The 288,358-nt window shown below is 43.3% G+C and overlaps 1 protein-coding gene and 1 pseudogene across 18 annotated transcripts; both read right to left on the bottom strand.

Moving 5' to 3' along the window:
- Positions 1–69,844: 69,844 nt before the first annotated feature.
- Positions 69,845–203,622, bottom strand: LYPLAL1 (lysophospholipase like 1). 18 transcript variants are annotated; one of them, XM_045184434.3, is made up of 8 exons: positions 203,619–203,622; positions 136,755–136,864; positions 133,074–133,173; positions 123,348–123,517; positions 118,718–118,833; positions 107,952–108,055; positions 86,433–86,597; positions 70,549–70,924 (listed from the first exon to the last, which is right to left on the bottom strand). In XM_045184434.3, the coding sequence occupies exons 2-8, from the start codon at positions 136,846–136,848 to the stop codon at positions 70,672–70,674; spliced, it is 1,002 nt and encodes a 333-aa protein (XP_045040369.2). In that variant the 5' UTR covers positions 136,849–136,864; positions 203,619–203,622; the 3' UTR covers positions 70,549–70,671. The 18 variants fall into 18 exon arrangements, with proteins under 18 accessions (XP_045040372.2, XP_045040376.2, XP_045040369.2 ...); XM_045184437.3 differs by lacking the exons at positions 70,549–70,924; positions 203,619–203,622 and adding an exon at positions 69,845–70,278 and having other exon boundaries at positions 136,755–136,885; XM_045184441.3 differs by lacking the exons at positions 136,755–136,864; positions 203,619–203,622 and adding an exon at positions 136,396–136,746 and having other exon boundaries at positions 70,178–70,924.
- LOC112318786 (large ribosomal subunit protein eL29 pseudogene) lies at positions 162,220–162,815 on the bottom strand (annotated as a pseudogene).
- Positions 203,623–288,358: the final 84,736 nt, after the last annotated feature.

The raw sequence follows: 288,358 nt of genomic DNA, 5'->3' as shown, positions 1-288,358 counted from the left end.
CATGTTGAGGCACCCCCTCTTTTCATTCCCTCTGAGCAGGGAATTTGCTTCCTAGAGCCAACTACCTTTCCAAACATTCCCATCGATCCTTAACACTGTCCTCCAGGTCCAGCCACCGTTCTGCACATATGACAGACTCTCGCCACCACTTGTGTGTTCATACGTTTTCCTTCCAATGGGGTATTATTTCCCCCTATCACTTCTGAAAGTCCTACCTATCACCTATGTTTCATCTCAACCTCAGTCTTCTCTGAGAATTCTTGAAGCTTCCCCTTCTGGGAAGCCACTTTTTTCTCCTCTGAACTCCGATAGGACTGGTTGTTTATACTGTGCATTATATATTGACTATTTATAAAAACACTTCCTTGGCTTGGTAATTACCTTTTCCTTCATCGTGAAAACAGCATTCGGTCTTCAAGTCAGGATGTGTCTTTCTTCTTTCACAGTGTGTCTCAGAGACTTCAACACAATCTCTCAGTGAGCTTTCCAAAAGCACCCACAGCCAGCTTCCAAATGGCTATTTAAGAGGGATTCGAGCATCAGCCCAAAGTCCTTTTTTGCCACATAACCTACATCTTGGGGTTGAGTCTAGGCTACCTGTCTAAGATGCAATAGTCAGTCTGACACATTTCGTTGACTCTCAACATCAAAGCCAGTTTGCTCATTCCTCTCCAGCAAACTCCAAGGTCACAAACACAGCCACGGTTGTGTGGGAGAGACAACTGCACTCTGTGTACCTAAGGACTCCGTCTCCCCTGGAATAACAGATGTGAACGCTTGGCAGATATATTTCTCCACTCAGTTGTTTTCCCCAAATTAATGAAGTCAACTCCAAAGGTGAATCTCCCTCTGTAGAGATGGATGCATACGCTTTTTCCTTCACATTTTCCCGAGTAAAAACAAAACTCTCATATTTACACAGCAACTAGGTACACTAACACACCTATTCACAAATTCATTTAGATTGCATGTTTACTACTTACTGCTTTAAATTTATTGTTATTGCTTAAACCATACCTGCTGTTTATTGAGTGCAGTATCCCAGAGAATGTTATGATATTTTACATATACGGTCTCTAAACTTTATAACCCCCTAGAACACACACCATTACGTACTTATTCAAAAGCCATTTCTAACCCACCTTTCCCTGCTGTTAGAACCCAAAGTTCGTTTGGAGAGGAAATGGGGCTGATCGTCAATCACCATCCTCTGAACCATCGTAAGGACCTAGTCGGTTTCTTGCTTGTCCACCCTCCCTTGCAGCCAGATGTGGCTGCGTAACAGTTCTGCCTGAGAAGACGACAGCAGAGACCTGCTCAGCTCTTCTGCAAAGGGTCTTGATCCACTGATAATTGGCAACAAACCCTTGCTGCCTCCTCTTGTCTTTCCGACTGCTTTGCATGGACTGGGCTATCTGGAACGACAGAGGCCTCTTTCCAGCTGCCAGGTAGCCTCACTGAGGAGAGAGCAAAGTGACTGCAGAATTGTCAGCTATCATTCCCCTGAATTCATATGCAATCCATCGGCCTCCCGACTCGGTTGTATTTGAGATGCCTCTTCAAGAGTCATTCAGGTTTTCTGTTACTTGCAGCTAAAAGCAACCCCCCCCCCGATTCACCTTGTAAGCTAAAGGTCATTACCCCCTTTCACTGATAAGAAAGCAGGGGCTCAAAGAAAGTTGTCTAATAGTAGATGGTAGGTTTTTAAAAAATTTAAGCTCTAGACTTATACATTTACTATGTTCTTGATATTGTTCCAATGACTAGGGGTAGGCAAAGAAGACACAGTCGCTACCAGGGAGATGGCACAATCTAGGCTCAACATGGGGAGTCATCAGAAACAATAACAAAAAAATTGTTTTCAATTTGATTTTCCCTCTTCACATCTGGTCCACCTCAAAATATCAGACTGGTCATTTTGGCTCGGTTTTTAAAAGAGCACAATTTCTGTGAAGAAAAGAAACTTCAAGTATTTCTAAACTAAGAGAGTCTGATTAGAAAACAAAACGATGCAAGCGCCTGTAGTTGCTCCGTTTACGAACCTAGTTAGTGACACGTAGTCCACCCAGAATTAACGAGAGCCGTGGGGTTGTTTGACTTTGGTGGGTCCGTACCTGAACCGCAGAGATAAACTTGCTTCAACTCCGGTGTGATATGTTTTTCTAGGCATTAGTGCCAAGCATGCTGGCTCAAATATCTGTCTCAGTTTGAAAGCTTTGCTTTCTTGAGCAGGAGACAAACTGCCACTTTAATTTTTTTTTTTAGCAGCAAATTAAAATCAGTTCAGAGCGCCTGGCCCCATCGCAGAGAAAATGGTTCGCGCAGTAACAACTCATCCCCCCTTTAAAAGGCAGACTTGTGCCCGATGTCTAAATGCCGCTACCCACTTTTAAGAAAATGGAGTTCTCAAATCTCAAGCTTATTGGGTTACGGCTGGCACCTGATGCTGGGGTTACTCACAGAGCTGGTTAATGTCAGCAGCCACAGGGCTGTCAGGAAAAGTACGCAGAAGGGACCCTTTTATTAGAAGTACACTTGCGAGGGATTCCAGCTCTTAGCTCTTCAACTCCATGGATCGGATGCCTCTGACTAGCTCAAATGTGACCTTGCTGAGTGCGTCCATAGTAGGGGGTGATCAGAAAGGATTGAGGCAGGTGACCCACCATGAGGGACGACCCAGGGCAGCTCTGACCCTCCTCCAAGGTGCAGTAATGACCTGGCCTCAGAGGCCTTTGATGCTGCTGCCTTTGCGCACTGGATATGAGCTTTCCTCTCAGCCATTTCCTCTGCACTTGGGAAGCACAGCGTGAAGCCCACTATTAGAAACAAGGTTTATTGCCACCTTGCAAACATTTATTGGGTCATACCTAAAACATGGTGTCAAGTTATAGTAATGGGCTGTTCCGGGAACCTGTTTGAGCATTTTAGTGTTTCAGAAAGTGGTCCTCTGGGGATTCTTGTGTTTCAGAAATGAAAAGTAGTAGAGACTATATATGTGTACACACACACACACACACACACACACACACACACACACACACACACACACACACCCTCTTCTCTGATTCCTTGGTAGGGATGTACCATTTTTCTTTCAAGAGGACCATCTATTCCTAAGATAGATCATTCTTGGACTTTTCAAGTCATGTACCTCAGAGGGCAAATATCCAGATTTGCCATTTGCCTGGAGATATTATTCATCTGTATTTGTACTAGGTCATGACACACAAGTTAATCCCCAAGGTAATTTATTTGACATTACTATCTATTCAGTCAAACTCAAGCTTCCCTATTTCACAAAGAGATAGTTTAATGTGAATTCGATGCTGATTTTTTAAATGTTGTGAGAGGGGAAGAAAATTTAGCTGAACCATTATCACGGGAATGTTCCCCGAGCCGTCTAACTCTGGCTGAGCCTCTGTCCCGCCCCACACTGCCTCTGGAGGACGCTTTCTAGAGGAGGATTGCTAGGAAGTCTTTGTTGATCGAATAGATAATGATTAAACAGATTAATAAAATAGAGGGTGAAAACATTGTTTATCTATGTACCTGCTTCCTGTTTGACATTAAAAGACTTTACCAATTGACATGCTGTTGTTCTTGATCAACTATTTGTAAAGCACGTTAGCAGATGATGTGATGAGAAAGACGCAAAGGACTTGTCCCCTAATGTGAAGAGGACTCAATCAAGTTAGGGGAAAAATGACCAAGCTGGTGAAGGGAATGCCAGCCCAGTCCTTTTACCATGTGCCAGCCCCTTCTCAACTACTCACAGCCTCTCCATTAGAGACTGGTCCCTGTCCCACTGCCCTGCTTACACCTGCCATCCTCCCCCCACCCCCAGACTGGACCCACTGGGGCCCCATCTACCTCCCTTTCCTCTTCCTTTCTTCCTCTCCTGCTTTACCTTCCCGATCCCAGATTCTCAGTCATCCTTTAGATCCCGACACCCAGCTTTGGCGTTGAGGTCCATTTTTTGTGTGGACGTGTGTGTTTCCGTAGTGCCGTATACTAATCTTTATTCAGGATCAACACATTGTGAAACTCCAGGGAAGATTGCCATTATTATTATGTGCATTATTATTCTATACCCTGAGAAAAAACAAGTGACTGTCCGAAGAGACCAAAATACATAGAGATGATGAGGAATAAGACAATGCTTTCCTTATTTACAAAATGACATCATCGAAAGGTCTAGATTACTTGCAACCCCCCCCCCATACACCCAAAGGGATTACTTGTTAGAACACTAGTTCTAACTAGATAATTGATATCCCAACTACAGTACTATGCACTGAACTGTGCCCCCTACAATGTTCATATGTTGAAGTCCTAACCCCCAATTGTGATGGTATTTGGAGATGGGAACTTTGATGCATAAGTAGGTTTAGCTGAGGTCGTCAGGGTGGGGTCCTCAACATGCGATCGGTGCCCTTACAAGAAGACACAGGGAGAAGTGGACATCTGTCATCCAGAAAGACAGCTCTCACTGGAAACTGGCCCTGCTGGTGTCTTCTTGGACTTCCAGCCTCCAGAACTTGTGAGGAAGTAAACTTCTGTTGTTTAAGCCACTCAGTCTGTGGTTCTTTGGTATGGCAGCCCTAGCTAAGACATACAGCTAAACAGAGCCCATGAAATGTAGTTCCTGGTAGACAGAAGATTATATTTTTATACGAGTGACCGAAAGCTTGTACTTCCCAGGGGGAAAATCTTAGATTGAGGTTCTTAAATTTCAGACAATAGAAACAAAGGTATTAATTCAACAGTCTCCTAACATCTTTTTGCTCCAGTCTGGCTCCCTTCAACTATTCTCCATGCACTGCACTCAGAGGTATGTGTTAAAAGGTAAATGTGGACCCTATATATTACTCTTCTACTTATCCCCCACCCCACAGTTGGTCCTAAAGCTAGCCTGCTATTACTGCACTTGATTCATTGTCAATAATCTCTCTTTCCTCTAGGCCTTTGCATACACGGTTTCCTCCTTTTGTAATCCCCAGTCTCCTGCTCCTCCCTCTCCCCTGCACTTTTTAATAACTGAATTCTACTCAGCCTCCTGAATTCAATCTGTACATCACATCCTTGGGAAACCTCCCCTAGTTTCCTCCAAGCTAGGATCATGTCTGTCCCCTGTGGTTCTAATTCATTATAAACACCCCCTTTGCATCCCTATGCTGTGACTGCTTACTTGTCTGACTCTGGTCCTCTATTATAATCTCTTGGTGAGGACTCTTCTCTTCAGTATACCTAGAGCTTAACCCAATAATTGGCATGTGTGTGCACTTAGGTTTTTATTGAGAAAATGGTTAAATGAGTCACTTACTTTGTGGGTCTTTCTGACTAGTATTCTCAGTGTGACTCATGGTCACAACCTCAAGGTTGGTCCCCACGGCTGAGATCTGTGTCTCTCCAGTTTGCCTGACCCTATGTTTCAATCCCTGCCTTTGTTACTCCTGACCCTTAAGTCCCAGTTATTCTCTGGCTTTCAGATACAAGCCCAGTGTGAGGACCTGTTTACTCAGATGTAAGAGTTTGAAGTAGGAAAGAAACGGATTCCAAGGAACATCGCTGGTCCTTCTGATTTTATCCTTCGTTCCCAGGACAGGAGAACCCTCCTCTTAAGTTTTATTCTCTCTCCATTTTTCTTCTTTCCTCTTATCGTAGTTAGATGAGATTAATATGAATTATCTGCCGAGATTAATATGAAACCAGAAAACATCTCTTTTTAACACTTCTTAATCTTACCAAAGGATGCATACAATAAAAGTACAAATATTGGTACTTTAGCCTTTTCTATTGGTTCCGGAGAGTGGTTCTCTTTAGATGGTGCTGTGACAGTTAGTCTAGCTTTTTTTCAAAACCACATTAGTAGAAACTGACTGAAAAGCAGCCTCCTCATCCAAGATTGATGGACCCATTGACCATAATGTTTCTGAAATTTTATAATGTTATGTTTGATGTGAAGGCTTCGCTTAGGGGAAAATGCACTTTTTAAAACTGATCTTATTTAGACAAACTAGTTCTAGCTTCAAGTGTGGTACTCTAAAAACAAAACAGAACATTCAATTTTTATTTAAGATGGTGGGCAGTTTGCTTTCTTTTTGTCTGGGATCTGATTCAAGTGCCTCGTTTCAGCTTATTACAGAATTAACTAAAGTAAAGCTCAAAGGAAAAATTTTAAAGATGATTTTTTATAGCAATGACATCATTATATGAAATGTTGGCATTTCATATTTTCCAAACAGAAACTTGGAAATAACAGAATTCAAGTTAAATTTTAAAAGTTGAAACGAATCCAATTCTGTATTTTTCTTTCCATTTTTTTTCTAACCAAGCTTTTTATTGCCAGCTTTTACTTTGCATAATAATATATGATGAATTGTCCAGGAAAGACCCAGTGGGTACATTTCTTTTAGAAATAAGCCTCCCTGTGTAGATAGGGGCCACGTTCTAGGGCCCTTATGCTCATACGATCATGTGAGATTTTCCTTATTGCTGAACAATTGACCACCCCGGGCACTCGTCAAATATGTAAATTCATGGAGGCACCAGAAAATTGAGAACAAATCACTCTATTCAAATACACCCCTATTTCTAGAGAAGCAATACCAACTCAAATCATAGATCCTACTGGCAGTAGTACTCGCCCCCTTTTCTAGGCACACAAAAAGCTACATATGAAATGTTTTAGTGCTTATTTATTTAATTACTCTGAATCACTACACACATGGGCTAGAACTGCAGACTTTAAAATATTTTGCTTGCATGTCCTCTAAACGAATTTTGAAAAACCATGAACCCTCTTGTACACTTTTGTTTGATATACACAATATTTCATTGTAATTTGAAAGAATTGCCAAAGATATAATTCTCTCTGTAAATATTACTATTATAAAATAATTCTGTAAAATTTATGGCAAGCTGAATATATTTTCATTAATAAATATCATATATAGGAAAGGAAATAGTTACTGGAAATGCATATCATTATAGATATATTGGGATTCCCCTCGCTCAGTAATTTAATGGATATGGGGATGAATATGATTTACTGTCAGAAGGAGGCAGGGTCAAGTGGAAATTAATAATGAAAATAACAGAGCGCACTGGGCCACTAAAAAGTGAGGGGCTAATAAAAGATTTTGATTTTTAAGAGCATTAATAAATGAATCCATAAAGTACTCTTATTAAGATATGCCAATCCTAATGTACAGTAGAGATAAATAAACAGATCAAAAGTTGATAAGTAAGAGAAATTTTGGAAAAAATTAATGAAAATGTTTCTCTTATGACTGAATAAAAGGTTTAAAAAGATAAAGATGAAATGTTAACTGTAATATATATCTATCTTCTATTTCAAATCATAATGTTTATCTGTAAGAAATAATTATGAAACTTTTTATCTCCTTAAAATAATGCAAAATATGCAGCTAGACTTGAAATGAATGAAAGTGTTCACTCAGCTCTTTCTTTTTATTGGAAATGAGGAAAATGAAGAGAGGGAGTGTTTTGTGGTAAAGTGTAATTTCCCAGCATGCCTTTCATGAATCTTGACCATTCAAATCCTAAGAGAGACAAATACATAGATAGGTAGGTAGCTAGGTAGGTGGGTAGATAAAGACACAGAGCTTTGCCTTGAGTTTGCTGCCTGGCTGGCAGCAGGTGTAGCAGCCTGAGTATTTCTTTCTGATATTTGATTTGCCTCCCCCAAGTCTCTCCATCTGGGAGATGCATTCTTTGGCAGTACGTTGTGGAATTGAAAAGGGAGATTTTTAAACAAAAGTTAACATTATGTGATCGTAATATAGAACTCTACAAATATTCTAAATTCAGAATATTTCAACAAGGGCTCAAGTAACCCCAGTTCTTGAGCTCAGGCTTTGTCCTTAGCGGACATGTAGTTGAGACAAGACAGACACGAGCCTCTGATACGCGTTTCTGGTGCGTCACTGAAGGAGGTCTGTGAAACCCAAATACTTCATGACGTCCCTGCTTTGCTGCCCCAGAGAGTTTTACTCCTCAATGCAGTGTACCATGACGTGAGTCGGGGAGGACAAGAATGACACTTTTCTCTGCTACACAAGGAAAATGGTTCTGCAAGGGGTCCTGGGAATAAGAGAACCTGGCCGATGTGTACACAGGTAAATTCTCAGACGTCAGTTTTAAGGAGGAGTAAACACCAAGAATTTGAGGATCTAGAAATGTCTCCCTTACCACCGTCTATCACTGCATAACTCCTTGGAAAGTGTCTCTAGACCTCTAGGGTTAGAGAGTTTATGGTCCAGTTAGCTGGAAAGGTTAGAGGTAGGGCAGGGATCAGGGCTGAATTGATTTAATGCCAGGTTTTTCAGGGAACTAGCACCTGCAAACCTCAGTTCTCTCCTATTCTGGGGATGTGCCCAACCAACCTTCAGATGTGACTAACATAGTCTTAGAAGCAAAGGTGACTTGGTTCACATCCTGGGTATGCCTCCTGTTGGTTGTGTCCCCCTCACAAATTATGTAATTACCAACTACCTGCCTCCCCGTTTCTTTGTATGTAAATAGAGATGATTATAATAGTATCTACTTTATAGGGTGGTTGTAACAATTAAAGCACACCTGATGATACATAAGTGCTCGGAATGGTTAATAGTAGTATATTCAACCTCTTCCATCTTCTTTCATTCACCAAAAAGACAAGGAAGATACAATTTTATCTAAAATATTTGATATTCCATATCTTTTTCTTGAATTTTAAAAATTGCTTTTGCAATTTAGTTTTGTTTAGAGATCATAACTTGGTCCAGAACTTGACAGTTTTTATAACATAATCCACAATGTTAAGACATAAAATGACTCTGTAGACATTATCAGTTCAGTAGTGAATAACCCAAAGTTCTCCGAAAATGGCTTGGCTCATCAGAGTTTGGAGTTTGGCTCTTAGGTTAACAATTGTAAAGGGTTGTGCTGATGTTATGATTAAGACCTAAGACATATCATCTGTGAGACTTTAACTACTACAAATATATTTCCGCCTGGACCATGGAGAATTAATTTTAAAAATAACCATAGTAAAATTTATATTATATTTTCTAACAGTCTTATCCTAATAGACAGCTGAGTTTCAAATTTGAAAACATCTCCAATGTTTAAGATAAATTCTTCTGAATTGAATATATAATAAATTCTAAACTGATTTTTAAATGAAAAATTTAAAAATGAAAAATTAAAAAATTTTGTCAAAATTGAATTAAATTTAAATTAACATTTAAAAATTTAAAAATTCTAAATTTTGATTTTGAAGTCTTTTTTGAAATCTCAAACTTTCTAAGTAAGTAAAGTCTATTTGTTCCATGAGTATGAATTATTGAAATAATGATATGGCATTATAAAAATTACATTCTAGTTACTCTCCAAAGATATTGAGCAATTCTGTTTCTAAGTTTATTCAGGTCATTTGTTCTAAGCTTTATTATGGATTGAAAATAAGCAACTTCTTGGAAAATTTGTGTCCAAATTATTTTATTTTTATATGACTTTTGCAAGTACAACTGAGTCTGTGAAGCTAGAGAAGAGATGAATCAGATGGGGGACTTCATATTCTTTCAAGCAGAAGTGTGATAAGGGCAAGTTCATAGTGACTTGAAAATTCAGCTTCATTTATCTTCCATATATCTAGATGAAGATACAGCAGGATGAAAAAATAATTAGCAAAATTCCATATTTTCACTTGCATTTTAAAAGAATTATGGAGAAATTTGTTTCTCCTGGATAATTTCAAGAGAAGTCACATGGAGGAGGATAAGCATGAACCCTGCATCCAAGGACAGTGGGATGAGGCAGAGGAAAACCAGTTCACCCACCTCGTGCATGAGGAGAGTTAGAGCCAATCTAACATCTGTTGCATAAACTCTGGGAAGGTGCCCCTCCAAAGATCACCTACAATGTGACCACAGGAAGGCATGTTGAGAAATTGTATTAAAAATGTGAATTAATTTCTGCATGGCTTAAAGGGATTAACAATATTTTGCAGGTATTGTTTAGCTGGAGATACTAGTATATAATGCCATACCATTAAGATACTACAAGCCACATAATGAGTTGAAGGAAAATGATAACAAATTAGAGATGTTTTGACAAAAAGAATAATAGCAAGTAATAATGAACACATTCTTTATTTGATAGAAGAGAAATGTGTGTCCATATATCTCTGAAATCTAAATGTCCCCTAAGGGTGATCAGCATCTGAAGTGGCGTCAATGACATGCCACCCTTTTTAATTTATAGTGATACTGTCATTTATGATCTGATGTTCCAGAAGCCTTCCAGCAGACCAGTGGTGTAGTAGACAATTTTGGGGGTATTTTCCATGTTGGATGCCTGCCCCACAACCCACACATATACATGTGGACCCTGGAAACTATATCGATTCCACGAGACTGTATTTCCAGTCTTAGCTGTTTGGAATGGGAATCCTACCAGTCCTGAATACAGACACACTCCCCTTAGAGTCTGCAAATGAGATGTGTAGTAGTAGATTCTACTAGCCCTTTGGACTGAGAACAAACATATAAACTCCAGAATTATAAGACCTGTACCTTAGGCTTGGAGAGGAAAAGGAATAAGTCTACAGAGAAATATGGATGAAGCAGCAGTATGGAGAGAAGCAAAGCAAAATCAGAGGCTAAGACAGAAAGAGAATCCAAGAAAGAGTTTGCTTTGACACCTGGTGGCATTTGTATTGCCTTTTCAGTGCTTTCTCAGGCTCAAGTATACTCCCTGCCTTTGGGATCTGTGAGAAACATTGCATTCTGACAATAATTTTCTTACCTAATTGCATGGTCTTGTCAGGAGAACACTTGTCCATATGAGAAAATGTTGCACTTTTTTTTTTTTTCACTCAACCAATATTTCATGAATGCTTGCTACAGAGTACCACATTCTGTGTGGATTATGAACAAATAAACAAGGTAGACATTCCGTCTTATAATCCGAACGACAGAAATTAATTATGGTGATTAGTAGAGGAGGTACAACATTTCCTGTGGCCATAGTAATAACACCTGATTTAGCCTAATGGTATTGGAGAAGCCTACCATGAGGAAGTAATGTTGAGGCTGAGGTGGATGGGTGGAAAATATAGAAGTCACAAGCTTCCCCTCTGTGTGAATTAGAGCCCAGCCAAGCATGCTTCCCAATTATGAACACCAGATACTGCTGGGAAGGAAGCAGAGTAAATCATTCTCTCCTAACTCAAACTTTCTCAGGTTCCTCGTGCAGTTGGAAGAAGAAAAAACGAAAACGAAATGTGGAAATATCATTGAAAATGAATGTGAACCATTGATGTACTTCCCAACGCCCCTTCCAGAGAATCAGGACTCCATGCATCTAAGAATCTTTGTCAAACCCAGATGTTAAAGTAACAATTAAGGTGTTTAAGACAACTTAGTAAGAACAATTTGACCTCAGCAGAGTCATTATCTCTTTCTGTTGGATGAAAGGAAATTACAGAAAACGGAAGCTGGCCACATGGACTGTAGAGCAAGAACGAGATAGCTTTCCTCTTGGAGGGACCTGGCTTCAGCTTGATTAATCAGCTCATCAAATGTCCTTGTTTAATTTTTGTTTCCTTATCAACTCCAAGCAAGACCTTTCAGAGCACCCCATCTGTGTAAACAGTGCAGTTGTAGGTGAGGGGGGACAACTTCCTTTCTGTGCACCAGTCTGTGTTTAATTTCTTTTAATTGTGGACCAGCTAGAGGATATAGGCACATAATATTTCAACAGAAGGACACATTTTACAATGCTAGATTAATATTAATAATTAGCTAGCTAAGTGCAGGCAGAGAGCACGTCAGACAGACATAGCCGAGGGAAGGTCCCAAAGCTGGAAGGAATGCGAAAGGCTGTTATATTTGGACAGAGGAGCCGGAGGAGGGGAGTAGGAAGAGAGACCGGAGAGATAAGCAGTGTCCAGATTACACAGGGTTTAGGAGCTACAATAAGAATTTGTAAATTTATCATAAAAGCTGTCAGAAGTTTTCAGGCAGAGGGATGATATGATCAGAAATGCATTTTAAGACAATGAATTGGAGGGAGTGGATATAGGGATTTTTGTTAGAAAGTGATTGCTTTAGTTTGTATGGGTTGGACCAGGCTACTCATGATGGTTAAAATAGAGAAAGGGGGAGGGGAGGATGGATTTGAAAGAGATTGAAGAGATAACACTTATTCGGTGATTCATGTTTTCCAAGAAGAGAGAAGAATTCAAAAAGGATGGTCACATTTGTAGGTTGGAAACACTGGGGAGGAAGCAAGTTTGGGTCAAGTTCACTTTTGTTCATGTTATTGAGCTTGAAGTTCTTGTAAGAAATCTCAAAGGAGGGGCCAAGAAGGCAGGTCTGGAACTCCAAAAGTGTATCCAGGTACAATTTTTAAATTAATGCTTACCATATGTAGGTGGTACTTGAAGCAATGGATATACTTGGGATTTCTTAAGATTTTACAAAGTCAGAGAGAGGAGGCCTGGGAGAGGTCCCAAGTGGCTCCAAGTATGAAAGGCCCAGTACAGGAGGAAGTTAATTAAAAAACCCAAAAAGAAACAACCAGGCATGGGAAAAAGAACCACCAGGAAGACTCTGGTTGTATGTCCAAAAATATTTTTGAGGCCAAATTTCTAAATAACTCTGGAAAACTTTTGAGGAAATCTCAGGTTTCTCTTTGAATTACAAGGAAATACATTGATTATGACAAAGGGACCACCAGCCATCCGCACAGCTGGGTTTGTGGAAGAGCTGTGCTGGAATACAGGTCTGCTTTCTCTTCGTGCCGAACTCTTTCTTCTGCACAATAATCTGATGCTATTCTTTCGTGGTTCTACTCAGAGCTTTGCCAGAGTCAGTGCAAGGGTGTAACACTTGGGAGAATAAACATGCTAAATAGCAGAGGAAGTAGGCTTCCCAATTCCCAGTTTACATTTGAGCTCTACAGGTGTATCCAGGAGCTCCTGCTAGCTCTGCTTTGTTGCCCAGTGGGAATGGGAGATGAAATTATTCCAATGCCTGGAGTCCACCTGGCCACTAGAGGGCTCCAACCACACAGGTGATGGTTTGTGTTCCAGTGAACCAGCGCCTACAACAGTCTGCTCCAAAGGCTATCTGTGAAACTAATGTATTTTTGTGCATTTCACTCATACAATAGAGTTAGTGTTAGAATCACCAACTGAGAAAAAAAAATAGATGAAGTGATTATATTTCCCTCTGCTTGGAGGTCTTTTCCCAACTGCATATAATTTACACAGGTTGGCAACCTACAAAATTCTTTGTTAGCAAATTATAGTGTACAATTACTTCTTAACTCTGTCTTTGTTTTTTTACCCTCTTGTTCCTGTGAACAATTTTATCCTTCTTTCTTTCTTTGTAAATCTTGAAAAGGAAAAAAGAAATTGAACCAAAACAGAATAGGGGAACTCTGATCTTTGCCACCCTTGTCCTACTGGTCTACCACAAACGCTCTCCTAAGTGATTCTTAATGTAACGTAAGTTATTCTCATGAAATGTAACGTGAAGTTATTTTCAGCCTCCCAAATCAGGAATCATGCTCTAACAGTGGAACACAATTTTTTAAAATGAGCTGTGTTGTCATCGCATATTGTCCCCAAATTCCTCCAGGACAGGCCAACCCTTGTGGAACGCACTAGACTGGAAACTTATCTACTTTCAGGCTCTTAAACAATTTTTTTGAGTGGCCTTGGGACATAGACTCAGGGACTGGAGGAACAGCAAGAGGCAGCCCATGAGTTTAACCTTTCTACTCTATCCCTAGGCTGAACCTGCTGGTTTAACATCCAGGGATTCCAGGCTCTGGAAATTTGATTACAGTTGTGTATCCCTCTGTGTTCTGAGAAAGGCAGGTTCCCTAGGCATAGAGTGAAATCAAAGCGCTTTTTCTGCTTTCTCTTCAAAGGGAGGTTGTTGGACTTTGGTGCCAGAGTGTTTAAAATCCCCCAGCAGATCTCTAGTGGGCACACTGCTACCAACGCAAAGCCTCCCTGACCTCAGCATCCTCAGAGAATTTAAGGGAAGAGCAAGCTCACCATTCAAGTTGGCAGCCACGTATGATGGCCACCAGGGGTGTCCAACCTGCGGCCAGTGAATGCGGCCCAACACAATACCGTAAATGTACTTAAAACCTTTTTTTTTTTGCTCATCAGTTTTCGATAGTGTTTGTGTATTTAATATGTGACCCAAGACAACTCTAATTTTTCCAGTGTGGCCCAGAGATGCCAAAAGGTGGGACACCCCCGTAGACAATCTAAAATAAGTAGAATCTCACTTGGACCTGATGTACAACCAGTAGTGTGTGGGTTAGAAAGTTACTACGTGGACTTTTTCCTCATCTCTTGGTGTTGAAAGAGTCACAATAGTTAAATTAAAATGTCATCTATTTTCTGGAAGAGCAATACATATTTCTGTCTGATGGGTTTCCTTTTTTCTTTCTTTTTTTTTTTGATCAATGACAGGTCACTTAGGGTCATTTAGGACTTTTTGTATGTCATTTCTGCACACGTTTTATGGTACCAAAACAAATCAGAAAATTCAAATGAATATATTGTAGGGTTTGAATTAATTCATGTTTATTAAGCTTGTTACTAAATGGGGTATTACGTGGTATTTGAAGCCATTTAAAAATTTGACAAAATGTGATCCAAATATTTTTTTTGACCGAAGATCATAATCAGACAGTTCACCTGATTTTCAGATTTTACTCTGTGCATTTTGCTTTGATCAATGGACACTTTTGATCTGAAAGATGGTTGAAATAAACTAGAATATACCAACAGAGGAATGAAATATCTTCTCCCAGAAGCCGCTGCACGGATGCCTCCCAAATGCTTCTTGATTGCCAACAGAAGCATTATTCTCTCAGTCTGAGGGACACCAACGAGAAGAATGCTCTGCGTAATCGAAACTTCACATGGCGGTCCATTGCTAATTACGGTACAAATGCAGAGGTTTAAACATTGGCCAGGGCGTCACCTCGCAACAGCTTCCTTTACCATTACAGTGTGGCCATTGGGGTAATGGGACTCTAAGGAAGATTTCTCTGCACTGCCCATCTCCTTTCTTTCTCGTACCTTTTCCATAAGTTAATCCTGAGCAAGTTTGGGAGTCGCTGGTAAGGATGAAGATGGATGTTTCCATTGGTAACACCGGGTCTCACTTCTTCATAGAGTTTTTGTTCATTTTCCAGTGAAATTTGTTCATGTAAGATAGGTAGGCTGTGAAGGAGAGGAAAAACAGTAGGAAAGAAGAGGGGAGAGTTGGCAGAGAAGAGGCAATGGGCGGTGTAACCCAAGAAGCCTTTCTACTTGAAGAAAATGCTGTAGCCTGAAACAGCAAATGAATCACATGTAAACAGGAATGACATAAATCATTTCTCCTCTTATTAATGTCCAAAGCCACAGGGTCTGTCTGCTGCTATATCTATTCTAAATCAAGCTCACATGGAATATTCCACTGGTTCCCTGTGCCAAAGAGTAAGAGAGAATCTCGCAATAAATACACATTGATTTGGTCAGGGGAATCTGTGCTACCACAAAATTGAAACAGATTGGGCAGTAATAAACTCTGGAGTTATGCCTTTTACAATTCTTTGTGTTTCCATTAAACATTATGCATGGGTCCGTATGTTAGTTCCAGTTTGATGTTATGGTGAACTAGTGACTGACTAGATGTGTTTGCCATGTGGGTTATAGGCATCTGCTGAATATCAGGGAATGCAGTCAAGTGATCTGCCGAGAACTCCACGAGAGATGTGTCCCGCGCATTTTTCTGACGTGAGGGCACCAGCTGAAGTGTACCGATCTTCAGCATCCCAGTGCTGATCTGAGCTGGGAGCGCCATAATCCGCCCAGGAGCCCCTGTGTCGTGAAGATGCAGCCACGCTTCTCATCTGTCGCAATGCCAGCACGAGTTCTTCTGTTCTGCTTCCAGAGCTTTGAAATCCCTGCTCACACTACCTGTGAATTTGAGTCTCTGTCTATCTCAGAACGTCAAGGGCTGGCTTGAGTTTGAGGTAAAGTACAAAGTGAGGAAGTATATGTTCTTTAAAGACAAGCGATACACTTTGGTGAGAGTAATTTGTAATTCAGAATTTTTCTAGACTAGGAATTGAGACTGAATTCACATGGGACCAAGGATTGAGTAGTTGTTGGTTTGTTGTTTGATTTGGTCAACGGTCCAGATAGTCTTTCTAGACAGAAAAAGTAGGAAATACGTATGCGATTCACCATTTCTACCAGTGTTTTTTACAATACTGTCAGGCAGATGCACTGTAATCTGACCTGCGCGGCAAAAATACCTCATGGAGGTAGGAGTCAGATAGGCATTTTTGTGGCACCTTTGTTTAGAGTTAGCCACGTTTTTGAGGGAAAAAAATCTATTTTTCCTTTTGCACGTGTCTGCTATTTCTCTGATTTGCAGCTGGGTATACACATCAAGTTATCTGATCATGTTTTAAAAATGAAGTTCAGTTGCATGTTTAGTCTTCTCTCTGGTTTACTTAAGCGTATGTGGAGTTAGGCGGTTGGCAGTTTTAAGGATATATATTCTTGTTTGTGCACCAGGGGACTTGGGTGTGGTCTGAACTGAGGATGAACTTCCCTCCCCGTGAGCCCGAGCTCAGCCAGGTGGAATGGCTGCCACCCGGAGGGAGTTCTTCATGGGCTGCAGCTCTCCAGCTCCTTCCCGGCCTATAGGGTCCTGCCTTCCCCGGGAAGGCAGCACGTGTCCTGTCGAGCCAGGTTCTCTGTCCAGCTAGGGCAGCCTTCTGCTAAATCAGGTCACACGCTTGCAGACTGCCCACCTTCCCCATGTGCCCCAGGGGATTCTTGTCAGACAGGCAAGGTGGAGACGAGATCTGCTTCCCTGTCCCAGAGAGAAGAGGGGCCACCCAGGACATGGCTGTCCAAGGCATGAGTCCTAGACCACAGCTCCTCCTGTTGTTCTGTATTGCCTGCCACCACAGGGAACAGTGACCTCATCATGGGTGGGCTCCATGAGTTAGTCTTTATTGCATCTCTAGCATCAGCACAGGGTCAAGGTTAAAGTGGAGCGTCAATACTAGTTGAATGAAAGGACATCTCTAATGCCAGGTTCAGACAGAATCTTCCTAGTCCTCCGTGAATAGCTTCATGGAGGCGCCCTCTTATTTCGGGCATGGCTAAGCCAAAACCGTATCATTAAGTCACTCCTTTTCTGGCCCAGGGCACAAAAGTGTCAGGAATGTGCAGGAACTGTTTTCTATTTTGTCCTCACTTAGGGGTGTGTATCTGACTCTGCTCTCGGGTGGGCAGAGAGACTGCACACGAGGCTACTCAACAGCCGAAATTGTGGTGAAGGAAACGAGCTGATGTGACCGATCACAGGCATTCACGTCTTAGTCTCCTACAGCTTACTTCCCTTTTGTTTTCTCTTTGATTTGGCTTCTGTTTCTGGTAATAAAGCAGAGGCTGGCGAACTATGGCCCTTGGGCCACATCTGACTGGTGACTGTTTTCTGTCAGTAAAGTTCTGTGGGAGTGTAGCCACTCCCATGTGATTTCTCCCTGCAGCAGCAAGGTTGGGTGGTTGTGATAGAGAGCCTGTATCCCCACCCACCCTACAGTATTCCTCATCTGGTCCTTTAGAGAAGAAGTCTGCCAACGCCTGATACACAGCAAATGTGGTGTCAAAATATGCCTTTTTTTTTTCCTTTTTTACTTTTTTGTCCTTTCCAAGGAAGGTTTCACAGCAAAATGTAATGCTGATGGATTAAAGACTCAGGCGGCCCCCGATCAAATCCTGGTTCTAGTTCTGGTGGTCTCTGTGACCTCGTACAGACATGGAGTGGCTCTCCGCTCAGACCTCCTCCAGGAGAACCGGCTGCAAGGAATGCAGTTGGTGCGCAGCCTCTAAGTGCCGCACCTTTGGGTCCAGCAGCGCGCTGTGCAGAAGCCACGCTCCCTCAGGCTGCTCCCAGCCCATAGCTGACTCTACATCACAGGGCTGATGGCACTGCCCCGTCCCTGCTTGACCCAAGAATCTCCCAGAGAGCGGGCTCACTTAGGGAAGACCCAGTGACCTGGCTGAATTTGGGCCAGAACTGGGTGTAGTCTGAGCTCTTCCTTCTCCATCCTTCCTTCCGTCTCTCCTGCCACAGTGCCCACCTGCATCACGGTTGGAAGATTCTCTGGCTCCTTTCTTTTTATTTTTCACAGGTATTTCCCCAATAAATCTCTTGCACTTCTAAACCTGTCTCAGTTCCTGCTTCTTGCAGGACCCAAACTGAAATATGATTTGACCCTCTGCGCTTTAATTTCTTCACTTATATATATATATATATATATATATAAAGGCTAGAAATGATAACTATGTCACAGAGCTTTTTCAAGGCTTAGGTGAATCATGTAGACAAAATTTGGGGCAGTTTTTGGCACTCTCCCACACATGCCCTCTGCTGCAGGCCCTTGGGGCAGCCACCAGCCAGTTGTAGCCAGGCTCCTCCTTGCTCATTCTTCACCATGTGGCGAATTGTCTCTAAATTCTGTGAGCAGGACATGTGCTCTCCCTCTCAGCTTCCTTCAAAAATGAGCGTGTCTTTTCAGAGAGTAACTATAGCACAGCAGCCCCTGGGAGAACCAACATGTGTGGAATGTTTTCTGACCCCAAGGACAAACACTCTCATTGACTGACTCTCAAAGAATTATGTGTCTCAGCAAACAGCAAATAGGTATTTATTGGGTCTTCTTATCACACACACACACACACACACACACATACATATATATATAGTTTGTTTTTGCATTAGAAGTAACATTATGGAGGGTGAAGAAGTCGTTTAAGACCAAAAATGCAGTCCTATTCTGGAACTCCTGACAGTAACCTGATGACACATTTCCTGAGTCCAGACAGAGACCCTCTGAGCCTACGATGAAAACCTCGCAGCTTCAGAGTGAAATCCCATGCCCCGTTTATAGTTAATCGCAGCAAAAGCTTCTTGAACAGCCAAAGGGTGACTGAACATCCCAGGCAAGTAAGGGACAGTTGCCTCTGTCCACACTGGGACAGTGTTCATCTGGTCTGAGATGGCAGAAATGGCTGGTCCAGGTGCCTCTGCAACCTCCAACTTCCCGTCCCTCATGCCCAGCTGGGAAGAGAATTCTTAGGTGATGCTTTGTTACCGTGCCCTTTGCCTCAGGTGCTGACCGGTCAGGTTGGGGCAGTGGCTTTGCTGAGAATTGACCAAAAGTGAAGTAGAGGTTAAAATAAGTCACCGAAACGCCCCTCCCCACATGTTCTGCGGAAATACTTATTTCATCCACTGCCACATGCTCTAGTCAGACAGACATACACACTCTGGATACTGGGATATTAAAATGAAATGTATTCTATGCAGCTAGTTGGCCTCCAAGCAAAACTGGAAATGGTTTGAATTAAGAATTGCGTTTCCCTTCCACAGATCAATATTGAATGGTGGGCATGCGTTTCTCCACACAGTAAGGTGATTCACTGGACATCGGTTTGTCAAAACTGCTTACTGCCTTTGTTTCAATTCAAAAGTTCTTTCAAAGTTTTAATTCAAAGCAGCTTGCCCAGCTTCACTTCCCCCTGCCTCCCCTCAGCCTTTATAACCCTCTGGTCCCTGTGGTCGGTTGAAAGGCCCTTGCAGTGCGTTCTTTAAATACTCCCACTGCGCCACCTCCAGCTCTCCTGGTGCCTGCTGGCCTGAGCTCTGGGAGCAGGGGCATCATCAACCGCCCCGGGAATCGGGGAGCTCCCAGGAACCTCCTCTCTGCCCCATGTCCTCTTTACCCTCACCCAGCCTCGCCCCTCCACCTCCATGGCCTGAAGAACAGTTCCTTATTTCTTGTCCTTCCTCACTCCACTCACTCATCACTTCTCTGGAGCAGGGTTGGGTTTTTTTTTTTTTTTTTTTTTTTAATCAGACTCTTCTAGAATGAATCAGAGACCTTATGTGGTCAGCAGACTATGACCAAACCCTGCTCACCCCCTGTTTTTGTGCAGGTAGTGTGAGTAGAGCACAGCTATCACCGTTGGTTTATGTATCGTTTACATCTGATTTCTTGCTCCTCAGCAGGGTTGAGGAGTGGAGACAGAGACCACGGGGTTAGAAAAAAACTGAAATATTGACTCACTGGCACTTTACACATAAAATGTTTGCCAACCTGTGGTCCATACCTTTTAGAAGTTGATGTTTTTCAGTTTGGAAACCTCGTATGCAGCAGTACACATTTGTCATGGAGACAAAGAGGTGAGAATTGGGGCCACTAAATTTTTTACTTTGCAGGTTTTTTGGGGTTTTTTAATGTAAAAAGGAAAATTACTACTTTAAAATACGATTCAGAAAGTGTTAATTTTTAATTTACAATTAATATTTCAGGAAGGCGGGTGTTGTATAGAGTCAGCTATATACTCATTAAAGGGGTAGCCTCTGGTTTTTATTTCTACAGGCAACTCTGCCTTTTCTATTAAATTAGGGATGTTGGAGGACATTTTAAAAAGTGTTCAAAAATACCTCTTTATTGTGGTAAAACACACGTGATATATAATGTATCCTTTTAACCATTTTTAAGTTTATAGTTTGGTGACATTAAGTACATTTACATTTTAGTGCAGCCCTCACCACCAAGCGTCTCTAGAACTTTCGTCATCTTTCAGAACTGACGTTCCACAGCCATTATACTCCGCATTGCCAGCTCTCTCAGCCCCGGCGACCGCCAGTCCACTTTTTGTCTTTATAAATTGGACTACGTCATGTAAGTGGAATCATGTCGTGTGTGTTCTTTTCTGTCTGGATTGTTTCAGTTAACATAGTATCTTCAAGGTTCATCCATGCTACAGCATGGGCTAGAGTTTCCTTCCTTTCTAAGGCTGAGTAGTATTCCATCGTATTCATATATGACATTTTCTTTATTCATTCATTTATTGATGAACATTGGGTTGCTTTCATCTTAAGAATTGTGAATAGTGCTTAAGAACATGGATATACAAATGTTTATTTGAGTCCCTTTGAATTCTTTTGAGTATTTATTCAGAAGTGGAATTGCTGGATCATATATTAGTCCTATTTTTGATTTTTGTGAGGAACTTGCATCATTTTCCATAGTAGCTGCATCATTCTACGTTCCCACCAGCATGTGCAAGAATCCTAATTTCTCCATGTCTTTGCCATCACATAGGTTTGTAGCTTTTCGAAAACAGCCGTCTTAGCAGTGTTCAGTGGTGTCTCATTGTGCTTTTGACGTGCATTTTCCTAATAATTAGTCACCTGGAGCACCTTTTCATGTGCTTATTGCCTATTTGTATATATTCTTTGGGGAAATATTTATTCAAGTCCTTTGCCCATTTTTAAATTGGGTTGTTTATTTTGTTGTTCTTGTTGAGTCGCAGGAGTTCTGTATATATTCTGAACAATAGCCCCTTATCAGATATACAATTTGCAAATATTCTCTCCCAAATATTCTGTGGGTAGGCTGTACCTTGTAGGTGCAGAAGCTTTTAATTTTGATGCAGTCAATTTATCTTTTTCTGGTGTTGTCCGGGCTTTTGGTGTCATGTCCAAGAAATCATTGCCAAGTCCAATATCATGAAGATTTTGCCCTGTTTTCCTCTAAGAGTTTTATAGTTTTAGCTCTTACCTTTAGGTCTTTGAACCACTTTGAGCTAATTTTTGCATATGGTATAAGGCAAGGGGTCTAACTTCATTCTTTTGCATGTGGATAACCAGTTTACCCAGCATAATTTTGGAAAAGATTATCCTTTCCTCACTGAATGGTCTTGGCACCCTTGAAAACATCTTTTGACCATATATGGGAGTGTTTATTTCTGAGTTCTCTGTTTGCTTCCCTTGGTCCAAACGGGCGTCTCTATGCCAGGACCACACTGTTTTTATTACTGTAGCTTGTAGTGTGCTTTAAAATCCAGAAGTGTGCAAACACCAGTTGGGTTCTTGTTTTTCCAGATTGCTTTAGCTATTCAGGGTCCCTTGAGGTTCCACATGAATTTTAAGAATTTTTCTAATTCTGTAAAAAATGTCATTGAGTTAAATGCACTTTTCTGACAGCCTATCTATGACATGAAGCCACATCGTCCCTCTCTCTCTGTGTATGACCTGAGCCCTTTCTTTTGTTCCGCTCCTCTCGTTTCACCAAAGACTTTTTTATTTGCCTACAGTGTGTTTCCTGTGCCCTGTCCCGTCTAATTTAGAGTGGCAGATGCCAGAGATAAGGTCAGCATCGCTGTCCTGGGCAGCCACTTCTCTTTCGGGTTGATAGCACCCTTTGGAATTGGCCTTCTCTGTGTGCAGAGAGCCTGTGTGCCTCAGACACCCAGATCTCTGTGCTACAGGGTGGCTCGTGAGAAACTCGCTCGCAGCTGATGTAAACATGGTCATATGGCTAATAATGCTTGTCTGTAGCTGGTAGGAACACAGCTGGAAAACATAAAGATTCAGCCTTTCTCTGCCAACTGGATTTTAATGACCAAACCACAGAGGTTTGGACTATTTAAATAAAATAGGACAAATGGAAGAAAGGTTCAATATCCCTACAAAAAAGAAAAAGAAAAAAAAAACATGTGATTTGTAATCTGCAGGACTGTAAAACCAATGTTGCATTTGAGAGGAAAAAAGTGGCAACATTTCTTGGATGTGCACAGCAGCACTCGTTGGCGTTTCAGTATTTGACCCAATAAACCATATTATTAAAAATCTGCAGGCAGAGATCTCTTCCTTTTTCCTTTTGGAGGTTTGGTTTGATTTGATTTTTTAGCTGTCTTCCAAAAGGAATTCCAAAGTCTTTTGACAATTTTATCATTTCTGACTTAAGCCCGTTGCAAATCTCTTTGAAACAACGAGGCCCAAGGGCGGTCCAGGCAGCTGCTTGAATTCCACGCAAATGTAAAAAGTCTCTTCCATTTTAAGTGCTATACTTTGCCGTAATAGAATCCAGATGCTTAAACCATTCAAAGATTACCTTTTACAGTGTGAACAGAAGCATGAATGTAAGTGTTATGTTAAAATGTAGTTAGGATCCAATTGTTACCAAGTTTTTGAGTGTATCTGAAGGAGAGTTGAGGCAAAGAAGCCCAGGGAGAAAGGAAGTAAAAAAATGGGCCTGGGAATGAATGTCTTATCACACACCATCACTGGTGAGAGTCATAATCAGATTAACAGCTGAAGGTATAGTAATTAACAGCAAAGAGACCAGGAGGCTCCTTCTGAGACTGATGTTACAACTCAGCCAGCAGGAGCCCTTACGAGGTGAAACTGAGCCCCCACAATTCAGTGCTCTGTCAGCTACTGTAACTTATCTTTGTTTCCTAATGTGGTGATGAGGGGGGGTTCCTGCTGTTTCTCACGTGTTGTATGTAGAGCACAGGTGAGCTCCCCAACTCGTGCCTCATGTCACCTGATTCATTGTTGGTGCGCTGGCACGCCCCTGATTTCATGTTCGTGTTTAGTGATGCTCTGCACCCACTGATGTGTATCAACACCAAATTCTCAACTCAGGAGAAGTGACTCAGTTTTTTCCGCGCTCAGAACGCCCAAATAGAGCAGTCCCTGGGACAGCAAATGTAAGTATTTGCATGGCACAACCATCCGATTGTTTTTGCCTACAGGACAATATTAGGGCACTGCTTGCGGATTCTCAGGGATCAGCCGGCAAATGGTTGAGCTGATTGCTTTTCTAGGGGAAAACAATGGGTAGGGAAATTTTTTTACCATTTTATATTTTCATCCAAGGACATTTATTACCCATCCACACTGTGTGGGAACTTGTTTTGGCTACTTCAGAACTGAGAGTTCATGCCGGAGACCAAAGGTGCGGGATCTTTCTGAAAGTCAAGGGAGGTGGCCTTCTGAGTGGAGAGGCTTCTGCTCAATGGGGTCACCTCTCCCGAGGACCTTGGTCTCCTCTTTTGGAAAGTGAGGGAGCTGGACGAGGTTTCTAAGTTCTCCTCTGCTTCTAATATTTTCCATTTCTGAAATCCTTAAATCAGGACAAACGTTCTGCATAGGAAGAGACTTTAAAAAAAAATTAATATGGTTGCACAGTTTCCCTGTGCTCGCATCTTTAAGTTGGCACTTTCGTTTAAAATGATTCACCCAGTGGGAATCCACAGCCTTCCTGAAGAGAGGAGACTGGATGCCACTTTGCCCAATTTGTGAGCGTCATGCTGCTTCCGGAGTTTTGGAACGCAGAGCTGGGATGTTAGGGCAGTAGGAAGTGCATCAGAATGGTTGGCAGGAAGGGGGCGGGAGGGAAATGTCCAAGTCACCTGCGTCAGGTCCCAGGAAAAAGAGAACCAGAGCTAGAGGGTCATCTTTCACGGCAGAATGGAGAGAATGGAGAGAATGGAGGGCTGCTGTGGACAGGGTGGGAGGGATGGGGACACAGAATTCTTCTCGTGTAGAAGGATGGGAATGTCCTCCAACTGTAGGAAGCTGGAGCATGGGACAGCTGGGTGGACTTTAACAAGAGTTGTCACGGACAACACACTTAGATCTCCTTTAATGTTCTTTAAGACCTTTGCTCCAGGAGCAAATTGCTGCTCTTAGCCTGCTCCCTGGAATGTGCCTCCTCCCAGGGCAGCCTCACTCAGTCACAGCAACAAAGCCTAACGTGCCATTGCGTTCGCCGGTCCTCTGTAGGAAATGCCCTTCCTGTTTCCGCCAGGCAGCAGGGGGCTTTTCCTACACGGACAGGTTTGAATGTTATTTCCTGGGAGTAGCTCTCATTGCACAGTTAGACCTCGGTCTAACCAGGGACATCCAACCCACAGCCCGTGGGCTGCATGTGGCCCAGGGTGGCTATGAATGAGGCCCAACACAAAATCACAAATGTACTTAAAACATGATGAGGTTTTTTTTGTTTTTGTTAGTGTTTGTGTATTTTATGTGTGGCACAGGACAACTCTTCTTCTTCCAGTGTGGCCCATAGATGCCAAAAGGTTGGGCACCCAAGCCCCTAAGCACTTTTTAAATGACCACAATGCCAATACCATATTTTGCCGTGTCTAATGCGCACTCGCGGTTTTGGCCAAGGCTTTCAGGAAAAAAATCTTTTGTTTTCATTTTTTATTGTCAATTTAATAATACCCATGTATAAAGCGTATTGTTAATTCTTCCCTCAGAAATGTGTGCCAAAAAGTACCCATTATATTTGGCAAAATATGGTACTTGTTAAAGCTTGGCACATTATATATGAAGATACATTTGTCTTCTTCCCACACCTTGGGTTGATTAGGTTCGTATCCCTAGCACCCTGAATATGCCTTGCACGTAGCATGGGACCAGGGCATACTGGACTGAACTGAGTAACGTCAGCAGATTCAGTCTGGTCTCAATCAACCCAAATACCCAAGTCTGTACCGAATGCTGGCCTTGACGCAAGAGCATTCGCACACAAGGTTTACAATATTTTATACAACTAGAATGTAGCGTGTTAGCGGAGCTCTAATTTTTTCCATTTTATGCATAAGGAGACGGAATGCTTCTGTGACAACTTATAAGTCTCAAGTAATCTTCTTTTATTGTCTCCATTTCATGCATGTCTGAGTCTGTTATTTGGAAAAGTTGTAGAAAAAAAACCCCAAAAGAATATTTCAAAATATTGTCCCATTTTATTTGGTTTTATTATTAAGGAGATTTGTGTGCCCACCCTCGTTCAAAGTTAAACGAGCCTGCTCAAATCCTTTTGGAGCTGAAGTGAAATATAAATAAAGAAGGAGGGAACACAGTCTCTGTTCTTGCTGAAGAAAAAATACGTGTCTGGTGCCAGGCCTGCGATGGCAAAATGAAGTGACTCACCAGGACAGTGGAGTTACGGCTGTGCGAAGTCGGCGTTGCCTTTAATGATGCAGATGCTTCAGGACTGTTACAGTTCGAATTCTACACATGATTGCTTCAATTCTGCTCTCTGCTTGGATGATTGAAAACTTCGTCTTTGGGCACAGCAGATGCTGTTGGTGGCCTAGCCAGCAGCCTTAATCCCAGTTCTTCTTGCTGACAGAATCTGCCAGCCTTCCACGTTTTCACTGGGGCACTCGCCCCTGTCCCTCGTGACTTAGGAGTGACGGTCTCCAGCCGAGAAGGAAAGTTAAATTGAATTTGCCAACAAAGATTGGCTTCAGCAGGGGTCAGCCATTGTCATGATGGCTCTGGAGACGCAGGGGAATGTTCTGGAAGGCACCCGGGAAAGGTTTCTTTTGCTCCTACGTTATAATAAAAACAGGAAAAGGAAGCAACTGTCTCTACGTATTGTACCGCCTGACATCGATGTTTGGGACAGCCAAAGAGTAAAGCTGGCCTGCTGGGGATGAGAGAACAACAGGGTGGGAAGAACCTCCAGCTTTGGTATTGTGCCTCTCACCACAGCACGCAGGTCCTGGGTCACACCGTCCCAGCATGAAATGCTAGGTGAGGTGAAGAATATACTTCATTGTCTGCGGCAGACAGGCTGTTATTTCTGTTATTTCTCATTATTTTCTGCCAAAGGCACTGATGTAGAAAGAAGGATATAGGAGAAGTAGAAAGACACAGTCATCACAGCTTATGATTTAGAGAGAAAAAATTCCAAAAGGAAGCGACTGAAGAAAAATTATAGTCATAGGCCAAGTAGAGGGTCTTAACTGTTTTTGTCCATCTGAACATTTTGTCAGATAAATGTTTTTCAATAAATAAAATGCACAGTCTCTCAAATATGTACTTTAAATGTTCCCCAGATTAAAAGTCCTAGAAGGGTACAGGATTAAAAGTGACATGTAGAAACCTTTTGCATGCAGCTAAGCTCTCCAAATCAGCATGGCTGATGGATGCAATCCCAGTGCCAATCCGTTCAATGGCTACAAAGCAAAAAGTACAAAGCAATCACCTCATGTTTCAAACAGTGTTCTAATACATTTAACTTAAAAAATAAACTGAATGTAATCATGTTGCTTTCCTGTATACATGCCACCAAAGTCATCACCAAGTGACAATCATTGTTATTTTATTTTCCCACTTTCTGGAAGTCAAGACGTTTACAAGCAAAGAAGGGTACTTTCTCTCCGTTTAACTGAGGGAGCCGTGGAGCTGAGTGCATGCTTGGCCCCCAGTATATGAGATGCCTCCTTCCCCGTTCATGAGGACCATCCACATAGCTCCCTTCCCTGGACCCTCCCTGTGGTGAGATTATACTTCCTGCCCCAGTGATGTCAAGCTTGATTTAGCCAATGGAATATGGGTGAGAGGGATTTGTACCACTTCCCGGCGGCAGCTTTAGAGCAAGTATCATGGTTCTACCTTCATTCTTTTTGCCCTGAGAGTCTGCTGTACCAGGTGGGAGTCCCTGCTTTAGCCTGGATCCTGAAACGATGACACATGGAATAGACGTCAGTCCACAGATGACAGGTGCCATGCACAAGAACTATACCTTTGTAGTTGCAAGTCAGATTTCAGGGTTATAACCCAAAGATAATGCACTGAAAAGTGATGCAAACAAGTTGATTTTTATGAAGAATCTTTGTGATTTCTCCACAATTATCCTGTTTTGTGTTTCCATGCAAATTGTGCCTAATTGCTAACTCTTTTTTTTTTTAATAATCAGATTTATTGTTTCTCAAACTGCGGCCCCTAGGAGACATTTATTTTGCAGTGTGTTTTGGTAGGATTTTCCTTCCCCGGGCTGGCAGCGAGTGAGTCATGCAGCTGGGATCTGGACTAAAGCAGGTACGAGTGAGTGGGGAGTTGTTTGCGTCGTTTGATCGATCACTGCCGCTGCAGAACATGGTGCGGGCTCAGCCTGAAGCCAGAACAGCGACAGGTGTGAGGCCTTTTCAGGTGGAGGATTCACTAACCAGAACTGAAATAAGGCCATATGAACAGTATCAAATATTCAGATTAAAATTTAAAGTGTACTCGGTCATCTTGATTTTTTTTTTTTTTTTTTTGTCAGCACACCCAGCCTTTTGATATTGCAGTTTAGAGTGATCATTGTGGATGGTCTTGATTACTTGGGCTGAAAGTCTGTGGCTTCACGGGGTCACAGCGGAGGCTCCCAGAGCTAACAATTTTCTGAGCATGGGGAGAAGTTCTTAAGTCAAAATTTCACTGCCATCCTGGGAGGCGCTGGCCTGATGTCCATTTATCATTGTCACATCTGTGCTTCTGACTTGACATCCCTGCTTTGATGACCAAACATGAAAGGAATTTGGGTTTTGTGGAATATTGTCAAGAAAGGCAACGAGGGGTCTGTTCTGGCAGCATCCTCAGGTCGAACCCTCGCGGAGGTTTCCAGGGAAGAGCTGTTAGTAATCAACATTGACAATCAAACGAAACCATCAACTCCTGGTGATCCAGGGCTGTTTACTCAAGTTCCAGGCAGCTTGGGTTCTCTCCTTCCTCTGGCTTGAAGCCTTTCCATACATCCTTTTGCTTTTCATTAACACTTCTCCCAGACAGCCAGAGCGTAGGTGCCCAGCTTTGTTAAGTGGCTTGGGCAATGAATTAGCATGGAGGATGCTAAATCATTGCAATTAGAAAATGATGAACTAATTTCATGTATGAAAGTGTGCTGATTGTTAAGAACTGGCTGAAAATCACTTACATGAGAGACCCAACCTTCCACCTTGCCCTGCTGATGATCTCTTTCTCATCCTTAGACAAGATCCCAGCATCTCCTTTCCCTGAATCCTGCCCAAACCCTCGGTCAGTGGATGTGTTCTTCTTCTGGGCTATCTGTCTCAGGACCCTGCACATGCCTTCATCAGACTTTCTCTACAAAATAAAAGTCAGCCAGATCCCTGATGGCAGACTGTTAGATTTTCCACCAAACCCAGGGAAAAGAATGCAAGCAGGTTGTTTAAACACGGTTTGAGTACAGAAGCACATAGTGTAACTAAATGATCCATCGTCTTACCTGTCAGTTGGTGGCAGTGGTTGTGCATCTTGAAGAGGCAACTTGACTCTTGGTGGGATCTGTAAACAAATGATACCCCGATTAGCTCAGGAACCTAAAATTAAAGACATTATACTTTATGCAACCTCAATACAAATTCGTATATGATTCCATCCAAATAGAGACTATTTGATTGTATTTGTTCATGAAAAAGAAAATACTTATTTTTCTGTAAAAGTGATCATTTTCTTTCTCTCCTTTAAATTCCAGTTTGCTTGTTTGCTAGTTTGTTCAGCAGATATCATGGAGCCCCTCCTCTGTGGGTGGCATATTGGGGTGTATGTGTGCTGGAGGAAAACACACTGAAACGCATTGCAAAGTCAGGATCGGGTGGCGGGTGGGACTCCAAGGACAGTGCAAACAAGATGGGGCCAGGAATGGTGGGGAAGCTGTGGTGACTTGAAAGGGATCAACCAGGGGAAGAAATCACATTTTAATTGATTCTTGAATGTTACAAAGAAGCTAGCTGTGGAAAGACAAGATCAAAGCCTAGAGTGCAAAGGTCAAAGGTTGAAAACAATGTATCAGGGAATGGAACTAAGTTCACCGGAATTAAGTTGCTTTTTTGGCTGCTGCAAACAATACTCAATCAGATCTAAACAAAAACGAGAGCATTTCATTATCGTACTCAAGAAGATACTGTTAGAGTTGAGTCATTTAGATGTTCAATGACATTACCAAGAGCCATTTCAACACGCAGTCTGTCATCTTTGGCTAGGTCTTCCCTGTGGTCACAAGATAAATCAATCTGGCCAGGCCTCAAATGTGGACACAGCAATGCTTAGCTGAAAAAGAGATTCTCTCTTCCCATTTGGTTCGTTTTAAGAGGGAGAACAGACCAAAACCCTTCATTACATTCCCCTGTGGTTCGTGGAGTAGAATCATATCAAATTTGAGGGTCTAAGCCAATTACTGGTCACAAGGCTGGAATGACTAGGAGTTTGGAGCTGTCGGGATTTCGCCCTAGACTAATGACATTTGATGTTCCCTTCCCTGAGTAGTAGCAGAAGAAAGAAAACGGAGTTCTGCTGACAAAGAAGGCAGGGTTAGGAAGGACAGCGTGGGCACGGTCACGTCGGCGTCTGCCCCAGCAGGTCAGTGCGGCTGGCGTCAGGTGAGTGAGAGAGAGAGCAGGTCAGCATCGGGCTGGGGAGGCCGGCAGGGGCAAGGTGGCATGTGGCCTCCGGGCCCTGGAGAGAAGAGTACGTTGCACTTGTCCTAAGTGAAACAGGAAGCCACTGGATGGGAAGAACAAGCTTGCAGTTTTAAAAGCTGCTGTACCGATGGGTACCGATTCGAACACAATGGGAGCCACATAGGCCACTCTTGCTTTTAAATAGCAGCTACCTGAACAGAGGCAAAGGACAGGGTGAACATAACTTTTCAAATACATTGCGTTTAATCTGTATCCCACAATGTTATCCCTGCTGCCGCGGTCAATGTAAACATGTATCAGTTGGGACAGCATGGATGGAGCGTGAGGGCTTTATCCTAAGTGAAGTAAGTCCGACCAAGACACACACTGTATGGTCTGGCTTAGATGTGGAGTCTAAGAAAAAAAGAAAGAAAAAGAAAGTCAAACTCTGAGAAACAGTAGAAAAGTGGTTGCCAGGGACTTGAGAGTGGGAGAAATTAGTAGAAGTTGGTAAAGGATAAAAACTTTCAGCTACAAGATGAAAAGGTCTGAGGATCTCATGTGAACTATAGTGACTGTAGTTGATATACTGTTTTACGTCACTGAAATGTGGAAAGAGAGTGGGAGTTGAATGTTCTCAGCAAAAATAACAGCAACTGATACATCTCTATGGAGACCAATGTGTTAGTAACCTAGGTGTTCGAGGGCAGGAATCCATTCTCAATGTGTATGTATATCAAGCCACCGTGATGCACAATTTAAATATCCTACAATTTTATATGTCAGTTATAGCTCAATAAAGCTGAAAAAACAAGGCAGGGAAGTTTTAAGTTAAATATATTACATGCTTGTTTGTATTGTCTTCCGAACCTGGGGAGTACTAGCCACAGGTCAAGTGCTCCAAAGCCACCTGTGGCCACTGTCCTGCAGAACGGGTGTAGACAGGGACCCAGAGGCAGGACGGAAGCAGGGAGCAGGAAACCCTGGAAGCCGGCCTGGGAACTGTCCCGGACTGTGGCGGCGCTGATGAATGCGGAGCGAAGTCGGTGACTCTGATGTATCTCTATAAAGGCGATTATGATTTCTGCCGCTCACTGGCTGTGTGATCTTGGACAAATAACCTCTTGACGACTAGGCTGCTCCTGTGTCAACTAGGAATAATATAGTGTTCCCCTCCTACAGCTGAGAGAATGGGATGAGATGATCCATGGAAAGCACTTATTGGAGTTTCTGGAACAGATTCAGCTCTTTAAATCACATGAAAGGGGTGAAAATGAAGAGCTCTGGGAGGCAGAGGACTTCTGAAGATAGCAGTGAAAGAAAGTCACTTTGAAACAGAGGCTCAAGGGTCATGTGGGCTTGAGATAGGTCCGATGCGACAGGAGCAGGTCCCCCAGAGGGAGGAACCGAGGTAGCAAATCTCAAGGCACGTGTAGGAAATGACAAGTAGTGAGATTTGGGCCGCAGGAAGGTTGGATACAAGGGAGCAATGAAAGATACAGCTGCAGAGTGATATGGTGGCCGATGTTTGCAGTCTTTGCTCCAAAGCTTAGCTTTATTGTGCGAGTGGTGAGAGCTTCTGTTTTAACCAAAAAAGTGACATTAAAATGGTTGGTTGGGAAGACCCACCAGTCCAGTAGTGATCAGGAGAGTTTAGACTCAGGAAAATGAATCAGGAGGCTATTGTGATTGAGCATGAGACGGGAAAGGAACGGACAGGCAGACGAATGCAAACGTATTCCAGAGAAGTACGCCAGGGCCACCTTGTTTTTTATTCCTCTGTCCAAACGTCTTAGTAGCCCTCCAGTTCTGCCTTGATGACACTAACTTTATTGTTTTCGATAGTCAGAGGCTGCACAGACTAACAAAACAAACATAGCTGATCCAAGTGTTAAATATGTGGGCAAAAGAAGATTTAAGAATTAAGGTTTATCCAGCCCTGTTGGGAAATCAGTTATCCATATAAGTGAATCTTCCAGGTTACTGACACTCTTCCGTGTGGACACTAAATACTTTCAATTTTAAATTTATTTTAGTTGTCTACATGTCTAGTTGAATATGTTGTGTAGCACTTGGCTGTTAAGTGAGTTGCATGGAAAATCTGTGTGTGGGTGTATGTGTGACTTATTGTAACAGAAAGAGCAAGGGACTTGGGTTAGAGTATACACACTATTTTCTTGCTCTGTGACCTTGGGCAAGTCAAAAAAGCTCTCCAAATCCTCTTCCTACTATAACATTCTATTAATCTATCCAAACAGGAGAGAGAGGAGTTTCAAGGGGATTAGCATTTCATTTTGATATCCCTACGGGCGTTACTGGTTTGAGAAAAATGGCCAAAATAGAGGGACAAAGCCTGCAGACTTATCTCTCTAAATGGAGGAGAGATTAACTGTTTTAGGAAGGTATGGTTTACTTCTCAGAAATACAAAAATTGACACCGAAAGACTGTGTTTGCCAAAATAAAAGGCTTTGAAAATCAACGATTCTCGCCAAGCTCAATCCCTCTGAAATTCCAGTTCTCTTTCGCCCTCACTGGTGTCATAAGTAATGTGGATGATAATTTTCCTTTAATGACACCTTTCTCCGGGAGCCACTGCGTGTTCCTATTGGAGAAGCATCCTTTGCTATTTCTAAGAAATAAGGCTTTACTGAGAAAGCTCCCTGGGCGTCTCAGACATCAAACCAACCCTTGGTGTGCACGTATTTTACAAGAATGCTGCTGAGTGTAAAGGTCCCCAAAGCCCGGATATAAACGCTCAGAAGAAAGTGCGTGGTTAAGCACATTCCTGCATTCTCTGGGCTCTCAACCCTGAGAAACTGCTTCAGATGTGCCCCCCCTGGAAGCCCGAAGATGCGCGCACTCTCTAACAAAGAAAGCAACTGGGACAGCTGGTTTAAAAGAAAGGTCGGCTTGAAAATTTCTCCCCAGTTAGGCTCTTGTAGGGGAAAGAAAAACACCTGATAACTCATACTCCCAGGACCTGGAAGAGGTCTAATGAGCGGGGTCATCTGTTCTGTTCTCCCCTGCATCTGCTCCAGTCTCCAGTCCTCCTGCAAAAGAAGAAGGGGCATTGGCAGCCCACCAGCCTGTTCTCTAAGTTAGAGATGGGAGGGCCGATAGCTGCAATGCTGTGCCAGAGGTGTCCAACATTTTGGCGTCTCTGGGCCACACTGGAGGAAGAAGACTTGTCTTGGGCTACCCATTAAATACATTGTGACACATAATCACAAAAAAACTCATAATGTTTTAAGTAAATTTACGACTTTGTGTTGGGCTGCATTCACAGCCCTCCTAGGCTGCATGTGGCCAGTGGGCCACAGGTTGGACACCCCCGCTACACAATGGGCCCTTTGCTAGTCGAGAGCTGTATGGAAGATTAGGAATCACACTGTACACGTAGGCATGTGCCTACACTGCAGACCCCCCGCCCCCCAGCCCCAATGAAGCGGGTCTGAGAGCAACATGTCCTTTTTTGAGTATTTTGTTGCCTGTGCCAAAGGAGAAAAGTTTGGATTTCGGTGGTTAAGGAGTCTTCATTACTAGAACACTTCTCTTCTCTCATGCACCCCCTTCATGTGTTTAAGCACCTGGAGTGTCTCTTCTATCCATGAAAGAACAAGGCAAGAAGCAGCTCATCCCCGGGAGAGAAGCTGCCCAGACGTGGCGATGGCAAAGGGGTGCTCATTCTTCACAGGAGCCCTCTCGTCTGGCCGTCTCCAGGAAGCTTTTATAAACAGGCTCATCATGATTTTACGTGAAGATAAAGGTCCGGTTTTATTAGAAGTGGTGTGAATTTGCACGGGAATTTGTATTTCCCTTTCGGATCCTGCAGTAGATAGCATGTGTGTGCATGTAAATGCATGCGTGTCCAGATGTGCATACAAAGCCTTGACTTTCTTTCCACTTCCGTTTATTTAATAAATACATTTGAGAGTTTCTTGCTCCCCGAGACTTTGTTGAGTGCTGGAATATGAGGAAGAATAAAAATAATGACGTCCCTCATGGAAGTTAAGTGTTCACATGCTTGGCCAGCCTGCATGAGCACGAGCTGCAGTAAATGCTTCGGAGGCAAACCCCTCCACACCATGCATCCGCAGAGAAAAATGGCAGACTCAGAAGAAACAATCTAGCCAAATTCTGCATGAAGAAAGCAGGGGTAACTAAAATGTATCACCAAGAAAGCCTCCTCACGTGAGTTTTCTAAAAGCTCACTGAGTTTGGAAGGGCTTTAGGTAAGCTCTCAAGGTTCCAAACTTGAACCTGGTATGGTCTGTAGTTCCCCTGTCACTATGGGAAGCTTGTCCCGGCTCCAGTCCGTGATCAGCTCTGTTCTCTTAGACTTTTGTACGTGTGAAGAGACAGGATGACCGTCCTGACCGGATTTTCCAGTTACTGTTTTGCGGCGTTGTGTCTGGATGTCATGGAAGTTCTCATCGCGACTTACAGATGTTGGGCAAACCGGGGTGGCTGGCCCTCGGGGGAAGGACATGCAAACGCAGCTGCTCGGTGTAGAAACTCACACACTGCCGCCGTACACCCGGAAGTCATGCCCAGCGCCAGTCCTGTGGCCTCTCCGTCACCAGCCCTTCTACGTCTTGTGTGTAAAGCCTGAAATAAAGCCGTCTTTGACTGCCAAGCTTCAGAAGCGATGGTTTTGATTCCAGGTGTGCCAGGCAGTAGAACATTTTGGGCTTGCGTTGGTGCTTTACAATCAGTTTATATGCCTTCCGTGACATTTTCACGACTTGTGTGTGTCTGTTTGTTTTCCCCGCGTAAGTACACAGGATGTTATTTGTTATGCACTTCGCGTCTATTTTGAGAAACTGGGTCATTAAATCCACATCCCACGTTTTCACAAATGACCTTCAAATATAAAATGAGGTGAGGGCAGTTATTTTTGAGAAGAAAGGAAAGCTTTGTGAAGGATCGTGCTGGGGGAGTTTCACAGTATCTGCGTCTGTTCTCTCCGTTGTTTACAAGAGAACTGCTCACCTGATCTCCAAAGTAGTGGTTTTTCATGCTCCAAAAGAGCTCAGTCTCCCCCCAAATTAGGCTGGTGTAGCACTGGGGATAGTCAGTGGCAGAAAAGTCCCTGTTGTAAGAAAATGCAGTTTGCTTGGTAGATCCTTTGAGAGTTTAAGACAATGGCTCTGACTGTCTTGGCTCAGTGGATTGAGCACCGGCCTGTGAACCAAAGGGTTCCAGTTCAATTCCCAGTCAGGGCACATGCCTGGGTGGTGGGCCAGGTCCCCAGTGGGAGGCACATGAGAGGCAACCACACATTGATGTTTCTCTCCCTCTCTTTCTCCTTCACTTCCCCTCTAAAAATAAATAAATAAAATTAAAAAAAAAAGAGTTTAAGACAATGGGGATGCTTGGAGCTACTCACTGTACTACCAAGCTAAGCAGAATGCTTTAACATGATCTGGTGCCGCCCACAGCATGGCTAGCAATTAGCCGGAAATGTCCATTGTAGCTTGGCAAATCTCTTTGTGATGTTAAAAGTGAGTTCAGTTGCTAAGAGGTTGTTTTGCTTTTTCACTTTCTTAAGTAGGAGGTAAGATTTCCCCAGCTGGAAAATCCCTCATTTTTGCTGACTTAGGTGGACTTCCTAATGTTTTCTGAGCCTTGGCTTTTGTTCCTTACCTTAGTTTGGTGCCACTGATGAATAGCCTTTATATAAAAAAAAAAAAAAAAAACCAAACCTCATTCTGTAACCACTGGGAAGGCCCAGCATGGTCACTCCTGGTTGGCAAGTTCAATAAGTAATCCCCTCTTACCAACCAGGGACAGGAGGGAGATGGCCCAGATGGACAATCATATCACATGAACGTGAAGGATGGGATTATGAAAGACCGTGTTCTCTTAATCACCTGAAACAAGCTACGTTATTAGCTACCACTTGCCAAGAAAGAGATAATCGGATACATTTTGCCTTTTTCTGGTAGGTTATTCCACTCCCTGCCTCTTCACATACACAGGTAGAATCAGTAAAAGACTGTTTTAAAAATTAAAACTATCAATAGCTGTCAAATATATGGATCGAAGTTGTACTTTCTGGTCTCCCAGGGACTGGGCCGGGGAGGTTCCCCTTGCTAGAAGGTTCCTGGGAGGACACCTGAGGGAAGGCGGGTATCAACAGGTCATAAAGCTGACTGAGTACATACTGTGTTCTAAGTGCTTTTCGTATTTCATCTATGTATCCTCGAAATGACCCCGTGGGTGTTGTAATTCCCAACGAATAGGTCAGGAGACTGTACCTCAAAGAGACGAGGTGACTGGGATAAGTTGGATTGGCTTTCCGTGGATCTTCCCTCCATCATGCTTCCTCTATACCGTGAGGCAGCTACAGCGCTTAGAATGCACAATCGTAGTAATGGAGGAATATTAGCAAAGTTATGAAACCTAAAATGCTCTCCCCAAGTAGAATTAGAAGTGTCACATCCCTGAAATCTACCAGGTTCCCCCGAAGTGGAATTTGGAGGTGCCCTGCCATCTGTAACACCACTTAAGGTCCCCTTGCCAATGGCACATTCATAGATGATGCTCCTGAGGTCTGTTTATTCAGTTCCCTAATTAACGGTTTGCTTAATCATCCTGATGGCTGTGCTGTTACAAAGAGTTCTCAGGACATCAGAACCACCCTCTGTTCTGTTTTAAAAGGCTCAGAATGACTTCGGGAGTAAAAGAGAACAGAGAAGCAGGATTGGCTTTTCTGCCGGGCTCAGCAACAATTTTGTGCTGGGTCTGTATTTCTCCATAAGAACATTAACCAGCACACAAATGGACAGGCTGGGGACAAACAGGGGGATTCTCTGTGAAACAGTGGAGTATTATCAGACACAAACCAGTAGCCTTATAGCCCCTGCTGTTTTAACACAGGACCAGTAATGAGATGGAGCCTCACCAGAGGGCTCAGTGATACTCTGCATAGAGGGACTTGTCTTTGACTATGTAGCCTCAATGGCTCCTCCTGTTATCCCCTTTCCTTGCGTCTGCATCACTTGTAGTGCTGGGTCAGAATAGACCTTCGCATACCAGTGACTAGCTCCTGGTAAGTTCTTTCAGCAGCTGGAGGGTGGCAGAAGGAAAGGTCTTGAGAGAAACTGTGCGTGCATGGGAGTCTGTCCACTACATTTGTCTGGTCTAATCTAATCACTGTCACCTGTGGTGTCCAGAAGCATCAACCTGGGGCGTTTGGTAAATCCCAGATACCAACAGAGATTGCTGACTGTGATATTCCAGATCACGCGCTAACAGATGTGCCAGGCAGACCCCGAGGGCCCTGAGCAGTAGGCACAGTAGAGGCTAAACAAGGCTCCGGATCTCTTTCCTTTCTACCTATACTTTGTTGTGACATTTCAGGGCAAAATTAATGAACACTTCGGAAGGCAGCCCCTGACCCACTGGGCTCTTCACCCTCTTGAAGAGGTGCTGCTGGCAGTCAGTTTCCACAGCAAATGCCGGAGGACGGGCCAGGCTCATCCCTTTCACCCCACTTAGCTGAGCTACAGATGTTATTCATATTCATCACGGGGTCCAGCCCTTTGACAAAAGCTACAGAGTTCCTTGGCTCAATAAAAATCATGTGTCATCGAGTTCCCTGGGTTAAGTGCATGCTACTTAGGAAAGCATTTTCCTTTGTCTGTTTGTGTGATGAGATGTTTGGAGACCTCCAACATCTGCGTGTCGGTTGCAGCCCATCTTTCCCTGTCCCACTGTGGCCAGATGCCCTGCTCTTGGCTCTCTGTCATTCTCCAAGGTGCTCACTCCTTCCGCTCAACTCTACACTTTGCTATCTTTTGGCAACTCCCAACTTTTCCTTGAGTCCAGTGGAATGTTGATATTCTGTACCCCAAGTGCAGAACGCTGGGAGCAAAGGGAGGAGGCACTGTAGCTTCACACGGTTTTATTATTTCCTGGCCTCGCTCAGGATCCCAAAGGCTGCAGATTGATTCCAAATGTGCCCTGCAGCCAATCCCATCATTACACGGATATTACGTCCTACAACCCAGCACTGTGGCTTCAGCATCTCCAGGCCTCGTGAGACCGTGTGTGGGTTGAGTTTTGACATTGAAAATAAAATAACAACCTTGTAGAACTGATTCAAAACATACACAGTGTGTCAGAGTGTGCATGTGGCTCTCAGCCTGTGGCTTTGTCAATTTGAGCAGAAAATATCAGCAGCTGATGCTACAAGAAGTTGCCTGAAAAATAGACACGTCTTTTTATTCCTCTACGGCAGCAGGTAGGAGCTGTCTCCACTCACAAAAATTAGTGTGCAGGCTCATCAGCTTATGTGTAAAAACTCTGCTATGAAAAGCTCTGCATTGCAGTATGGACTAGAACCTCATTCATACCGTAGTCTCGGGGGACGTGGCATGGGAGGCGTCACCGGCTAATGCAATGACCAATTTTATTCTTTTCCAAAGATCTAATTGTTGTGTAAATTAAATGGAGGGAAAAGTATTTCTAAGATCATGCTATCATTCCCCCTCCCCGTGTTATTTTCGAGATGAAAGCAGAACAAACCTACACAGTGAAAGGTTTGAATAAACACAATGAGAAGAATAAGATCATGTATGGAGGGCTTTCCCTAGATCTTCTATGGAAGTTTCCAAGATGCCAGGTTTGAAGTTCCTCAGATACACCTTATTGTCTTCCCAGTTTCTTGTCATGCTGCCTTCTCCTACACACACACACACACACGCACACACATTCTTGCTCAATGATGCTGTCATCTTTGGGGATCTAACTCTGACAATCACAGGATGAGCTCAGCTGCCCGGGTTTGTGCTTCATTACCATTGTGTTCACACCTCTCCTGTAGAATTTACACCATCATTATTACTCACGTGTCTCTTTTCTCCCTGTATTAAAAGGTTTGTGAAGCCAGGGACCACCCTAACATACAGCAAGTTCTCAGTAAATGCTGAAATGAATGAACTATAAAACTACAATGATTCTAAGACTATTTTTTGGGAAACTCTTTCAAGAGAACTAAGGGTCGATACCGGGGTCTCTTGAGGTCTATGACTTTGGTGAGTTCAGTCTTGGGGTAATGAGTCCAGCGGACCTCTTTTAAACTTTGTACAGCCTCAGAGAAGTTTATTGAACTTTTAAAACACCAGTGTTCTCATTTATAAAATATTATCTACCAAGTTGTCTTGAGGTTAAAATGAAATAATTCATATAAAGTACTGTAGCATTCATCAATAGCTGAGATGCTAATTGTACAGATCAGCCTTATTTTTACAGATGAAACTTTCATGCCATCAGCAGGGTATGCAAATTCGGCACAGTGACGATGTTTGTCTTTTTTTCATTCCCAGCCATTAGGGATGGTGCCGAGGAAAGAAGGGCCTGGCGTTTGGCAGGACCTTGATCATTATCTGTTGACTAAATGCACGAATTCAGGTTGATTTTTCAAGAGTAGTGACAGATCGCGCAGCTTCATGGACACTCGCTGGTTATTCTGGACATTTGTAAGAGAACTGGCTGGAGGTTTCACAAAATACCATAAACTGTGCAGGGACTGAAGCAGATGATTTTATTCCTTGAAGTTGCCGGCTTATTGATCCTATTAGTAGGCAAATCAGTACGCAGGAAGAATGAAATGGAGAATGTAGGAGATTTAAAAAAAAAAAAGAGGGCGAGAGGCATGTTCTTCCTTGAAAATCTTTCAGACCTGGAGGAAAACCATGTGTTCAAGTGACCCAGGGGAAGCAAAGGGATACCCTAAGTGACCCCCAGAGTCTCCTTTCAGCACTGACAAGCCATGAAGGGGATTCACTGGGCCACATGAATTGACCCCCAACCAGGCCTTGGCTGGCTGCTCTCCCCCCACTTGGGCCAATTGTCTCACCTCATCCACTATAGCAGCTCCTTGCAAACCCACGTGCCCCCTTTCTTCCACTGCTAGAGATTACCCCTGGCCCCCTGGCCCGTGGTCTAGAGGGGGTGGCTGGCACTGTGGGGGTGGGATGTGCCTGACTTGTACTTAAAAGCAGCAGCTGGGCAATACACAACACGAGAGCAGAGCCAAGTTTGTTTTAGGGACAGGCCTTCCATGTGGAATTTGACTTTCCCCTCTTTGCTGACTTGGCCAGTTTAACCGTGGTCACCGCTGATCACAGGAAGCACATATTTGCTGCAGAGTCTCCTGGGGGACCCACATGGCCCTCAGCTGAGCCATAATGCAGATTTCTTATTTTTTTCTTGTGGATAAGAGTAATTCTCTGCCAAAGGACATATTTTAGGATTTTCTTTTGGCTGCTCCTGGGGGGAATGTTAAAGGGCCTGGTGACTTTTTTTTTTTTTTTGTGCTATTCATGAAAAAGAAGTTGGACCCCTTTGTTAAAAAAAGGCGGGGGGACTGTGCTGAATGCACCAAATTATCCCGTCTCCTCTAGGGAATGTGGCTTCAAGGGGAACATTTAATCCATCACGTCTTGGTGGAGTGGCAGGGCATCTGAGAGGAGAGAGTAATGGGTTCTCTGAATCATTCTAGCCACACCTCTTGTTTAGAAAAAAATCAATTATGCTTTGCACATACTTTTCAGATCGCAACATCTATTGGCAGCCAGGCATCCTTTTTCACTGCGAATAAAAGGGAAAACAAAAACGGGCAGACTCCTAGAGGTGGGCATTTTTGTCAGCTCTGATGGGGAGCAAAGGTGGAATGCATGGCATGTTCTCAGGCCCAGGCCCTGGGGCCTGTGGGAGCCTCAGGATACATTCTCATTCTTCACAGATGCCCTTGACCAAGAGTGCCATGTCAAGGATGCTGACTTGAATCATCGTACCTGTATCAGATTTTATTTTGTTTATAAGAAAGGCCAAAAAGTGAGTTAAAGAAAAGTCTGGGCATACACATTTTCCAGAAACAGGGATGAGAGAAAGGAAAAAGTAGTAACAAAGTGAGAGGCCAGAGGGAAGGGAGATGAGGAAGCTCTATCATTAGGAGAGAGAAGTTTAAAATAATCCGTTCTTGATAATCAAACACAAAGAGAAGGAGACCGAATAAATAGCACCCGATTGGTTAACTACAAGAAGGTTATGGTTCTGTTGTGATTGTTGACTGGCTTAGGAAAAAAATGCATTGAACTAAATTGAAACAAATATGATGTGAGCATAAGGCATTTTTAAACAAAAAGTATTGCAAGTAGCCGTTATTGTACCCCGTCTGAACTTAATTTAAAATTTTGCTTCAGTAAGACAAATCTAGCAGAAAGGTAGCAAATGTCCCTTATGGAGAAATTGTCAAGGTTCAGATTTCAATCAACTTTTTATTGCAATGGCTTATGAATCCACTTAATTTAGATTTTGTTTTAAAATAAATTCGATCATTTTTTATTATAAATTCTACATAAATCTAAAGCAAACAGCTTGTCATTCATGCTCAGACCTATAAAAACAGGCTCTTGTAAGTTCACCTAATAGAAAAAAAAAAAGAAATGATAAGTGTATTCTTTAACAATGGTTCTTTGTGGACTTTGTTTTCATTAGATTTTTAATAATAAAAAGGCCACTTGGTTCAGGACAGAGGGGTATAATAAATGCAGCACATTAAAACAAAATAAAACATACATTACACAGCTGTCTAATACTGAATCTGACAATTTATCAAGTTGACCCAAAATAATAAACCTTGCTTTGAGGAAAAATAAAATAAAATTGAGCCCTTTTTGAAAAGAGAGTCATGTTGCTTTCGGGACATCCCACATCAATACCGTCTAAGGAGGAAGAACATTTGTAAAAGGTCAAAGTTGAAGGGATTTCTGAATGTGGGCATGTCTCAAGTATGTGTATTCTAGAGCTAGCATATATAATATGTTGTTAGAAGTAGTGGCATCTGGGAATGTGTATTCAAATGATTAACTTTATGCTTTCTGTGAAGAATTTGCGTCAGGGTGAAAAATATATCAGACAAGCTATCTGTCCATCTATCGTTAACAAGACAAGAACGAAAGGAGTAATAATAACAATAATAGCGATAGTAGGCTGTGTCTGGAATGCATACCACGCACATTGGTGGTCTGTAGGCCCTGCGAGGCGTATACAGCTCCTGTCTTAGGAATATCCCACGTGGATGGGTAGATTGGGCAGACACGTGCCCACCGAGCATAGTGAACAGCGCCCTACAGGTTCAGATAAAGGCTAAGTGGGTTCAGACAAGGGCTGCTGCAGTGCAGAGGAGGCCCTGGCATCTGGAGGGGGTAGAGACAGCTCTTCCAGGTAGCAGGTCAGATGCATAACTCATTACCCCATCCTGTTACAAACCAGAGTTTCCTAGTTTTCGTTCGCAAAGATGAAGGCAGACGGCTCAAGTACTAGTTGCAGTTTCACTGAAGACTTTCTGGCCAGTGGGACCTGGTGGCCCTCTTTGTGCCTTTACCTCAGCTTAATCACCCCCGTCTCCCAGAGTCTCTCTTCATGGAAGTAGGAAGCTCCTTAAAGTTACTGAAATGGATAGATTCTTAAAAAAAAAAATCAAAGGCTATTGACTCAACTCTAAGAGCAAGGAAAAATTTAGGTGAAGGGAAGAAATTGTGAACTTGAGTGGGGAGAACAGAGAAAAAGAACTGGAATATGAGTTGATGTCGCTTTCCCACACACCTACCATTGGCATCCCACCCTCTAAATCGGCTGGTTGTGTTCACCACTCTCATTGGGTATAAGCAGTGAGGGAAATTCGTATCGATTCATTTTTTAGGTGCCATTTTATTTTCATTTTTTGAAATAACCCTTTAATGTTTCAAGTACAGTTATGTACAATATTATGTTAGTTTCAGGTGTACGGCATAGTGGTTAGACATCTATATAACTTATGAAGTGATCCCCCCAATAAATGTAGTGCCCATCTGGCCCCATATATGGTTGTTACAATATCGTTGACTATATTCTGTATTCTTTATATCCCCGTGAGTATTCCATGATCTCCAATTTGTATACTTGTTAATCCCTTCATCTTTTCCACCCCCCCACCCCCCTTCGCTTCTGGCAACCATCAAAATCTCTGTATCTATGAGAACGCAAGCTTTCAGTGGTTTGATTCAACCCTGGAATATTGAATTGACCTATTAATGGGACTTTCATATAACTAGTGGAGCTACTAAACCTGTCACAGAGAGACTTAGCTGAACTGAGCATAATTATTTGCCATCACTTTTTTTATACCCAAAACCACAGTTATGACTCACAGGACATTCTGTGCAAATTGCTGTGAGCTTTCGCTTAATGCTTAATGTTCACTTCATGATATTGATTGGAGAAGTAGGATAAATAGTTACATGCTCTATTTTCAACACCTGTAATACTCACGATAGGTGGGTTAGGTTTCTCATGTGTACACTTTTGAGAATCCTAGAGAAAGAATCCTAGAATCCTGGGGACAGACGTGTTATAGCTGTAAATTCCTGCCCTGGAAAGGGAGAAAGTTGGTTGGCAAAATGAAAAGTCAAAGCAGAGGAAGCCCCACCGGTACACGGTGCAGAAATGCAGTGGGGGTTTGGGTTGGTCAAATTTCCCAAGCTAGCCTTTACATATTTGGATTAAGCAAAGTGCTTTGTATTCCTCCCTAATTTTTCAACCCTGATGTATTTGCAGGGATATTAGATCCATATGTTTCTAATTCATTTACTCCAGCTCATCAAATGTTCTTTTGTAAGACTAGTTTCTGCTCCGAGTTCTTCTAAACAGCCTTAGAAGGCCCCTAAACTAGAAATGGGTGGATGCCGTGGTACCCACTGCCAAACCTGAATTTTCTTGAACAGAGTGTTAAGCAGAAGAGCAGCATCTATTTTTAAACTTGGCAAACTTTAGATACCCTTCCGCTGCTGACTCAAACAGAATCAAAAACAGTTACCTATTATTTGTATAATTGTGGATGCTAAGATATTCTAGTTTTCTAAAAATCTATGGAAAAGGATTCAATTCCTACCAGTAATAACTAATAAAGTGACATTGCATTTTACTTTTTCCTAAAACTTTCTGATAGTTATTATCACCCTTGCTTCTCACCATAGTCCTATAGAAAAGGGAGCTACAGTCTTCTCCGTGGTATATGCGAAGGAACTGAGGCCCAGAGAAATTGTGTAAATTCCCCTACATCACATAGGGATGTTGTGGCAGAAGAGGACCTGGAACCCTGTCCTCCTGGCTCGAAATTCCTGTTTCTTTGGACAAATAGTGATGTTGATGTCTCTCCATGGCTCATGCAAGGTGACACAGTATGGCAGCCTGGGTGACCTGGTGTATGTAACTCAAAATGAGTGTCACTATGTGTCCTGTTAATGACAGGGCCAGACAAGATCTGAACCTCTTTTTCCAGGTACCTCTTACCTTCACGTGGGGTCCAGAAGCCTTTCCTCAATTAACTAACACACTAATTTATCTAATCCTTTCTTTTGGGTAATCCAGTTGTATGTTCTAGGCCTCAACGTTAACTAATACTCAGTTGTTAAAGAATAAACTAGCTCTTCCTTCTCCAAACCTACCCAAAAACAAGACATGAGTCTTTCCACTGTCACTGACATTCCCTGGGACAAAAATGCCATGGTCCCTAGAAAGGATGTTCAAAACGGCAAAATAATAAGGACCAAATAAGAATTCTGTTTTTGGGAGAAAGTCGCACAAAGGTCATGACCTCAATCCTCTATTGCTGCCGGACAAACACCCCCAAACGTAGTGCCTTGGAACAAAAACAAGTTTGTTAGTGCTCACGAGTCTGTGGATGGGGACTTCAGATGAGGCACAGTGGGGGTGGCTCCTCTCTGCTTCCCAACATCTGCTGGGGATGAAACATCCACTGAGATGGTCTTTTCACTCATGTCTATGGCAACTCACTAGGCTGGTTTGGACAGCCGGGAGCTGGCTGAGACAATTCAGCAGGGGTGATGGGTCAGGGTCCAGGCTCTGGCTGTTGGCTGGGTTCCTCAGCCCTCCTCTATGTAGCCTCCGCCTCGTCCCACAACCCCCTGCACCCACTCGGTCTTTCCATGTGGTGTCTCCAGCCACAGGTGCCCTGTCTACTCGAATGGCAGCTGGGCTCCAAGGAAGAGACCACCCTGGACAGGCACCATTTTCCGAACTGGCATAGCATCAGAGTCTTCCCCCTAAAGAAACCTATAAATCTTTACAAAGTCTTCTTTTTCCATATTGGTCAACCATTGGCTAGAAACACCACTGACAGCAACCGTCAACATCCTATGTCACGTTGCGTGAACTAAGAATTGGCATGCCGCATTGGAACCACCCAGGAAACCCTCAGACACGGTGAAATTCAAGTGAAAGATGGGGCGCGGCCTTCTTAGCTGAGGGAGTTGTGCCTCTCAAATGTGTAGCTGTGAATTCCATGAACGATGGCGGCAGGCTGGCTTGTGACATTAGTACGACTGACTGGACTGTTGGCCCCAATACCTCACCCCTTGCTGTGTCCAGCCCCCTGCCGCATGTATGACTTTGTAGTTCTCATTAGAAGCAGAATATATTTTCTCAGTTTTTAACTTCGGGCTCAACCAGTGAGCTTGATTTGGCCAATGAAACATGGGGAGAAGTGACAGCCGCCAGTTTTGAAACCAGGCCTTAAGAGGCATGTGTGCTTCTACTTGCCCCTCTCTATGCCTCTGCCGTTGCCTTGGAACCACATGTCCTGGCTGGTCCACCCTTCAGGTGATGAGGAACATGTGCAGCAGACCCAGCTCCAACCTGCCCCCTTGGCTTTTTCCCAGGGAAGGCCACCTTAGATCCGCTGACGCCCCAGCTGACCAGCAGATGTGTGGACGAGAGTAACCGTTGTTTAAGACACTGAGTTTCGGGTGTCTTTATATTGCAGCATTATTCTGGCAAGGATTGATGAAGACACATGGCAAGACTAAGTCACAAGAGGAAACTTTTCCCATGGCTTCAAGTCATGGTTGTCACAGTGAAACTTTGAAATCATAAATTTGGAGGAATCCAACCACCTAGCCAATGCTGAGACTTCTGTATTGCCACGTGGTCTCCAAATTCTGCTTGAGTAAATGAGTTTCCGGCTTGATGGTAAACTTGAAAGGATGCAAATTATAAGCTGAGAGGATGAAAATAGCTCTTCACGGATGTGCCGATGCGTATCTTTAGTTGATGGAAAGGAGCTGAGAACCCTTTACAGCAGTGATGCTGGCCTGACGCCTGCCGATTGCTAATGTGTGACTTTGAGCCGCTTTGGAAGCCAAGAGGTAGAAACAGAAACCGTGTGTTAGAAAAACCGTGCCTCGGAGCCAGCGAGAGCTCTGGTCATGCAGTGGTCTCGCACTTGGAATGGGCATCCGTGGTGACAGATGCTAATGCAAAGAATGGGGACATACAGCTGTTTTGCGACACACAGACATCTTGGTGGCCAAAACCAACAACTTCCTTTCCCCTCAACTGGTGAGTCTGCGAAAACATTTTGTTTTGTACAAAAGCAACTATCTCGTTGAATGTATTCAGACGTGTGGGTTCATAGATGCCCCTAGTTAGCGTGGCATGCAACCTCGTCACACACTGGTTGATATTTTTAATGTATCATATAAAAGCACCAATATCTACATGGAAGACAAAAGCCAGAAATAGGTTGAAATGTATCTTATGTTAGATGCGGAGCCATGAAAAGAGTTCACATTCTGATGCAGACTTTTGCACTAGAAGCCATTAGTATTTAGACAATTGATGTGAAAATTAGAGTGCCAGTCCTTTTTTTTTTTTTTTTTTTACACAGAACATGAATATTTTGCGAAGCTGGGTCTCTGTTCAGATTGCAAGTATTTTGTGCTGGTATAGCAGCATTAAATATATTGTCTGCAGTATCTCACCCTTACTCTATAGGTTATGTCAACATGAAATTCCTGAAAGTAATGTCAATGAAACATGAAATTAATTTTGTGTGGCTTACTAGCTTTTGCCAAAACAGCAGTCCTGTCTTTAAAGTGGTTACTTTAAATGCAGCTATGTTCTGTCTATGGAAAGTTTAATTTTTCTCTTAGGATTGGGTCCTTTTATTATTCCTCCTTACACAACTGAAGGAGATCAAACTCCACATGCTTTCGTGGCATTTTGTGCCCAAGAAATCTCTTAAGTCCATTCCCAAGCGGCAGTCTACAGTAAATTTTAACATTTATCTGCAGGTCTGTGACATAAATGGCAACTTAGTGCTTTTTATGAAGAGAGAAGAAAGGTCAAAAGATACTGTAATAAATCAGTAGTGGTGAGGATGAAGAGGAGATTACTGGAATGCTTTTGGGGGAGACAGTCTACCACTTGAACACCCAGTTCTATAATTTCCTGTCAAAACGTTTGAAGCCCAGGTTCTTCTCCAGTGCTACCATAGCTGACCGAGAGGGAGAAAACGGGACACCGAATGTCCCTTTGGCACCAATCCCTTCCTCCCATGAAGCATCATCAGAGTCATTGCGGGGAAGAGGCGACCCACTAGCTTCGAAACCAAGTCATGCCCTTGGAGAAATACACAATAAAAAGCCAAATAGGGACACCTGTTTAGAATGCTCCATCTACTCAAGAAGAAAAGTTGCTTAATGACATCATCATTTGCCCCCCCATCTAAAAATTTTTACATACCTACTTGATCAGTGACATCACCTTTAGGACCAGGGGGAAATGTTGAAGCCAGAAAGAAGAGGTTTCTCAGAAATCCTACTTGTCGTACATGCATTGTCATTGCTATGTACTTGACAACAATTAGGTCGCAGTGGGGACAGTCATATTTTATAATTCATGAATTGAGGAGTATTTATTAAGGATACCGTTGCTGGCATTATGCTAGGATTACTCATATTCAGCATTTTATCTCCTTGTCACGTCATTTAAGTACGTGTAGATAAGGAACTTTCTGGATTACAGCTGCTATGTGTGGAATGGGGACAGGTACCTCGATCTGTTTATTCAGTTACAGTAGGTCATAGTGATGGTCAGATAAAGAAATCGAGATGGACTAAGGAAATGTCGAACCATAGAAAGGGAAAAAGAAAAAGAAGAGAATAAAAAAAATGTTTACATTAATAAGTTTACCAAGTAACTTCTGCCCTGTTACGAAAAGGATTTAAGGTAACATACAAAAATGCACATGGTAGGAAGAAGTAAAATTAATTTATTAGTAACAAGAAAAAAATCTATTGCACGTCCGTTTAGAGAAGAAGATGCTTATTGGTGAACAAAAACTATATAACCTAGAAATGGTTTTGCAGTTCCAGTAAATTCCAGCTCTCAGACTTACGGTGGCCAAAAGAAGGAAATGACGAAGAATACTTTCGCTGTGGACAAACGATGACATTAGCATTAGGACCCCACGTGGGGTGCAGTTTTGGTTGAGGCTTCTGCCCCAAGTTAAAGGCTGGTGCTATTTATAAGGGTATGCATGTTATATCATAATTTATTTCTTCATCAAATATTTAAAAAAGGACTTGTGAGATGGTAGTTACAGTCTAATTGGTGACTCATTGGGTAAGAACAAAAAGAAATGAAAAGTGTTCATGAGGAGAACATGACAAGTCTCCCAGCAGACAGCAAAAGGGGTGAAGGTAATGCAGGTGCACAGAGAAAAGGACAGATTGAAACTCAGAACTGGAACGCAGGATAACTAGGTGCAGGCTGGGAGACTGTTATCAGCTAGAAAGAAAACCTTCTACCAGAGGTAGATCAGCTAGGATAGGAAGTCTAGCCAACAGAGTGAATGGCTTAGGGGAAATTCTTCCAGGCAGGTGAAAAAGTGTCCACAAAAGATTGGCTTGGTAAGAAGGATGTCTGCAAAGGAGAAACAAGAAGCAGTGTCGGCCCCTGTGGTGGGACCTGAGTAGGGTAGGAAGAATCCAAGGAGAAGAGATAGGCATCCTTAGCTGGTGGAGATAACACACTGGAAGAACTCACACTGGTCTAGGCGAAGCGAGGATGGGAATATAGGGGGAAAATACATGTCAAGCGTAAGCAAGACCTTTAGAATACCCATTTGCTCATAAGTACAGACCAAAGGAAGAACAGGGTAAAGAAAGCATAGGGTGTATTTTAAAAACCAATTTTCCCTATTCTTGTGAAATGAAGATAGCGGTCGTCAACAACAGAATAGTCTCTTTGTTTGGGAGTCCCAGACCCATTTATCACTCATTTATCAGCAAGTCTAGAGAAACTATTAATCAGACGAAACCCACAGTCAGCGCCCAGGGTACCACATTGCCTCCTGATGGGCTGAGCCCCTCCTCCACCCTCATGTGCTGCACCGCTTCCACGTCCCTCAGTTCACCTGCAGCCAGGCTGACTGCCTGGGCGAATAGGATCAATGAACTATTGATAACAGTGAGTTTTACCAGTTGCATTTTCTAACGCTTTTCTCTGCCTCTCAACTGGACCCCGCACCACCCAGGAACAGGGAGGGGAAGCTGCGAAGCGGGTCTAGGCCAGGCCAACCAATGGCCGCAGTTCAGCAGAAGGTGTTGGATTATGAAGAACTCATACTAGCATTTGCAGTGATTTCCTGACTGGGGTCATCTTAGCATCTTCTTCTGGCCTTGGTTCTCTTCTTACACAGTCTGGATGATTCTCCTCTGCTCTTCTTCCCCCAACGCCTCTTATGTTCACACGGGGGAGCCAGAGTGGTACCCAGAGGAGAGCAGCCTTGGAGTGGGAGGCTTCTAGGAGGCAAGGGACTTGCTTTCCCTTTGACACCGTTTTAAAGGCTCACTTTTCTTTTGCTTCTTTTCACTGTCAAAGTTGTAAGACCTTGAGAGTCTAAACTTCCTGGGCCTGGGCTAAAGGAAAGGGGCTGAAGAAGCCACTTAATCAGCTTTGACTCCACCAGGCCAGAGGAATTCTCCAGCTAAGATAGGACCTTAGGCTACGTGGCAGGAGCCCAAAGTCCCAGAAAGGAGTTGGGGACCATGTCTTATAGCCCTGACTGCTCCTGGGATTGCAATAGGTAATTGAAGGAGGATTTCAATACTCAGGGGCCCAGCAGTCTCTCTCCCTTCTGCCTGAGGGCATAATTAACAAGTCTTCGGTCCCTGCTGGTATAGTGTTTGTTGACTAGGGAATTTTCACTTTAACCTGAAGAAAACTTCACATGCCTATTTCTGTCTTTAACAAAGGTCTTTTCATTTTAAGTATCCTCCCCCAAAGAAAAACAAACTAAACTACTAAACTAAGCTAAACTCACATAGTAGGAATTTCAGGTCAGTAGGATTGAGATTTGGGAGCTAGAAACCTTTAAAATTCCCAAATTACATCATTTAGGTGCTTCTAACTTTACCTACCCCAAACCCCCAATCCCAAGGGATGTAGCCTTAGGATTGCGTCACTTCCTGCATTTCCGCCAAATTCTATAATCCCGAACTTCACACGAATTAGACCAAAGGGAGGGCAGTGACCACTGGGAGGCAACACCCCGCTAAAATTTCGGGTTAACAGTGGCTGCTACGTGAGCTGAGGAGATGGCTGATGGAATCCACTGAGAATTAAATTAGAATTCACTCTGTTTCTTGTAGGGGAAGGTGAGGTGAGAGGCGACGTGATGAAGGGAAAAATATGTATGCGGTCGCTTAATTGACTTGTACTCTTTTACAAGCTACAACCCATTGTTTTTATTCTTTTCATATGTTCCCGAACTCTCAGGAACTCTCAGAGGAACCGTGCCTTGTAAGTGCAAAACCATGGCGATACTGCACGGCTACTCCATTCTTATTCACCCTGCTATGATGCCCTTCAGGAGTCGTGAAGAGGGTGGTATTATTCTTAGCCTGAAAAATCCTCCATACATCAAGGGGAGGGGGCTTAGACCATGTCTCAAATTCTCTTCTTCAGGAGCTATGACTTAACAATGCTGTTGCAAAGGGTAAAAAATGTAGGGGTGGGGACAAGGGGTGAGTGAATCTATATGACAGATCTTGTACTACAAGTGTTTGTGGTTAACCGAGAAACACATTATGAGTCAAGCCTTTGGAAAGAGATGAGTAATTAAAGACAAATGCTATGACATAATCATTTACACGCAGCAGAGAGATTTTAGATTGAATCCGGCCTGACCCACTGCTCGGCAAGTGTTATCATGGATTGTTGACAAGCGTTCATTTATTTACTTTCTAATTTGGCCCATATGTTTTATCGAGAACAAAAAAATTTTGTATTTCCCATAGGAAATAGCCTGAATCCAGCAGTGGTTAATATGCTTGGTGTATTTGGAGACAGATCTCCTGCACGCACAAACCCAATGAACAGCACACCAGCTCGAGAACACCTCATTTGAAAAAAGCCAAGAGGCTTTGCCTTCAGCCCTGTGATAGGGACAAATCCCCTTATTTGGGGGAGTTCACTTCGTGTACCTCTAGATAACTCAGTAACACATAATTTTGCCACGATAACAAAATCATATTTACTGATGTTTTGCTTTGCAACTATTTCACCTACCACCCCCCCCCCCCCAAACACATGCTTTTTGACCTCATCCTGTATTTCCGTCACCATCTATATCAACTTGATGTCAAGAAACCCGTTTTTGCAGCAAAGGGGCAGAACTAGCCTCCCTCCTTTCGTAATCCTAGCGCTCTACTGTAAAACACGCCAAGTCACCCGAGGAGATGGCTTTGTGCTTTTACAAATGCCATTACATTTTAGCTGCGGCCTTTATTAAATGCAGAAAATAGGAGTGGGACAGGGGCAGGGATGGCAGAGAAGGGCTGAGTCTCTACCTTTTTCTGGGGGTGGGGGGCGGGTAGATGTGGAATTGTGAAGGCGAGGCAGGTTTTCTGCAGAAATCAAACAGTAGTAGGTTCTGTTTGGTGATCTGACCCAGTTCCTCTAGGCATCGTAGGACATTCTCTCAAAGAGCTGTAACATTTGTCTTAGGGAAAGAAGAAGAAACCATGGTAACTGTCATCCCACCCAGAGAGAAAGAAGCTTGGCATTCAGGGCCCTTCACCCCCAACGGCAGAGGAAGGATTAAGGACCAGACACTGGCTGGCATGCGTTCCCCTTGCAGGATCGTTGTTTTCTAGTAACAACCATACGGCTGCATTCTGTTCTCCTGCAGGGTGAGGACTGAATATGATCCCAGGGAAAGGCACACGTGGAGTTGGTGCTAAAGGCAGCGTGGCCTCGCTGGCCAGTGAGTGTGTTCAGGGGAGCGCTGCTGATTCGTCTAAACACGATAGAACTGAAGGATTCCGAGAGCCTGTGTGTGTGTGTGTGTGTGTGTGTGTATTCCTTCCCTCACATTGCAAACATAGTCTGCGAACACTGTTATATGGGAGTGGGGGAAACAACTGTAAGAATCTACTGGATTTTTCTCCAGATTGCTTTTTTTTTCCATTCTTTTTATTTTATTGTTGTTCAAGTATAGTTGTCTGCAGGTTTCTTATTATCATTGTTGCCTTTGCTCTCATCCTTTCTAAGTTGCCTCAGTTATTATTGAGGCTTATATCACATGTTGGTGAATGAACACTGTCCCCAGGGAACCACCATGGTCCCTGTCCATGCACAGGTTACTTTGGCACCTGCTTGGTTTGGAGCGCTAGTTACAGAGCCTGGAGTGAAGCAAGAGGACTCCAGAGAGAGGTGGGCAGGAATTTCAGGACCCCACATGTCACTGGCAGGTGCTGAGGTCTTTTCAACTTCCACCAACCACATGGGCCCAGTAAGATGGGAAGGGGCCACGTCACGGCTTGCCTGTCTACTTGGCTCCATGCCTTCCTCCCTCACCTCTCACACAGCCACCTCTTTGGACTTCTAGAGAAAGGAGGACTGTTGTCAGGCAGGCAGAATCGCACGTGCCTCTCTCCTGTTTTTTCTCCTCCCCGCCAAAGTCTTCTACCCTAGGTTTTTTTCAGCGCACCTCCAATTCCGTGGCTGACCTAACCTTAACCATGTGTTCTCACCGTGACTTTTCCCTGCCTATTGCTACGTTTCAAGAAAGGACAACCAGCCTTCTGTTTATACACTAAACCCTCCAGCTAGGTCAAGGTTGTCCAGCTACGTAGTTGTGCTTGCTTACGGGAACTGGTGAGTAAAACAAGGTCTGGATTTCACTAGTATCTTTGAACTTCAAGCCTTGCATTTCACACCAGGAGCCAATTTCATGCACAACGTTCCTATTTTAACACGTAGGATCAAAGGAAAATGCATTACTTAAATCAATGAGCATTTAGAACATAGTGTTAAAATCTAAAACTGAGGCTAACTTCGGATTTTCTCTTTTTCCTTTGCTGCAGTATTTATGCATTTGATTGTTGGTTTGAACATGCATTCATGCTCATAAAAGATCAGAAACAACAGATTTCAGAGCAACTGGCCTCTTCCTGACCCTGGAGCATCCCCAGAATTGTCCCCCACCACCGGGGGCAGCGCCAGCAATCTCAGTGGGTCCCCTCAATAGTCCCAACATAGAACCCCCTCCCCCCACCTCACAGGTCTGTGTTCGGGCTCCAAGGGGACTCTCCCTCCAGCCCCAAATGAGTGGCACTCCCTCCTCAGGGCTTGAATTCCAGCGTCCTGAGTTCTTTGCGCTTAAGGATCCACGCAGCCCTCCTCAGGTTTGAGTTCAGGTTCAAAGTAGCACCCTCTTCCCGTGTTTCTCCACGCCCTGCTTTCCACCATTACCTGCTGTGTGTTCCCTCCATGCCCCCCTCACACTTTTCATTCTCTAACGACCGTTTAACCAATTCCCTGTGTTACGTCTGCTGAAATATGGATTCTGTTTCCCTGATTGGACCCTGCCTGCAGGGGAGGGGAGAGAAGATAACTACTGTAAAGTCTTCCATCTGAAAAAGGACAGAATGGGGCATACCCTTGAGGGGCAACTGGTCCAAAGGACACACCATGTCCCCCTGGAAAGGAAACCAGGGCTTTCTGCACTGGCAGTGGAGTGAGCTCCTTGGCCAACCCACCTGTCATTCTTCCCATGTGCCCTCTGGGAGTACTGCTCTGTCCGTTTTCCCAGGGATGCACTGGGGGTTCTCAGCATCCTCTTGGTGAGTATTTGAGGACATGGTGGTTTCGTGAGGGAATGAGCAATCCCGGGACTGCCTTCACTGGCTTAATCTTTCTCTAAACACACAATTCCCCGGTGACTTTGGTTAAATTTCGATCTCCTTTGTTCACTCAATTCAAGGGCTAGTGAGCAAAACCAGAGCTGCTGTGGGTCATAGTCTTCGAGCCTGGAATTTGGCATGGACATGTCTCTGCCCCAGGCACGGCCCTCAGCCCTCTCGTGATTAGCGAGGCTTTGTGGAATGAATGCGGGGCTGCGATAACGCATCAGGGAAGACGAACACACAGTCCTCGCTTACGACAGTCTCACGGCTGTGTGTGGGGGGGTTTGATGGGACAACAGTGAGCAGCTTGGGCCTTTTCACTCAGAAGGTTCTGGTGGCAGTGTGAAGAAGGGTCGCACCGACATCTGGGTGGGGCGCTAGGGGGATGCGTCAGTCTTGCTGACACATAGGGGACTTCCTAGTAAAGTGGCACTTGGGCTTGACGGTAAGACAAGGTAAATGAGGAATGCTCTGGGTGATGGAAAACCTGGGAATTATGACGAGTTTCTATTGTTCTAGAGAACTGGGCAAAGGAAAGGGGGGAATCCACTTTTATTTATTTTTTAACTCAACAAAAACCTACTGGAGTCTACACATATCTGATTAGCCAAGCATTCCCTCTCTCTGCCAGGAAGTTCCCCATTTCTCTGAATTTGCTAGAACTCCGAAGGCTTCCACAGTCCCACCCGAACCTGGGGTCTGGTCAGTTTGTTACTGCTTTGCTTCTTGCGCCACTTGGTGACACCGTTGGCCATTGGACCCGCACAGTCCTCCAAGGATGATGATGGACCAGAGACCTGCTGCTGCGGGTCTCAGTGGTGGTGGTGGGGTTCACCCCTCAGAATCAGCCCCAGGGGGTGAGGGAGGCAGAGGCACAAAGCTCTTAATCTTTGGTCTTCGGGTATCACACAGAGCCACTCTCGGAGGTGAAACTGTGCCTGCTGCCTCGGGATATCAGGAATGAGCCACGCATCCACCCATCCTGCAGACCTGGGATTCCTCGTCTCTTCCCTTCTCGGAGGACTCACCCCTCCAGGGTCAGGCAGCCTTTCCTTTTCAGTCCTGGGAATGGATGAGTTCTTTTCCCTCCACCCTTCTCGGGACAATCAGAATAGCCGCATACTTGTTGAGGGCCACTGCACCTTTGCCAGGGTGTGTGTGCACGTGTGTGTGTGTGTGTGTGTCCCCTCTTTGGATGGAAGCACTACACTCAGTGCCTAAAGATTCTTCATTCTTCTCAAGATCATCACGGTGACTTCCCAGTATTACTTTCAGCAAAGCAAAAAAGGTAACATCCAAGCTAAATATTCAGCAGGACATTCCACTACAGAAACCTCACAGGGGCTGAGCGGAGTTGGTGGGAACAGACCGTGGAGTTGTTGGCGGGGGAGGGGAGGGGGTAGGAGAACAGGAGATAGTGAGATGCGTGGTAACGTAGGCACACAGGATGGACTTCGGCTCTGTGCTAAGCAGATCGGGCTTCTTTCAGAAGGCAGAAGAGAATCCATAGAGGATTTCAATGACATGACAATAGCTATTTGAATTTTAGAAAAGTTGTTCTGGCACTAGTGAGGAAAACTGATTTTAGAGGGCAAGCTTGGAAAAAATTAACAGTAAATTGGATCCTAATTTAATTTCTTTGGTATGAGGCTCCGTCCACTGAGCCTCTGGTTGTGTTGAAAACGTGTAAAAAGCATTTGCCCGTCATGAAGGGTCTTGCTGCGTTTTTGAGGTAGCCTTGTCCTTGTGGGCACTTTGGATGTAGCTTGACACCTAATTGCCTCTTGTAATGTAGCAATTTTTTCCCGTTTTATTATTATCATAAATTTTCTGAAAATATTTATCCGCCCATATTTGTTGTTAAATATTTTCTTCTGAAATGTAAGTTGGGATGGAAGTGATTTCATCGGCTATTAGGGCTCAGATTGCCCAGCCCTAAGCTTTTAAAGACAGAAACTATAACTTTAAATTTGTTTATTTCAAAATTTTTGTTCTGTCCTCATTTCTCTCTGACATTTTCCCGATATCTGCTAATAATTTTGTAACATTTGTCATTACCAGAACTCCCCACAGTTCGTATCTTGGAGCTGGAGACGGGCGAAGCCAGCTGTACTCGGGCTTTGGCGAGCATCTTGAACTATTTTTCAAATTGTGTTTAGGGTTCAAGGAAAACCAAAACATATTTTCATATTTTACCAGGAACTTTTTTTTTCTGCCTCAATTTTAAAATGATGTCTATTTTAAGGGAAATTTAATCCATATGTTACTAAATTCCTTACACTTACCTCATCAAAATTTGGTTCTATAACAGCTATTTGATGTGCAAAAAAGCCTTGGGAGTTACTTTATGGGATTTTTTAAGAGGAATTTTTTTTTTCTTTTAGAAACAGGAAGTCAAATTTGCTAGGTGAGGACTGACTAAAGCGTACCTTTTGCCAACTGCGAAATGCCTGATCAGCCAAATGACCTGAACTCCATACAAATTTTAACTTGTCGAAATTTATATGAATTCTGGCATTGTTAACATGAACACTTTTTCTTTGCTTTTGCACATTATCTGAACTATTCTTACAAGGTACTGATTTCTAAAATAATATCATCACCCTTTTAAAAAATCATTTGCAGTGTAATTTCAATGTGAGAACCTGATAATATTCAAAATTTCTCTATTTCTCATTTAGGCTGAGAGCTGCTTATGTTACCACCAATAAAGCTCAATGAGGTCTACCCCCTCAAAAAACACAGAACAAAACAAAAAATCAGAAGTCGTCAAAAAATCTAGTAACCTCTCTGCTACGCAGGGACTTCTCTTAAATCTCTTGTTGTTTAGCTAGCTTTCAGGGAGGCACTCGCATCAACATTGCCTATAGTATTTGTTAAAATTTATGAGTCCAAGACTTCTTCCCAGGCCTGCTGAGTGAAAATTTCTGCTTTAATGGATCAATAAAGATACATTAGGGCCAAGGCTGATAATCTATCATCAAATGAAATAGTGCTTGTGAAAACTCTCTGTAAACCAGAAGACGCTATAAAAATTTATTCTTTTGACTAATGTTTACACAAGGAAGCAGAGGAAACCAATGTTGCCGGGTGCTTGCTACGATCCAAGCCTCATACAAGCGCACTGTCCCACTTAAACGGCCCAGATCTCTACAGGGCAGGGGCTGTTTCAGCGTTGCTAATGGGCAGTGTGGCAAAGAGAATTCATGGCCTACTCGGTGTCTGTTCTTTCCTTCTTCTTGAGAAGAGTGTCCAGATATTTTCTGCCTTGGACATACACCCCCGAGATGTTTCCTAGCCTTCCTCCCTGGTCAGCCTGGCCCGGTTACATAGTCCGGGCCAACCTTACTGTGGCTGCTGGGACACCTGGTAGGGCTCCTAGAGACACTGGTTAAAGGAAGGCATTTTCTTCTGTGGTGGCCTTCCCCACTGAGCCCTTCCCCTTCTTGCTTGAATTTGGAAGTGGAGCAGCCACGTAGTGATTGCTTAGCAACCAACACGAGGATTGAAGCCACCCTACTTTAAGGAGGCCTTTGTCGCCAGAGAAGAATCAAAACCTTATTTGTTTGACAAAAAGCCCAACCCAATTCTAACGGATACACTGAATTAAGTCATTTGTCCTTGGTGACCTGCGTATTAGTTGCAGAGAGGGAAGATAAACTCCTTTCCATTTATCCAAAGTGCACGCTCTTTCCTTTATGATTTTTGTTCTGTTCGTCACCATTTTCCAAGGGTCAGAGTGCAAGGCCTGACACTAAGTGGCATAAAGGGCTGTGAGCATGCACAAGACAGGACAGCGACCTCTGCCTCCCACAGTGTACAGCCAGGCTGGCGGGAGGGAGCGTGGCCACAGTAACCTGCAAAACTGGATGGAAGAAGAGAGGCCGGAAGGGAAGCGAGAGACCAGTGATGTGGGACTGTGTGGTTATTATCATTTATAGTCACGTAAAGGACATCAGCAGAAGCTGTTGTTGCAGTGGTGGGATTTCAGGTTGGTATGCTTTATGTCCTGGCTTCCTTGAGGATGCCAAGTCAACCGGGAGAAGTTCCCTTCCCAACCCAACCTGGTCCCTCCGGTAAAAACTCCACCCAGCGCCACCTGAAGTCACAGGCTCTGTCTGCTCCAAAGCCTCAGGAGTGCTGGGAAAATGGAGAAGGTGCCAGAAAAAATGCTTTAGAAGACATGAGGTGGAGATACCCTGAGGCTTCTCCTTCATGACTGTTGTCTCGGAGATGTGCACAGGAGACATGCCACAGTGCCCCTTGCTTGGTGCCCAGTTTCTACTGGGCATGAACGGCCTGGGGCCCGCCTGCCTGTGGCCTTCCCAGAGTCTGCCCACAATGCAGTGAAGCTGCCCATTGTCAACAGCCTTCCCCAAGACTCCCCACTCCTCCACCTCCAAACATACCGAGCTCATTGTTTCATTTGGGGTTTCCTTCTGAGCTCAGAAGAAGGAAGGAGAGGCTGGGCTGGTTGGGGCAAAGGATGCTAAGGAGCAGGGAAAGGAATACTTGGGGCCCCCGGCAAATTTTCAAAGTGAAGATTGTCCATGCTGTTTTCCCACTCAACTCTCCTCCATGTCTTGGGTTTTTTCTACCGCTGAACAGCCCTTGCCACCGCCCCAGAAGCCCAGTGCCCTCCTCTTCCCTTGGCCACTGCAGTGGGCCCTCCTCTCGACTCCGCAAGGCACCAAACTGGGGAAGGTACCTTCCCCAAGTTTTCCAGTGAACCCACGTGAATTCTTGCTCTTTCCTCGGTCATCACAAGCATCTTTCTTTGTATTATAAGCAAAATGATTCGACTGAGTTGCACTAAAGTGAAAAAGAATGGATGATTCCACTGTAATCTTCCAGGAGATTTTCCTGGTTCACAAAATACATGTTTTAATATATAAAATTCACAATGTTTAACACAGGAGTTTTTTTTTTTAGAAAAAACAAACAAACTAAAAATAAGAAAGGGAAAATGCCAGGATCAGTCACAAGCAGGTGCTTCAAGATGTATTTGCTGGTTCATGTGTTTATTCAAACTCTTATCGTTGGCATCTAATGACCTGGAAGTTTAATAATGATGCATCTCTTTATGAGTCAGATCGACTTTATTAAAGCCTTTTGTCTTATTTAAAATATGTCTCGTCTACTCTGGTGCCCCCACAGTTGAAGGACTTCATGGCATAGTAGGGAAGGCAAGGTCACCTCATGTGTAAATGATACCCAAGGCCAGGATTGGTGTGTGTGTGTGTGTGTGTGTGTGTTGGGGGGGTGGGGGGACAAGGATGCTGACTTTGGAATGTGCCAGCTTCCCAGTCTCCATTTGGAACATGGTGCTACTATTGACCAGCGTTATTCTGGGAGAACAGACTGATCGCCCGTCTAGATCCTTGATTGCGGCAGCAAACACAGTCCACGTGTGTGCACGCTTTACCGTTTCTTCATGTGGAATTGCATCTCGCCTGGTTTTTACCCCTGGAGGTACCACCCAGTTTTGTGCCCAAACCTCTTCTCTTGGACATGCTTGGGGAAGAGACATCTTTAGCTGTTTTGTTTCATCAGTGTGTCTCTTTCTAATGTCTGCATAATTTTCTGCCTCAGGCTAAAAGTGTCATGCATGACACCTTGTATGTTTCCTATCCCAGCTAGAGAGCACTGTATGCAAGGAGGGCATGTTTGTGTCCAGAGCTCTGGATGGTCTGATCAATTGCTTGTGATACAAGTCAAATCTCACCACTTGGCATTCCCGGCCCTCTAATATTTTCCTTGGTAATCTCTCCTTAGAAGGCACGTACCTTGCATCTGTATATCAGAAATTCCGCCCCTTCCCATTCCTAATTTATGCAGCCAGAGTCCGTGCAAGAGCAAACCACAGTCCCCTCGGCGACATGGCTCGAGCCCGCTGCAGGTTGTGGGATGTGCCGAACCAGTGAGTCATGTCTGGGAACTCTTTGGCTGGCGTCCTCCTGTTCAAGGACAACTTTTTCTTCTCCCAAGTTCTCAGAGTGTTTCTCCTTTAGGAATAACATCTGACACTGGTATTTCTGAAACCTGCGGTGCTGTGTCAAGCCAAGCCCTGTCTCTGATAGGAAAAATGAAAGTCGGCTTTGCTCTTTATTCTTCTGACTGGTGCGTTGTACTGTGTGACCTGAGTAGACGAGGCCTTCATTCCCTTAGAGGTCAGTGTAGGTGATCAGCACCCCAAGGCCATGCTTGGTGTTTCACGACAATGCAGGGTCTGCTACTTGCTCTGTGTTCCACCTCCGTCACAGCGACTGCTCCTTGGGTTTCTGCCTCACTTAGTGTCACTACGCAATTTAGAATTTCATTATGTATGACTATCTTTTTGGACTCTTAGTTCCCAGTCTAAACTGCTAGTTTGCTCGTGCTTTATGCTCCCTCCGAATCCTGCACAGAGCACCTAATATCCCATACGGGTAACCCACCAGTCCTTCCCTGAATAGGCGCGTGACAGTGAAATAGTAGGAGGTGCTTTTGATGACATACCAGGCCTTACACATTCAAGTGAATGCTGTCGCTGGCCAGACTGCCCCCGGGGACGCTACCCATGTGTGCCCACGACGTGATCGATGCCCAGAGTAATTTTTCATTACCTTTCTCTGTGTGTGAGTCAGAATCTGTGACACCTCCTTAATGTTTGCTATTCAGCTCCTACTATCACCCACGACACTGTTGGTGTGGGCACCGCAGAGATGAAGCCACGATCCCTCTCCACGGACAGTTTGCATCCTTCTGCAGAAGACAGGGTGCGAATAGCTCTGATGCAAGGGCGAGTGTGTCGAGTACCCTGAGTGAGATACAAAGGCTTAGAGAAGATCAGAGAAGGCAAGGCAACTCGGAGCTAAGCCTGTAGGGTATTGTGTAGCTTTAGAGGCTGTAAATCCTTATTCTGTAATTGGTTTGGTCTTAAAAAACAACTCAAAGCTATTTGGCACCGTGTCGAGGGAATAAACAAGGTGACTATACTGGATAACTCCATTTTCTGAAATTGAGGCAGAGTCGTAAATCACATCCCTATGTTAAGAAGTGATGGTGAAGGCAACTATGTTTTCAAACAGAAGACAGTCGTGACCAAAGGAGCCAATCAGCTATCAAAAGGTGCCTATGGCGTTGGTCACATCTGCCTGGCCGCTCATCTCTGTGCCCCATCTGTACAACTGTCTCCTTAGTTGTGAAACCAGATAGGGCTTCTCAATGGAACTATGAAAACATCCTGAGGTTATGGATTTCCCTATGAGAGTTTTACTTGGACAAACATATGGCAATAAAATAGTGTTTGAGAATTTCTTGTACATGCTGCGCTCTGCGCACAGCAGGTCCGTGACAGCCACCACTGTCACTGGCTGATAGGAAACAACCAATCGCCAGCTGCCAATCACCTGCTGTTGCCTAAAAGTCCTGGGGATTCTAGGACCCCAGGCACAGCCCTGTTTCTCTGTCACTGTCTCTCCTGTCACCATATTTTATCTCCTTCAGAGTGTTCATGACCCTTAAATTATTTATTTGTTCACCTCTCTGAATTGGGTGCTTTTCCCACTAAAATATGAGACGACCCTGGAAGGCAAGGCATTATTCGCTCTCGTTTACAGTGAGAGCAGTGTCAGGTACATACTGGGCACTCAGTATGTTTTTGTGGAACACAAATGCTTGGTAAGGGTTCTCTTGATGGCTAAGGACCCGGGGCAGACCTAGGAAAGATGGTAAAATAGAAACTCAGGGCAGATCTAATGGAGCACTTTTCCTGGTTAAGCGTCGTGTGAGGCAGAGAACTTGGACTGAATGGACCGTGTTCTTTGCTGAACTCATGGTTTCTCTGGGGAAAGGAAGGAGGATGGCGTGGACTGCGTATACAGGGGGGAAATAAGACAGCGTACCATGAAAGATCTCAGAGATCTCAGCAAGTGGCAAACCGTTACCAGAAACCCATGTGATGCATGGGGCATTCAGAGGAAGTGCAGGACACCCATGAGCCGGATGACCTACGATCTTCAGAGGACAGAAAAACACCAGGTGAGAATAGAAGGAGGTAAATGAATGGGTTCCCCAGGGAAGACTCATGCTGGGAAAGGGCAGTGGACAGTGTGATTGGAGAGAAGGGGAAAGAGCCTCTAGTTGAAAGCCTACTGGGTGCCAGGCTCCAGACAATGCACTTCAGGTACGTTCCCATGCGTCTTCCACCACAATCCTGAGAGGCAAATAACAGTATCTCCGTAATATAGATGAAGAAACGGAGACTCTGAGGAGTAGGGGCACTTGCCTAGATTCCCAAATATTGTGACGTGGAGCAGGTTTGTCCCCAGATCACCCTGAGACCCACCTGCACCTTACCACCCACCAGAAGGAGCTCTGGTCTGTGGGAAATGGATGTGTGTGCGGGACGGTAAAAAATAAGGCTTCGATTACCTTGCTGTGAGAATATGCTAAAGGCCCTGGATGAGGTTCTGTATGATAAGACAAGACATTAAAAATTCTAACCCAGTGAAGTGACTTTTTGAAAGTGTTAACCTGGAATACTTAATGTGAATGGACTGAAGGAGAGAGGAACATAAGGCGGAGAGTGGAGAGTTAATGTAACATCTCTGAGCGGAGGTGAGTGCAGGTGAAGTAGGAGGGAACAGGATGGAGGGTGGACCTGAGCCAGGGGACGGGATGGAGGCAGGAGGACCGCACAACTGTTACACTGCTGGCCATTCTGTCTGCCATTCCCAGTACTCTTCTGTCTGCGTGTGGTGCCTTCTTCTGATTAGAGTCTCTATATCAACACACTCCCACACACGCACTCCCACTCCCCCCCACACACGCACACGCTCACAACACTACAGTCTTTGCTTCGCTTTTGGTTACCTGTATTTTATGGTTTTTTCTTCCAAAATAAACATAGATTATGGTAAAAAAAAATCTTTGAAAGGGAAAATTAGTTATTGGGCATTTTTGCAAAAAAATAAGTAAAGAAAGCCATTTATAATCCACCAAGAATAGCAAATAAGAGAGTGAAATTATATATCTTACAAAAAAAGAGTCCTGTTATATAAAAAGTGAGAAAGGTACCAAGAATTTTTTGGAAAGCTCTAAAACTTTATGGAACTTTACTGAACAGGGGTATGCTATCTTTCCTGGGGAGTAACTGAAGTTATGATAAAAGCTCGAGTATAAACTAGAAATAATAAAAATACCTGCCTCTCCGCACATCCCTGAAACACTACAGGATCAAGGGGCACAGGGATGTGAGACACCTTTAGATTTGTTCTTATTTTTTTTGGATATTTACTGAAGCATCTTTTGAAAGAAAGGAGCATAGTCTGAATGGAAGACATTTTTTTCTTCCTTACACCCTGTCAAGCCATCTTTCCTATGAAATCTGTGATCATTTTCACTGAGTACAGTTCTTGGCCAGCTGTGCTCTCTCGTACGTGTGTGTGTCAGATGTGACCCTCACCCCTCTGTACCATGCTCCTGGGGTTCTGTACCTGTTTTCCCAGACTACCTTGGATGGGTTGGGGAAGGATGTGTTTATTTATTTTTGTGTCCCTGGTGCCTTTGAATGAACAAGATGCTCAATGAATGAGGTTCATGGCTGCATAGATTTATATAATGTAAACCATGCCGTGAGATTTCATTGCTTAAGAAGCATGTTGAATTACTCTTGGGAAGACAACCCATTTTGACTTCTTGTATAAAAGCCAGTAAAATATGAATATTCTTGAAAAGAGGAAATAAACATCTTAACTAAATAAACTATCTTAAAGAAAATTTCTACCACTGGCTTATGCTCAGAGAAATTACAACCTTTTAGAGTAAAAAGAATCTTGTAAGTTCACAAAATTCCTTTTTTCCTTTCTTATTTTAGAAATCTCTTTCCCACCTGTTCATGGCTAATAAGTAAAAATATTTTTAAATGTTTAAATACAAGAATGGAAATTTCTTGTTAAAAACAACCATTATATTTACAGAATAATCATACTCCTTGAGGTGTATGTACTGAAAGATAAGAATAATTAACATTTTCTCTGCTGATTATATTTATATAATTACTAGAGGATAAAGATATATATTATAGTATATCCATGTGCTATATTCTGTATATTTTTATATGTAGTTCTTTTCCTTATAGCTGATATACCTTGATTATATAGTAATATTTTATAATTATTTCAACAAAAATTGAAATTGAAGTAAATGAAAATTTCAGGACAGATGATGGCTAGGGACAGATTTTCCCCATGGGCCATTCCGAGCCAGGGACCCATGCTGCACGTGGGGCTCCCGTCCCCCTGTGTCCCAACCCTGTTTAGGGTCCAGGAAGGCAGGGAAGCGCACTGCAGTGGGAAGGGACCCAACTTGATAGTCAGGTGTCCCTGGGCCGGAACCGCTTCCGCTCCACGATTTACAGGGCATGAGTCCTTGGACACGTCACTTCACCTTTCTGATTCCCACTTCCACCATCTGTCCACTGGGGATAGTGCCCCTCTGCCCCCAAACCTTCCAACCTGTCACCTTCAGTGAATATGACCAGGTATGCCCCCACTTCCCCACCCCTAAATCTCTTTCAAAACTATACAGAAATATCTTTGAATCCATGACTTCATATAGTGCCTTTTTAAAAAAACGCCTTCCTCTTTGGCTCCCCAAACCACATGTATGCAATAATGCACGGTGTGTATTACCGCATAGTGATACCCCGTAACAGCGTTTGCTCATCCTGGTAGGTGGACTCTCAAGCTGGCTGCCTCCAACAGGCTCTCTGTTGCAACACTTTATTCTTTTATAAGGGTGAATCCAGAGTACACTGAGTAATGCATAATAAAATTAGTTTGGGGAGAAAGGAACCAAGTTGAAAAGAAAAAAAAGAGAAAAAGGGACAGATAAGCACAGTAAAATAATCTCCAATGACTTCATTGTGAAGTAATGACTTTTACCAAATAACTGCATTGTAGTTTTATCTTTCCAACCAAGAGTGTGTTAATGCTCTAAAATTAAATCTCTTGTGAAAGTTATCTGGAATTTCTCAACCAGTTTTTAAAGGGGTTTTATTTTTTCATTGGAGGTCATGCCTCAAGAATTCGTAGGAATTCCGCCTGGAAACTAATCCTCATTGGAAACTGGCAGTCAAAGCTAATTTATATTACTCTTCCAGATAGAAATTCCTTCCGTCTTAGACGTGCATTTCACAAAAGATGATTATCACTCTGGAGAGAATACATCAGGGTAGAGAAGAGAAAGGATGACCTCGAAGACGTCTTTGCTGCCTCTGTGCAGCACCGGGTCTGCTGCTTCTTCAAACTCCCCCTTTACTCCTTTCTCTTGAAGTGTTTTGAGGCTTGTCAAAGCAGGAGGATGTCAGAGACATGCTTGATGAGAACTCTCAAAGTGGTGTTGCCTAATTTCCCTGCTGTGGGAGTTCGTGACACGTCCTGGGTGGTGGGAAAGAGGAGCGCAGAGGGAGGAAATATTGGGGGGGAGGCTTAGCCACTGGGTGAGGAGGGGGAAGGTGGTTTTATACGGCGGTATATTCTCATTCCCTCAGTGGCTAGAGGGATTGGTGGTTCCTAAATCAGACCCTACACCCTGGTTTTGGCTGTGTTTGTGTTTTCCTGCGCATGACACATTCAGGAGGGGGCATCCTTAATGGCAAAGCCTTCCCTGTTTTTAATGACAGACCCCAGCAGAAGCTGCAGATCCTCCTTTTACTAGCTCCCCCTCCATTAACAAGTGACTTAACCTCTCTTAGTCTCAGTCTCCAAATCTGTAAAACGGGCTTCACAGAGTTGTTAGGAGCCAACTAGATGTTATAGGTAAATCATCCAGTTCAGTGTTGGGTTAGGGCCCAAGAAAAGTGTGTTGGAAAAACAAGTGAGAAATAAATATTACCTTCCTTCTACCTTCCCCATCCCATCCAGATAACGGGATATTAATCCAATGTGGATAACTTGGAGCCCAGTCAAGGATAAAATCAATGACGTACAAAAACACTAGCAATCTCTTTTGCTAGCAATCTCTAGCAAAAATTGACACCACCAGGTATTTTTGAATACCAACTAAAAAAAAAAACACACACAAGAGATATGCCAAATCAGGATTCGTACAGCTAGAGAAGGCATTCTGAGGCCTACCCATTTCTCAAGACTAGGAACCTCTACCTAGGAAGCTAAGAATAACTTTTAAGGGCCATTTGTATTCATAGGATTTCAATCTGAGGTACTGCCGAAACCCTCCGTGGTCATCACAAACAAATGGCCTGCCTTTTCTAGCATCCCCGATGTCTGTAGTGAATGGGCCAGACCCACCCAACTCACAGCATTCAAGAGAACAAAACTGAACAGAGGAAGCATTTCAGTTACTAAGAATTCAATCACTCTTACTGAAATATTTTAGCAGTTGAACTGAATTCTGCTCACATCACAAATACAATTTGTACAATTCCAAAAAGCATATATTTGGGACGAGGCCATTGTTAAGCCTATGTGGTTTTTCAGTGGGTAGGTAATTCTTTAACAGCAGAAACAGAAGACAGATTTGCTTCCAATTGTGAGCTCATTGCTAAGGTCACAACTGAGAGCTCAAAGAGGAACAGAGTCCAAAATAAACATCAGTTTGGAGTATAAACCATTTCTCTCTGAGGGTGCCCAGGTTTCTGCGGAGGAATCCTGCCTCAAACAGGGAGAAATCTAACTCACTTTTCCCGGTTATTAGGGGGCATGTCCAGTGTCTGCCTGTTCACATCCATCCACTCCCGACCTCAAATCCATTTGTCTAAGACCCTGGCTTAAGAACCACATGACCCCAGAGTTCTCCTGACTCCTTGTACTTCAGTTACTCTAAAGGGGTAAAGAAAAGAAAGGAAAAAAAAGAAAGAAAAAAAGTTATAAACTATCTGTAGGAACACTCACTAACATGGTTGGCCAGAAAAACTCAGTAAGAGAGCCAAAAAGTTTAATTTGTTGTAACCTATGATTTCTCAGTAAATATTAACTAATGTTGGAAGTATGCATGGATTTACTTCCCTAGTCTGTTTGAACCTTTTAAATCATAATTTTTTAAAACAAAAAATTTAAGCGAGAACTTAAACAGTGACTCATAAAGGAAGGGTGTTTGGTTTGCTCCCCTCACCTCCTCCAAGCTACCCGTCTTCAGTCTTCAGAGTGAGGTTTTCCTTTCAGGGGCCTGTCCCCTTCACTTATGCGCCTGGTTGATGGATAATCCCCTCTGAGGTGTCTCCCAGACCCCTAGCACCCCTTTGGTTAAGTGCCCAAGCAAACCAACCACTGTGCGCTCACCTTCCTCAGCCCTTGCCCCAGCCGTGTCTGCCAGCTGGAGGCCTAATCACACCACGATTGAAGGCTGGACCATTTACCCAGGTGCAGACTCCCAGGGGCTCTGGGCGGAGTCATGACTGGGACAGGAACCAGAAACCTGCTCGCCTCCTCTCCACAAAATGCATCGTCCTGGCCCGGCCTGCAAGGGCCCAGTTGTTCTGTGAATGGCTGTCTGCGTGGACTGCATTCGTGGAAGGTATTGCTTTCTGATGGGTTCATTTATTTATTCACTTATTTTTAGAATGCCAGCTACCCCCTTCCTTATATCCCAGGGAGACAGAACTACTCTAGAGTTTAGAAAATTTTCAGCATGTCTGCATTCCTCTCTATCAGCTATTGCTTGAATACCAACTATATGCCAGTTGGGAAAGTGAAGGAAAGGGCACACTGGAAAAAGACAAAAACAAGTTTAAAGGCAAGAAAGGCCATGTGATGTCTTGCAGAAGATGAACAGGTGAATGGGGCTGGAGCTTAGCATGCATTCACTGGGGACTCGAAAGCTGGGGTACCTGGGGGTGGGTGCTGAAACAACCATTGCAGAGACCTTCCAAATGCCGTGGACTTCCAACTTAATTCCATTAAAAAAAAGAGCACGCAATGATATTTGTGATGTGGAATGATAGTGTTGGCTACACTTTGGAGAATAATTAAAGTGGGGGACAGACCAGTGGCAAAGAAGCCAGTAGAAAGGGCCTGGTCATGGTCGCATGGAGACCCTGAATTAAGGCAGCAGAGGGAGGCTGAAAAGAATGGGACATAGTAGAAAACTTAAGAGAGATGAAATCAACCCAACCTCATGACACCTCTCTGGAGCAGACATATTTTCCGGTGATGCATGTCCCTTAAACAAAAGGTTTCAAAGGTGGAGTTGGGAATCTCCTTCAGATACAGAATTAATAACTTTGGCAAGCCGTGTTTGCATCCACTTATCCAAAGGCATCTCTTCTCTACTTTAAACCTTAGGTTCTTAGCAACCTCTGGTGCCATATTTAAATGCAAGCTGCTTCCACGATGCTAATTTTATTCTGGATATACTGTGCACTAAAACACAATCGGTGTCGATACATGCCATCAGTTTGTGTGTTTGTACAAGCCCAGTGGCTTGGTCACAGTCAGTTACTGGTCGCTGGGTGAAATCAAGTAGGAAAGGCGTTACCCCAAACCCCTGCTGTGTGTTTTGTAACCAGCTCTCCGAAGACAAGTTCTTTCTGGCTTTCAGTCATAGGAAACAAGATGTTTTCTTTCAATGTGAATTTCCTGATTCCTATTTACATAAAGTAACAAAAAAATGTGACAGATGATAAAAAACAATGACCCCAACGATATGATCACACCAACATGCAGAATTGTGGGAGGGGAGAGCAATGGGGGGAGAGATTTTCCTTCAACTGTGAGCCAGCAATGTAATAACTGCAATGTTTGGAGAGTAGGATTGTTTTATTCGAATCTCTTTTATGTAATATCATAATCAACTCATTTTGGGGGAAACTACCCTGTATCTTCCCATTTTTACTGTCTCCCCCCCACCTCCTTTATTTTTTATTTTCAGATTTTGTTTAGTTTGTTCCAACCGGCAACGTCAAAACTGTGGAGAACAGCTGCTCTCCCTTCCGGCCCCGCGGCCAAGGCTGTGCTCAGCAGGGCCCGCAGCAGCCTGTCTCCTGCGGGCTGTCCACCCCAGACGCTGCAGGGCCGGAGACCGACAATTTTATATCCTGGGAAAGAAGTGGTCAGAGGCACTGCGCCTAGGTCTCCTCGTCACTCAGTGTACCATCTCGAAATTATTCGGAGCCCCAGCTTCAAGGTGGCAGAAATACTGAGAGTTCCACCCCACCCCCACCCCCACCCCTCCATGCAGTGGGATCACTAAGATATTAACAAGACAGTAACATCCGTGTCTTTGGGGTGCGGTCAGAGAAGCCTGGATGACTCCTAACCCAGGAGGCCGCCTCTGCTACCCCACCAGCCAGTCCAGGTCTGTCGTCCTTCTGTGGGTGCCCAGGCCCCCTTGCCTCTCTCTCTCTCAGCATCTCAGCACACCGACTGTAAGACACGTATTTCTGTATGGGCTTAGACGAGGAGCAGAGGGTGTGTGCTGCTCAGCGTCGCAGCCACCGCGTCTGGTCCAGTACACAGCACATCTCAGGCGCTCAGCAGCTGGAAGGGGGTTGAGAAAGCCCGAAGGACAGGCTGTGCTGGGGAAACGAAGTGGGCAGGGGGTATCGCTGCCTAAGTCAGGCCTGTGACTCCGAGGGAAGGGCACCCTGCAGGTTCACTGGGCACCAGCACAGGGGTGGTGCCAGAGCTGAACTCTTCTTCCTCAGCCCATGACTGGCTCCCAGGTGGGGGTGGGGTGATCTTGGCAGTTCCTGCTCACTGCCAGTCGGGGGTGCATCCCTGCTGAGCATCTGAGATTGCCAGAGGGCTGTTACCATGGCAGACGGAAAAGGCTTTGGTGGAAGACTTTAGGACAGACTCTGGGCTGGGGGCCACAGTGGAGATGCATGAGACCTCAGAGGTCCACACTCCCAGGAGAGGTGTGGCGGTTAGCAGGGAGGACACCGGACCCTATTAGCTCAGCCTGGGGACCGGCGAGCAGCACACAGGGCCATGTCAGCAGAGACAGGGTGTTGCTGCTGTACCCAAGGAGCACTGGGCAGGTTCCTGGGTCATGTGGCCCACACACACCGGGGCAGCATCTCAGGAAGGGCAAGGAGGGCAGGACACATGTGTTCTGCAGTGCCTGTGATGTGAGGCTGTTTCAATGATTGTATCAAACCGTAAACAGGCCTGGAAAAAAGAAACAAGCACACTTTGTTTTGTTTTGGCTTTAGCCTTCCACCCGGCTACCAGTGGGGAGAGCGTTTGGTGACAATGAAAACGTTTTGCCATCACATGAAGAAGTGACATTTTCTCTGCTTGGCAAATGGAATGTGAGGACATCTGGAACATGGCCACAGGTCATGCTCCTTTATAATCTAGGTATAGGAAAGGAAAGGATACAGCTGAGCTTGGGACCTACACAGAGATCTCTGGGGCTGGGGGAAGTGAGCTAAATGGGTGACACGTAACTTAATCACCACCACCTCCAGTGCCACCAAGGACTGGCACTCCTGGGGACGCCTGAATGTTCGGGGAATGGTGGGTTCACAACCAACCCACGGAACGTCGTAAGTGTTCTCACTATCCCGGGAGACAGACCCTCGGACAAGCCAAGAGAACAACATTCCCAGCTGGACGACGGACAGTGGGATGGACAGAGGACAGACAGCTCGCGCTGATTTTGACATGTCTGTCTGCTGCTTGCTTCTGGTGTCTCCAAGTCATCCCAGCAGACGAAGTACACATGTTCCTCCGTGTCTGAGAGGATCCAGAAGACCAAGACACAGAGTGGCCATATCCAGATTGGAGATCATTTGGTCTTCCTTTGGGTAAGCTACCGAGAATTATTAAATATGCAAAGATTACTTGAGTATTTTCCTTTTTTCGTATTTGCTCATTTTTTTTCTGACACCAAACACCATTGCATTAAATAATATATTAGGTACAATTATCTAGCACTTACTATAGGCAAAGTACTATTTTAAACACTTTATACAAGTTTACTTTTTTGATCAACAGCTGTATGGAGTAGGCGCCGTTAATTCCCCATATTGCAGATTAAAAAAAAAAAACGATGACGAAAAGGGATATTAAGAACGCGATGGAGGTTTTACAGTCAGTCAGTGGTGGATGCAGGGCTGGAAGTCGGGCCCTCTGCGGCCGCAGCCTGTGTGAGTACCTACCACGGGCACGCTGCTGTGCAGAGCGCACAGGTCACACGCAGGTGCAGTCACAGGCAGGACGTGAGCTCTAGAAACACACACTGGGAAAGGAGAAGCAAAGACTCTGTAGGAACGCCCTGGCCCAACAGGGACAGAGGCGTGCTCCGTCGTTAGCTTTTACTCACAGGCACGCTCCATTGTTGTTTATCTTTTTGGAACCTGACAAGACACCCTACCTGAGCACTCTGATGGATTCTAGCAAGAAAGCCAAGGTGACCTGTCATTTCTTCTAGGCAGACATCTCTCAACCTCCTGGCATGAGCGAGGCAGGGCTGAGCTCACCTGCGGCTCTTGCTGAGCCACAGGGCTACATAGGCATGGGGGTCCGGGGCCAGCCACAAGATGCTGTGTTGATGAGTAATAGGCAGGTGCCTTCTACAGTAGACGTGGGGTGGGGGGAGGGCATGTGGCTTTAGCTTCAGGGATTCGCTTTGATGTCAACCCAAGTTCGGCCCCTTACCCGTGCCATCTTGGGAATGTTTCTTTAACTTCCCTGAGCCATAGTTGCTTCATTTGTAAAGTGAGGATGACACAAGTTCTTATGGGCGTTAAGGAAAACAAGGCACTGGAAAGCGTTCGCCAATACCAGGAGCTCAAGGGCAGACAGACAGCTCCATCAGAATGTGGCCAAGAGGACTAACCTGGAAGCTTTACTTGAACCAGACTCTTCACTCAACACAATACTTCTGATCGTCCCTACAGTCCACAGCCGACCGGTGCATAGATTGTTATGCCTGTGATACACTGTTTTCTTGAACTGGCTTTTTTGCCATGTTTTCTCTGTTATTAAGCTGTAAGATCCTTAAGTACAAGGACTGTGAATTCTATTTCTTTTATAGTCTGTTCCCTTTGTACCTAATAAAATTTCTCCAGGGATCCTGTGATAAAAATGCACATATATGGCCCTTGACGATTTACAGTACTCTGTACTGTGCCTCACAATGTACAAAGCAAGTTCACGTGCATCATCACCTCATCTAATCTTGCCACACCTCTCCTGGGCCTTCTTGGTTCTCAGATCACTGTGATGGGGCTGCGGACAGAGGAAGTAATGCTCAGGTTTCAGCATTAAGCATGCACTCTGATACTTATCGAATTTTTCTTCGCCACCTCTTTCTTCTCTCTAACTCTGTGCCCTAGGAACGCAGCTCAATCACACACCCTCGGGTCCTGCACCTCCGAAAGAGGGTTCAAACAGCCAAAGAAAATCGAGAGCTGACACGTGCCAGCACAGCCCTGAACTCCTTCCCTCGAAGGAAAACAGCCTACGTTTGCCATCTGGATTCTTTAAGACCGGAACATTGACCCAATTCAAGCAAAATGGTGTCAAGGAGGGCGTGCCTAATGGCTCTTAATGACAAATGCAATATTTAAAATGCATATGCTGATTTTAAAGCTTGATTTTACTGAGATTCACAATAACTAATGTGAATGTAACTTTAAAAATCTTCTCTGGAAGCAACTGCACTGCCATTGCATAGTGTGGGGCAGCGATGGAACGAATTCTGAAAAAATATTCTGTAGACTGGCTAACTCCCTGTTAAAATAGTTAAATTATGTACATATAGGAGAGACTAGGAGGCCTGGGAAGAAAGTTCTCCTGGTTATTCTTCCTCATCTCTATCCCTGCATCCATGAGAAAGAGAGGGTTATCAGGATGCTCACACCGGAAACATCTCTAGAGAAAGTCCGAGGTAAGAAATGCAAACCTCACACCTGAGAGAGCAGAATGATGAGCTAGCTCCGCCGTTCAAGTGAAAAGTAAGAAAGCGTGTTTTTCCCTCATCTTTTCTCCTCCTCTCCCACTGTCTCTGGGCTTCAATGTCTTTGCACATTTATTAAATCAAGAAGGTAAATAGACATGGAGTGGAAGAAAACCCCTCCTGGGGAGTGTCCAAAAGCAGAGGTTGGGGGCCATGGAGATGAGGAGGGGCAGCCAGAACTGCCTGCACAGGGAGGAGCGGGCAAAGCGTCACGAGGCTGTGCCCAGAGGCTGTGAGCGGCTTCTGGCCGAAACAGAGGCTTTGTCTAGAATGGGTAGCATCATAATAAGCAACTTGTTAATGTGACTCCCATACTGTAAAAAAAAAAAAAAAAAAAAAAAAAGAGTGAAATAGTCACTGTCCCTCGTCCTCTTTCCTCCATCTGTCTACATCTCACGAAAACAGGCAAAGTTGTAGTTTGACAGGAAGAATAAAATACTGCTTCAAGTCTTGGAAAGGCAGGTATCTACTTGTCTACTTGTCTAAAGGAACTAATGAATTGTCATAAAGATTTCAGAGATAATACTTCTACGATAGTATCTTCTGTTTATGGAGTGACCAGTTCAAGTATTTTACTAAGTTTTACAAATATCTTTTTCAAGCACCAGAAAGCCTTATGTAATCGGTGATATCTACACACTTAACATGTGGAAATGAGGAAACTAACGAGGCTCGTGGAGGGTCCAGAAGGGATTCGGGCAGCAGTCTGAACTTCCCTAAAGTCCACCCACTCCACACTGCTGCAGGGAGTGATGGCAAGGACATGCGCTTACAAAGTTTTAAAAAATCGTTGGTGACTTTGCTTGGAAATCATCTGTCTCCTGCCACCTCATCTCAGGGACAGAAGTGAAGACGTTTGGTGTATTTGTAATCAGATTTTCCAGTATCTTGAACTCTCTTAAAGATGCAAGTCTGTTGGTAATTTCTTTTCTCTCATTTTTTTTTTGATGTGAATTTTAGAAATGTCTAGAAAGATTTGGGTGGCCTTTCTTACATCTCTGATGAAAATCTGACTTAGAAACTCTCCCATTGGAGGAAGTATAACTCTCACTCTGAAAAGTCTGCTTGACTTTGGTTTTCTCTACACAGTTGAAAATACTGTTTATGATAGGAGGCTAGGCTACAAGTAGACAAACATCCTATAAAGAAATTCAACCTGTCAAAACTGGCTGGTTAAATAAGCTTGGGCCCATTATCTGAATAACAAACCAGATCCGAACTTGGATGGCAAGCATCGGTTTTGTGGGTCTTCCAATGACCTCATTGTTATGATAAGTGAGTGCATCCGGTCGCCTCCCCCATCAGGAAAGTCCTACAGTTTCTGTGTCAGCTGACTCGGAAAACACACAAATGTCTCCCATGCAGGAACATTAGCAGGTTCTGGATTTTCTCCATCCGGCACCCCTTACAGCTCTATGTCAAAGCAACATCGTCTTGAAGTTGGCTCCTGACTGGAGAAATTGTCTGCCTTTCAGTTTCTCTGGGTACCAGATCCCTTACCTTACCGGGAGCCTCACCTCCTCCTATTCTTTCAGGGGATATGCAAGCTGAACCAGCACGTAGTCATATAGGAGCATCAGTACCACCATGCCATCCTCTCCCCACTAGGAAGCCCCTCCTTCTCTCTCTACTAGAGGAAACTGTTGCTGGATTCCAGGACCTTGGGGCAGGCAAATATGTACAAGCCCTTCACTCCCTTTGCAGGGCCATACTGAGAAAAGGCAGTCAAGTGGGAGCATTCCTGACACGGGGTTCCTGGAATGGCCCCAACCAGCCAGACCCCCTTCACAGGTGTGTCTCCTTTTCACGCCCTGAGTCAGGACTTCTCAACCTGGGTGTGATGTCTGACAATGTCTAGAGACATTTTTTTATTCTGTGAGCTTTTAAAAAAATGTATGTATTGATTTTTAGAGAGAAAGTGAGATCAATTTGTTGTTCCATTATTCATGCATTCATTGGTTGCCTCTTGTATGTGCCCTGACCAGGGATCATACCCACAACCTTGGTGTATTGGGGCAAAACTCTAACTGACTGAGCCACCTGGCCAGGGCTGGAGGCATTTTTGGTGTTCACAATTGTGGGGGCACTACTGGGATTTAGCGAGTAGAGGCTGGGGACACCAACAAACAGAACAGCCCCAATAAGGAATGATCTGGCCCCCAACATCGGTAGTGTTGAAAGCAAGCCCCGAGGCAAATAGAGAACTCGGTGGGGTATCATGTCTTTCCAAATCCATAGAGTATTTAGTAAGTGCTTTCTAAGTAGTGAAGATGGTGTTCAATATCAAGGGAGGAAAAAAGAAATTCCACTGAATTCAGAGAGGGAATAAGTATGGTTGGAGTAAAGGAGTTTGGCACCTATGGACTTGGGTACCAGAATCCCCAGGTTCAAACCCCAGCCCTGTCACTTATGAGCTGTGTGAACTTGGGCAATTCCATGGCATCATTTTCTCATCTGTAAAGTATCCCAAACAATAGAACAAACATTATGAACTTGTTGGGATGATTAAATGATTTATGATAGATAAAGATGCTTTGGACAGGTCTGCAACATAGTGAGCTCTCTCCCTTTCCTTTTCTCTCTTCCCACCAATGAAGATGACTAGGACACATTAGGAGTCCCTTGGACAAAAAGAAGCTGGGTCCCCTCCAAAGGGGGTGAGACCTGGCAGCGATGTGGCTCATGGAAAAGAGTCTAGGACCCCGTCACATTCTAGTTCTGACTTTGTTAGGAGCCTTGGCAGAGCGACTCACACAATCCAGGCCTCTCTTTCTCTTTGTGAAAAATGGGGGTGTCAGACCTGCCAAATCATAAAGGTCACCCAGAAGATAAAATGCGGTAATAGATGTGAAAACAATTTGAAAACTTATTATCACAGATTTGAACTTTTGGGCATAATATTTCATGTTATGTATTTCACATCTTCCTGCATTTCTACATCTCTAAAACTAAAAAAAAAAAAAAGAAGAAATTATTATCCATCTCCTTGAAAACAGTGAAACTGGAGAAGTTTAACTTATTTGAAGTCCCCAAATTTGTTCCTGGATGTAGGCCAGTGAATTGAATTAATTTTCAAAGCTTTGCCAGGGTATTTTTCAAAATGACAATGATAATTTTCTGGTTTTAAAAGATAAGGTCACATAAAATATATCAATTATTTAAGCTACTTTGTTAAGTGCCTTCAGGTGAGCTGTCATCTGAACATGAGTCATTTTAGAAAGTGACAGTCAAACCAGCTAAAAATAACATCAGACTCAGCAAGCGTGTGAGGCTCTGCTCTCTTTTTTCCAGTCTCTGAGCCTGAAATGTGGTGCTTCCCCTAAATCTCTTAGTTTTCCCTGGAATTGCTGATCGCAGGGTGACATCCTGGCCTGCACCCACTGTGCCTCTGCCCTCACTTCCTGTTCGTGTCCACTGTGTGGAAAGAGACCCAGGTTCAGACGAGCACAGTGATTTCTGAATCCACGCCCCCGCTCTCCCTTTCTCTGTCCCTCCCTGAAGCACACGCTGTTCTCTCTGATCTTCGATCAAGGGAACGTTGTGGCTACACTCCATTTACGACGCCGGGGTGTACTGACCAAAGTCAAAGATGAGCCTCAGCGCTAGGTGAAAGGAGCTGTCAGAATGCATCAGAATGGACATGTGTCCACCTCGTAAAGCTCTCAATAGAAATAGCAGAGAAAGGGAGCATGACCCCTTGTAAAATTAGTTGTCCCGATTGGGGATTACAGGGGATTAGGCAGGAGTAAGGTTTGTGCTGTGCTATGCTAGCCCCGTTCTGCCAGGTCAGAAGAGGCCCTGCCTCCAAGGGCCAGTGTGTCCTTCTGTGACGTGAGGGTTATTTTCCCCAGACCGCTGATACGAAGTTTGCCTGTCTGGTCATCACGGTTCACCTTCCCTTGGGAGCTGAGTAGGAACAGACGTGACCGTCATTGGCGTGATTTCACAAGCCCGTGATGATAAACTGGGTGTTGAAGTGATAAAAGTCATCCACCACCCAGTTCATCATCAGCACAGTAACTGGGGTGAGACCCCTCAGTTTCTACATCTGAACTCTTGTGATTCTCCTTGGGGAATGCTCCCATGTCCTGTATATGTCCTTTGGGGAATTGCCCCCAACCACACCCTGTCTTTACTTCTTTTGAAAATTGATTGGCCTGGGTGATATGTTAAGAGTAGGGCTGAATGGAACTTCCCATCCAATATACAACATGATCCCCACTCAAGGCAAAATCAATTTTCATTTGTCATTTCCCCCCAGAGCCCTTGAGGACTACATCATTGTATTTGCACAAATATGGTGATTTACGCATGGTCCCGCCCCCAGGGACAAGAAGCGGTGCCACAGGACCTAAGTTCACAGTGACCTCTCAGAATTTCCATGAAGGTCCTGGAAGGGTTTTTGCTTAATTTATCCTCTGGCTGACTCAATTCTACGTCTTAGACAATGGATGCTTTTATAAAGAAAATGTTCTTGGCTTGTAGTTTTTTTTTTTTTTTTTAGAGTCCACTGCAAATGTAAAAATTGATTTCCTTTGCTCCTTTTTTTTTATTCCAAATAATGCCGCGTGTACTGCCGCTGCCTCGGGAGCAGGAAGGCCGCAATTTACCAGATGTGAGGCTATTAGGGTTTCATTTCCTGAAGCAATGAATTAGCGACTCTTTTTCCCCCCCGTCACAGAAAATTGTCACCAAAATAGTCCAAGACACAATGGCAAGTTCAATTAATGTTCTGTTCCTTCAAGGGGGCCCAGCTGAAAGATGAATTGACTTGAGAGGCAAATTGGATAGGAAATTACCCAGCTCCAAAGGGCGGCTACAGTAAACATGATTTTGTTTTCTATGTTCCATATCATAAATGCTTCAAAAAGTTACATAAGGATTACTCATTTCTTCTGGCCAAGATGAGAGATCACTGGTGTTATCTTCAGTTTTGCTTGCTCTGTTTCTCTGGAAGAAAACATTCAAATTTCACCTCTAAAAAGTAGCAGCAGGAAGACCAAAGTCCAAGGGCAGAAAGTAATGTTCTAGTTGGAACAGTGTCTTGGGGACACAGAGCAGAGCTAGGGTCTGGAATCCTGAGCCTTAAGATGAGTTTACTATTTTAAATATTATTTTAATGTACATCCAATAGGTTATATTTAATTTTATATGAATACATTAATATGTTTAATAACTTAAAGAGAAGTATACAACTTTATCTACCTAGAACTCCCCTTATTTGATAGTATATTCTCTTTTTAAATTCACATATTTATTTATTTATTGTTCAAGACAGTATATTCTGGACTTACTCTGTGAGGGCCACATATTCTCTTTTACAATTTCTGGGTTTCCTTCACCCCTCTTCACCCCCTGGTGGGTGAGCGGCTGGTCCCGTGCACGGGCTGTGTGCTTCCCCTCACACGTATTCATGCGTGTTGTTTTTAGTGCCTGAAGCCACTGACTCTACCATCCCACTGCCTTATATTTTCATGCAAAATCCTTCCATTTCCAAGGTCTGGCTCCAATTCTAAACCCAAGTTCCTTCCCATTGCTTTTCAGCTAGTCCATCAGGAACACTTATAAAACTTATTCAGAATCACTCAGCAGACACAGAAAGGGGGAACCATGTGTGGCTCTGGCTCACAGAAACGAATCTGTTTGAGAAGCAAGAACAAAGAGAAGAATGCTTGGGAATACGCACCGTGAGTCCACAGTAAGAGTGTGAATACTGGAGGGATTTAGCTTGTTCATGTGGAACTGGAAAACACCCCCCACCCAGTCATTACTTATTTAATTCTATCACACACCCGTAAATTGAGTCTTCCTAAGTGACATCATCAGGTGCCTAAGAAAAACACAAATAAATCAACGTCAACACACTTTTATTTATTTGTTCAAAGTTTAGGGGGGAAATGACATCACAACATGGGCTCTGATTATGAATGAAGTGCATTGAAAAAGTCTTACCTCAAAGAGTGTGTGTTGGCAGCTCCACATGACGTCATATGATAGATACAAGAAGGATCTTATGTTGATATAAACTAATATTTTATTGCCGTTGTATCAAATACGTTAAGCCTCCTCTTAAGGACTTTAACAAATGTTTACCTTTTCTAGGCAATTACTTAACTTTCCAATTATCCAGAAAGTGAGCTCATGTGGAGGGCAAAATATACTAAATAATCTGAACATATGGCATTAAAAGCCAGAGAATTTTGGTTTTGGCCTGTTTGCTTGTTAATATTGAGTAGGGTGGTATAGACTTGACTTTGAGCATTTTGTGAATTACAAAGCTGCTCTTTTTATTTGAGACCAGCTGTGCACTTTGCTTTCAATTTCCATCCGTCCATACGTATGGATTTGACCACCAGTCATGAAACCCCAGCGACATGAGAAAAGGCGGAGCTGTACTGTTCTCACCCAGTTAGACCATCCAGAATGGCTTTTTGTCTGTCTGCCGTCATTGCTTGGAGAATGGGAATGCTTGCGGCTGGCAAGGCACTCTCCCTGGGATTCTACCACCACTCCAGGTAGAATTTTCACTTTTTAGAACAGGGCTAAAATAATCAGTGCCACTGATTATTGATCAGATTCCTTGATCAAGGTCAAGTCAGATACAGCCTCTTTCAGTGAGCGGTCCTCATTCATTAACCTATTTTTCAGAGATATCTAAGGATGTAGATAGAAGCTTTACTCAAAGATCTGCAGCCACAGCATCAGGGGAAATGATAGGACAAGTCTTCACTCATATTTAGTGCAGGGCCTAGGAGTCCAGGTACCAGGTTTGTGAGGTGAGATGCACTCCAGTCTCCTCGATCAATGAGGCATCTGCTGGGCATCTAAGCTCGTGGCCCTTGTTTCTCTCTGGGTGCTTTCAAGATGTTCTTGTTTGGTTTTCAACATTTTGACTCTGGTGTGTCTAGGTGAGGATCTTTTTATGTTTATGCTATTTGGAATCCATTGACCTTCTTAGATCTATTAATAAATATTTTGCATAAAGTTTTCAGCCATTATTTCTTCCAATATTTGTTTTGTCCCTTTCTCTCTTCTCCCACCGGGACTCCCCATTACATATAGATGTATATGCTTGGTGGTGGCCCCCCTGGGGCTCTGAGGCTTTGTCCAACTTAACTTCAGTGTTTTCCTTCTCTTCTTCAGATTGTATCAGTTGTACTGATTCATTTTCAAGTTCATTGATTCTTTCTTCATTCCTCTCAAGTCTGCTGTTCAGCCTATCTAGTGAAAATTTCATTTTGATTACTGTGTTTTTCAACTTTAGAATTTTCATCTGGTACTTTCTAATAGATTTGATTCCTTTACTGATCTTCCCCATAGATGGGGTCACTGTCAGCATATTCTCTGTTGGTTCTTTAGTATGTTCTTTGAGCATGTTTATAATAGATGCTTTGAAGTCTTCATCTGCTAAGTCCAACTCACAGAACCTCTCAGAGTCTGTTTCATTGACTGCTTTTTCTCCCCCAAGTATGGGGCACACTTCGCAGCCTTTTTGCATGTCTCATAACTTTTAATTGAAAACTGGACATTTTAGATAATATAACAACTCTGGTTCTAATATTTCTTTTTTCTCTCCTCCTTCTTACTGGTTTGTGTTCACTTCCTCTTTTTCCTATTTTATTTTTTAAAAATTAACTACCTTAGGCTTAATTGGCAAAACCTATCACACTTATAGTGTATGCCTACCGTCTCTGCTCAGATTTTCCTTATTCTTGCCTTTATTTTTTAACCTGGCTTCCTGGAGGTAACCCACGTGTCTGCATAGCTCTAGTGGTCAGCCGATGAGTGGTCACAGGCTGTGCTCACACACTTCAAGTCGATGAGGCTTCCACTCTGATAGTGGGCCAGGATTTGGCTTGGGGAGCACATTCCAAGTCTGGGCAGTTTCTAAGTTGGCCCCAGCTCCTACTTTCCTCCTCTCTTCTGCGGAGAGGAGACCCTCTCAGGTGTCCACCTCGTGAGCACAGAGGCTCGCAGCCACCCAGGGACATGAGTGTGTGTCTAGACTAACGGCTACCTCCTTAGTGAAGCTCTGCTTTTCCCAGCTCGAGGGATTGCTTTTGTCCAATTTGTTCAGCTTTACAGCGGTTTCAGGGAGAGAGGATTTGCTGATCTCTTTATTCCTCCAGATCTGAAGTTCTACCTCATTCCTGATGCAACAATCATGCTCTTTAAAAGAGATTTGAAAGCTTACCTTTTACCAGTGACACTGTGCATTGTTTCTGGGGGAAAAATGGTGGGATATCAGGCCAATATGAATCTTAACCTAAGCCTACTAAAGGGTGAGAGGGACTAGCATTTGTTTTATAAAATGTTGAAGATGAACATTAGCTGATCAATTCCAAATCCCTGCATTACCAGCACGGCCTTTTAATTGACAATACCTCTCAAATGCTCTTTAACGCACAGCTGGAGAGTTGAATAGAAAAAGGCTGTAATCTTTTACTCTTGTGGAGCTGGCCTCCTTGCTAGGAACGTTTAAAAATGCCTTAAAAATGCCTTCCGGCGAGAAACGCTCTAACAACCACGAGTCAGTGAGTGTGCCTTCGACCCTGTTCTGGCGGTGGGGTCAGCACAGGTTCGCTCGCAAGAGAAAAGCCCTCCTGGCCCCACTAGTTCTGAAGAGTCAACAGAGTCTGTATAAAACAGCATTTGAAGGTGCCTAGTAAGTGAACAAACCATGGCACCAAATACATACAAGACAGGGTGAGGTTTTTTTTTTTATTCTTTTGTTTCTTTTACTGTGGTACTGAGTGAAGCGTACACTTTGGTTTTACACTATTCTCCCATCTGGACTCTGTGAGTGACTAAGGGAGGTCTTTATGTTCCATTTGCCATCAGCATTATTTAACCTTGATATATCTTCTCAGTTGAACTGGAACCCTCAACCAGGCATTATAACCCATCTGAGTCATTAAAAAAAAAATCATGTATATCTTTGCTACTTCGAGGAGGTAATAGTTTGGTACCTTTTCTAGTTGTACATCTATTCTTATTCTTGAAAATAAAATGGCAAAGACATCAGAAAAGGATGCCTTCTAATATCAGAGAGATCTGCTGCTTCATACATGGAATGTTTATAATTATGATTTATGATATATATAATCAAGATGCCTTATAAAAAGTAAAAAACTCAGTTTATCAGCCGGAATGTTCATGAATAAAAAATTGAACGGGGTGGGGGATGTGCCCTAGTCACCCGTTAGGCTGACGATTTATAAAACGGACCCACCGTGCTGTAAAGTTAGCACAGATGGACTGGCCTCAGGTAAAGCAGTAAGAAAAGCCTTTTAAATGCGGCCACTGAACTGTTGCTGTATTGAAGCGTAGTTAAGATAGTAGTCAGATTTGGGGGCTGTATTCATTGCTTTTGAGTAAGAACCCTGAGGTGACCAGTGTTCTGTTATGTCGTCCATTACCACACTATTTCTACTACCTGTGAAGTCTGTGAGCTGAGTCATTTTAAAAGAATCAGTCGCCACGGTGAGACTTTTTTCCTTTGGCATGCCTTCATTCTGGGTTTTGCGATTCCTCTCAAGCGTTTTCGTATGCAGTGGCCGTAAAAGCAGCTCACAACATAAACTACATAGGTTAAAGCAGCTAGTGTGATTCCTGCTCTGTCCACTCCCCAGGGGCCTACACGGCAGCCCCTTCTCCTCGGCCTCCCTGGCCTCCCTTCAGCCCAGGAAACGAGAAATTTCTCAGCTTATACATGAGCCCATGCCCTCCAATTCCTTTTTTTTTTTTTTTAAAGGTTTATATTTATTTATTTTTAGAGAGGGGGAAGGGAGGGAGAAAGGGAGCGAGAGAAACATCGATGTGAGAGAGAAGCACTGATCGGCTGCCTCTCATTGCACCCTGACTGGGGACGGAACCTGCAACCCTGGCATGTGCCCTGACCGGGATCAGACCAGTGACCTCTTGTTTTGTGGGATGATGCCCAACCAACCGAGCCTCGCTGGTCAGGGCCATGCCAGCTGCTGATGTTCGCTCTTCTCTGCCAACCATCCCCAGCCCTCCCATTCGGGTAAGCTGTGTGGACACCTTCCCCTCCCAAGAAAACCCTGGAAGAGGCTGCCAGCCACAGCTTGTCCCCGGCTAGAGTTGGGGTGCAGTTTGACGGGCTATGTCACCTACTGACAATCAGCCAAAGGAAAGGAGCTTTAATTACAATGGAAGTAATTAGGTCGCGAATAAACAATTACTTCACAGGCAACCTGGGCCACATACACCGCTACTGAGGCCCACGGCACCCTGGGGGCCGTGCCATAAATCCTCTCACGCCCTGTGCACTTAGCATAGTGCCTGCCACAGGCTTGGCTGTGGATTTAATAAATATGGGGTTGATGAATGGCTGAATAAAGTGGATGGGTGACTAATGAAGCCTGCTTTCATGTGAAATTTTAACAGTTTTCTTGGAATAATGTAGAAAAACACCTGCCTTTTTATAGGAGTCTGGGCTAGAAATTTTTCAAAATCTTCTTCTGGTCTTTGTCAATGGAATTCTTTGTTTTTTATTTATTAGTTCACGTAACTTTTTTTTTTTTTTTTTTTTTTTACTCAAAGTGTGACAGTTATTTCGCGTTTCATTTAGAGTAAAGGTAAAAATACTTATAATAGCCTCTAGGAGCCAGCAGGAGCTTACTTTGTCCTTCCCTTCTTACCTGTCAGACTTCAACTTGACCCCTCTCTTGCTCCCTTCCTGCACCCACACTGACTTTCTTGGTACTTCTTAGATGCGCGGGCACATACTTGCCTCAGTTCTTTGTGCTACCTCTTCTGTCTGCCTGGTTCCTCTTCCCAGACACGCCCGTGGCCTATCCTTCCCCTCTTATAAATGTCACCTTCAGGGGAAGACAACCCTGACCACCCTATGCAATACCCACCCCTACTGGTTCCTGTGTTTTCCCTAAGCACCTACCGCCTCCTAACACAATGCATAGCTTGCTTATGCATCACGTTTCTGTCTGTCCCTTGTGACCCACCTCCACCCCCACACTAGAATGGAAGTTTCTTGAGGGTGGCTCTCTTACCCACGGCCATGCCTGTGACACTGCCAGGCACATAGCCGGTGCTTAGTAAACAGTTGTTAAGTGAATTACTGGTAATTAAGGGTTTTGGAGCAGTTACTATGTAAGGAGTTGGAGAACTTGTGTATTGTGTTTTAGTTGTTCCTAAACCTCGTTACACATGAAAAGCACAGGAATCCTTGTTAAGATAGATTCCTGGACCCTTCCATAGAAAATACAGTTGAAACAATGTAGACTCGGGCTCAGAAATACATGTGGGGACCCCAGATGACCTTGCTGGAGCCCCTGTTTGAGAGCCCCGCCTGACATTGTGGAAAGAACGGGGTTTTGTCATCATACCCATCTGGCTTCAAATCTCGTCTCTACAGATTCTTTACCAACTGGGTGATCTTCGGTCAATTACTTACTGACACTTCTTCTCTGGGAGCCTGTTTCCTCATCTGTAAGATGGGAACAGATAGCCAGTGAAGGAAGGACTGAAGGGAGGAATGGGTCAGAGACTTTCACAGGGATATTCTGTAAATGACGCCAATAAAGGGGGACGCACAAGGCCTGAAACGTAAGAGGCATTTCAGGGGTTAACACCCATTCAGTTTTCTAGCTAACAAATGAGCGGGGGCATGTCCCCTCTGCATTTCAGCTTGCTTGATTTGGCCAAGGCTGAGCTTACTGGGGCTTCATCCGGGCTTGAACTAGTTAATCTCTACTAGAAGCCGATAAGGGCTGGCTAAGACTGGCAGGTTATTTTGTTGTTGTTGTTGACCTTGTCCAGAAGTTCCGTGCCATTCGCTCTTTGGAAAGTGTCCTAAGGTGACGCGATGGGTACGTTGGGATACAAACCAGTAAGTGGTGTGTCGCCGGGGTATTACTGAGCGGTCGTGTTTGAAACGGCCCTGTGTGCTCTCCACTGTGCGGCCCTCCGGAAGGTTCGGGAAACACGAGGGGCGAATTCGGGCCCTGCTTTAGGGAGAAATGCCAGGGTTTAGGAATGCTCATAGGTTCACTGCCACACAAAAACGAGTTTTCCTGCAACTCTGAAGTTTATTTCCAAGGAATAATCGCGGAGGTATTTTCCAGTATTGAGTACGTCATCCATCAAGTTGCACTGGTTCTTCTGTGAATAACAGGGACCTTTTCCACAGGATGGCGCATCTCTCACACTTGTCCCAGACCTGGCCCGCAGTTGGTTTAACGGTCCGGCGATTCTTTGCAAATCGTTATTTGTCATTGTATAATGGGCCACGGTGTATCTGTTGCATCCTGACTTCACGTTTCCTCATGTATGACTCATCTGTTCAGAAAGTGCTTGCTGTAGGGGCGTGTACGGTGTCCCCTGTTTTAAGGGTTTCCTGAGACCAGGACCCCTGACTTCAGCATGAGAAGAAAGCAATGAGCCTTTACTGCTTGAGTGATTGGCACGCCACTTTTAAGCCATGTCATCAAGGAAAGGAACATTAAGCTAGAAAATTGCAGAAAGTGACATCTGTGCGCTGCAGGGCCACGCCTGTGCTGAGCCTGCCCTGCAGGCCTCCTTGCCGCTCTTGCCTCATTTATTGCCATTAACACTCTCACCGAGGAGCAAAACAAAGTAAAATTAGCAAAGTGAATCAAAACCTTCAAGATCAACTTTTAATACAAAGACAACCGGCTGCTCAAGAAAAAGTCTTGCTTAATATGCCCGCCCAAACCAACAATAAATTATATATTGTTTCAAAGGCTGTTGGCAAAGGAGCGCGTGTAAGGCACTGAAATCATAATTGGCACTACTGTTTTGGCCCTGTGACCAGTTCTACATCAGGGACTTATTTTCCAGTTTCTTCCTCTGGGTCGTTGCAATCATTTGCTCTAGTAGGACCTAAAGTGAATGGCATGCGCAGTAAACGTGCCCCCTCCCGGGGCTCACACAGGCGTTGTAAAACGCAAAGGCAAACAGTGGGAGGCAATGAAGTGATTCACATACTGACCTTTTAAAAACCAAATGCAAGAGGAGAACATCTAAAGGCCTGGGTTAGCCCAGAATCCCACCCACAGGACTCCAGACCCGAACACAGTGAGCTCAGCCTGGAGCCGCAGGGCAAAGCTGTCGGGTGAGGATGAATTCTACTTTGGAGAGTCTAGGAAGTGATTTTGCCCATGTTGATAAACATAATTAATCTTTGCCTTTGTGGTGCAAACTCAAGTTATACAAAAAGAACTAATTAATCAAAGGCCATTTATTTTTAGCTGCTGTTCATAAAGGACTTGAAAGAAAAGATGTATTTTCAACTGACCGGTAATTACGTCAGAAAGGAAAGGTGATGTGTTTAGATCTGCCTCTGTGCACCCACCTGGTGTTCTGAAAGGCCAGTTTCTCTCCTTTTCTCTGACACTGGTGCTGTAATGAGCATTCAGCTGTCAGCACGGCGCAGGCCTCTTGTCCTCGATAAGGGGTGACAGGGACCTGGGCACAGGCCCTTGAAAGGTTCTGGCTCTGGAGGTAAGTGTGACAGGGACTAAAAGAAAAGAAAAAATTGTGGGAGGCAACCGAACGAAATAAAGTAGCTGGCATGCATCAATGATTGTTTTCCCTTAAAAGTTAGACTAGGTGAAAATAATGAGTATGACTAAAACAAGTCTGGTTAATTAAACTAGTGCCTTTATAGCTTTTAAAGAATATTAACAATTGAAAGTTTACTCTAACTTAAATCTCAGAACTTGTTCCGTTACTACCCTCCCTGCCATCATTTTCTCCCTGAGTCAGTAGCTAGTATCCTATCCCACATTCTCCCTGAATCAGCTTCAGGAAATGAATCCCACTAATTTACTGTCACGGTCCTTGAACTGTTACTCCTGCACCAGATTCTCGCCAGCCACAGAGCCCCAAGTCCTCCCCGCTGGTATATAAGCCAGGGCAGACAAGCACCACCACGTGGGGACAAATCACAGACAGGACGGTGAGGGGCATAGATTTTAAAGCTGGACCCTAACTGAGGTACCTGTGCATTTGGGTCATTTCAGTGACGACACAAAAATGTAGTTAAATTCTTTGGAACCTTACTTGCTACATTACGTTGGGGTTTGAGGGCACCTAGGTTATTTTTCATATTTCTTCTCTGATAATTAAGACATTTAAAGCTATTCCTTTTCCTCTGAAAATAGTTACTACTGTCCCTCCTACTCAAGAGCCACATGACCACAAACTCAAGAAGCACGGGGAACACCAAGCAGGAAACGAGAGAAACCCACACCAGGGACATGATATCAAAGCTGCTGAAAACCAGACGCAAAGGGAGAAATCTGAACAGAGGTTGGGGGGAACATACATGTTATTTTTAAAGAAGACAATAAGATTGAAGATTGGCTTCTCGACAGCAATAACAGAATATGAGTCAAAGGGATGGCATCTTCAACGTGCTGAAAGAAAACGAAGGTCAACGAGGAATTCTGCATGCAGCATGTCTGTGCATGTGTGCACATATATGTATACATGTGTATGTGTTTATACATGTGTACACACATGTTCTTAAAGATAAAAGCAAAGTCAAGATGTGTTCAGACTATCTGCCATACTCCCCTTTCAAATAAGAAACGTAAAGAAATTGTCACCAGTTGACGAACTCAAAAGCAATTTAAAAAAAATAAAAAAGATCTTTAGGTAAAAGGAAAATTAGCCTGGATGGAAACACAGAAATGCAGATACAGAGCATCTGAACATGAAAATTAAGAACCTCGACCTGTTTGGCAAGCGAGAGTACTAAGGTACACACCTGATTTAAGTGCACCTGGGACATTTACGAAAATCAAGAAAATGCTGGGCCTGTGGGCGGGGCCTCAGGAAGTTTTAAGAGCTGAAATCTTGCAGCACAGCCTCTGACCACCATGGACTTGCAGTACAAAAAAAAAAAAAGAAAAAAAGAAAAAAGATAACCAGAAAATCTCCAAATGTTTGGAATATAATTAACTACGATGAAAATTGAAAAGAAATTTAAATTAAATGGTACCTAAAATATGACAACTTGTAGAACGAAGCTAAAGCCAGGCATAGAGGGGAGCATGTGGCCTTAAATACATATATTGAAAAGCAAAAAGACTTAAGTCAATAATTTCATATCTGTTTTAAAGAAATAGACAAATTTCAATGAATTAAACCCAAAGAAGATGGTAGAAAATAATAAAGGTTAGAGTAGCAATTAATGAGACATAAAGATAACTGTGCAATCAAAGAATCAACAAAGCCAAAAGCTGGTTATCTCAAAAGGAAAATTAGCAAGAACAACAAGGCTGATGAGAGAAAGAGAGAGAGTGCGTTTATATTAGCCTCCTGGTACAAGGGGTCATCACTGTATTTTGTGCAGATATTCAAACTGTAAGAGAAAATTATAAGCAATTATAAGCCAGTAAATCTGAAAACTGTAAATCATTTAAAATTGTCAATAAATGTTAAAATAAAATGTACACATGTCTTGAATAACACACCTTACTGACAGTAACACAAGAATAAAGAGATAATCAAAATAGTCCTTTTCCTATTAAGGAATTGAACTGGTTGTTAAGTCATCTCCCCACAAAGGAACCTCAGAGCCCAGATGGTTTCACTTGTGAATTCTCTCAACATTTAAGGAAGCAATAAAACCGATATTATGAAAACTCTCCTAGAGAATAGGAAAAAAGGAACACTTCCCAACTCATTTTATGATGCAATTAAACTTTGATAGAAAAACCTGATAAGAACATTACAAAAAGGAAAATTACAGGCAAATTTATCTTATGAAAGTAGAAGAAAAAATTTAAACAAAAGATTAGCAAACCAAACCCAGCGTTACATAAAAAGAATAGGACATCGTGACCAAGTGTGCTTTCAGATTCAGAACTCAGTCAATGCAATTTATCACATTAAGGGAAAAAGGAGAGGAAAATCACGTGGATTTTCTTTCATTTATATCATCTTTATAGATATGAAAACCAAAATACAATATCCATTAATGGTAGATACTTAGAATCTAGGAATAAAAGAGAACTTTCTTAATTTGGTGAAGGGTATCTACAGAATATATCTGTATCACATTTAGTTGTGGTTTATTGAAAGATTTGTCCTTGATATTGGGCATGGAGGCAGCATTGTCCCCTCTTGTCACTTCTACTCAATATCCTACTAGAGATCCTAATCAGTGCAATGAAGCAAGAAAAAGAAATGAAAGGCATCAGAATTGGAGAGAAAGAAATAAAATTGCAATATTTGGAGACAAAATGATTTTAAACACAGAAAACCCAAAGGATTTGCGGCCAAATTATTAGAATTATTAAGGGAACTTAGGAAGTTTGTCTCCTCCCAGATCGATAAAAACAAAATGTATTTCTATATACTAGCAATAAACAAATGGAATATTAAATTTAAAATCTATATTTACTACTGTTTTGAGAAAGCATATATCTGTGAACAGACAAAGGATGTACATGACCTCTACCTTAAAAACTAAAATCAAGCAAACAAAAAACATTATTGAGAGAAACGAGTTTCTGTCCACCAAAAGATGCTCTAGAGAAAAATGATAGGTCAGAGAATGGGAGAAAGTATCCGCCACCACTTTATTCAATGACAAACTCAGAATGTGTTCTTTGAAATTCTTGCAATTAGGTAGCAGAAGAAAAAAGGCAGTGGAAAATGGGTAAAAGTTATAGCAGACACTTTCCAAAGGAAAACATTCAAACATCTAACAAATGTGTGAACAGGTGCTCTGGGAAATGCTCACTGAAGCGCAGCCCACAGCACTGCACCCCCGCCAGAGAGGCTGAAACGGAAAATACAGGGAATATCCGGTGTGAGCAAGGACATGGAGCGGCTGGCACTTTCGTGCACATGTGTGTACCTTGGGGGGGAGTGTAAATTGGGAACTAATTTGACATTTTATTGTATAGCCAAATAGTAGCATGATCTATGACCCAGGGTTTTCACTGCTCGCCATTCCTACACATGTGTCAGGAGACACGCACAAGCATGTTCAAGTCAGTGGGGTCCGTGACGGCAAGACACACGCATGCATGCACGCCGCTGACCACTCCAGTGCCCATCAGCGTCAGAACGTGGACGCCGCGGTGCTTTAACGAGAATGCGTGGCCTTCGAGAACAGGGCCGGATGCTGGACGCGTTGATGATGTTACCTGACAGCAGAAGGAAACACAAGGCCAAAGCGCGACGGTCCCATTTCTGTAAGGGCTGGATACAGCGGAAACAAGCCACAGATCGTGCCTGCTAATGCTCTCTCGTGTGTGCGTGCGTGTGTGTGCGTGCGTGTGTAGTTTGTCTCTTAAAAAGGTGGAGAATGACAGAGTAACCCCCAGACCTCCTGATAACATTTCCTAGTTGTTTGCTTGGGAGTTGGCTTCTTTTTTAATTTTCATTTAAATGTCTTTGATATTCAGACGTAAAATGCCCCACACCAGCTTCTAGCCTTGTCTGTCTCATGATTTGTGGTGCCAGTTGCTGGCTTAGTAGCTTCTGATTGTTGAAAGCAGTGCAGAGAAGGCAGGTCTGGCCTCTCTTACATTAAGAAACCGCACCACCCACACCCATGTGCCGGAGCATTATGCAGCCCTGAAAGTGAACGTGTGTGTGTGTGTGTGTGTGTGTGTGTGTGTGTGTACAAACAGACTCATCCCAGGACGAGAGAGAGAGAGAGAGAGGGACTGATTTTGAGTGCTCTTCCTCATGTGTCACATAGCAGCACTACTGCCTGGAGTAACTCGTGAAGGGGTCCGTGTTGCTTTGTAAAAAGATACACATACACGTGTTTATGTGTGTGTGTGTGTGCATATAAGAGAAATCATCGTGTACCGAAGTGTTATTTCTAGATGGCAGGATCCATTTCCTTTGAGCTTGTCTGCGGTATCTCTAGGTTCTGTAGTGAAGACGGTGTAGTTTTCGTAAATAAGCGTGTTACTTTAAGGTGTCACGTTCATCACCGCAGTATTCCTCAGTATTGAGGAAGACAGCCATTTTCACTACAGTCTTTATGCCCTGAAGCAACCACACACTAGAACGTTTTACATGGAAAGCATTCTCTGTGAGAACCCACAGTGGCTGAAATAATGGTACCAGCAACCTCCAAATCCATAGGTCAGGGGGGCACAGTCTCAGCACTTGCCTAATTCAGAGTTCAGCAGCTTTAATTCCTGGTGTTTTTTCCAATGTATCTTCCTTTCCAGAATTGGAGGAGAACTGCAAAGTTAGGCCAGGAGAGTTCCCTAATTCTGACGACAGACGTTTTGGACGTAAAGAAAACGGGGTCCCTAGGTCAGCACCTGAACCTGGAGCCCCACCACGTTCACTTGCATTTTCCAACCCGCCACTCTCGCGTCAGGGAGGGCCAGATGCGGCACACAGATGCTTCTGCAAAAGTCCATAAAGCAGACCGCATCACCGGGTGTGTCAGAGCCCAGAGATTTATTACAAAGTGATACATTTTCAAAGAGCGGCACAGAGAGTCTTTAACACTGAGTTTGTCAGAGACCTTGCCGACATCAAACAGATGCTTTGCACTTGGAGCGCTGGCCTCTTAAACTTCAATGTTTCATATGTTAAGTGATTGGAAACTTGGGAGCCATGAAGTAATACTTTTCTCTGATTTGGAAAATTTGACTCTTTAACAATGAAACTTTAGATGCATATTAAGAAATACTTTGAGAAGTGGTATATAGTGTTTTCTTTATAGAGAGACTATCATTTGGTCCAGTAATATCACTCTTTCAAAGTTTCAAAAAAAATCTCTAAAATTGATTTCATCATGTTAACAAGAGGTTGGTTTTTTTTAACCCTCTCTACTCTTTTCCCCCTTTACTCACCTACATTTCTTGTTGGTTCCTTCTAAAAATCAAATAAGTACCACATGCCTGAGGCTTTAATAAAAGACTGCTAACGTGGGTCATTTGATTTTGGGCCTTAAGAAATAAATCTTATGCCAGGAGCCGGATTACTGTCATGCCATATTCTTGAATAAACATGGTGCCTCTCTGCTGAGGCGGTTGCCAGTGTTTATAATTTTGCATGCGTTTTAACCCAGATGCAATGAGCTGGTTATATTGAGCTTTCCTGGTTCCTGATCACATTATAAACCACGGAAAGCATGCACACTGGAAGAGGCAAAGCCTAGCTTTGGTTTATGACTCTACTCGACTTCTGGTCCAGCTAACTGTAACTACGCCTTCAGCAGGATCATAAGGGAGAGAGCTATTGCTTTTGGATTTAAGAAGTATGCGGTGCCCGACATTCCAAACGCACGGGAGGAGCCACCGGCCCACCCAACGTGATCTTAACCCTGCACCATAAAAAACGGAGCGCAAACTAGGACTTTCCCAAGCGAAGAAACTTACAAATCTCACTTGACAGATGTTCCTTTATAGGATTTTTACATTGCACTTTTTTATTTAACGAATAAAGCAAACCTTCTTTAGTTTGGATTCTATTACTCATTCTTCAAGGGAAAAGACTGAATGAAAAAGGATGAACATATATTGACTATAAGGTACTAAAATATTGTGGCCCATTACCTCAAAAGCCTGCTTTTGCTGGAGAAGGCATTACTACTAGTAACAGGAAGAAGGTATTCTTGAACACCTGTTGTATCGGGCACAATACTAGATGCTCTTTAAACGTCTCCTTTAACATTCAGCATTAAATGGGGGAGAGAGCAATTTATGCTCACGTTCACATCAGGACGGACCCAGAGTTCTAGCCCGGGTGTGACCCTCCTTACGTGCCTGGCCTTTCCCGTACATATTTTCTTTATTTTATAGAAAATATAAATTCAGGTTAAGTCGGCTCATATGTTAGGCATTTGTTTGTCCTAAAGGGAGGGAGCTCTCTGAGCTGGGGCCACAACACAGGGGCGTAGAGTGGAGAGCTGGTGTTCAGGGGGCAGTAAATAATAGCCTTTTCTTCTCCTCTCCTGTTCAGATCCATTTGAGAAATCAGACCCAGATGGAGATGAAAATGTCAGCGTTAATGCTGATAAAGAGAATTGGATAACGTGACTTTAGATCTGCTGATGACAGGGCCTTGCTTGTCCATTTCCAGCCTAGATCTCGGGCCAGCTGCCTCCAGGAACCTTCAGGATGAGGGGAGAGGATTCCTGCCTCTCATCGATCTGGGGCTGGCCCCCTCCAGGGCACCGGTTCCACTCAGAGGAGAACTAAGGACCACGCACACCATCTACCAGTCATATCACTGGACTCTCCTCGGGGAGCAAGTGAGAGATTGGGGCCGGCAGCCAGGACTGCTATGCTGGCAGAGGTTTCTTAGAGCACTCGGAGGCAAACCGAAAAGCAGTTCTCTCTCAACGATATCCAGCACTTTCTTTTCTTAACCATGGAACCTGGAATGAACTCACGCAGGATGAGCTGCTCCCCCGAACACATACACCGAGGAGGTTCCCCCGGGAGTGTCCAGCTCCAGTTCTCACGAAACGCCAGCCTCTCTCGTTTCTCCACTGCACTCCACCAGGGTGCAGTTCAGGTTTGTCACCAGAAGGCACAGAAATGGGTCCAATTTTATACTGATCAAGTTAGTGTCAAGCCCGGTTCTACCCTAGTATGCAAATTCTCTCCTTGCTCTATTTCCTGTTTGAAATCACAAGGCCTGTGGCTCCATTACCAGAGCGAATGTGTGAAACCCAGTGGCACCATGCGGAGCCGGCAGGTGCACACAGTGAGGCAACACAGAGATGTCTCAGATCCAATGAGTCCCTCGCATGACCAGAGCTGCAGGGCATGACGAAAGTGGAGACGTCCTTGCTCGAAGTTAAAACGCAGCAAACTGTGAGTTTGTCATCATCAAAATCTGAAACCGTGCTCCACAGTCCTCACTGCCACTCCAGTGCCTGGGCGGAGCTGAGACTCCTTCAGCAACTGCAGGTGAGAAAGGGGGACGTTCCTTTAGGACCCCCGAAGCCGAGCGGTGGAAAAGTCCTGAGATGCTCGTCTCCCTACCCTGAGTACGCAAAGGCTTCCCAAGTGTGCCTTGATTTCCTCTTTGGACCCTGTGATTCTGAAACCAATGCACACTGATGTTCTAAAGATCTAAACCTAAATGAATAAATGAATAAGTGAATGAAAAATGAATGAATGAGTGAACAATTATGTTCGCTATGAATGAGTTCATAGCAAACAGGCCCCAAAGACCTGCATCGTGGTTGCCACCGTGGCCTCTGCCTGTGGGGTTGCAGGAACAGGAGAAATCGACTCTCAGGGACATTATTTCCAGGTGGAGAACCGCCTTTGGCACATTTCTCACTGAGGGAGCTGCTGATGCTTCTGGGTCCCTCTCGTTAAGACTGACCCCCCGCTATGTGCTCCAAAACGCAGGGTCCCTCTGCCACTTTGGAATCACTTAATGTGTGTTGTGTCCATGGCGGGCCTGGGTGACCCCTCCAGGAGGTGGTCTCCCGTCAGACCGGTGTCTGCCCAGACCTGCTCTGTTGGTCGTGGTCCTGCTTGGCTTTCCTGCCTTCGTAGCTCTTCCCGGGAGTGTTGTTTCGAGTCACAGACAGTACCTGTGCCCCCCGCCCCCAGCCACAGTGTGCCATCACCGCGGCCACCTGATAAGTCGCGCTCAGTCTGCAAGGGAGGGCTTTCCGGTTGCACTGACTGACTCTGCCAGGGACTCTTAGATTCCAGGCCACATCACATCGTCTTTTGCCATTTGGAGGCATTGTTTGATGCATGTTTAACAGTCGTGGAGGTCCTGTGACCCCCCTTTTCCCATTTAAAAGTGTGTGCCTCAATGAGTCTCTTGTACACCTACCGATTGCCCTCTGAGTAGGGAAAAGTCCAGCGGGCACATAAAAATGAGCAAGTGAGCAGATTCAGTTACAGTGACCGAACTGAACGCCTGGAGGGACAATGCTGTAATTTGACTTTCCTCCAGGCCTGAGTGCAAAGAGTTAAAACATTATGATGGACTCTAGGAGCATACTTGAGGAACTGCCAAGACCTCCATTATAACCCTTTCATGTCAGGAGTTTATACTCTGTCACATTTGGTTTGGCCACGAGTTGGAATATAATACCAGATCTCTCTTCAAGTTTAGACCTTATCATTTTCCGACTATTATCTGTGCTAACACGAGAAAGCACACTCGCACACTGCAAGTCACACACACACATCTGTTCAAAAATCCTTTCTCTCTCTCCCGAGGTAGTGCTTCGCTCACCAAGAGAAGTTCGCTGCCCTCTTGGGCAGCTTCCTGAACTATCTTGCATTTCCAGTCTCGCCGTCTACTTCCTGAATCCCATCTTTTCGTCTGTTTAGTCATTTATTAATTCGGCAAACCAATTGCACACTCACTACGTCCAGGGAACTATACTGCAAGTACATGAGAGCCAGCAGGCAGCAGGGGCACCACGCAAGTCTCGGAACTCCTGTGTGTTTCATAATTTTCTAAGCTGTAACCTGGAAACAGCACATTTCCGGTCACTGCGCCTGATGCGTTGCAGACTCTGAACGAAGGCTCACTGTTACTATCTGACCGTCTCCCTGGTGAGGCCAGGGACAGACCTGTTAAGCCAGGCAAATCCAAAGGTCATTACAGCAATTTCTCCTGATGTACAAATTTCCTGGGACAGACCCTCCGCAGCTCACAACCCACACACATTTGAACACCTCGAGGGCGTCCGCTCCATGCTCAAGGCAACATCTGCTATAGACTTTTCTCTCTTTCCTGATGAATTCCTGGTTGGATTCATACAGACAGTGGCCAAAACACTTTTATCTGAATAATGGTGGTAAGGCTATACGTTCATCTTCATAGTCCAATCGCCTTATTTTGTATGAAGTTTATTTTTTAATGGCTCATAAAATTGTTAGATAGGATGTATATTGTTTTTTTTACCTGTGCTGGTACAGGTGGAATAGGGCCCTATTTTAGTTTATTATTTACTCCTTGATTTTCTGCGCTAGTCCCCACATGGTACAGCAGGTAGTACGTAGGAGGTCTGCAATAGTTCCAGACTCGCCTCAAAAGCTAAACAACTGCTTTACAGTTTGAGGTATTAGGGACAACTTTGCACATGGAGGACGGCATGTGACTTTCAGGAAACATTCCTCAGGCAAACCAAATGGTGCTCTCAAGGAACATTTACACAGAAAACTTACACGGAGACCTGTAACGTTTTTAGAAATCACCCCGCACTAGAAATCTCACATTCTGAACTCGAGGAAGCAAAGGCGGAGAGATGCGAGTGATTTGCCAAAAGCCATCCAAACAGTTAAAGGCCAGGCCAAGAAGCCCGGCCTATGGATTCTCATTCATAGATTTATTCATTCATTTTTCATTCACTTGCTATTTCATTCATTCAGTAAGTATATGTCGGGCAACTTTTACGTTCCAGGGATTGTGCTAGCTGCTTAGAGGTAAACAGGTAAAGCTCATCAGTCACTGTCAGGCAGTAAGGATCAAACAATAGATAACAGACAAAGAACTATGAGGGCTTATTCTGCGTCAGGGTCAGTTAGCTAAAGGGCTATAAGACTTTGGGAAACAAACTCATTTCAGACTTGGACCCTTATCATTTAAATTGAAAGCAGGTTTCACAGGATTTTATGTGATTTTTCTTAGGCCTGATCGCCCTGGGGAATCTCCCCTTTCCAGCAGAGGCCTGTACCACCCTCTGTCATTGTTTCAGGCTTAAGTCAGGCAGGGGAAGTAAAGCAGCCAAGAGATTAGGAGACTTCTTGCCGACAGAATGAGGACTCAGGCTATGTCAAAGCCGAGGGGTGAGGGTCCATCACCCCCTTTTTCTATAGCCCCCCAAGTCCTTCCCTGAGGGCCCCATCATGACCGTGCCTGTCTTAGGTCACCCATCCTTTGAGGAATCTTACCTGTCATTGGCTAACTGGTCATCCTCCTGGGGCCAAGCAGGGTGAAGTAAAGGGGGCAGAGGTGGCACCCCTGCTGGGGAGATAAGCTTTGTCTCCTTAGTGGCTTATGGTCCCAAGGTCTCTCACTCAGCCTTAGCCACGAGAGGTTACAGCTTCCCAAGCCAGGTAGGGCGGTTCCCAACACTGTGCTAGATGCTTAGAGGTAAGCCGGACAGTCCTGCCCTCATAGAGCACACACTGGGGCAGAGGCGCTGGGGACAGGGTTCCATCCAAGGAAATGTGAGTGAAATGGAAGTAAAAGTACAGGGTGCAGTGAGAACACTCGGGGGAAGCCCTGGCCAGTCTTGATGCTCCTGGAAAACTTCCGGGAGGAAGAGAAATATAAGATAAAACCTGAAAAAAGATGAAAACCAGGCAAAGGGAAGACAGAAGACATAGACAGGACTAGTGGAAAGTTTCTATTCACACTAGACCCAGCAGCAAGATACCTCCTATGACTCTTTACACAAAAGGGAGGCAGCACCGTCACTGTGCGATGATGCCGGGCTCCAGTGACCAACGCTGCCTACCCAGCATGGCTCACGCGGTCTGCGTTTCGTCCTGCCGAGGCAGAGGGCCACTCCCTCAGAATGTTCTCAACCCCAGTATGCGGGAGGGGGTTTCCTCGTGTGCGATTCAGCTGTGCTGACCTTTTTATGTTGCTTTAGCCATTGATTTCCTCTATCTTCAAAATACTCAGCAACACAGTACTTTCTATTCAGCATTCTCTATGAACCCAGTTTTGGGAGTGAAAACAGTAACAAAAAACCTGGAAAAATGCTTTCTCTTATATTCCATGAATCTTTCGCTGGTTGAAAAATTCATTAGAAGTTCAAAATTACTCAACCATAACTCAGCCCATTGTTCTGGGATTTCACGTTATCACAGAAGACTGGGGGAGCTCCCAGGTCTATGAAGAGTATTGTGACGGGGACTACAGGAGTGAGTGGGCCACTTTGTTAGAGATACATTCGGTGACGCTTCTCTGTTTACTAGGGCGTTGTCTCACCGATCAGTGCTCAGTGAAGCTTCTGACTGAATGAATGCCCGAAGCCGCAGGGCAACGTGTAAAATCAGCACGAGGCCTGAGACACACAACTCCAACGCTGCGGGGATTTGTAAGATGGCTCTTCATACAAAGTACAGGCATCGATCCTCGCTTTGAGATAATAGCGAATGCTCCAGTTGCTGAGACTGCCCATGCGGCGAATCTCAGGATCCCTCTATCTCATAAAATGTGTTGAACAAAACTGTGGTGTCTGTTGAAAACTTTGCCTCACCCCCCGCCCCCCCAGAAACCACATCTTCTCACGTCCAACACCCCCAGACAGTAAGAGCGGTCCCCTGCCTGAAAGAATCGTGTGCTCTTAAATGGACAGAATCCAGACACACGTGTGAGTGGATGACTTAAATCATCCCACATGGGATCCATAGAGTGCACATTTCACCGAAAAAAAATTTTTTTTTTAATGTCCATATGTTTGTTTGGCTGGAAATCAAGTTTCATTACATGCTCCTATTATTCCACTGTGTAACAATTTTATTTATAGGCCATTCACACAAGGACTAATTTCTTTGATAGAAAGGCTGCTAATGCTTATTTAAGTTCACTGTAATGAAAACAGTATTGCTGGAACTACAAATAAATGTCGAACCTGCAAGCTATGCCTATGGCCCTTTCCCTCATCATGAAACGTCACAATGTCACCCTATTCTTTGGGCTCCTCACACAAATGTGCCCAAAGGTAGACAGGAACTTCACGAAAGGCCGGCAATTCTTATGTAAAACGAGCATGGTGTGCTCACTCTCCGTGTGGCCCCGAGAAGTCTTCCTGATGCCTGACCGTGTCTGAATTTCAAACTCACACACAGAATGGACATGTCTTAGAAGAGTAGGCAGGAAGCAGGCAGTTCTAATTCTGAATGCCCCGAACGTGTGTGCAGACACAGTAGAAATGGCGAACTTGAGTTTCGGGCTACTACGCACAGCCATTTTTGGTCAGGTCACTCGCTCCAAGGCTGAACGTGACATAGGTTGTCTGAAACATTGAAAGCACACTGACGTCAAGTCAGACCCTGGCCTATTTTCCCACACCCACCCTTCGGTAATTAGGTTATGCTCTGTAAACAAAGGCTTGGCTGGACAGCCTCATTTTTTTCATTCAGCACGGTCTGGTAGTAATCAGAGATGCCTCGGTGTTAACATTAGAGCGTGCATGTTCTCAGCGAAAGCAGTTCTCCGTTTCAAGGTTGTCACCTTTGCATTTCAGATGTTTACATTTTTGCTTACAGATGTAGCTGTGAGCAAAGACATCAGTTCGTGTGTGATTCGATGGTGTGGTTATTTCAACTTCTGCAGAGTGTCTTGTCAGCCATCAGAACCACATGTTCAAAGTTAAGCCCTGATAATATTTTAATTAAATTAACGTTTTCTTTTTCCTCAGGACGTCTTGGTCAAAGTGGGTTATGATGTACACAAATGCGAGATCTCGTATTAGACAGAACTACCTAGAAAGCCAGGGTGAAAATGGATACTTTATAAAAATCATTTTGAGTGGCTTTGATCTTTGTTACATTATTTTCATCAAGTTCAAAGATAAAGAAATGAGTGACCTTAGGTATTTTCAAAAAAGACATAACTTTCATTGTACCTCCAAACTAGAGGCTGCGTGTACTTTATCCATTATCTGTTGGCGAATGTAACTTCTCTGAGAGACTCCACAATGTACACTCAGTAAATGTTCCCAAGTGATAAAAATACCAGCTCAGTAATCAAATGTCCCGTTCACATAGGAACCAAATCTATTTCAGAATGTCAGGATTTCCTCCCTTCTCAGAGGTGAGTCATACTCCACTGACATGCGCACCACGTTTTGGTTACCATTCATATTCATTCTTCATCGGGCACTGGAGTGGCTTCGCCTTTTCGCTGCTGTGGATAATGCTCCTATGAACGTGGATCTGCAGATGTCTCTCTGAGACCCTGCTTTCAATGTTCTTGGTCACAGGCCCAGAAGGGGAATCACTGGATCGAAAAGTAGTTCTATTTTTAATTTTCCGAGGAACTGTCGTCCTGTTTTCCACGGCAGCTGCACCGTGTTACGCGTACACCAAGTGTGCGGTTCCGGCCTCTCCACATCCTCGCCGACACTCGCTTCCTTTGTTTTGATAGTGCGGGGTCCCAGCGCTCGGTGTGGTTTGGACTTGCATTTCCCTAGTGACTAGTGGTACCGAGTATCTTTTCATATGCTCGTTGGCCACTTATATATCTTCTTTGGAGAAACGTGTCCTTAAATCTCTTGTGCGTTTTTTAATCTTTTCGTTGTCGTTGTTGCTGAGCTGAGTTCTTTCTGTGGCCTGGGTGGTAACCCCCCATCAGATGTGTGATTTGCAGATATGTCCTCCTGCCGTGGAAATAGGTTGCCGCTCACCATGGTGACTGTGTCCTTTGATGCACAGTAGTTTTTAATTTTGATAAAGTCCAGTTTACATTTACTTTTGTCGCCTGTGCTTTTGGTGTCATTTCAAGAAATCATTGCCAAGTGCAATGTTAGCAAGCTTTCCCTCTACGTCGTCTTCTAAGATTTTTATAGTTTAGCTCTTATGTTTAGGTATTTGATCCATTTGAGTTAGTTTTTGAATATGATGTAATGTAGGGTCCGACTTCATGTTAAACTGCTTTTAAAAAAATAGTGTGCGTGTTTAAATAGACTGTAGTGAGGCTATCTGAGCTTGGGCACTACTGCTGATTTACAGAAGAGTTAAGTCATCTGAAGTAAAGAACACCATGTTATTCCAAATCTACCCAATAAATACCTGCCTAACACTCACAGGCTGTAGGTGGCAGAGGTGATGCTTGTTTATTTACAAGGAAAGGTGTTTGTTTCGCAAACAAACACCTTATGCTAGCTAAGACTTAGTTAAGATTTAGAATTTCAAGAGTAAACTTGTCTCCTGAAAGCAGCCAGCCAGTTTGATGGAAAATGAACTGCAGTGGAACATGGAATTTTAATTACATGTATGCAGACAGATTCCACAGTGCCGTGAAAGTGCCGTACTAAGTATTCTCCATGTGTGCGTCATGGGGAACAGAGGGAAAAAATCTCTGTTTCTCAAAAAGCCTCATATTTAGTGAAAATAAGACAGTTAGTACCTGCCACACAAAAATAACTCCATATACATGCTGGTGGTTGTTGGGCATGGCCTCAACCCTATGAGAACATGCATGTAGGTGCCAAGAGATACTGATGTTCGCCATGTAAGGACAGCAAGCCAGGCTTGTGCAGAGATGCCAGAGAGTCCGCCAGGGAGTGGTGCAGGCAAAACATCGGCCTGATTGAACTTCCCCAGACAGGGCTTTCCAGTCTGGTTAAAAAATGAGGACCCTTTTTAGTGTTAAGTTTTCTAGTTTGGGTGGTATTGTTAAAAAAAATTAGGAAATAAAGGTATAATCATGAACATTTTCTATCGTGCACTAGTGACATTGGTCCTTTAAAAAATACACTCGCACATATGCGCACATGTGCAATGTATGTAATCCTGGCAATATACGTTCCATGCGTTATGTTATTATTAATATGCATGCTCATATGAGTATATTTGTATATTCAAGCGAATTTCTTCCTGACGGAACACACAAGTATTTTCCGTCCAGAGAAAGGCCAGGCAGAGACACCCTGGGCACCCACATGTCCGTGCTCACCCCCCATTTGAGAGTGAGGGACAGTTACCTCCGCGGCTCCTGACCACAGTGTGCGATGTTTTCCGTGTCCACTCCAACGTGATTCTACAGCCCTCCCCACATTCTTGTCATCTGGATCTCATCCCCTTGCACGCGAGACATTCGCCCACGTGGCCCTCCATCTGTGCAGAATCGTTCAGGGATCTTAAGGATGATTTACTTAAGATTCCAGGCATCTCAATGTACTGACAAGAGAGACTAATTTAAACGTAGAATTATATTTCTTTTGGGATGCTCTATACAAGTTCATGGTCATTGTTAGTGGTTTTTAAATATTTTCAAAGACTGATATAACTAAATTTTGACAAGTAATTTTTTAAAAGGGCCTCTAAAAATGACTTCTGCCTCAGAACAACGTCCACATGGGCGGGTGGCCGGGTGGGATTCTGTGAGTCTGGCATAAAGATGGACTTGAGACTGGCCCTGGCGTGGCTCTGGTGTGGAAGTCAGTTCTTCCTCTAGAACCGCCCCTGTGGAAACAAGGCCCCCCAGCACCCTATGAAGCTTCTTTGCACCAGTCCGTGGGGATTTAAACTCAACAAATATGGACCCCAGCTGAGCACTGAGATAACACTTCAGGCATTAAAAACCAACTGAGGGAATAAGGTTAAAGGAGACCCGGATAGAGACAGATGATTACATTTGGGGATTGGACACTTGGGGATGTCTGCTAAACTTCAGTTACAATTATACCCAAGATTTTTAATGACACGAGATTAGCTTTGTATCTATTTTACCTGTATTCTGCTTTTAGACATTATTGCAACATATGGTCAGGACCATACATTCCTAGCTAAACTCACTTTCTTTTGATCAGCGACTGACATTACTTAACCGATCAAATAGCAGCAAGAACGTGCTCGGCAGGTATTCAGTGGTTGAGAGTAAAAGTAACTCAGGTCTTCTATTTTTGTTTTCAAAATGGCCTCCATGCACACTGGTTTGTGATGGTCCCTGGGGCAAACTTGGAAACGTTAGGAGAGACACAGAGGGAAGTATTAACGAAAAGGAAAAATAGTCTGCTATAGGCTAAATGTGTGTGCCTCCCCCATCAAATTCGTATGTGAAAATCCTAGTGCCCCATGCGATGATAGAAAGAGTTAAAAATAAAAAAAAAAAGATGTTAATAAAAAGCCTATTAGCAAACCAAAAAAAAAAAAAAAAAGAGGTGAGGGTCTTTGGTGATTACATCACGATGAGGTGATTACGTCATCCAGGAGGAGCCCTCATGAATGGGGTTAGTGCCCTTCATAGAAGAGGCCCTGGAGAGATCCCTACCCACTTTCACCTTGTGAGGACATAGCCTGCAACCTAGCCGAGGATCTTCACCAGCAATGGACTATGCTGGCACCTTAACCTTGAACGTCCAGGCTCCAGAAATGTGAGAAATACATCTCCACCCAACCTGTGGTATTTTGTTATGACAGCCCAAAGGACCTGAGACAGAGTTTGTGTTTTCTATGTCACGCCGTTCAAAAGCACCGACACTGATAAAATGTCCTTTTAAAATAGACATTGAGGAGTAGGTTAGTATTTAAACATGTACTATTCTCCTTTAAGAAAACCATATCATGGAGAAAGAGTGATACAATAACATTCCCCCTTTACTTCTATAAAGTGTCAAAATCCAAGGATTATTTTTTAATGTCACTCTTCAACCGATTATTTTCCTTGCCAAGTCCTATACAATCTAAAAACATTCCTGTGGCACTTTTCCAAAGCCATTTGTACAGCAAAAGTTTCCATTTAAAGTATAAGTTGTTTTTTCTCAAGTAGGACACACTAAATTTAAGGAACAGTGATCATTCAATGTGCAAGACTGTAAAATGCTCAACACCACCACTGAGCAAAAGGAACAAAAGGGTGAAGAAATAGCACTGCAAATGTCAGTACTTAAAAGTAGGAAGAAACCCAAGTTCACTTCACAAACTAAGAAATATCAGCCAGTAAAAATATAATTTAGGTCAGAGTCAAAACATACCAGAAATCAACATCCAACTCCTGTTTTTGAAAGAGGAAAGCAGAGTCCCAGGAAGTAAGGAAGGTCATTCTGAACGATCTTCTCTTCTCTGGTTAGATTTATTTCCCCTGTTGAAGCACAGAGGTGTTCCTAGAATATAAGCTCCGTCGGGGCAGGGACTTTTGTCTGTGAATGCTCATCGAATTAGTAAATATATATTCTGTAATCTGGGTGGAATGGCAGCCCAGTGTAAGGATGTGAAGAAATTTAGAAAGAACAAATGTGGCTTTCTGTACATATCATTTGCCCAGCAGAAACAAAGAAGAGTTGGCAAGCATTTCGAACTAACTATATATTTTTAACAAAGAGAATGTTGACTGAGCATGCCTTCATCCTGGGGGAGAAGGAGCCAGGTGCCACAGTCCCAGCTACCCGGAGAACTAGGAGGGGAGGAGGAGACAGCCTGGAGACTTTGGGAGAGGCTGTGTCGCCTGGGAAAGGACAAGCAGGGGCGCCTTTCTCCTACCACGCCTCCTCTTTTCTTCTTACGCCGACTTCTGGGGTGTGAGAATGCATTGTTCCATCGTCTGGCAGCCATGTGGCGACCACAGGATGACAACCGTCAGGAAAAAGGCCAATATGTGGGGAATGGCAGGAGGAACGGGTAGAAAAGGCTGGGTCCGTAACGACAGCTTTGGACATCTATACCAAACCCGAGCACATTTCTCCGACTGTTCTGGGTGAGACAGTGACTGTTTACTGTGTAAGTCATAGCTGACCCAGACTTCCACAGCCCGAATCACTTCGCTCTGATCATTTCAGTTCTTAATGTGTTTCAGAAGAGTCAGAAGGCATTCTATTATGATACATTATCCTTCATTCAAGGTAGGACATCTATGAATTCAACTGACTAGGCACGAAGAAAGTAAAAGGCTAAAATCAGGCTGTGCCAACGATGGCAGGGATTGAAAAAAAAAGGGATAGACGCATAAGAAACGCATCAGAGATGGATTCAAGCAGAACTTGGGGACTAGTGTGGGAAGGTGAGGAGGAAGGGAAAAACAACAATAATTCTATTATTCCTTGTTTGCGGGGCTGGCAGCAAAGCTGCATTCTCAGCTCCAGGAAGAGGAGCATTAGGACCAGAGGCAGGATTGGGGGAAGGTGGTCCGGCTGCCTTCCCCTGGGACTGCCGTTCATGGGATGATATCGAGGAGGACACCTCTAGCAAGGACAACGGGACCTGGTGTTCAGAAAGAAGATGCGTTTCAGTTGCAATTATGTGAACTGGACACAGAGAGGGGAGTGTTTGATGATTTCCGTGGTGTAAAGAGCACCACGGTGGCCAATTTCAAGCCACCAGCTTGTAAAATTTCTGGAAATGTTACAGTTGGGAGTAGTAAAAGCTGACTCGAAAACAACTAAGAAGTAAAATAATTGCTATTATTGGAATTGGAGGTACGTGCATGAGCTCATCACATATATGCACAGGTTATATTGTGTATGTATGAATGTATATACAATGTAGACCATATAGAGAAAATACATAACCATTCATAAATATAGTTGTAAGTGTATGTATATATGTACACACATCCCCAGTTCTTTCCCCCAAGGGCCTGGGGGGAACAGCTGCACCCCAATAGCATGAGTCTACTTGATGTCCAGAGCTTGACTTCTGAATTTCGTGTCCCATTAAATTGGAACCAGCAGGCCTTGGAGAAATGACTGACACAGTGGTTAGGGCAAGAAAAGTACAAGATGATCCCAATACGTCTTTCTGGGCTGTAAAATAACGCAGTGTTCAGGGAGTGGAAGGAACATGAGACGGGACACAGGGCCAACTGAGCTTTCAACTGGCCGGTCGGTTCTGGGGCAACTTCAGTGTTCAAACAAAAAAAAAATGACATCATCATATTACAACCCACTGAATAGGAAGCCATGAGTTGATTCCGAGATACAAAAAACAAGTTAAAACTTTGATGAGGAATTAGATACTGCAATCGTCTTCCAATAGGGTTTCAGTCCCTTGCTCTCTCTTCTCCTTCCAGCACCCCTGTGATGTGAATGTTGGTGTGCTTGACGTCGGCCAAGAGGCCCCTTAAATTATCCTCTTTCCCCCCGCCCCCAATATCTTCATTTTGCTGTTCTGATTGGTTGTTTTCTGCGTCCTTTACTTCTAAATCGCTGATTTGACTGACCCTCTGCTTCATCTCTGCTACTGGTGGTTTCCTGTAATGTATTCTTTATTTTAGTTACAGTATTCTTCATTGTTGACTGCTTCTTTTTGTTTTCTATCTCCATTTTTATGTTTCCTTTGTCTCTGTTGAAGTTCTTGCTAAATTTCTCTACTCTTCCTCTTAGTTCATTGAGCATCCTTATAACCAGTGTTCTGAACTCTGCATCTGGTAGATTGTGTCTCCATTTTGTTTAGTTCCTTTTCCTGGAGTTCTGCTCTCTCCTTTCACTTGGGACAGGTTTCTTTCTCTCCTCATTTTGGCAGCCTCCCTGTGTTAGTTTTTATGTATTAGGCAGGGCCGCCACATCTCCCAGTCTTGATAGAGGGGCCTGATATAGTAGGTGTCCTGTGGAGCTCAGTGACAGTCTCCCTGGTCACCTGAGCCAGGTGCCCCAGGAGTGTCCCTTGTGAGAGGTGTGTATGCCCTCCTGCTATAGTTGCATCTCTGCTGCTGTTGGCACTTCAGTGGGAGGAACTGACCCTCAGGTTGATAGGTTGTGGGGACTGGCCATGTCTGCAGTGGAGAAACTGCTGTTCAGGACCTGACCTAATGAAGCAGAATTTGCTTCAGCAGGGTTCTGGTGCCCGCTGAGTCTGCCCCTTGAGTGTGCCATTGGTGCCCCATGGTGGTTGGATGGTGCTCTGGCATGGCCTGAGGCTGACCACAGGGTGTGCTGGTTCCGGAGCCTCTTGAGAGGTGCAGGCCAAGCTCAGCTGCTACCGGTGCCCTGTCTGGGGTCACCTGGTATGAACTATAAAGTGATCTGCAGATGATTTCCACTTGTGCTGGGCTTGAAGGTGCCTGGGAAGGGCCAAGCTGCAAAGTGAGCCCGGCTGCTCCTAGTGCTGGGCTTGGGCTGCTTAACAAGAGGTAGTGGGCACAGTCAGGCCAGATGCTGCTGGTTTGGGGTTTGTGAATTTGAGAGATTTTAGGAAAGTCCACAGCATGAGCCAGGATAGGCTGTTTGAATGGAAAAGCCACGGAAGTGGCTTGGATGAGTCAGCAAGTTGGGTGGGTGGGGTCTCACAGAATCACAGGGTGGGGTGAACAGCTTTAGGCAGGTGGATGGATGGAGACTCAGGTATAGCTCACACCTGAACCTGAAGGGGGAGGGCTCAGCAAAGGAATAATGGCTTCTGACAGCACTTCCGTGTGGGAGAAAGCTGCCTCTCTAGCCCTTGCTGCATAATTCAGTTCCTCCTCATATGTCCCTGGCAATTTTTGAGCTGGAGCTCAAGAGGAGTGAGTCTTCTAACGGGTAAGTCCATGTGTGGGCACTTCAGAGGGACACCTGGGACTCCAGCAGCCTCCTATCACTCAGCCACAATCCCTGCTGGTTTTCACAGCCAAAAGTTATGGAGATTTCTCTTCCTGGAACTGGAATCCTGGGCTGGGGGTCCTGGTGTGGGGCTAGGACCCCTCTGTCCTCAAAGGGACCTCTGAAGCTAGAATATCCCTTCTGATTTTTATCCACCGTATGTGGGTAAAACCCTGAGCCTCTGCCCCTCCAATCAGTCTGGACTTGGCTTCTGTATACCCTTAGTTGTGGACTTCTGTTCAGCTAGATTTTAGTGAGTTCTCAATGACGGCTGTTCTGCAGTTGAGTTGTAATTTGGATGTGGTCGTGGGCAGGGGTGAGTGCAGCATTTACCTACTCTGCCACCTTGACTGGAAGCTCACCAACACTTTTTAAAAGTTTTTTAAAATTAAATTGATTGGGCGAGGGTGGTCAATGACTTATGTAAATTTCAAGTGCTCAATTCTATATACACACTGTGTAAATCGCATTATGTGCTCACCACCCAAAGCCTGGTCTGCTCCTTCACCATGTATCTGACCCCCTTCCCCCACCCCCTTTGGTAGCTGCCCTTCTGTTTTCTGCGTGTGTGAGTTGCTTTCTGTTTTATATTCTACATGTGAGTGAAATCAGATGTTCTGTCCTTTTCCATCGGACTTATTTTGCTTAGCACGATGCTCTCAAGGTCCACCCATGTTGCTGCAAAGGGCGGTATCTCACCTTTTCTTGTGGCTGAGTAGGGTTCCAGGCTGTACACGCACCACTGCTTTGTCCAGTCCTCCACTGAAGGACATGCAGGTGGTTCCCATGTTTTGGCCACAATGCTGTAGTAGACACAGGGGTGCATATATGTTTATGAATAAGTGTTTTCGAGTGTTTCAGGTATATACCCAGGAATGGGATTGCTAGATCATATGGTGATGCTGTTCTTAATTTTTTGAGGAAACCCCATACTGTTTTCCACAGTGTGTGCACCAGTCTGCATTCCCACCAGCAGTGGACAAGGGTTCCTTTTTCTCCACAACCTCTCCAACACTTGTTATTCCATGTCTTGTTGATTAACAGCCATTCTAACAGGTGTGAGGTGGTATCTCATTGCGGTTTTGGTTTGTGTTTCCCTAACAGCTATATAATAGCTAGTGAAGTTGAGCATCTTTTCATGTATCTGCTGGCCATTTCCATGTCTGCGTAAAACATTTGTTTAGGTCCTCTACCCGCTTTTTAGTAGGATTGTTTGTTTGCTTGTTGTTAAGTTGTACAAGTTCTTTATATATTTTGGATATCAGCCCCTTATTGAAGGTTGTGTTTGCAATAGTCTCCCACTTGGTTGGTTGCCTTTTTGTTGGTTGCTTCTTTTGCTGTTGTTTGCCAACGTGTTGCCTGCAAAGTGTTGTCTTCGTAAAAATTAAAAACTCAGGGGGAACTAAGGGGAAAGAAAGGACCACATCCCTGGATTCTTATAAAATAAAATCAAAGGAACATCCAATGAAATCTAACAGTTAAAGAAGCCAGCAGAAAATGATAATTATGTTATCTTCCATTTATATAGAGACTGGCATTTCTATTGTGTGCCAATCACATACTAGGCACTGAAGATTTTATATCTATCTATCTATCTATCTATCTATCTGCCTCCCTCCCTTGTCCTTGAGTTCAGTATTTGGAGTGGGTGGGGGCCGAACACGTAAAGGAGAAAGACAGAGTCATGGAGATAGTGGGGTAGGGCACTGGGTCACTCAGACCTGTGTCTTGGATGTTAAGAGTCTGTCCATTGAAGGAGGCGGGGAGAGCATTCCAAGCAGAGGGAGTATCATGACAAAATCAGAGTTGTGAGGAAGTGTGGCCCGGCCAGGGGATTGGGAGCGTGTATGAGTCTGCTCATGTGCACCACACGTGGAGGGAACGAGGGGCAGAGCCGGAGCTGAAGTCACAGGCAGGGACTAAATTCTGAAGGGATTTACTCCTTGGTGAAAGAATTTTACTTTTCTCGAGAAGACAGTGAGCAGCCAGCAGGGGGCTGTTAGGAGGCGAAGAGGCCCCTGGCCCTGATGGCCAGCTGGAGAGTGAATGAGCCGGGCGGGAGGGACCAGAGGCAGGGAGAGCCATCCACAGGCACGATGGGACCACAGCTAAGGCCGAGAGGAGGAGGACGGCTTGGCGGGCAGAATGGAGACACGTCTCTGTGACGGAACATCGGAAGGACTTGTTGACTGATGTGACGGAAAATGAGAGGGGCAGAGAAGAGCAGGACACAGAGTACAGCGAAGACATTATCATGTTGGGGGAAATCACTTAAAACAGGTCCCACCAGGAGAAGCAGGCTCAGCAGCGGGAAACAGAAGCTGTAACACTCAACTGCGGTGCTGGGTTCTTCACATTTGATTTCCTAACACACCCGTCTCACCGGTGAGGGGACAGAAACGTGGACAGAGTGTATACATTTCGAACCTAAACCACACACTTGTTAAGTGGGAAGAGTGTGCACTGTTTTGACTATGTGACACGTGTGGCAGCAGCTGTGTGACGGCCAGGCGGGAAGACCCGGCTAGAAGTATGAGATACATGAGATACGGATATGGAACCAGAGTGAGGGTGTGGGGCCAGCGATCTGACCCACAGAAGTGGAAGCTCCCCTGGATGGAGAATTCAAAGCAAAACAAAGCAAAGCAGAGCAAAAGGAAAAAGGAGGAGCCTGCACATCAGGCGACTAACAGTGATGGAGCCATTGAAAGAGACAGCTCTCATCCAGAGAGCCTAGGAAAACCACACTGGAAGGCTCCAGTGTCCAGAATCGGGTTTAAGCAAAGTGTCAAGTCCTATAAAAATATCGAGTAAGATAAGGGCTGAAGCAGGCTACGGGATGCAGAAATTAAAACGGATAGAAATGATTAATGATGTTTGAAAACGCTGACATCCATCCCGTGACCTAAGAATTAGGCCTGCTATTGCACAGAAGCAGTGGGAGAGACCCCCGCATCCCCTTAGAAAACTGAACAAAGGCAGCATGACTCAGGCGGCTACAAAGGAAAGAAAAGAGCTCTGGATCCAAAACGTCTGCACATCAGTGAATTTTTAGCTGTGCTTTCTGAACGCCACCTGTAGGGCGCTGTGGCAGAGGGAAGGAGCGCCGGGAGGGAGAGTTTTGTGTGGGCCCTACTTACCGAGAGCCCTCAGTAGTTGCTCCTCTTCCTGAGGCTTCCGTTTCCATAAGTGTGAAATGGTGATCTCCGAATTCCCTCCAGCAATAAAAACATTTTGATTCTGCCCTGACCAGTGTGGCTCAGTTGGCTGGGCACAGTCCTGCAAAGCGAAGGGTCGCTGGTTCGATTCAACCCACGTGCGTGGGTTGTGGGTTCAGTCCTGTTGGTTGGGGCGTGTACGAGAGGCAACCGATTGATGTTTCCCTCTGACATTGGTGTTTCTCTCCCTCTCCTTCTCCCTCCCGCACACTCTCTCTAAAAATAAGTAAATAAAAAATAAAAACATTAAAAAAAAATTCTACAGCTGAACTAAGATGATGTTAACCAGCTGCCCTAAATCTTGCTTGACATTTCACAGGATAATTAAGAAACCTTAAAAAAAAAATTGCATTTCAGCTACTATTTGAAATCGATATATTTTTCATTTGCCATTTAAAAATCCTGTTTTTAGACTTGACTAGAGATTTACTGCTGTTGAAGTAAAATTTTTAAAGAGAACCATTTATTTGCTTCTTCTGCCAGTTTGCTGTGAACTTCAGTTTTAACACTTCTTTCTTGTTATGTGATAGAGAAACTGGCTTAGAGGTTCATGCCCAAGGGGAAGACTTCTGTCTCTCATGGATGCCCCCACCCAATTTTTCAATTACAATAATTTTACTGGCAAAAGAGAGCATAGCAGAAATGGCCAAAATTAATATGTCAAGTGTATCTCCAGTTTCAATTGGACAAGCCAACAACTGATTTGAAAAAATTGGGATGGGGAGAAAGAGGGAAACGACATAAAAACAGGGATTTGAAAGGTAGTGCTGTGCCCTGAAGACTAGGCAGTGACACAACAAAGCAAAACAAACAATTACAAATTAGTCACAAGAACACAGATGCCGCAACGAGCTATTTTGAAATCATTGTTAAAATGAATTTAAAATAGAATGCCAAAGCATCAAACTTTCTCATCACTTCTTTAAGAGAGAGAGAGAGAGAGAGAGAGAGAGAGAGAGAGAGAGAGAGAGAGAGAGAGATCCCAGAGGCTCTGAACTAAACTATTGGCAAAAACATGTCACTAACGGGCATTTTGCCCAAAATATGATTTCTTCAAAACAGGATGTCCACTATTCATCACGGAACTATGGACTCCATTCCCAAGATAAAAATCCTGTATGGCTTTCACAACCAACCCAAAATAAAAGGCCCAAACAAAGGCCCAAAGGTAATGCACACAATAACTGGAAGGTAGCCCCCAAATATGCTTTAAGATAATATTTTGCATTTTTGTGAATGTCTACTCAGCATTTCGAGAGAAACCTCACACTCCCATTCTAACGTTCTCAAGGACTAGAAAGGGCGAAGGCCTTGCAGGGTGAGTAACAGACTCTGAGGGGCGTGCGCAGGGAACGGTGTGAATGCGTGGGCCACACTGTATGGTCACCTGGGGAGTCCATGGTTTGCATCTCATTTCCCCTTCGTCAGGGGAAATTAGGGAGACAAGTGTATGTCCCCCTACAGTGGCCCCCGAGGGCCCAAATGGGGGCCATTTTGCTGTATAAAAATACCCTGTCCCCCTTGTACCCAACCCTTCTGGATGAAAAGGTACCAGCAGGGGACACCTGGAAAAATAGTGAAGTTACACGTCCTAGAAGAGGACAGATTATTTGTAAACGGAGGAAAAGCAACAATTCCGGAAGCTGAGGAGAGAACACCTGGGACTCCAGGAGCTCATGGGGAAGAGAGAGACCTTGAAGATCCCTCACTGTCTTTCCGAACGGTCCCTGGAGCCTTTCTCAAAACAGGGAACACCCTGCTGTGGTCCCCCCAAACTGTCCCGAGCACCCACAGTCACCTGCCTGCCGGGCCTGCCATCCCTCCACAGAGGATTCAAAATGGGATTGCCATTCTTTTTTTAAAAAAGATTTTACTTATTTAGAGAGAGAAGGGACGGGAAAGAGCAGGAGAGGAACACTGACTGATGTGCGAGAGAAACATCGATAGGTTGCCTCTCGCGCATGTACTGAACCAGAGACGGGCACATGCCCTGAATCACACCAGCGACCTCTCGCTTTGCAGAATGATGCCCAACCAGCTGAGCCCCGCTGGTCGGGGTGACTGCCATTCTTCTTAACCTTACTCAGAAGTCTCTGGCAACAGCAAAGGATGGCCCCAGCCCTGTACCAAACCCCTCCTCACACAGACAAAAGCCAGCTATCAACGTGTCCTCCCCAGCTAGCTTCCCCACCCCTATTCCCACAGTGGTCACTATTCATCCTGCGGTGTGGACAAACGGCACAGGCTGGGGTGACTTCCCGGGGCACCCTGTGTGAAAACAAGGACTGGACTCCACTGTGAAACTGAACCGGGAAACTCAAGGGCTTATGGGCTGGCAAGGAGGCCACACTGCACAGCATCACCTGTGCCTTTGACCGCTGTGGTCGCATTCAAAGGCCTAACAATTGTCAAGTAAGTGTTAACTTGTCTCCCTGGAAAACATGAGACTTTCACTTTCCTTAGGAGACTTTCAAGTGTTTTCGGAAAACCACCAACAGCTCATGTAGCTCTCAAATAACTGTGGTGATCCCTCCAAAATGAAGCTGCCCTGGGGACTTTGGGATAGCTTTCTGGGGAGATGATAACCAATTTTTTATTTATGAACAGCCTCAGGGCCAGGATTCCTACATGAGAATCACCTGATTAGGAAGGGTGGCATGGAATTGGCGCCCCTCTGCAGCTAACATGATAGGGGATACCTGTCTGTCCCTGGAAGCGTTCAGGTCCACTTCAAGGTCATGGCTGTTGTGGAGGATACATCATGCTGCCCTGCGTCCTCGCAGACCAAGGTGAAGCCCGTGTAACTGCTCAGACATGCTGCTTGGATTAATGCTTCAGACCAAGTGCGAAGGTCAATGTAGAGGACAGCTGGTCTACTAAGGTCCATCCTCAGGGGACGGGACCAGGACCCTGAGGGGCACAGCTGAGGTCAGAGCTGCAGGGGTGTCTTTCCAGGCTTGGAGTCCTGTTCACAGTCATCCTAATTCCACGCTGTATGAGACAAACTGAGCTGATCTGGTTGCAGCGACAAGGCTGGGTTCAGCGAGTGTGACAGAGATGACACACGCATGCTCTGCCTCTTACCCGCAGCGCAGGAATCTGCCGGGGCTACCCCTTCCCTTCCGAAGAGTCCACGTGTCTGTGCACACAGCACGTTGGTTCTCTGCAAACACAGTTCTCTCTCTTCACACATGAGCGTTCTCAGAGTTAAAGGCTGCTGAAGCAGCTCTCTCTGTGTATCCTATCTGCATTCTTGAAATGTTTGCATGCTTTGATATTTTCTTGAAATGTTTGTACGGCTTTGGTAAATCTGTTCTCTTATCGTAGATCAAGAAATCCCTTTTATATGATAAAGACTTTCTGTTTAAATATACACTGGCTAAATGCGATCTGGTTATTTTCTTTTACATACCAAAGCACCGTAAACTCGCAGCAGCCCCGCTGCTAGTCTGCTCCATGTTTTGTTCTCCATTCATTCTGTTAAATGTCAATTGAAATCCTCAACTTCCTATAAAGAATACATTTAATTTCCTCACCACTGATAATGATATTTCTTATTAGGTCTTTAGTGGAGGAAAAAATGCTATCAGTAAGTGTTTTACTTCACTTCAGAGATTACAAAAGTAATTGAAGTCATTATAAAAATTCAAACAGAAGCAATATAGAGTAAAAAAAAAAAATTCACTCTCTCCTCTCCTGCAAAATTCCAGTCTCCCCAACATATAAACATACATAATGTATTGATGCATGCTTTCTCCTTGTTGCCGTTTTTCCTCTCCCATGTACAAAAGCACCAAGGCTATTCCAAGTCCCTTGTTTCAGGAAAGAAATGTTTATGTGGGTAAAGCAACAAAAGGGTTTGGGATGAGACATGGGGACAATGGCCGCACGGTTTCCTGGGGAGGATCTGTTCCCGGCCTTAGCAAGGATGTTTCAGGCTTAAAGAGACCATACATACGGACAATAGGTGTCTTCAGATGCGTGAGCCAGACCTAGACGACACGGGAGGGCGTCCCCTAAATATACGGTCTTGTGCCAGGGGGCCCAGGTCGTGCACGATTTGGAAAGAGGTAGAGAGCTCCTGACAACCGAGAATGAATACACTATCGGCCCAATGGGGAGAGGGCCGGGGTCGGGTGCAAGATTATCATATAAAATATTTAGATATACGTCCTATACACAGATTAGCTTGTGGGGAAAGACTTGTAACTATGACCTGCACACACCCCTGTATCTCTGGCAAAACTATACTAGTAATACCTTAAATCTATTTAACTTTCCATTTTGTTAAAAGCTTTTACTATGCTATCTGACTTAATCCTCATACGAGAATGTCACCCGAGGGTGCACTGCAGCAGAGAATGAGATTTATCCAAAATACTCGATCATTTAGTGACAGCACAAGTACTCAAAACAAAGAATATGGATTCCCTCCCCTGGCCCTCTGTTTGGAATGCGCACTCTCAACACTCACAGGCCTGACACCCTTATCTGTGACATGTGTGTATGTTGCTCTTCGGCCAAATTGTAGCCATGAGGGCTTTAAACACGAGTGATCCATGTATACTCAAAACAAGTGCATTTAAAATGTCAGGAAGTTTGAAGGTCATTAAAAGCTTAAGATAATTAAAACACCGCACAGACTGATTTTTATTAGTTCAAATCTCAGTTTTCCTTTTTCTCCCTCCTCTCTGTTCCTCTCTCTCTCTGTCCCTCCCTCTCTAAATGTAAACTTTGTAACTTTAAATGAAAGAGGAACAAAGGGGCCCCTGCTTATGACCAAGATGGAATCACAGGGACCAGACTGGTTCTTGGACCTGAAACAGCTGGAGCACACCTGTGTCTTCCGACGTTGGATCTGGCGGCAGGGGACGGTGACCCCTTATGATGGAGAAACAAATGAGGTTGTGTGAGGCAGGTTTGGGCAGCGCAGGGAGGGGACCCGGCACAGAGGGAGAGAGAGCTGCAGACAGCCGGAGATCCGCAGTGCGACCCATCAGAGGTGCGAGCGCAGCACGAACCACCGGAGGGAGCAGAAGGCACAGCTACCGGGGGTCACAGACGGCCAAGGGACCTGCGAGTTGTCAGCCAAAGAGTGAAAGCTCACACTCCAGCTGAGTGTGGCCCTCAAGGGCAGGCTGCTTCACAGCCGGGCGGAACCAGCCCTGCAGCAAACACTGCTTCGCCCCACCTGAGAAGACAAAGGTATAAAGTCCTTAAAGTAAAGAAAGAAAGAAAATCCCCATCAACCTAGAATTCTATACAGCTTTCAGAGATAAAGGAAAGATAATCCCTGTTCAGACAGGCAAAAGGTGGCCACACTGAACAGCAGCAGAGACCTGCACTATATCATAAATGCACTTTTTCGGGCAGAAGGAAAATGGTACCATATGGAAATCTGAGACTATGTGAAGGAATGGAGAGCAATGGAAAAGGAAACTAAATATATGGGTAAATATAAGACACTGAAACGTGACTTTAAAAGAGTGACAACATTACAGGCCGTAGAGGATCTGATTTGAAGACCTTCTGCAACACTACAGGAATCGGGTCAGCGGACCCTCGGCACCAGGAGAGAGAATGACTCCAGGGAACACAGGGGTCCAGAATGTACCGCGCATGAGCGGGAACAACTGAACCGCCAACGCAAGGGCGGGTCGTGGAGAACCGAGAGCCTTTTCAACAAGTGGTGCTGGGATAACTGGTTGTGCAAAACATGCACCTTGATACTCTTAACATATACAGAAGTTGACTTGAAATTGCCAAAGACTAAATATGAGATCGGACACTACACAACCTGCAGTAGAAAAGACAGAAGAAAAACCTCAGTGACCGTGGCTTTCTTAAGACTTCTTAAATATGACATTAAGAAATTCTACGCAGCAGAGAGAAAGAAGGAGCTTATACCCTTTGCAATGGCACGGATGGAACTGGAGAGCATCACGCTAAGTGAAATAAGCCAGGCGGTGAGGGACAAATACCATATGATCTCACCTTTAACTGGAACATAATCAACAAAAGAAAAAAGCAAACAAAATATAACCAGAGACATTGAAATTAAGAACATTGTAACAATAGCCACAGGGGAGCGGGGACGGGATAGTGGGGAGAGGGGTCTATAGGAGCTACTATAAAGGACACAAGGACAAAATCAAGGGGGAGGGTAAAGGTGGGGGAGGGAGGTGGGACTGGCTGGGGTGGGGTGGAGGGATGGGGAGAAAATGCAGACAATTGTAACTGAATAAAAAATTAATTTTAAAAAAGAAATATGAATAAAAAATGAATAAACTGAGTTTCATCATATTAAAACCTCTTGAATTATACTGGTAAGAAAAAATGCAAGCCACAGACTAAAAAAAACCTGCAAAAAATCTAACGAAGGATTAGTACCCCCCACCTCCCCCCAAAATAGTATCTAGCAAACATAAAAACCCTTATAGTGCAATAAGACAAACAGCCTAATAAAAACGGGCAAAAGAACTGATTAGATATATCACATCATCAAAGAATGTACACAGGCCACAACCAGGCACATAAAACTGCTCAGTACAGCGAGTGTTTAGGAAAACACACAATGCCCCGCACCGCCCAGAACGGACAGGCCTGGAAACACGCGGTGCACGTGGGTGAGGCCCTGGGCGCATCTGGGACTCGCAGCCGAGGGTGGAGGAGCGGAGCAGCCATCTGGGATAACGGAAAGCGTGCTCCCCGAGGACTCCAGCTGTTGCTGGCGAGGCTTTGGGGAGGCCTTCCGTCTCTACCCCTGTCATCAAACACCAGTACCAGCTCCTCAGGCCGCTTATTTATCAAGCTCTGGTGATGAGCAAGTGAGAGCTTGTGAACTTTATAAACTTGGAGTATTAACGTTACTGTGTCAAAAACTACATAAACATGAGTATCTTTGGAGAGGTAATATAAAGAAAGCGGTAGGAAAGAGAAAATAATCATATTTTCTTGTTGTCCTTACTTAAACTATTTTGAACTATTTCTTAAAATTATTTAATTACTTAGGTCTACAAATATTTACAAATGTATGTGAAAATATACAGATGTTTGTCTAAATTAATGTTTACCTTGACAACACGCTACTACTGTCTATGGTGCTAAGAATTACAATAACAAGTAAGTCAGTAAACTGTTGATATTTCTTAACATTTTAATTGTCACCGATCACATTATACATTGGCAAAGTCACTCTTCTCAGACATTCCGTGGGTGTGAACAGGACCCCTGCTTTACTCACAGACCCTTCCCGTCTCTCCCGGGAGCTTTTTGAGAACCCAGGACCGGAGTCTTTCCAGCTCCCCGAGGCTGAGCTCATGCAAGAGCCCTGGGAAACTGTGGTAGTCCACGTGCACCCCCAGGGACTGCAACATGGTGCTCGTCTCCGCCCCCCACGAGGGGAGGACGAGCTCGTCGGCGGTCCCGTGACACTGGAACAGCTCAGGGAGCTTGCCCTCCCGCGTCTGAAGAGCCTGGAGAAGGGGACACGCAAGTGGGACGTTTGAGAGCGGTATTCGTGACAGTAGGGAGGGTGGGAAAACCCCAGTGTTACCGCTGAGTCCACATCTAAAGGGAACAAAGTGGTGGGGGTTGCTGCCCCCAGACACACTGGTGGGCCTGGCCGGGCGCAGCACCTTGCGGGCACTCAGGCCCCACTGGGCGTGACCTGCACTAACTCCACAGAGGACTCTGTCCAAAATGGTCTGGCATCTCCCAAAGAAACTGTGTCACTTGGGAAGACACACGCCTCTCACCCAGGGTGGAAGGAGGGAGGAACCCAGAGCGAGGAACAATCGGTGGGGTGGGGGGGCGGAGGGGGGATTACAGCCTCGTTCTCATTGCTGCACCTGCTGTTGCTACTGTCGGTAAGGAAGCTGCAACTCCGCGATAGGTCACATTCCCAAACGACACACGCTGTGACACTGCTGTCAGCACTGTGGCCCACGGTTCTGACTCTGTGCTTGACAGAAGCAACCTCAGCCATAACCGTGCACAGGCTTGACATGCATAAAGGATACACATACACCACACACTGTGGTCTTTATCCTTTCCCTGCGGCACCTTGCGTAACACTACCTCCGTACAGGACATTTCCTGCATGTTAATGACAAGCTGGGATAAACCACATGACTAATTTGGCCGTGAATGGTTATTACTTACCAATTTTGTTTTAGTTTCAGTGTGTGAATATTTCCTGTTTTTTTTTTTTTTTCCTGTTGTTCTTTTTTAAAAGCTCAAACTTACCTGGTAAACAGCAGAGGCTTTATTCAGAAAGCTGGAAAGTGCGAACACCCCCGCCACATCTCGATGATTTCTGTATGCCAAATGCATCGCCATGCACCCTCCCATAGAAAATCCTCCTAAAAGAAGCAAAATGCACCTCTCAGAAGAAGCAGAATACACAGAGCAATAATTCAGAACAAGGTATATGTATGCCAGTCCTCCATAAATATCTTTTTAAATATATGAAAACCTTCAAAGCAAAATAGCACCAATTCTGTCTACTTTAGAGCTCACGGAAAGAACGAGCTACGAGTAAATAACGCCGCCCCTCTGTGTCATCACTGGTAGATCTGTAATAAAAGGAGCTAGAATTGAACAAAGTCATCAATCACATTCATCAGGTGAAAGAACTGATGACTAAATGAGTCATAGTGTATGTTTTTAAATTTCTGATGTTCACGTACATTTTTTTGTACGTACGAGTTCTCACATGGCAATAGAACGAATAACATTAAGCCGAGCCCTTAGAGACCGTAAATTTGAATTCACTGCACCCTCCTTTATGGATGAAGGGAACTTAAGCCCCAGGGGGTTAGGTGACCCGCTGAAGACTGTGCCCCCAATTTCAGCTGTAAAGCTGGGACTTCGGAAATCAGGTTGCTTGCCACAGAGTTGAATGTACTCTCTACCATCTTCTGATATTTATTAAAACATAACATTTTATCTAGGGAAGGCAGGTCATATTATTTTGGCCCTGAGATCCAAATGTATGAGTAAAGATCACCAGCCTTGGGAATTTCAGATTTTAAGAAAGGGCCTAATATGTGAGTAATTACAGTGTATGATAAATACTACATCTGTGGTTTTCAGCGTATCGGAAGGAAATAACAGGGTCTCACCAGTAGCAGCGGCTCCCCAGGGAAGAGGACAACTTGAAAGGCTGTTTCAGAATGACCCCCAAACCACTCCCAGATGCAGATACAGCTAATTGGGGGTTCACAAATAAGCCTGGCAGGGGGGTAGGGAGCATAAATATCTTACAATTGCATGTGAACTTTGCATGTGTGCATCGATTCCCAAGCAAGTTAAAAGCCACGGGCATCATTACCCATGAGTCTGTGCGCTAATATGTCTTTGGTGTGCTCCATTAGGATACGAAGGGCTTACTGTAGAGAAGATTATTTCATTTCCAGTAAAACTGGACGGCTGAACAAGGAGATTTCCAGGGTTTCCGTCAAGTTTTGAAACCTGTTCTTTAACGCTTAATAATCACTTGTGAAAGTGAAAACAGCAAGGACTTCAAAATTTTCAGTTATTATTAATACAGAACTCTACTTTCAGTTTGGGTAAGACTCCGCATCTTTCAGAACAGACCGTTAGCCTTCCTTCATGTCCCCAGAATCGATCTTAGCAAATGCTCACTTCTACTTCCTTCACCTCTTCCAATCTGCCGACTTTTATAAAAGTCCAGGACATAAAGACAACATTCCCCAGACTACCAGGTTCACGTGAGCAGGGATTTTTTGCCTGGAACAGTGCCTGGCACATAGTAGGCGCTTAATAAATACGGAGTGAACAAGTGGACAAATGTCAACTGCAGTTCCATAAGGACATTTCTGCAGGGAGACGACTTTACGTCATCAGCCCGACAAGAACAACACGCAAAGAAAACACGCTCCCACACGGGGAGTATCGATGTGAACAAACACAACAGCATCCTGCAGGCACCCAACCCCTCGTTCATCTCTCCCAACTTACAAGGAAGAAAGACCTACTTGCTGAAATCTTACTACTTACAAATGTCAGTCCCTGACCCACTCGGACTCTCGGGAGGTAACCTGCCACTGCTCACCAGCTATCTTTGACAATGCAATCACCTCTAGTATAAGACACTACTATGAAAAGGCACTTTGTGTATTTTTTTTTCCCCAATAGAAAAGTTTAACACAAAGGACTAGTTATTTGAATTCAATTTCCATCTACATGTCTAAAATGCAATATAAAATATACAGTTCAATAAGTAAATACCAAATAGTAAACTCATTGTAGGTAATGGTTATAATGTATATTTATAGTTGCTGGCAAGGTATTAAAATGTCAAGAGTTAACATTTCAACATACATTTAAGATTAATGAGCTGAATAAAACATGTTAAAAAATAATAAACCCAGCTTTTATGAACTCCTTAAATAAAATAAAATAGAAACAATATATAAAAAACTATAGTGGGGAAAAAAAATAAGTTAATCTATCTGAAACAAAATGCAGAGGAAAAATACTTATATTTCAGGTTTACTCTCAATTGAACAGGATTTTAAAAATGTAATGAAGTCTGCCCTCCCTGCAAATTTCAACAACCCTTCCATTTAATTTATACAATTACCCTCCAGACTGAACTGTGATAAAGTCTCAAAGACTTGGGAATGCATATTTATTTGTATGTTTTCTCTCGGATAAAATGTACCGGATGAGCTGAACATTTATCATCTTCTGTGCGAGGCTGTGGGAAAAGCAGTTCCATTGCTTGAAAGTTCTGGTAGTTATCGAAGAGACATGAGCTGTTTAATTGATACATATATAAATTAAAAGAATGTCGAATGCTGTCACTCTTAAGTTTTAGCTCCAGGAAAGAACTGCAGAAGAGCCTTGTACAAGGTCGGAACAAGCGGCCCAGGAAATTCTGGTGGTTAGCTTACTCTTGGTAATTCCACTTATCCCTTCATTTTAATTTTTGGAAAAGACTGATATATAAGTATCACGTAAAGTGTTTCCACCATATGAACAGAAAGAAAGAAAATGAGTCATCTAAAATCTCACTACTTATACCTAACTTTGACATTTTTAAAAATTACTTTTCTGTGTAATACTGATTTGAAAGTCTTTCAAAAGATCACGAAACTCCAAAATTATAATTTTATTCATTGAACACACACTTACTAAATGCCTTCTATGTGTAGAGTATATACAGCATTTAATGGTTACATTATATTCATTCCTATCAACAGACCATAAATTCCTCAACCACTTTCCTCACGATGGTTGTTTAGGGCATCCATGTAAATTACTCAGGTATAACTCCAGAGGCACTCGCTTCTCGTGGCTTCCAAATTCTGGTAGGATGCTCATATGATCAAAATTCTTACAATCTGGTCATATTATTTGTCAGGTTCTATACATTCCAGATCCAAGTTAGACCTAAATTATATCCATTGTCTCTTAACAAATTATCACCACCTAGTGGCGGGAAAGGGAACCTCATTCTGTACAAAGTTCTTGACTGAGTCAATGGCTCTGGGTTCCAGTCCCAACCCTACCTTACATTAGCCAGCAATCTCTTTGATTTTTAGTTTCATCATACCTGAAATAACAGTAAGTTCCCCTTTTATCCATTACGAGGACCGAGAGAGAGATTATATACGAAAACAACCTGTATAACTTGAATACTACTACATATGAAACATGATATTTAATGGCAATTTAAAGCCTGTCAAATGTAATGTAAATGCCAACCGTTTTAGTAGTATTACTACCACATATACTTTCTAAGCACAACAGTACACATGAGAAAAATGGCATGTACCTTTTCTACTTTAATTTTTCACATTACCCAGAAACATACCAGAAGGAAAGGAAGCGTTTCGACACAGACATTAACAGACAGGCAGACCGTACTAAGACAGTTTTTACATTCTGCACGCTGGACACTCTCACTGTGTCAATCAAACCGGAACAGACAGGATAATGTATATTATAATGTATATTAATAGTCTCTGAATACAGGACTTGAACCCAGGTTTCCTTTATAACTACGTTGGCAACATTGAGAAAGTAATTTAAAGGCATCATTTCATGGCCTGTGCTTCCCCTTTGGGCTTACCCTTCGTGGAGCTGTGTTGGGCAGAGACATATAAAAGGAAACAAACAAACTTCTTACGTCTGATGTTCTTCATGGAGAGGGGGTTCTTAGTTTAGTTTACTTCATTATTAATACAACTCATTATATGTTAGTTATATTCCAAAATAAAATCCCTTCACTGAAATAAACGTTCTGTACCATACACATTTGAAACATCCAACCTCATTTCTGTACGTATTATCGAAATAGACATATTCTAGTTCATGTATTTGATGACTACAGAAAAAAAGGGTATTAAGTCGGATAAAAAGCTTACATAAAGGCACATTATATCCCCTTGGAAACAGAGATCGCTAAAGTCATTTAACAAAGGTTTATGAATATGTTATTCCTGTGATATGAACTCTGAAGACTTTACTGTTCATAAAGTCAATGTTACATTTTGACCGTGTACTTTATCTTCATCATGGCAACAGCAGTTTAAACATATTTCTAAAACTTAGGCTAATTAAAATAAATTGTTTTAAAAGTGGAAATGAATAATCTCTTACTTGGAAATGAAACATGGGGTTCTCAAATTGTTAACATTAAAATGAAAGTGAATTAAAATTTCATGAGCTATTGTTTATGATTCTAATATCTTTGAAACCCTTAGTATGTAAAGTTTGTTTGAAACCATGAACAAGTCAAATGACATACAGGTGCTTCTCACTAACACTCCAAGTACATGCAGTTCAACATACAGGATTCAACAAAGGTGGAAAAAGTTTAAATCACAGTATTTGAAGGTCTTACCTACTAATATCCTACTCTTCTTGATGCCACTTCTTACTTCGTCGTCGATCAACCCTGTGAGCACCTGACACATTGCATTGATCGAGTCCAGGTGTTCCGGGCAGTCGTTGGATATTTTGAATCTGTCAAACCACACATTGGAGATTCCTCCTTTCATAGGAGTATAGGGTCTATTAAAAAGAAAACAAAAAAAGAGAGTAATATTAAAATAGATGTTTTAATCTCTAAAACATTCGTGTTTTGAATGCATAATTTCAATTTCCTCCAAGTTCTGTGAATTAAAAAATTCCTATTAATAGCATCATCACACACACGGCATTAACTCACCTGTATGTACACCGACTCCATCAACATTACTAATGCCAGTACATCTTCACACTCACCATCTTCCAAAATTCGTAAGGTCTCCAGAAAATCCTCACAGAAAATGGGATTTTATGTGTATATATAGTATGTGTGTTTACATTTTTTCTGCTCAATTCTTAAAAAATGATGAATCATGTCTTTTCTAAAAATTTCTTTAATTTTTTCCCTTTAATGTAAGAACCAATTATTTTAGTATTTACAGCTAACTGAATAATGTTTGTCCATGCAAAAAATTCAGTACCTCAAGAGTGGAAAACAGTTCACCAACGTGCTTCTGAAAGTTGGCTAAATTTGCAGCAGTCAGGTGTGGACGGCGAGCTAACAACTGAAGGGCATTCAGATAGAGATAGATCCTCCGTAGAACGGGACTGGCTCAGTTGTTTTTTTAAAAGAAGGAGTGGGAACTATCTGGGGTCTGCTCGGGGACCTTGGAATGAGAGTCTAACGGGACACACGCAAGCCTGGAAGTACGCAGCACACATACCCTGTACAACTGGCGTTGTGTGGGGGTCTCAAGTTGGGTGCTTTGTTGGACTTACATTTTATGTGATGAGATGCTGTGAATCGGGTGTCTTGTTGAACAAGGTTAATCTTATAAGACACTTTCCTTTATGTAGGGGTGGGATGGTTACGATGTTAGTGGATCTTAACCCATTCACTGTATATTCATACTCTGGAGCGCTCTGTTAGAGTGCCAGAGGCACCTGCCGTGGTCTGAAACGGACGCAAACCTCTGATGACCCCAGAGGCAAGAGTTCCTCCTTCCGCCACTACTGGGCCCCACTTTGGAGCTAGCTGTACACTCTCACCCTCCGAAGTCACTAGAGGGCCAGAGACTCCAGGTGAGATTTGCCAGTGAAAAATCCAGGGGAACCTCAGCAAATCCAAAGAGCTGGGCATATTCAATTCTCCTGTTATCCACTCCATCAAAAGGGCCCCCAGTCCATGCAGACCTGCCCTTGGGAAGCATGCAAGCTTTGGGACCCACGGCTGGGACCGCAGTGAGCAGGAGAGCTCCGCCATGGTCCTTCTGCATCCACTGGAGCAGCCAGGAAATCAAGAGGAAGACATCTGGGAAGTTTCTCAGGCAAACTGAAGGAAATCTGGAAACAAGAACTCATCCACACCGGATCTTTTTTTTAATTTACTAAAATAGAACCATGTTATAAACATTACTTTGCAACGGGATTTCTAAAATTTGAATGTGTTATTTCGAATATCCCGTAAGGCAGTACATAAAACCCTAAGATTTCTCCTGGTTTATGAAGATACATATTTATGTGTGTGTATGTGTTGTTTTGATGCTTTTCACATAAATTTTATTTAGTTTTTGCACCATTCCTCCTCTCCACTCTCACTGCCCCCACATTACCCTTCACACTACTTAAATCATTTTTATGATCTAAAATATATCCTTAATGTTTTTAAATGTGCATTAAAACATGCATCTTTACAGGATATTTTTTGGAGCACTATTGCTTTTCAAAAGTTAAAATAGCCTATTTGTTTTTCTTATGCACCTTTTCTCTTTTAATGATACCTCCTGGAAATCCTTCCCCGACACAGTTCCAGCCCATCCTTTGTAACACCTTATGACAAAGATGGCCCAGGTTTAGGAAGCCCTTCCCTTACTAATGGGCATTGGCCTGGTCCTCTGGTTTCACCACTGAGAATTCTGCATTACACATATTTGTATGTGCTTTTACATACTGGAACTTTTATGCCTAGGAAGGAGTCCAAAAGCAGGACTGTTGGGTTGAAAGGTATAATTTTTATCTTAAAAGATGTTTTAAAGTGCCTTCCTTAATGGCTATAAAAAATTAACCTTTCAACAAGAAAAGGGCAAGAATATCCTTCTGCCCAGAACACTGCTACCAATTGTTGCTGAACACTCAGTGCGGGGTGGGCAGGTGTGCTGGTAAATCACCCATTGTGAAATGGGCAAACCTGTTGAAAGAGTCTTCAAAAACAATTCACTGAAGCCGAATGCAGCCTCTCACAACAATGCCAGCTGGTACACTGATACAGATGGGTTCCTAGAACACTCACTTGGCAGGGGAAGCCTGTACTACAAGGGGCCTACCCTCCAGAAGATAAATTCCGGATTTTTGGGGGTCACCCTTCATATGTGTGATGAATGGACTTCTCTCCAATGCATCTAGAATGGTGCTAGTTCTATACTATTCTTGGGAAAATCAAGAAAATAGTACTCCAATCATTTGTGCTTTGGGATTGAGGCGAAGAACACGAGTTGAGAAGGCTTTCCTTTTGTTGGTCTACTGACCTACCCACCTACACTGTGTGAGGCTGCACTGACACCTGGGTACTGTGCATCCCCTCTCTCTGCCATCGCCTCCACCAGGCTCTTCCTCGGCTTCGCCCTGCCTATTTTCAGGAATCCATTCTCCTTTTCTTATTCAAGAAATCATCAAATATTTAGTGAATTTTTAAATAATTCCAAATAATTGTCCTTAGAAGTCCCAGTGGGACTTTAACTAGCATGCAGCATTGTCTGGGAGTTGATGCTGGACGACACAGGTCTGAGGGGGGAGACACGCAGACAGCCCTCCCCGGGACCCGCCGCCTTCTGGTCCCCACCGAAGGCTTCCCCTGGGCCGTTCTCACGGGGCCCAGAAGATAAAGCCCTGCGCCAGCTCTTTCCTGGGACTCCAGGGGAGCCTCGATGCTCCCATTCCTGTAGGCCTTCTGACCTCAGAAGCTGCTTTGCCCAAGAGGTGAATAAATTGGAATCAGAGAGAGAGAGAGAGAGAGATGACAGCATTTCAAGCCTCTCACATCCCAGAATCCCTTTCTCAGGATTAACTTTCTTCAAGTACTCGGAGTAAGAAAGCAGGTACTTTCTGCCTAGTATTAATGTCCCTGTCAGACAACATGACATTCCAAACTGTATTCCATTTGTCACAAAACCTCAGTGATCTTCTGAATGAAAACCGAATATACCACTCACTTTAAAGCTGAATTCGACAGTTACTCTCCTGAATTATTTCTCTTTCCCATCATTTTATTCTGCTCTTTCTCTAAGTGTTTATTTGTCTGTCTAAGCACTTAAATAAGGATGATATCATAGGCTAAGATATGAATCATTCTGGGAACTCAGCCATTAATTGGAAAAAAATGACATTCACTTTCCTTTCCGTCTCTGACAGTACCTTACTCACTCGGAGATAGATGCTGCACTGAGGGGCGGCCCGGTGTCAGTGTTCCTAACACAGTTGCTCTTTGTTCTAATATCTAAGAAAATTGAAATTCTGTTCCAAAAAGGTAGTTGGGAAAATTTAATGACACAAGGAATAATTGAGAACTTTTCTGTTCTGAAAACATAATCTCTTAAGATGTTAGGCTAACGTTTAAATGAAGTGCAAAAGTAAGACAGTTTTTCAAACAGCTAACAAACTGGTGCATGTGTTAGCCTCATTTACCTTCTTTCTCCAACACATCACTTGATTGGCTGGTACAGAAGAACTCAGACACGACCGCAATGAATACATACGCTAGGCGAAGAACACCTGGTGGCTCCGAAACCAACCAACCAATCAAACCACTGCACACTGGTAAAGTATTAAGCTGAAATGAAATGCCCAGGGTTAAAAAAAGAGTTGACATTCAGCCTGATACCAAGTTGTGTTCTGATCTGTGTTCCCTGAAAGTCATAAAATCGAAGGTTGTTCATAACCTTTAAGATAATGTCACCTGGCTGTCTTCCCCTTTGACCTTGTTTGGTAGTGCTCCCTCAGTACTCACGTCCCCTCCTGCCTTCCTTCCAACAGGACAACCGCCTTACTGACCCAGGGGCTCTGCACCTGACACCCCCGCCCTCCCCTCCACCAGCCACGTTCCTGCATGGACAGCTCCCAGGGTCACTGCTGTCTCAGCTCAAGTTCACTTCCCCAGGGGATCCTTCCTTGTCGCTACAATTTAAAGCCTCCCTCCCTCCCACCCTGTGATGCACACACAGTCTCCCTATCCCATTATCCTGCTTAACTGCAGAATCTACCACGATTTCAGGTTAATATACTGAACTTCTCTCTCCCTGCTTCCGTGTGAGCCGCGGACTTCCCTCCCTCCCAGGGTGCCCCCGGGCTGGGAACAAGCATTCACAGAACGGCAGAGCTGGCCCCCATGTGTCACTTGGATAGTCTGTGTCTGCGTGAAATGACAACATCTAAAATTGTTTTACGTAGGCTTTAATTCTTCTAAAATCCACACTGTGATTTCTAGGAAAAGGTCAAATTTCTTTTTTGTTGCTTTTCCAAAAAAGAACGTTCCTAAGAAAACAAGTTTTCACGTACCAATAGGTATTTAAATAGGCACTTAAAATGCTTACCAAACAAGTAGAACTAGTTCTACACAACGGAGGTTTTTAGCAGTGAAGTGTGCCTGTAGCACAGATCTGCCGGTGCGGGGAAATGGGCCCCCACACTGTGCTTCAGATGGAAACCTTACACCATAGACTAAGTATGGATTCATTGTTTACTGCACCTGAGTCACAGCGTCTGGCCCTTTAGACACTTTGGGGGGACTTAATGAAAAATATAAACATGTACTTCACGTGAAAAAATAGTGAATGAAAAAGTAGAGGTACTATGCAAATCTTAATTACCTTTAGAATTTTTCAAAACACCAAGAGAAACTATATATCATCATATAAATTATTAATGGCTGTTATTATTTTTAAAATGGAAATTCTAATAGTAAACCCAAACCAAGAAAACTTCTAATTACAAATACAATTAAAGTATGTCATAGAAACGAAACCATTTATTGAGCACGTCAGTTAAAGAGTCCAAATTAACATAATGAAAAAAATGAAGCAATATTTTCCATTTAAATCAACGCAGCAAGCTAATTGCTGACTTTTGCTTAAAATGCCCCCAACTGAGCCGATTAAACATATCTATTAAATAAGGTTGAGGTAAAGGAATACCTTACAGCTAAAATGGCAGTTTACAATCTAATCAAAACATACTGATACGCTGTACAGACCACAACTGGGTGAGGGTATAGCCTGGTGCTCTCCTCTTACATTCTTTCAAACGCCTATGACTCGAAAGCAAAAATCGCAACCTTGTTTGCATTTTTAATGTTTGCAGACAAAATATATAGGACAAGTTTAACATAAAGAGGGGAGGATGAAGAATCCTGTATGGCTGTAAGGTTTCTACATTTTGTGTGAAGTGGTAAAAAACAAACAAACTAGGTAAAAAGTTTGATATATTTATCATATATATATATATATGACATATATACACAAGGTATATATATCTTGCAATTCCTAAAGCAATCAGGAATAAAATAATAAATTAAAAATGGAGTATTAAAAAATTCAAATAATCCCAAGAAGAAATGGAAAGAGAAAAAAGAAAAAAAAAGTAGATATATTCAAACATATCAAGTTACATTAAATGCAAATGGTCTAAATAAATCACTTAAAAGAAAGGGACTATTTAGGCTGGTTAAGGGGGAAAAAAGCACAAATAGATGTTGTCTGTAAGAATCCCATTTTAAGTACGATATAAATAGGCTAAAAGTAAAAAGAAGGAAAAATACACCCTAAGTAATGCTCATCAAAGAAAGCAGAGGAGGAAAAAGATGCGCTAGGGGAAGAGTGAACATGGGAAAGCAGGTGCATACGGTCTTGTTATTGAACAAAGTACGTGTGCAGGCATCACCACAAACAAGGTGACCATCCTACAAGATGAAAGCAGCTATTGACGAGGAAGACCAATAATCCCACGCAGGCGCGCACCTAGGGATGGCACTTAAAAACACAGAGAAAACCGTCAGAACTGAGGGAGGACACAGACGAATCTACGAGCGCAGTTGGAGATTTTAATACTCACTCGTCAAGACCTAATAGAACAACTTACAAAAAGAGTGACTATGCAAATACGAAATTTGAGCAATAGCATAACCACCTTTAACTACTGGCAGTCACAGAATTCCATACCCCAAAATGTACATGGTGTAGTCACCAAGACAGACCACGTCCAAGACCACGACACACCTGTGGCAGCATCAGAACTCTGAAAGGCAGAGTGCTTCCTCGGACAATGAAGAGATGCAAGACAAACCAAGACGAACCAAGACGAACCAAGACTCGCAATCTCTAGTCAACGGAGACCTGGTTTGTACTTAACAATGAAAATACTTTATTAGATCTCACAGTTATCTGTTACATATTACATGAAGTTTCTGATTACTCTGAGAGTCTGAGACATCTGAAATTCAAGCTTGGCCATGTCTGCATTTCTTGTAAAACGAAAGAAAAATAATTTCATAGTAATGTTGAAATACATTTTCTATTGTTAAAATATTAAACCAGTCTTGCTTACTACACTGTTCATAAAATCCCTCCAACATTTAGGAAATCCTAAGCCGGAAGTTCTGCAGCCATTGGCAGCCTTTGATCAATGACTCTTGGTTTCCGATACGGAAAAGGGCCAGCGAGACGCAGCAGAGCCATGGAAGGTGCACGCTGCTGAACGTTCCACATAAAATAATTCTGCTAGGTCAGTGCAGGGGTCTGGTGTTTCATTTGAAAGCATATTTTGCAAACTTACTTAATTTGTATGTTAGTAGCAAACTAACCGGCATTATTATCCTTGATTACATGTTTTATTTCACAGTTTTATTTGACGGGGCCTGATCAGGGATAGAGGCCTGACATGTAGCATTAGACCATATAGATCCTTCCTATAGTAAAAATACATATACACTCTTTCTGAATATTTCTGAAAAGCTCTTGAGTTTCAGAATAGGAAATTACAAATTATACTGAATTGTGAGGTCTTTATGTCTTCATTTTAGGACTCTTAGAACCAGTGAAAACAGGAAAGCAAAACTTTACAACTCCATGCTCACAAGAGTGAATTTGAGACTAGAAAGGCTTTTGAAGGGAAGTGGAATTTTGCTTTTAATGTTTCTGACCTAAGAGTAATTAAGTCTAAAAATAAAGGAAGCCCAGTACATAAAGCCCTGTTCTTAGGTGCAGTCCGACTTCTTTTTGTATTGATTCAAAGACAATAATGTCTTTCATACTTTAATTACCTCAGATATTTATTTTTCGAAAATGTAAACAGCTGACCACACTGCAACATTTTTTGCTGAAGGAGAAACAAGGCACTAATGGCATGTGTGGGAAAAAGGTGTAATTTAAAGCGGGGTTTCTCCAGCTAGGCACCCCGAGACTGGAGCTGGACAACTGTTTGCGGAGGGGCCGTCCCGCGAAGTGGAGGATGTTTAGCGGCATCCTTGGCCTCTGCCCGCTGGATGCCAGTAGCCTTTCACGCTGCCCTTCCTCCCAGTTGTGACAACGAAAAATGTTTCCTAACATGGCCAAATGTTCCCTGAGGACCATCATCTCTGCTTGAGAACGAATGGTTTAAATCATTTCATGAAAAAGAAAATCTTACAAGTTCCAGAACTGTTTCTCATGAGAAATTTAAGTCACAACGATATGATGCACCACAGGGGACCCCAACATACTATACTGGGAACTCCTCTTTCAGGGTTAATACTATGCTGGCTCTAGCCACATACAGCTACAGAGAAATAAGAAACGGGGCTAGTGCAACTGAAGAACTAAACTTTTAATTCATTAATTAATTAGCATTCAAATTCTCATGTGCCGTACATGTAAAATACACATCAGATTTCAAAGATCTGGAATGAACAAAAGAATGTAAAATAGCACTTTAATAAGTTTATATTGATTACATGTTGAAATGATAATATTTGGGATTGAATGGGTTAAAGAAAATATATTATTGGAGTTAATTTTACCTGTTTCTTTTTGCTTTTTTTTAATGTGATGTCAAGAACATTTCAATTTGCTTATGTAGCTCATATTACGTTTCATTGGTTAGCAAGGTCTAAAATGTTTGATGACCTGTCCAAAAAGCTGTTGACTAGGAAAATGCATACGACCAAAGAGTTACTATGAAATATTAGCAACCAGTATTAGTCCAGTGAAATGTTTCAATGATTTATTTTACTAAGTCACAAGAGCACCCACAAATGATATTGCACCTAGTGTGCACGGAGAATTCTGAGCTCTCCGAAGTGTCTCTGGCCTCCAGTTCGACATGCACTGGTCTGGAGTTCCTTTGGCTTTGGTGATGGCAGGAAATGCACCAGCTGAAAAGTACTGATTCCCAGAATCGTATTTCCAATGCTCTTCCACTCATTGTCATCCTACAGTCACGTCTGCATTCGGGCTGAAGTGGGCTTGTCCTTCCCTCCCCACGTTCTCCTTCCCAACTTCACTGCCCTAAAACCCACAGCAAAGAACAAGCTCTCCTGCCATTTTCAAAGACAGGCAGCTTCCAGCACAAATGTAACCCATTGGTCCTTGGCTCGCTTACCCGTACTATCCAACTGCTACACTCCTCTAGAATTATATTAAAATAACAACTTTTTTGAATCTTAAATCTTACAAGGAAAGTATCGTTTTATTGTTCTACCTCTTTCAAGTCTATCGACTGAGGTGAGTAAAATCTTAGTAGAGTGTATATAAAAGTCCTTGAAGATCTGTCTGCTTCTCCCGAATACTCAGTTAATAAAAAATAAAGCAGAGCATTTGCATAAGCATACAGTGTGTTTATAAGAATGACTCAAGAACAGATCATGGAAAATCAGGTTGGGTTGCATAGCTCAGCACACATTTTGCTCACACACACACACACACACACACACACACAAAGAATTTGTAAGCCCCACTTCAGAGCATGTGTTCAGAATAAAAGAGACTATGCAGATGCTAACTTAATAATTATAAAAAGCAGTTTGACTTCAAAACTATACTAATCTCATGATTGGGCATTTTGTTAAGTGTTCTTACAGGCTGTCTAATCAAAATATTTATTAACTAGCCAATTCCATATTCCTAAAAGCTTATTAATATTATTTCTAAAACCTTTTAAGTGTTGAAAGAATGCCACAAAACCTTTTTCCTGAGATTATAACTCTGGCTTAACTAAATTATGAGAAAGATTATGCTCGGTAAAGTCACCAGTCTCTCTTTGGGATGCAGGAGGGGAACAAGGCAGCTTGGAAAGGGAGCAACATGCAGGGCCAGAGGGGTAGGTCCCATAGGCCATGCGTGGGACAAAGGTTACGAGTTCTGGGGAATGTTTTACCAAGAGGAAGAAAATGCCTCACCTGGCAAAACTCGGCCCAACAGTGTAATTGCAAGGAAAAAAAAAAAGCCGGGGGTAAAAATACCCCGATTTAAAATATTTTAAATACAGAATTAAGCTTAAAGAACATCTAGCTGGTACATCTATTTATATGTTTTATGTCAAAGATTTACCCTGAGCACTGAGATCAATTAGTACTTACCTGGGAGGAGCTGTTGGATAAATGATTTTTATGTGCTGGAATGTTAAATCTTGATTTAAAACTTGCTTGATCCAGTTTCTCAATCCTTGTCCAGAGTCACCTGATGAACCACAAAATCTAGATTAACATAAAACATTTTGACAATACAGTGTATTTAAGAGCAGTCTATAAATTTCATGTCATACAGAGGATGGAACAAGGAATAAAAAAAACTCTCCATACTTATAAATAACTGCACAGAAACTGATTTTTCAATATGAAGTGATTGGGAACCAAGAGGGAGAAATAACTTTGATTATTTTACTCCTAACTTCACCATTGATCACTTTAAAGACCTTGTTTGTTTAAAGGAACAAATAAATGAAGTAAATCAATTTTTCTAAATAAAAATTCTATTTTTTTCTGATTTTAAAGTTATTTCTTACCTTTACTCTTAGAACTAGTATATTTCTAAAGTGCTTATACACTTTTGTAGTTGGAACAAAACAATTTTCTTGGTTAAAATAATAAAATCCTTCAAAAGGGATATTGAGCATGCTTTTATTTTTAACCTAAATAAAGTAGCATTTAATTTTGATAACATGTTTTCATGACCTCAAATAATGACTGTACATTCCAAGGCTGAAAAATCACCAAAATTCCTGCAGGAATTAGTGTATGTCTATTTCCATAATGGAAGGAAATATAGGTCCATCTTATGTTGTCCTGAAGAGGAAATTTTAAAGGTAACAGCTTTAATTTTTTAACCAATCAATTCAAAAAATATCAACTGAATATCTGTCGATGCGTTAGGCACTGTGCTCACTGCTGGAGAGTGAGGGGCAGAAGGGACCCCCACCACCACGGCGGACAGTGTAGTGAGAGAGACAGCCAGTCAGCAAATCATAAGCACGCACGTAAAAGACAAATGTAACCAGTGCAAAGAGGAGACGCCTGGTGCTGCCTGGGTCTATGTTTTCAGAGGTGACCCAGTCAAGGAGTTCGGGGCTAACTTCACTGGAATGGAAGCTCTGCAAGGCAAGGTTCATTTTGTGTTTTATCCATTGAGTTATTTGTTCACTTAATTCCTGGGCATCCAACAGACAGCTGCTGAGTGGTCTGCACTCGAATCTCCAGGATGGTGAGAGTGAGTACAGAAGGAAAGAGCATCTCAGATACAGCGTAAGGCAAACACTAAGACCCTTTATTGGAAGGGGCAGTATGGCATCTAAGACCTGAAAAGCAGAAAGTGAAAGAGCAGTGAGCACAAGATGAGGTTAGATGCTCTTTTCAAAGTAACTGCAGTAAAGAGTCTGGCTAGCCTTTGTCCCCAGTTCCTAAGAAAGAGGTAACTTCCAAACCCTCAGAATTTCCTGAGTGATTAGAGTATCTTTGTTATTCCTGGAAGGGCCGAAAACCACAGGATAGTCTCTGCTGAGGAGATGACTCAGGCAGGGAGCTGGTCAGCCAGGAAGACCAACCATGTGATTAGAAGTTTGGGGCTTTGAACCACATGATATCAGTCCGACCTCCAGGGAATAGAGGAGGCTGGTGGTTAGAGTTCTACCCCAAATCAATCATATCTATGTAGCAAAACCCAAATAAAAACCCTGCATAAAAAGCTCAGGTGAAATTCCTTTGGTGACAATATCCTTCTGAGTACTGTCATACCTCCATGCTAGGGGCTCATTCATCACTGCGGATGATGACAGAAGATTCTGGTTTAGAACCCTCTCGGGCTTTTCCCTCTGTGTCTCTTTTGGCTGGTTCTAATTTGTACCCTTACGCCATAATAAAACTGTCACAAGGGGAAAATGAGGCTTGAGAGACTGCAGGGACCTGACAAATGCTGAGAGCACCGAGATGCTACAGAGATATTTTTGTGGCAGGAAGGTGGCTTGCTTCTAAGGATCATGCTGGAGACTGTGAAAGGAGAACTGAAGGACAAAAGCAGATATGGGAGATCAGTTAGGAGGCTACTGCTAGGGTGACAGACCCTTAGACTAGGGGAACTGCAGGGGAATGCACGGAAATTGGTACTAGAGATAGTTAGGAGGAGGTCCATGGTGAAAGGTTTGTATCCACACACAAATAGGCAACTATTTCAGAGCTACACAGTTACAGGTTTTTACAATGTTGTAATGGGAAATTGAAAAGTGAGACAATAGTTAATTTAAGCAAAGTGGTCTAGGAAAGAAACATTTAGGGGTATTCCCTAAAGATACTGTAAAATAATTGTTAAAAGGAGTATGTGCTAGGGGATTTCTGGGTGCTTCCAAGTGAACACCCTTGGAGCTCTGAATAGTATTAGCAATAGTCACCTGGTAGAAAGCTTTGCGATGACCCTAAGATACCTCACCTTCTAAATATACTTCATCAGTTAGGTCTTTCCCTTCAAACATTGTTGGTCCTTTTCGATTTCCTAAGTGATACATCCTAGTTCAGTTTGTTTTTACCTTACCCCATCCAGAGCACTGACTGGGGACCCAGAAAGCTCTGAGTTCAAGTCCCAATTCCATCACCATTTACAAGTAATAACCAAGTGGCCTCTGGCAAGCCACTCACCCTATCAGGACTCATTTCCAAACTGACAAGACTTTGCACAACTGCCCATTTCCAGGTCTCCACTCTGTACCTCTGTAATCCCCTCCACTCCCCAACCACCATCGTCTTGAAGCCTAGTTCTCAGCTCAAGGACCACCTGCTCTGTCAAATCTGATAAGCTCTTCATCTTCCAAATGCCTTAATAAACCCTAACCACAGCTTTCCCCTCACAGTCCTCTTGGTAGTTTATCAGTCACCATCTTGTGATCTCCCCTCCACTGCTGATGCCAACTAATTGAATTTTTGGTTTTTAACTTTAGGTAGGCCCCTGAGGACACCACCTGCATCTCATTTCTTAACAGAACAAAACAAAAACAAAAAACCACACACAAAAAAACCCCCACTTCCCAAGAACTGACCCTGGGCCCAGCACTAGGGATGCAAAGACTAAAACAAGGGTCCTTACTCCTAAGGAGTCCAAGATCCAGTGGGGAAGACAGACATAAAAAATTACAGATCAGTTTCAGAAACGCTGTACTGAATTAAGCACGTTACCAAAGGCAGGTGGACTTGACTTTGCCCTGTATTTTCAGGTGCTTAGTGACAGGAGGTGGAAAGAGGGGGAAAAAGGAAGGAGGAGCAGGAAAGAGATAATGAAAATAATTTAACAATCTCAATTGCCTGCATCACTTCGGGAGACTGGAGAGAGAAATGGTAAGTAATCAGATGCAGCTGAAAACTCAAATCACTAACAGCTGACCCTGAAAAGTAATTTATTTGTCTCTAGTAGAGGACTTACCTTACTAACTCGCTCTGTTTAAACTGGGTGGGGGAGACGAATGGGGGATAGCAAGGTGGCACGGAGACAGTGTTGTGGATGGAAGGCTGGACACATAGACCGGAAGCGAGAGCAGTGGGCCAGTGATTGCAAGACAGAAGGCATAGGGGGACGGCTGCGGACAGGTGGCCGTGCTGCCCGTGTGTCCACAGCCGCCAAGCCTAGCTGGGGCGGGACAGGACTGCCACCCTCTCCGAGCTCCCCCGGGCCCTATTGGGGTTAGGGGCCTGGAGCCTCCTCCAGTGGGGGCAACACTGGGGGGACAGCGGGGAGGGTGTTTCCCAGGCCGCAGAAAACAAGGACGTAAAACTGTGATCCACCTGAGCCGTGCAGGAAAATCAGAGAGGCGCTGTGCCTCCCCGCCGGCGACACCACGCACCGCTGCAAACGAACTGGCCCGGACACAGCCGCCATAGCTGCTGCTTCGCCCGGAGTTTTGCCGGCCCCGCCTCTCCGCCCACGTGCGTGCCCGCGCACGTACGCACGAGGGGTGGGAGCGCGCCTGAAAACGCGCATGCGCAGAGGACCAGGCTCCCCTGCCTCTGGATCAAGTTTGAAGCATGCAGGTCTGTGGGTGCTGCGAGTTAGTTTTTGCTAAGAATGGTGTTATACAGGTGACAAGTTCGGTAAGGGCAAGGAATATATTTTTTTGCTGTAGGAGTTTTTAACTGCAATCCTAAAGTCAGAATTATTTTTTTGTTTGGAAAATTGTTGGTGTCAATGTTTAAAATTTAAGAGGTAACACTGTATATATTACCTTCTACTTTAGGGCTTGAACAAGATGTAACTTTTTATATTCAGGATGCAATCGCTATATTATAATAACTCTGTATAGTTTTTAAAACTAGTTTAGAAAGCAAATACAATTTAAAGAGGTACCATTTCACACCATTAGGGTGACTATTATTGAAAAAATGGAAAAAAAAATGTAGGCAGTGTTGGGGAAGACTTGGAACCAACCCTGTGCATTGTTGATGGGGTTGTGAACGGTGTAGCAGCTATGAAAGTAGTTTGGCGGTTCCTGACAAAGTTAAACAGAGTCACCCCATGATCTAATCATCCTGCTTCTAGATGTAAATGCAAAAAGCCAAAAGCAAGGCCCCAAACAGGTATTTGTACACCGGCGTGGACAGCAGCATTCGTCACAATAGCGAACTCAAATGTCCATCCACAGATAAATGGAAAACCAATATTCCACAGACATGCAAGGGAATATTCAGCCTTAAAAAGGAATGAAATTTTCCTACGTGCTACAACATAGATGAACCTTGAAAACATTACGTTGAGTGAAGTAGGCCAGTCATGGAAGGATAAATATGGTATCGTTCTGCTTATATGAGGTAGCTAACACAGGCACATTTATAAAAGACTGAAAGTGAGATGGCTGTTATGAAGGGCTGAGGGGAGGGAAGAATGAGGAGATATTCTTTAATGGCTATAGTCACTGAACTGTATACTTAAAAATGGTCCAAATGGCTAATTTTATATCATGTATGTATTATCATAATTAAAAAAGCACCCTCTCCTCCCAAAATGGAATTACTTTCTATATAAAGATATAACTACAGACATAGTTTATTACTGAGTGCTGCAGCCCTAGCAGGTGGCTCTTTCCTTACATAAAACTCAGAAACAGCCCAGCAGAACTTTTAAGTGCTATTAAACACCTGACTTCCATTCATTTGTAGTCTGCATCATGTTTAAGCAATTACAACGTGTCTTTTTTGTTAAAGGTAATCACCCTACTCACAAGTGACTACACTGCTTATCCTCATGGGTGGGTTGCCAGGATGAGCGCTAGGCTGTCATACTGTTATACTAGTTCTGCGGTTGTAAGTGGTCCCACGTGCCATTAGTTACCCAGGTCAAGAAGGAGCTCTGAGTCCTTTCATCAACACCTATAGGTCTTGAGCTGAGAGTGCTGAGAGCGAAGTCATTAAGGAGGACCAGCTGGGGTTGGGTTGAACTCTGATGATCAATTCTCAGAAAAATACTTCTATCTCTAGACCTGCCTTCCCTACGTGAATCTCGGCAACTTCCAAGAGCCATGTGAGAAGAAGGCAGCGCTGTACTAGGAGAGGCCCCACAGAGATATGCCGGGTAAGGCTTTAAGTTCTACTCTTAGAACTCTATTTACTGCCAGAAAGCATTGCTGTGCATGACTCTGTGCTTTTGAGACAGCAACAAACCAGAAACAGTGATTTAACAGTTAGGATTATGATGGTTGCTAATAATAATGAGTAACTGATATTCACTGGACTTTCTAGGTGGGGAGCACCGTCTTAATTAAATTCCCGTAAAACTCTAGTCTTACTATCTGGTTTTGCCCGTGAGGCTCAGAGAGGTAAAGAACTTGGCCCAGGGTCACCCTGCCTGTCCTTTGTGGAGTGTGGACTCATGTGGAGGCCCTTATCTGACTCCAGAGTTCGGGTCTTTAATAGTGACCCACCTTTACACATTAGCTCACAAAAATAAGACAAGACGCGTCCCAACTATTTTGTTTAAAAACAAAAACAAAACGAATCTTCTGGGATTTGAACTGTAGCCCTTCAGAGTCTCTGTCGATTAGGAGTTCCTGTGTTTCTTCAGATGCTCCCAGTTCTCTTGCTGGTTTTCCCCTCCACCCAAGTGAGCACCAGTTTGAGGGTTACCTGAACGCTGGGATTCTGAGTTTTCACTGAGGACTTGAGCCTTCCCAGACTCAGGTCATTATTAGAATCAGCCAGATTCTTCCAAACTTAATCAAAGTGCTCTTTTATTCCCAGTGATTTAAATGCTTAGCTATTGTTGCTATTCCTTTCATCTTTATTTATAGAACAAACAGAAGGTTTTAGATGACTATATTTAGAAATGCCATCTGGTAGGCAAACTATTGAACAAAAATGTTTTGTTCCTTTCATGTGACTGCATTACTTTGAAATGTAATTAAGTTTCAGGATGGTTGTTTGCTTCTTTTATGGTGGATCTTTCACCCTATTGAACTTGGGGGAACATTATTCCTAAAAGATTTTTATTGGTACATTCTTTTATTCTTTGTGTATCTTTTAATTTTTGTTGTTACTCATTTGCTTTCAGCCAGTCTGTATGGCTATTATGGATACGCTCCTTTTTGTAACTTCAATGTCTAAACTAAAAGAATCAAGTGAACAAAATAAATACAACAAAGGAAAAAAGTCTCTCTTTTTGCAGGGGTTCAATATCTATTGGAACCTAACTATATAAATATCAGGGTCAAAGGTCAGAGTTAAGTTTGCTGTTCCACTATGTGTTTAGAAATCCTTTAGTGTACACTTGTTGGTTTAAAAAAACGTTGAAAGGTTAGCCATTTAAAGTAGTATATTTGGTATTTTCAGATGGTTACAGTTGAATGAAATCATGTTAGTCATGCAGACATTGCACATTATACCTTTATTGTTTTACTCATTTTTGAGCATCAGATTATATCCTCTCCATTGGTTGGTTTTATCTGTGACATTATTCAAAGGGACAGAGAAACACATGTACATAAACAACACATACACATTGGGTAAATGTCTCAGCATTAGGTAATTTATAAAATTGTGTAAACTAACCATGAAAGTTTCTTTATACATTCCCCTTATCCATTTATGAAAAATAACTAGAAAAAAACTTAAAGGTCCCGAGTCATAATAAAACAGAACTTAACTCTTTAGAAAGGAATTGTTAGGTGAGATTATAAGCTTAAATACAGCCACTAGGCCTCAGTTCTAGGAATCTTAAGCTTTTTCCTGTTCTGGGCCCAAATGCCCTCCATGCCTGCTCCTACGGCAGGCAAGCAGGACCACACCACACACAGCATTTGCACATTTGACCGTTCACTTTGCTGTTTGTTTTCGCTCCCCACTCTCATAGTATGGGTCTAAAAACAGTCGACAGAAATAAAGAGCTTTAATTTAATGCTGCCGCTGTGCTAAGTCCTTCGCGAGCATTCTCTTACTTGAAGGCAGACCGCGGGTATGTATGTGTGGGTAAAGAGTGTTCACTTAATTTTTTGCCCACACTCCCCACTAGTTTATATTTACATGGCCATTATAGAATGCCTAATAGACAATGTTCAAAAATATCACTAACTCCAGCTGTGTCAATAGGAAAAGTACAAGAGATGAACAGGCCATCTACTGAATAATTTACGTTTTTAAAAAACACACTAAACATCAGCTTCTGGAACCGTGGCTGACACTCTCAACTTCTTGTTTCAATTTGCACCAGTGATGGTCTTTGAAAACCTTTATCTGTGTAATTTATTTCTCTCCTCTAACAATTTGTATATTCTTCTTGCTAACATTGAAGTCTAAATGGAAAAACATTAACAATATTTTGTTTATGAAGACAAGTGGGTTGACTATAATAAAAATATTAGTTCATGTCTTGCTCCTCAGTGAGAAATGCCACCCATGAAGCCTGTTGGCACTTGAAGTATAATTTCAAGAAAGCCAGAAAAAGTACATATTTTACTTGCAAAAGTATGAATTATTTATTTTTCTTAACAAAAAATGTAAAATGCATCAATATGCAACTTAGGCTGAAAACAAGTTAATGGCAGTTTTTATCTAAGCTATGTAATACATCAAAAGGCCTTGCAACATCTTTACATAGACTCTAAAATAAATATCCTTTTCTATCCAGCACCGTCATAAAATTTAAAATCTAAAAAATTAAAGCATTAAAAAATAAATAGTAATCAGCTTTTATTAAGTTAGCTTTTTTTTTTTAAAGAGTAGATTCACATATGCTCTATGGATTTAAATCTTCCTCTTCCCCATAAAAAATACTCTATTTATGTGGGGTTTGTACGTTGCGCAGGTGGACTCGATAGACAAAAAAGGGTGTTCCGGGGTTATTAAAATCACTGACTATACTAACAGTCTCTCTCTCTCGCCACTCTCGTCAGCGAATAGTTCTGCTCAGTCACGTGGTTGACATCTGGAAGCCACTTGGTGTAAGAGCTACCACCAACTTGTTGCTTATTCAGGGAAGACGTACTGGCTTGGACATGGAGAAGGCAAATCCCGTGTACCGTTGACACACACACGTAGACCGAAATCTCATCGTTGTCTTTAAGCCACTCGTTAGTCTGGCGAAAGGACCGATCTGTTCATAAACACGTTCTCTGTCTGAAAAGAAACTTCCCGAAGACGTAAAAGTGCACCACCAGTGAAACCCCTTGGTTATCTCAGTGCACAGAGGGCATGGTTTGCATTTTGACCCACGGCCCTGGTCGTAAACACAGGTGAATGCATTTTTTCCCCCCTACAAGCTGTACTTTGTGTAAAGCACCGAGTTTCCCTCATAACATCATTAAGGGGACTTGTGCATGTCAGACTGAGGAAGGAAAATACAGAGCGTGATATTAAAAGTTCAGCTATATTCTTTGTACGTAACAGCAACCGTTTCTTACCTCTGTTCCCCAAGTCTCTCAGGCATTTCCAAGTGGCTCAATCCAGGAAGCTTCTCTAGGGATTTCATTTAAAAGATTCCTATGAGCTTTTAAAATGACACATAAATACTCTCAAGAACCAAATATATATGTTTTAAAATAATGGTCTCTATCACACATCGGGGGGGGGAAAGAAGCTTGTTCTTTATATTCACAGATTATGGTAATCATGGTAATTATTTGGGGATCTGCCACTTAAAATGAAGCCCTTTGAAGAGAGAACTTTTAATTTGCTGCGGTGATGGTTGTTCCCAGAGATTGCCATGGTTCATAATTATTGTCTTTTTTTGGCCTGTGGTTGACTAAATCCTTTCCTCAAAAGATGTAGCCACATTCCACATTAGTACACTCTAAGACGTTCTGCTGACATTTCTTGTCCCCCTCCCACGTTGTTTGAAGGAGTGCTTTACTGCATCCCTGAGAGCCCTTCTCTCGGGCCTGGCTGTTTGCAGGAGGTTCCCATAGGTTTGGGGGTATTGGCAGCTTTTGGGGTATTTTGTGCCCAGCGGAGTGAAGCCATATTGTGAGGGCCATCGTTTGAATTCAAGTGGCTGAAAAAGAAAGCTCACGGTAGTGGATACAAAATCAGTGATTGCGCACATGTCCAGATGTCTCATGTTCACATAAAATTGTCCAGCACTCACTACTTCCCAAATGTCCGAGTCCTAAAAAATTACAGTAATGCTGGATTCCTGAGCGGAAAGGGGAAACAGTGTTAACTTTCTAGAGATGCTGTGGACAGTGATAAACTGCCTTTACGCTGGGAGTCCTCCCAGGGGTTCAACTGGATACCACAAACTTCACTCCTGTTACCTGAGGATTGGTAATAGAAACTTTTCCCTACACTTAACCAAGTTAGTTGAAATGTTAGTAGCACTGGCAGATTGCTGTCTGTGTGCTGAGCCCTAGAACCAAGATAATTGACACGCTTAGAGAATTTATATTTCCTTCTGTAGCTCGAAGTACAGCAACAGGGCGATGAGAGAAGAGATACACCTTAAAGCTATCTGCTTGATAGTTAGGACCTACTACAATGAATCAAAATCCTCCTTGTTTCTGCCATTTTGGAACATGTAATGGTAAATTGAGTACTAACTCAGTGGTAGTAACACTGAGAGTAATACTAGTGACAGGGGAATAGATTTCTTCCTGGAAATCATCTGCCGTTGCAGAATTTGCATTTATTTATAAGGAAAATCCTTCAGTGATGCGTTTTATTACATTAGGGAAGATAAAAACGGTAATGCGACTCCGCGTGTATAACTGTAGCCTTTAATGTGTCCAATAAAATATACTCAAATACTTTGGGGAATGTGAAGAAGGTTACTTTTCACAGTAACCTTTTTTGAACTGTCATTTTGATATGTAATTGCACCTTTTAAAAGCTGTAATCAGAATTCCCTCATTTCATCCTATTATGTATTTATTGGAACCTGATTTTAGGCTACTCAAATGGTACTTCTCCCAAATGTCAGGCATGCTTTTTAGTTTTATCAATTAGTACTTATATATTGTTGTCTGTTTTTACTACTACAGTAGACATTACCTGATACCATGAGTATCTGATTATATAATGGTCGCGTTCATGGAAGTCATTTATTTGACCAAAGGATACAGAATAATCATAATACCTCTGTTAAATACTGTTGGTGAAAAAAAGGTATCAGACTGTGGTCCTACCCTTGAGCAGTTTACATTTATAGGGAGAGCAGAAGCATACATGTCTATCCTGTATGGTAAATACTAATAACTCCTATAAGAAGGTTACAGATAAAATTTTAACAAGCTCAGAGGAGAGAGAGTATATTTCTAGCTCTGGTGAGCCAGGGGGCGTGTATGTGCAATAGAATATCCCAGTTCTGTAACTGTTACAATCAGAAATCCCAGCCACTGGATTCTCAGGACCCTTAGGACCCTTCAGACGGGCCTTGGGCTGCCCTATGTCCTCTCTTTTCGCCGAGGTTCGATACGGGGAAGGGAGGTACCTGAGGTACAGTGTATGTACTCTCTTGCCTCTCCTTTCCTGCTTACCTTGTTCTGGCTCCATCCGGTTGGTGTCTAGCCTCTGATTAAGGGGTTTCTTCTTGTGATAAATCGGCGCTAGCTTGCTGTGATGGTACAGTGTGCATGATTTAGCAGGCCTGTGTCACCGGGACATGGTAGACTCGCCATAGATGTCGGCTGATTGAGTGTAGAGGAACAGCTCGTGAGGGACTGAGAGAGAGAGAGTGTGAGCGAGTGGCTGCCAGCTAGGAAACAGAGCAGCCTGAGGAAAACCAGCTGGACCCCGATTTGATCATTCGATGTAAGTTACACGAGAACACTTTGCATCCCTCTTTGAACGCGATTATAGTTATTCAGTAAATATCTGCCGGACGTAATGTTCCTCAAAATCCTCAATTTGTGCATTCATGTCACAGCATTTAGGTTGTTAGGGAAGCTCAGTCTCCTTGTAAAAGGGGAAATCCTGTTTCACTACGGGATAAATAGATCATTATGCAGTGTTTCCAACAGCTTTCCTAAAAATGACCCCTCTGAGGTTCAAAAAGGAATAAAAAGGTGGTTAGATTTTATAAATTTATGCCACTTCTCATTACATACAGTATTCAATAAAAAGAAAATCCCACACGAGAATTCTGTTTGCCCCACGGGTCTGGTACCATAAACTTTCGTGCTTACAGCATCTACATTTTGGCATTTGTTTGTCAAAATGGGGTGGAGGTAAAAGCATTCGTTTTGCCATTTATGTGATGCCATAAAGCAGCATTTTTCATTTTTCAACACTTATTAGCTCAGCTCCCCAGCTGTGCAGCACCACACCCTGGTGTGAAATGGAGAGGGAGAACTCTGACAAGTTTATATTAGCTTAAATTTATACCTTTTCTTTTGGGTGGGGGAAAGTTTTTTTTTTTTTTCTTTTTAAGGATATTATAATTGTGTGATTTTGCATCATAAAACTTCGATAACAGGAAATAATACCTTGTGGAAATGATTATCAGTATATCATGTTTGGCTCTCCTAAACAAATATTGACAGCTGTGCAATAGAGGAAAAGTGAAGCAGGAAGTTACTGCATTAATTAATGAGTGAATGGATTGACCCATTTAATCTGCTTTTATTTTCTGCAAATTACATATAGTCCAGTGCCTTGCATGACAAATTTGCTCAAAACAGTGAGCCAAGAGAGAAAAATAACAGCTCCAACTCTACCTAAATAGTTGGGTTTTGGTGTAATTATTCATCTATTGGCTTCAAATATTTATTTTCCTTGTTTTCTGGAAAGCAGTTTCGAAAAGGCAGAATTAAACTGATTTCACAGAAGGTGCGGTATGGCCGGGAGGAAATGGGTTAAAACCATCACGGTAGCATGTTAGAGCACATTAAAACGAGATGATTGACTACAAGCTAAAACTTTAAGATAAACAAACTTAATTGTTGGCGTCTGCTTTCGTCCTTTCTCACACACTCTAACACATGACAAGCAAAGGGGAGACTCTTAAAGTGTTTTGGAAGACCTGTCGTGAGACAGTACAAGCAAACTCACCTGAAGCTCTTTACATTCACATTGTGTGCAAGGCGGAAACATCAGCACAAAATCAGGCTTTGCCTTGCAAGGTAGCACGGAAGAAGAGCCTTTGCAAATCCGGAACAAGGCTTGAAAAACATGCTCTGATTCCTCCAGCCAGATCCATGCGTCAAGACTTGCGTAAGGCCCAGGCCGGCCCTGCCAGCGCGCAAACTGGAAGCAGCTTTCCTTGGCCGCGGGGCTTTGTTTGCACATGTCAGATGCAAAGGAACCGTTGTAAATCTTCTAAAGTCCCGAAAGGCCAGGGCCATCTTCAGCTGAGTCCTTTCGAACCTCATGCTCATCATGTTGTTCCAGGTGGGCAGCCAGGACCCTGGACATGCCAGCGGGCATTTTTAAAGGGGACTTTGACGTTGATGCCAAGGGAAGAGGCCCTTCTGTGGCAGTCAGTGAGACATCTCTAGGAGATCTCACTGCAATCCAGGTTCCATCTTTTAAGCATGGCTCTGGGGCCCAGGGGAGCTGCAGTGGCATGTGGCACGAGTCATTGCTGATGTGGAGGGACCCAGTCTGATGCGGAGGGCACTGCATTGTGAAGGGGGTAGAAATGGCTTTACAGGGAGCACATGGTACTTTGAGTAATAGAAGAAGATGGGACCCATCTCTCAAATAAAAATCACGTGGGCAAAAGTGAGGGCCTGGTCTTCTTAACCAGCTCTTCTGTCTGCGCCCTGTTTTAATGTGAGAAGACCCCAAAGACACACTAGCTTTTAGAAGCATATCTCAGATCAGAGTTGATTTTTTTTTTTTTAAATACGAGAGTGACCTGATCGTGTATGTGATAAGCTGGTACAGAAATAACTCCAGGGACAATAGTCTGGGGAGATTGAAAGAGGCTGTAGGAGAGACATGTTAGAAGTCTTTTTAGACCAGGAGGAGACAGGAAGTATCTGAATTGAAGCACTGTTTTTCAGGATAGGGGTGAAGGCAAATTGGAAAGGTGGACAGGCTTAGCGCTGGGAGGGGAGGTGTGGGACGTAGTCTAAAATGACTCTCTCCAGGTGTTCTGGTGAAGCTATTAACGAAGGTAAAGATTGTAGAGGAAGGAGCAGGTATATCAGGAAGACAATGGGTTCAGCTTTTCGCAGGTTGAGGTGTCAGCAGAAGTTCAGTGACTGATGGAAATATGGGTCTAAAAGTTAGACTGGGATGGAAGTGAATTTGGGGAGTCACCAAATTCAGGAATCAATTAAAACCATAGGGATGGAAGAAACATTTTGAGAGACAATTAGGAGGAGGAGGAGAGAGAACCTAGGAATAATTTTTGAAAGACCCATATTTCAAGGCTAAGCCAAGGAAGAGAAATCAGGGGGAAGCTCTCAGAAGACATCAAAAGGTCAAAGGCAATACAAGGAATCTTGCGAAAGCTATGAAGCCAGTTGTTCTGAGATACAGGGAAACAACGGTGGGGCGTCCTGGGAGGATGAAGTGGGACAGTTGGCTTTGGCAGGCAGGAGGGAGGGGGCCGTTCTGTTGAGGTGTCATTGACATACTGCACTGGGTAAGCTTAAGGCACAGGGTGTCCAACCCACGGCCCGTGGGCTGCACACGGCCCAGGACGGCTATGAATGTGGCCCAACACAAAATCATAAAGTTACTTAAAACACGATGAGACCTTTTTGTGATTATGGGTCACAGTGCATTTAATGTGTGGCCCAAGACAACTCTTCTCCTTCCAGTGTGGCCCAGAGGCACCAAAAGGTTGGACACCCCTGGACGGCATCATGACTCGATTTACATACATTGCAAAATGATTACCACAGTAAGTTTAGTTAACATCTGTCAGCTCATGTAGATATCAAAATACATTTTTTAACGCAGGAGGTCCTCTCTTAGCAACTTTCAAATGTATCCCATAGTACTGTTCACTGTAGTCATGGTGTTGTAATTGTATCCCCAGTATTGATTTATCTAGTAACTGGAAGTTTGTACATTTTGACCCCTTTCATCCAATTTCCCCGATCACCCACCTCTGATAATCACAGATCTGATCTCTTTTTCCATGAGTTTGTTTGTTTTTAGATTCCACATGTAAGTGAGATCATACACTGTTTGTCTTTCTCTGTCGGACATGCACTTAGTGTAATGCCCTCTAGGTCTATCCATGTTGTCGGAAATGGTGGGATTGCCTTTTTTGTGGCTGTATACTATTCCACGGTGTGTGTATGTTTGTGAGACCAGTTTCAGCAGAGCCGTGGGGCTGGGAGTCAGATTGCAGTGGCTCAGGGTGGGAATCTGGAGTGAAAAAGTGAACACAGACTATTCCTTTAAAAAGTTTACTCATAAAGCCAGAGAAGACAGGGGTAAAAGAAAGAGGAGTATTTTTAAGTATGGGGATGATGGAAGCATAATCTCATTGACAAGAGAAGCCAAGGGAGAGGGAGCCTAGGACAATGGTTTGACCAAGAACTGTAAAACGATAGAAGGGAGAGGGGGCAAGAACCTTGGACAGTAGGGACACGCTTCCTCTAAGACCACAAAGAAATGTGGGCAAATGTGAGCCTAAGGGCAGAAACAGGAGAAAAGCAGAAGGACTTATGAAGGAAAAGGAAGCTGAGTAAAATGGGGAAGAATCACTAAGCAGCCATAAATGAAAAAAGAGCTAATCTACATTGTGGTTAAATTTGTTCCGATAGGTACTGAATAGAAAAAGAAAAAAGAAACCATTTTATGACCTCATTTTGGTGGCGGCAAGGCAGAAGGTCAAGGGGAAGTGGCACTGTGGATCCGACTGAGGGGAATGCAGTGCTGTCAGGCTGAGCAGGGAAAGAATGAAGGCAGGGAAGGACAGTCAGGGTAGAAAAATAATGCGAGGAGAAAGGCTGCAGGTCTCCATTGTGGTCTCTGAGCCCATTTCATGGGAACCAGGGGATGAGAGAGGTGAAAGGCAGGACTTCACGAATCACAGAGGACATTGGGAGTTAATTATTTCCCAGGTGGAATTAGGATATTTTCACGGAGAGTACGGCAGTGCGAGAAGACTCCTTGAGGAAGTAGGATTGAGCAAGACCTTTAAAAATTGGTAGAGTTTTCATGGTGGGGAAAAAGGAAGACAGTCTGTACCCAAAGTTTAAAAAAAGGGCACTGGGGACAGGTTGGAAGAGCAGTTATGCAGCTGGAGGTGGGGCAAGTGGGTGGAAAGCAGCAGAACACCGATCCATCTGGGGCCCAAGTTGTATCTGAGCTGACAAGAATAAGAAAGATGGGTAGAGAAACTAAGCGTGGGTTTTCAAACTCCTGCATTCTAAATGGGTTTTCAAACCCTCCTGCCTTACAGGAGGGTTTGAAAACCCATTACAGGGCTAGGGCTTTTATCTGGGGGCCCCTGGGAACCATAACAAAATACTGAGCAGGGGAGCACCATGAAGAAAGCCATGGATGGGGCACATTTACCTGGGTGGAGACTGTGGAAGGGATTTCAGAGGGAGGGCTCAATGCCCCCAGGGTGTCAACAGGAGGCTCAGGTGACAGGAGATGGCAGGTCTGAGAGCTGGAGGAATGCTGCTGTGAACTGAGACAGCAACAGGAAAGAGATGAGGAAAGCATTTGATGACAAGTCAGATGCAGGGAACATGCAGAAGAAACAGGACACCCAAAACCATCCTACTCCTGGGGGTGTGTGCGGATGCTGGACACAGAGAGCATGTGGGGGTGGCAAGTGTCACAGGAAGATGTGCTGCCCGTAAAGATCCACCCCATGCTTCTTGTTTGTGCTGTGAAAAAATACATTTCCTATGAAGCCATGGGACGACAAGAGCTCACGAACCAAGTTGTTGTCATGTCCTTTTCTGCACGAAAACGGGCAGGTGGCGGAGCAGCCCACATTGAGAGGTGTCAGCAGCGGCATCTGCCTGGCGTGAAGAAGTGCACCTGAAACCTATATAATTTTATTAACCAATGTCACTCCAATAAATTCCATATATTTTTTTAGAAAAACCTAAAAAAAAGATGTTGGGTGGCTCCTTTCGTCCCTTAGAGCTGAGACCTCTGGTGAATGGGCTCTGTTAATGATGGCTGTGTTCCAATTACAAGACCTTGAAGGGAGGATAATATGAAAAAGACCGTTTAATCACACCTTGATTTTTTTTAGTCACAGCTGCATGAGAGTACAGGCCCCATGCTGGGAGCCCTCCCTTTGATTGCAAAGCATAAAATTTTTACAGGCTTTTTCCCCCCTAATAAGTTAAAATTCAGGGTCTCTTCTATGTTCCATTTGGGTAATAATCCATGACAAAATAGTCCAAAGTGCATAAATGGACCCAGCTAAAATATGTTTTTTAAAAATGATTTTGATGGTCCCTAGTTATTTAGGTTGTGGAAAAATGTGGATTAGTGAATATTTTAAATGAACTTTACTGTGTAATGGATTCAAAACTGGGCTTGATCAGTAGTAACCAAGCGTAATAAAAATATTTCTCGAAATGGTTGTTCGATGGCAGAAATATGACAGAATTTTACTATATTTTTGGAATTCGTTGTATTCTAAAATATTTCCTTTAAGTTTATTTTTATGGAACATGTCTTTTAAGAGCATGTTGTTTTATAATTATGTGGAAGTATATGCTACGCGAGGCAAAAACGTCTCTGGACCCTAAGTAGATTTTGTTCTCATTACTAGACCATCAAAAGTGAAACTAAATGTCGCCAGTAATGACTTGTGTTCTCTCCGTGTGAAGTGTGATTAACAGAACTTTTCCCCCACCCAGAGTGCGATTCATAGAACTTTTCGTTTCGTTCTATATTTAGAATCTCTGGTTCCTCAGTGAATTCTAAAGTCATTGAAATACTTTCTCTAATTCTGCATGGAATGAGCAGCAGGAATGGTGTGTTGTCCCCTAGGGCCACTGTAATAAATGAGCACAAACTGGGGTCCTTAAAAAGACGAGAGCTGATTCTCTCCCCACGCTGAAGGACTGAAGCCCACCCTCTATCCCAAACCTCTAGGCAAGCACTCGTCCTTGATTCTTCCAGCTTCTGGTGGTTCTTGGCCATCCTTCTCTTTCCTGGTTTGTCCTCCGTCACCGCAGTCTCTGCCTCTGTCTGAATTCACGTGACATTCTTTCCTGTCTCTCTCGTCTCTTCTGTGCCTCTGTGCCCAAATCTCCCTCTCCTTTCTCTCCTAAGGACTCCAATCATGGGATTTAGTGCCCACCCTAAATCCCGTGTGATTTTCTTTCAAAAACCTTAACTAGTGACATCGGCAAAGACCCTATTTATAAATAAAGTAACATTCTGAAGTTCCGGATAGACATGAATTGCGGGGGGGCACCATATTCAACCTAGTACAAGTGGTAATAAGAATGTCTTACACTTGCATTATTCCCCGTCCTAAACCCCGTCAGCCAGACCAGCTGCAGAGGGGAGGGCCTGCTGGGATGAGCGGCCAAAACCGTGGAGCCTCAGGCCCTAGCACAGGAAGTGTGATCTGGCAGCAGAGCCATCCCTGGGGCCTCGCGTGTTCCATGGGGCGTTTATTGGATGAACCCACAGCAAGACCCTTGGCCTTGCGTAAGGCTTCCGAAGTCGCCTGGTTGTTCCATCCATGGGAGCGTATTCAGCAAGTTCTGCTCAGAGGTGTAAGTCTAATTCACCACCTACTGGGGTCGGGTGCAGCGAACCAGATTAGCTCTCTGTTCAAGGCTATCATTTGTGTCTTCACAAACATTGCCGAGAGGCCCCCTGCTTTCTCATTGAGCCTCACGGCAGGGAGGCAGGTGGTGGAGGTGGGATTCAGAGGCTTGTGAAAAGCACATGATGATCCTCTGTAAGTTCAGTGAGTGTTTTGTGAGCACGGAGGCTCTGGCCTGGAGGCCCCTAAACCGGAAAGAGAGCGAAGATCTGCTGGCCGCCGGTCCAGTGCTGGTAATTAGTCACGTGCCTGACACCTCGGTGGCCATGAAGCGCAGGCTTCTGGGACTGGAACCTCAGGTCCTCGATTATTTCTCCGAGCCCCAAATATTCCATATGCAGAATGGGCATAATAACAGTAACTCTTCATAGACCTGTGGTGACGATTAAACCGATCTACACAAGTATTTAGAGCAGGGCCCGACACAGCACGTGTGTTTGACAATGTTCGGTTGTTACCACTACTGTACACAGGCTACTTGTGTTGAATAAGTGTGTGCGTAACCCTTAACCTCGTGGCGACGATAATCACCATTAATACTGCATGGTACTTACCATGTGTAAGACTTTATACAACCATTTTTAAAGCTCTTCAGAGTAGTCGGCTGAGTTCCAGGCTAGACAAGCGGACTTGAGAGGAGTTAGGTGGCTGGTGCAGGGACCAGAGCTACTGACAGACTAGCGCACTCAAGTCTAGGTTGCCTCACCTGTAGGCCACGCCGTATGGATTAAAGGAGAGAGAGCAAATTGATGGGTGTTCAGTAACTCCATCCCAGGCCTCAGGGATAGGGAAAACGGAACTGAGAAGCATCCTGTGTAATGGAAAATATACTGATTTAAAAGTCAGAAAACTTTTAGCACACTCTCCGTCACACCTTTCCCCTGTCCCCTCTTCCCCCCAGGCGTGTTACCTGTGCCTTCCCTCTCCTAACCTCAAGGGCCCTTCTTCTGCTTCTGGAATGTGTTTCCTGAGCCTACCAAGCCCAGCTGGCTCACTTCTGCTACCTCTGTAACTTTCTAAATAAGCTTTCTGTTATAATTTGAAAATAAAAAAGAAAAACTTGGATTTTAGGCTCTTCCCTGCCATTTGGGCTGGAAAATGATACCCAGGATTTTGCAAAGTGCACTGGCTGTTATTCATGAGATGAATCCTCACTCCTCAAGTTCATGTGATGTATTTCAACTGGTAGAGCTCTGAGCTGTAACATGCAACTCCCTTCTTCACGTGCTGAGCTTGTGTTTTCTGCAACACTGCGGAGTCTGGCTCACGGACACACTTGTTTGTGTAACGTTTGGGTTGCCGTGTGTTCAGGAGATATTCCCGTGTGCTGTTACTGATGCTTCAGGGGTAGGGCTTTTGCATGTTGATTCTGTGAAAACATAATGTGACTGGACTTGGACAGGTGCCTGAATCAGACCACCCACCAGATTTATGTTGCTGCCAAACAGGTCAAACAAATTCAGTTGAAGGGCTTTGAACTTGCTTGATAATGAATAATTCACATTTCATTTTCAATGCGTGGTGAGTTATACTGAACTATGACTGCTAAAAGGTACTTTTTGGTGCATGTTTTTCAAAGATTTTTCCCCTTTGTCAATTTTATATTTAGGATTTGCTTCAAAAAATTATTCTACCTTGTTGAGGGAAAGAGAATCCTTTCATTTATTTATTTTTTAAATAAATCTTACCGTGGGATGTTAATCAGTGTGCAAAGCCATCCCTCAGAAAAATGATCTATTTTACATTCTTTCTCTGTGTTTGTTGATCAGCTCTCATGACCGGAGTGTGCCTTATTCCCATTACTTGTTGCCCTGTTAGATGTTCTTCCATGTGACTTGTAGGGCATCCTCCCAGTGGACACTAGCATCGTGTCCGGAATAGAGCAGGCACTCCAAAAACGCTTGATGACTTGAAGTGTTTGCCCAGCTGCATAACACAGGTAATTCTTACCTTCGACCCCTTCGAAACTGACCTGTCCCCTGACAACGGAGCTCAGAGTTCCTCGCGTCTTACTGAGGGGGATCAGGAAGCTGCCTCAGGAGGACGTATTCGATGGTATCACCCTCTGGTCTATGAAGTTGGGTGTCGCCTTCAGACCCAGGCTGTCCTGCCTTCATCAGAGAAAAATGTGCCTGCATCTTAGCCCCTCCCGTCCAGATGCAACTAGTGTTAAGGACCTGTCAGCACCCACTCTGGCTGGTCAGTCACCCTCCGTCTAAGGGGGTGACTTTCCCCAGCCCCCCAGAAACGGCATTTTCCACCACTCTTCAGGATGGCGAGCATGAGTTGGTCTGGTGTCTATATTTCCATATTCTTTCCATTTTGACAAATCTCACCTAAGCTGGGCCAGCATCAGGGCAGATCAGTTCCTTGCTCCCACTTCCTAGTGCGTTCACAGTGAAGACTATATTAGTTTAGGTTCCCATAAATTGCATCTTTGTTTATGCCACTTAGAGATCTGTTCCTTTGCCTAAGCTTCCCCTTAACTCGTACTCCCCCCCACACTGAGAGCCCAAGTCCCCTTGATGACCACTCATACTAAGATCAATCAAAGCCACCAACTGCACGAATGGCATTTGTGACTGAGGTAGAAGGTCTGAAAGTGAGTTAGCAACTGTCGTTGGGAAAAGGCTGCCAATCCTCTTATCCCAGTGGCTTTTAAAAGCCCCAGACACAAGCACATCGTTGGTTTTCTTCTCAGAAGGCTTCGTTTGATCGTAGCACGAGGGTCTCTTTCTTCGTAGAATCTCATCTTTCATGGTTCCGCCTAGTGGCTAAGGCTGTGGTCTCTAGACCCACATTACTGGGCTTGAACCCAGGCTCTGCCATCGACAAACTGTGACTACGGGCAAGTTACTCTCCCCTTGTTGTGCCTCAGTTTTGTTACCTGCCAAATGGACCTGACAACAGAACCTAATATGTAGGGGTGAATAAGAATGTGAAATAAATAAATCTATGTAAAACATGCTTAAAACAAAACCTGGCATGCCCCAAGTACTCAATACATTGTGGCCATTGTTAGTGACCCCCTTCACTTGCCCCCTAACCCTGCACCTCTATGATGTGACCGTTACTATCACACATTGGCAGCCTTGGGGAATTCAGATGGGATTCTAAACCAAGCAAACTCAGAAGCAAAGGGAAGCTTTAGGTCTTAAGGAATTTCAGGATAGAAGCCATCCTTCGTGCCCCTGCTATTCAATGGAAACTAAAAGCCGGGAGGGGCGGGTGCAGGTCATTGGTATTTCTCTCGGTCAGTGTTTCCCAATCTTTGCATGCCTGGAATTTCTTGGTGAGCTTATTAATATATGAGAGATGCAGCAGGCTAGAGGGGGGGGTTCAGTAAAGTGTGTGAGTGTTTAAACAAGGTCTCACAGGGGCGGAGGAAGCACGTGGCACACAGATTACGTGTTGAAAGCTCTCCTAGGTTTTGGGAAGGTGCTCCTTGTTCGTTCATTCACTCATTCAACATACATGCTGAGCACCTGCTCTGGGCCAAAAGAAAAAAAAAATCATGCTTGGTACTTTGAGAAATCCAAAATGAATTGAATACTGTTTTTGATCTTTAAGTAATCAAAAATATAAGAAGGGGGACAAGGCCCTTCCTATATTTAATCTGTATTAAAAGGTCACATACAGCTCTTCTAATTTTGAGAGGAAATGACTGAAATGTTCTCCATATTATTTGTAGCTGAGAAGTGTAATTAGAAGGTAGAACTTGATTAGTGGGGTGAGCGTAAGAACTACCTCTCTGAACTCACAAAGGATGCATCCAAGAATTTCACCTTAGGAAAGTGAATCAAATGATCTTAAGAAAGCAGGCCTCGAATAAACCATGAAATTCAAAAAGTTCTCTCTGGTAGAAATGTGAGGATGTTACTAAGGAAGTTTTAAAGAACACGTCAAAAATGGCCTTTAAATTCCACGAACTGTTTTCTTTCTTCATCTTCAACAGTCGAATCTTTATTTGCTCCCAGTTTATAACCGTTAAGAATGTTCCCCCCACCCCACCCCGTGCCCCTAAACTCCTGAGAAGGACACAGTGTTGTATCCAACACATAACCATCTAGTACGGGAGAATGAAGCCGTTCCTGGTGTCCTCGTTCTAAAGATTAGAATAGAATAAGCGTTTTAATTTTCTCCCACTGTTGACTTCTAGCTCTTTGATGGCAGTCTTACCCCTGGTTTTAAAAAGCATGTGTGCAAGACACAACTGTTATTTCATCAATGGAGACCTCAGGCAGCATCTACTTTAACCCTGGGCCTTGCAATGGAGATTTAGAGACCTAAGTGAGTGATCCAAGGCAGACAGCTGAGTGGGAGTGGGTCAGGAGCCAGGCCTCAGGTCCAGGAGTATCAGCCCAGGATTCGTTTTATAGGTCACTGGGCTCCCAGCATATTTTTGATTATGCGTCCCTGTTAGTAAAACACAACAAAATAATACCAAGGGCGTTTTGAGTCTGCCCTTCCAATATCTGCTTATTTATTTATTTTTAAAGATTTTATTTATTTATCTTTAGAGAGTGGGGAAAGGGAAGGAGAAAGAGAGGGAGAGAAAGATCAAAGTGTGATTGCTTGTTGCAAGCCCCCTACTGGAGGCCTGGCCCACAACCCAGGCATGTGCCCTGACTGGGAATTGAACCAGCAACCCTTTGCTTCACAGGCCTGTGCTCAATCCACTGAGCTACACCAGCCAGGGCCAATATCTGTGTATTTACCTGTAAGATGTATCCATGTATTGCACTAATGTAGTGTGCACATTATACAATATGTTTTTAAGAGGAAAAATTTAAAGGATGAGGTTAAAAATAAACAATATATGGAAGTCCTAGGAATTATTTCCCCTCCCTACTCTGGAGTGAGACTTTTATCTTGATAGGGTGAAATGACTTATGTAAATAGGGAAATAAAAATCCTTAATGATTATAAATGAGAGGGACACACTTCCATCTCTAGTACTTTATTTTCCACAGCACCTCGGTCCAGAAATACTTACTAAATGAGTGGCTCAGGGCCTGTTTCCGCAGATTTCTTTCATGGAATCTTCTTTATTCTGATAAGTGATGCCACTCTAGTTTGAGAAAGGAAAAAGATCAGGACCTATGTTTACGAAACTCAGAAGGTGGACTTCATGCTCTGTATTGAAAAACACAATTTTCCCCCCCGCAAATACCACACATATCTGTTTCATCTCTCTTTGATTCCAGAGAGAGTTGATGAAAGAGAGCTGTTTTCCTCTTTAGGAATTTCCTTCGGATTATTCTTATTTCAATGTGCTAATCCTCTGTTTTTGAGTTTCTCCTGCAGAAATTACATATATCTGAAAGCCAGCGGGTTTTTATTTCTAATTTGCAGTGAGAGCAGAAGGAAAGGAATGCTTGCAGAGCTAAGATCTGGTTTCCAAAGGAGCCCTTAGAAGTACCAGGGAAGGCGCGGGCTTTGGGGAGGAAGGGGGCCTTGGGGGGGGTGGAGGGAAAAGCAGATACCAGCGTAAACAGATTATCTCCAGTGTTTTAGAGAGTGTTCAGGGTCTTTATAAATACAGACCTCAGGGAAAGCTGGCATCTGACAGCCCTTGGAGGAGTGCCCTTGGAGAAGGAGGAGGAACAGGAGGTGTGGTTGCTGATTTCCAAAAAGAGGAGATGTCAGCCATTTTAATGAGAACAATAAAACCCCATGGGATGATGGACTAATGGCAGAGAGCAAACTAGCCATTATGTTGAGACTAAAGGTCTCTCATTACATACTCAGGCACAACCCTTAATGTCTGTTTTCCCCAGCTGGGAGAGAAAGGGACTGGATGTGTCCCCAGGCTTTGTGCAAGATGCCAGGGTTAGACCAGAAAGCTGAGGAATAATTACCTTGATGAAAATAGTCATTAAATAGATGATTTTATACTTGTCCATCCACTCACATCCTGGAGAGAGTCAGGTAAAAAATTTCTCTCTCTGTAAACAAAGGATAGTGGGTGGGTCGTGAGAGATGATGGAATGAGGGTGCTTGATCCTCTCACTTTCCTCCTGGGTGGGGGTAAGCTGTGCTCTCCAAATGCCTGGGTGAGCAGCCTCCCCCCGGGACTGGGACCTACGGACGTAGCACCTGCTGAGATCCACGTAAACAGATAGAGCGGATGGGCTGTCATCTGAGTCCCTGACTCCAACGGGTTTTGTGCCATCAAAGGCTTATACTCTCCAAAATAAAAGTGACAAGAAATGGAGCGGACTATCAAATAATTCCTCCCAGCTGTAAGATTTGGATCGAGTACGGTCAAAGGCAGAGTGTGCCTGATCCAGTTAAGAACTCTCTCATTCTTTATGGAATTTGAGTATTAAATGAAGCCCCAAGATTTCTGGGTTCAGGTTCCAGTTGTTTACTAACTCAAGCAAAAGAGCCCACAAAGACTGTTCATGAGGTTCCGAGCTTCAAATCGTTTTTACCAAACATGTTGATGAGTTAAGTATAAATGAATCAGAAACATACGGTTCACATTTCTGTGGAAATCCACAGGGTATATTAAGGGAATTAAAGGGAAATGTGTTAGGCCAAACATATTTAAGAATTTAACAAAACCAAAATCCACCAAAATACTTTAACATTTTCTGGTGAGTCTGTTCCAGTTTATTCTTTTTTCAATATGTTTTCTCAATTGCTTTAAACTTTCATTTCTCTGTGTGATGTGATAGACTTATAAATAAAAATAACATATTACAATGAATTTACCAAACTGTTTCCTTATATTAATCCCAAGTAGTGACATTTATCCCAGCTAATGGTGCCACAGTTAGACCGAATTCAAGTATTAATAGATTAAAAACGCTAGGGAATTTGGACTAATCACAAAGAAGGTAGATTGTGAAATGGTGAAGTCAAAGTTATATAATATGTTGAACTTAAATCCTTTCAAGTGTGTGGATTATTTTAACTCATTCACCAATATTTAGTATTGTTTGAGGCACTATTCCTGGGTGTTTGGGGGCCAGACAACTTTTGAAAAGTAAATAAAACAGACACGGAATATGTTCTCAAGGAACACACAAGGCTGTAATGTAGCCCATGCTAAATTATTGTAAACTCGGAGGTATGGTGTTCCTTACTGCACAGCTTAAAGCAATTTTTTTTTGGATTTCTTTGTAAAGTGACTCTTACAAAGTGGGGAACGAGTCTATTACCTACATGCAGAAATGACACAAGTTCCTGCCGTTAACACTCAGGTAACGGAGCGTGGGCCACAAGCTGATCATTTCTCACTGTACACGTAGGTGGGAATTACCCTCTGTTGGAAATTCTTAAAGAGAATCTGATTTTCTAAACTAAATGTCCTGTGAGTGGAAGAGAAAACTGGATTAATTAGATTTTGTTCTCCTCATTGGCCTTTTAGGGTCCTCCGAGCAGTGAATGTGTCTAATTTCACTAAAGAAGATTATGCAAATGTGAATGCATAATGAGAGGTCATGTTAGCTTCTTGTTTATGTTCTAACAGCAGTGTAAAAAACACGAGGAACCATAGTTTATGCAGGTGAAGAGGCTGAAGGGGAAACCTGGGCTTTAGGTGTCAAAAATAAATACAAGATAACTCTAAAAAAAAATCTCAGCCAGCTCTATGGCTGATGTAAATGGAAGTATATACATGGAGGTGCTTACCCTGTTTAAAAACACAGTTGTCGCAGTATTGATTATTTTCAGGCTCTCCAGGTGTCTAGAAGTGACCAGACCTTCTGACTTCATTTTTTTTGGAAAAGCCAACATCATAGGCTGACACTTTCCATCAGCCAGTGGCCTTTCAGAGGCAGCTCCTTGAATCGGAGTGGCTTTGGGGTAACTGAGGGCCCGACCATGACTTGGTGTCTAGGCAGTTCCTTGCTCTGATTGAGTCCCATCCCATTGGAAAAATGGCTGTCATGGAATCCCCATGGCGGCCGCTGTCAGCTTGAGGCAGGGGTGTCCTGGGGAGGCAGGGAGACACTCAGTCCTGTGGGCCACTCTGAAGAGTGGAGCAAGGGCCCCCTATACCTCTCATCCCTCCCAGGAGACCAGGCAGGCTGTCGTGTTTTTCTCGTTATCATATATGCTTAGCTACAAAGTGTGTCATTTGAGGGCCTTGTGGACCTAACATTTGGAAGCTGGGGGAATGAGCTGGAGAGCAGAAGCCGGGGACTCTCCAAAGAGCGTGACTAAGACACTGGCCTGACTGGCGGGCATCCATACCTGAGGGCTTGTCAGTGGGTGTGAGGAAGGGCTGAATCTTCAAGGAGCTTTGGTTCTTGAAAGGCTGTGCTGGGTCTTATCAGCTAGGGAGACGTGAATAAATCATTGCGGCAAAAGGCGGATGGCGGGGTGGGAGCTGGGAGGGGCGAGAACAGTGGTAGGAAATCAGAGGCCCAGTCACGGTTTCACAGGGAAGGTCCCCTTGCATTACAGGAAGGTGCCAAAGAATTCAAACAGGAGGCGAGGAGGAGTGGAGTGTTGGGATCCTGGCGGGCAGTGCAAGGGAAATGTGGTCAACGTCAACATTAGTTGTCCAGTTCTGTTTATTTGGCATGCGGATTATGCACTAGGACATTAAATATTAACTCCTAGAGAAAAATTTAAAGCATTCAAGGAACCTGTTTCATTGAGAATATGATTCACCATCTACAAAGTAAAGAGACCCCGGTCATCTTCCTATGGAGAGCTTTACAGTCTAGCAGCCTAGTCCGTCTTTACAGCCTGGAGTCACTTCGTGATGTCGATGCCAGTGTTTGTATTCTTCGTTCACTAAAGATTCTGAGAAAACAGACTCTATTGTGCTCTTTTTAAAAATGCTCAAATAATTTAAAAACGGATTTTAAAAACAGACATGCTCACGGAAACAAAAAGAGCTGTGTTTGGCAGGAAGGCTGGATTTCACAGACGGGATGTAAAAGAACCTGAGTTTTTGAATGTTCTGTCTTTGTACAGTTTAGACTGACCAGTGCATTGAGTCAAATATTTTATCTGTTTTGCTCTTTGGTAAAGTCACAATACATGGGATTTAAAATAATCAGCCAGTCACTCTGGCCATCTCGATTATATACTTTCAGTGTGCCATCAATATAATCTCTCTAAGTTAATATGAAAATCTACCTCAGTTGAAGGGAATACACTTCTGGCTTCAGATTAAGAAAGATGAATTGAGCATATGGAAAAGTCATTTTTGTCTGCAACGGATTTGCAAAAATAAACTGGTGACTATACATGCTTCAGTTTTGTGTACTAGTGATACTGACCGGTTTGTAACCCCCGTCCCCAAACGCATGCTGCTGTCTCACACCATGTGTTTTAGGTTTGCAAGAGAGTTCTCCTCCATCTTACTACCTACGAGAATTCCTACTTGTCTTTCAAGGAAGCCTTTCCTAACCCCGCCCTCCTCCCATCATTCACTGAGATATGCCTGCCTTTGCTCTCATGCCATGCTTTTCATGTTTTTAACAGAGAGATTTCATAAGTGTATAGACCTCCCTGTTTGTTTAATGGCTTCAGAACATAGTGGGTTTTTCTTGTTTTTTTTTTTGCATAACATGGTCTTAAGAGACCAGGAACACCAGACAGCCTAGATTCAAGTCAAAGCTACTGGCTCTGTGATCTTGGGAAATTCACTCTTAAGCTTGGGGCTTTTGTATCCTTACTTATAAGATGGGGATAATAATGACATTTATCTTATGGGGTTTGCCTAAAGAATAGATAAGTTAATATATAGATTTCATATATATAGACTTAGATTTTTATATAGATTTATGTATATATATAGATTTATATAGAGACTTAGATTTTAAGTATTTTTCTCTTATTTGTATTGTATCCACAGAATTGAATATATAATATTTGTACAATATGCATTTATTTCATAACTTATTGGTACAGATGTTGCTGAAAAATCTTAAATTATGCATCCATGTTTACACTATTCATGAAGCACAAAGAGGAAACTGGGCAATATATTGTTAATATTAGAGAAAGGTAATTTTAACAGTACAAGTCAAAAAACCCCACAAACTTGGAGGCTGTCCACATCAGACAAACGAACCAGAAAGCCGCCCATCCCCAGTGCCCGCTGCCTGGGCTCCCTCTCTGATTTTAAATTGCCAGCCTGTAGAAAAATAATGTTTACTTCTGTTTTGAATTTTTACTAATCTAACCTGGCAAAAGAGACCTAAACAAGCTTAAATCTTAGCTAATTTTTTCTTCATTTCCTCTAAAACATGTGGAATCTGTTTGCTTTATTGTTTTAAGGAGTTGTTTTATTGATCCTTTTATAGGATCCTTTAGTACAAAAGGTTTTGATAGAGCGGAACAGTGTGCCGTTAATCTAGTCATAATAACGACGGATTACCGAGACCTGGTGTGCCGGTCTCTGTTGCCTTAGAGTTGCTGGCCCTTTCCCTGCTGTGTTGGTTTCTGCCATCTCACTTCAAAACATTTCCCAGGGATTCTGGGAATGGGCTCCCAGGGCTGGCCAGCTCTCCTCCTCTTCCTCCCTCCTCCTCCTCCTCTGGGAAGTGGGTCCGTGTTCATGTCATTTCTTCTCCCCTGTCTTTAATCGCCCATTGGTGTTTTGTCAGGAGAACGACTTTTACTTCTGCTCCTTTATTCTGCAAATATATTTTGAGAGCCCATTATTTCTCGCTGAAATCTTTTCCTGTGGCTTGGCTTATAATCCTTTCACTCATTGCTAAGGCTAAAAAAGTCTCTTATTTTCACTCATGGCACCTTCAAGCCCCTTGTACTAAGTTTCTACATATATTTTTGAAGGCTTTCTGCATTAAACTTTTATGTCCCTTTCCCCACTTTACTGTATTGGTAATACAGTCAATAACACAGTAGCCGGTATTATTCTTATTCTGGTGAGTTTGAACTTGAGATATTTTCAGTTGCTGAATCTTTACCAGTTTCTTAACTACATTTCGTCTTTTTTAGTATGTCTGCCAGGGGCTCTCAGAACACCTGATCAGGGTGCTCCCTCCCTCCTTTATTTTATTTTATTTTATTTTATTTTATTTTATTTTATTTTACTCTTTTTTGGCAGACCCTGCTTCAGGTGTACCTGTACAAATAGCACAGGAGGACACCGGCGCCATGCAGATGGCGGCCCAGGGGTCACACCTGCCCTTCCATCCTCACATTGGCAGACAGGGGCCTCCACTGTGGAGCCTTCGCAGGAGCCTGGGCACCTTTGGGAGCCTGAGCCGCAGCCACGTCTGCAGCCTGGGGCTCAGTTTGAACCTTGGCCTTGGCCTTTGGCTGGCAGAGGGAGAGACCCTTGGAGATGCTGGCTCGGTCATGATTCCCAGGCTTGGGGTGAGCCATGTAGGCAAGTCGACGGAGCTTGTGGCTGCTGCCACAAGCTGATCTTGGCTTGACCTGCTTGGGCTGTACGAGGGCCTTGGTAGCCCCAGAATGTGCGCTAATGGCCTTGATGTTGTTGGCCTGCATCTCCTTCAAGCCCTTCTTATTGTGCTTCTCGGCAGAGTGCATGTTTCTCAGGAACTTGGGATCTGTCCCTTAAGAGATTTCTACCTCTGTGATTGGGGTTTCTTGATGCTGCTTCTGTACCAATTTCAGGAGTGGTTGTGTGTAGTGTGGTTCTTGAACTTGGCTATAACTGCACCCAAGCCCGCGCTTCCCAAAGAGCCTGGGACCTGAAGAGAAAGCAGTGTTTCTTTCAAAATCACTTCTTTAGTGATTCTCATCATATTCTGAGCTGGCTATTGAACGCATATTTAGTCATCTTATGTATATTTTCTGGGAAGTTAGATAAAACATTAATGTTTCTTTCTCTTTTCCTTTGTGGTTTCTTGGCCTCAAATCCTTTTTATGTAACATAAAATTGCCTGTGAAACCAAGAATCTTGCATTTTCTAAGTTGAGTTGTCACCATGGGTTTTTGAAATGCTTTTACACTGGCAGAAATATGTGGGCTCCTCTCTCATCCCAGAGAAATTTTAAAATGAAAAAAAAAAAAACATTGAGAGGGAGAGGGAGAGAATAAAGACGATGAAGAAGAGTGTGTAAACATAAAGGATAAAGCAAATGGAGCAAAATGTTAAAAAAAAAGAATAGAATAAAAAGCATCTCATGCTAAAATAAAGCACTAGTTTCCCATGAGGGAGTCGGGAGAACAATAACTACAGACAAATTCCCAAATAATATGGGGGATCAGATTTAGGCTAAGACAAACAGAAAGCCAAGAAGGAGTATAATTAAAGAACTTAAAATTAAAGAAAAGATTCTTGTACTTCACTACAAAGATCTCCAAAGTCAAAAACAAACATAGCAACCCAAAACATAAAAATAAAAATAAAACCCCCTTTGTTCCTTTAAGAAAGCCATCATCCTGGTATTTCATTGGCCATGGAGGCTACTCTACCATTCCACTGTTTTCACTCCTGCAGAATTCACACAGCGTCATTTCTCCTCCCACCTCCTCTTTCTGTTCCCCTCCTCAGCCACATAGTGTCCGTTACATACAGGTACCGTGTACACGTTATTTCATTTTATCTTCACTATAGTCTTCTAACAGACATCTTTATCCCGTCTTTCCAATGAGGAAATTGAGGATTCAAGGATTAATTTCTCCAACTGATTCTGCTAGAAACCACTTTGGGGACAAATACTGAGACACCTATATCCACATATACCCTCTATCCTCTGTTCTGCTTCAATGACAATAAATGTTAAGAGGAGAATTTTGTAAAGAGTCAAAGAGACAAAAGCCACAAACCGATAAGCCATCCTAGTACTGGCCGGAGTTTCGTATTGCAAGGGCTTCTTAAGGCACAAAGGTCTGGTCTCAGGGAGCTCCTTACTTCTGAGCCTGTAGGAACAGTGCCAGTGCCATGGAAAAGGAGCCGCCCTGCGATGTCCTGAGCTGATACAAGGAACTGCAGCCCAGAGACGATGTTTCAACTTTGTGTCCCCCAGTTGAGCACGTTACCTGGTGCTACCCAATAGGTACATAATGAAAGTCAAGTGAATTCATGGGTGACTAGAACCCTGTGAATGAAAGAAAGAACTAATGGTCATCACGGAATGAAACAGACGGGTCCTGAGGCCCCACAGGTGGCTTGGTACCTGGCAGATTAGGACATGTGGTTGAACAGACCCAGGAGCTTGGTAAGCCCCCTTTTAGCAGACTTGTGAATCTACACCCAGTGACTTTTTTGGCCACTAGACCAGGAATTCAGCAAATGACAACTGCACTTGAGTTCCTCTGGTATTTCCACAGCCATTGAGAACAGAGGAAGAGGGGGGTGTGGGGGTCAGCAGGGACCCCAGCAGTATCCATGCCGCTCCTAAGTCTGCCATCACAGCTCCATGGGGCACCCTTGTGACCCCCAGGCCCCGGGAAGAGAGGCAGTGTCCAAGTTCCCTCCATGCAGTGGATGCGTGCTATCCCACCACTGAAGCAAAACTGGCAGAGAAGACTCCTCAGCTGCTTGCCAGGCCAGGAGGTGTGCACATTGCTGTAGCTGAGAGGCAGCTGGGGTAAAGTGGTTCCAAGCTCGGGCTCTGCAGCCAGACTCCCTGGCCTTGAGTTCTTCCTCGTGAGCAGTGACCTTGGGCAAGTTACTTAACGGTACTTCTGTTCCCTCCTCTGTAGAAGGTGGCCAATAATAGTGTCTATTGCATAGTGCTTGAATGAGGATCAAATGAGCTAGTATCTAGAGTGGATAGAACGGTGCCTGGCACTTATTAAGCACTGATGTGTTGGCTATTATTATTATTACCATAAGGCCACTATTTGTATAATGGGGAGGAGGAAAGAAATGGGCTTTAGGGTGTGAGACCCCCACGAGACAGAGAAGAGGTGGTGGGGGGTCCGTAATGAGGTCAGATGCGCAGAGGCACCATCGTTCCTTTGCACTGCCGTGTTGGCTGGTGTCTGCAATCCCAATGCGGCGCCAGGTGGAGGAGCTCACAGTGTGTGCTGGGGGAGGGGACGGAAGAGGAGTTCTGGGGGAGCGAGAAGGGAAGTTACCCAGAACTGCTGCCTGGCGCTGACTCTCCAACTAGGCCTCCCCAGCGGTTGCATGGGAAAAGGGTTGGTGGGTTTCCAGCTGGGTGTCAGAAAGAGGAGGAAGCGAAGCAGTGACCCTGCAACCTGATGTTCAGGCCATGACAGGGACGTGGACTACGATAAAAAGCTGGAAGGGCCTGCAAAATAACAATAGATGGCCCATCTCCATTCATCCTTCATGCTGGGCTGCAAACCAGTTTCTGTTCAAACAAGTCATTAGAAGAGGCCGGGAATTCAAACATGGAAAACTCCGCAACCAATATGATACAATCCTGTTCGCTGCTCCTCTACAATTGAGCAGTAGCTACGTAGCACAAATAAGGGAGAAATTTAGCAATTGCCTGGTTTGCTCCATCAATTCAGACATCTAAACTGGATTACTCACTGTGGTCCGACTAGTTGATGCAAGATACCCGTTTGGAGGCTTGGGTTATCTAGGTTAGCTGTCCAAAATGTTCAGACCAGTCAAATTCCAGTGAAGTTTTGGTTTGAATTTCATCCCGTTCTGATGTTTATATTCAATTATTTTCTGCATTTCTAGCTGAAAATAACAGTGCAATGTAAGGGAATTAAAAACAATCTCAGATAATTTAGTGATACTGTAAAGCATTTTAATCTTTATTCAGCTACTACAAAAAGTATCAAGGATCACATTTGAAATATACAGAGTCTGTCCCCTGGATGCACAAGTCTGTCAAATCAGTGCAGTCAGAAATCTCTTCTCCTCGCTCACCTGTGCTCCTATACACTCCGGTCAGATGTCGGATGTTTGCTGGTGCGACGGTGGATGTCGCAGACAGCGCTGGGGCTATTGCTTGGGACACTATTCAAGGAGTTTCCACACTCATCTTTCTTTACTTCTTGAACCTTTTCCTTCTCTTTCCTCTATTTTTTTTCTGTGCATTCCTTATTTGTTTCTTCTCTTCTCTCTCTCTTTGTGCTCCTTCCCTGATTTGGTAAGAATGCCCCTGGACCCAGTTATATTCCCCTAGATGCCTTAAGTTGGGGTTTAGATAGGGAGCTGACATCCAAAGATGGTGGAAAATTCCAGTGCCCTACCAGGTGTGGCTCTCACAGCCCCCAGACAACCTGCAGAGTGGCTGAGTGAGGTTTGAGGTGCTCCTCCTGCCTCCCTGCATCTGTCTTTCCCTTCCAGATGTCCATTTTTGTGTTTTAGGCTGCCGGTAACTTCCTTTTGAGCTACGTACACATTTTTCTAACTGCCCCCCTGCAAACCCACCCTTTTCCTGAAGTACATACGCTACTTACAATATTCCTGCCTTGCAGTTATTTCATTAAAACCCCCCTGCCCTTTCCCTGGTGGGGTGGCTCAGTGAGTTGGGCATTGTCCCATACAACAAAGTGTTGTGAGGGCATCATACTCAGGTTGTGGGTTCGATCCCTGGTCGGGGTGTGTGCAGGAGGCAACTGATCGATGTTTCTCACATCAATGTTTATCTCTCTTTCTCTGTCTCAAATCAATAATAAAAAATGTTCGCAGGTGAGGATTCAAAACAAAACAAAATGAAAAACCTCTGCTCTCAGTGTAAATATATCACCTAAGAGGAAAGAAAACTTACTTAACAAACCATCGGTGTGTGCTTTCAAAATCCACCCACTGCCTGCGTGCCCTTTACCAAGACAGCCTCACCTCCTTCGTGGGTCGTCCCGGTGACTTTTTAACTGGACTCCGGGCTCCTGATGTGCTCCCGGAGGCCCCTTCTCTATGCAGGGCGATTCTCTTACAGGGGTGTCCAACCTTTCAGCATCTCTGGGCCACACTGGAAGGAGAGTTGTCTTGGGCCACACATTAAATACATTGTGACACATAATCACAAAACAATCTCATCATGTTTTAAGTAAATTTATGATTTTGTGTTGGGCCGCATTCACAGCCATCTTGGGCTGCGTGTGGTCATGGGCCATGGGTTGGACACCCCTGCGGGACATGAGTGAGGGTGTCATTCTTCTACTTAGAAGACTTCTTGGCTCCCCAGCATATACGGAATAAAAGCCAGCATCCTTAACTGAAATGGCCATGGCTTGGGCTGCTCACTGACCTCTCCAGCTGTCCTTCCAGTTGGCCACTTGGCTGTCACAACACCCACTTTTCTCTCGAGGACACAGCAGGCGGGTCCTGGATACCCTTTCTGGAGCTCTTTTCTGCAGCTGTTACATGTGGCTCCCTCCCTCCCATCCTTCAAGGCTAAACACCTTCCCAGTGGGTCTTTCCTAAAAACTATAATTAAAAACTGCACCCTCCTCAGCATTTCCTATCCTCCCATGCTCCATTCCCCCCCCCCACCCCTCGGCCACTACCAGCACATCCCATTTTATACTTTGTACTTAGGCATACCCGTATGTCCTTCAGTGTCTCTCCCTCCCTACTAGAATGAAGGCTTCTGAGGGCAGCAATTTTGTCTTTGCCCTTTCCCCTTACTTATATCACCCCAGTGCACAGGATGGTATTTGGCAGACCCCAGTTATTAAATAAGTGTTTGTTGAATGAATATGATTGAAACGATTTACAAGTGTATTGGCATATACACAGCTGTGTATAGGGGAGTTTTGAAAGAGGTGCTTATTAATATTTTAAGGATATATTTTTCTAGTCATGCTTAAATATAAGGACCTTCTTGTGCTAATAAATAAGCATCCTGTGAAAGAACGAGTGGCCGTTTCTTTTTCTGAATGTCACACATCTTTCCTCCCTGGCTGCGTCAGCCTGAGGAAGGGGAGCGTTTTGCTCTCTTAGTCCTGAATGATTACCCCCACCTACCGCCCCATCTTGCTGTGCTAAAGTCAATCTGATCACACTCGTATTTTATAGTTATATTTTTACATCTTGAATCTCTTATAGACAGAGACCTACCATGGATTAATATTGACCTTTTCAGGAAAAAAAATGACTCAAGTAATTTGTTGACCTGGTAACTCCTATGCAACTGAGGCAACAGTACGTACCCGTCCTCAGTGAAAGTGCTGCCCATGTCCGTGATAACCACTTCTGCCCAGTGGAGGGAACACGTGCTTGTGCAGCCTGGAACATTTGGCGTCTTCCAAGTTAAGCTCTGGCACCTCATTGAGTATAAGTTGTGCCTAGTGAATCGTGGGAGCCAAAGTTCTTATTTTCTGCCCTTTAAAGTTAAAACCTACTTAAGATGGTTTTTACTTTTTCATATTGTTTCATCAAAGCAAAACTCTCAGAGCACGCAACAGTGTGGTGAGGGCAGCGGAAAACAAAACAAAACAAAACAACATTGCAGCCTTTTCCTGTGGTTGTGTGACAGCCAAGCCAAGCCAAGCTGCCGTCCGTCTAGGTTCCTGGCTCAAAATTCACAAGGAAGAGCTGAGCCAGGGGGCGCCAGCTGGGTCTGTGCACAGCGTCCGAGGGAAGCAGTGAGAGTCCTTACCATCAGTGCGGCTGGGCCAACAGGAGGTGCTGTGGTTTACGGCCATTGTGCTGTACGTTACTGGGAGCTCCTGGGAGTTTCCAGCGCCTCCCCAGACTTCCTGCCTCCATGTGTAGGGTCTCTGTGGCCAGAGCCTGTCATAAACTCGCCACACTCATTTCCTGCTCACTCCATCCCCGGGCCTCGGTCTGGTCCCGTTGTAACAGCCCTGCCTCCAGCCCTAGGCATCCACTCCTGTGCCTGTGCCCCTTGCCCAACCCTCTGTTTTTCCTCCATTTTCCCAGATTTTAACATACATTTTTAAGTGTCTCCTCCTTTGAGATACCTTCCCTGGAGAACCCAACCCACATGATCTCTCTCTTTTGATTCCTTTCTTATTCATTCATTAATTCATTCAAAGTAAGGTTGAGAACATCTCTTGGACCGTATCTTGAATACTGTGTATTCCCTAAGAACAAAGCTGTGTCTTATAGAGCCACACTGAAGTGATCTCATTAGGAAGTGTACAGTTAATATGGTGTATGCTCTTTTATTTGCTCTTTTCATTGAATACATTGTGGAAAATTCTCTATCGCCTCCCTGCCGTCTTCCCTGTTTTCGTTTGCAGTTAGGTGATGCCACGGCGCCCTGGTGCGTGCCTGCGACACGTACATTCAACCAATGTCCTGTGTTTGAACATGTAGGTAGTTTCCAGCATTTTGCAATTACAAATAATGAGGCAACGAATACCCTCTTGCGTGTATTTTCATTTTGGTCAGGGTAAATTCCGGAAAGTGGGATTGCTGCATCAGAAGACAAATACATACATGGTTTTGTTAAACATCATCAGATTCCGCCCCCTCTCCAAGAGTTGGGACAAGTTAGCTTCCCATCTGCAATGTATGAACAGCCTCTCCAACACCATGTTGTAAGCTTTTGAGGTTTTTGCCAAGACGATGAATGAGAAAAGTTATCTCGGTGAGTTTTAATGTACATTTCTGTTCCGATAAATAAAATGGAACATCTTTTTGTACATTTAAGGGTCATTTTTTGGTTGATTATACTTTTATAGTTCTACTGATTTTCCATAGCATTTATAAAATGTTTTGTACTCAGAATTTCAAAGCTTTTTATATATGAAGATATTAGTATTTTTTTGTGGTATTTGCTGTAGTTTTTTCCCTGTTGCTTGTCTTTGATTTGCTTATGATTTTTTTGATTTACTAATCAAAAGTTTTTTATTAAGTCTTTTTATTGCATCTGGATTTTTGGATCATAGACAGTTTTCCTCTATCACAGTTAATAAAGAGTAATTCATCCATGTTTTCTTCCAGTACTTTGTATGGTTTCATTTATTACATTCAGATCACTGGTAAATTTGGAGTTTATTCTTGATTATGGTGTGAGGAATAGATCTAGTTTTATCTTGTACTAAATGACTATCCAGTTATTGCAGCACCATTTATTTAAAAGTTCATATTTGCCCCATTGATTTGAGATAACGCATTTTACATAGCACATTTATATAGAGAGAGTTGTGTGTATGTATAACTTATTCACATGTAATCATTTTTATATATATTTATTTCTGTATGATTTAGAAGATAGGGACAATCTTTTTCTAGACTTGAAGAAGGTTAGGAAATAAATCATGCAAATATTTGAGGGAAAAGAATTGCAGATAGAGAAAACAGCATGTGCAAAGGCCCTGAGGCAGGGACAGACTAGCTGTGTCTGAGGAGAGGAAGATGTAAAGGTAACCGGAGCTAGGACTGGAAGAAGTGTATCACCAGATGAAGTCAGAGAAGCAGGCTGGAGCCTGGTCATGTAGGGCCTTGCAGGTTTTGGATTTCATTTTAGGAGTGATGGAAAATCATTTAGGCAGGAAAGTGATGTCCTCTGATTTACACTTTGAAGAGATAAGTCAGACTTCTGTGTCCAGGATATATTGACCAAGGAAAGAGGAAAAGCAGGAAGATGAGTTTCCTTGCTCTTTCCTCTACATAAAACTGATAACTGGACTTCTAATGTGGTCTTGCCATATAATGACTCTCCTGTGACACAGTTCTTCTAACTGGACATTGGCCCTTTTTCCTCCCATAACTGCCCACAGATGCTGCTCATCTGTGCGGTTTCCTAGTCTTTCTGCATTGCTCCTGCAGGCCTCCCATCGGGTAATGGAAGCATTGGCCTGACTTTCCTCTTTTGTTATGATGGTCTTGCTGCTCTCCCAAAGATACTTCGAATGTTCACCGCCTGATGTTAGCGAGCATCACCTGGTCCCAGGCTCCTTATTACTCTGTTCCCACTTCCTGATACCTTCCGTAATCTCAGCTGTCTCTGTGACATCAGCAGTTTCTTCCGGCCATGACATCTTCTGCCACATGTGTCTCTGCTCAGTGTCTTCACCCGGTCGATGGCCTTTGTATTTTCTCCCTCACCCGCCAGGTTCCCGCCCTGCGGTGAACGCATCCAGTCTACTTTAGCCCCTTCTCTGCACCTGTTGAGCATGAACTGAATGTGACAGCCAGTGCTAGGTACTCTGGTATCTAGACACACAATTCCTGTCGTGAGTCCAGCGGGAGTTGCAGACAAATGAGGAAGAAATGTATTCAATGAGAGGAGCCCTGAGCATAATAAGGAAGTTGAAAAGGATTCCAAGGGGGGTGGTATTTACCCAAAACCTGAAAGGTGAGAGTGACATGATCAGGGAAGAAACACAGAGGCAAGACTTTCTAATAGACTCAGTAGCATGAGGAGACCGGACGTGTTCGAGGAACTTAGAAAAGTCAGTGTGAAGAGTGGGAAGGCTGAGGGATGGAATGATGAAATATTTCCATGACTGTTCACATTGTGGTCACCTTTTTTCGCTGGATAAGTTAGTACCCCAAATGCTCTTCAATTTTACCTTATGTCACTTGGGTTTCATCTGTAGAACCGCCGGTGCCCTTGGTGTGGCTCGAAATCATGGGGCACAGAGCAGATACCTGTCTTACCATCTTCCTTGTCGAGACCTGCAGCAATATGCTCCCTATGAAGGGGAAGCCTTTGTTCTCTCTCATAAGGAAAAACTCCACAAACCTCAAGGATGTTTATTTATTTTTTTGTTCCAACTCTCTGCCTGGGCACACAGGACCTAAGTTAGGGTCCCTAGAGGCTGGACTGGCCAGCAGTGGAAGAGCAACCTGCTCAAGTAGAATCAAGTATGGAACCAAAATCAAAAGCTAGAAAGACAGTTTAAGGACTCAACCTCAAGAAGCAAGGCAGAGGGGCAGAACCCACCAGTTTATCCAGGGAAAAGGTGTTGGGATGGAGGCAGGTGAGCGCTACACTAGAACAAGGGATTTGGATGGGAGAGTGGGAGCTGACGCTGGGCGTTCTCCAGGAAATGCTGGAGCAGCCGCAGGGCCACTTTTGCAGGGTGCACATGGTCTCAGCTGTGAGTGAGGAAGGAGCTGCTAAGGGCTAAGCTGGTCCTTGAGGAGGTATCTGTCTTTTTGGTGTAAACATATGTGAGAACAGAAATATTACAGTGTTATCTGAGATGTTCTATGAAGAAGGCGTGTACTAAATGGGAGCAAGCTTTAGGGTTTGAATGAAGACTTCATAGGGTGGCATTTGAAAGACTGGTAGGAGTTAGAGGATTGGACAGAAGTAAGAAAAACCTGAGAGGAGCAAACAACATGGACTGGGATTGATGTAAAAGAGCATCAATTCCAGGACCAGTGACTAGAATGTAGAGCCATAACTTAGGTGGAGTATGCAGAAAGCATATTCCAACCTCTCAGATACAAACTGGTAATGAAGGAGTGAGCCCGGAACAGGCTGGGCTAGCACGGAGAGAATGCACCACCCCTGTGGCTTCCGATCATTTTTGTGCTCTGTGGGTTAGCACTGTCGTGCTACCGAGTCCGACCTACTGGGGAGAGCCCAGCAGCAGCGGTCTCGTGGCGATAACAATGTCTCATGTAGGTGAGTATCTAAGATGCACCAGCTCTCCAGCCACCAGTGAGATTTTTAGGGTTTTAGCATTTGCCCTGGGTGTACAGGATTCTGTAGACCTCCCCAAGTAGGCTGACCTTCTGGACACGGCTGGAGTCCTGGTGGCAGAAGTGGAGGGGAAATAGGAAACTCAAGCCTAATACAGTAATAAGGAGACAAATATTGGGAAGTCATGGAGAAGGCTGACTCTTGGTGGGCTTGTAGGTGCAGAGGGTTAAACCAAGCGAGGGCGGCAAAACCAGCTCCAGACCCCAAGGGTCTAATCGTCCCAAAAGATGTAATGGGTTCACACAGGATCATTTCCAGACTTGAGTAGCATTGAGACTCTGAAGTGAAAATTCTTTGAGCCTATGGCTGAATAGGCTGTGATTAATCACAGGGCTTACTATGTTATCGTGAGACACCTAGGCTTTGTCCTTTGGGTAATTTTTGAAGAATTTTGAGAAGTGACCAAACATGGGATTTAGTTTGGGAATATGACCCTGGTGGTGATACGGAGGGTCTGGAAATTTGGAATCCTGTCAGGAGGCATCTTGCTTTACTATAAGCTACGTATTAATGGTTTGAATGGAGTCCATGACAGTGGGGGCGGGGCATAGAAATAGGGAATACCGATTTATTCCTTTATGAATTGTTTGTTCTTAAAAAGACTTGATTTAAGACGTTTTGAAAAGGCAGTTGCATTCCATGTGCTCTGTTACAATTGAGCTTCCCCCGTAAACGGAGAGATGGATTCTCTATACGTGTATTCATCTTCCTCCTGAACCCTATTAAAATCCTTCTGTTTGTTGGGTAATCCCCTTGACTATCATTAGGGTCTTTTCCCCCCTTTTGAATGTAAAACTTAGCTCTGTTGCCTCCTGTTAGGGTATTGAACGCCGAGCTCCTCATCATCTTTTCTTTGGCATGAATAAAATCAGGTAACACATTCGGAATGAGGGATAAGGTGGATGGGGCTGATAAAGACCCTGATCCCATGAGTGGAGCAAAGGGGCTACTCACGCTCCCAGTTAGGGAGACTAAGATGACTGAGAATAAAGATGTTTGGCTACTTCCAAGTCTTGGCTGGGTGATGCCATAAGGAAAGAAAAACCTTTCACCAAGGGTGAGGTTGGAGTAGACTGGGTTTCACGAGATGACTTGGGAAGTTTTCATCAGGTGCACACTCGGAGAGTCCAACAGCAAGTGAGGATGGCCACCCAGAAGCTCCTCACGTGCATTGTGTTTGTACTAAATAACTCACACAAGAGAGAGCAGTGAGCTGAGCCTGGGGTGAACTTCCAGCCACCTCCCTTTTTGTTTAAAGGAAACCTATGCTGCTTTATGTAATTATCAAATTTGACTGAACTTGGTCTATTTCTATAATTGGCATCCATCTCAAATGTCAGGTAGCTTTGTCTAAACTAAAGCAAATGCTCCCTCCCTCCCTTTTTTCCTTCGCTTTTAATATGCTGGCTCCAACCTGTGTGCTGGTGAGTGTAGGCTAGTGTTGGTAAGTATGTCACATGCATGCCATAGGTATACATTGTTCAATGAAAGGGTGTTGGCTATTCTGTTTCCAACCTACAGTGTAGGCAAGTTTTTTGTTTCCTAGTTCCACCCAAGAATTAAACATTTTAATATACCCTTCATTCACAAAATGAGACCACTATTCTATTTACTTTCAAAGATGAAGTATTAGTCTAAAATATATCTACATGGAACTTCTGACTCAAACATTCCCATCAAAATCTATTTTGTTACCCATACAAAACCAGAAAATAAACACATCTCCAGGGGCAGATGAATCGTTCCAATGATACTAAATTAAATACAAAGATTAATTAATTTTGAAGCAGCTGTGATGCTTCGAGGGACACCTAAGGACTTTTATGTTCCATTTCAGGATACTCAACCCAAAGCAAAAAGCATTTTAAGGGTATTTCGGGATGCAAAACAATCCTTGTAATGACTTACCTAGTACAGGGTACCAGTGTCCCCAAAACATCGGAACACCGTGTCTGCACTTGTACAGTTCCCTACAGGGCAAATCCTGCTTTCAAAGGAAGAGCCTCTTCCTGCTGGTAACAGACATTTAATATGGTTTCGAGAGATTGGATGCACCCAAGGAAGACTTTGGTTGGGAACTGGATTCTGCAGAGAACACCCGTGGCTGTGATGCCTCTGTTTCCCCAGCTGGGCTCTGGCGGAGCTGTTCACAGCAGCTCCCTGCATCTCCCTGCATCTCCAGCTCCCTCATTCTGGCAGAACCATCCACTTCCCGGGTGGGCCAGTTGGAAGTGCGATTCTGGGAGTCGCTCCTGGAACTCAGCCTAAAGTCTGTTTCTTTGGCCTTTCGATGATTCTGTGAGCCACCCAAATCTGGTAATAAAACCCTTTCTTCTTGAAGAGAGTAGAATGGATTCTGTTCTACAACTAAGCATATTAGTGTATCTGATGATTGCTCTTGTAGGGTTGACACTGACAGCCAGTTTCACCTGGGACCCAACCAGACTGCATAATAACAACAGCATAGGCAGGAAGGGAAATGCTCAGGGAAACGCTCGTAAGAGAGACAGACGGAGAGATCTAACTCGTTTGACTGCATTTATTTAATCTCGTATGGTGAACAATATGATTTGGGCGTCTGAAGGATTATCTCTTCTATTTATTTCTTGTCAAATAAAGCCCCTAAAGTGATTTAGACTACTTATCTTGAAAATATTTTACCCTAGAGATATTCTGATAGCAGTCTAGTATTTTGATGGTGGTGCCTTATTTTGTAAAAGCATGTAGTAATCTCTGACATTGCTTCTCCATCATCTTGAATAGTGCCTAAGATAATACACATTTGTGTAGAGAATAAAACATTTTCCAGGCATAGGGGGGAAAAATACCTACATAAATGCCTGTGTTCCACCCGTGAATCTGAAATTGTGGGACTAATGAAGGCCTGGGACCATGAGTTTTTAACAAAGTTTCAAATTTGTCCTTAAATATAGTAAGTACTAGGACCATTGTTTTAGAATACTGAGTAGATGTTATTTTTAGAAAACTCAAATAAATTTATTTTCAGCCTGTTAAAATTTGTCAACAAATGTACCTCCTGGTTTTCAGTTCAATAACTTTCACCCTGCAGGTTAAACACCGCACCTCAAAAAGGTGCTCCTCTCCCAGAGATGAAATTCTAATGATCTTTCCAACTATCTGTTAAAATTCACAGCCAGTAGTTTAAATATTCAAAACAAATAAAAAATTCAACTTTTACCCAGTCATCCTTTCCCAATCATTTTTTTTAGCCTTTTTCTAGTCAGCATAATAGGAAAATCATCTCAAGAAATCTGGAACAATTTACAATTCTCTTCCATTTAATTTAACATCTATTGAATATTTAGTGTATACTAGTCCTTGTGCTAGGCTCCAGCCGTGAGATGGAATGAAATAAATAAAATAAAATAAAATAAAATAAAATAATAAAATAAAGGGGGATGCTAGCATCCAGGAGGAGAGATGGCCACATAGGCGGGTTTGGCGTCATGTGCCAAGGGCTGTTACAAGGATCAGCACACGTGGTGTTTAGGAGCAGAAACCAGTGATTGTAACGCTTGGTCACACGCTGGAATCACTTGAAATGTTTTAAGAGAATACAGATGCCTGGCTCCTGCTTGGAGGATTTCTAATGTACTGCTCAGAGATGTGTGGCCTGGGATTTCTAAAAGCCCCCTTGTTGATTCTAAAATGCAGCTACGCAGGGAATCCAGGTTCACAGTTGGCTCTGGAGCAGGTGCTTCCTTGAGACAGGCCTTGAAGTAGATAAAGCAGATGTCACAATTAATCAGGATGAATCAGTCCATCTACACCACAGCGTAACAAGTCCCTTGTTCAACTGATGGTTTTTCAAATTAACAAGGCTGATTCAAATGCAGCACAGAGCCACAAGAAAGCTGTCCCCTCTAGTATTTGAGAGCGTACAAAGCCGTTTCACATGTGTGATCTCCTCTGACTTTCGCCACAACTCCGTGGGGAGTGAGAGAAAATTGGAGGGGCTGTTTGCAAAACTGTGATGGTGAAGTCACGGTGCACATGAGGGAGTTCTGCTACCTAGATTTCCCTGTGCGAGAGTGGGCTTTTTTCCAGCAGCTGTTCTTATTCTTGGGATAAGTCAAGAAAATTCAAGTTAAAAAAACTTTGGACTTGAATCAAAAAAAAAAAAAAAAGTGGAGACATCTGGAGAAAAGAATGATGCAAGGCCATATACTTGGGTGGAGGTCAAAGGAAAGGCAAGGGATTTGATGGCCAAAGAGCAAGTGGAAGGGGCTGATGGGCCACGCTACCATGACTCCACAATAACAGTGAGCACTTGGGAAAATCAGCAGGTCGTGCTGGAAACAACACATTCTGAGAAACGATGACAGGCCCATTTATTTGCAACTTGGATTAAACTCATAAAAATGAACAAAGGAGGGCTGCTGAAAGAAATCGTGCTCCAGGAAGAACCCGCAGAAAATGCAAACTCAGACTTATCGAAGAGCATGCTCTTGGTTGAGAGATAAATAAAAAATCTAAAATCCAGCTGGCAGTTCATGCCCTTTGCACAAGTAATGTAACCTTTTTGTTCATGGGTAAGAAATATATTTTTTGTGAGGGTGTGGGTTAGCTTTGTTTGCTATAACTTATTTGAGTCATAAAATAATCAGGCTCCTTTAAAAAAATATTAGGCTGCAGAATCATGCGAAGTCATCTACCCAGGGAGAGCCCGAATTACCTAATTAGAAACACATGGTGTGAGGGCGGTGCTGTTGGTACACATTAGCTGCACACCCTTTTAGATTCGTAGGGAGGTGAATGGAATATTGAACTTGAGACAAACCTATATGTCAAGAAAACAAAATAATTTGGGGTAGCACATAATTGAGAGAGGAAAATGGAAGCTACAATTTCCTTCCTTCTTTTTTATCTTGACAATCATTTGTTTCAGAAGAATTGCTGCTCTGACATTTCTTGCCTGACCCCCACCCACCCTTCCCCAACTCACCCATCTCCCCATTCTTACAAAGACTGGGTTTGGTGACTTTCCTCTCTGCCCTGTCAACGCCTATGCTTAATACTCTGGGTGCTTAACTGTCTCAATTGTGCTTGTGTTTATATCTCCTCAGCAGTTGAGCTTACTCTTTGTAACGTATAACAAATATACCTTAATAATTAATTATTCAATTAAAAACTTAGCCTTTGTTCTGCTTACCAGAAAGCTTAATATAATTCCTGGGGGTGCAGAGACTGTTTGTCTAGTTTACCATGTAGCCCTGTACCTGGTCTGACCCTGCACGTAATAGAGACTTGAAACAAGTCTGGTGGATAGAAGAACGAAGGAAGGAAGGAAGGAACAAACAAACAAACAACGGTGAGATTTTGGGGGATGTATTTCTCTCTAGTCCCAGCATCTAATGGTCTTCCTGGTCAGGAGCCAAGAAGCTAGTGCTTTCAAAGACCAGGCAGGTGACATAAATGTACGAAGCTGCCCTTGTCTGCAGGCCAGATTTCCCTCTGGGCCTGGGCTCCATCCCCTTTCATAGCCTCTTACTAAATATTGAATATTTACTAGTAAATACTAAAAATTAAATATCTTGGTGATTCCTATTTGTATTCTTTGCTCAAACTGTTCTTTCTCTGTGCAATACTCTTTCTCCTTAACCTTCATTATTCCTCTTGATCACTTTTGGTGTTTGCCTGTTCTACATGTTATTGCTGAAATCTACGAGAAATGCTGCCATCCCTATCAAAGCTTTCTTCTTTCAAAGAAAGTAGCGTGACGTGAGATTTTAGAGCGTGGACCGGAGAGCCAGCTGTCTACTTCCAGCATCCGTTAGCTATGGAGGATTTGGGGAAGTAACTCAGTCTTTCTGCCCTTCAGTTTACCCTTCTGAAATGGGGGTAATGAAAGTTTCTGTCTCATAACATCATTATTAGAATTAGATGAGTACATTTTTATAAAGCATATAGAACAGTGCCTGGCATGGATGAAGAGTAATAGAAATATTTGCTAAATACGTTTTTATAAAATAAAATGAACTAGCAGTGAGCTCGTCTTCTGTTTTCTTTTATGCGTGACTTCTGTGTTTTCTTTTGGACCCTTTGGCATGTGTCGGTCACCTGACTCCCAAAGTGCAATGGGACAAAAACAATTCAGCAGGGCAGGAGTAAAAAGAAGGCAAATGGGTGAATTCAGAGGAAACTGTGAAGGTGTCAGGAAGAATGATTCTGATTGGTCTTTCTCTTTAGCATTTTTTATTACCTGGTGGTACATGCAGGAGTGGGCAAAAGGAGGTGTACAGTTGTTCATATGGAAAAAGACATGCAGGTTATAATTATTACAACAGCTTTTTTAACTCAAAAGAATGTCACAGTGCAACTCTAAGCCTTCTTTTGTCCACCCCTGAATTTATTTCATTCTTTGCTATCAAACTCACCCCATAGAATGCGAGCTCCATGAAGACAAGCAGTTTGCTTTGTTGCCTGGCATATCCTCACTGCTCTCTTGGGTGCTTGTCAAGTATTTCTTGAGTGAATAATGAGGGAAAAAGGCAGCCATTGTATCCTGAGCTGCGTGTTCATGGATTTGGGGGAGCTTGAAGTTTGAGGTTATCTCCTTGGACCAATGTCTGGACTGGAGCTCCTTTTCTCTGTTCTTATAATATAATTAGTATTTTTAACAGCACCACTCAAATATAATAAAAACCCAATAAACCAAAGAGGCTGGAAGGGCACAATTTTACAGGGTTTGACATTTGTGCACACCTATGAAATTATCACTGCACACACAATAGCGAATAGAATATGTCCGTTACCCCCAAATGCTCCTGACCCTCCTCTTCAATGAACTGAAAGGGTCAATGCAGATTGCTGGGTGTAATCAGGAATAGCTTAGGTCCTGAGAGCGCAGAGACTAAATGCTACAAATACTCATGCGTTCTTCAGTTTTAACTGGGAAGAAGTATTTCTCCCAGGCTTTTTACTTAACACATGCTGCGAGGCAAGTTTTTAGAGACTGACCTTCTCTTATCCGTGTACCCCAACCCCTGAATCGGCCAATTGGCCACACGTGCCTTGGCAGCAGAAACAGGCGTCACACAGAAGGCCTGGTGGCTTAACCTACTTCATCGTCTCCCTGCCTAACAGAGGGGTCCTTTTAGGTCATGGGCCACTTTTCCTCCCGTTGGTTTATTGACAGTTTGTGTGTTCATGCTCATTAAGTAACTTCTAGCAACCTCGGCTAAATAAATTGGTAAAAGGCTGAACTCAGAGTCAGCATTGCTTCATAATACACACATGCAGAGCTCATAATATATGTGACAGTTGACTCACTTAAATCACCCAATTAATTTTTTTGTAGTCTTGTATAAATATAATAAAGTAGCTAGAGAAATGAAAGATGTTTTCAAGTTGAATTTGACTCCACTGAACTCATAGAATCAGAGTGAACTTATGTTTCATTTTAGGTGCTTTTACAGAAAGTTGTTTTGAAGGCAAAAATATTTTTAAAACATTGAAGTTGTTTCTGCCCCCATTTTTCTTAATTGCTTTCTTGAAAAGCCTACTGATTTTATAATCTATTAATGTGCAGAGGAAAAACTGCCCTTTTGTTGGTGTAGAAAGTTTACTCTACCAATAACGTAGGTATATGCATATAACTCAACCTCATCTTAAATATATTTGGTTTCAAATCACATTTTACTGGCATTTTAGTTATTTCTTGGCTTTTCCCACTCGCAGAATATTTCAGTGCCTTAAGTGGAGTGAAATAGAGCTGGGAGAACGTGTGACAAGAAGTTCATTTAGATAAGTACTCATTGTTGGTATTCGTCTCTCTCCTTGTTGCTGGAGACACTGACCTTGCCAGACCAAGTCAGACCCTCCCAGGAGAGAGAAGTAACAGGGGTCCCACGAATGGCAGCCAGGTGGGCAAATCAAACGAAGCTCTTCTCTGTTAAGAGGGATTTGTTTTTTGAGAGGAGTAAAATGAGAATACAGAGTTAACGGAGAGGTGTTAATTCCAGCTATCACATACCAGTGGAATTATTCCGGCAAAAATGCTAGTGTTTTCCATGTGACCTAAAGAGCCACGAGAATTAGACACACACAACAAAAACCTGTACGAAGAGAGGGAGAAGTTTCACAAGAATGACCCAGAGATACCCATTTTGGGATGAACACCAAGACTTCCTCATTCCGACAGTTTCTCTTGTTATTCCCTCAGAGATGGCGGATACAGTTTGTTGGACTTGTCTGTAGGATAAGTGTATCTCTCCTAAATATGTAGGAAGTGAAGCCGAAAGGGGTAGGGAGTGGATACGCAAAAGTGCTGCAAGAGTCTTCCTTTTATTTTTCTCCCTTATAAAGTGGCCTCTGAAGGGAGTGTAACCACTTAGACATGATTTCACTCAGGTTTACACTGTGTTTACACGAACAAACACAATAACAGATTGGTTGTTCTTTGGCAAGTGTCAGCAGCCAAATTAACCATTGTAACAGGAGGGATAGAAACAAGCATTGTCGATAAAATTATATGAAAATTACTGAAGGAAGAAAAGAGACACGCAGTTGTCCGCCTGGTGTGTGTCCCGGATCGATGACGGTATTGACCCTAACGTGTGATGTGATATATTCAGAACTCAGTTCTCTGCAGTAGCAAACGAGGGCCCTGCATCTCCAAGTTCCACATTCTTTTCCTCACACGCCACTGATAACCCACTGACTGAGTCACGAACGTGTGCCTCCTTCTCTCAGTTTAAAAATTTTTTCTCATTCAAAAACCTATTTATTTAAAATTACCATTTATCAGTGAATGCTAAATGAAAGTTATGTGTTCTTAGCTGATCATGGCATTGAAGTGAGAACTGTATTTTGTTCTCATTTGGCCTCCTCTTGCTGATTTCTTGCTGTAGGTAGTGAAAGGGACAGCTTAGTGGCTCAGAAGGGAGGCATGAATGTGGACACAATCAGGATCGAATAAGAAAATCGCACTCATCTCTGCATGTCTCTCTGTCAGAGGGGTTAGGTGCTCTAGAAGACGACGTGTCTGAAAGTATGAAATCAGAGGTAAAGTACTCGTCCAAGCCATTTCTCTTACTTAACGTCTAATCTAAACCACTGCTAAGCACAAACAGAATGTATTTTTGCATGGATGTTATTCTATGATCACTCTTTAACCATAAACACAGGAAAGCACTGGATATAATGCTACGTAATCTAATGAAGAAGATACATAGCCAAACACATAGAAAGGGAATCTCAATCTAAATGTGGAAAAATAAAAGAAGCACAAAAAGACCAAATTATTCCCCAAAGGGAAGAATACCAGAAAGTGATGATATTGTTACCAATACCATTGAAATTACTTGCTCTTAAAAATCAGGCTTGATGATAAAGCGATACTTAAAGATCAGATTCTTAATGAATCGTAATGAACAATATTTGAAAAGGTACAAATGATAACTCAGAAAAACATCATGTAATGAGAGACAGAATACAGCAGAGCCTGCAATGAGCTTTGTTTAGCTAATTATAAAACCTGCGACAGTTTTACAGAGGATAAATAAAACAGTTTGAGTGATGTTGCCATATTTGGGCAATGGTAAGACCATCATGAAGATCGCTGCACATTATTCTTTCTGTTTCACGTACCATATTTTGCTCATTATCCATGTACTTACTTTTTACACCATGCTCCTTAGTAATAAAACTGCCTTAAAATGCAATTTGGACTTTTTTCTAATTGAGCTGTACTTTCTCCCACACACACTTTGTCCTGTATGAATGAAAATGGACTATGCCATAAATTACTCTTAGTTCTGCAGATAAATAGAATCGAATGTTGTCTGTTGTATGTGTGTAATGCTTTGCTGAAGAACATGGGATTTGAGATCAGAAGCCTGGAGCCCTAGCTCCACCACTTACCACCTCTGTGTTTCTAAGAGAGAAAAAATCTGCGAACCATTGTTTCTGACCTGTAAATCAGGACACCTACGTCACGGGCTAGTAATGGAAATCTGTCAGACAGCACACATGAAAGTTGCCTCTGAACTGTCGGGCACTCTGACCTACTCTCGCTGTCACCTAGATATTTGATAGACTTAATTGGCTTTCACCCGCATATTTACTGAGTAAAGACACAGCGTTTATCTTCACCAGTTCTAAAAGCCAAAGGCACATGGGAATCCCGTGACTGGAACTGCTCCCCTGACTTCATTCTGTGATTCCCAAGATGATTTGAGGGGAAAAGCCAGAAATGGATTCATAAACTGCCCGGGAGACATACTATAAACACAAAACAAAACCAGGCTTATGTCAGAGCAGGTGATTGAAAGGTTAGAAGACTTTAGGCTGGAAAAAGGCTGCGATCCCAGATGGTCTCCATCTAAGGAGCGCTGTGCGCAGGGTGATAAGTGACGTGGGGAAGCCTGTGGCCAGCATGTGCGAGTCATCTCTGCAAACCGAGGACACGCAGGTGGCAGCTTCTGGATGGAACGCTACACCTGTCTTCTCAGTAATACTTGCAGCTCGGCTCCGTCTTTCATCGGCGCTTCTGGAGGAGCTCTGCAGGCACACCACGGCAGCTTTTAGAGGCAACGTTAAACCCGTTTTGGAGAGAGAAATCTTAGAGTCTTGTGATAAAGTAAATGGGTGAGGGTCTCCAAGTGGATTGGCATAGAACAAAGACATCCTGGGGGCCCTCTTCAAGGGAATGTGGGATATGGCTTGTTTTTTATTTTTATTAAAACCAGTCCCTGTTTAAATCTGACTTAGAAATGAAACATTTAAAAGCACTTACTCTGTGTGGGACAGTGTGCAAGGCATGAGGATGATGCAGAAAGGAGCATAGACTAGTTCTGCATAAAAGGAGTTTGTACTTCAGGGGTGGAAAGCCATCCATTCACAGCTTGCAAAAATAGAAGCATCGGTGTGAGTGAATGTTCAGTGAGCAGAGGGGAGGAGTTAATTGCGGTGGAGTAGCTGTGGAAGGCTTCAGGGGAGAAATGGCCATAGCGTAGCTCACTGGATTTTCGTAGAAGCACAAGGAACGCAGACAGAAGGAATAGCTTAAGGAAACATGTGTGTATGTGAAAGTTTATGACAAATGTGTAAGTTAGCAAATGGTCTGGGATCAGCGGGTAGTCCGGAGCGACTAGATTAGAGATCCTTTGCGTGTGGCTGCGTGGATGAGCGTGAAGACTAAGAGAGCAGAGTGATTGTGGGAGGTTGGAAGGTTAGCCTAGGGGACGGGTTATGAAGACCTTGGAACTAAAAAAGTTCATTTGTTTTCTAGCCTATAGAAAATGGGGCAGGGGTGGGGGCCAGGTGGTGAATGTGAGCACGGTAATTCTGGTGGAAATGTGGTCAGTGGATTAAGGAGAGGGGGACAGAGAGAGCAGTGGAATGACGGTTATAATGAGCCACCTGAACGATGAGGCCTGAAAGAAGACGAAGTCGGACATTTTGGACAAAGGCTCTCTCGTACCTCTGGTGAAACCCGGAGGGTCACAGGAGGAGAAAGTTGACCATGATGCTGAGACCTTCAGCTGGTGCCTGATGGGTGAGGATGCGGTTAAATAAGGAAAGACACAAACTTGGACAAGTGAGTACAAGATGAGAGGGCAGATACTAACCTAGCTTTCGATGTTTGAAGCTGGATGTGCACCTTTAAAAAGAAGGATGAAGTCAGTATGAAGGCAGAAATGGATCTTAGGAAAGACTCAGGTCTTCTCCTAAGGTTTGTAGGTCCTCGGGTAAGAGTGACAGTGGAGGACCACATACCATATGTTCAGTAATTCAAAGTTATAAATCGAGCCACAGACTGTTAAATAAAATACAGTCTAACCTCCTATTGTGACAATATTCCCCACCTTGAAGGCCAGGTTGGAGTTAGAATTCTGTGCTAACATGTGCCGGCAGTAGCTTAGGGAGGGTCTCCCACGTCTGTTTCTTCTCACCCGGCCCTGTCCGTGCAGGTGTGCTTCTGGGTGCCCCCAGCCTGCAGACTCCGGCCCTGTGCATACCCCCGCTGCCTGCAGGCCCCTTTCTCACAAACAGCCACTCCTTGGCCACCTCTGGGACCTGGGGTCCACTGTGCACAGCAGGAGTGTGGTCACAAAGTCAAGAAGAAGACACTCGGGTCCTGGAAACAGACTCAGCAAGATTCAGATAAGGAATTCTGAGGTCCTGGGTGCCCCGAGTGTGGTTTGGATGGAAAGGTGCAGGCTCCAGGTGAGCACACCACTCTGTAGGGGGTAGAGCAGATGTCTCAAGTCTCCTCTTACCCTGGCCTACAGGCGCTGATGAGGAGAGAGTGAATGAAATAGCGTGTGGAGAAAGAACGGAGGTGCAGAATGGCGCCCACACTTTAGAGGAAAGTAACATGGAGCCTGGAGACAGAACGAGAGCGGAGACAAAGGCAGAATGCGCAGCGCACACTTCTAAGAATTCTGTCAGAAGAACGGGGCAGCTGGAAGAAGAGCTTATGGGGGTGAAGAATAGAAGACAGTTCTTAACTGTGTTTAAAATTAAAAACGCTTTTAGTAGAGGTCAGCTGCTCTTGAAGTGTCCTGTTCCAATTGTAAAAGGTCCCCAAAACAAGTTCAAGGTCTGAAAACAGAGTGACACTTAGAACAAGGCGTGTAACTGATGCAGTCTAGATTGATAAACACAAATAAGGGTAAAAATATACAGGAGGCCGGATATATATAATTTTTTGTGAAAAGAGTCTATATTGACGACCGTTTATGCCAACTTTCATGAATAAAGTTTGGATATAGAAGAGAGCTGCTATGCAGGATGGAGTTTATGGCATTTCTGTCGGTACCCTACCGTTGATCTTTCCAGTGTTGTTTTGCCTAATTTTATATATGAATCAGGAGTGTCGGTGCTTCTGGGGAGGGGACCTAGGGCAAGTGTACCCGCTGAGCCTCGCGCCGGGCTACGAGGACAGCAGAGTGTAAAGCACACCTTTGCATGGGGCGTCTGTAGCCTCCCTCAGTGTATTGGACAGACAGAGTCAGATGTGTAATAACAAAAGACGCCAGAGAAGCGTCTGTAGGAAATTGTATTCTGGGGACAAAGAAAACAGGTCGGTATAGCTGGGCCATGAGTCCAAAGATCCCAGGATTTTAGTTTAGTGTTCCCCCCTCTACGGTTTGAAAACTGGGAACAGATATTCTACTCACAGCTTTAATTTCTTCATTTATCTATGTTGGACTGTGGGGGTGCCCTCCCTCAAAGCTCTGGAATCGATGGCTCCTGCAGTTTCTTTCTTGGAAAGGTAAAATAATTAAAATGATGAAATCAGCGCTGGAGTCAAGAAAGGGGCGGGCCCTGGGACTCCGCTGCCCACTTACACTTCCCGTCCCATTTCTGACTGTCTCAAAAGGCTCCTAAGTGTCTCTGGGTTGCAGAGTTGGAAAATCTTGGAACTAGATAATCTCCCAAGATCCATTCCAAGCATAAAACCCTGTGACTCCACTGAGTCAGGTACAGCTTTGCAGATGAGGTCGGGCTGGAGTGGGCCTTTGAAGCTAGGCCGTATATTTGGATTAGTGGGTAGGAAGAGGGAAGATATTTCAAACAGGAAGAGGAGCATAATAAAAGGAATAGTGAAAGGGATAATACTGGTTTCCTTGGCAGAGGATGTGTGGAATAATAAAGAGACTTTCCTAACGAAACTGCAGGGATTGTGAGGTAGAGCAGTGGGAAATAAAATTTAAGTACTTGCTTTCCAAAGGAGGGAAATGTTATTCCTGGAGACTTTGTCTAACTTAAAACTCAAATAATTCAAAACAAATTTTCCTGACGAAGGAATGCATTTTTGGAACGTATACATTGATCACTATTTTAGTGTATATTTGTGTTGAAGTAACTTTTTACGTTTTTTTCCCCCTTACTTTGCTGAGGGCCCCTTCCCAAGTTCATGGTGGTGGTGGTTTGGTCTCTGTAGTGCTGTGTCCCATCTCATTTCTGTTCCACAGTTACTGATTTTGGGCTTGTTTTGAACACTGACTTTAAGCAGCACCATTTAATGAATTTGGACAACATCGTGAAAAGGTTAAAAAATGAGACTTGAAATGATAATCACAGTGCTTGCTCAGATCTTAAAACCAAAAGTCACTTTCAGAATTCCCGATGCAAGGGATCAAGAGAGCGTCTCATGCCCCTGACAAAGGGGGGCCTGTGTTTCTCCCCACTGTGTCGTAGGTGTGGCAGCCCCATAAACAGTGTGCAATTAAGTCTGTGTTCAAATTATGCAGTTCTGCAGAAGTTAAATAAAGTGGGTGTCTCATCAGTGGAGAGAGTTGGCACAAACATTTCTTTAACCCCACCGTTTCAAGCTCTTCATCGTTTAGAATTTCAGACACGTGTCAGTACTGGGAAACCTCCCTGAAACCAGGGGATGCGTGCTATTTCTCTTGTAACTCCTGGGGGGTCTCAGCACTGTGCCCTCAAGAAATAGACTCACGTGCACACTGGCTAGATGACACTGTTCTGTGTAGGTCACGCCGGGAGGAGGTAAGATTGGGGAGGGAAACTCAGGAGCTCAGGGCCTGGCTGCATGCTGGGTATAAAGGGAACGCTTGGTCACTGCTTATTGGTCGCTGGGGTAGGCGGTGGGCGTCACTGAACACACCGTCCTACCCATTGCTGTCTCCTACAAAGCTACCAAGGGGTCATTAGACTCCCAGTGACTTGTGACTGAGCGGGAGTCGAGGAACATGTGTGTCTTGGACCGGGAGCAGAGCGAGGCTCGTGCTCGGTTACGCTGGAGTGGCATGGGGGGGAATAACACGCGGAGGCCGGGCTGAGCCTAGCCAAGGAGAAAGGTGAAGCAGAGTGTGGTGTGAGGCATGCAGCTGGAAGCGAGGCGCAGACCGAAGCCCTAGCGAAAGAGCTCTGTGGGGTCCATGCCAGAAGCCCAGGTGAAGAGTGGAAAACTCCAATCAATCACAGGGATGATTCAGAACATCCAGATGTGGGTTGTCATCAGGGCTGTCCCCAGGGGCTATGTGGGCTACTCCCCTGAAATACTTTCATTCGTGGAAAGTGCACTGAAATAGAGGTTTAAGTGGAAATAAGCCGCAGAAGACCTCTGCGTGTTCAGCCTCTAAGGACCCGGCACAGAGGCGAGGAGTAGTAACCGTTCTTTGCTCGAGTAGGCCTGACGGCAGATTCTGGGCTTCCACTTGCACGTGCTTAGTGATAGAGTTCTATATTCGAAATGATTGGGTGGTTAATTTTTAAAAATAAATTTTTTTTTACTTCCTAGACAATTAAATTGTGTTCTATCTAGTACTTAACGACAACGGAAATATAGGAAAGCAGCAGTATGTGAATGATAGAATAATTCAACACAGGCCTAAACAAAGGAGCTTAAAAATAAGTTCTAAGATCAAACTTAGGGCAAAACAAAAGTGCCATCAGAAATGAGGCCACAATATTTTTGCGTGTGTGTGTGTTGTTTTTTTCTAGAGGATCTCTGTGACAAATTTAACTTCTTCCTAAGGCCAAAAGCTATGACTTACAAAACCCTTATAGTGCATAATAGAATGTTTTGTTTGGCCTAAATGTAATTTTGAATGCAGTAGAAATGGGAAAGACCTTTGATCTTTTGGTTTGGCCACAAGAACACTAGTAATCATAATTTATTGCCAGGTCAGACCTTAGGTTCCCAAGCCAAACGATCGAGCCAATAGTTCAATTGGGAATATAGAGTTAGGTTTTTAGATTGGGCTCAGAGACACTTGAAGTGATCTTTGAGTGAAACAGATATAGAAAGCAGAAGATGATGTTAAGGACATTGACACTGGGGACTCTTCGGGCCAGGGATGCATAAGAGCTCCGTTTGGAAGTCCAGGGGACACGGGCATGTCACCTTCAGAAAGGAGGGGCTAGGGAGCATTTGATATTCTTGACTTCAAGTAGTGGATAACCCTTCTGTTATTATTCTTTCTTATTGTCCCTTGAGATCAAAAAAAAACTTAACTTGTTTTTCTCTCTTGAGAAAAATAACCAAAAAAAGTGAACAGAAATGTGATTTGTTGCATTTTTATAAATCCTCTGAACAATGATCAAGGAGAACGAGGGGATGGTGATGGGGCATGTTCCCAGAAGAGTCACCATTGAATTAGGAAAAGGCAGTTGAGCACATTAGGATGTATCATTCATACTAATTACATACTAAAACATTAGTATGTTTTCTAGATCCTCCTTGCTGCCCAAGGCCAATTTAACTCTTCAGATATATGAGGCGTTTCAAGACACAGCAGTATAGAAATATATCACTTCAATAAAACACTATTTTGCATTGAATTAGAGTTGGGGGGAAGGGGTAATCACTAGCTTTGGTCTTGTAAGTTTAAGCATAGGAATGGCAGCTAGTACTTTTTCTTTAATATTAAAAATTGAGATAAAATTCATCCTTTATATATTTCAGTGGTTTTTAGCATATTCACAAGGTTGTGTACCCATCACCACCATCTAATTCCAGAACATTTTTATTCCACCTCCCCCCCACCCCGAAAAAAAACAAAACTGTGTACCTATTAGTAGTCATACTTCATTATCTTCTCCCCTCTGCCCCTGGCAACTGCTAACCTGCTTTCTGTCTCTGTGGATTTACCTGCTCTGCACATTTCATGTAAATGAACATATATTATGTGGCCTTCTGTGTATGATTTCTTTCCCTTAACCATGTTTTCAAATTCACGTTGTAGATGTATGAGTGCTTTAGTTCTTTCTTACGGATTTTATTCCCTTGTACGGGCATACCATCTTTGGTTTGTCCATTCGTCAGTTGGTGGACATTTGGGTGGTTTCCACTTTTGGGCATTGTGGGTAACGCTGCTGTGAAAATTTGCGTACAGGTTTCTGTTGGGCATACGTTTTTATTTCTCCTGGGCATATACCTGGGAGTGGAATTGCTGGGGCCCATGGTAACTCTGTACTTAACTTTTTAAGGACCTGCCAAATGGTTTTCCAAACAGCTGTAGCATTTATATTTCCACTAGGGAGGTAAGAATGTTGAAATCTCTCCACATCCTTCTCAACATATGCTATTGTATGTCTCTGACTATAGCCTTCCTTGGAGCGACATCTCATTGTGGTTTTCAGCATGTCTTTCTGAATGACCAATGACGGTGAGCATCTTTTGAAGTGCTTATTGCCATTTGTGTATCTTCTTCGGAGAAATGTCTATTCAAATCCTTTGGCCATTTTTGAATTAGGTTAATTGTCTTTCTATTGTTGCGTTGTAGGATTTCTTTATATATTTGCATGCGAGGCTCTTATGAGAGGTATGATTTGAAATATGTTGTCCCATTCTGTGGGTACAGCTATACATTTTGATGAGTAATCAGGATGGGAGATCTTTGTGGCCTGTTGGAGTAGAGTCTTAGTAATCAGTTCTGACTTTGGATATGTTCATTCTTAGCCTGTTCTTCCACTTTGTATCAGATGGACATACCTTTTGTGCTAGTTCCTCTGGCCACTGGAGATGAGATTTGTGAAATCCTAATTATGTATATCCTGTTGTTAACCTTGTCCTGGTCACAAGTCTAAAGAAGCTTTGGGAGCCACCAAATTTAAATAAGAATGGTGGCATTAATCAATAGAAGTGAAGCTTCACACGGAGCAGCCAAGGGGAAGGGAGGGCCTGGGAAAGGGAGGAAGGAGCAGCTAGAAAGACAAACACATTTCCCTCACGATTTTATTTTGGATTGGTTTTGATGGTTCTTTGACAATAAATGTGATTCACCACTTTGTATGCAAGATACCACACTTACAATACACGGTAGTGTGGTTATGCTAGATCTGTGTTGTTTTAGAGAGAGAGAGAGCTGGAAGATGTAATAATTTATTTAGGTTGTTGGGAAAAATCTATTTTTCCTATAGATTCAGGGAGAGCCGTCTCTGCATTGTTTTCTCATTTCAAATTAATACGGGGGAGCGTGTATCTCCAAAGTACAGAAAACCGTTCCATCTGAAATCAAACCTGTGAAGAGTAGTTGTTGGTTCTGGAAGACAACTCTGTCTAAAGTATCATAGCTGGAAACAAAAGAATGAAAATGCAAAAATTGACATTGGTGGATTATCTCTAAAGGTTGTGTCCTATAAAAGTGACTCTGACACTGTTGCACTCCAGTTTAATCTGTGTCCCTCTTTGTCAAACGAATCACCCCCTCAGTCTACGGAATAAGACAGTCAAGCTGGTAGATAGCTTTGTACAAATAATACAGCGTCTGCCTGACCGAATACTAGGGTTTTTTTGTAACCAAGTAATTCTTAAGAGATAGTTGTGTCCATAATAGGTACTCAAGAAAAATAAGGACTGTTGCTAGTAGGTAAACATTCTACTTCGAGGAACTGGTACTCTTGAAGGAGAGAAGCTGCCAATGATCAGAACTTCCTTACTTAAGGATAATGACGAGACTATAAAGAAAGAAATCAGGGTGAAAAATGAAGGTTTCACAGTCTTGGCTCAGCCCAAGAGGGATCAAGAAGGTCACCCTGAACTCCCTTTGTCTGATAACGTCCCATAGAAAAGTATTGTACACTTATCCAAAATGAACTAATAATTAGCCAATTTTTTTTTCAGCAGTGAACTTCAGGACTTGGTGAAGTTCATAGGGAAGGGTGGCTTTCATCCTACGGCTGGGTCCAGTGGCCCAGCTTAGTATGGGAAAGTGTTTTCTTTCAGATTGTTGGACATCCAGCTTGAGAGCCCCCGAGAGGGGAGCTTTGTCATATCTGTGTCCCCTCCTGGGCCTAGCATTCTTTTGGCTCTCTCTAAATCTGTGAATAATGTCTGCCTGTACAGCTGAGAGAAATTTGTCACCTTCTCAATTGTAATATGTCATCGCTTTCATGCCCTACCTACAGCACGTGCTAGCTAGCCATGGGGGGCTTGAATGCAAGTGCACTTGAACTTGTCAAAGTGTCTATGAGAACAGACGTGGGCTTTGGAGGCAGCCCCTTTCTCTCCCCGCAAAAGAAGGAGACAAGAGTCCCTCAGTTATTTATTGCACTTGGATTTTCAGTTATTTCCAAGGCACAATAATGCCTTCTCTTGGTGTTTTTTTTCCCCCTTTGAGCATTACAGTACTTCATTATTGCCACAGGGGGAACTGTTGGCTTAATTTTGCTTTGGAGACGCTGCTGCTGAAATTATTAAACTAATGATTTATACCCCCCTGTGATACAGCAATCTCTTGTGCTCAAAATGGTTACTATGTTTTGTTTACTGTTTATAACTACCAGCGGTTGTGCCACGGGAAACCCCGGCCAGCTTGTAGGGTTTATTTATCCCTCTGGATCTTTAGAAACCACTGATTAATACAGAAAAAATTTGAAAGGCTGATATTTTTAAAAATCCCATAAGCTATGAATTAAACCACTGTGCTCTGCTCTATAGGAGAAAAAGTTCACAGAGAATGAACAATGGATATGAAAACCTACCGCCTCTCGTGTTTGCTTCTGGTTTTATCAAAATGGAAAGTATGAGTGCTTTTCAGGAACACAGCGCTGTGACTCCGTCAGTTTTGGGCTATGAGATCACCAGCATTTCCCCTTGGGTGCTGCACAGTTTACCATATTAAGGAACCAATTTGCTTGGAGAAATGTTGCACATGTTTAAAGCCTGTTAAGTTTGATGGCTGGCAGAACTCTTGCGTTCAGCCCTGAGGCTGGGCCCTGGTGAAAGAAGCCTTTACAACCAGCTTTCAGGGTATTTTTGGTTCTAAAGTGCTTTTTTTTTTTTTTTTTTGTAACCAGAGGGCAGATGAACCATGGAGCAGGAGAAGATAGGATTTGTGAGTGTTGATTTTTTAAAAATGGCAAAAGGTTCTTATACCATGTTTAAGGCTTGACCCTGCTGCCTGCCCAAGAGAAATGCAGAAAACATGGCTGTTGTTTCCGGCAGCTTCGGCCCAATTCCACGCCTTTGGTCTTAGGCCTCACACTCCATCAGGCCGCTGGGCTTTGTCTCCACTGCAAGATGGTACCCCCGCCCCCGTGGACAGCTCCACATCTCTGCTGCTCCCCTGACGGGCCAGTGCTGATTGCTTGCAGGCCTCTCCTCTGTGGTTCCTTCCTTGCGTGGACCTCAGGCATTTCACACACCACGCCAGGCCAAGGAAGAAGACGGGCCATCACTTGTAGAACAGGCCTGGGTACAGTGACAAACGGCAGTTCACAGTCAGGGGTCTGTAAATGGGGTGCATGTGGGCTGTCCCATCAAAAGGCAGGGCTCGAGCAAATTGTTTGTAAGTAGGGAAGTGAGCACAAGGCCCTGAGTATGGAACAAAAACTAGTTACAATGTGAACGTCTGTGGAAGCTTCGGCGTCAGATATTCCCTTGATACCAAAGTTTCTAAAGCAAAAGAAAGGCACAGCCAGACGTTTAAGATGAAGAGAGAGATCGGTCGCTGAGACCCCAAGCCAGGGAGTCGTGAGATCTGTTTCATTCCTCCTCAAAACCCATTATTTTTCTTTATGAAGATGCAAACTTTGATCATAAAAATATTTTCAATATCATAGCGTGTGAATATGGAAAACATATTATCCAAGTAGCAATTTTAATTGGAAATACCTGATTTCATAGGTGTTTTCATTTAGAATGTATTTTCGGTTAAGTCTTGGAATTTCTTCCCTTCCTGTATTAGAGAAGTAAAATGAGAGAAATAGAAATTCTCTAAAGTTTTTTGATGAGATTCATGTTTGATTTTTATTGTAATGCAATGTCTTGCTGGTCACTTTTTAAACTCAAACTGTGATTGAATTACAAGTTATTTTTAAATCTTAGAAACCCTAAACACCAGTACACTATGTAATTTGAAATTTTATACAAGCACAGAACAGATTGAATATAAATGTTTAGTAAGCACGACAGGCAAATATGTGTAATGTGTAGGATTTTCTAGCATGAAAAATTCTGGGCTTTACTCATACATACGGAGATTAGATTTCTCAGAGTTAATCAACAGAATACATTTTCAAGTTTCCCCAGTGAAAATAACTTGAAAATCAAATGCTTTCTCAGGGATACCAGCAGTCAACAATCAAGTATGTCAGCTGAGAACAACCATTGTTACTTTCTAAACATTATTTATGATGCTGTGTTTTCAGTCTACAGCATTGTGATATCTCCTTGTGACATTCACTTATAACATCACCCTAGACATAGTAATCATGTTAGCTTTTGAGTGTCTCCTGTCCCCTCACAGCTCCTTTGGCTTCCCCAAAGCCACAGGAGTTGGAGAGTCGAATGCTTAATCTGAAGGTGGCAGACACACCGTAACGTGTAACTTCAGCTTCAGAACCCATAGAACATTTTTACTCCAGAAGGGCAGAATCAAGAGGACTTCTCTCACTTGGTTACCTTCGGGGGTGAAAAAGAAGTAGGAGATTGAAGCTGTGGGTTTACTCTGATTTTTTAAAATTTATTAATTGAAATATACATACAAAACCCCCACAACTTTAAGAGTATCATTTGATGAGTTTTGACCAATATGGTTGTATAAACGCCACTACCACCATCACGATATAAAACCTTTCTGTCTTCCTCAAATTGTCCTCGTGTCCTTTGATTTAATCTTCAAACCACTACTTCCCAGTACACACTACACTCATCTCCTTCTGCTACTTGTTTTTGCAAATAAGCTTTCTGCCGCTTTCTTTCTCCCCTCCCTCTAGGAGTCCCATACCTAGTATATCCATCTGACTGATGAGGTCTCATAGTCCCTTAGACTTCCTTGACTCTGCTGCATTCTTTCTTCTTTCTTCTCTCCTCTGACTGGATAGCTGAAAATGATCTGTTTTTAGTTCACTGACTCTTTCTTCTGCTCAATCAAGTCTGTTAGTGAACCCCTCTAGTGAATCTTTCAACTCACTGTATTATCACTTCAACTTTTGCTTGGTTCTTTGAACTATTTTTAATCTTTGATAATATTCTAATTTTGTTTGTGCATTGTACTGCTGAGCTCCTTGGGCATCTTTATGACAGATATTTTAAATTCTCCGTCCTGGCATTCCTATGCCTGTGTTTCTTTAGGTTCGGTTTCTGGAGGTGTATTAGTTATTGTTGTGTTTCTTTCTGTGCCTTATTACTCTGTGCCAGGATCTACACATCTGCAAAAAGATCCTCCTTTCCTGTGTCTTTCTCAGCACAGGGGAAAGCTTCTCCTATTAGCCAGCCTAGAGAGTCTGGATATGTTTCAAACCTGCTTTGTGGAGATGTTCTCTCCGGACTTGTGTGCGTACATTTCCCATTATAGAGGCTTTACCAGTGCTGTTTTCTGGGGTTCCTAACCCCCGGTTCCCTCTGATATCTGTAGCACGCAGAGTACTCCAGTACTCTGGAGTTGCTATGAGCTTCCCACCCTTTGTTCTCCTGAGCCCCCAGGTAGCTAGCTGGGTCTCGCTAGCACTCTGAGTTGAGAAAATTAGATACTACTCCCTCAGGCAACACCCCTACGGGTCAAGGAGCTAAACTGTCTTAGCCTCTGTATCTGCAAGTCAGTGAGATTGTGAGCTCAGTTTAGATTCCCCTACACACACTGCTACCTGGAAACGACATTGTCTATTCTGATTTAATACAAGCCTTGTAATATTCGTAGTTGGGCTCCAGCTGTCTCACCCTAAGGAGGGCAGATAGGCCCCCTCTCTCCTGGGCACTGAAATAGTGATGTTACCATCTTTCTACTTCCCCTTCAACTCCCACCCACAGAATTGCCTGTAGTTGTTAGGGCCCCACTCCGACCAAAGCATAGAATTGTAAAAATGTTTGATTTAAATGTTTGCTTAGATTATCTGGTTCCCCAACTCTGGTGGGATATTAAAACAAGGGGTAGAAAGTTTTGAAACTTTAAAAATTTTTCAAAGAAATTCAGCCTTATAGAAATATAATGCAATATTTATAGCATATTTTAGTTTACCGTGATTCTTCATTTTTCCTTATTGGAAGAAACAAAAAAGTATTGAAATCTATTTTAAAGGCAGTTTACATACTTCTGGTGTTTAATGCAGTCTCTTCAAGGTAGCGCAAAGACTTTTGGTTAATACTGAATCCTTAAAGAATTCTTTTTCCTCCATCTCTTCTTCAGAGAGGTCTTGGTGGTGGATTATGTTCTAGTTTTCACTGTCCTGTGATGGTATTTGTCTTATTTGATGAAATAAGCTAAGCTGAATTTGGGGTGTTGTGAGCTGTCATTTACTGTGAGTTGTTGGTGATCCCTTTGGGGTATTTGAAAATTTGCTGCTGTTCCTGGTTCCTGCCTGCAGTGGCTTCATAAAGCCTCATCGAAAACATTCAGAATGATGTTCGAACAAATATCTGGGCCCCTCACGGCCCAGTGGGTTTGACCCATGGAGTGGACCACCACAGTGGCTATGCAAGCTTTTGGATAAATTTCTTCCTCAGAGTCAGGTACAGAAGACACTTCAAATGTGGAGTGAAGCACCGATCTTGCACGGGATGTCCCATTACGGCAGTTTCCCCTTCTCTGCAGCTGCACTTGCGGCAGTTTCGCGTACCCATGGTTAGCGACACTCTGAGAACGTTACATGGAAAGCTCCAGAAATAACCAATTCCTGAGGTTTCCATCGCGCTGCATTCTGAGTAGCGTGATGAAATGTCTCACTGTCCTGCCCCGCCCCGCCCAGGATGTGAATCATCCCTTTGTCCAGCGTCCCTCGACTGTGCATGCCACCCACCCATTAGTCACTTAGCGGTCACCTCAGCCACCAAATTGACTCCTGCAGTGTCCCTGGGCTCGTGTCCAAGCCGCCCTTATCTTACTTAGTAATGCCACGTTCACTTAACCTGTTTACAGCGTATTGTTACAATTGCTTTATTTTATTATTAGCTACTGTTAATGTCTTAATGTGCCTAATTTTTAAATTAAACTGTGTGTATAAGAAACTATATATAATATATAGAAAATGTGCAATGTATATATATAGTAGAATACACACACACACACATATATACACACACATGTATATATATGTACATATATATAGCACATTTTCTGGTACCTCTTGTGTGTCTTGGAATGTAGCCCCTGCAAATAAGGTCAAAGGGGGGAGTGTGCTGTGTAGACAATTCCTCTGGGGGGTTACCAAGAATAAGAAATTCCTGACAGAAAGGACTTATGAGGGAAGTATACTTCATGAGAAAGTCACAGTGCTTAGGCCATCCCCAAAGAGCTATAATTTCCTGTAACTTGCATCCTCAGAGGTAAAATGAAAAGGATCTATGTCGGCAGGAAAACGAGATAATTTATGCCAGCAACAAAAATTCCTTTATCTTAACTTTCGTGGTAGCTCAGCACACAAATATCCCGTCTAGATAACAGCTGAACTTAGCTCTAATTCACTTCATTTTGTATTTTTAAGTGTTTTAGACTAAGTTATTTTAATATTTGAGGTGAAAACAGTGATTGTAAAGACGAAATTATCTGCACACTCAATTTCTTAACTTCATGCGACTAATATAGTTCTTGTTGGCATTTCAGCAAAGCAAGTTTAACCTAAAAACAAACAAACAGGCAATAGTTCTTGTTTACACACTTTAAAAAGATCATTGTTATTCAGATGGAAAAGGATGGTGAAAATTCTCTGGGACACATTTTCCTACTTCCGTTCAGTTTTGTGAAACTTAAGAGAGCAGCATAGAGTAGCATTTTGCATCATTCAATTGTGTTACTCCTTTATAGTATATTTTGTCCCTGCCTTTTATTTGTTTATAAAATCCACAATATTGCAGGAATAGTGATGACTGTACCTTGGGCTTTCCACTAAAATATCAGAGGCATGGTCTCATAGCGGCCCGGGTCCCCTTAGAGTGTGTAAATAACTGCAAATATGGCTCTTAAAACTTTTAACTGAATAATGTCATAAAAGTAGACTTGGCAACAGAGACTTATGTTAGAAAACTTGGTCTTGAACACTAAAAACACCTTATCCAATAAGGCTTTCAGGATAATTCCTTTTATATTTTTCTTTTCCTAAAAGAGTTCCTGTGCTTTAGATTACAGGGCCATTATGGTCCCCCAGGCAAATCTCTGATCCATCAACGTCTGCCCTTGGGAACCCGGGACACACAAATCAGCCTTCATGTCATCATTATGGCTTTAGTCCTTGACTTCTCAGTTGAGGTCCCCCCACCCCTGTTTTTTTATGTGCACAGTTTTTCTGTTTTGTTTTTGTTTTCGTTTTTGGTTAGTGCAAGGGAGATCTTTGCTCTTTTCGATGTAATTTTGTATTTGTGCTTTATGGCTAATTTTTAGAACTCAGAAGAGCAAGCCATCCCTAAGGAACTCTTCAAATGAAGTTAACGATTTAGTTTTATCACAGAGCACCCATCTGTTCGCTACACACAAATCCACTCGGGACTCAGATAAACGTAGGGAAGATCAGCAGAATAGCTCTCCTGATGGTTATGAAAGGAGGAAACACGGAGGTAAAGGTTCACCAGTGAGCCGGCACTCAGCTGGGGAAGAGAAGGCCCCGAGAGATGCAAGTGTGGGACTGTAGCATCTTCATTTCCTCTGAGCTGTAGGTAGTATCTCAGGTGGTGGTTTGGTGTTCTGCATCCTCCAGTGAAAGGGATGGGCAGAAGTTCTCTAGGTGGACTTCTCTTTCAATGTTTAGCTCCAGAAAACAGCCCAGACAATTAAGCCCATAGTAACTGTGCCTCTCAGATGGGAGATAAAGAACACCGAGTTGGGTAGAACATAAAAGTGCTATGTATCAGATTGGCTACCATGCCAGACTGGGAGATGAAGAAGAGAAAGAGGTGTTGAATATTCTCTAATCAAGAGAGTGGGTTGCACTGGACGTATTAAGGGATTGGAATAACACTTTCTTTTATCCTTTTCCTAAGGGGCTGTGCATCATTTCTCTCACTGTGGGAATGAGGCTTACACTAGGCCAGGGGTGTCAAACTCATTTTCACCGGGGGCCACATCAGCCTCGCGGTTGCCTTCAAAGGACCGAATGTAATTTAGGACTCTGTAAATGTAACTGCTCCTTAACTGGTAAGGGATTGAAAACACATTCGGCCCTTTGAACGCAACTGCAAGGCTGATGTGGCCCCGGTGAAAATGAGTTTGACACCCCTGCACGAGGCCATGTAGCAGTGACAAACTGTGGCTCTCAGTGGCTTACTTACCACAAAAGGGTTTAGTTCTCACTCATGAAAAGTCTGCTGCGTATTGGGTTGCTGTTCTTCATCTGACCACTTCACCATCCAGAGAGGGTGTGGCCTCCAAGAAAGAAGGGAGAGCTGGAGCATCTGTGGGTGGTCCTGGAGAGGCATCTGTCACTTTGTCCCAGCCACTGGCCACATCTCAGTCGCTACATGGTCCCAGTTAACTGCAAGGGAGGCTGGCAAATGTCTGGGCTGCACTTGGTCTGCTGCATGGACTCTTTGGGGAGGACTCATCTGTCTGCCACAGCCACAGACTCGAATGAGATGATAGGATAATGTGTGTTGCTTATATGGACACACAGGCAGCGGATTCAGTCCAGGTTGGTTTATTCATATTTGTTCCCCACCCATTAATGTTGCATGAGATAATAACAATGACATACTGAGGAGTTGCTACCTTCCAGATGCCATTCCAAGCCCTATTCCTGCATTGCCTTATTTAATCCTCACTAATGCCCTCGAGGCCAGGATTGCTACTGTTACCTCTGTTGCACAGGTAAGGAAACTGTGGCCAGACTCGGTAAATGACTTGCCCACGGTCACATGCTAAGTAAGTGGGAAGGTCATTTTTGAACCCAGGACATCGGTCTCTGCAGTTAGATGTTTTGCTTTTTGTGTTGTAAAAGGGTGAAAGCACTATAGAGCCATCAGAAAGCAAGTGAAAGCTTGCATTTCTTCCAGTAACAGCATCCCATGGAAAGAGCAGCGAGTCAGCAGACAGGATTGTGTGGGTGGCAACTGGACAGGAATGAAGGATGTGAAAGATGTTCACGCCTTTATCTATCATCTTTCCAAACAGGAGTATGGATTCAATGAGACACTGAAAGTAAAGTTTTTATTAGAATCAACCATTTCCTTAGATGATTTACCTCTGTGCCTTGCTCCTTAAATGACTACTAATGAAACGAAAGAAGGGAAAATTCAGCACTAGAACTTGTATCTTGGCACTGTCAAAGTTATTCCTGACTGGAACACACTGAAAAATAAAATGAAAAATCTCTCTCCTTTGCCTTCTGAATTCTACTTCTTCCAGACTTATCATTTTCTTTTTTTCTTTCTTTTGAACTCATTTCTGCAAACACCCTCTGTTTCCCAGCTGCTTGCCAAATTTTAATTTATTTTAATTGTCCAGTCTTGGTAATATATAATTTCTATTTAAATTAAATATTTAATGCTTTTCTTAAAACCGGTAACTTTCACATAATGAGTTTCTATAATCATACTTCTCTGTTCAAAGGGAATAAAAACATAATTTACTATTATCTGTTAAGAATGAAAACTTTCTTTTTTTAATTCTTTTTTTGCATCATCACATTACGTTGACATAAACACTTTCTAAGACAGTATATTTTCTCCTAACACACCATAAGAAAGCCTGTTAAGTGGGATAATAGTAAATACAGCTTTCCTATGAAAATAGAAATTTCTGCTTTTGCTCTGGACCATTTAAGACTATGCTGTGATTTGAGGCATGTTTCACATACGTTTCTTTGTCCAATCTATAGTGTTTACATTTAGTATCTCACTACATCATGTTTCAGTGTAAACAATTGAGATTTGTTTCCCTCCGTTGGAAATTTCTAAATAACAGTTCTGCATATTACAACTTTAAAGATGTGTCAGGGCAGCTGCAAGTAACTTTTAAAAAGAAATGCTGTACAGCGAGCTATCGTATTTCATCTACACTCTGGCAAATGGTGCTCGCTTTTTGGCCCCAATTCAGCCTTTGTTTTGCAAACCAACTTCCTGCGGCATGAGAATATACATTTTCCTGGGCCAAATATTCCAAAGTGGACACCAGTTTGGGACTCTGAGCATTTTCCAGAAATCCAGCTTTGGGACATGTGAGCATCGAAAATGCCAGATTTCTTCTACTCATGGCAAATGTGAAGGCTTTGGAGGCTGGGAAGTCTCCGTTGTGGCACATAATGCCTGAAGCAAGCTGTCCTTTTGAAACAGTTCCTCCCTGGCCATGGTCAGCGTGCCTGCCCCTTTTCCGGCGGGCTCCATGTGGTCTGCTCAGCACCTCCAGAATGGTCAGTTACTTCCAGCTCTGGGACGAAAGCTGGATAATCCAAAGGGGGTGGAGATGCTAGTAGACATGGGCAGTGTGGGTGTTTGATAACATGGAAGGTTGCTTTTTTAGGTTTTCATTCTTGTTCTCTTTTTCGTATAATTTCCTTTCTCTACTCCTTCCTCCGTGGGGGCCAGCGAAGTAGTTGCCCATCCATTCTGCCATCCTACTCAACTAAGGGCTTTAAAATAGAATTGTGCCGTGGAATAGGGAGTAACCATAGGTTCTGGGGGACAATTTCAGACAGAATTCTGAGAGAGTCAATTGAGGGAATAACATTCAAATGAGGCCTGGACAACAAAAAGGAAGAACAGTTATGTACAGTTATGGGGAGGTGGCCGGGTGGGGAAGCATTCTTGGTAGTGGGAGCAGCTCATGCAAAGCCTTAAAGGAGGAATTAGGTTGGTGTGTTTATGGAACGAAGAAGGCCATAACAGAGCAGATACTATTATTCAGCTCACCGCTTCCTCCTTCCAACACTGGAGGCTGAGAGGTAGATACCAGCTTTCTCACCATCTCTTGTTGCCAGGGTTGGTCATTAACCTATGTTGAAGTAATGACACTTATGAAGAAGTCTCTTTGTAGGTAATGAAACAAGCAGAAATTCTGGGAAAGTTTTTACTTCTCTAATAAAAAGACACATGCAGCTTCTCTCCTTCCCCCTTCTTCCTGCCTAAAATACAGATGTGAAAAAATAGCAGGCCAGCAGTCACCCTGGAACCATGAGGAAATAAGCGTGGAACTAAAATCAAACTCGCGAAGGATGGTAGAATAGAAACTTAAGTAGCCTGGGTCCTCGCTCATCTTGCCTTTTGGACTGATTCTGAGGTCAACCTTTTCTGGGCCTTTTGGTAAGTAAATTATTGCCGTCCACATGGTTTAAGCCATTGCGTGTCAGATAGTCTATGGCTTGCTGCTAAAAGCATCCCTAACTCTTTCTGACAGCAGGGCGAATGTAGAATAGTGATGGAGCCTGAGGCCAGAGAAACAGGAAGGACCCAGATCGCGTGGGACTGTGTAGATCACGCTAAGGGGCTCGGATTTTGTTTTGTAGGGAAACATCTCAAGCAGAGAAGTCTTGTTATCAGAATGACTTTTTTTTTTAAAAAAATGACTCTCACTGATATATATGAAGAATAGGCTGTGGGGAGAGAAAAGAAGAAGAAAGAAGGCAAGTTAGGGAGCTGTCCCAGTTGTCGAGGATGCAGATGTGAGTAGAGGTGATGACGAGGATGGTGGCAGTGGAGACTGGGGAGGACCTGTGTTTGGTATATGTTGTGCAGGCAGAGCTGAGTGGGTTTTCTCTGGCCCTGCACGTGGGAAAGGAGGTACAGAGAGTGATCAAGGGTGATTTCCAGATTGTTTGCCTGAGAAATTTGGGGTATGCCATGGTGCCATTGACTGAGATGGAAGAAACGGAGAGGAGCAGGGGGGTACTGTGGGGGGCAGCCAGGCGAACTGAGTTATGTTCGGTACATCAACTTTGACATACTTCGTATCATCAGAGTGGGGATGGAGTTTCCGGGGACAGGTTATGGGTAGATATACAAATTTGAAATTTTGAGGTTTCTGGCTTTGATCTCTGAGTGAGTATTTGCATGAGTAATAAGAGAAATGCAGGAGACAATTTATGTTTCAGTGAGAAGAAACACAGTAGGTTTGGGGATATATTGACTTTGCTCTGAAGACGTTCGGGAGGAGACGTCTGGCAGGAAGTTAGAAAGGTACAGGGCTCACAGGAGTGACGCGCATGTTTACTGATACCTTAGTCCATGGGAAGGGGCCACGTGTACAGTGGGAAGGAAGGGAAGGCACATCAGGCCTATGTCAGTCTCCAGGCTTTTTCAGAGGCAGGTAAGGGGCAGGGGCTGATCATCTCGCCTCTTTCAGATCTTTGTTCTAATGCCATCTTCTCAGTGAGATTCATCGTGCAACCCTAGTGCCACTCCACCCCTCCCAGGACTTTCCTCTGTCCCTCTGCTTTATTTCCCCCCGTACTACCAGGACGCATTTAATCTATTCTATATTTCCATTTATTTTTTGCTTGTAGGTCAGTCCCACTATAAGTGACTTCCATGAAAGAAGAACTTTACTTTTTCCTGCTTTGTTTACTGCTGTAAACCCAGTGCACATAACAGTGTTAGGCACGTAAAAAGTGCTCGGTGCATATTTATCGTGTGAATTAAGAGCCTGGGAAATCCCAAAGGAGGAAGAGGCATTCAGATTAGGCAAAGGTCAAAGCAGAAACTGAGAAGAGGCGACCAGGATAGGTGCAGCATCAAGAGAAAGTAATGCCACGGAGGACTGGGTCCTGAGGAAGAATCTCAACTGGATAAAGGGAGTAACTAATTTCAATTTGAATGGGAAAACCCGCCCCCAGGCCTCAGGCATTCAGACCTCATATGCGTGTAGGGATTTCTGTGGAAACCTCGCTCTCACAATGAGGCAGGAAGTCAGGGAAAAGCTTCTAGAGCATCTGTTCTCATGAGATTTTCAGACTTGAATCACAAACCAAAGGAAGTTTGGATAGTTCGGATAAAGTTCAGATACTGATCTGAACTTTGGGGGTGGTTGTTGAAGCCAAACTGAATACAATATACTACAGTTCATCTCCCAGAGACTTCAAATTCACTCGAGAACATTGGCCGTGATGGTATTTACAGCAAACATTTCGTTACCGACCTTTCGTATCTGCTCTACATCATCAAGTTGAAATGGAGAAAAAACATAGGTTTTCTGCTATCATTATATTTGTTAGAGGTGAAATCAAATCATCATGTTAATCTGAGTTTGCCCTGTGTTTGATAAACCAACATGTTTGTGTGCATCTTAGTTTTCTAGTAATATTTCAGTGAAGTTAACAAGTAAAATCAGAGGCACTGAAGCGGCAGTACAAATACCTTTAGATTTCTTGCAGGTATAGATCAAGGAGCATTTTTATTACAATACAGAACAATGGCTCACAAGTGATTTTATTTAAACTATATTTGTTTTTGACCTCCATCAGAAAACAAGGCCAAGAATATGGGGCAGAAACTGTGTGCTGGGTAGTATATCAGTTTAATGCAGAAGAACAGAATAATTCCCCTCTGTTTATATAATATAATGTTTTGCTGAACTTGGTCTATATTTTAAAGCAATCAGCATATAATGCATACTGTGGGAAGCAACCCAATGGGAAGTGGGCTTAATACGTGGTTGAAGTCAGAATTGGGTAAATTTAACTGCATTTTGGGTTTGGCTAACACCTTAAACCCGTTTTCAAATATCTAGATTTAGCAGAGTTTGAAAGACATACTATACTGCACAGTCCAATTCTTTCCTCCTCTTTAAGCTGATGTGCATTTAATAGGAAATGGAAACTATAAAGCCTTATGCTTTTATGGCTAACTCATCATCATAGCTCATAAAATCGATGGAATGCCCAGAAAGTCAGCAGGTCCAGTTTTCTTTACCAAAAAAAAAAAAAAAAAAAAAAAAGGCAGCTTATAGAAGGAACACCCCAAACTGAAATATTTAAGCTCTAAATTTATGAAATAGTCAAACCTGAGTTGATGAGTAGGACATTCGGCTTTAAGAAGCACTCTTTTTCTTGAATTGAACTCCATTAGAAAAGGAAGGGACCTCTGGCAGAAACCCAAACCCAGAAGAGATGTCCTTTGACACAGGGCTACTCTCTCTCCCTCCCTAGTCTCTAGGAAGCGTTCTGTCCTGTCTCTCTCCGAAGGCTGGCTTCCCAGGACATTTTGTTACGAACACACAAAGCAATTAGGATTGCAGACCACGGCATTCCTATGTTCTAATGGGAGAGAGGAGCCTCAAGGAGAGTTTAGTTTGTCCCCGATGGTCAGGGAAGGGCCAAGTTCCACTCACTGCTGCAGTGAATGGTCCATCTCCAAGGCTCTTAGGGGAAACGAGTTTCATTATCACAGGAGAGGCTAGGGGACAACATGGGAACGGAGAGGGTGGCAGAGGCACCTGTGGAAGTCCGCTAAGGAAAAAAAACAACACTGGGGTTCTTCTAACGAATTCTCCTAATTTCAAGGGTTCTTTGGGGGGTTTTTTGGTGTTTATTAGAAAGTGAGGCTTACAAAAGTGTGGGGGCTTTGGAGGTTCAATAATGGGATTTGGGACATTACGAGTAATTAATTTGCGACCTTTTGTGTTAAGGCTTTAAAATATGTGAGTGATGACAAGGAGATCGCTGTTAAAGCTGCGCTGTGGGCAGTTTACAGCTGTGTTTAATCAAGACACGGCTCTGCGACTTTACTGAGCTACTTCTCCGAGGATTAGGGATTAGGACAATGCTGCTGGTGTGAGTGGAGGAAAGAAATTTGTATTCAAAATACTCAGCGCTGTTTCTGAACTAGATGGCACTGTCAAAGGAGCCAGGGTTAGCAGTTATTGGTATTTATGAGAAGCATTTAAATATAACTATAGTGTACTCCCAACTCTTCCTTTAAATAGTCCGCATCTATTTCATTGTTCTTTCTGTAAAGTGGACCGTCACATCCAACTGTGACGGGTCCTCTAGAAAACTACAGAGGATAAAGGAAACTAAATAGGAAGAATGAAGAGAACAAAATAACACTTGGAGGGGTGTTGAGAAGTTAAAATATGTTAAAAGAATAAGAAGTGATAGAAAATTAGGTGGTGTAAAAAACTTGAGGAGACCAAGAGGGATCACTTGAAGGAGAGAGAATCATTTAGAAAACAGCTGAAATAGCCCCCTCTAAAATATACAACCACCCCCCCCCCAAAAAAAACTACCTGTTTCATGTTTGGATTTCTAAAACAAGGACTCGGTCATTTTTCAGTTCAATTCTGAAAAATTCTCAGACGATATCTTGTTTTATCTTTTAATTTTGGTTAATTACTACTATTATGTATGATATGTGTATACTGTTTTATTTGTTTTAAAGTTATTCTTACCAGTTATGCATTCACATAGTGTAAAGGATCAAATTGTTCGTGTGTGTGTGTGTGTGAAAGCAGTCACCCAAACCCGCCCTCCCTGCCCCATTTTTCTCTCTGTGGGAATAATAGTTTCTCACCTTTTAGCTGATCCTTTGGTCACTTAGCTCTATATCTCTAATTTTACTTGATTTTTGAAATATTTAATCATTATCTTCTGTATTCCTGTAATGGAAGAACTTAATCAAGTGGGTGGATTTGGGTTGTGATTGTTATTTATTAGGTTTTCGTACAATAATTCTGCATAACAAAGAGCCCCCAAATGTTGGTCATTATGAAATGTTTGTTTCTCCATTATGAATGAATGTAAGCACACAGACCGTCTTGGGTCTCAGGATTGGGGGTTAGAGTCAGGTCCTCTCCATGAGTCTTTCTGGGACCAGTGGCTACACAGGGAATGCCCTCCTTAGGAGGAACTTTAGATGGGAGGCCAGGATAACCCACACAGGCTCACATGTAGCCTCTGCTCACATTGCTTCCATATAAGTTCATCGGCCAAAGCACACCATGTGGCCAGGTTCACAGCAATGGGCCTAGAGGATGAGAAGAGGGAATATTTGCTGAGCCCTAATACAATCTATCTCCAAGACCCTCTCTGCCCCAAAACACACACACTGACCTCACTCCACACTCTTCCAGGCTCCCCATCCCCCCATAATCACTCTATTTACAGCATACTTTCACTGATTTAAATGTTGTTATGTAAATGTGTTTCTATGTTCATGCAAATATGCTTTGTAAGTGTGTTTTATGGCTATACCGTTTAGTAGACTTTGAGTACTCACTTTTCTGTACAACTTGTTTATTCTATAGTTAGTAATTAACTTTTTTTATTTGCTCATTTTTCTTAAATCCTGAAATTACCTTTATTCTGACCAGCTTCATTATGGACTAGTTGCTTCTCTCTATCCTGGGACCCAGCACCACCTGTGATCTTCAGTGCGTCCCTGAGACCCCCTTGCTCTTTCTCCTGTGTCGGATCCCCATCTCCTGTCCTGTGGGTCTGTTTTTCTTGAGAGGGTATCGTTTTAGTGGATGTTCTCTGGTACATCCTTGAGAAAAAGTGTAGTGGAAATACACTTTTGATACTCAACTTGTTTTGAAATGTCTTTATTTAACCGTCATACTTAATTTGTAGCTAAGCTAGCTTTAGGATTTTGGTTAGAAATTATTTTCCTTTAGAGTTTTGAAGACCTCACTTAAATCATGTCTAGTTTTTAGTAATATTGATCAAAAGTTTTAAAAAAAATCAGATTTCCAGACTTTGCAAACTACTATCTCATCCTTCTCCAATGCAGAACCTCATAGAATCTACTCTTGCTCCCAACGAACTGAAAAATAATAATATATCTAGGTGTGGACCTTATGATTTGAAATCCCTGCCCCTCAGTTCTAGAATCATTGCATTGACAATATGGTTACTAAGCAGTTTTTTCTGTCTGTTCTCTCTGAATGGTGTACTCTGGTCTGGTCTTTTCATTTTCTCTATTACTTTCCATGTTTTTTCTCTATTACTTTGCTCTGTTTTTTGTAAGACCCTTGTCTTCCCTGTGTTTTTGTTGAGTTGTCTAAATCTTCTGCATCCTTTTGACTTTCCGTCCAGTCGTTTACCCATTACTGAGCGTGGGCTATTGAAGTCACCACCCAGTCTCGTTGAATTGTTTCTTTCTCCCTTCGATTCTGTCCATATTTGCTTCATGTAGTATTTGTATTTGGGGGCTCTGTTGTTAGGTTTATAATTGTTACATCTTCCTGATGGATTAACATTTTTTCATCATAAAATATCCTTCTTTGTCTCTGATAACAGTTTGGGTTAAAGTCTGTTTTGTCTGATATTGTATAACCACTGAGCTCTTTTGGTTACTGTTTATGAGGAATTTATTTTTCTTATCTTTTTATTTTCAGCCTCTTATGTCTTTGAGTCTTTGAATCTAAAGAGTCAACAGTATCCAGTTGGGTCACTGTGTTAGTCATTCCACTAATCTCAGACTTTTACTGGAGTGTTTAGTCGATTTACATTTAATGCAATTACTCATGAGGTGGGATTTTGCTGCCATTTTGCTTTTTGCTTTCTACGTCCCATGTCTTTTTTTGCTTTTTAATGTCACTATTACTGACTTTTTCATCTCCTTGAGTGTCTTGGATTCTTAGTTTGCAGATTTATTTCATGGGTGAGACGTCTTGCATTCTTTCTTTCTCTGAGTGTTCAGTCTAGCAACTTTGTGGTTACCTTCTTCCAGCTCCCTGTGCTCCAAGTCCAAAGTATTTAGTAGAAAGGCCCTTCGGGATGCCTCCTCCCTTGTGATGTTAAAAATGTTAAAAGTTAAGTTAGCAAGCCAGAGGAGCACCATTCAGTTCCTGGACAAAGTGCTTTGTCTGTGCCTCTTTTGTGTGTGTGTGTGTGTGTGATTTTTATAAAATTAAAAAAAAATTTATTGTTATTCAATTACAGTAATCAAGGGGGAGGATGGAAGGATGGGGAGGGAGGGGGGTTCAGCTGGGGTGGGGTGGAGGGATGGGGTGAAAAGGCATACAACTGTAATTGAATAACTGTCTGTGCCTATTTGATATGTAAAAGCTATAGCTTCCCGCAGTGGTCAGCACCTTTTGTCTTAGTCTTCTTTTCACCATGTGGAGAATGTAGCTCAGTCCCTTGATACAAATGGTGAGCTTTGTTCTGGGGTTCTGCCTCACACGCAGTCTTTTGAATGAGTGTCTAATTCCACTGAACCAAGTTCTCAGTCATCGCTTCTAATTTCCAGACCGAGCATCCACCCTTTATGTGGATTCATCCAATCTCACCAACGGGTCTAGTTCATGAACATATTTATTTGTCTTTTCTTTGAGCAGCCCTATAATTATTTTTCTCCTATTTTTTTCTATTTCGTTAACTACTGCTTTGTATTGGGGTGAAGGAAGTAAGTCAAAGCCTGAATTCAAAATACCGTCTTTACAAGACATCCTTTGACTGGCTATGAACAAATTCTTTTAACACTTAACCCCGAGGTAATTATGTTCCTCCGCATATTTTTAATGTGTTTGGATTCCTGGAACATGTCAAGCTCTTTCCCACCTCAAGGTCTGAATAAACAGTTTTCTCGACCTAAAACACTCTTGTCCAAGCTCTACGTAGGGCTGGCATTGCATTTTCAGGGCTTACATAACCCATTAGAGAGGCAATCCCTGATCTCTCAGTATGAGTGGGTCCTCTTCCCATTCCTCATGATTATTTTTTTAACCTCAGAATTCTGTTAGGTTCCCTGGAGCATTCCCTAAGATGTGTAATTCATGTATTTATTGGTTTATTGACTGGTTATATGACTCCACCCCCCTATCAGAAGGTAAGCACCATACACGGCATTTCTATGAAAGTTGTGAGTTTCAGCCACTGTCTGGCATCTGTTGAATGAATGTCCATGATATGTCCTTTGTATGAGTGATGTATGCCACCACTACACAGGAATCGACTCTACATACACAAAATTTATAAGAGCCTAGCTTGTTAGAACGTTCTCTTTTTTCCCCTCGTGAATGTAACGGGCACATACTACACTCCAAATCAGTAAAATCTATAGGTAATGTGCAGTAAAAGGATCTAAATTTACAGGTTTCAAATGAGGCACAATATATTGAAAATTTATTTAGAATTATCATAAGAAGCGAGTCCTTGCATCTAAAGGCAATCCTTGCAGTTATTTATGTTGTAGTTCCCTGTATTTGCTTTAGGTTTTCAGAGACATCTTTGTTTTCTCATCTCAAAGTCTATAAAATTTGAGATCTGGTCATGGAAAATCATGGTAAGATTTACTCTGAGCTCAGAAGCAAAATTTTAGGTACTTGTTCAAGAATTATCTTACTCACTGAAGCATAGCGCCCTGATAGGATTAGCAGCCTTCAGGGACTAATTCCCACGTGAATTTCCTAAGTCATTCTTTCACGTCCCAAATAGTTCGGAACCTCTTAAAGGTGCAGACTGAAACATAAAAATTGAGTTGCTTAGAGAGAGTTAGCTTCTCAAAGCTTCAGTACGAATGAGTTAGATTTGCAGACTGAGATAAGTGAATGCTCAAGTATTATGCAATAGCATCATTTCTGTTGACAGATACAATGGGTGAAGATATGCTTTTAGATCGCGTGTTCTGTTTTCTTACCAAAATATGTGAGCTATAACTGCAATTCTATGGTTTGGAACGAAGATCAACTTGAGTTAGGAAAGTTAATGAGATGTAGGGCAGTGGGGAATCTGTGCAGGGGGCGGGGAAGAGAACCCAAACGCTCACGGTCTTGTAGCATGCTCACTGTTTACTAAAACCTGCCAGCTATTGGGTTTCTGGACGCCACGTGATAAAGCACAATACGAAAATTCAGCCTCGGCCTTAGTCATCCATTCATGGCCACTCTATTAGCTTGGGACGTTAAAGAAATATTTTAGTAACACCGCAAGAATTGCAGCCAACCATCTTTTCCGGGTTATGTGCAAAGTAAATAGTGACTAGGAAAAAATTTTTCAGTGAGAGAACTTTTAAATGTGGTAGCTATAACTTTTGGTATAGGGAGAGGAAACGAAATTGAATTGCTGGGCTGTTAATGAATTTGGGATTAGTTTAGGGTGTTATATCTTTTCTCCAAGAGGATACACTGCATGTCTTTTAGCATGGAAAAAAATAATAAGGGTTATTTTAATTGGGACACAAATATTAAAAGAGACATTTGTGGACTGGAAAATGTATCCACTGCAAACCAAGAGAAGGGTTTCTTTGAGGACAAGGAAGTGTCTTCTGTGAAGAGGAGGTGATGGGGAGATTTCGCACCAAGAGATTTTGCCGTAGAAGAATAGGGATTTCTATTATTCAATGTTAGTTTGTTCGTATTTTTCCAAAATAATTATATGTCTTTGTGCCCCTTTCCTGGTTTATCTGTGTCATTTCTGTTCCAGGCAGAGCGAGTAGAAAGCTCATTCAGTGCTCTTTGTTGTTGCCAATTAAATAATGAATACTCTATAAAATATTAAAACATGTAAGAGGATCACTGGATTCTTTATATATTATTTTCTTGAATTTTAAAACGTGTTGCTTATATTTGCTCAATTTGACGCATGGATTCATCTTGCAGAGAGTGTTCATTGTCACTGATTGTAACCCCAGCTCACTGGCGTTCCGGTTCTATGAGAGCCACAGTAGATGAAAAGAAAATCAGAAGAGCCCTGACCAGCGTGGCTCAGTGGGTTGGGCGCCATCCCGTAAAGCAAAGCGTGGCCAGTTTGATTCCCGGTCAGGGCGTGTGCCTGGGTTGTAGGTTTGGTCCCTGGTTAGGGTGCATACAAGAGGCAACCAATTGATGTCTCTCTCCCTCTCTTTCTCCCTCCATTTCCCTCTCTCTCTTAAAAAAAAAAAAAAAAAAAGATGACTTGCTTATTTTAGTTCTTCAGCTTTTCCACTCAGTACTTAGCCTTTTATTTTTCTTTTCATTGAGGTTGCTTTCATTGTAATAGTTTTACAGATCCAGGCAAAAAAAAGATTCCAAATAGCCTCATTTTTCATAGATGATTTTTGTCCCTGTCCAGGCCTCTGATGTTCTGCGCTCTGGGCTGTGATTGTGAATTCATCACATCATTATCCCCACTGCTTTTACCTTCACACTCACCCCCTGTTAGGGATGTTCATTTCCAATGAGAAGGGCTGAGAGGGAGTCAGGAAAATATTTTCCTCATAACCAAGGAGCAAATTGGCTTACACCCCCAAAATCTATCACACCTGAGCCCAGAGAAAGAGGCAAACACACCCCTGGGCTCATTTCATTAAAAAAAAGTCAGCAGTATTCATTGGACCTTGTTCTGCCAGATGGGAGGTAGCCCAGCCATGTTGTTGAGAGCCCAGCTCGGGACCACTCGGACAGTGAAATTTTAATCCTGCCCCCAGCACTTCCTGTCTAGGTAATGTTAAACCTAGTTTTAAACTTCAGTTTTAAAAACAGGAAGGTCTACAGTCCTCGTTACAGAAAACGGGGGCATGTCATTCCTTCTGATTAATAATAATCTCCCTTTCTCTGCATCCCTATAGACTGAGCCTTCATAACCACGCACATCAACGTCACACCTCTTTCTCCTCTTCCTACTGGAATGAAAAGAGAATACACATACACAAATAGGAAAAGAAAATCCTGGTATGGGAAAGATGACTCAAGACCTAAAACAATTGGCCACATGAAAAAATGTAAAGTCTTACTTAAAAAAAAAAAAAAAAAAAAAAACCCAAACAGGAGAATGCAAAGGTTGGAGGATTCCATTCAAGAGAAAACTGTGGGATGTGGTCCATGGGTTACAACCAAATTCTGAAGGAGAAAAGTAGGAGGAATGGAAGGATGGGGAGTATAATTTTACGGTTGAATGTTGAACTTGTCCTAAGTTTAGATGCGATGGTTCCACATGGTTAAGGAACTAAAGAATGATTCCCCCTCAAAAACTCAGTCATATTTTGCCAGGAAATTACTGTATTATCTTGACAAAATCTCATAACCTTAAAATCTTACATTGGGAATATTTGTTATTTCCTTGCCTGAACACTTAGCTTGATTATGGCATATAATGGATGAATAAGTGACCACGAACATAAATGACTGAAACCGGGGTTCCATTTTGATAATAGGTGATACTCCTGATGACTCTTCAGAAAAGCTCAAAAAATTAATAAAGGTATGCTTTCTAAAAACATGTGTGAATTATTAGTACCTAATTTCTTTGAGTGCAGCAGGAACAGTTGAATTTACTCATATCTTAGAAATACTTGTTTGAAGACAAAGCTTGGACATAATTATAAGAAATTGGAAATAAAATCAGTATTGCCAGTTTTACCCAGTTCAACCAAATAAGTGGAAAAAAATCACAGGTGCAATAATAATAATAATAATAATATTGCGAGACTCAGGTATCATTTTTACTGGTATTGGCCGCTGTTCTCTGTCCAGGACAGGCATACAGGAGGTGGTTTTCAAGCTGTCCACTTTGGTCTGATGATCCTTATGCTGTATTGCTCTTTTCTCAGGGTGTCCTCCAATAATTAAAATCAGAAAACAAAGCCAGAACCTAGAAATGAGCACCTCTTATTTAAGCAACAGGAAAATATGGTCAGTACTAGAGAAAAATGTAGATTTTTAAAAAATAGGTTTAATCCTTTCTCTCATTGATAAGGGTGCACAGTGGATTCAGCGTTTTCCTCTTTTCGTAATGAGCATTTTAGTACATGAATTACTTAGATTTATGAGAAGAATAATGTTCCCTGACATCTCATTTATTTCTGATGCGTGATTGTTTACCGAATTGCTTCATCCGGGACTATGAGATCATAGGCTAAGCACCTTCTCAGAACTGGCTTCAATGCCAGATTCCAGGTTCCAGAGAAAGGAGCTTTGTGTCTTGCTTTTCTCTCCTCCCAGAGTAATTAATATCTTAGTTCGTGTTCACAGCTCTTGACAGTAGGTATGGCAAGGGTTGTACTGTTCTCATTTCGTAGATATAATAACCAAGAGCCAATGTAGTGGCCAAAAGTTCCTCCTTCACAGGGCTTTTCCCACTAACCCAGAGAGGAAAAGATACTGATTTGTCATTCGCCAAGTGGTTGGAATCAGCAGGGTCTGGATCTGGTCTCAGAGACAATAGTGGTGCCACGGAGGGGTAGAGAGGCCAAGTGCCACTGACCCTGAGCCTGTGGGACTCTCATCCAGGTCTGCACGGGGCAACACCTTTGCTTTTGGGTGAAGATACTGTTCAGAACTAAAAGATAGAGCTTAGGGATGCAAAGGCGCCTGGCCGGCGGTCGCTCCCTAACTCATCCTCCCCCCAATTCCCACTAATGGACCTGTGGGCAGTCAGTGAGAAAAATGAAAATACCTCCCTGTCACACACTTGGATGGACCTTCAGTCTCCTTCTAGGCTCTGAGACAAGTGTCTGCTTACCAGAAGAATCTTTTCATGCTCTTCTGGTAGGGACAGTCTTAATAGCCATGCATGAAAGGTCCTTCGGGAGGGGACGCTTTTCCCTCTCCAAACATCTTCCTGTTGGCATCTTAATTTCTCCTCATGGAATTTCTTTCCCTCTTTCAAGGCACCATGTCTTCTTGAACCTCGACCATGGTGAACATTAAAAATTTTTTTTTTCCTACTAAGTAATGTTTGTGAATATTCTTACGAGATTCTGGGGTGATAGTCTATTTTTTTCATTTTCTATCATTTTTTCATAACAGGCCCAAGGTCTGCTCAAAGCAGAAAAGTGGGCTGCAGTTTGTCCTCTGAGGGACACGTGTTTCAGCCAACCAGAGCACCTTCTCCTCTCCTCTCTCTCCTCTCCCGTCCCAGGACTCACCTGTCAGAGAACGGTCGGGAAATGGCACAGACTCCGCACGTCCAGGAGCTCGGTAGCTTAAGACTGGCCCCGTTTGAGATGCCAGTTACAAGTCCAGGTTCCTAAGGCTGCTTGCAGTTCTGACCACCTGTCTCGTCTCCAACCTCAGGGGACCTCAGGATCCGTCTTCTGCTTTGGTAATTCTGCAGCACCGCTCGCGGCACTCCCTGAAAGGGCAGTGTGTAAGATTTCAGTTTTATTATGAAGGGCACAGCCAGATGAAAAACGGAGCTGGGTCCAGAGCAGCCCCGTCCCCTCTGGTGGGCTGCCTGCCTAGCACATGATCTGCCTGCCCCTCCGCAGTCTCCGAGAGCCTTGTCTCCAAGTTTTTACCTGGCGGGTCATGATGGAGGTGCAGTTGATTAAATAATTAGCCACATGGTTAAACGAAATCTCCAGTTCCTTTCCCCTCTCCAGAGGTTGGGGAGTGAGGTGTCAAGTGTTATTTCTGGGGTGACCAGCCCCTCCCTGGAAACTCAGAGCTTACCAGAGTCACCTCCTCAGCATAAACTCAGGGAAGGCAGGAAGGGGCTAACAAAAGACACTCCCGGAGGTTTCAGGAGCTCTGTGGCAAGAACTGAGGACAAAGACCAAACCCACACATATATTTTTGTTATATCACGTGGAGCGTACCCTGAATTTATTTATGGGCTAGCTAGTGTCGTGCTTAGCAGCAGTAGGGGGCATGTGATAATTATATATTAAATTAGTGGACACAAGAGGGAATGAGCTGTATTTGTGCTAATTAGTAAGACCATGGTTTATTCTAAGAAACTTGCACTGGCCTTCGTGCATGATATTTGGTAGTGCTAATTCATTGCGTTTCCCTGAGGACCTCCGCAAAGGACAGGTTACTCCAAAACCCTGCACTCAATGGACCTGAAATCCCGGTTTAAGAACCACCAACATGGGCTTTTTGATCAAGGTCTTGCATTGACTCAAGTGAGAGACACCTGTGACAGGTCCGAGCATCATCGGTTTTCTTCATTGCTTCCTCGTGACATGGATGCATTCTGAGTTTTTAATTTTGTTTTCCCTGAAGAGGTTGAAGTCGAGATAGAAGCGTGTGTGTGCGCACAATCTCTGACATACTCCAGCGGGAAAAGGTCCAGTATCTGGATAGGACCACTTGAGAACGTCAACCAATCCTGTCTGACAGGCATACCTGATACTCAGTTAATCCTCACAATTTTAATCATCTGGATTTTGTAAATCTGATGAGTTTTGTAGCAAAGGCAACTGTGTTTTGTGAGACATGAAACTTTGCCATTTTCCTCCTGTTTTATTTCTTCAAGTCTGTCTTAGAATTTTTCCAGCTGGACGACTAATGTAGAGAGACTTTTCCACTGCTATCACCCCCGATGTGAATTATTAATATATGTTTTTATTTAAATCTGTTACCTTTAAAGAGTCAGGGATGAGCAAGGTCCAGCTGCATGTGGGCTCCTCAAGGGTCCCTGATGGTTCTTTGAGGCTCAAGCTTATTCCCAAACATGCTCCCACCAACACTTTCCTTTATTTACATCCCTTGTGTGTCTCAGGGAAATGTAAGCCTTGTGTTTGCTTTCCATTTATACTTAACTCATCAAAATGTTTTGTGAAGCAATTTAAATGTCCAAGAAGATTTTTATTGCCGATTTTCTTAGAAATAAAAAGTCCTATTTGGCCAATAGTAGAAGAGAGAAAACCCCATAGAAACCCAACAACTGAAGTTTGGTTCAGAACTTGAAACCAACAAAATTCGAGTGGTTTCTAAACTTGGCAGATCCCACCCTAAATCACTTGTAGGAAATCTTCATTTGCGAACTACAAATAAGCAGTTTCGTGTGTGAACTGGCAATGACCAGTTTTGCCCAATTTGCTTATTATGCTCGTATCTCGCTGTGGGCCAAACTATAGTATTTCGGTAAATGTAAAATAGGGGTACAAGTCATGTGCGCATGTTATAGAGCGGATTTATCAGCTAACTTGCGGTGAATAAGATTTAAATCCTAGTTTGTAAAGGAACATAACAAAACTCAATTTTTCCATGTCTTTATAGTTTTTCATGCTGATTAATGAAAAGAATAAGACAGAGGTGAGTTAGAGATGTTTCACTTACTTAAAGGATCAAAATGCTTTTTAAATCTTTTAGCAGTTTTCATACAGACAATCAATGTAGCAACTCAAATTAATCTAGGTTAATCATTATTAAAGGAAGTTAATTAAATGTCATTATGGCAATAATGTTAACAGATTGAATGGGTAATATTGGGGACTAAAATAGAGACACTGCTCGAGCTTCTGGGAAAAAAATTGACACTATTTATGAAGCACTATCACTGATACCCTCTAGTTTCTGCAAATTGTAATGTTTATTTTGATTTATTAAATAGTGAGGGCTAGTCTTTCTTTCACAAAGTTTGAGGTTTGAGGTGGTGGAAAGGCCAGGAGTTGTGACATCATAAAAAAAAAATAGCCGTATGGATTTGATGTCAAATCCTGGCTCATCCGTTTCACCACTTGGCGCTGACTTGCCCACCTGTAAACAGGAGAAACAAGTTGCCTTTGTGGAGTTGCTGTGCACAGGTTCTAGTGCGATACCTTGAAATCAGCAGGCACTCAGTCAAGGCCAGGCCTCTGACAGCCGCAGAGATCCAGTGTTCGGGCCTTGGTGAAACCATTCCCTGCTGGCAGTAACAGAAAAATGGCACTCAGCAGCCCCTGGGCACCTGGACTTGGTGATTCCAAGGCTCCTTCCAACAGCAGTCTATTTCTCTCTGATTCCGCCTCACCCAGGGATGGGTCCAGAGCTGTTTTTAAGGAAGAGTGCCCGAGATTCACACAGCATTGTTTTGACACATGCTCTGTAATCTAACAACCCCTTAAATACAGCCACTAAAGTCAGCTGAGAGTCTGCATTTGTGAGTTGGACGTAGGTTAATACTTCTAGGAAAAGAGTCCCGATTTTAATGAGACCTGAAGAGAATCCAGAGGGAGGCTTAGCGATGTGTGTTCCCCTCTCAAAAATACTCAGAAAGGCTCATTTTGAATATTTCCCTGCTGGTGGAAAGGATCATAGTTGAAGGAGAAACGAGTTTGTTTGTGTAAAGGATCTTTTAAAGCATGAGCTCATTAAAAGAAAAACAGAAACAACTTTCTTCCTAAAGCTGTAGAAATAGAAGGGACCCTCAGAGGAACCAGTAACAGGACACATCTCCCCTCTTCTCACGCTCCCAGGACAAACTTGACCCATCAGTCGATCCAGTCCCTCCTGCCACTGAGCTTGGCCTCACAGTACATTACAGCGAACCCCTCTGTCCATGGGATGAGCACAGCTATGGGTGCTCACGAGCAGACTTTTGTTTTTAAGTTAGACCATTCTTTTGCTCATGAGTTCTTCTAAGTCACATATTTATTAGCTGTATCCCTGTCATTATTAGAAAAATAAATGTAGGTCACCAGTCTCTTCATTATAAATACTTATCAAAGGAGACATTGTACAAAGACATTTATCTTTGGTAACTGGTATGGTTTACTCAGATTGCTGCCATGACTAGTGTAGGTATCACGAAAATACTAATGCGATCAGAGAAATCCTAGATAGGTCTTGGCAAGTATCCACTCGCTAACAAAAATGCATTTTGTCCTAAAATGAGAATTTCTTTTTTGTTATACTTGTTCCATGAGATACAGATCAGCATGGCACTAATTTCTTGGGTTGATTGTTTTTGACAGGTGGCTTAAAAAGTTTGATGAAAAAGACCATCTACATGTTACACATAAAAAAAAATACAAAGAAGCTGCCCTGGCTGGTGTGGCTCAGTGGATTGAGCGTAAACCTGCAAACCAAAGGGTCGCCAGTTCGATTCCCAGTCAGGGCACATGCCTGGGTTGCGGGCCAGGTCCCCAGTAGGGGGTGTGCAAGAGGCAACCACACATTGATGTTTCTCTCCCTCACTTTCTCCTTCCCTTCCCCACTAAAACTAAAATAAAATCTTTAAAGAGATACAAAGAAACCATAAAGGAAAAATGGAGCATTTTAACTCTCTGAAAATTTAAAACTCAGTACTTCAAAAGACAAAAATCAAAGATTAAAGACAAAAGGCACTAAAAGAAATATTTATAAATGTTTAATTCAAAAATAGAAATATGCTTGCTAAACGTATCTCACCAATCAATAAGATAAAACTTATTACCCCAAAGGAAAAATATGGGGGAAAAAAAAGTCATGGACAGGTCACAAAATAAGTGATAGAAATCACTTTCAAGTGATTTGAAATGCTGAACTTCTTTGAAATAACTAAAATTATTTCCAATTGAATAAACAGCGAGACTCATTTTCCCCATGTCCAATCAATAGAAGATTTCCAAATGGGACGGTAAGTGGTGCTGGTTAGTGGTGGTTAGCCAGAGACTGCTGGAGGATAGGGAACCTCACGAACTTCTGGGAGCCCCTTGGGGATTGTGTGTCAAGGAGCTTTAAAGGTCCGGTGTTTCAAAATCTAAATATGTCTCCCTAGAAATAATCAGAGAGAGTACCCAATGGAGTTCCCGACTGTTATTTATAATAGTGAAGAATTGGAAACTGCCTAACTGCCCAACGATAAAGGAGTTCTTCAACATCGTACACCTGTGCCATGTGATGTCTTACAGAGATGTAAGGTGATGTTGCTGACACTCGTCCCTTACAGAGACAGTGATAAGTTTTCACGGACAAAATCAGGTCAAAAAGATTGCCTGTAGCCGATATTTATTAAATACTTATTCCACGCCGGCTGCGTATGTATCTTCATTTAATCTCCAGAATCACCTCCTGAGATATGGGCTGTTGTTATCCCCATGGGGCCGACGAGGACACTGAGGCTCACAGAGGGTCTGTGACGTGCCCCGAGGCCACACAGACGAAGGGACACAGTTGGGAAACCAGGCGGTCTGACTGTGACGTCTGCATGATTATTGGTTCCCAGGCCTGTCTCTGCTCCATTTTCTAACCATCACCAAAACCACGTGCACGGGTTTACCAAAAATAAATGGAAACAGAGAGGAGAAACAGAGTGCAAGGAAACACACGAGACTGTAAATGGTGCTTGTCGCCTGTGGCAGGAGAAGGTTTTTAACTTCCTTCTACATCTTTGATATTTTTCAAAAATTCTAATGTAAATAGGTATTGCTTTTATATTTAAGACGAGTTAATGTTAAACATAAAGAGAAAAACGCACCACCAGGGGAGCATGTTCGGATACCCTGTGCAATGCCGAGTGCCACGTGCTCGCGCACGTACATTGTGTTCAGAGTGAGGTGGAAGAGTTTCCCGTTTCCCTGGGCAGCATCGAGGCAGGCTGACAGCAGGCTGCAGAGGTGGGCAGGCGGAGGTGAGGCAGGCTGGGCTGTAAGTCCCAGGTATCTGTTTGTCATTAGGGTTTGTTTTTCTTTCCTCCGAAGAGGAAAGAAAAACGTCTTTTAATTATAGGTCAACTGGTTCTGTAACTGCAAAGTTGAGCAGTAAGATTAACTCGAGCCTGCTGTTACTGTAATGAGGAATGATTAGCAACTGAAATAGTTTTCTCCCTTGCATGGAAAAAAACACCAATTAATATTAATGAATCACTGCTTGGATGAGGAAGCCAGGTTTCTAGTTTTCCCCAAACATGAGAATGACTTAATTTTGGCCAAGATATTTTGTTTCCTTCGTCTTATTATTTTATTTATATTACTTGTAATGAAATCTTTGTATATAAATATCTGAAGTTTTTAGGGATGCTCTTTAGAAATGATGATGAAGGGTAGGTTTAAATTTCTCATTGAATACAAGTGTACTGAGGTTGAAAACTAGGAGTTTTTTTTTTTTTTGATTATACATCTGTAATAATCAGTGGACTTTTATTTCGCTAGCTTGGTCCAAGGGGAATTTTGTCTTAATTAAAAAAGATAGTGTGTGTGAGGGAGTGTTGACATGGTCATAGTTGTTCATCTGTGGCATGTGATATAAATTCTATGGGTCTTTTGGAAGGCACTTTGGCATATTTGACAGAAAAACCTTTAAATGGTTATCCTCTTTATGCAATAGAATCAGTTTTAGAACTATATCCTAAGGAAATAATTATAAACACACACAGAGTCATAGTTACAATGTGGAAAGTTGGAAATGAGCTAACATGTACCATTAGAGATTCCTGTCTTGCTCACTGTAACATCACAAGTGCAAAGAATAGTGCCTGTTACATAATAGATGCTCAATAAATACTAGTTGTATGATTGCATAAGTGTATGCAATCAACAAAAGTCATTTTCTCTGAAAACATTTAAGAGAAATTAAACAGCTATGTGAAAAAGCAAGAGAAATTGTAAGGATAGTATGATACTAAGCTTATTTAAAAGTGAGTATATTTGTAGACTTGCAAGCTCCTGTATGCCGGCGAAAAAATCAACCTGAGAAGCGTTCCCAGAAAACAAAGGAAAAAGAGACGAGAGAGAACATGAAAAACACAAAGGACAAAGAACAGGCATCTAACATAAGGATTATGGGGTTTTCCAGGACGAGAAGTCAGAAATCAAAATAATTGGAACAGAACTAACACAATTAAGGAAAATTTTGTGGAGCTAAAAAATGTTTACTTATGAAATTCAAAAGCCTCAACCCATTCTTGGCAAAATTAGTAAAGGAAAAGAAGTTGTATGTTATTTGGGTAAGAATATAAGATAGCGTGAAGAAACAAAAAATCAGTCTGCCTTTTAAGTTTTCTGCCATATTTACAAATTTGGAGGGGGAAATTTTGTGATAGAAGCATTTTACCCACAGCCAATTAGTAGTTCACATATGAAAGCAATAGAAAAAATCGTCAGACATGCAAAGGTTCGGAAAATAAATTGTTCGTGAACATTTTGACAGTTCTTCTGAAGCTGTAGAGTTCACCTGAACTATGCTGTGAGTGAAAGGGAATGCTCAAGCCAGGGAGAGTAATATTACAACAGGACTCACAGATCAACCTACAGGACTATCACCAGCCATAACACACCCTCATCACGGGAGTTACAATAACAGCTGTATCTTGGCATCACACACCTACTGAGCTGACCGCAGTAAAGAAACTGTAAGAAAGTTACAGCGTGGCAACCCCTTTCATTTTGTACCTGGGGAAAGATTAAATAAAGCAATTTCCCTGATCGTTTTTTGACTTCTTATGGAAACAAATAGGCCACTGGACACATCTACCCTTGGTGTGACAGGAACCCCTCTCAGGCAGAATGTATTTACCGACAGATTAATCATTTTGGTGAAATAATATTACAACTAGTTTTTAAATGTACCATGGGACTGAGGGATCTCTGGGCTGTGGGATTATGAGATTTGATCTCTCCCTCCTTTGGTTTACTTGTATTTTCTAACTTTCCCACACTGATCAGGAACTGCTTTTGCAATTAAAAACGATTTCAATTAAAAAATGTAGTTTACAGGGTCTAAAACCATAACCATATCATTTTGGAAGGAGGCACCAAGGAGAACTTACATGTGAGAGATTAAAGGGTCGGGGACGCGAAGATGGTTCACAGATTTTGATGATTCTTTGAGAAATATGAAATAATACCAGAAATATTTAGTGGAAATAACAGGATGGACATCACAAAGCCACACCTGGGAATAACTTACTTAAACACTAAAATGTGGACTGCTTTCTACAGTTCTGGAGTCTAATTTTACTCTTTTATCTTTCTTAAATGAAAATAACAGGAACTACTAGAGCCAGGTTGCAATTTTCTACCAAGAAGCTAAAGGCACTTTTTTTCTGAAACAGTGAAGTTTTAACAGTTATTTCCTGATAACTCATGCTCATCAAAAGAAAAACCCCAAGTATTTATATATTTTATCATTTTGAGAAATAATTTGGAACCTATATGTCCACAAAAGTAATGCATAAAGTGATTATCCATTTTCACAATTACTCCTATAAAAATGTATGAATTATAGAAAATTTCATAATATAAACCACAACATCCATATTTTTACTATCCCGGGAAAATTTCTATTAACATATTAATGATTATACCTTTCATCATTTTCATCCTTATGTACATTTTAAAAATATTTAGATATAGTAAACATACTGTTTTAGAAATTAATTTTCATTTAATATATGATCAAAACATTCTGCATCAGAAAAGTCTTAGAAAACAAAAATGGTATGTTCTAGTAATCTTCTATTAAGTAATTTTTAGGCTGTTGTGTAGTATTTTAGTTTAAAACTTTACCATCATAAACAATATTGAGGGGGTATTATGTGTCTACACGAAATTTTGAGCATCTCTTTCATTATTTTCTTGGGATAAATTCCAGAATTAGAGTTACTAGGTCAACATGTACACAGTTGAAAGATCATTACACGTCATCTCTCCTGTTTTTGTTTTTTCTTTTTTCCTGGAAGAATGTGTGTGTGCTTATATGCCCACCTTTTGGAGTCCATCACATTTTTTTCCAGCGCCCTCTACGTACCTTGAAGGAAGAGACCCATGCACATTCTACTTTAATGTCTGTGTGCCTCTATACTTGGTATTCAGACCCAAAGAGGAGATAGAAAAGTCACAGTAATGGAAACTTCAGAGTTTCGTCACCGATCAGAAAGAATGATGGAAACATTACAAAGGAAGAATCTTCCCACCTCACTTTTGCAGACAGCAGAAGTCACGTTTGATGGATCCCAGGGCTGACAACTCCATCACCGAGCAACCTGAAGAAAGTGGAGGACAAGGCAGGGACCGTCAGCCCTTTGCGTTTGACAGTCACTTTCCAGAGCACAATAAACCTCCCAGGATAACGCTCTTGAACTAAGTCAGAAATGAAGACCCCCAAGGCCTGGAAACCATTTAATTGCTATTTGAGCATTTCTGGAAGTGCTTGAAGACCCTCACAGGGAGGCCAGTTCCCTTTTGCAGAAGATGAAGGAATGGCTGATAACAGAAGGTGGGAAGAAAGCCATTTTTAAAGATCAGAATTGGCTGGGGGTGGCCAGAAAGGAAACGCTCAATGTGTCACATCAGCCTTTATATTAAATTATAAATTTTCAAGTTTCCTTTTCATATACAAAGCAAACAGAAATAGTTTTGTACCTGTTTGTTTCTTTGCTTATTTTTAGAGTTGAGTAAGAGAAAAAAAAAACAGGCTGCATTTTCTGACCCTGGCCCCTTCCTCGCCTCCGGGGGTGTTGTAAGCAGAAGCCCTACTACGCCAACCTCGCGTCAGTGGGGTTCTGTGTGTGCACCCTACTCTGCACGCACAGACTGACGGCCTTCAAAGGCTTTGACTACCGAGTGCTCATCTCTGCTCCTTTTCCCAGAAGCCCTAGAGTGCCCTGGGGCCTGGATCTTCCCCCATCCACCTGTGTTTCTGCTCCATAGCCATGCTGTTGAACTGGCGGTGGGTAAGAATGCCTGCCTTCCCTTAATCCCTCCCTCAGAGGGAATTTGTCCCAGTTTTTAACCTTTGCCAGTTTGATAGCTAAAAGTGAAACTCATTGTGTGGTGCTGGTGAAGTTGAAGGTAAACTCCTATGTTTGTTTTTCTTTTGTAATTTGCCTCTTTGTGCCCTTTGCCTATTTTCCCAGTTAAGTACTCCTCTTTTTCCTGTTGGTGTGAAAGAACATTTTCTTAAATGAATTAAGGATAGTAACCCTTTGCCTACCATATATTTTGCAAATACTGCATCCTCAGTGTATTATTAATAGTATTTTTAATATGGAGAGTTTTAACTTTTTAAAAAATATATTATTTTTCTTAATGCTTTTGCCTTATGCTTAGAAAGCCCTTACCTACTACATGTTAGTTCTTTACTTTTTTTTTTTTGGTGGCTTAATTTTCAAATTTAACCCAACGCACTACATCCAGCAAAACAGTGTTTTAAGAACTTTAATTTTTTGCCTCAAATATTTTAATTTGCAGTTAAATTTTTATATTTTCAAGCTTGCTAATCTGCAGATATCATGAGATGAGGAATTCCTTCTGATATTTCTTTTTTAGAAATTTCAAATTCTAGACAGAAACCATGGCTCCAATGAACATTTTGGGGTGTTCTCACGTATAAGGCTGACCACTTGGATTGAATCAAATCAGCATTAAAAAAGCAATCTATGCCATTGAGGTCCTCCTCTTCCTCAAACACATCTTTTTTTTTTTTTTTTTAGAGAAAGCACAAGTTTCTGATTAGTATAGTGTAAGCTTTGTTTCATTCTGCCTGTGCCAAAACAACTTATGATATACTTTTATCTCGGGAGACTGAAAGAGTCCATTTTCAGTTAGTGTTATATGAACTTGGAGCTGTGTTCGTATTAAATATTACAAGCGGAAGACAATAGCAGCATTCGGGTGCTTGCTCTCTGAGGGCATTGCATGGAGCAGTGTGGTGGCATAAGGCCCGGGGCGAAGGACGCCCCTAAGACTGATACAAAATACCCAGCCGAGCTGGAGGCAGGGTCTGGCTGTGGAACGCCCTTAATTTAGGGTGGGTTTCCTTGAGGCGTGACTCTGACCGCATACCTTTGGCTTATGATTGGCACAGACTTTGGTTCTCAGCTCCATGCAGTTCAAATCACTTGCTAAGGCCTCATGGAAACAAGATATTTTGCATCCCTTCCCATTTCTTCTTCCATATCGCTGGGCATGCTGATTGGGGCAGTGAGAACATAGAGTCAGGTGGGCCAGACACGAAGGAGACCTGTGGGGCACAGGCCACCTGGATGGTGCACCACCTGTTTGATGAACTTGGTCATGAGATGTAACCCAAGGGCTTCCTAGCTTGATTATGGTAGGACTCGGTGGGCGTCCGTGTGAGGTGAGAGCCAGGATGAGAGACAAGTGGCCTTTCCCCTGAGCCTCACTTTTGGCCTTGACCTTCTTCTGCTCACTGATGTCTTCATGGGTGTGTGTGGGTTCTCTTAGGCAGCTCACACTTCTTTGAACACTGGCCAGTGTCTGCGGCAGGACCGGTTCACAGTGTCAGATGAGCTCCATTCCCGACTCATCAGCAAAGATGTGATCATCCTACTCAAGTAGAAGGGACATGTCGAATGTGTAATTATACTGGATTGTACAGGGTGGGGGGCAAAGGTAGGTTTACACTTATGAGTGTGTGAAACACAGTTTATTCTCATATTATCATTTATTAATTATTGTTCATTTTTCACATGAACAACTGTAAACCTACTTTTGCTCCCCGCTTTGTTTCATTAAAAAAAGCATCTGTTCCTAAGGCATTTCCTAAATAACCATTAAGGTTGTCAAATATTTTCTGTACTTTCCTCACTCTCATTCTCAGGTTGGTGAACTCTTCGAGAGGGTTCATATCAGAGTCATTTACAGACAAGTACTGTGTTTGAACATCGGTGCTGGTTTGGATGGTCTCACACAGGAACACAGGTCAGAGACTGATTCATTGGGAAGGACATCCAGCCAGGCATCAGAGGACATTAGCTGTGATTCCCCCCGAGTCTCCAAGGTACTGTGAGAAAGACCGTCCACTTCTGTGTTGCGGTTGCTTCGTGTGTGAAAGGAGGAAAGGAATGCTTGCCTTGCCCATCTCAGCGTCTTAAATGGGAAAGTCCTTTTGCAAACCTGAAAGCCCTCCTGAGATGCATGGTTTTCTTATTAGGAGGCTCTGCTCCCTCCCCACCTGCGGGGGTCTCTCACAGAGCCTCCCACGCCCACCCATCGCAGGCACGTCTGCTGCTCTGTTTAGAGAAACACACTTTTATGGCAGGACAGACACAGACCTGGGTCATGGGGCCACATTTCCATTACAAGCACACAGGCTTCAGGCGTCAGCCCTTTCCGCGTGCCGAGTTCCATCAGAGTGCCGTGTGTTGAGAGCCTTCTGGAAGAGACCCAGCAGTTCCGGGGGAGTGCACCGTGCAGACTTGGCCTGAACATAATTTCAGCCTGCACTTGCTGGGGATTGTTAGGAGGTCCTGTCTTGCAGTCTTTCAACAGGAAGAACTCTCCTGGGCATGGAAGGTTTGGAAATTCTTCAAGAGTGAGGAGTACCACCTCTGGGGTTGAGCATCAGGGAGGACCCGTTGGCCAGAATGGAACTGAAAGCTTGTTTCCTGCCCTGCTGCTTTGCTCTGTGTGTGTGGCCTCCTGCTTGAGATAAATAAGCAAAGGATATAGTTGTAAGTACAGTGGTTTCCACACTCCTAGGCCTGAATTTTTCTTTGCCCACCCCCCAGGTTGATGGTAGTCAAAGAAAGAGACCCAAATGGATTTTACAGAGACAGTCCAAAAGCCATGTAAACTTGGCCTCTTTAGAACAGTAAGTACAGTATAAGGAGCTGCCAGATAGAGAGGAGAGGGCCGTGGGTCAATTATTGGTTGCTTTTGCTCCTCCTTAGGGCCCGCCACCCACAGCTGCAAATGCGTTCCAGCACCCAGAAGGCAACCATGGAGAATTAGAGGCTCATGAACACAATATTCTCCCAAAGTGGGGGTGTCAGCCCCGATGTAGAATGAACAGTAGTAGGAGGCCGCTAGGCTCCAAGTCAGGTTACCATGAACCTGTGTCTTCTGCCGTATTCTTGTGTAGGATCTCTGTGGGGTGGCATTGTCCATGAGTCCAGAGTAGGCACACAGACCCAGGGAAAGGCTGCGAATGAGAAGGAAGCCAGTGGTGTTCACGTGTCACCCGTGGGGACACTCAGCACAGGGAGCTGGTCAGCAGGACCCTGGCCATCCTCTGCATCACGGTGCATTCCCTGGTCTTTCCCAGATGCCAGCTGGGGCTCGTGAAGTGTCTCTGCACATCATCGGCACTCCTCTTTTCCAACTACAGTTGACATTGAATCTTATATTAGTTTCAGGTGTCCAGCAGGCATTGTGCTCAGGCATGTATAGAACTCACAAAGCGTTCCCCTCGGTAAGTCCAGTGCCCACCTGGCACCATGCGTAGTGATGACGATATGACTCCGCATCCCTGTGACTGTTCTGTAACTGCCGAGTTTTAGTTCTTAATCCCCTTACCTTTTGTTTCCTTTTTCAATAAAATCAGACTCTCTTTCTAAAAAGCAGTAAGCCAGTAATATCCATGGGAAAATGAAGCAATTACAGTAAAACATAGTCCTCGAAGAAGTGCATAGCACCTGAATGAGGGGGCTCATCAGGAGACCCTCTATTCAGGCAGGAGTAAATAGGTAACTTAATTCCATAGGGCAAAGCTTGATAAAATTTCTGCACAGGGCTAGTAGGAACCATTTTGGGCTTTGTGGGCTATGGGGGGGGGGACTCTGCTATAACTGCTTAACCTCCATGGTAACACAAAAGCAGCATAAACCATACTTAACAGAAACGGCTGTGGCTCTGTTCCAATAAAACTTTATTTACAAAAATGGACAGTGGGCCAGGTTGGGCCCACAAGCTATAGTTTACTGACTCCTACCATAGGTCACTGCGCCCAGTCATCCATGTGTAGACAATAGAAAGTTCAGCAGACAGCAGTGTCTGTTTTGTGCTGTTGCAGGTACGGAAATGAGCTGAGGCCCAGTTTTAGGCATAAGTTACGTTGTCCTTTCTGGCACCGAGCAGGGTGGGATGTGGTGCCACGTGCCTTTCATCCACTGCCCTCGCCCACACTCCATCGGCCCTCTGGGCCTGGCGGGCAGAACGTGGTGCTGTGTCCTATGTGATGCTTTGTCTTTGAACATAAATAGTGTACGGGGGCCGGCACAAATAACTCCCCCCTTTTTATTACAAAATCCTCAGCATGTCATTCTGTAACATAACTATATCACAATCAAGCACACCATGTGACATTTTAGGTGAAATGTTCAAATAAAAGCTATGAATTATCACACCCGTGTCATTACCCTACTGACCACGCTCAAGCAGGCGCTACTTCTGCCGCGTCCTCTATTTTCAATAGGAGGAGAAAAGAAGAAACAGCTTGAATTTGAATAAGGGGGCTGAGAGGAGGATGGCGGGGTGTCCCCGTCACTTTTGGGGTGGGTTTCTGTTTTATTTTGCTTTGTTTTAACATCGACAGGGTGGCTGTGGGCTGGAAAGGACATGCATTCTCCATTCTTTTTTCATTACTTGAGAGTTGTGGCAACCACTCTGCAAAACCAGCAAAGGGGAAACTTGGCGGGGGGAGAAAAAATGGCATTTGGCAGGCAGCGCCCAGACGGGGACCAGGACAGGTCTCTCGGGAGAACAATATGCATTTTGCCAGCTTTTTCCAGAGACGATTTATGGTTTTGAGAAAACAAAACAGGAAATCGAATTAAAAGCAGAAACACACTTAAATAACGCTCGAGTGATGACATGACCCCCTGACTCACGCCACCACAGCCTCCAGTCCGCCGTAGTCCGCTACGAGAACTTTCTGGCATCGCTTGGGAGTGACCCCAGGTGAAGAGAGATGTTTTATCAGTCAGTTGACACTGCACCAGAACTTGGGAATAGGTGAAAAGTAAGTTCTTAAATTGGAAACTTGGCCCTAAATACAAGGTTCCCCGAGTATCTTTATTGAGAACACTGAAATAAGACCTTCCTTCTGACATCATGAGTTTCGGTGCCTGCCTCCGGAGGGGCCGAGCTTCAGGTGGGAGTGAAGTAGGGTATGTCGCGTGTGGCTCTTTCTTCCCATTATCCCGTGATTAATGCCTCTTAGGGAGTGAGGGATTGAAAAAACACCCATTACAAGAAAACTGCGTTTTTACCAGAAAAAAAGAAAACCAGGAGTTATTCGCTACTATCATAGTAAACACACACACACACACACACACACACACTTTATGTTGTGTCTGATAAAAAAATGTTTCCAGAAAAGAAGGGTGATCCCAAATGTACACCAGTATACTACAGCTGCAATCTTCTTATATAAATTCTTGTTTAGTTTTCCAAGATCTGTGAGGAGCAGGGGGTAAAGGAGAGAAACTGTGGACACCTGAGTAAGTTTAAATTCTGGATCTTTACTGAAACATTTCTGAAAGAGGATTCTTTGTCTTTATTGGTTATAAAACAACAGTGTTATATAAGAAAACTAAGATTTTTACATGCTTTACATTTATTTGCTTTTCTCTATTTCACAGTGTAATTGTACGATTATAATATAGCCTCTATTTTACAGTGAGGATATTGAGGTCATTATTATTATTATTACTATTATTATTATTATTATTTTGCATAGCCAATCTCTTAACCACTCTCCTAATCTGCCTCAGATGGGGATCAAAACCCTGGCTGTCATTCAAGTGTGATGACAATGTAATTAACTTGATCTCAGCAAAAAAATATTTCATGACTTGCTTGATTCTATTGTGTCGTAGTGAGGTTGGGTTTATAAAGAACACCCTCCTTGCTCAGCCCATTTTGTGAGGAAGGGCAGACATCTCTAGATGGATGCCCGGCCAGCGTCATCCGTTCAGCTGACCTCAGGCAACCCCACCCCATGGTCATCGAGCTGCTCACCATGCAGGGTGTCTACTAACTCTCTTCTCTGGTCGAGATGAAGTCCCTTAGCCTCAGCCGTATGTGTCCCCTTTTGTAGCACCTGGCGTGCAGTGTAGGGTCAAAGCAGGTCAGCTAACGGAGACAAGAAGATGAGTATCACGGCTTAACTTAGTTTCATAAAGGTTTACTTGGTACGGTGGATTATTTGCGACAGGGCTGCAGGAATCCCTCTCTCTGTGTGCGCTGCTCTGGGCTGGCCCACACGACCTACCTTGGCCAGCAGGATGTGGCAGAAGTGACGGCATGTGAACCTGTCTCAAGGGGCCTTGCAGCTTCTGCTCTGGAGCTCTTGGGACCTGGCCACCAGCCCCGACAATCCTGCCGGTAGCATGTGGCCCACCTGACTGTGACCACCAGTCTCCAGGGATGTCAGTGAGGCCACACGAACTCATAAAGCCCCAGTTCAGTCACAGGTTGACTGCAGCTTCTTAAGTGGCCCTGAGTGACGTGAGCAGAATGATGAGTGTGTGAAAGGAATGAAATGGTCCCCCCTTTACATCACTAAGTTTTGGAGCAGTGTTTTGTATAGCAGTAGATAACTGGTACCTATGATCTTTGAAAGCTGAATATTTTCATCTCTCTCACCCTTCAAGTGAATAAACCAAGACAATTTAAGAATAAGAAACCAACTAAAAAGACCCGTTTAAAAAACCTCTTGCAGTTACTCAACACGTTTCCACCGCGAGAAGGAGGTTCCTCTAAGGTAGTCAGCAGCGGACACTCTCTTCTTATTTTCTTTCTTTCTCTTAGAGGGGCCAGTGATATGAAACCAAGTTCACAGCTCGCCCTACAGGCATTTCTTCACGGACTGGGGACATGCATGGGGTCAGACCTGTGTCTTACACTGTTTGATAACACATTAAGTGGAAAGAAATCTCCTTTCACTGTTTTTCTTTGGAATTTGATTTACAGCCATAATAGTTCCATGATAATAAACTTGAATTTGAGGAGTGGTCATTAGGGTAGAGTGAAAATAAAATAAAACATGGGGAGAAAGTCCTGCCCATCAAGGTACGGAGAGCTCAGACCACTGAGGGGGGTGCAGGTCTCAGGAGAGAAGGCTGAACTCACTTGAAAAAAGAGTAACAACACAGGGACCCAGTGTCGGAAGAGGTCTGTGTCCACGTGCTGGATGGCTGAGGGTCTTGTCCTGGGCGGGGAGGGAAAGGGGGTTCCTACATTTTAAAAGGCTTACAGTTTTTCATTGCCAGATTTCTGAAAGCAGAAGAAAATCGCTCTTATTATGGAAACGTTGCCAATTTAATATAAATATGGTGCAATTACCCTATTTTTGGCAGTGGGTGAGGCACTTATGCACATTGTCTCAATTTCACAACAATTTTACCAGGGGAGAAATATTGCCACTATTTTAGAGATAAGGAAACTGGGGTTCAGGAAGGTTGGGTAACTTGCCAAGGTCGCAGCTACAAAAGCATTTACTGAGGACTCTGGCCCTGGCTCCCACCTCCCCCACCCCCCGAGCACCTCCACTTACCCACAGCACCAGATTACCAGATTCCTGGAAACTAGACTGTGACAAGGGACCCGGGGAAGCAAAAGCACCCACGGGGCCGTGACAGCAACCCATTATAGACTCGCAAGACATGTAACTGAAAGGCTCTTCTGCCCATATCTTTGTCTTTGTACCACCTGCATTGTCTCGGATGAAAATATGACTTCTTGTAAGGAAGACACTAATTCTCTCTAGTACTTGTTTTTTTCTTTCAAAATAAAAAGAGGGAGGGGCTTTATTGAAAAATTTCCCCCCCAAACTAAAACAATCTTATTTTCAGTTAGGATTTGCCATTGTGTAGAAATACTTTTTGTTCATTGTGTAGGCCGTAATCAAGATTGAAACAAAGTCAAAAATGTGTCCCAGGGATATTGTTGAAAAGCCCCAACAGATATAAATTCTCTAATAACGTGGTACTACTGTTAACTGTTTTTCTACTTGCAGGAAATTGGGAAGACTTTATAACTGAGAAGGCAAATTCAGAAAATAAACCCCCTTCTTAAACTATCTCCATTAAAAAGACTCTGTGTTATATGCACGTAATTCTTTTTGTAATTCACTGTAGGACACAGTTAGTTACCCTTTGGCGAAGCTCTGGAACAGAGTCACATAAACATGGAGTAACTGAGGAGTTGTCACAGATGGCACATGTAATGAGCAGGCTGGACAAGCTTCCCTAACCCTGTTTATGCGACATCAAACAAAGTTTTGATAATCAAGTCAGTGTAGGGCTTATAGTAAAATTTGGGTAGCATCGAGAAGTTTCCTCATTCAAGTTTCTTTCTGCATTTTTTTTCTGCTGCCTGCCAGGACAGGAAAGGTTTTGAATCCCAAACCAATCAGCTATAATTGAGGTGCTCATGACCCCTAACTGAGCGTTCATGCTTCATCCTGAAACAAATCTCTGCTGGCAGAGATGCTCAGATAGGAGGGGTAGGATCTGTACTGTTAATTAATTGATTCGGGATGCCGTTCTAATGTGCCTTTGATATCTACTATCTTTTTCGATTGTTCACTTGGTTCAAATACAGACAACTAGGGAAGAAAAGAAAGAACGCAACGAGGAGCAATTGGAGAAGCTCGCCTCGTGTGATGAAGTGACATCCATGTAGCTGAAATGGACCGGACTGCAGCTCGTTCTGTGACCACTTCCGGTTACCTGGAGACAATGACGTTATCACAAAGGGGACAGGACAGCCCCACCTCCGGAGGACTGATCCCACTCAGTTTCCCAGTTACTGTCCCAGCTGGCTTCTGCATTTTCCCCCTCAAATTTTGTTTCAGTTTGAGCAATCTTTGAGCATTTCCAATGTCACTGTAAATACTCCTCTATGAGACAGGAAGTCAGGAAAATCTCTCTGCCATCAGTGTGTCTTCAGTGATTTTTGGTGAGATAAGGACAGTGAGCAGTTTGGAAGTGGGCTCTCCCTGTCCCAGGTTGACGGGGGTGTGAAACTTGGGGGAAAGAAGATGAGAGTACAAGATGATGGGTTTTCTCACTGGCATCTATGCTGCAATGCACAGAACACATTGTTTACAGCACCTCTGGGCTGTGAATCAGCCCTGATTGCAGCTGGCTGGGGGCAGAGCTGAAAGGGCAGCAGAACCCAACTCACTTTCAAAAAAAACCCAAAACACACACACAAATCCTTTTCACTGCCTGTGGACAAAATTACTGACTGACATGCTAAACCCATTAAATATGTATTTTGCAAATTTTGAAATGAAGAAAAATGCTATGTAAAAATTTTTACAGATGCTGAATGATTGTAAATGTGGTTGGAGATGCGGGACTCGCTCCAGCTTTGTTCTTTCGTGGATTGCTATTAGCTTACATTTGAAATCTCTGTTGGCCACGTATTTCACATTGTTCTTCCAAATGTAATCATTTCTCTCTTTTATCTGATCTCCTCCAGTCTCTCTGTTTTCATCAATATCTGACAGCAATTCCCCAAGATCCAATATAGTCCACTCTCATATCCTTATGTGTACTCTTTTCTCTCTTTGAAATCTAATCCCTCAGCAGTGAAATAATTTATTGTGCTTTATTTAGACTTTTATTTTTTGCATGTGTTTTGATACTATCCTTTGGAAAAGAGTTATTTGGAAATTTAAACCAACTGTTCACTAGAAGTTATGAAAGCATGATTAAGAAATTTTCTCTCTTTCTAAATCCCCTTTTTTTTTTTTTTTCTTTTAGTGTACTATGGCAAATGCCACAGAGTCCAGGGGTCTGGCCACCATGGGGAAATGAAGACAAATACTTCTGGGAGCCCAGCTAATGGGTAAGTCACACAGAAGATAAAATGAGCCAGAAAAATTAGCAACAGTCTTATTTTTCTCAAAAACCCTTAGGTCATGTGGTTCTTAGAACCTGGAGATGGTGAATTCATTGAATGTGACAGTCTCGTGAAATGACGGTGGCCCGCCCCAACGTGCCTGCCTGGTAAATAACTGGGAGCTACTTGGTTCCAAAGGCATATCCTATAATTCTGTCTCGAGTCCTAAAGAAATGCATTTTGTGAGCACTATCTGAAAGAAGGTTTTATGGGTACATTACAGCCTAATAGGTGCATTGTTAAATTAAAGGGAAAACTTGTTCCAGTGAAGTAGTTGGCAGAAAACTATAAATCTTAATGGATAGGAAAATATGCCTTTCAATAAAATGGAAAGAAAGAAACAGACACAGCAAGCGAGCGAGCGAGTGACCCTGCTGAAGGACTCCTTAACACAGCAGGGCTGCGCGCGGCATCTAGCAACCGTCAGCCTTTTCCAGGGTTTCTCATCACGCCACCTGCACATTGTCACTCTCCTCCGTGCTCTTCCCTTCTCCTTCAGAAAACTGTCCCTTCCTGGTGCCAAAAATTTGAGGCAAGAATGAAAAATGTCTTGCTTTATTGCTAACCTGTGAAAATGTGGTTTTTTGCCAATGCTGTGGTGGTTGGAATTTTTTTTTTTTCCTTTTCTCACATGGCCCTAATAAACTGACTGGATAGATCTTGACGTGCAAATAACATTCCATCCTCAATAAGTAAACTTTGTTTATTGGTCAGAGGCTGAAAAACTCTGTTTCTTATTCTTCTGCTCGTGGAAGATGCACTTTCACTGCCGGTTACTGAAGTTCACTCCTTACCCCGAAAATGGACAAGCAGGGGGGGGGGGGTTTAACGGCCAGTTCAACAACCAAGTATTTATTTGACAGTGTGGGTTGAACTTCCATTACGTGCCACAGTTATGTTAACCATGTTAGGGGTTAGGAGTCAAAACCTTGATCCCACTCACCACCTGGAACTCCATTTGCCTGCTTAGCTCTCAGCATCTCCTACTAGACTGCATGCAATGAGGGGTCCAGTGACACACATCTGATTCTGGCTGGGCACGTAGTAGGTGCTCAGTATTTGTTCATTTCTAATTGACTCACAGCACAGGTTCTGGCCAAAAAGTTTTAATTATTCAATTGACTTTTAGAGCAGTTTCTTTAACCCCGCTGAAGGACTCCGTGAATATTATGATAGGAAATCAGGACTAGACTTTAAAAAGTCCTGCTAAGGTGTAAAATTTTAAAAAGTGTTATCATGAACAAATATATATAATATAAATATATAAAATATATATATATAATATGTAAATATAGACACATAAATATATTATATATATATAAAAAATCAGATACTGCTTAATCTTACCAGTTTATACTTTTGCTGGCTATGAGTCATCTTCATTCTAGTAAACTTGCCCCTCGAAGGACCCCATGAAGTCATCTTAAAATTGGCACATCAAAGAATAAATTGGAAATTTTCATCACATTCGGGGCAAACGCTGGCAGGGAGGAAATGTCACCTCTGGTCACCTTATACACTGCTGACCTGCCGAGATATGTCCAAAGATAAAAATCAAAGCATTTCAGCAGGCTTCTGTTTAGGGGTAACATTCTTGAATATTTCACCTTGTCACTATTTTGTCCCCAAATGTAGAAAGTGGTCCCAAAGGTTTTCTTTGTTTTTCTCTGTTAGTTGATCAGAAAGTATCATAATATGTTAAGCAAAATTTTCCACACATATTAATTTGTCTAGACTGATCTCTAAAATCTGTATATTAAGTTTTCCAATTAACTTTCTTACTTTTTCATTTTTGCAACTCTTTACAAAATTCTTGATTTCAAAAAATAAAGTGATCATACAACTCGAGGGGAGTTTTTTTCTGGGTTTAGTCATCGAGTCTTTTATCCATACCCTGAGAGGATGAGGCATGGAAAACTCGACTCTCTGTCACACTCCCAGGTGCTCCCCACGTGTTCTGTGAGGGGGAGGGAATGATCAATCATTTCGGCCCAGGCCTTTGGTTTCAGGGAGCCAAGTGACGCCAAGTTTTGGTATGCAGATATGAAACTTTGTACTTGCAGGCTACAGTTGGCCAGTATGTGCTGTGCTGTGGAAATTGAACAGGAGCCTTAGTTAAGAGTTTGTGCGGTCGCTCTGCTCTGAAAAGGAAAAAAAATGAAACTTGTTGGCCTCCAGTGCAAACGCACAGGGAAGGCATTCTAATTAGATGTGCGAGACGGTGAGCCGGGGTGGCTTCTCCTGGTTTGGTGACCTGGCGCCTTTCATGTGAGAGGAGCAGAGCGGTGCCGTGAGTCATCAGCAGACAAGGCACTTACAGAAGCGTAACAAGTGCGAAGGGGAGGGAGGGACGATGGGACAAGGCAGGGTGCACAGTGTCAGCTCCAGGGCGGACGTGCAGAAGGAGAGAAATGACAGCTCTGGCTTTCACGTCAGTCAGCCAGCCTGGGGTTCAAATCTTGTTTCTTCCTCTTAGTTGCTGTGTCACCGGGCCCAGTTATTCCCGTTTTGGAAGTTCAGTGTCCTCCTCTCCAAAATGGTGATAATCACACCTTCTTTGTAAGGCTGTTATTGGACGATGAACTGTTCTGTGCCTGTGTCTATGTGGGACATGAGAAATGCTCAGTGAATAGGCTCATTGTCATTGTGGAGGGTTCAGAAGGTATTGACGATTTGGTAGGTGACTTCAGAAAGCTTTTGCCCAAAAACGTTTTACAGTTGCTTGGTGCCTGGTCATGGTGGCAAGTGGCTTCATTTCACACAGTGCGAGTGGGCATGGCCAGAAGCAGAGGAGATTATGTGTGTCATACTTTTTCTTGTAGATTTTTCTATTCCTAATTTATTCCCATTGTTAATGCACACACACCTCCGTCGTTTTTTCTTTTCTCTGTGGTGGTGCGCGTGTGACTGAATTGAGACTTGTTGAGGCAAAGTGGGATGGAAAGAGAGGCCCTGAAATGAACTGTGAACATCAGTAATACTTTCGTTTCCATGTTTCATGGTTATGCAAGCCCACTGCTTTGGAATTTCAACATGACCTTGAACCATCACCAACTTTAATTTTCCTCACACTTCAACCAGTAGGAACGAGGCCCTCCCTCCCGCGGCTGCTGTTGCTGCCGGCACTTCTGTTGTTGCCTTTTCTTTGCTTCCGTTCACTGTGTTTAATTCTCTTTGGCAGTTGCCAGAGCTGGATGCCAGACTCCTGTGTGTGCCGCCTCAGAGCCGTGCCTCCTACTCTTGCGGCAGGGCAGCCGAACCAGGCCTCTGCCTCTTAAAGAAAGGGGCCTCGGTGAGGTCGTTGGGCCCACCCCTAGTTTTCTCCCAAGCCGACACAGAAAGCAGGGGCCTTAGGGTCAGGCACAACTGGGTTCGGATCCCGGCTCTTCTTCTCAGTGTTGGAGCAACATGGGATACGTTCCTTGGTCCATGGGAGCCTCTGCTGTCTCTTTACTGAGCAGTGTTGACTCATTTAGCAAGTCATACTTGCTGAGTAGTGTTTAGGCCCCAGGGTTGGTTGGGTTTAGGGAACTAGTGTCCTCCGTGTGCACTGTGTCTGTTTCTCACCGTGATGCAGCCGCCCCCTTCCGTTCGCCTCTGGTTCTGGGCTGCTTTAACCTGCAGGGCTCTGCCACCTGTGGTGGGGCCGAGGAGCCTGGTGGACACGCTAGGCCCTGTGCTGTGGTTCATCTCCACACACCTGCAGTGCTAGTTTCCTGGGTCTACCATGAGAAATGACCAACAAGGGGTGGCTTAAAACAACACAAATTTATTCTCACAGTTGTAAAACCTGGAAATCGGAGAGCAAGGTGTGGGCCAGGCCCTACTTCCTCTGAAACCTGTAGAATTTGTTCTTGCCCCTTCCTAGCTGCTGGTGTTGGCCAAAAGTGGTTGGTGTTCTCTGGCTTGTAGATGCGTCAACCCAATATCTGCCTCTGTTGTCATGTGGTCGTTTCCCCCTGTGTGTCTCTGTGTCCTCAGATGACATTCTCCTGTCTGTGCGTTTCTCTTCTCCTTTTCTTACAAGGACACTAGTCATAGTGAATTAAAGGCCCACTGCTGTCCAGTCTGACCTTTCCTCAGCTAGCTGCGTCTGCAGTGACCCTCTTTCCAAACACAGTCCCAGCCTGAGGCTCTCGGGGTTAGGGCATTTCTTCTGGGGGACACACAGTTCAACCCGTAACACGTAGACTCCTTTTGTGTTTCCCAGTTCCGGTTGTTGTTTGCAGCTGCGTGGTGGGTGGGTGCCGTCCTTGTCTTCTTGTGGAAAGTAGAGACAGTGGACATTGGCTTGGCTCAACTGTAAAGGACTGTGTGAATGACTGAGTCAGGGCCAGAGGGTAGTTCTCAGAGAGGTATCCAGGAAATAGCTGGACAGTTTCAAACATGATGATGCCTACATCCCTCCCCCAAGTGGTTCTGGCTAAATCAGTCTGGGGTAAAGCCTGGGTATTAGGACTTTTAAAAGCTCCCCAGTGATGATAGAGTGTGGGCCAGTCTAAGAATCACTGGACTAGAAGAACTCAAAGCTAATAATGGTGACAGCTTTTCTACTTGTGCAGATCAACCCTGATGAAAAGGATAGGCCTGCATTTTCTTTTCCAAATCCTTGGAGCCAAATCCATTTGGAAATTCACAGTTTGGATTTTTTTTCAGAATTTAAAAAAGCAACAGGGAGCATTTACAGCATATAACATAAAACTCCCCATGTTAAGGAGGGTCTGGACAACATTCCTTAATCAAGCAATATTTTTTTCAGTGAAACATGTAAATATTCACATTTTAAAGAGGCCCTTGTCAGTTTAGTTTAGAGTTTGCTACCAGAAGAGAATTGATACCAAACTTACAAAATGTTTAGTGTTCTTTATAGGTTCTGGAATTGAGAATAAGGGATTGTGAACATAATTACAAAGTTCTGTGTTCGGGAGCCTAAGATTATGTATCAACGCTGTGTGCCCAACCGAAAGGTCTGAGTAGAAGTCACAGGTACAGAGAGGGTTCTGACGTGTGACCAACCATTTAAGAGGATGGACTTTGGAATCAGAAGGACCAGACCTGGGTTTGCAAAATACCTCTGTCTCTTAATTCCCTGTGTGACATTGAGCAAGTTATTTAATTAACATCAGCCCCGTTTTCTCAGGTGTTTAATGAGGTTTCTTCTAACTCCCCCAGGATGCTGGATGAATGTGCTATATCCACAAAGGTTCTGACTTAAGGATTAGAAGGGGGTATTAATAATTGAAAAAAATAGCACAAAACTTTTTAGAGGTACTGAAAATATCCAGAGTAGTGACGTGGTCTCACAGCCGGGTGAAACATGCCGGGACAGGAAGCCCTACGCTCCTCCTCCTGAGGCACTAGTCCTAGCTATTTACCTTCATCTTGGCCTCCAAAGGTGTTCTCTGGCTTGCTTTGCCATCCAGTTGGGAGGGGCTTGGCATGCAAGATGGAGCATCTCTATACGGCTGTTGAACTGCTGTTACCGTCGTCACCAGCATTGTTGTCATTCGCAGAGGACCTACAGGTGACAGTTTTTCCAATGCGGAGCCAGGGTGGAATCTGATCTGATGCCCACAGTTTATCCGACTACTTTCACAACCAGTAACTTGGTCTGAAACTGAAGATTGTGACCGTCGTCGTGATGCAGGTTACTCTCTGATTCCTGATTAGGTGTTATCATGGGATATGCCACTGGGTCATAGGAAATAATAAGTAACCGGAGCCATGAGAGATGATTTCCTGAATCATTAATTGCAGAGGAGAAGCAGTGTTCAGTGAGAGGAAGTGATCTGCTCACAGAAGGGGAGTGTCCCTGGCTGACTGATACATTGGTTAAACCCGGGTTTCAGAAAGTGCGTACCTGTCTCCAGCAGGCAGAGCAAAGCATTCCGTGACTTCCAGGTGGCGACCTCCATCTTTTATACAAACAAACTTAACTACTAGGGATTTCCATGGGCAGTTAGTTGGTCCAGAATGGAGAAAAAGAAAGTGAAAATATAATAGCAATATAAAAGCAAGGTAAAAATATAGATATTACATGGCTGATGAGTATACATCCCCCTCCAAAACAAAACACAGAAAACCCCCAAAGTAGTTTGGGATAAGCTATTAAAGTATTTTTTTTTAAGCCGAAGACAATTAGTAGAATTTTTTGTGTGTTCATATGTGTCAGGGAGAAAATAGGGGGACCAGGCCTACGTTCCCTAGGTCACATGAATGGCGTTTGGGGAATCCTTGTCCTAGTTTGGCCTTCGGTTGACTTCAGAGGTCATGATACTTATATACTTGGAAGTGAAATGTAAGAAGTCTTGACTGCTCAGTGTCCCTGAATAATCGAGGACTCTGGAAGATAACAAGGACAAAAATAAAGACCCTATTTGTTAGTCACTAATGACACCATCACGTGCGGCCCGATTTAAGGGTCAGAGAAGAATGCTGTGCTCTGCTTGCCCTAGGAAATGGGAGTTCATTGTCAGGTCATCAGCGAAGAGAGAGAAAGGCCAGGCCGCCCTGAAAACTGGGTGCAGCAGGAACTCTGAATGGATGGCAGCCTTTGTGACCCACAGGAACTCTGGTGGCCATGCCTTCCTGTTTTTTAAATGTGCTCTTATCATGACTGAGTTGTTTGGTCTTTGCTTCTCAACTTTATCTCTTACACATCTCTCTCTCTCTCTCCAGTATACATATATATTTTCCCCAGAGATCCTCTGTGAGTTCCCTGTGAGATCCTGTGGGTTCAGCAATGATAATCCAGGAGGGCGAATGAGTTCCCCAGGCTCTCATGCTACCCCACCTAAAAGGCTACTGGCCACCTTGTGTAGATGACTTTTTTTTGTACCCAATCAGCTATGGGCCAGTTCTGCAGTTATGTGTGACCTATGCGTAAAGAACACCTCAGATGGTGGGTTTGGGTGTGGCAGACACTCAGAGCTTTATAGAAAATACGCCAAAATAATGCAAGATACCTGTTATTTTAATATGACCCTCAGAAGTCTGATTATGGACATAGGAAAGCTACCATCTCAGCATTACTGTGCCTGATTGCATTATACCAATCTCTAAGGCCTCTCTTTGCACAAGCCCTTCCCCTCCCCCCTCCCCATGTCCCAATGGCTGTGCTGTGCTTAAGGAGCCTTGCTTAGTCGTTCTTTCCTGGGATCCAGTCTTCCAAGGTAGAATCAGCCTCTCAAACCTGAGCCTGGGATGGAAGAGATGTCTCTAGTGACGGCAGCCTATGGGATCTGGAAACAAAACCAAGCTTCTCTGTCTTCCTTGTTCCAGCCAGCTTAGTGATGCCACACGTGACCAGTGGGGTCTCATCTCGTGACCATTAGGTTTCAAGGTCTTACCTGTGGGGACCGGGGACCCGAGAAGTGTTGGAGCTACCATATCTCCAGCCAGAGACACTTGGTCGAGTCCAGTTGGACTCACTTGGCTTTCTCCAGGCTACACCTCACCATTTTTTAAATTCAATAAGACGGGGGAGTTTCAGCTTAGAGAAAAGTAGTATCTGCATGCCGAGGAGGCGCTCACAGATTTGCTGGTGCTGAGTCACGTAGCTTGTCATTTCTGGATTTAATCTGGGGCATCACATAAAACAATGAGCACTGTACACGCCTATCCCTACCTTATTCACAGTGGAAGGCTCGAGACTTCAATGGGCACTGTTACCGCTGCTCTTAATCACACTGGGAAAATTTTGTACAGTATCAATTTAACTTCAGTTGTGCATAGAGAAAATAACATAGAACCTTGGCTGGTGTGGCTTGGTGGGTTGAGTGCCAGTCTGCAAACCAAAGGGTCACTGGTTCGATTCCCAATCAGGGCCCATGCCTGGATTGCAGGCCAAGTCCCCAGTTGGGAGTGCAAGATGCAACCACACATTGATGTTTCTCTCCCTCTCATTCTCCATCCCTTCTCCTCTCTAAAATAAATAAGTAAATAAATACAATCTGAAAAAAAGAAAGAAAATAACATAGAGTATATGAACACATACTTACGTAACATACACAGATAACCCCATACAAATATCTACATACCTGTCACTGATAAACAGATATTTAAAGGTGTAACATTTTTTGGCAACTGCAGCTGTCCTTGCTTCATAAGGCACACTGGTAGGATACGTGGTAAGTACAGGGAGCTCCCCCAGGGCAGAGCCAAGACGGGCCCGATGGAAAGATAGCGGCTCTACTCTCCAGACCACTGGATGGTGGAATATTAAGTATTCAGGGGCATGCTCAGCTCAATCTTGTTGTTCTTCGTATTGTACAAATGAGAAGAGTGAAGGTTAGGACAGTTGAATGACAAGTCCCACACGCTTATTTAATCTACAAACATATATTGAGTGCCAGCTCTGTGCAAGGCACTAGGGATGCCAGCATCGTGGGCCTCTGTGGGGTGAGGGAGGGGCAAACAATGACAAAGGAGACAAGTCTGTCATATAATTGAGAGCCACCATAAATGCTATAGAGAAAGAAGTGAAGGACTAAGGAAATAGAACATGAGTGAGGAGTGTACATTCTAACTGAGGGCAACTCAATTCAACTGCTAACGAGACTCATGGTGTGGATTCAGATGAATCACAAATAACCATGTTATGCTGAAGAACTCTAAACCAAATCACAGACAAGAACACTGGCGAAGGCACTCTGTGCAGAAACTAGCACCAAGGTCAAATGCCCTGTGATGGAAAGAGCTTGTTAGAAGCTCTTGTGTGGACGAAAGAAGAACAGAGCCATGCTGGCCAGAGCTTGGAGAGACAGGAGCAGGACCCAAGGTGGAGATGGAGAAATGTGTGTCGGCGAGATCAGAGGGGACTTGTCCGCTATGTGCTCAAGAATTGAGAGGAGTTGCCGCTGGACAGTTTAGAGACAGTTTGTTTTGTGTGTTTGGAAGATCGTGGTGGCTTTGCGAAGGGATTAGAACATAGAGTGGCAAGCAAGCATGCACACAGTAAAACAATAGACAATGGGAGGCTATTGCTGTAATCCAGGTGAGAGATGACGATACTGCCGGAGGGGTGGGAAATGGTCAGTTTCAGTATAGATTTTGAAAATGGAGTGGACAGGTTAGTTGGTGTATGGGAAAGAGAAAAATCGAAGATGACACCTGGATTTTCAGCTCAAGGAATTAGATCAATGGTAGTGCCATTTTCAGAGATGGGGAGAATTACAGAAACAGGTGTGTGGGGCGGGGAAGAGTCCAGTTTCGTATACTTGAAGTGTGAGACGCTTGTCAGATATCCAAGCTGAGTGTTGAAAACGCATTTAGGAAATTTATTCCAGAGCTCTCGGGAGAGACCAAATCTGGGAGTCATTGGCAAAAGAGCAACATAAGGAAGAAAGCAGCCCTTCAGACTCCGAATTTAAACCAAGCAGGAAATTGGAGCCCACGATGATGAGGAGAGGTGGCTAGTAGAAATATAACCTCCCCTTCCACCCCACCTGTTCCCTCGTCTTCAAGAGTCCTTGGAAATATCAAGAGGGACATTATATGGGATGAGGCTTTCAGCCTTTCCCCCTTTGACTATTAAAGAAGTCCAGATGTCTGGTGGTTTGGGGCATGCAGGTCACGGACACTTGGATTGTGATTATAAAGCCAATTTAGGGCCCCCGCAGCTCCACACTACTGCTTTTTGTCAGAGGAACATGTCTCGAATGGGCCCATCGAGGTAGACAGGGCGTGTACGTTGGAATACTGGCTAATTGGAAGTAGGAGTCTGAACCACAGAAGAGGAGTCAGGGTCAGAATGTGAATTTGGGAACTATGTAGAAAGCAAGATTAGTGGATACCTAGGGAATAAAGGAATAAATGATGCCCTTTGTGGGCATACATGTGCCTGGGCTCTGGAAACAGCAAGAAGCCAGAGAAAATATCAAAGAGAAAGACAAACGATAAGAATACAGAAGGTGCTTTCAGTAAAGACAAAAGAAGAGCACTAACATTTTATAGCAATGGCGTTCATATGATGAATAGTCTCTGCAGTGGAGCCCTGGATCATCTTGAACTTTTTTTTGTGATCATTTCTCTGTGTTTGCTGGCAAAGCGCAGTGTGAGACTACACCTTTAGATAATGTTTTCACAATATGGACTAAGGGATTTTTTTTTTTTTTTTTTTTGGTTAAGCTTCAGTGTAGGGCTTGCCGAGGTGGAAAGAGAACCCAATGCCAAGTCCCATTTCTGGTGACCTTCATAATAGTGTAGAAATGGCATCCACCCTAATGATTCCGTGCAAGGGATCTAAAATAGCAACTCAGAAAGTCAGCAGCTCACAGCCAGCCTCCACCCTTCTCTCCTCTTCCTTTGTTTTCCCTTCTCATTACTGGGAGCCTGGTCTAAGGAGGGTTCCCATCCTTCCTGGCCAGCCCCTGAACTCTGGCTTTCTGCCCAGTGCTAAATAGTAGTTCAAATCCCTTCACCGGAGAGATGAACAAAACATGGAGAGGACAAGGCGTGGACCGCTCTTTTCTATCCGTGGCTCATCTCTAGTGAATAATGCCGGCACGGGTACACATGGAATTATTTGCCTAAAATCTGTCCTGATATCCTGGGACTCTCCAGATTTTTCTGCTTAAATAACTCTTCGGGGGTTTTGCTTTCTGATGAAGATTTCTGTCTCAATTTAAAATATATATATGAGAAAAGGGCAATTACATGTTTTTAATTTAACAATAGTGTTTCCTAAATCATAAATAACTTCCAATGCAATTTTCAGCTGTTTTGGTCTTAAATAAACTAGACTTCAGTTCATTGTCAAGTGTGTAAGAATAATACAGTGTGTTCTTCACTGTTAAAGTGAACTGAATTGTTAATGATATTATTTGATTATTCTCTCACTGAAGCTTTCTCTTTTTCACCCACTCACACTCCAGCCCTTGTAGGAAGAAGCATGACAATAAAGTGAGAAGATGCTGGTGGAGAACAGTAGTTAATTATGGCAGAGGGTGGACTTTAAGTTACCGAAGAAATGTACCTTGATGCCTGTCCATTTCCTTTTTTGGCCCATTTGGAAACTTCTGCTCCCAACACAATCCCAGGGCTATGGCCATGTTCCCTCAGGTGACCCTCAGTCCCACATAGAGACATCAACCCTTAAACTGCCTCTGTAGACAACTCAGCCAATAGGAGGAAAATAGCGGCTCATCTCTCCCTTGGCCTTCAGTGTCTGGCTCACTTTTACAGTTATGTTAATTCAGCTAGATTTACTTTCTTCCCCCCACTTCAAAGCATATCATTGGTGATTCACGGTCATATCAAATCAGTGAAATAATATGTTGTTTCCCTGTCTCTTACCCGGCCCCTTTAAAACAGGCAGGACTTGGGCTTCAAAGAGTAAAACCCATGCAAATAATTTTAAGGTGAGGTGAAGGAAGTGACTGAATATGGGATTTGTGAGGTCTCATGCTGTTCTTGGGGAAAAGTATACTAGAACCCCATTCTTGCATTTGAGTGTTTTCTTTGATAATTTTTATTTGCTAGTTTTCCAAAGGTTAGTAAACCTCGGCTGACTGCAAAAAAAGGTTAGTATTTTAATTGTAGTCCTATAATATTGAAAAGAGTAAGTCAAGGGTAATTGTGTGTCTTTGATGTCGATTATTTCCTATTCAGTACCCTCATGGGGCTTCCCATTCATTCAGGTTCATTTTTGTGTCTTTCCATATGGTTTTAAAGTTTGGTATCATGTATTTTTTAACATTTGTTGTTTTATTTATTTGTGGGTATTTCATTTTTGTGTTATTATTTTTGTAGATGGGAAATTTTATTAATTATGCCTTGTAATTAATTATTGTTTTTCTTTAGGAGGCAGATTGATTACTCTAGTTGATTTATATCCTACCTTTCTTATCACCATTAGATGTATTTGGTATTTAAAGCAAAATCTGGTGCTAGATTGGCTCATTGATCACTGATCCATACATGTCGTTGCTTATAAACCCAAAGAAAATAATAATCATCCCAGTCTTAAATGTCCTTTTGCTAAGAAGCCAGAACATTTGAAGTTTACATTGTAGCAAGTTTTAAAGGCTCCTTGGCCAAATGAAATGGGCATTATGTCATTTTGCTGTCATTTCAAGAACCCCTCCACCTGACTCTTTTATTACGTGATGCCTGTCTGTATTTTTGGGGGGTCATCGTTTTTATAACACTGTTCAGGAAAGCCTTGATGGTCTATGACATGGTTTTGAACTTGGATTCGGGAGGCTTCTATTCCCTGGTCAAGACTTTTCTCTTTCTGCTTTATGTATCAACCTCCAGATTTCCTCATACATAAAGGGAATGTAATAATAGTTGTTACCGTCTCCCTAGGAAATTTGTAAAGATTAATTTGTTAATTAGGTGAAGTGCTTTGAGATCTCAGAAGGCGGCTTCACAAAGTGTAAAGATGTTTTTATGATTCGAGCGAGGTTCTGCTCTGCGGGTCGGATGACACCCCCCTTTGAAAAGGTCACAGAAGCGGCCCACAGGCACGCGGGACAACAACAGTCCACTCTCCCCCAGCACATGGCTCCTGTCCTGACACGCTGCTCCCTGTTTTCTGGCTCTCCACCGGCAGCAGCCTTACACATTGAGCAACCTCCTGGCTCGCCGGGAAACTAAGTGCATACTTGCCTATATTCCAAAACCAAGATGACGTATACTTCCAATCGAACAGATGTGGTCAGCCGCTGATTGAACCCAGAGGAGGAGAAATTGAACGCATCCAAAACAAAAATGGAGAGGAAGCAGGGACGGGAGAGGTGAATACTACATGCACAGCGATTCTCCTCTCTGCTGTCTTTCCTTTCCTCTTGCTCGTCCAAGTCTTCCTTTTTTCTCTGGAAGGAGAGCTTTCCAAGTCTTTTTCTCTCCTTGGCTTTCTCTGCTGGATCATAAGCATATAGGTGTGTTCAGGGTAGCAAATATTTCCATTTCCTTCCAAGCATTCACAACTGAGCAGAAATTTTGAATGATGCTGAATAAGGGTTGCCCACTTCCATAACTCAGAGACTTTATCCAGCCCGAAGGGATCCAGGCCCTGTGGTCTTTCTCTTTCTGCTCCCTGTCTGTTGGCAGTTTCACTGAACAAATTCACCGAGTCACACAGCCGTTGGAAGAGTTGGAAGAGGATGTGGGGTTCTCAGTCCAAGCTCCCTCTTTCTCTCGCCCCATATGAAAAGCCCCGCCGTGCTGTCTCTGCAGAATTTCATTCAGCCTCAGCTCAGGCAACTCCAAGTGCTGGGAGCACACAGCCGCACAGCACAGCTTTGCCCAGCTCTGATAATGAGGAAGTTCTTTACTGTGAGCCAGAATCTGCCTTCCTCTGACTTCTAGCCTTCCTTCTTGGTTTTTCTCTGTAGAGCAACATGGAATAAATAGAGCCCCCCTTTCGCACTTGACTTCTATTTTTTCCTCATCTGGGTTAAGCAGCCTTAGTCCTTCTGCTGTCTGTCTGTGTGAGGTCAAGTGTGTTGCCCAGTTATGGACATTTGACTCACAATGAACTTGCAATGAACTAGAAGCTGTTCACCTTTCCATATGCACTGCTGTTAATCTACCTCTCTCTCCTGCTGTACCTTATCTGGATGATTTTTTTTGTTTTTGAGGCTTAGTGGGAAGGTTTTATATTTACCTCCTTCAAATTTTATTCTGTTAGTTTGGGCCTACCATTCAAACTTTTTCCGGTGTTGAAATAGCTGGCTCATTAGCTATTCCTCCCACCTTTTGGACGCACCCACAGATCTGATGCCTGCTTTCTATATGGTCTTCAGGTGGCTGGCAAGAATACTGCTAGGAAAAACCAGGGTCCAGGCATGGGTGAGCGAAGCTCTCCTTTGCGGGAAGGACCATGGCTGTCAGGGGTCAGGCCATGTTTCCTGAAATTCCCTTTTATTTTTCTGCACCCCAGCCACAGGGGTGCTTCAGGGACCGGGGCCTATGGTGCCAAGACCAGTGAGAGACTTTCTGGGAATTAATGTTTTCCTGGGGGCGGCTTTTAAGCAATGACCATGGATACATGGAGAATGAATACCCCAGCTCTCGGTACCTAATTTGGTCCCCTCCACAGTGTGGCCTCACCTGTTACCACGCCCCTCTGCAGGGTGAAGACAAAGCAACCTGCAGGAGGCTTTGCCAGGAAACATGCCCTCCATGTGTGTGTATATCTGTATGTGCACACGTGTGTGAATTATATATAAAATCAACATCCCTAATTTGCTAACCTGTGCTTTCCCTGTCTGTGTGCAACTGATTCTTTATCACACGTATTTTTGTTGTTTTAGAATTATGTCCTTTGTCTATTGATGGATCTCTTTACTGTGTCAGTTCTGTACTGACAGAAAAATATGCAGTAGAGAATGTTTTTCCTCACACACTTCCTTTAACCAGTGATACAGGTTGTACATGTGAAGATGGCTCTCCTTCAGACAGAATATAAAACAAAGGTGGAATTCAGAAACTTTGCCTTTTTATTGTTTCTTTCTTATGTGACATGGATATGCCTCTAGTATCAAGGCTCTTAATTTTTTCTTTTGTTCTGAATGTAATTTTAAAGAGAATTTTCACTCTTGCTAGTGCTTGTTACAAACTGAAGTCATTCTGGGCTGTAGCAGTCCTGACTGGTTTTCCCATGTGACATATGACAGGCCCATCAAAGCAAAAATCAGAAGGTTTGCAGGTGTTTCTCGGGACCGGGCGGCAGGGGTCGGGTGGTTCCTTGAGGTTCACCCCTGCTTGAGGTGCTCTGTAGGGCGTCGGCCTCTGCCGTGGCCTCCTGCCTCCTGGACCGCCGACAGATCTACGTTCCTGTAGCAAATACCTTCTGTTATCAGATCAAACAGGTTGTGTTTGCCCTGATGCTCTTGCCTTGGGTGTCCCAGCAGAAAACGACAGTATCCCCCTTTCATTCGTCTCATAGCTGCTTCTGGGTTGACATAGGCGGACTCTGCCACCAGCGCGTGCCAGCTCCGGGCCGTGGCGTGTGCTGTTACCCTTGCTGCGAGCAGCTCGGCTCTGAATAGGTCAGGCCTTTGGCCCCCAGACTTCTTTTCCCGTGATTTCATTCAGTGAGTCGGAGCTGGCCGTCTCCCTGGCCATTCTTATTTCTAGGTTATGTCAGTTCCATTTATTCTACATTTTAATTTTACGTGTGGGGTTAAAGTAAGTCACCCCATAAAGTTTTTAAAAAATAATACGGTGAAGGTACAAACATACACACGTACACAAATGCATGAGTGTGTGTGTGCACATTTGTATGTATATGTTTGTGATCCCTGTTGTATCCAGATTCATTATTTTCCTTTTTTAGTACAATTTTAATTTCTTAGGATAATAGAAGTTTAGGCCTTGAAAATACTTCGGATAAAATTTAACCCAATCCCATAATACTTTCGTAGATGCAGAAATTGAAAATAAGCCTGCAGTAGCTTATTCAAGTTCACAGAGTTATGTTATACAGAGAGGCCTAAACTTAGATGTCTAGTTTCCTGCAAAAAAAAAAAAAATCTTCTCAATTCACCAGATTGCACATCCCACCCATCGCCCTAGGAAGTACGTGGTCATGAGAAGGGAAAAAGAAGAAAAATAAAATAGGTCATTCTATCCTCCTGGTTAAGGAGAACACAAATACGGAGATGACGTACTATCTGAAAAAGAAATATTTGAGCGGAATTTGAGACTCGCCTAATGATTTTCTGTATCAGTGCAGACCTCGCCCTTTGTTCGGCAAAAGAACACGCTGGAAAGCGGTTCTGGCCGCTAGAAACAAAACATTTGCGTTTCGAACGTGTCAGCAGCACCACAGAGTAGCAATATTATGGTTACAAAAGCACGGCCATGTGCTTATTGTATTCTCTGTTTCTCTCGGCTCCTTTTCTTGGCTCCGCTCTTCGACCAGCCAGCAGAGAAGCCAGAGATCTGAAGGCATGGGGACACCCAGTTGTTCCAGCTTGTCAAAACCCATCCCTTCAAATTGCCATCAACTCACTTTGAAAAATGCTCTACAACCTACACCCGGTGTCAGGGCCCTGCAGCAGGTGTTCGTTCCAGATGGTGGATTGGGACGGGCCGTGTGGGGCATGGAAGCAATTCAGGCAGAGCAGGGGCTTTTTTCACCGGGGGAGGGGCTGAAAGGGAAATTTCAGGCAGAGGCAACAGTGCTGAGGAGTCTGAAAAGTTGATGGAGTGCACATTTAGTGTCACGCCCAGGTTTGGGTTGGGCCTCAGACGCCAGGATGGACTAGCGACCACTGACTGAACCCAAACTCCACGACGAGGCTAAGAAAAATTGAAGAGTATACTTTCCCCCCAGGCGACTTGAGACGTTACATCTGCTTGGGTTCCTCCACTGTGCTCGGGAACATCTGCGTCTTTTTGGTTTTATGTAACTGACGAGGGCAGTAACCTGACCGCCTGACAACACCTGGACTTAAGAAGTTTCTCACGTATACACTCGATATTTCTCTCAAAACTCTGCACAGATTTCTTTACATCCGAAGAGTGGTTTACCCTCTAAGGAGACTATAGCGAGTCATTTGTGAATCAGTATTAATTCATGTAACAGTGTTTTTCCATCTAAAAATATTATAGTAAGTCATTTTGCAAATTAATATGAATTCATATGGGTATGTTTTAGAGAAACGTTGTTTTTTAATGTGAAGGTGGTTTGCAGTGGAGTGAGGAGACCACTAACAGAAAAGCTGATAGAAGAAAGCCTAGGTGTGAACGGTAGGGAGGGTCTACCTGGAGGGGTGAACGTCTACTTGCGTGTGAACAGATTTTAATTGATAGCGGAGAGATGGTGAACAGCACTGGTTTTATTTCCTTATTTGAGGGAAAGACGAGAGTGAAGAATGTTTTCTTTTTCCACGTGGTTGGGAGACTGTCACGAAGCCTGGCTTTCATCCTAGATGATCAAGTTTGCGAGCGACTGGATGAAAGGGAGGAGGGTTCGTCAGTAATGGGAGCCATTTCCAAACCAGAATCCACTCTGTTTTTTCTGCTTCCTGACATATCAGCAAATTATTTTTATGAGGCCTTATGTGATTCATTGAGCCATTTGGCGAGGGTCAGAGGGTAAGGGCGCCGTTTACCAGAGCCGGTTTAAGCTGGGGAAGGCGAGGTCAGAGGGGAAGCGAGACCCTCATTACTCTGGGAAGGTTCTGGCCGGCTCTGAGCCTGCCCAACTGGGTTAGGCTCACCCGGCGTGTCTTGTAGCACAAAGCACCCAAGCTGCAGGTGTTCTGAACTCTGCCGAGTCTTCAAAGATCAGCCTCAAATGTTTCTGTTGCTATAAAGAGGATTAAAAGGATTTAAAAACATAGCAGGCCTGTCCAACTCTAGCGTCATTTGCCAACATTTGCTGAGAGGGAGGGAAACGGGGAGGCTCTATCAGCTAAAGTCCCAGTAGTCGGGAGAAACATACTTTTCAGATTTCTTCCCCCACTGCCCTTTTTTTTTTTTTTTTGAAAAAATAGCCTGAATGTGGAACTGTAGCACCTTCAACTGGAACTCATTAAGAATTCATGGGGCAGAAAATGTAAGGGGTTCTGGAAACAGGGACTTTGAAAGGCCAGAAGTGAGCTATAAATAAACTGCCGCTGATATTCATTTTTTTTTTTCTGCTGGTTAAATCCACTTATTACACCAGAATGCAAACGGGGAGTGAACCAGGTGATTTTTGACCTGAAAACCCTGTTCACATGGAGAGGCACATTGACATTTATGGACTGACTTACCTCACATAGGTGTCATAACAGCCATTACACATTCTCAAAAAGCACTTTCGTGTCCCGCATGGGCTGCGGCCCCTGACAGCCGTCATCTGCAGGTGACACTGCGGAGGCCAGGCATCTGGAACCGTTGCCAAGGCACCCCTGTCACCACTTAGGGCTAATGGTTTTTAACATCCAATTCCAATTTCTTTGCTTTCAGCTTTGCCCTGGTTCAATAACCTACCTTTCATGCTGCTGGTTTCATTTCGAGGATATTGATTTTCCACAAGGGCTAGTGAAGAGGCCCAGAGCTGAGTCGAGTTCATTGTGTGACTGGAGCTAGAGCAAATAGCCTCTCTGAACTTAGCTGCCTCGTTAATCACGTGGGGATAATAGTAAACGGCTCTATCCACCTTGTAAGAGCCGTCATTTCATAAGAGGGACTAGGCTGATTCTCAAGGAGCCTCGCTTGCACGTGTTACAGATAAGATGTGAAGGCACACACGTGCACAGCCGTATCGCCCCTGCACACTGCTCCAAGTCTCCAAGTTCTAGGGTAACATTGTGAACGTTTGCTTGTATGACAGGTGTTGACTTTGAAGGACAGGGACCATTTAAATGAATATGTCATATCGTATAGTGATTGTTATAGGAATTCCTAACCTGAGTCCACGGACACTTGAGATCCAACGCCGGGCCGTAGAGGTCCCGCCCCCAGAAATTGAATGCGCACATTGGGTGTGCAATACAGGTGTTTTTCTGGGAGGAAGTTCCATAGCTTTTACCTGATTCTTAACAGAGTCTGCAAGCCTTGAAAGTATTTAAAAACCACTATTCTGTAAGCTCTGAGGCAGTAGGTGCGAACATAGGCCGCCCCTCCAAAGAGACAGACAGCTCTTCCTTTTTCTCTTAGCTCTTCCTCTTAACTTCTCCTTCCTCCATTTTCCTCGTCTGTAAAGAAGGTATAAAATGATGCATATTTGAAATTCAAATCAAATAATACATTTTATCACAGTTTTTAATAATGCTCAGTAAGTGTCAGCTCTTGTTTTAATATGTCAATATCATACAGCGTCTTGATAGGTAAGAGAGGCTTGGCGGGAAGTCTTGGCCTTGATTCACTTGCCTTTGAGTAACTCAAGGAAGTCAGATGCATTAATAGGAAACATCAAATAAGTTTGGTGAGTATGCCACAGGTCACAGTGCATGTGTTCACACTGAGGATCAATCCATGTGAGTTGAGAAAGGAAGACTGGGTGGAGAGACAGACGGTGGGCAAGGAGACTGAGTGGGGAAGGAGCTGGCTTCAAGTTCAGCAGCATCCAGAGGTGAGTTTAGCCAGACAGGTCGAAGCAAGATTGTGGAGAGTCCGGAGTGGCATTCTGTGGAGCTCAGATTTTTGACCTGGGGTGATGGGAGCCCAGAGGATTTTGAGCAGGAAAATCTCATGATGACACAATATATTCAATGTATTATTTTGGCCACTGTGGGCCAGACAGAGTTGCTGTGTGGACTGGAGCGGGGGCACGGCGAACTGAGACCGACGGCAATAATCAAGGTGTGAGGTGATGAGTTCAGGATGGGGATATGTGTGCAGGGCATTGGGGGAAGGGTACTGTACCCACCTTAATTGCTTATTTGCTGCAATTTCTTCTTCCAACCACAGTTTTCCTTAGCTACCAACCCTTCCTGACTCTGAAATATTCATTCCAGTCTTCCAACAGAGAAAGGATGGAGGAGAAGAAGGAAATGAGGGGGCAGGGAGAGCGAGAGGGTAGGGATTGTTGGAGCGGGAGGACTGGGGCCTTTGGAGTAAAGACTGGACTTTAATCAACAGAAGTGGTCTCGGAGGAGGAAGGAGGGGAAGGGTAAGCGCGGTCCTTTGAACTTGCTCAGTTCAGGAGTAACTTCCTGAAAAAGAGCCCTCGTGACTGCAGAATGAGTGACTCTGTCCTAGTGACACCAGAAAGGGTCAGACGATGCAGAGACAGAGAGCCACCTGCTCTTCTAACTGAGCTTCGGGTTCACCGGAAATGGCGGCATTCAAACATTTGGGACCAACACTCTGTAATCATATATTTCCTTGAAATAAAAGTTTTGTAGAACATTCCTACTCTGACTGCCTCTGATGCATTCTGATATTTTTTGAATCCGTTTATATTTGTGTGCATGTGCGTGTATGTGATTTTTATAAAGGATGCTTGTGACATACTAAGTTGGTTTCTTGCTCCACTAATGGGCCTTATAAACAAACCATAGACCTCTTGGAGCCTAGGATTCAGCACCGGGGGCAGGAGATTCACAGACTTACAAGGCATCGGCGCAGTACTTCAGTTGGCCTCTGCTTCCTACCTACTGCCCCTCCCAGGCCTCTCCTCTCTGTGGGGTTCTAGGAGCTGAGGATGAGTGGAGGCAGTTGCTTCATTAGGTGTAGAACTCAGTTTCTGAACCTGCTCTCAGATCCTGGGCCCCCACCCACCCCCTCGGGCCATCCCAGCCCGTTCACTAGCCTGATGGTGCTCACTTGGGACCTGAAGCCCACACACCAAGATCCATCAGCAAGCTTCGCTCCCTAATGAGACCTGAACCCAGACACAATGGCCTCAATTGGTGCAGACATTTTAATTTTCCTTATATTATCCTTGGCTCCAGTGGACCAAGGCACACACACAGTAACATTCTTTACCTGCAGTTAGCTGTAATTTCAAACTAGGTGGAATTCTTTCCTACCTTTGAAACCACAAAATAAAATCAGAGAAATAGGATCTTTTTGCAAACGGCGGCTCTGCATCAACGAGGAATGGGGAAAGGCAGGCACATGGCCTCGGGTTGGAAATAACTTTTAAAAATGTCTGATTTTGATCATGAGGCCAAATTACCTGGGTACTCAGTGATCGTTAAAGCCTCCTGTCGATAAGCCCCTCGTGTGCAGATATTCATACCTGTAATTTAACATCCCGCTCAACAGAACATCAAAGCGGAAAAGGGAAAGTGAACTAAGGCGATGAAAACGAACCCGGTGTAAGGGGCCGGGCTCTGCCTCTGAGCTCAGCTAGTTGTCAATATCCTGGAAGGAAAAATGTAGAGTATCAATTTTAGGAGCCATACATCAAAGTAGGGGGTTCAATTATTCCCACTTACGTGCTCACCTGTTTTAAGAAAAGGCTAACGTTATGAGCATAACTCTGGGGAGAATGAACTCCAGCCTTTTTCGGTGGTCATTCTTTTTTTTAGGAACAGTGGCCTGCTTGTAACCTGACCTTGACCATTTCCCTGGAAATCTGAGTTTATGTTGGAGACAGTGTGGAGTATTTTGGTGGGCCCCTGGTTTCCTTTGCAGTCTGGGGGTTGGGTGGATGTGTCGTCTGCTCCGCTTCCAAGTAAAGCCCTCGGTCAAGTGGTTCTAGAATTGTGGTATATTAATCCCCAGCAGAAAGTCAATGGATACGTTTTGAAATTATATGGAAAATTTTGTGTGCATGTATGAGCATGAATTTTTCTAGGAAGAGGGCCATAGCTTTCATCAATCTGCCAAAAATATCAGTGAAATGTTTAAGAATCACCACACCAGCATATCACCAGGCCTAGAGGTGGCAAAGTAATGTAATTATCAGGCTCTGTCTGCAGGGACCACTGGAACCATGGTCTGGTAAGTGACAACACCAAGGGCAGTCGTGTGTGGCCGCAGGGACGGTGGCTTCGGGTCTGGCAGGGTGTTGGGCTGAGGCACTGGGATGTGGTTTGAATTTCTGGGTGGGCCAGCTTCCCTGCGGCTGTGTACTGCACAACAGCCTACGCAGGATGCGAGGGATCGATTGTACAAAAGGGCCTGTTATGAGAAAGACAGGAGAAATCCATCTTTGGCACTGGCCGCTTAACTCAGACCTCACGTCTAGCTGACAGCCGCCGATACCCATGAGATGGTGCTAGAGCTTTCGTGCTGAAAGAGACTCACGGACACCTCGGTGAATCTCCATTCAACACAGTGGCTTTTCAAAGCCGTTTACAGTCAGTGGGGCTTACTTCCCTCCTTGGCCCTCATCATTCTATTGTTGGAGCGCTCTAGTTTCTGAAAAGTCTCCTGTGATCTTACATGAAAAACGATTCTCCTAGCGTTTCCACTCACTGGCCTTCATTCTGCCTTCTGGAGATTCATAAAAGAAGTCTATACGTGCCATGTGAAAACTAAGCAGAATGTCTTAATAATAGTATAGCTCTAGAAAATAACCGTTCATTTGGTAGCAATTTTCCGTTAAGCATTTTAAACAAACTTTATGGCTTATAACATTTTTTTAGGTACATTATCTTCTTTAATCTTTAAGACCCTAGAGGCAGTATCATACCTTTTGTGTGTGTGTGTGTGTGTGTGCACGTATGTGTGACTAGTTGGGACTCACTAAGATTAAGTGATTCTTATAGAACCGCAGAACATGAACGGCAAATCCGGGACCGGGCCTTGTGTCTCTCACTCCAAGTCTAATGCCCCTTCTCTACGTCCCCACACCGCCGTGGTCATCTGTCCAGTCATTCAGTCGTTAGTGAGTGGTCATCTGTCCAGTCATTCAGTCGTTAGTAAGTGATCGCTAGTCTCTCACTGACTTGTTTTCTCCAGGCCGAAGGCCCCAGCCAGCCTCCTTGATTCAGCTCCAGAAAGGAACACGTACAAGTGCCTTCCACATCCTGACCCCCATCCTAGAAACACCCCGCTGTGTCCATGACGAGCATCTAATCTAATGCCACACACTCTGTAAAGTGTTCTAAACGGAGTTATTTCTGCCCACTTCTGGGATAACTACTATGCATGCATCATAAGCTTTATGTTTCCATAGTAGAAAGCTGAGTAAGGCTCAGAGAGGTGAAGCTGCTTAGCCATGGTCTCTCATCTAGAAAGTGAAGTTAGAAAACTTGCACCCTGTTCTCACTGACCAGACACCCCTGCTGTGCCTGCTAAGGCGGAGTCTCCAAGGACAGATGAAACCAGAAGGTTCAGGAGCTCAGCTGAGATAACATTAGATCATCGCCTTCCTGTCATGGTGCAGCCGATTATTTTGTACCTTGATTAAAAGCATCACACTGCTGCCTAATCTGTTTTCTTACAGGGTGCACTGTATTTTTCCAGAATTCTTTTTGAGGCAAAATAATCAAGTGGAAACCCAAAATACTGATCCTAGTTGCGGTGGATTTAGACTTGGCGAAAGTCAGTGTGAAAAGGAATACTGTGTTTTACATGGGTGTTTAGACAGAGGGACAGCCTTCATCTGCTCACATATCATTCAGTCACATTTGACAGCTCTCGTAGATGTGTGTATACCTGACCATGGCAGTGCATGAAAACAGAGGTCACACCAGAGCGTAAGCCCTGCTTCCTGTTCACCCCTGTACCCCTGTGCCTGGCTCCATGGACAGCGTAGATGACCTGATACGTAGATGACCATTATATGACAGGTGGGCTTTTATCTTTAACCAAGCTAGATTAAAGGCTGTCATTATAATACTTGTAATATGCTAGAATACACTCACACACACACATATTTTTTTACCTTATAGAAAGAAATGCAAGAATCTGAACTAAGGAATTCAAACATGAACATGTTTCTTCATGGGGACTATTCAGATTGTCTACCACAGGACTAGGGAGCGCTGTCCAAAGTCACAACCCTACTATTTTGAGTCACATTAGAGAAAAAGTTATGAAAGGTTGGATTTGAGGCTTACCATCTTTGTATTTATCCTGTGACTGCAGGGATTTTCCTCGTACTTCATTCTGGGTGAATTGACTTGCTTTTCTCATTTATTCTCTGTTAATATTTAGCTGGCTTGGGTAGCGTTATCATTTTGATTAAGAGAAATCTTTCCTGTAGAAACAAGTATCAAACACGTTACATTATAGCCCACATAAAAATCACATTTATTTGCTGTGTGAAAACTTGGTAATTACATAATTGTAAATGCTTCAATGTTTTCTGTTAGGTTATGGTAGAGAAATGAGCAGATTTTAGATTGCATGCTTAAGCATTTCAATTATTCTAATTGTTCTTCCACCCTTTTCCACTATAGTCTCTCATATATCAAATTGTATTTGGAATGTAGGGATTTTACTATGGAGAAGAAAATAAAACAGATTTGCTTAGCTTAATGTTTCATTCAAATAGCTAATAATGGCATCACTATGTGTTAATGATGGCATTTATCTCTTTGAGGAATTTCAGCTCTCACAATTTCCTGCAGAACCAGGACCTGCTAAGAGGATCCCATTCACTGAGAAATAAGTAAACAGGATATTTCAACAGAAAAGCCAGTGTTTTGTGCTTAAACAGACTAATAGGGAGACAATAAAGTAGTTTTGTGCTAATGATTGCATGTTTCTGGTCTTTCAGAAAAAAAAATATCTGCCAGATAATTTTTCTACGTAGTTAGAGGATCTGCAGAGGTCACTTTGCCCAACTGAGATCACGTTGTCATTTTTTAATTTTGAAGAGGAAAACTTGGAACCAAACTGAGTTAAAATTCTAGCTGGGCCACTCACTAGCTGTGTGATTGAGCGGGCTGCCTAACTTCCCTGTGCTCATGTTAACCTCATAAAATGAGGCTAATTTTAATATTTACCTCCATAGGGCAGTGGTGAGGGTGAAGTAAGTCACTGCGTGTAAAATGCTTAGAATAGAACCTGACACATAGTAAACGCTCAGGAAAATTTAGCTACCGTTCATGCATGCATTCATTCATTTCACAGTAACATTGTTATCATTGTCGTTTAATGAGTCTAGTGGAATATTTGTAACTCAGGGACCTAACAGCAGGGTCTCTTTCACAGAAGATATCTTCTTGTACTGAATATGGTCGCACAAGGGCTTCCAATTACCCACAGGGGCCACCATAACAGTCAGACAATTCTAATGGAGTCTAATGGATTCCCATAGAATTTCTCGAGATCCCAGGAAGATTCTCCCCCAACCCCAGTAGATGATAAAAGCTTATTTCTCGTCTTCTCTACAGCATCTGCTCCTCATGGTGAAATAGAATTCACAAGGATTGGAAGAGAGGCTCTACATCACAGGAACATAGAGGTCTGGGGGGAATAGTTCTGCCCGCTGTCCAGTGCGGTGGAATCTCTGCTAATATAATACCTCTAGCCCCTCTATCTTCAATCACTTGAAAATAGAATAGTGGGATATATATAGAGAAATTGACAGATGCGTTATTTTGCATGTATTTACATTACACTTGATCTTGGAAATCAGGTGTAAACTTGCCTGGTTAGCCTGCCAGTTTCACTTAGTCAGCGGGCAGCAGGGAGCCCACGTGCAAGGATTCACCATAGGGTTGCTTCATTTCACAGATGGAAAAGTGACAGAGGGCAAGGCCCGCAGAAGGCAACAATTTTCCCAAAGCCATGTTCCTTGGCTTCTGATTTTAATCATACTCTCCAAAAATGACATTATTTTGTTTATTTATGGAAGGAAAACCCTCCAACCTATTCCGTACAAGCCTCTGCTTTCCTATCGGTGAGGCGGGGAGATTCCTAGGGAATATTAAATCACAAGAGAGAATCTATGTGAAGTGCTTAGCAGTCGGTAGGAGAGAGAAAATGGCTCCGTTAATGTTTGTCACTCTCATCGTGAGCATCATTGACAATGGCATGCCATCCAGGGGGAATACCCTGTGTGTGCAGAGGGAGGTCGGTACCAAGGACCAGAGGACCTCCAGAGACCAGACGTTGTTGGGTGCACTCATTGTCCTGCATCCATTTTGCCCTGTCCAGAAATGGAGCCGTAAATCCGAAACTGAAGCAAGTGAAAAGCTTTTAAAAGGTTGAATTTCATCTTTTAGACAAGAGGAAGCCATTGATACTTTGGTGTTAAAATGTGAGGATTTGGTTTTAGAAAGATAACTCTGGTGGCAGGGTGGAGATTATACTGAAAGCGTGGTGGTCGGGAGGCACAGGTCTAATTTAACTAAGATGCTGCAGAGAAAAGTCTTGGATTCTTCATTTTTTTTTTTTTAGGATTAGGCATCTAAGTCTTAAGAAATCCATATTTTTTTAAAAAATAAAAGCTAATATAGAATGTTTCATCCCAATTTCCAAAACTATTTTATAAATATAATATACTTTATAAGATAGCTGATTAAATCTTTGCATGATATTCAGAAGAAATATGTTGGATGTTTATAACCAATATTGTCTAATGATAAAAACAAACTTCTAGGTGTTTTTATAAAAATAGAAATTATGGTTAAATTTCACATAATGAGATTTGGGTGATTTAAACTTGTCATTTTAATTCATAAAAGATGAGTAATGGCTAATATTCTGTCAGTTCTCTTCTATTCTCAAATAGCCAGGATAATGGTTCTAGAACCCCTGGAAAAATAATGAAGAAACTTAACAATTTCTTCCTACAAATAAAAATTCATGTAAGCATTAAAATATTGAATTGTTTTGCAATTGGAGCAACTAGATTGAGCTAAGTTTTTTTGTTTGTTCATTTGTTTCTTTTCCTATTACATCTGAGATGTAGAGGACAAAACATAGCCAATTAGACATGAGTTATTCCTTCCAAGGCCCTGGTGTGTTGACATGTACCTGTAATTGATATTCGGGCATATTTCTTTGTTACGCTTGGGTGGCAGATCCTGGCACGGAAAACTCACCAAATTGAGAAGCAAATCTCTGACTGCACCTTCAAACATGTAAACGAACTATTGAGACACACTTTTCTTTCCTACCAAAGTGTTGCAAGAGCCAGAAGCTAGGGTTTTTATCAAGTCTTTAAGCAGAAAATGTCTAATCATCATCATCATCATCATCATCATCAGTGTATTTGCTTTGAGAGGACGTCACGTTTGTTTTTGCATTTGTGTTTGATTAGTTTGGCTTTATTTTGTAAATCTCTCCTCCTGAATCAGAGTTCAACTCTTAGACAAAAGTCCACTCCGCAGGTTGAGCTGTTTCAGGCGACACTATCAAGGTGTTCATCAGTTTTGAGAAGTCATTAACATTCATTGGAAATCAGTACCACCTTAAAATGAGGCTGATTATTTTCTTCTCCTTCATATTATTATTATTTTCTAGAAACTACATAGTCGAAAAACTATTGTAGAAGAGTAACGTGAGTGAGTTCTTTTTGACCTCACTACAATTGTGTGCAAGTGTGCCCTATAAAATGCGTATGTTCCTCATTTGCAGTGACTGTTTTTAATATTCATAAGATCTCAAGGTAAACAATGGATCAGATGATCATATAGTATTTCAGCTCTTGCTTGTGTTATTCTGAAATTCTTATCAAGATCCTAATGCCTGGAAGTAGAAAAATCAGATAAGTGGCACTTCTTAGCAAGAAAATGCTGTCTTGCCTCGGTTTACTTTGAATAGCTAAAACCATAAGCAGAGTCTCCACGGCTCTTCCTATATCTTACGTATTAGATGTTTCCTTGTCTAGCTGTGTCTTCGTTTCCTAATTTCCCAAGTCCTTAAGGAGCTGGTTTAATGGTTGTCATGATTGTAGTGATTGGAATTAAACTAGTAATATTAGTATTGCTTAATACAGTCATTTTTAACTATCATTGAGAATACTACAGCCGTCTTTACACAGTTCATGTAGTGCATGTTGAAGTTTACCACATGTCTTCGGGCTGGCCACAACTAAAAACCCAGGGTATCCCTACCGAAAGTCCATCACAGAAAGGATAACGGAGTAGGCCCCCTTGTGACTTAACGAGGCATGTCCACATTAACAAATTTGCCTTAATAGTGCGTGAGGTCATGGGTCGTCCCAGGACATGGGCAAATGATTTAATAAAATAAAGCAGACAGTAAGACCAATGACTAACACATGAATCGTTGTTGACGCCAATTGTTTGGTGTCGAGAAAAAAGCCTGCAGCGTAGAGTCGGATGATCTGGACTTGAGTTCTTGCATTTCCAGTGATTCACGTGACTTGGGGAAGTCGCTCATTCTCACTGAACTTCACCTGTTCTTTTGGACAATGGCCACCTTACCTCATGGGACTAACGGACCCACGTGAACCGCGACCGGAGAGCAGAGGCCCGTGCAGGGCTTTGAAACACTCTGTGAAATATCCACAAGCCCTCTTCTGTCAGAAGGGAAGTGGTCCCATTGTCCACGGGACCACTTCCCTTCTGCAGAAAAGCGCTCTTCATTTCTGGGGAACATGAATGAACGCTTCATAGGGGGACTTTATATTGTTCAAATGCTGCTTTTTGCTATGAGGGCACATTTCATTCGTATGACTCCTGTGCACTATTTGAAAAATGGCATGGCCACACAGTGGAGTCATCAACCGCTTCGCCCTTTCCTTCACCAATCACCAGGAAAGGGTCTGTTCATCCGGATATGGGAGAATAGGAAGAAATTAAAAATGATGAAAGGATACAGAGGCAAATACTGTTTATGCCCTTGAGGTGGAAAATATGAGACCATCTGGGTTTCACAAGACGATTCTCTTTTTACCAGACTTGGTTATTCAGACAGCTGACAGGCAACACTCTCTGTGGTGCCCCCCATTCTCAAGGCCATTTCTATCAATACTTTAATCATCACATTTTCTTAAATTGCTAAGACGGTTTCCAATTCCATCCCGAGTCAAGTTAACATCTTCTGATTCTTCATAATAATATTGCCCTCCTACTTCCTACGTTGTTCAGACTTCCTCTAGAGACTGACCCCCACTGGGAAAGTCACACAATTGTCCCCCCATAACTCTCATGTCTCCTTCTATGTCTCAGACCATTAAATACCATTCTCCTGCCTGGAATGACATTTCTCATCCTCTGTCAGCTAAGTTCTGCTCAAGGCTTGTTACCTGCAAACATCTTGTCAGATTACCTGCTTTGTTCAGCCCGCGTCTCTACCCCGTAGACACAGATGCCTTCAGGTGTATACTTATTCAGTCCCATATTACTTGTAGTATTCTGTGGGTTTTTCCACTGACACTATGTATAAGACACTGGGAATGTTCCCCAAAGTAGAAGGAAAGGTCCCTACTCTTTGAAGTTCACAAAAGTTTCCGTGAGAGACAAAGGCAGTTTGAAACACCTGCCAGGTGCTAAGAGTGGGCAGGTCTCCTACGTAGAGCCAGCTTGTGAGATCTGTCCCATTTGCCTGGGCCACCCACATTCTCCATGCCTTTGCTGGAGGCCCCAAATGCTGGCCAAAGAGGAGCAGAGCGAAAGAGTAAGGGATGTATTTCTTCCGCCCAAGGAGCTCCCCCCTCCCAGCAAGACCGGTGGGGATGGGGAGGACGTTTAGATTGAAATCTAAGTTGAAATTTTGTTGATAACAGGGCTGTCACCTCACACAACTACTTGCTGAACTGAGATTGTGTTTTGACCTTTCCCTTTTGTCCTAAGAGCGACCAGAAAATCATGAAGCTGTCCCAGTTTTTGTGCTAAGGGAGCTGGAAGACTATCGCACCACGCCAGCGTAAAGATAGTGTGGCAGACAGAAATCACGTAGCTTTCATGATCCAGTCCTCACGCGTCCTGCTTGTATAGCATGGTGCGGTTTTTCTGCATTCAGTAGGATCTGTCGTTACAGAACAGGGTGAAGGAGAACACTGAATCTTTTCCCCTCTCACCTACTTGGTTCCTCTTGTGACTGGCAGCGTCTCTCTGACCTGAGGTTCAAAGCTGAGCACTGAACCATTTCCAACTACAAACTCAACTGATGCTCAAAGTTGGCATGAACTTCTGCTGAATGAACACTGAGCCCAGCAGAACATCACTTACAAAGTAGTAATGCCAACATTTTTTTTCACGTTTGTTTTAAAATCCAGTAAGAACTTCTGAACAGAAACCAACCCTATATTTTTGAAAACCACTGAACCAGAATAAAACTAGAGTGTCAGAATAGTTTCCGAAGTAAACTTGAACCAAACTGATATTTTATTAGATCCAAGTCCCTGGTTAAGATAAAGTGTGTGGTCATGTAACAGAACAAAGTTAAACAGCCCACCCAGAGGCTAAGCATGTGGTCTTTCACTCATTAGTATCATATTTTAAAACTCAAACAACCGAGATGGCTTTTCACAAACCTCTACAATATACATGAGCAGAGAGCTGCGGATCCTTTCTCCAGAAAGGAAGGTTTAAATCTACAAAGGTTCATGGACTCACCCAAGATTATATAGAATGTCAAAGAAGACCTGGGATGTTTCAAACACCGTTTTCCTTTGGGTTTTGCCTAAGAGGAAACAGGCGGGCTCAAAGCCATAGCCTAATTCACATAAACTCATTAACTGTAGGAATACTGCGCGTTATTAAAATGTTGATGGTCGCCAATGGTAGAGGCTGTCAAAAAGAGGATTTTCATTTTCTTCACCAGACGAGGAAAGCTGTTACGGAAATCTCTAGTGATTCTTACCTAAGCACAGTTAGGTCCATTTTTTTCCTCTAAGAACTGTTCAAACAGTGAGTAGCATTCCCCCCCCTCCACCCAGATTGGTTGGTTGATATTATCTCCACCAGAAATTTAAATGTTTCCACAATGGACTCTCCTGCCTATGTCAGAATTTGTGACTTTGTTCCCAATGCCTGTGACTCAGTGAAGTGACATCATGACCAAGTTTAACTAGAGGAAGGTCTGGGTTCACTATTGATGGAGCCACGGAGTCCCAGCCCTGAGACCTCCCTGGAGGGCGTGGTGTGGCTGGGCATTACACTTCCTTGTGTTCCTTTTAATTCATTGAAGGTAGAGCTCCCTACATGTGCTGGGCAAGTGACTACTTTTATCTTCATAGAAGCTGTCATTTTGGGAGTTTTAAATACTAGAGACTTATTATTCTTAGTTTTTTTCCTCATATTATAGAAAAGCAAAGATTGTTTTTAAAAGACACCCACCAATGGAAGAGAATGGCCCAGGTTGATCGAATCAGCCCATGTGTGTGAGTTTTCTGCAGAGGGTGTCAGCGTATACTATCAAAGGGATGACTCCACTTTAAGAACCAACTGCCAATAATCCCATGGTTGACAGAACCTGGCCGTACGACCCTGTTAATGAACTTCGGCACTCCCAACACCAGCTCACACAAGACCAATTATTATGTTTCGTGCTCTAGCAGACGGGTCAACATCTTGAGAAGATTATTACTGTACAAATAATAACTTATATTTGCACGGTGATTTTCACCTTAAAGAGTCTTTCACGTCATCTTATTGTATCCTCACTATGACCCAGTGCTAAACACAGGGTATGTATCATGATTCCTCACATGCATGCATGTGCGTGCATGCATGTGTGTGCATGCATGTGCACACCCAGCCCCTTACATGCACAAACACAGAATGTATTGCCCAAGTTCATGCAATTAAATAGTGGAAGTGCAGGACTCAAATCAAGTTCTGCTAACTCCCATTGCTGCTTTCTCCATTCCAATAAACCTAGTTTTCAGCAGCATTATTATTGCAGCTATACCCCAATAGATATGTAAAATCCAATACCTATGCAGGTATAATATGCTCCATAAAAATATGTATACAGTTTTGCAAAACTAATCCATTCAAAAATATATTTGCTGGGTTTAGTACCATGATTTTTTAGATGCAAATAATTTCTAATTTATCTTTTACAACCCAAAAATTGACTTTTTATATACAGGATTTTTAAGAGAAAGAATAGCTCATAGGGATTTTCTGCTTGGATTTCACGTATATTTGACACTAAAGGTGAGCTGCAGGTTAATGCAATCATGGAAACATTTTAGGAGACAGAAAAACTCAAGTGCATGCTTGATTTTTTTCTACTTGACTTTACCTACCATACTTGACCTTTCTGCTGGAACTTCCTCCATCTGCAAAAGATTCTGCATAATTAAACCACCTTATTATCTCATCAGTATGCAGGAATTCTAAGTTCTTCTGGAAATAAGAGAACACCATAAACTCTAGGACTCCCTGTTCCCCCAAACAGTGTAGGGTGACATTCTGTAAGGACTGCCCTTGGGGGTAGGGGGGGCAAAAAACTGACATTATTGCAGCCACTACCACCACCAGGGCAAAGTTTACGCATGGATGGTGTTATTCTTTCCCAAAAGGCTAGAATTTAGCTCCAGAATTTTCTTTTTCAACATAGCATTCCAGGTGGCCACGATGAAACTAGCATGCGGAACCGTCATGTCCCAGAGCGTGGTCCGGAGGCCAGCACTGCCCATGAGTTTGTTGGAAATGTGGACCTTCAGGCCTGTCCTGGATCTCCTGAATCAGAATCTTTATTCAGTGAGGTCCCCACGCAGGCCCGATATGATTTAAAATTTGAGAAGCGCACTGCATGTGAAATCTTGATTCCATTCTTCCATGCTTCTGTCGCTGGGACCTGTGGGAAATGTGTCAGCAGGCGTGAGTGGATGTCTCCTTCTGGCTGGGGGCTGTGTCCTTGGTCAGGGGTCAGAGATAGTCCCCAAGACCTCCACAGCTGTTGCATTTAATTTCGATAGAAAAGAAAGTCGCAGAAGGGACGCTCACGCATGGTCCCTCCTGAAACTCTTTAACCTTCCTGGACTCTGTCGCCTGCATGGGATAACTGACAGCTCTTGCCCGCTTTGCTACAGAAGAAAGTATGTGAACTTGACCCAGTCTGGGCTGCCTCTGTCATGCACACATGCACAGAAACACTAATGGTTAAATCACAGGCATCTTTTAGAAAATTTAATTCTGTGGCAAGATGAATTATGCTCTAAACTTAGCTTCAAATGCAATTAAAACTGGGGTGTTTCTTTTCAAAGTCAGTTTGTTTAGGCAGTGGCTTCAGCTCTGAGAGGTATCGCCTTCAAAGAAAAGAGCAGTTCTGGCTCAGGGCTGCCAGTTCCTGCGGAGCCACCCTAGGTCCTGGGATGCTCCCAGTCCCGGATGCTCCAGGTCCCAGGATGCTCCAGGTCCTGGGATGCTCCAAGTCGGATTTTTTTGTGTGTGGTGTGAGCTTGTATCTATCCAGTAACGCATGCACAACACATACCTGACACCTCCCATCAACTTCAAAAGTCAGATGGGTTAACAGCCATGGCAGAGCATCCAGTTCTTTCTAAAATCACTTTCCAGGGTACTTTTGATATCTTGGGAATCACCTGATTAGGGCGGAAGAATGTTTCAGATCCTAGGGAGATTTCTCTGGGCTCTTCTCACCAGCAGTCGAGGATGACTTCACTTACTACAGCGGATGTCTGTCAGGGGTGTCCCACCTACGGCCCATGGACCGCATGCGGCCCAGGATGGCTGTGAATGTGGCCCAACACAAAATCATCAACTCACTTAAAACATGATGAGATTTTTTTTGTGTGTGATTATGTGTTGCAGTGTATTTAATGTGTGGCCCTAGACAGCTCTTCTTCCAGGTTGGCCCAGAGACGCCAAAAGGTTGGACAACCCTGGCAATGGTTAGGCAGCAGGCGAACTTTGTTGAGTCTAAATTCACTTGAAGTAGCATAAGTTCAAGTGTTAGTGAAAGAAATACGTATTTTCTGTTGATAAGACAGGAACCTCCTTTGCACGTGAAATCATTCTTTTTGTCAGGGCCTCTCCCTCTGCCTTACCCCTGGGAGCTTTCACTTTTCACAGATCACAAATCCCAGTGCAGGTTTTCCCAGGGTTATCCCCCAGTCGTGGTGGCAACATCCGCACTTGTGACGAGTTTTACAAGCAGCTTCTGACCAAAGGGAGTAATGTGGGGAGCAAGTGTCCGGGGCATGCAGCCTCCATGACAGCCCAGCTTGGCCTGGGCTGCTTTGGGCTGACAGACAGAACTAGAAGCCCATAGAGGGTAAGACCAAGGATGCACTGCATTCACCTTGGGGTCATGAAATGTTTCTAATAAAGGAGAATGGCTGCTGGTGTTGCAAATGCTTTCTCTTCGCACCTGGTAGCCGGGGTAGCAGGGGCAAAGGTACAAACTCAGAACCCAAAGAGGCCTTCAGCTGGCCATACTGTAAGTTTTCGGACATGTGAGCAGCAATGTTAATGGCCAAATCCCTTTTCTGAGCCATAGTTCCTCCTTGTCCCCTGCAGAAGGTCATGGTATGGATAAGAAGCATGTGCGAACTGACCCCAAGACTATTTTCCAGCTTGGCTTGATTTGGAGAATGAGAACTTTGTAATGCCCATGTTGCACTAAAAACAGTTACATTTGAAAAATGGACGATGAAGGGTTCACGTGTTCCTCTAACACTCAAGAGAGGATAATGTGGTTAATTGCTTAATTTTCGAGATGTGCTCACCAAAGTTTGCAGATACTTTTCAAAATGTTTTTGATCATAAAACAGCATCAACAATACTCTTTTAATGTTGAAAAACAAGAACAAAAGCCCATTATGCTGGTAATTTATCTCCGGTATTTTGCCCACGAATACAATTCCATAGAAGGTTACAAAACAATTCTTCATTTGGGGGTTTGGATTATTTACTTGGAGCCTTGATATTTTTATACATGGGGATGGAGGGAAGGGTGGAGCAGAATCGCTTTCAAATGACATAACCCCTGGTCCGTAAGCTTCACGATGGTGGAAATCGCACCTTCCTGTTAATTCCCTAGCCCTCAGGACTTAGTGGTGCACCCTCAACAAAGATCCGGTGAATGAATCAATGAACAAAGAATCAATTAATAAATGGCTAGGTGCAAGCTGATTATTTATAACAGGCATCAGCCAATTTTCTGTAATTGGCCAAATAATAAATATTTTTGGCTGTATGGACTGTGTGGTCTCTGTCACAACTACTTGACTCTGTCATCATAGCACAAACATGCGCGCATGGAGCGTTCCAATGAAACTTTACTTACAAAAGCGGCCATTGGGCTGTCTTTGGCCCTTGGACCATTCATTGTTAGCCAATCCCTGGTTCCTGGGATATAGTGTCCTGAGGCTTTGGGGTCAGTTCTATCCTTGATTTTGTTTTCTTTCTCTTGACCTTTGTATATTATATGTATATGCTCATACATTGCTTAGTCTTTATCGAGTAAAGCACAGTCCTAGGGTAGAGGAGGATATCTGAGTGTATAAAACATGCTTTCTAACCTCAAGGAACTTTCAGTGTAACAACCCCTCTTCCAGACTCATCAATCAAATAAGGAATTCCTCCCTCCAAAGTCAAGGTAAGAAAAAGGCAGGGTTTCACCAACTTGTAAATCTCCATTGCTAAGAAACGATCAGGTATGAGGAAGCATTTACCTCCTAAGTTGTCTTAACATGTTTTCTTTCTTTTGAAAATGTTTTAAGTGAACTTTCTGTTGAAGTATAAAATCTATATAGAAGTAGGCCACAATCATAAGTATGATTCAGAAGGCTTATCACCCTGTAACCAGCACCTAAATCAAGAAATATATGTTCCTGTCATCCCCGAAGCCCCTGGTATCCCTTTCCAGACATCACACTACACCCCTCCCCCTACCAGCTAACCGTGATCATGACCTTGACTCCGTAGCCTATTTATGACATGCGTCTTTTGAGATGCTACTAGAAAATCCAGGAATTACAGAATTTTGCTTCAGGGATGTAGCCTCTTCCCTCTTTTAGCCCATTTATTTCAGTTAAGAATGATGACTCCGTTCTCATGGAATCTGGGTCAGTTCTGCAACATATATACCACAGCGATCAGTGCACGCTCATTCCAGTCTGCGTGTGTTTCCAAACAAGCGGGGAAGCAGCTTCTCTTCCTGGCCGACAGGGAATGATAAGGATGTGATTCCCAAACTCCCAGGAGTGACCGTACACACTCAGGATACAGCCGCCTCCGAGGATCTCTGAATCTAGCCGTGCTTCAAACTAACTCTCCTTCTGTAGTGTTTGGTTTAATGAGTCAAATACTGGCCTCCTGCGTTTTTATGGATGAAATTAGTTTAGCTCAAGAGCAAAAGTCCTGAGACAGAGGACCAGGCTGGCATTTGTTATTATAATTTGAAAAATTTGAACATCAATATGATTTGTAAGAGTAGAATAAGGCAGGGGGAGGAAGAAAAACAAACAAAATGAAACAAAACACAGGTTGGAGGACCACCTGGGACATGGATGCTGAGGGAGCAAATTCAAGCCTTCCTCACAGGTGACAAATGCTGCAGAGAGGTAAAATAGTCCACAGAATGAATGAATGAATGAATTCATTCATTCATTCATAAATATCTATCAAGTACTAATGTGTGCCAGACAGGCTAATAAGTGCTGGGATACACCAATGACCAAAACAAACGTCCCCGCCCCTGTGGGGCTTATCATTAGTCAGATCAGAAAAATCCTTAGAATTGATCCTGTGGAGCAATCTTACCGAGAGCTATTTTATTAAGCAAAACACATTTCCAAGAACATCAGGAGTAAGGATGGAAACAGAAACTGTGCGTGGCTTTTTGCCAGGACTTACAACGCAGCTCACAGGCTGCCCTGCCACCATTCTGTATGTTAGTGATCTTTATTTGTGTTAGTGCTCCTTTAAGGGACACCACGGAAGTGTAAATATTGGTTGTTTTGGCTGTTTCTCTTTCACAGCACATAATACCAAAGGATCCCATCATCATCCATTGACTGCAGTAGGCAGTGGCATTGCAGGGGAAGGCCTTGGGTCCTCGGAAGGAGCGGGAAGGCCGGGAAGGCCAGGAAGGCCCTGCCATCCTGTTTCACGTGACTAGCACTATTGACGTGAAGTGTACGTTCAACGTGGGCTTGTAAATAGGCTCAGATGGGCTGAGCGCCAAGGAATTGACTCTCGGAAGCCTCAGTCTCCCTATGATTTGGGTGTTGGTGTGTTTGGAGATGTCCTAGAGGCTCCTTATACTGCCCTCGTTTTTTTTTTTTTTAATTCTTTTTCCTCCTTGCTGTTGTGGTTGAATGCTTATTTCTTCCTTATGTTCCAAATCGTTGTTATGAATCCCAGCTTCATCTTCTCCACAGTTGATTCCCTGTAGATTTCTCTCTATTTCACTTAGTGTAACCTTCATTTCTTCCTTTATGGTGTTGCTGTACTCTATGGGTTCTTTGAGCAACCTCACCAACAGTGTTTTGAACCCTGCATCTGATAGATTGGTTATTTCCCTTTCATTTAATTCTTTATCTGAGGTTTTGTTCTGTTCTTTCATTTGGGCCATATTTCCTTGTCTCCTCAATTTGGCAGCCTTCCTGTGTTTGTTTCTGTGTATTAGGTAGAGCTTCTTTGACTCCCTGTCTTAGTAGTATGGCCTATTGTAGAAAAGGCACTTGTAAATTGTGTGGGGTGGAGCCTTAGGGAATTGCCAGGGCAGGGCAACCCACTTCACTGCTTTGTGGCTCTGTGTGGGGGCTGCCAGAAGGAGAAGAGGAAGAGCAAGAAATAGAAAACTTACTTGAAAAACATAATGAAAGAAAAATCCCTAATTTGTTGAAGAAAATAGACACACAAGCTCAGGAAGCACAAAGAGTCTCAAACAAGTTGGATCCAAAGAGGCTACCCAGAGACACATTGTAATTAAAATGCCCAAGGTTAAATTAAAGATAAAGAGAATCTTAAAAGCATCAAGAGAAAAGCAGAGAGTTACCTGAAAAGGAGTTCCCATAAGACTGTCAGTTGATTTGTCAAAATCATAAGTATGATTCAAAGTTTCTCAAAAGAAACTTTGCAGGCAAGAAGGGACTGGCAAGAAGTATTCAAAGTGGTGAAAAGCAAGGACCTACAACCTAGATTACTCTTATCCAGCAAAGCTATCATTTAGAATGGAAGGGCAGATAAAGTGCTTCCCAAAGTAAAGTTAAAGGAGTTCATCATCACCAGGCCATTATTACATGGAATGTTAGAGGGACTTATTTAAGAAAAAGAAGATCAAAACTGTGAACATTAAAAAGACTACAAACTGAACAACTATCAACAGCTGAATCTAAAAAACCAAACTAAGCAAATAACCAGAACAGGAACAGAATCATGGATATGAAGGTCATTTGGAGGTTTACCAGCTGGTGGGGGTAGGGGGAAAATGGGGGAAAAGGTACAAGGAATAAGAAGCATAAATGGTAGGTACAAAATAGACAAGGGGAGGTTAAGAATAGTATAGGAAATGGAGATGCCAAAGAACTTATATGGACAACCCATGGACATGAACTAAGGGGGTATTGCTGGAGGAAATGGGGGTATCAGATGGAGGAGACGAAGGGAGAAAAATTGGGACAACTGTAATAGCATAGTCAATAAAATATATTTAAAAAAAGAAGAAGTCCCAGTCTCTCCTCAGATTTCTACAAGGCTAGGAAGGCTTTTGATTTGTTGTGAGGGTTGGCGGTGGGTGGGAGGTGAGTGGGACATGAGTGGGACATGAATGGGATGTGAGAGCAGAGGCAGGGCTCTCTTGTTCTTCCCTGGAAGTGAAATGATCACGACAGCCATCATTGACACCCGCAAACAAGTCAGCCTTCAGTTGTATCCTAACCATCGCAGCAGGCAACATTTTAGTTTTCTGCTCATCCAGGGTCCTCAGTGGCTGTTACCAAACAGCCTAAATTTCTTAAGTAGATCCCTAAGCTATGAACAAGAGCCAGGTGAATGGATCTTGTCACTCATAACATATCCATAGTTGGGACACGCAATTGAGATAGCATAAGGAGGTCACAGAAAAGCCTCTGCTGTGTTTCATGGGTGGTGCTACGTTATTCAAATAGGTCATTTACTGCCCAGTCACAGGAACTGTCCATTTCTAAGGAACTGTGCAATAAAAATACCCTAAAACTCAGTTAAACTTGATTTGCTCATTGATGATTCAGAAGTTACTAAAAGATCTGCAGTTACTGAATTAGAAGTGTCTTCATTTTAAGCTCCAGTTAGCTTGTACTCTATACATGAGTAGAAGTGGTCATTCTCTGTATGATGAAGTGCCAGGTAGTCCACCATTTGCTACAGATCTTGAAATTTATACACCCAGCCACATAATGAAGACAGTACTCCACAAGACCATGAACTTTGGGAAGTACTCGGTCTTTGATGACTCACATAAGTCAATTTGAAAGAAAAAAAAGCAGGTCAGTTTAGTTAACTAGAAATTTCTAACTCATCTAGTTAATTAATAATGTGTTATTCAACTGGAAACAAGAAATTATGTTCCTAGTAAATATGACTTAACAACTGGAAATAAAACATTACATTACCAGTAAATGTGAATTAACAAAGAACGTATCCCCGGAGACTCACTGAAAACAAAGCTAAACAAAATTGACATGTTAGATGACTGTGAACTTTGGCTTGTCCACTTCTCTTATCGTTGGTTACCTAGATTTTGCATATGTAGATTACAGTCCCGCCCACTTTTTTTTTTTTTTTTTTTGCTTGGTTCTATTTTACAAAGAGAATGGATTAAACTGTCCTCAATGGACAACTAATGTACATGGAGTTGGGGTCTAGGCTTGAACCCAGATTCTGTCTCTCTGATCTGTCTGGAGACTGAGTCTGCTGTGACCACCAATAAGTTCATTTTCTTAGTTACTCAGCAGAGCCCCATGAAGTCCTAGGCAAAAACGAAGGTTGAACAAGATGAAAAGAACTGCTTTTGCCGAAATCTGCCCAAGTGATTGGAAATGCTGGGCGGCCCTCTTTTTGCAGGATTGAGGGGAAAGGGGGATTTGCCACCTTGGAGGGGATATCACAGCTCCCTTTCGAATTTTCTGAGCTCCAGAGACAGGAATGACACTCGCTACCCACCGAACCAGACCTCAGAATCAATGGCATTGAGATGGTTGCGCTGAGGCACTGTCGCAGCCTGGTGGCTTCAGGACCACGAAGCAGTGTGACGCCAAGGATAGTGGACAGGGTTGGACCCCAAGGGCCCAGATTTGACTCATCACAGAGTGGAGTTTAGGAGGAAGCATTAATGATTGATGCCACACATGAGGAAATAACAGGGCTTGGGACACTTGGCAGAGGCCTTTTGGCTCAAGAGAGAGGACAGGGGTGGAACCAAAGACATCATATTTTGTTGGCACCGTAATGTTTTCTGCTGGTAATGTAATTTAATTTTGGGTATCTCAGAGCCTCCAAAGCTCTGTCCAAATTGCCCTACTAACCCGCATCTCTAAAGCCAGAAGATCAGAGGCAGGATTTCTTAAATGTTCCATTTTCTGAGAAAATACAAGGCTGCCTCTCCTTAATGATTTGCAATTAAAGTCATTGGGGTAATTTTGTTTAATGAGCTATATCTCTCTTTGTCTTAAGGCATCCTGAATGAGTCAGAGAGGAAATATTCTTGAGGAAGATAAATACGCTGTGCCTCTGTGTGTGAGCACACTCCCTTCTCTACCCACCTTGTCCTTTGGCTTCTGCCCCCCCCCCCCAAGGAACAAGAGATTCCATTATTGCGAGTGGATGAGTCAGAGCGCCTGAGTGGGTAGACAGAGGTGCTGTTTGAAGGGGGCTGTTGTAAGGTAGATTAGATGGCTGTCAGTTCTGTGTTTCTGGAATTGCTTTCTCTCATGGGACTGTCCAGCCGGCCTATTCACCTGTTAACCTGTACACTGGAGGTTAAAAATCACTGTCAGAACTTGCCAGGCAGCCCTTGATTTGTAGAACCGGATTTTCCCTGCCCCCCCGTAAGTGTTCTTAGCCCCTGCCTTTTCCAGATCAACTCCCCCACCCCTTCTTCAGTATTTAGGACCCCAGGATCTAGCAGCCTACCAAGAGCTCATTTTCCTTAAGAAACCACGTAGGAAGAGAACAGAGTCTCACCTGAGTCTTACCAAATGATGTCATGGGGCTGCTTGTGGACGTTTTAGGCTCACGTGGATTGTTCCAGGCCCTGGAGCTCTAAGCCAGTGCCTCTGGTCGAGGGGCACTGTAGAGACCCCTTGTAAGTGTGTGTGCATCCCTGTCCCCTGCAGAAAGAGCCTTTCTGAAGCGACCTGCCCTGTTCTTCCCAAAACGTGGAGCCCCAGCTGTTCTCACGGGCCACGGGCTGGTCTCTGAATTCCAAGGAGAGACGGCGCTTTTACAGCGCTGAGCGGTGGCAGGTGTCCAATGCAACACATGTGGTGATGCTCACTGTCCTGTGACTTATAAAATGTCCCCAATAAAACTAAAAATGTAAAAAATGAAAAATCTGGTTCTTATTTACCCTACAGCGGGTGAAAAAGCAGCACGGTACATTTCTAAGAATACTTAATTTCATGTGTGTGTGATCATAACCACTTAAACGCTTGCTAGTGTTTTTCCAGAAGCCTTTTCTCCCTTAGCAGCACCAAGGCATTTTCCCCGCCCCGACTGCCACAAACAGTAATGACTGTTTTCTTCTCTTAGAGGCCCGGAGGGCATCGGACTACGTGGCATATATTGTTAGGGAAATTTGAAAGGAGAATTTCTTTTTTTTTTATTCATAATTTCCAAGAAAAGATGAAAGCGCATCACATTTAAATTAATCCTAGAAATCGACAGGGTTGGGTAGGAAGGACAAAGGAAATTCCAGTTTGCCTTTCTCCCAGTTTTTATGTACAAATCACTAGATGTGCTCTTAGAAGAATGTGCCTATGTCCATTCGTAGGATGCGAATACACATGATGTAGTAACTATTGTTTACGTGACTTGTAGAAACCAGCTTTTGGTGGGGGGCTCTCCAACTGCAATCACATGAACCCGATAGAGACAGAGAATTGGGGTCAGGGGACAGGCAGAACTGAGAAGATCACAGATGCCCACCCCACTGGTTTTTTCTGTGATCGAATCAGTGCCCTAGCTAGAAAAAAATGCCCAGCAGCTGAGCAGCGAAATGGTAAGGGATCACCAGGCGGAAGCAAATCGGAGCTTTGGAAATCTTCAGGGAAGAAAACATTGTAAGAGCACTCTTAAAGGCTTTACCTTACAAATGTACTATCAGATCTTGGTGTTTTGATTGTGAGTGTGATGTCTTCGCTTCAGTTTTGTTGGATACACAGAGTGTCCTGCAGTTTTGGGGGGATGTGGAGTGATTTGGAAACCAAAAATGTCTCATCCGTGCCCATACCTGGGATAGATAAGAGGAGACCACTTACAGCTATGGTGGAAATGATAAGGCACGATACGTTTAGGGTAGTTGTTCTGAACGGGGGAGATTTTGCCCCATTAGGGACACTTGGTAATGTCTGGAGCCATTTTTGATTGGCACAATTTGGGCGGCTACTGGCACCCAGTGGGCAGAGGCCACAGATGCTCCCAACAAAGACCCTGGCCCAAAACCTCAGTGTCGCCGCTGCTGAGAAACCCTGGTCCAGGAAGACAAAAATGTTTATCGGCCTAAGAGTGTTAAGGTTTCTGTCTCGCAAGGGACAGAGTCAAAATCATGTTAAATGGTCCTCTCCTTAAATGAGCCTCAAATGCTGACGACCAAGACAAAAAAAAAGTGGTAATCACCTTGGGAGGATTTGCAAGCCACTACCTTGGTAACTTAGAAATCAACTACAGAGCTCAGCATGATAGAGAGACTTAATCCTGCATCGGAGTGACTGACTCACCACTGGGAATCAGCGGTGTCCAGGCCAAAAGGTGCTTTTAGCCATGTCTGCAAATCTTAAATTTGTTACATCAACCCATCAATACTGAATTAATTGAATTCAGCACATCAGTTTTATCATGGATGTTAGACAAGCTTCCTCACTCTTCTTTAGCCATTTTCTACCCATGATACTTTTCTCTTTATCTGGTTTTTCATATTTGACATTCAAACGACATGTAATTATGTTTAGTAAATTCAGAGCGAGCGTAAGAACATGACAGAGTGTTTCAAGGTGGACCCATGTTAACTATCATCAGCTACTCAGCAGTCCAGGAAAAGAAATGCTACTAAGAAATCTGACAGTTGGAAGGGGGAAAAATACCACCAGAGGTCATTTTTGGAGATGTGTAGAAAGCAAGCCAGACAATTCATTTAGCCTATCCTTACGTTTAGGCATGAGTGCCATAAATATCTGGAGAATTTGTTCAACTTTTCCTAGGCCAGCCTACTTCAACGAACAGAGTTTGGCCTGAGTTTGAGAAAAGTAACTGTTTTTAATACTCTACTATGGCTCACATACTTGCCACAGTTAGCATTCTGAACAATCTTATAAATGATACCTGCAAACATTGCATATAACAGAAACAGCAAGACAAGGTCAACGGCAGGACACTAGGGTGCCGTTCAGGATGTGTGCGCACACACAGTGTGGACCCAGCAATGGCTTCACCAGGGTTATAGTTGCAAAAGACCTGACAGGTACAGAAACTATTTAGGACCATTACTAATCTTTAGGATGTTTCCATCAAAATTGCTCAAAAGTCACCAAAGCAAAAGTTCTCAAAAACGAAATGTCTCACCTCTCCATCTATGATGGATAGTATTTAATTTATTATCCAGACAAGTTAATGTCTTCATGTCTAACAGACTTAATTTCAAATATGTTGATAGTTAGTGCTGAATGGTATTAGTAACCTAAATGTATCTCTGAATTATGTACAATTACATCATTTGCAAAGACACGCACTGTCTTTAAGTAAGAATCGTTATACATATATGAGTATGCTGGTCAGGGGGGAGAGCATTAAAAACATTACAGAAGAAATTATGTCAGTTACTTTAAAATTGTTTTTCTTGGCTTAATAAAAGAAAACTTAAATGTAATTATTGAGCCCATCCTATTTTCTCTATATTTTCTTAAATTCACTTGCTTTCATAATCATTGAAAAATAAGGCTCAGACTTTTTCCAAACTAACTTTTATTGCTCGTAAAATTCTTCATTATGCTCTTCCTGTATCTAATTGTGACAACGGAGTACATTTGTAAAGTGTTGATTTTGCATCTGATCCTTAGTGATAATGATCGTAGGAAGGTGGGGGGGCGGGGGAATATAACAGTAATGCAGGCAGTTTGAATTAACTGATGCTAACTTCCAACCCACCCTCATACAGCCCAGGAGTAATGGAACTAGTTGCAAGCCTCAGTTAAGTTTCAATTGTAAGTTTTGAAGACAGAATGTGGATCATGCTAAAGAACTCATGAAAGTCAGGGTGTGTGGACCAACTGGCTTTAAGAAAAAAAAATACATCTTTTTGGTTTTCTGTTTAAATTGTCTTTTTCTCATTTATATTTGATTCTTAAATCCATATTTTATCTGTCAACTTACTAATCAGATATTGCCACTTCGAGCAAGAAAAGAATAAAACAGTTAATGCAATAAAAATATTTGATATATTGAAGATGTACCTAAAATATAGTGACAGTATTTTAACATTTACTTCCTTTATTTCCATGTGGAGGGGTGTTAATGGCAACGAGATGATAAAATTGCATCTGCGTACCACTCAAGACGAAGTCGTTATTGGTTCTTTCCAAAGTAATAGAGCCAAACATACTAATACATGGGGCTTGGCTCGGGAGTTAAAAGTGATCTCACATTGTATGTGTATGAAACCCAAAGATAGATTTCAGCTTCAATCAACAACTAATAAAGATAATTCCTTTACCTTGTTGTAATGTAAGGTGTAATCCCAATTATATTTTGTTTTCAGTTTTTGAAGAGCTAGCACTATTAGATGGCATATAAATCTGTCTTCCAGATTCTTAAGCTAAGTTTTCCAGGGAGTTTTCTCAGTATCTCCCTTCATGCTCTCAATGTTTATTCTTCATTGTCCTCGCGTGAACCCCTCGCCAGGTGAGGCCCATGGCAGATTACGGAGAGGAAGCTAAGAACACAGAGCCCAACATAAATGTAAAGTAAATTGATAAAAGTAAAAACTCTTCTCTCAAGTACAGTTTTCCAGGAGCTGCAAAAAAGGTCCGCTGTCTTTTCAATGTTGAATAAGCTTATCTTCAAGGCACTAAAAATAGCAAAACACACTAATGTTTGTAGGATTATTCACATGTAGTAAGTCAAAGCGAGATGTGATTAAGATCCCTTTCTTGTCTTCTGTAAGCTTAACCTTCACCGAAGGTATCTATGCATTAAAGGCATGGTTGAGGGGCAGAGCATGTGCGGGGCGGGGGGTGTTACCACCTCCTCTGTTTCCCTTCTTGGTTCCTGCCCACCCCAGCACCTGCCCCATACCCACCACTGTGCCTGACCTTGCTCCTCCCTTTTCTCCTCCCCTTCCTGCCCTACCCCTTCCTTCAGCTACTTTCCTTCTGTCCTGTCTTCAAATCCTAAGATATTGACTCTGCAGAATTGGGTGAAATTGACTTCATAATTATACATTTAATGAGGTTACGATTGATAGTCACTATGTTAGAGATGTGAGGTCCTCGAATTAATTTGGGACTGTTTGTATCAGGTAAATTAGCTAATTGTCAACTTTCTTATTTATCTACAGTTTATCTAGTGCCATTTCAATGGAATTCCAGTTCTGCTTTCGTCTTTTTCAAATAGCATTAGGGAGTGAAGTATTTTAACATTTTCTTGCTTCTGCCCTGCTGATAAAGAGTTTTCCATGTGAGAATAGCTTTTCCTGCCGGGAGGCCAGAAGAATACCTCTGAACTTGCACAACTGTGAAGGTTGAGTGCTACTTTTGCTTTCAAACGGAGGAAAGAACATGGAAATTTGTTGGACACGTGCGTGGTCTAGAGATGGGTGATCACGTCCTGTGTCATCTGATCCTTGTGACAACTCCCTGAGGCGGGCATTGTCACTTGGCAGGTGAGGGAACTGAAGATGAGAGAACGACTGTCAGAGCCAATTCAGGCTCAGTGTTTACAGTCCACGCTCAGGCCTCAGGGTTTCTTTCCTTTCTCTTCCCTTGCCTTCTGGAATTATTTTATTTCACCTTGTTGTTTGTACCTTAGGCTAAGTTTGCAAAAACAGTATTTTACATGTGCATTTATTTATTCAAAATATTTAGATTATATTATATCCATGGTATACCGTGTTAGATGTTGAGAAATCAAAGTAAATACCCCCAGTTGCAGTGTTATTTGCTTATTCTGGTAAAGGAGCCAAGCGCTTGTGCAGAAGCCAGCAGGGCAGAGGGGCAACACGCACGCTTTTCAGGGGCATCGGAGCACCGAGCGCACACTGGTATTGGATTCCCGACTCCCTGACAAATTCTGAGACAGCCCTGGGACACCCCAGGACCTCAGGTGTTGGCTCCCCCCCGCCTCCAACCTATCATGCGTTCTACAAACCATTTGCTTCCTTTCTCAAGGAAACGCCATCAATGAGCCAATTTTGTGGCTAGAATTCAGTCTCTGTTTCCCTCGCTTTGATTTCCTGTACAACTCCAGGCGACCTGCTTAACCTTTCTTTGCTTTGCTTAATTATTTGTACAATACAGGTAACAGCTACCTTACTAGCTGCTGGAGGGTTTAATTAATTAATGCTTATAGCACCTTTGAAAAGGTAGCATGAAAGCTACTAAGTGCGAATTATTATCATTATTAACATCACTATGGCCATCATCAAACTATCTCCCATGCCGCCAAAGGCAGTCTCCAGGAGGGGACTGTGACGCTTCTCCGCAGGCCTGGCTGGGTCTGCCGGGCTTGACTGCTAGGTCTGGGAGTCAGGACCGGAGGGCAGACGGAGCCGTGGAAATCTGTTCTTGCAGTCTCTGAAAAGACAGATGGCCCCTGGCTCCCAGGCCCTAGACTCTGTTTCTGCCGCCAAGCTTTCTCCTGACCCTCACACAATCATATCTGTGTATATAGAGAATAGGTAGAAATCCTCCTCCATCAACAGCCCATTCATTGCTGTGACCCCAGGAAGCTCTGGCATCTCATCCTTTAGGTGTGTGAAGCAGGGACTGAGACTAAGGACAATGAGTCATCAACTCAAAGTCCAGGTGTGTAAAACCCCATCTTTGGTTAATCGCTGAGGCTGTACCTGTTTGCATACACCTGTCTGCAAGGAGAAAAAGTACATTGAGCCACATAAACATCATTTTGAATAAGGTCATTTTTTGACTGGTTATGAAATAGTTACTTGACTTATTTAACTCTGTTATTTCTAAAAGAGTGTTAATTTGACAGAAATAGTCATTTTAAATAATTAAAGTATTTTTATTGATGAGTTTCCTTGTGCCTAAAAAAAATTGTCTTCCATCTTTTTATTCCTAGACACCTCATACATGCTTCAGGACCCCTAAAACTCTTCCTTGTTTAGCAAACCTCCCTACATCACTCTGCCTGTGATGAATTCCACCCCTCCTCTTTTGTACATCATTTATCTGGTAATTATTCGCTGCTCTGTGACATCTTCCATTGGTTTTATTCCCCCACAACTTTTTCAGATTTTTGTATCTTCTTTTTTTACAATTACATTACGTGGCCCTTGCGGGTAGTAGGAAAGGAGCACACATCTTTGTATCCTCTGAAATGCCTGGCTTAGGTCACTGGAAGTAGGACTCCATGGGTATTCGTTTATTCTCTTTTATTCAAATTTATCTGAGAGAGGGCTTCCGACTTTATATCCAAGAGACTGACATCCTCACTGAATATTGTGGTAGGATTGCTCCATCATTTCTATCATTTTTTTCCCCTCCTGGGCACAGAGCTGGACTACATTTCCCAGACTCTCTTGCAGTTACAGTAGACATTGTGATTGGGCTTGGCCAATGTGATGTGGTGGATGTGGTGCTGTTGCCCGAATGAAAATCTGTTGCACAGATCTGCCAACTTGTTTGTGCTGTCTTTATTCACTAGCAAACTGAGTAGGAAAACCCCCAAGGACCTGGAGAGATGCAGAGCCACGAGATAAAAACGGTGGCGCCCCACACCACCATTTAGAGAAGAGATTTCCAGGAGGGTTATGTGGTCAGGAAGACCGATGGTGGTCTCTTGCATGAGTGAGAAATAAACTTTTATTTGGCTAAATCGTGAAATTTGAGTATTGTTTGCTAGAGAAGTCCAAACTGACTTGTAAAAATATCTCACGATCATCTGATTCTTAATACCCTAAAGATGGAACTCTTGTTTCCTTTCTCCTTCAGACCCCAAAGCTAGTGCTTCGGTGAGTCTTACTCCACCTTCTTTTCAAAGCACATCTGTCCATTTTCCTCCATTTTTCTGCCTGCCCTCCGTGATCTTACATGAAGTTCTCATTATTTCCCGCTGGGACTCCTTAATAGCCTCCAAACCACTCCTGCTGCCTCTGTTCTTGCCTTTTTCTTTTCTTCAGTTCACAGCAACAAAAATCCATCTCTGAAAAACACAACTGAAACCACATGACTCCCTTACGTTGTTCCAAGAATGAAATCCAACTCCTCACCTTGACCTCCATGCATAATGGGTTGAAAGTGTAGTTAAAAAGCTCAACAGCATTGATATCCCGAATGGAAGTGTTTAAAGCAGTCTTAGTCTCTTTGGACTTAAGGATAAGAGGAGCCTCTCTTGTTGGCTAGAAGGACTTCTTTGGTTTCGTAGGCCTGGGGCGTCAGGCGTGTGTTGGGGAGAACACAGTGGGGAGGCTGAGTGAGGGAGCCAGGTCAGAAAGGACCAATATTCAATCCTGAGTGGACATAGGAATGTTATTAAATCTCAACATGACAGTCTGTGTCAATGGAATATCTACTAAATATCTATCATCAGATCAGATCAGATGAAATATGTATCATCTCTTGAGTTTCCTTTTTAAGTTTCCTCCATTAATCCCATATTTCATGCTTTTTCTTGAATGTTCTCAGTACGTTTTCACTAATGGTGAAATCTAGAATATGTTAATTGACCATTTACTTTTTTGACCCTGTACTTTTTTTTCAATGTACAAAGACCAAATATCTAAGGAAAAGTTCCTAAGCATGCAAAACTTAAATACCAGGATAATCAGTTCATTAATGGAATAAACCTTCTGGTAATTATCAGGTCTCAGAGTCATCTATTACCTTCTACCACAAAAGGCTAAATAGAGAATTTCCTTAGTTCTATAGGAAAAAGTGGTCAATATTTCAGGCCACACATGAAGAACAGCTTTGCAGTGCTTTTAGGTATATTCCCACATTTAATGATAAAAACAGAAAGAGATTTCAGAACATTTCCCCTGTGCATCCAAAATGGAAGATACAACACCCTCTTTAGAAAAAAGCCAGGAGTGTTGATGTCTGAAAGGAGCAGTTAATTGCTGTCTGTGTGTTTGGGGGCCTGGGGGTGTCCATGTACACACGCACTCAGGGAGCATGCCAGAAATTCAGCATTGGTTTTCTTGGGCTCTTTCTAAATGGTGTGTATTCCCACAGTAATGGCTGCTTTCCCCCTGCCTTCTGCATGCTCATTGCATCCAGGCAAGCATTTGATTTCTCCCCAAGGACACAAGGAAAATGGCCAGAGAACACAGGTGCATAACGTCCTGCGAATTCCCCAGCACTGTGTGGGAATGTAGGGAAAAACTCGGAAGCAGTCCTTCCATCAGCATTTCCCCAGTTCCGCGAGTGCAGTTCACGAAGCAGGAAACAGCGAGGTGCTTGGAGAGAGTCCCAGGCAGTTACTCCTTATGGGTGGTTATCAGTTCTCTCTCTCTGTTCTGAAAAGTGCAGATAATTGTTAAGGCCTCTGGGTTTACACAGTTTTACTATAAATTCAGTTGCTACTTAAAAAAAAAACAACACTTTTTTGTACAGGGGAAAGAATGTCAGTGTTCTCACCCCCTTTTCCACTCCACCCCACCCCTCCATTATCACCGCTCAAGAATGAAGCTACATAGTATAGATGTTTTGAGAGGGTTCATCTTTTGACAAGGTGAAGTAAAACACTGCCTAATTATGTATCACAGGTGAGGTTTCAGTTGTGGTCACACAACTCAAAGATAAAATGGTTGGTTCTATTCTGGTTCCAAGTACCTTATTTGTATGGACCTCCAAGGCCCGAGTAAGAGAGTGAACAGAACAAACACCTTCGCAGGAGGATTTTTCTAGGAATTCCACCCAAAGATCCAACAGGTAAAAGCAGAGACCAGATTCAAAAGAAACACATAAGAGAGAGATGATAGAATGTTCTGGAAAAACAATTGAGGACCGTGGTCATCGAATGGCTACGCCAAAGAGTGGATGTGGAGCTGCAAAGCAGCCCACATTGAGAAAAATCAACGTTTTGCAAACAGGTGTCATTCATTGGCAGTTTCAGGAAGCTCTAGGGCTGATTGGAGATGATTTAGGCATTTGGCCACTTTTCCATGAAATGATTCTAGCAGCTTTCAGAGTTTTGAGAGATGATATATTATAGAAGCAAACTGATTTACGAGGAAGAGTATAGGTTGGGAAAGTGACCACCCATGTTTTCTTTTTCATCTCCTTTTCCAGATGTATTTTCTGTTTGTATTCTGTTGCTCTAGTGAATTGAACTATATTTTATGAATATTTGACCCCATCAAAACATACAATGTTTACACAAAACTTCTCCTCTAGAAACCCTAAAGCACCTTTCAGACCTTGAATGACAAATTTTCATTGAAATCTAGTTAGGAAGGACGAGCCATTGCCAGAAAATAATAACTCCTTGAAATCTTTCTGGGAGAATGTTTTGTTTTTGCTGGGTCTTCCCTGCTTATTAGCACAGAAATTTTAAATTTTCATTCTGTAGGGCAGAAAGGTAAACAGTCACAGACATATTAAATATGTTCAAGTAAGGCCGAGATGGCACTAAAGGTTTGGTCGGTTTAATTGTTGGCTACTCTTCATGTTAGTTTAAACCAAGGTTATCACTGATCTGTTCAGTTGCATAACTTATTCTTCTGAAGAATGTTCATCTCTCCCATGCCACACAAGTAGAGCTGGCTGGACTTTCCCAGAAATGGGGGTGCCAAGAAGAGAAACATGGGCAGGGTCAAGGTCTAAGATAACAAACTTCTACCAGGAAATGTACCATAGGAACAAAGGTGAAACCTTTGGAACTGTTTCTCAGAAGTTCTTTTCTTCGTGTACTCTGTATACCATTTTATTGACTATGTACATAAAATAAATACTGCAGATATACATTCTCCTACATTAAAAAAATTGAATTTCTTATTTTGGTAAAATTTGATAGTGTACTCCTAGTATTCTAGAAAGAACTCTGGAATCCTGGTGCCTAAGAATAAGAAAATACTTAATCTCTAAATTTCACACACACAGAAGACTCAGGGTAGAAAAGGAGGGTTCAGTCTCCTCTTAAACTCTTCTTCAATTTAGTTGGCATCGTTGGAATATCACTTGACCTGCATATCTTAAGCATACAAGGTCTGTTCAGAAAATATCCAACCATTGTTAGTATAATGAGAATGGTTTGTGTGACATCAATGTAACCTGGCAGCCAAGGAGAGTGGACTGGAATGCACATGTGTGAACAATGACGACTTCACTGTGCTAGTCAGTGGGGGTGATAGATGCCATTGAGTGAGCATGTGTACTGTGGGGCCATCACATTCAAAATGACTGAGCGAGTAGAGCAACAAATCTGCATGAAATTTGTGTTAAGCTTGAACATTCCTCCACAGAAACTATCTGGATGATTCAGAAGGTGACAGCTATGGGCAACTGCTGATGGGCATCTTCATCACGACAATGTGCCCACTCATGCATCACGTCTTGTGCAGAGTTTTTTGGCAAAATATCAACTCACCCAGGTGACTCGGCCCCTACAGCCCAGATTTGGCACCCTGTGACTTCTGGCTTTTCCCAAAATTAAAATCACCTTTGAAAGGGAACAGATTTCAGACCATCAATGAGATTCAGGAAAATACAACAGGGAAGCTGATGGCAACTGGGAAAACTGTGTGAGGTCCCCAGGTGCCTCCTTTGAAGGGGACTGAGGCGTCATTGTTCTATGTACAATGTGTCTTGTATCTTGTATCTTCTTCAGTAAATGTCTCTGTTTTTCATATTGCATGGCTGGATACCTTCTGGAAAGACCTCACATATTGGGAAGTTACTGGACTAAATAGGGTAGGAGAAGAGTTCGGGGTAAAATATCCCTGCCCAGGAGCAGTATATAAGCATGTGTGTTCTGAGAAGCTTTGCTAAAACAAGACAATGCTCTGGTACATTTGCGACTCGAAGATTCTAGTAAACAGGATTTCACAGAGTTGTATAATATTCTCATGGTGTAAAAACGTAGACATTACAATGTGTTGTTTTATTTTTTCCTAGGATTTTTCAAATAATAAGTGCTCCCATTCAGTAAAGTACCTATACAGTGGTTTCCCCTTATCTGCAGGGGACATGTTCCAAGACCCAGAAAAACTGCAGAGTACCGAACCCTGTATATGCTGCGTATTTTGTACTTTTCTATACATGCAGAGCTATGATAGAGTTTAATTTAGAAGTTGGGCACAGTAAGATATTAAAAATAACAACTACTAATAAAATAGAACAGTTACAACAATATACTGTAGTAAAAGTTATGTGAATGTTCTGTCTCTCCCAGAACATCGTATCTTGTGCCGTATTCGTCCTGCCTCTTCTTGTGAGGATGTGAGATGACACGGTGCCCACGTGATGAGGTGAAGGGAGGTGACTGACAGGTACTGAGACAAGCTGTGAGGCTGCTGTGAGGGTGACTTGAACCCAAGCACTGCGATACTGTGACCGTCACTGTGGGAACTGAAACTGCTAAGTGACGAAGGATGGGTAGCATGTACCGTGTGCATGCGTTGGACAAACGGATGGCTCATGGGCATGATGGGATGTAACGGGATGGCATGAGGTGCCATCACGCTACTCAGAATGGTACGCAATTGAAAACTTAATGAGTTGTTTATTTCTGGAATTTTCCAGTTAATATTTGTGGACCACTGTTGACCGCAGGGAACTGAAACCATAGAAAGCGAAATCACAGAGAGGGGGGACCTACCATAACTTGCTGCGCAGGCTGGTCTGCCAGTTTCATCCCCATGACACGTTACCCCTAGGCCTGCTTCCCGTGTTCGAGTGTAAGCTCCCAAAGCCCCGAAACACTGCGTTTCACTGCTGTATCCCTGGTACCCACCCACGTGCCTGTCCCATAAGCTCCCAGGGAGTAGTAGTAGAAAGGAGAAAGGAAGGGAGGAAAGGATGAGAGAGGGAAGGGGGGAGGGTTCTTTGTGGTCACGGTGGCCACCATTTGTAGCTCAGATAGTCACAGATCTTGCCTGTGTGGCTGGTCGAGTCACTTCTTCAGGTGACCAGAACAAGCCACCTGTGCCTAGAAAGCCAGCCATCATTTTAAAGACTTGGATCTGGTCAATGTCCACCTGTCTGATTTGATGTTCCATGCTCCGTAAAATGTGGCATTCAGAGCATTTGAACTTTTCTACGTCTGGCCGTTTTTAAGTCTTAAATAGTTTTCCTTGAAAATGTATACATCTTTTTGGACTGCTAAACGCTAGGCAACCGTGCGTACTTTCTGTGTTCAGAGGGGTTTCGTGCCAAATCCTGGATTCAGGGAGAGAGAACAGTGCTGCTGTTGTTGCCATGACACCCATGCGCACGAAGGCCCTCCCACTGCCTGAAAAGAAACGAGGACGGGAAGCTGACTGCGAACACGTTAGACGTCTGAGGAGGAGAGGGATTCTGGGATGCCCGCCTTTCCCCCTTTGCTCTCTTGCTCTACCCACTCTTCTTCTTCCCACAGCAGGGAGTGCCGCTGCATTCTGGCCACGCCTGAGGTTAGCAGAGAGCACACAGCTCTGTGAGTTACCATCACGCCGTGCTCACGCATACTCAGTGCATGCCTGCTGGCTCTCTGCTCACTGTGGAAGTTGCAATTGGCTCGGGCCATGGTCAGAGTGTGGCCAGGGAAGACCAGCTGGCATCACCAGCAGGCAATGCTCCTTGGTGTGCAGCTAGTCCTCCAGCTCTCAAGTGTAAGAAAGCTCTCTTGCGTGGTTTAGAGTTAGGGGATGTCAACACACGTTTGAGTTGGGCTGAGTACCCTGAGGTTCTGTACTGGTGAATCATGTCAAGCGAGGCCTTTTAGGAATTTTCTATGAAAATGAGGAAATCTGTGTGTGAGGGCAGCTGTCGAATGAAATAGACTGTCGAGAACTTCGTAGTTTTGGCTAATTTCAGATTTGCTAGAACATCTGTCCACAGTCTAATACATTTCTGTTTTATTTTACAACACGACCCCTTCCTGACTTCAGTAGGTTGGCCAAGCAGCACTCATTTCCCGGGACTCCACCCTGTAGCCAGAGCTGATCAGTGTGAGGGCGGGCTGCTCACCTGGAAATGCTGAAATGCAGTGTCAAAGTCAAGAATACCATTACAAGAGCCACCCTGGGAGCACGAAAAGCAAGTCCTCCTTGGAGGGACAGGTCACTTTCTCTCTCGTCACCTCCGTTTCTTCATATGTAAAGATGAGGGTTCGGTACTGACATACTCATTTCGCAGTGTGTTTTGTATGCAATGTTAATGAGCCCCATGCAAGGGAAAAAAAGAAAAACGTGATCAGATCGGTGTTTTCTGCTCTCTTGGCAATGAGACTTCTCAGGACATTTAATACAATAATGCGCATTGTGAATCTTCTGGAAGGACCTAAATATGCAGTATTTCCTTCATTTCTTTGGCTTCAGGCCCTATTTTCCCCATGGAGCCTGTCCGGGGCAGTGTATGTTTGAGACCCTAGCTGCTCCGAGGTGCTCTGGGGGTCGCCATCCCCGCATTCGCTGGCAATAGCGCAGCCCCTGGGGGGAGGGAGCTCTCATGCTGCGCCCACGTCATCTGGAAACAGCTGCTCACTTCAGCCACAGCTCTTGTGAGGCACCAAGATGTGCTGTTTGCACAGTGCCAACCAGGCGCCTCGACTAGGTTTTTGTTCAGATCGGGCGAGTCCGTTGGCACAGAGCAGACCCCGCGAGAGGGGCATTCCTGGGCTGCTTTGCCATTAGCCACACGGCAGCTGCAGGCACAGCCGAACCGCTCTTTCTCTTAGCTGGGTACATGTCCAGGAGCAGAGGACTATGGAAGGGGGGAAGCGGGGATACGTTCCCCCTTAGGATCAGAAGGGTGGGAGCTACCAAGCTGCTCCCTATCGGTAACTAAGGGAATGCCAGAGCCTGCGCCCAGGACTGCAGTGTGTGCCTGCATCCAAAAGTCGTCTCATCCTGCTACGTCGCCTCTGAGTCCTTGACTCCTAGTGGCCACTGTGTTGGATGTTCATCAATAAGAAACACTACCGACAGCACAAACTCGTGCCCCTTAGAGCTCTGACAGGCAGAACAGGCACCTCTACTTTAGGTGAAGAAGGCCCTCCGCACAGATTTTATCTGTGGCTTAGTTCTACCTCCTGGGGTCTTTCAGAACAAGCCTAAACCCCTCTCCCGTGGCAGC

Source organism: Desmodus rotundus, chromosome 10 (assembly GCF_022682495.2).
Source record: "Desmodus rotundus isolate HL8 chromosome 10, HLdesRot8A.1, whole genome shotgun sequence".
Lineage (NCBI taxonomy): Eukaryota > Metazoa > Chordata > Mammalia > Chiroptera > Phyllostomidae > Desmodus > Desmodus rotundus.
Note: the sequence above shows the minus strand (reverse complement) of the source record. Positions and strands in the feature narration are given on the sequence as shown.

Coding starts and splice junctions, on each gene's coding strand:
- LYPLAL1 (XM_045184434.3), bottom strand. CDS start 136,848: ATGGCGGCTGTGTCCGGGCCAGTTCGTTTGCAGCGGTGCGTGGTGTCG. Junction 86,598..107,951: donor CTACTCAGCCACAAGAAAAG/GTGAGATACCGC, acceptor CTTTTCTTTTAG/TCCCTGTCACACTTACCTCC. Junction 70,925..86,432: donor CTGGCCTTTCAGAACACCAG/GTGGGTGCACAG, acceptor AATTCTCGGTAG/CTTACCCAAAGGAAGACCAA.